This window comes from Cupressus sempervirens, chromosome 8 (genome assembly GCF_028749045.1).
Source record: "Cupressus sempervirens isolate cs-2001-9-10 chromosome 8, ASM2874904v1, whole genome shotgun sequence".
Lineage (NCBI taxonomy): Eukaryota > Viridiplantae > Streptophyta > Pinopsida > Cupressales > Cupressaceae > Cupressus > Cupressus sempervirens.
The window spans coordinates 232,009,248-232,297,605 of NC_143125.1; the positions used below are offsets into that span (position 1 = coordinate 232,009,248).

The window sequence follows — 288,358 nt, forward strand, 5'->3', positions numbered from 1 at the left end:
ATCCATACATAATAAAACAAATTCTTGGTACATTAGCCATGTAATGTTCTTAAGAGAGTCTTATTATATCATAGCACAAGTCAAGTCCTAAACCATGAATACTAAGAAAAATGCATAACATTAGGTCATAAAATGGCCTCATCATTCTCATTGATTTAGTTTCTTATCGTTCATCTACCAAATACCAAGTTCCTGATTCTAGCATTCATTCTAAAGTTTGATGTAGAACTCTTTAATGCAATTATTTAGATAATCTCTATTAATAACTATTAGTCTCTCAAATCTTTTCCCAAATTTCTACTACTTATTCCATATTATGGAAGTTTGAATCATCCATCATACTGAGAAAAGGCCACATCAAAATTCATGGATGGAACATTAGGGTAAACTAATAATATGGTCTTGACTAACCAAATATGACATACCAAGGAGCCTTGTAAGAAGCTAGTATATAGTTCTTAGGGGAGTGTGGTTCATCCCTCTTCAAATTATCACTCAAAATATTCCATTGCTACATTATTACTCCCAACACTAATTTTCCTTCATTCACTTCCATCTATTCATATTATCTATAGGATTCCCCCCTTAAATATGAAAATTGAGCTCTTTTATCCCTTGTGGAAAGTTTCAATAAGAGTCATAATACAATTTCCAACCATTTCTATTTTCTTCTCTAATGGCCAATGGTGTGTTTTTTTTCCCTCATTTTTGTAGGGGTGTGCTTGAAATTACCTACCTATTTAATTCTATATCCAAGACTTAAAGCCTCATAATTGGTATCTCACACATACAATAGAGGATTTCAATCTATACCATGTGGAACAAAATAGTTGTGGAGATATAATTTATTCAATAATTTTTTGATGGATGGTGAAGAAGATTTAAATTCATAATAAAATTCATGGAGAGACTCAAGAGAAGGATTAAGTCCTTGCACTATCCTAGTTAATTTCAAATTAAGAAAATTTTCTCTTAAGTATAGAGTGCATACCCTTGTTAGTGGTTGAAATTTAATTATCTTGAGAAAGATAGGAGTAATTTATGTGATTTTATCCTTCAGAATTTCAACTTCTTATTCTTTTTCCCTCAACACTGGGTACTATTCATCAATCAACTTTTGAAATCTTCACTTTTACATTTCCTATTAGTCTGTTTGCATCAACATATCTTAGTGAAGACTAAAACCTATGGGTAGAGTATTAGATAGTTTAGTTAGTAGTTCAAGAACTTTATTATCAATGGGTGCATATCCTTCTTCATCATTTATCAGTATACTATCATGCCCCAACTCATCAAATTGGCTCCCTATCCAAACTACCATGGCAGTTTCTATGTTCACTACCCCTAATTGATATGCAACTCTAGCTAGTTGGTCTAGGCTATTCACATTTGTAATATTTTCCATAACATTATCAACATAATCCTTTCCAACTATATTAACTTTTTTTTCAATGATATTTACAAAAACAACTTTAGGGAATTTCTCTTGAATATTTTCCTTGTCTTCACTAACATGATCATCCATAGATATTAAATCACCTACTTCCTTATTTATATACTAAGAGAAATCCCCTTCCTTACCTTTTTCCTCCATGGCTATATCCCTACTTCCTTACATCTCAACCATAGATCTAGACATGCCCTCTTTCTCAACATTGTCTTCAATTGAAATATCATATGTTCTCTCTTTTAGATGCTCATCTCATTTGTAATATTTCATTCTCTCTAATATGGACTTAAGAGACTCAATATCAATAGATGGGGTTCTTTTGAATAGGAGTCTACTTATGAGGGTTTTCTCTAATTCTATCACTTTATCTTATGGGTGTCTTTTTCTTGGTCTTAGAAGTAGGTTCTTTCTTGGTTTTGTTCATGGGGTTTATTCTTTAAGAAAAATTGCAAGAGGTTTCTTCTAAGTTTAATTTCTTTACGGAGGGTCTTTACTACCATGCATAGGTTTCTGCTCTTGAGTTTCTTCTCTAACAACAAAAATTTATTTTTCTTGTCCACTAGAAGCCCTAGTTTTGACAAGTGACTAAGGGATTTTCCATATATCAATAGTAGGAGGCTTCTTTTTATTACAGGAAGATGAGAAACTAAAAGAATATGTTTTAGGTGTTTAAGACATGGAAGGAAATGTTCCATTGGGATTTTCTTCCATCACTTTAGTAGAGGGTGTAGGATATTTTATTACTTTCTTAGTTCCCTCTTATGTATAAACCCTTCAACTTAACCCAACCCATCATGGACCTAAATTTTCTTCAGAAAAATTATCAAGAGAAAGGAATTTTTCCCAAGAACTTGTATAAACTTCTCTTAAATTTATTTCCACTAATACTTTTTTCAAATGTTGATGGGATACAAAATTAGGTATACCTTTTTGTACTTGAGCTTCTCACTTGAGTAATAGATTATGTAGAAATATGGGAAGATTCACTGGCATAATGTCATGCCTTAGATTAATCAACAATTTAAAATGCACCACATGTAGATAGGTAGTTGTGATGATAGGTAATTATGCCTTCAAGAGTCATAAATTGTATAATGTAGGTGGTGCATTGCATGCATGGTACTAGTAATGAGGTTTTCTTAGTTCCTTATTTTATGTTAACAATCAACGATAGGTCTGAATGCAATATGAATGGATCTCTTGTAGTATGGGGGTCTTGAGTTTCAAGAGACTCTTTCCTTCCTAAGATGATCTCATGACTTCTAAGTTTATCTCCTCACTGTATCCATCCCTTTACTTTGGCTCTTTCATTGTGAAAAGTTTTGAGAAATTGGAAAATAACTTCCTTTTCATAACTAGATAGCTTCTAAAATTAATATAACCACCCTCATTCCTCAAATTTAGCTCTGCATGCCTTGTCTAATAGTATAATATCATGAACCATAGGCTTATGATGAACGAAATCATCTCCCATAGTGTATGAAGACTTCTTTTTCATTTGAAATTAACTTCAAATCAGCCTCAAATCTTATGAAAAATACAAAAATGTATCTTTCAAGGTTTTATAGAAAATGGGTTTTGACTAGAGTGAGGAAAATTTAAGTAGGTACGAAAATTTTGCACCTATATTCTAGTTTTTATTTGGTTTTAAACATATTGGTTTAAAAAATGAAATCCCTTCTAATTGTTAATATCTATGAACACATTTTATAATTTTAAAGAGAACATTCACTATATATTCAATGCTTATTATGTCACATTAATTAATTTTAAAGATGTTCACAAATTCATTGTGTATAAGATGATAGGTACTTATGATCTATGTATGACTTCAAAATTTTGACATGTAATCATATAGAAGACTAAATGGACTAAATATTCTTCCCCGCTCTAGCTAACTTAAATGGATAATATGCCTCTCTATCATCCAAATAATTTAATAAATCTATTGAAGTTTGTATCAAAATGAAATTATAAATGCTAAATGAAATATATAAAAATTGTGTACTACTTACCTCAGGTTGCCAGAAATAATGAATTTAAATGTTACTATAATTACATATGCTAGGATGATTTTTGATGAGATGGCATGATGAAGATAGAGAATGATGTTATGGGGTTTTATTGATAAGAAAATACTTTCACATGATGTGAAATATTTATCAAGTTCTACGTAGAAAAAAACATTAGATAGAGGAAAATTGGATATTTGGTCTAGCTTCTTTAACTACAAGAGGCATACTAGTGTCTATTACTTGGAATTTTTGTAAGAACTCTTCAAGGCTTTAAAACTTTATTTATAACTTGATATTACATCCATTAAAAAATATTTTTAAGTATACTTGACTATGGTTGATAGTTATACAAGATTATTATCATATACTAATATGACTTTGTAGGGTCCTAACCATCAAGTCTAGAATTTCCCAGGGGTCATCTAATATTTCAAATCATAGAGTAGTGCCTAGATAGAAATTTAAAACTTCTTACCTTTAATGAATTTTCCATTCCAATGTTTCCTCTATCTTTGAATAATTTGTGTATTATGCAATGCTAACTTGTATATTCATCTAATCCATTGAGTTGCAGAATCCTATCTTACTGTGTCTAGTTCAAATTAATATCTAGATTAAGTGACATCAAAAATATTTTGTGTTTAAACTCAATTAGCATTACAACATGTTTTCCATAGACAATCTCAAATGGGATAAACCTTGTATTTTTCTTCCATGTGATCCAATATACCCATATACATTTGGGAAGCTTGATTTTCCAATCCTTTTTGTGAATGGCTACTATTTTTCTCAAGATTGAATTGATTTCTCTATTATTGATGTCATATTTCCCATTTTTTTAAGGATGATATGAGGATGACTTACCATGTATGATGTTATATTCTTTGACTAGTTCATGGATGTGAATTGGGTTCCTTAGTCTATCACAATCTCCTTAGGAATTGTAAATCTTGTAAAGATTACTTCATAATAAAAATTTGCTACCATATTGTTGTTAAAAAGTAAAGTGCACCAAGATAACTAAGACTGAGGGGTGAATCAGTTATCTAGTTTTTAAAAAAATTATCAACCTTATTAAATCTAAAACATATAATCAGTAAGTTCAACAACCATAGCAAGATCACCATACACAACAACACCATATTTGTTAACTAGGGAAACCCTTGATCAGTGGTAAAACCCTAGTGAGGATGGTACCCACAAAATGATGCACTAATATATAGGTTCCTTTCAAGAGGATGGAATTTGTTAGTAGTCAATGAATTATATTTAGTAAATATAAGTCCATGTTAGGAGACTTTGAATCCCTATGAGGAGATTCCAACCTTATTAGGAGTTGTCCCAACCTTGTTATGAGTTATGGAAGGAAGAAGGACCCACTATCTAGATAGTTTCAAGGGAAAGGCCACTAAACTCATATTCCAACTAATCTTAGTACCATTCTTCATAGGATAGTACAAATAAACAAATTCCCACAATAACCTCTTTTCCAAATACAGTCTCTTTTCCATCTTGTCATGTCTTATACACACCAAACACTTCTCTCATCAATAGATATTCAATATCAAGTTCATTGGATCTCATATCCAAGTTTTCATACTTGCATTTATAAATTAATCACACTTTATCACGATTCTACAATACCATAAGGAAATGATCTTCCGTTTACACCAAGCCCTTCAACTAATTACTGAGTTGACCTTCAACCTTTCCCAATTTACAAATATAATATATAACCACACTAAGATATTATAATACACACTACATTGCATCTTTTCACAATTACATAACACTATCAACTCATAGTCTTCATAACTCTTTCATTGTGAAACATCTAACTTAGCACAATCAACCACACCATCTTCAACATGTCCTATACTACTATCCAACCTTGCTTAACTAGGTTATATCTCTATTAGGAGATATAATCAAAACAATAATAACTACTTCTTAGGAACTCTACGAGAAAATTGTCTTCATAAATCTCAAATAACTATCTTATGTATTTATTTTTCCACATGTGCACTTAACCACATCATTAGGACACTCTATAGAACATGTCCTCAACTATGCATAGCCTCATCTAAAATCCTCAAACTGTATGACCTCAATCTCTATTTGTTTCTTTGTCAATCTCTATATAATAATATGTATGTTGACATCAGTGACAAGTAGTTCAATGAATGCAACATATGATCACCATGTTGGAAACTACATTTAAAATAAGAGTTGTGTTGTCATTGATGTCAAACCTACTGGTGAGACATTTAATAATAGTGTAGAGTGTCATATTTTTTGATTGATGAAGAGGGTTTGAAAAGTGAGATGACTAGATGAACTAGTGATGTTAAGGAGTGAAGAGGAGAAAGTATGATGTTTTTACAATGGGCACTTCATCAGTTATTCTTTGAGAAGATAATGTATTGTTCAATCATCCTATAAATTATGGAAGTGTTGAGTTAAGCATAAGAAAATACTAGCAAAATATGAGCCATCAATGAAGGAGATGAAACAAAAGATTAAGGAATTTAAAAAGGTTATTTGAGAAAATAAGCATTAACCAAGTTTTATTTATGGTTGAGCAAGCTGAAGAAGGAAAATGCAGTATTATCCAATTTTAGTGATGACCAAGAAAGCTAGTAGAGTCTAAGTGAGATAGAACATTATTGTTTGAGCTATACGGTGATGATCGAGTGTTAGCAAAAGTTAAATTTTGTGAAAGAATCAAGTTGGAGGCCAAAATGGTTGAATTTTTGGATTAGTCAAAATGCATGGATGATAAGGATCAATGTGTTGGCATATTTAATGCATGAATTGAGTTTCTTATGTGATCAAAGGAAAGGATTTAAAGAGAATTTTCTAGAAGTATCAAGAAAGGAGTAGAAGCATAAAAAAATGGATCTAACCTAACCCTAAGATATATGGTGATTTTTATGCAAAAAAATATCAAAGCTACTTATTTAAGGAGTCATAATAGATGTTTTCCAAGGATATTTCATTATTTATTGGTGGTATTAAGGAGAACCTATGAAAAATAGAGTAGCAAAGGAGAAGTGAAGAGATTGGTGAAGTGTGATTGCTTGAAGGGATCGCAAGAATATCAGTGATGGAGGCTATCATATTTAACACAAAAAATTGAAGATGGAATATGGTGATAAGTATCCTTCAACACATCTAAAGATAAATCCAAAATTCTTCTCAAGGTACTTTGAAGGAAAGATAATTGAATCAAATTTCCAACACATATAATAGGGAAAAATGGAGTTACCTAGCTCAAGATAGGATGAAAAGGGTGAATAGACATATTAGTTGAAATTTAGTTGATAAGTAGGAGATAATTTCCATAGCTAGTTAAATTGTGATATTGCTATCAGGATTTAACCATGTGATTTTTGAGTCAAACATGGGTCAATGAGTTTGACTCAAAAATCACATGGTTAAATCCTGATAGCAATATCACAATGAAATTTAGTTTTTGTAAAAGCAATTCAAAAATTAACCTAAAAAGTATTATAAACCTATGCTACCCATTTTTAATTCAATTGTGACATTGCAATTATAGGTGAAGAAGAAGAAAGGAGAAAGATGCCAAAGTTGAAAGAAATGCATCTAACGAGGATAGAGGTTCTTTGATAGGTAGTAGTGGAGGGTTTTGAGCTAGAGGAGGTAGGTATCAAATCCTATGCTTTTGTTAATTCCTTTCAATTATGTATTTGTTATTTTTGTAGTCATAAAACTATCTCAGATAGGTGTTTTAGGGTGTCTAAGAAGAGGTTGACCTATTCCTAGGGTAGGTTGACATCTTCTTGGATGTATCAAGGACACACTAGGCTATGTCAACCTAGTCCTAGGGAAACTCGGTCTATTCCTAGAGAAGTTGACATGTTCCTAGGGATGTTGATATGTTCCTAAGGTAGACCAGAGTGTATAATAGATTCTTTTAGATTGATATTATTATGTGATATAATGACAAGACCCTATTTGATGTTATTATAGGACCCACTAGTGATATAGGAACACTATATATCAAACATTATGGTATATGTTTGATAGAATAGAGGGGAGTTGGGTGCAACAGAGATATAAATACATGGGGATTCTAGTCTCTATTGGGTACATCAACATCTGCATTTGAGGTTCCATTGATTTATGTTGTCAGCACTAATTAAGAGATGGGATGAAATGACATGTATATTCTATCTATCAATAGGAGAGATGATAGTGACATTGGAGGATGTATATTAGATCTTAAACTTTTTAGTCCATGGACCGATGAGTAGAGAACAACTCAAATAGTCACCAAATGATATCAAAATATATTTTGAGTACTACATGGCTATGCATTATAGAGAGAGAAAGAGAGAGAGAGAGAGAGAGTTGATAAACTTAACATGGAGATTATTATATATGGAAAAGCTTCCCTACTTAGGAAGATCATGCTTTGTGTAATAAACATGATAGCAATACTTGATATAAAGGGTACTATATTCCCAACCCCTCTAGTACATATTTTTAAACATATGGAGAGGGATTTAATATTCTACACATGGGGACAAAGCATGTAAGTAGATCACTACCATGAGCTTGGAAAAATTTTAAGATGTCATACATAGAGCTTGACCATTTGTACACTCTTATAGGTATGATCCTTTGAGAACTTCATATGCATGAGGAATTCAATATGTCTAGTAGATACACCAGCCCACTCACCTAGAGTGTTCACGTATACACTAGGTTATGCTTGGTAGTTTAATACCAGAGGGATATATTAAACTTAGTACCATCTACAAATGTTGTATGGAGACCCTACCATCATATGATAGCATGGAAAAAATTATTAGTGCGACTAAGATTGATGTAGAGACAAATGTTCTTAGAGGAAAAATATGACCACATAGTAATGCCCTACTATTATGATAGAGTGACATGGCATTTTGGTCTCCAATAAGGTCCTCCACAATCTATACCCTGATATAAACCTAGGAGGAGATACAAGGAAAGCGTCAGGATGAGACCCTGATAAACTATGGATGATATAGATTTGATCTCTTTTTTATCCAAAATTTTAACCTCTTGCAAGTGTTGTTATCGAACAGTGTCTTTGCCAATTATACCCTTGAAAGAAACTCTCAAAGAAGGAATCTCTAATTCTAAAGGCATAACTACATTTAGCCCATAAACCAAATTATAAGGAGATATTCCATTCATTAATTAAATAGTAGTTCTATAAGCCCATAAATAATAGACTAAGTAAGTGCACCAATCTATACAATATTTATCAATTATCTTCCAAAGGTTTGTTCGATAACCTTGTTAGAAGCTTCATCTTGGCCATTAGATTGAGGAAAGCAAGGGGTAGAGAAATGATGATGAATGCAATATTTCTCAAAAAAAGTATGCACTTTTTTTTAAAAAAAAATTAAGCTCCACTATCTAAAGTAATTTCCATAAGAATAAAAAATCAAGCGATTATATTTTGAAGAATAAAATTAGAAATAACATTGATTGTAGTCGAGCAAAAAGGAATAGATTCAAACTACTTAGTAAAGTAACTTGTATCCATAAGAATGTAAGTATGTTAAGAGGAATGAGGATAAATATTACCAATAAGATCAATACCCATATGCCAAAGGCCATGGTGGAACTTGATATTGAAAGGCGTAGGAATGATATTATTATGTTACTAATATTGTGGATACTTTTTTACAACAGAATGAATCTTGTTCCATATTTTTCCAATAGTACCCCATGAAAATAAGTTTGTTAACTAATGAGTTCCTACCAAAACTCCACCCACATGATCTAGCATGGGATTCTTGCAAAGCTATGAGGATTTAATTTTTATTAAGGCATATAAGAAGAGGGCCATCATAAGAGTGTTTGTAAAGAACATTAAAATGGATTATATAATGAGTTGAAAGATTTTAGATTCTACTTCTATAATTCATAATTTCTGACTTGTTAAATGAACCATCCTTGAGATAATGATAAATATGTGACTACTAGTCATCAAGATGGAAATTAAGACAAGATACACCCAATGTGAGACTTGACAAAGTTTGAATAGTGAATTAAAAGTTTAACACACCTTCATCTAAAGTAAGAAGAGATGTTGTACTATCCATAGCATCAACATTTTGATTATATTTTTGAGCTAGGGTTTGAATGTAGAAAGATGAAAATTTACTAAGAAAGCTTATAAAAGATCCCGATGCTCAGCCAATTTATCATTCTTAGTTAGATACATGCCATTAATTTTTTGCACAGTGAGTAGTGAATCACCAAAGATTCTAAGGTTTTTAATTTGTAAAGAAAAAATCACCTTCAATCATACGATAAGGGATTCATACTTAGTTGTGTTATTAGTACAAGATAAACTAAGTTTATAGGATAAAATAATATACTTCTTAGATGGAGGTACCAATATGACATGGCCTACACCAGATCTAGTTTGACATCTAGATCAATCAAAGTACAACTCCCATGCTTCATCCATCTCAATAGGAAAAAAAATTATCAGGGAATTCAATTGGTTCTGATGTAGAGAGATAATAAGAAGGAGCCTCAACTAAATGGTAGGTCAATGATTTCCATTTAATAAATTTATGGGAAATGAATTTTAATCCAAATTCTATCAGGGGCATGACTATTTAGAAGACATCCTAATGAATCCATTTTTTGAGAAAAAATTCTTCGAAGGATCAAACTTCACATAAACATTAACTTATGCATTAAGGAGATGATGCTTGAGTTTCTCACAAGAAAATACTAGAGCAAGACATTATTTTTCAATTGTAGTATTATGTGTCTCATAATAAATTGTTTTATGAATTATATAATAAATAAGATCAAGTCAACACTCAACACCTTAGAAAAATAAAATGTATAAATAAAGAATGAATTATTTGGTTGAGGCACTTCTAAAATTAGAGGATTAAAGAAATAAGTTTTAAATTGTTTGAAGGGGATATTATAGTATTCATTCCAAGAGAAAGTAGATTTTTTCTTAAGAAAGTAAGTGAAAGGGATAGTACAATCTATCACAAGAGAAGAAAATCTATGAATATCATGCATCTTCCCCTATAACCCATAAATTTGTGAGATATTCTGAGGGGGAATATTGACAATAGCATAAATTTTCTATGTTCTACCTTAATACCTCTATTAGAGATGATGAACCCTAAGAGTTTCTCACTTTTGACCCCAAAGGTATGTTTTTCCATATTTAAACTCATTTTATATTTTTGTATCCTTTAAAATATTTTTTTAATAGTAGGAACATATTCACTTCATTTCACAAATTTAGCTAGAATATCATCTACATAATCTTCAAGAATCTTATGAATGTAATTGTGAAATATCAATGACATCATGTTGATAGGTAGCACCTGCATTTCTTAATCCAAAAGAAATTATCACCCAAAAAAAGGTTCCCTAAGGAGTAATGAAAGCAGTCTTATATTTAGCATAAGGGGAAATGAAATTTTGATTATATCCAAAAAAACCATCCATGAAATAATGCATGTTCTTCTATAGAATCCACTATCATGTCAATGTTAGGAAAAGGAAAATCATCCTTCAAGGAGGCCTTGCTCAAGTCATATAAATCAGTACACATACTTATCTTATTTTTTCCCTTAGAGACAAGCACAATGTTAGAGATCCAAGGGGAATAATCTTTAGCATGTATAAAACTAGGATCCAAGAGTTTTGTTGAGTAGTCATTTGGAATGATGCTAATAAAAAATGTTTTTTGAATCTCTCTCTTGAAAAGATAATTAATAACCAACTCCAAGGTTATGGATCTAGTTATTTTCCAACCTATTGGGTAGCTCAATTGAAGACAAATGTGAGTGCCCATAAGGAGGCCTTTGCTGGTACCTACCAATTCTACACAACATTGATAAAATGTAACCACAAAACCAATGTATTTTTGTACTTTCATTTTTATGATGAATGAAATTTATTATCAATGCAACTATATGAATTCCTATTTTAACCATACATTCAAAAAAATTAACAAAGATGCAGTAACGAGAAATTAAAGAAAATTACTAAAAGGAAAATTCCTAATAGATATAGGACAAAGAAAGAACACATATGTGAATTAAATTATTAAAAGGACTTGGTAGGAAACCAATGAAATTGGGAGCAACACTTCCTCAACTCCACTAATGCAATCATCAATGGGAATTTTATTGAAAACTAAAAGATTTCTCATGATTCATCAAATCATGAAACCATGGAAACTACATGCAAATGAGACAAAATGATGTACAAGAAAAATAATGATCATTTCTCCCATTCATCACAATAATTGAATTTGTTAGTATAAGGAAAACACCATAACTAAAAGATTCCACAATTATCATAACACAATACAACCATTAGCTCAATTTCTATTCATGAATGTGAATTCACAAAAAATAATACACTCTGAAAAGATTTACTATAGTTGGAACAAGAGCACTGATAGAATTTACTATTGCCTTAAAATTATTAACCTGGGGTAGATATTACATCCATGTATTTATAAGAAGCTCTCTTCTTGTTTTGTATTAGGAGTGGGAGATCTTCTAACACAAAAGCTAAGCTATTAAAAAAAAAAAAAAAAAAACTAATTATATACAAATTGACTGTCTAAATGGTGCTAAGTATGTCTCCACCCTTGCTTATATCAATTAATAGGTGCATTAGCCTTTACATAACTTAAAACAATAGAAGAAGATGAAGATAAGGAGAGAGAAACTATGAGATGATCTAAAAAGTCACTCAATCTTCTAAAAATACAAGCTCAACCTTCTCTAGAAATTTTTGGGAGTTGAACTATCATCAAAATCCATTTCTAGTGCATGGAATGCTCAAAAATAGCAACTGACAATTAATTGTCAATGCCACCATTACTAATCAAAATTGTCAATGCACTTTATGTTTGGTGCCCCTTAATGAAAAGAACACCTTCTAAAAAGTGCACCTTTGTATTTAGCATACCTTGTGGTAGGTGTACCTTTATGAAAATCACAACATCTGATAGTGAACAAAATGAACAAATTTCACTAAGTGTCAAAACTTAATTTCCAACATATGGGTTTTCTTCCCTTTTGACTAAAATGATGTCTAGATGTGTTGTTTAAAACTTTTGGATGATGGTGGTGATCTCATGAATAAAAAACTCATAATTAGTGTGCATTAATTGTGAGTAATTATTGATCTCCATTCTATATTTGTAAAATTCTCCAACCTGGAATCTACCTCCATTAGTGCTTCTTTGGTTTTGAAGATCTATCTAATATCATCTTCAGAGGAAGCTACCTCAACCAATATTTTGAACTATTGTAGTACTATTTCTACACAATAAAGGTGAGTTCTTGACTCATCCCCAAATATCTCTAGACCAATGGTACTATAGTATTTATCTACCTCTAAAAATTTCTTTTGAGTTTTATTCTTCATGTCTGACTCTATTTCCATCAGATACCTTCTCAATCCAATCATATATTATATATAATTATTCCATTATATTTAAATCCATCAATATTTAGTACCTTTGACCTTTGATGGTCTTCAATGCTTCCAAATCATTGGTCTAGGTATGCACTTCATCTATTACCCCAAAATTGTGGTTTATTACCATGACCAATTTGTCAACATTATTCTAGATGTTTTGTAGAAGGTTAAAAATAACTTCAATTATCTATACTCCTCCACCTTTTGCAAGCATCCAAAAATGAATCACTCTCTTAATCTTTCCTCGCTATTTCTTCTCAAGAGAAACCTCTAGATGGTCAGGCTTGATCGGGCCCTCTATTTCATTAACATATCCTCTTAACAACTCATTTTCTTTCCTTAATACTAAAATCTCTTACTCACCATAATCCAAGTGTTTAAATACTCTCTTGAGGCCCATAGTGATTAGAACCTTTTCCACATCAACTATGGGCCTTCCCAACATTATCTTTTCATCTGATATTCTTTGGAGTAATATTTTTAGTATTCATATGGGGAGGGATAGAAATGTGTGCTAGAATATCTTTGTTTTGGTTTGTCATGATAAAGGCCAATCTCTTAGCATCACCTTTAATAGGTTCTTTTAATTTAACTATCTTTATCAACTCTTTCATACCCTCCACCTTCATGTACTCCATTTATCTCTTTTGGCAAGTTAATACTTCTTTTTTTCAAACATGCTAGAGTAGTTCCCATGGGAGACATGTATTGAGTTGATGATGTTGGTTCCAAAGCTAGCCCTTTCCCCTTATAACTCTATTTCAAGGTCTTCTTTTATCTTGGGAGAACTACTTCTTGAGCCTTTATTTCCTCCTATACTGAGGATATGGTTTGTTCTCTAGGAGGAATTTATTATGCTTCCTCAATAATCTATCCTTCTTCTGATACTTCATCTATGTGTTATTGGACATACTCATCTCCCTCCATGATCTGGTTCTCTAGCTATATAACTATAGGAGTTATTGTAACTACTTCATATTATTCCTAATGAGGAGGTGTGGATGGAAGGTTTACTAATGGTGGAGGAGGTATACTAACTAGTACTTTAGGTAACAGAGGCAGTTGATCCCAATCCTCTCCTAGTGATTCCTTCTAAGGAATATTTCTTATCATTTCTCCTACCGTTTACATGCCTATTAGCATTAAGCCAAAGTCCAAAATATCAAAGACATATATCACATCTCCTCTCATCTCTTCAGTCCATCCCTCCCTCTCTTAATCAAATGCTTCTTTTTGAATTGGCTATTTTGAGATGGAAGGTGGTGTTTTCATTAAGCTCTTCCTCTTTTTCTCTTTCATGGCTCTTCCTAGTTAGGTTCTATTGAGTGTGATATACTCAATTTCCCCCCCTTCTTCCTCATTTTGAGCCTCGACTATAATCTATAAAACCTAAGGAGACATAATACTTTTCTTCTTCAAGTTTTTATTTTTTCCCACCAAATTTGTCTCATATAGAGCTCTCTTAGGTACTAATGGGTGGCCTCTACTTTAGATGCTAAGGCTTCCTCTACTAGAGCCTCTTCTTTCTTGGGTTGAGCCTATTCTAGTTGGGCTTTTTCTGAGTGATCATATTCTAGTTGAGCCTATTCCTATTGGTCTCTTTCTTGAATAGCCATTTTTCTCTTCTTACTCTTTACCCTATTAGTCTAGAAATACTCCAATTCTCATTCATGTTGATGTACCATCTTAGGCCTTATTCATAACTTTACTGGGTATGTAGGAACTATGAATTTCATTCCTTTACTTTTATTTGGTTGATTAGTTTCTTGCAAAGTTGGATCATGGGGAACTACATCCAAGTGGAAAGGTTTCTTGACCCATTCCTTGGTTAATTGTAAAATGCATCAGGCCTATGATGGATATCACTGTTCTCCTCTTGATCGATCTCTCCACTCATAATGGATCGCTCATAGATCTTTTTATTGTTTTATAATATATCCAAAATATTAGGAGTATCTTTGTTCCACAACTTCATGGGTAATCCAAATTAAGTGCACTTTATTCTAGTTGTAGACTCATTCTATAATAGTCTCTAATCCAAACATCATAGTCATCTACACAATTATCCAGTGATCTTTAATCATCACGTCTTGCATGAACTCTTTCCATACAAGATGATGTATTATCCTGATATTGTCAAAGTAGGGGCAAGGTGCCAAATAATCCTCCAAGGGGTATGGATCCCATTCAAAATCAAAACTAGCTATGTCTTATTTCCATGTGACCTTGATGGCTCTGATGGTTATTAGCTAGACCCATGTATTCTTGTGTTGTTTCACACTCTATCATAAACTGAGGCCAATTTTCTTGCTATCTCCAATAGTAACGGGTAAGTGCACTAGGTTGTGGTGCCAAAAAGGGAGTATAAGTGGCCACATTTTTCCTAAAATCAACAATATCTAAACTTTGACAAGAATTTGAAGATAGTTACACTTAAAATTTTAAGATATGACAAAAGAAAAAGTACTAGTCCTTTCAATCTAGTTTCTAAACTACTAATTTTTTTTCAAAATGGTTTAGTTTGAAGTCCTCAAAAAAGGGGGCCACATAAAGTGGTAATATTTTTTCAAAAACAATAACATAATACAAAGTGTGGGCCCCCTAAAATTTGAATTTTTTTTGAAATTCTTTAATCACTCTAGGAAAAAGTTACCTAACACCATGTAGTTTATGCTAGATTTTTCCAAAGATTTTCTAATGTGTATTTTTTTTATGAATTTTTTTATTGGATACATCCCAAAAATGTGAAATATCTATGTGCTTCCCCTAGAAATGATTGAGAACTAATCTAAAATCTAAAATTCCTTTTTTCCAATTTTGTAGAATGGATTCTAGTTTCTAAAAAACTAAGTTGTTGCAAAATTTGACAAACGAGCTAAAATCTACAGCCCAATTAGTACATGTTAGTTTTTGAGAGAAAATGGGCATACATTCAAAAGAAATTATAGTTGAAAGGCTTGAAATATTATGAATTTGAAATAAATTATATAGTTATATAGCTAACATAGAGATCTATAATATCATGTAACCTAATTTTATCAATGCTCAACCACAAGGAAACTTGAAGGAGAGCATACAAGAAAAATCAATCATTTTTTGTATTCTTGCTGCAAAACACATCTCAAACTAGTTTAGAGGCTCCAAAAGTTTGGTTGGGTAGAATCCAATGCTTTAAATAGTTTATGGGCACTATTTAAAGCATTTTTGAATTGGAGGCTTACACAACACATATAGTATAGTACATACATGCTATAGTGTGCATGCACTTTGTAAGCCTTATATTTCAATAGAAAGGATGGATGGGAAAAGAGGGAAGGAGAGAGGGAAAGAGGGTAGAATGAGAGAGAGTAGAGGATGGAGAGAGAGAGAGAGAGAGAGAGAGAGAGAGAGAGAGAGAGAGAGAGAGGGCTTTACATAGAGAAATATGGAGATGAAGATCAAGATAGATTCATGAAAATATATATATATATATATATAGAGAGAGAGAGAGAGAGTAGGGTATGGGAGAGGGTGGGATATGGAGAGATGGAGGGAGGGAATCGAAGAGAGGGAGGGGGGAGAGAGAGAGAGAGAGAGAGAGAGAGAGAGAGAGAGAGAGAGAGAGAGAGACATGAAAATAGAGAGGAGGGGGATGGGATAGAAAGAGTAGGGGATCAGAAAGAGTAGGGGATGGGAGACAGAGGAGAGAGAGAGAGAGAGAGAGAGAGAGAGAGAGAGAGAGAGAGAGAGTAGGGGATGGGAGAGCGTAGGATAGGGGGGAGAGAGAGAAAGTAGGGGATGAGCAAGGGTGGGATAGGGAGAGAAAGATAGGGAGGGTAGGATAGGGAGACATAGAGGGATAAATTTAGAGGGGGAGAGAGAGAGAGAGAGAGAGAGAGAGAGAGAGAGAGAGAGAGAGAGAGAGAGAGAGAGAGAGAGATACTATGGGATGGGAGAGGGTTAGATATAGGGGAGAGGGAGAAGGGGGAGGGGGGAGAGAAGGAGGGAGGGGGAGGGCGAGGGAGAGAGAGAGAGAGAGAGAGAGAGAGAGAGAGAGAGAGAGAGAGAGAGAGAGAGAGAATGGGATGGGTGAGGGGTTTAATATAGGGGAGAGGGAGAGGGAGAGGGAGAGGGAGAGGTAGAAGAGAGAGAGAGAGAGAGAGTATGGAATAGGAGAGGGTGGGATATAGAGAAGGGAGAGGGAGAGGGAGTGAGGGGGTGAGAGAGGGAGGGAGGGAGGGGGGGGGAGAGAGAGAGAGAGAGTAGGGGATAGGAGAGGGTGGGATTAGGGGAGAGATGGAGGGAGGGAGGGAGGGAGAGGGGGATGTGAGAGGGTGGGATAGGGGGAGAGTAGGGGATGGGAGAGGGAGGGAGTGGGGGAGGGATAGAGGGAGAGAGAGAGAGAGAGAGAGAGAGAGAGAGAGAGAGAGTAGGAGATGGGAGAGGGTGGGATAGGAAAAGAGAGAGTATGGGATAGTAGCGGGTGGGAGAGACACAAAGAGAGATTAGGGGATGGGAGAGGGGAGAGAGAGAGAGAGAGAGAGAGAGTAGGTGATGGGATAGAGGGAGAGAGAGGGAGCAAAGAGATTTTTCACATAGTGCATACACTATATAAAAACACTAAAAAATGGTTACAAGGAAAGTTTGAGTCCCTATTGACCCATATTCTCTTTTTTATCTATTGTCTATTCTATTGTTCCAACAAAAAACACAAGTTTCATGGTATTGGAAGCCATTAAACACCAAATTCAATCATTAGATACACTATTTGAGGGGTTTTTTTAACATTCTTTGTATAGAAAAGGTTAGTGCAATCCTTTTTAAATATTATTTGTTACTATAGAGACAAATTTCATTATAATTTGACATGTTGTTTAATATATAATGAATTCATTGAAATTTTTATGTTTGAAAAAGTTTTTATTTGGAAATGGTTAGAAATTTTAAAGCATCAATAATTCATTATAATTTTATCTATATTGTGTATTCATTGAAAATTGTAACTTGTATATGTATTTGAATGATTTTTTATTTACAAGTTGTAAGTAATTTGGATGTTTGAATAATATGACATATAGAAATCATCATCATCCCAAGGAAGAAACCAAAAAATCAAACATCAAAAGAGAGAGAGAGAGAGATTTGGCAATTAAAAGAGATAAAATGAAACTACTACATGAACAAAGAAAATTACAATGCAATAATAAAGAATTTTATTTCAAAGAGGAACACAAATCACCACTACAAAGAAACAAAGTGAAAGAATTTTAAATACAAAGAGAATGAATGAGACTCTTACACTCAAGAAGACAATGGAATTGTGAAGCTACACCATCTTCCAATGTTGGAGTCATATCATCATCTCATGTTGAAGAGATGCTAATTTCTACATATGACGATGTACACACTCTATCATGTCATGTTGAAGGCACAGCATCAACATATCAAATAAGTGATATTCCATCTTTTGTATCTTATTTCCAAGGCACATCATCTTCTACTCAAGGTATGCAAATCACTCAACTGAATGTTGATGTTCAAAATTTTGAGGGAATGTAAGAGATTATAACACATTCTAGAATTTGTTTTAAAAGACCAAAATATTTATTTGATGTTGATACTACCATTTTGAAATCAATGCCTGACAAGACTATCAAGTGTACTTCTCATAGAAAATTTAATCGTATGTGGTGATATTCTTTGACGAATTAAATATGATAGGTTAATGCCAATTGTTTGTTGAAATGATGAGGAATTCAATATTTAGGCCCATCATGAAGATTCTTGGGCTAAGAACAATGAATTATTCAAATGAAAAAATCATTGTAAAGAATCTACTGAGTGTATATGACAAAGTGGTTTTTAAATCACACACCAAAGATAGTAATATCACAAGACATGTACTTACATCAACAATAGTAAGTACCCAAATAAAGAAATCTCAACTCATGAGAAAGACAAGAAAAACATTAAAAATTGGTAGAGGTACTCTAAAGAGAGCCATGGTAAGGCATCAAAGAGTGGAAGATCCAACAAAAAATGAGTTATGGACATTTAGTAGTAGACTACTGCAAAATAATAATAAAATTAGTGAAGCTTTGAAATTGCTGATTGAAGATTTTTGGACAAATAACTAGCATGTTTCCCCTAATCAAAGAGATGTTGTAAAGAGGATCGGTAGCCAAAATCATGATCCACATTTGAGAAATTTTTAGGACTTAATTTAGACACAACTTTTTGCAAAATATATTGGTATGTGTCCTCAAATTTGAATAAGTCAAATATTTTTTGAAATGGATAAAACTTTTTAGGTGAAGATAAATTATACATGCACAAATTGTTGTTGTAGGATACATATTGAATTTTCTAACCATTTTGATGTTTTTAGGCATATATGTGTGTTTTTTGCATTCTAATATTGTTTTTCAGGATTGCAACATGAATGAGCCTCTTAGATCTTCAAGGGAATTCATATCCAACATTTTATGTGAAATAGGTGATAGTCAACAATTTTACAAAATGTCATGCTTGGATGGTACATGCTTATTTTTTGGTTCTTTGCAGCTTTTATCAACTTATGAACATATGAATAGTACACATGCAATTGGAAATCAAATAGTAGATTAAGAAAAATATAAGATAGTGACATATAATCTAAATAATGGGAAACAAAGGTAAAAGATGTGATTTATTCATTGAAAAGATTCTATTGTATGATTTTGTGAAGATTTTTTGTGACAAGATTATTAATGAGTATGCAAGGCATACACATAGAGCTCGATGTATGGATTAGAATTCAAGCTGTGCAAGGATATATTTTTACTATATATCACTATTTTAGTTGTAGACTTTGCAGAGAACTACACACTACAACCACAAAATGAGGTGCAAGAAATGTATTATACTTCTCAACAAGTTTCCATATTGTTTTGCATAACATTCATGCATTCACCTACAAGTACAAAGGATGACAGGAAGATATTGAGGGAGTACCATTTTTACATCAATAATGATTTATCACATTCTACAAAGTTGGTACATGGTTGCTTTCAACTATTTTATGGAGATTGGGATAACAAGGGCATACCATATCGCTAGTATATTTTTTGGTTAGACAATTGCACATATCAATTCAAGAATGCGCAGGTGTTCTATTAGTTTAGAAGGATGCATAGGTTATCCTTAATTAAATATATATATATAATTTCATAGAGATTGGTCATAGAAAGGGAGAGCATGGTGGTGCAGGTGCATGCATAAAAATATCCTTAGCTTGTAAAGAACTAAATTACAAAGATGGAGCAAAATTGATAGATACAAAATCCATCATCTAGTGGTGTGATATTACAATGGGCCAAAATAAGGAAGGTGAGTCTATGGTTCATAGGTTTTTTTGGTTGATAGATAATACTAAAATTGCTCCATATGAGGATTGTTGCACACTGATAGGTTCAAGTGAGTTGCACTCTTTTAGAAGCTCTAATGCAAGTTCATGGAGTATCCACACATGAAAAATGGCATGCTTTTGTCCATCATGTGTAGAGGAAAATTGGGATTAGTGTGAGTCAACTAAATGGGTGGACAAATGGGATATATGGGTTTTGGACCAAATTGACACCTATCATCCCCCACAAGCACTAGAAATGGTAGAGATTGATTTATCCATTGACTTTGACTGCTTGTCTGATCTAGTGCAACCTAGTAATATATATGTATGTATGTAACTTTATAACTTATACCTAAGTATTTGTTGAATTAATGACCGCATTGTGTGCATTTATTACTACAAGCCATGTTTTTGTTATTATTGCACCTAAAGACAATGAAGAAGGGATAGATTATTATTTGTGTCATTGTGTGTAGATCAAAAAAATTGGATCACTTGGTTACAAATGGTGAAGGTTTAGATTACCATATATGTATGGTGGTTGTAACCAAAACATGGCTTAGATGATATTCTATGAAAAACACTAACTTATGGTTATTCAAGAATTGGCAAACAAAGAGGAAGATTCTTCATTATTAGAAGCTTGTTATCACATCAAATGACCACTTGATAAAATCTAGAGCAAAACCACATAATAAGTCTCTTTGGAAGGTTCATGAGTTATACCACAAGGCAATACTTGAGACATTAAAATATAGAGAAAATCCAGCTGATTCATTACATTGAATATAATTACAAAAACATTTGATGTAACATTTATATACTCAAGACCCTAAGAGTCACTAAATGTCATAGGTTAGAAAACTTTGATAAGGCATATCTCAGAGCTTGTGCAAGGTATGGATGCAATTCTAGGTGCTCCAAGATTGTGTTGTTGACATCTACAATAACCTCTCTCACTTTTTGCAGATTGGATTTCATTTTGATTTTGTGGCCCCATCTCAAGTGATGTTGAAACTTGTAGTGTTAGCCAATACAAAGTCTCCAACTAGTGAATCTCTCTAACCATTCATTGTGGGACCAAAATTTCTACTCAGATAGCTTTGAGTGGTCAAGTAAACCCTAGTCCCAAGCTCATCTTGTCATGTTGACCACTCAAACATTCTCAAGCATGTCAAACAGAATTGACCCTAAGAGTCACTAAATGCCATAGAGCAGCGATCTTTAATGAGGTATATATTGGAGCTCATGCCAAGTATGGATGCAATTCTAGGTACTACATGATTGTGTTGTTGACACCTATAATTTTTGGAGATTGTATTCCATTTTGATTTTGTGGCCCCATCTCAGGTGATGCTGAAACTTGTAGTATTGGCCATTACAAAGTCGCCAACTAGTGAATCTCTCTAATTTTTCATTGTGGGACCAAATTTTCTACTTTGTTATCTCCAAGCGGTTGGGTAAAACCTATTCCCAAGCTCATCTCATCATTTTTACTTCTTGAACATTCTTAGGCATGCTGAATGGAATCGACCCTTAGAGTCACTAAATGCCATAGGGTGGCAATCTTTGACGAGGCATATCTTAGAGCTTGTGTGAGGTATGAATGCAATTCTAGGTGCTAAAAGATATTTTTTTTGACACCTACAATAACCTCTCTCTCTTTTTGGAGATTAGATTTTATTTTGATTTTGTGGCCCCATTTCGGGTGATGTTGAAACTTGTAGTGTTGGTCAGTACAAATTTTCCAACTGATGAATCTCTCTAGCTATTTGTCATGGGATCAAAATATCTACTATGTTATCTCTGAGTGGCCAGGTAAATTGTAGTTCTAATCTCATCTTTTATTTTTTATTGCTCAAATATTCTTGGTCATGCCATATAGAATTGACCCTGAGTCACTAAATGTCATAGGCCAGCAATCTTTGACAAGGCATATCTTGGAGCTTGTGCCAAGTATGGATGCAATCCTAGGCTATAGGATTATGTTGTCAATAGCTACAATAACCTCTCTCCCTTTTTGGAAGTCGGATTCTATTTTTATTTTGTGACCCCATCTCAGGTGATGCTAAAACTTGTAGTGTTGGCCAGTACAAAGTCACCAACAGATGAATTTCTCTGACCATTCATCGTGGGACCAAACTATTTACTTTGTTAGCTTTGAATGGCTGAGTTAACCTTAGTCCCAAGCTTGTCTCATTCTGTTGATCACTTGAATGTTCTCGAGTACACCAAATATAATTGACCCTGAGAATCACTAAATGCCATAGGGAAGTGATCTTTGACGAGGCATATCTCAGAGCTTGTGTGAGGTATGGATACAATTCTAGGTGCTACAAGATAATTTTTTGATACCAATAATAACCTCTCTCTCTCTCTTTATCCCTTTGGGTATTAGATTTCATTTTGATTTTATGGCCCCATCTTGGGTGATGATGAAACTTGTAGTGTTGGCTAGTACAAAGTCATCAACAGGTGAATCTCTCAAACAATTTTTTGTGGGATCAAACTATCTATCCTGTTAGCTTTGAGTGGTTGAGTTAACCCTATTCCCAAGCTTGTATTGTTTCATTGACCACTCAAACATTCCTAGGCATGCTAGATGGAATTGACCCTTAGAGTCATTAAATGCTATAGGGCAATGATCTTTGATGGGGCATATCTCAGAGCTTGTGCGAGGTATGTAAGAAATGTTGGGTGCTACAAGATTGTGTTTTTGACACCTACAATAACATCTCTATATTTTTTGAGATTGGATTACTTTTTATTTTTTGGCCCCATCTCTGGTGATGTTGAAACTTCAGTGTTGGCTAGTACAAAGTCACCAATTGGTGAATCTTTCTAAGTGTTCATCATGGGATCAAAATGTCTACTCCATTAGCTTTGATTGGCCAGGTAAACCCTAGTCCCAAGCTTGTCTCATCCTGTTGACCTCTCAAACATTCTCGGGCATGCTAAATGGAATGGACCCTAAGAGTCACTAAATATTGTGTGTTGATACTTGGAATAATGAAAAATATACAAAAAAGTTGAAGATGACATCCTAGTGGTATAAAATCCATCACCTTATAAAGGAGGTCAAAGATAATGTAGTCAATTCATAGTGGATAATGACAGACAAAAGATACCCATGAAACAATGCAACAACTATAGTTATAGGAATCATAAGAAGAGCATATATAATGTGTTCCCATGAATGAAGCTCTCAAAAATATAGATAAGAAAGAAATATTGATATCAAATTCCATGAATAAATTAAATACTTTATTTCAAGTCTTCTTGTGTTGTGAAGACAAAGCATATATAAACTCTTGACATTTTTATGATGACACTAAGATTCAAGCTTAGACATTTACATAATGTAGCCAAATCAAGAGTCAAACTTCAATGTTAATTGTATAACAATAATAAGAATTCAAGTTTCATTGTTCTCATCCCAAAAAAAACTCCAAATAAGTCACTCATAATCAAAAGTACTCATAACTTTCACAATCTAAATACAAATTAATATCATAGCCTTATTCACATGTCAAAAGATACTATCAAAGCTTATTATAATGATTCCTACCCTTATTTTGGATGCAAATTACTTTAAAATGGAATACATGAAATACTTCAAACATAAACAAGAAAAACAAGATATATATTATGATAACCAATAATGTCATACATGAACAATCCAATGCATCAAATGTGTAAGTATAATATTGTCATACATCAAATATATGTCATACATCAAATGTAAAATGTCATATATACATCAAATGTATTTCGAATATGTCTACTAACATAAAATCCAAGATATATGTCCACTAATGTGTATACTATTGGAAATTTGTTTAGCACTCATCTCAAGATTTGTGACAATGGCTTAACTACCTCCTGTATACTATAGGTTGAGTGATTGTATCAAGCATTGACAGATCGATCTTTTGGTACAATAGCAACCCCACTGTAACAAGTGGTATCAGAGCTTGGTCATAGGTTCAAATCCTAAGACCCTCAGGTAACACTAAGGGAAGATTGTTGGAAAAAATTAGCACTCCCTTTGGGATTCATGGTAAGGGCTTAACCATCTCCTATGTACTATAGGTTGAGTGCTTGTATCGAGCATTGATAGATCGATCTTTTAGTGCAACAGAAACCCCACTCTAACATTTACATGTGTCCATCCCTATATCTTCTCCTTCCCATGAGGGGAAGGAAATAAATCCCTAGAGGTCTTTGTCCATTTCATGGAGGGAGATGATGGGGATGATGGGGTCTTTCTCACATGCTCCCTCATCCTCTTGTTTAGGCTCCTCTCTAGCTAGAGCTGATATAAACAAAGTATATATGAATCAATAATTATTATACATTGAAATCAAATATATATACACATAAAATTAATTATTTTCTTACCACCGTCAAATAATCACTCTGTACATCCACCTCAAAGGCTTGCAGAAGATCAAGAGTAACAAGGTCCTACAATAATTCAATCAATATTATCATTCGGTCATACTTATAAATGTCATTTTAAATTTCAATACTAACTATTATTAATAACAACTAAAACTATAAAAACTCTTTCATACCTCAATTAATGGCTCTAAACTAACCATCCAGCAACAACCCCATGATAAACAAACTGGTGAAGATGAGGAGTCTCTAATGTCAACAACTGCAAGTCATATAATACAATTTACATGTTTTTGTATAAAATATAATATAATCAAATGGATTAAATTAACATGAAACAAATGTACCTCTATGAAGCTTGTATCATGCCTAGGCTTAGAGTCCCTTGTGAATGTCGATGGTCCAGTAGAGAACTAATGCAGATGGATAATAAAAAAATTTCAATCCTTCATATGATTACTTAATAAATATATGTATTAATTTAAATGATTAAATCGATACCTACATGTCGACTCATCAATGAGAAGTAAAATGGGGCTAGGGAATCTGTACTAGGGCCATCAACACTCGTACCCTAAATTTTGAACAACATTAAGACATGCTAATTTATTATTCATTCATTGTACTTGCAAAATGTGATCAAATTAGTTTATTATAATTGTAATTTACATGTGTGTCAATGCCAAATGTCTCACTTAGGAAGTCATCAATGACTAGCCCATACTATCTCCAACACGACTACCAAATATGCATAAGATCCACATGATGTGCACATGTGACCATGGTGCAAAGAAGGTTCATCCTCAACTAATGGGATGGTGCAACGAATGAGGTTTTGTATTAAAGCATTGATAGTCCCTAGAGTATTGGTCTCTGCATGTTCCTTTACAACTAAAGGAATAATGACATTCTCACCTTATGGCTTGACAAAAAGTACCCTAACTATATTAGGGTCATGATGTGACCCTGGCCTCTAAAATGATGACCCCCAACCTCTACCTTGAGAATCTAACATGTCAAAATAATTAGGGATCCCCCCAAGGAAAAATTCACAATACAATTTCCTTATGAAATATATTGGAACCTCTTGATTATTGTGGGGAGGGGCATCAAATACCATCCATCATCTATCCCAAAAATTATTTTTAATAGTAGCATGGATGCACCAGTGGATGAGGAACCTTTTAGTTGTATTTCTAATAGTTTCTTTTTCTCCTAGGTTTTTAAAAAAATGCACGTGTTACTTTTTTTTATGTCCTTTTTTAACCTCTTCATAGGATATTTTGTTTTCATAATATTTTCTTCTTTTTTCTCTCTTAACATGCCAAATATCCAATTGACCACTAAAAAAAGCTACTTGGCTCATAATAGACTCAAGGGGAGATGCCAATTATGATCTCATAGGATTAGTTTTCTCATAAACTTTTAACCTATCAATGATTATTTCTAATTAATTTGTCCCTCTTTCTATTTCATTCATTATATTTTCTTAGGTTCCAAGAGGAGGTCTTTCAATCAATGGAGGTTGCGGAGGTTCCTTCTCTTCCTCACGAGGGTTTTCATTTTGATATTGTGGAGGGTTTTCATTTTGATTTTGTGGAGGATATTTTTTATTAGGCTTTGGGATTTGGTGGCTGATTATTCACATTTCTTGATATGAAACCAATTGCATTTTAAATAAATAAATAAACTTGAAGAAAAACTAGAAAAATACAAAATAATGTTAAAATATAAAAAACAATAAAAAAATATTAGAAAACATACTTGAAGAACCTGATCTTGATCTCTAGTGATAAGGAAGCATTTTGAGGAGGAGAGTGAGCAAAGATTTCACCTTCTACAAAATGTGTGCATGTTGTTGGGGGAAAATAAGGCAACTAGGAAAAGAAAACCCAAAAAATGGAATGGGTCATGGGTTGTAGTAATAAATAAGTTATCTTAAATCGTACATGTGCTATTGAATTTTTCAAACCATAACTTGGTACATTTTCCCTAAAAACCTATTTGAAGGATAACAAGGGATATGTTTTGGGCACAAGTGGGTACCAACTACCTAGATATAGGTGAAAGTGTTGAACTTTATGAAATAAGCATGTACTTGTGCTATTTGGGTCATTGCTTCTACTAACATTATTTTAGCGTAGTCCCATTTGATAAATCAAATGATAGAAAAAATGAATCCATCATTCATCAATCTATATTTGGGGCTCTTAAAGGGGAGCTTCTTCTTCATGAGATGAAGGTAGACTATTTGTAACCAGGCATTTTCATCTTGCATGCTCCCTCTCTTGACCAAACCAGGATAATTTGTTGGTCATGTATCTAAGAGGTACATGACATAGGAGGTCATCTAGAATCACAGATCATTCTTCATCAATATGATCTACTCATCAAATTTGTCACTAAGAATCATAGCCCAATAAATTAGAATTCTTCTTGTTCTGATGGTTTCTATTAAATTCACCATCCAAGTCTCTAGGTGACTTTCTACTTAGAGGCCCATGTCTCTACTCAAAAGGACTATAGAGTAGCCAATATCATTGATCATATATCCTTAGGTCATGTCGACATTTCCACGTCTTTGAGTCAATGGTGGATTTGAGATGAGATGCTTCTCTTGTACTAGCTCCCTTACCCCTAACTCTTTCTCCCTACACCATCAGTCAGTCATGACATACATGATCTAAAAGTATTGATCTACCCTTGGAAGATGGAAGACCTTCTAAATATTTCTTGGCCTTATGTCCAACAAAAATTTTCTCCTCACACTCTTAACCACCTTCTTTGCAAGTACATAATGGTGATCTACAAGGATTATTATCTCATAGGACTAGATGGATACTAGATAGGAAGCTGCATTCACTAGTCCACTCTTGATCAATGTTGACACCATTGTTGATCTTTCCATGGGTTTGTTGCACAATAGTAGGAACATATTCCAATCGATATGCCCCAATTTGGTGTCATAGATCTCTAAATTTTTATCTTTGTATCTAGACTTCTTCAGTGCTCCTTGATATTTGAAATCTATTGGATTTAGAGTGATTTTGTGTCCATAGAGATGAAGACAATGTTATTTAACCTATATGAAAGACACTCATTAGTATACTGATGTCAAAAAATTGAAGGATGCTAACTGGTATGACCTAACTGACACAAGTTGATGTGAAACTTATAAAAGAACTAAAAAATTTGGAAAATTGGTCCTATACTACATAGAAAGGTGCACATGTAAACCCTTCACACCAAGCACATTTGCACACATGTGCAAGGTGTGCATGTAATGCACATATCTCCTTTCCTTGTTCTAAGTTGGTTTATGCACATGTTGTGCATGTTGTGCCCATAGTGTATGTATGCAACATGCACTAAATCAATCCCTGGTGTGGGGCTTAGAAAATTAGGCACACACTATGCATAGTACACCATAGTGGGTTGTGCATGTGTCCATATGCAAAAGTACATGCTAGTATTTATGAGAAGTGTTGTCTAAGATGGGGATGATTTATGACTAATATGGGTGTCAACCTTTGAATGTGTCAACGTTCAGCTCCAAGGGATCTCCTAGGTAAAAGTGAGTAATTGGAGGAGGCAAGAATGCATTTATAGGCATAGGATGGTGGTGGCTATGCATATTACACCTTCAAATGTGCACATGTGTGCCTCTTTGAATCTGAGATTTGTGGGTGCACATTGTGCACCCCTAATTGGTGTGCATGTGTGCTATGTGTGTTTGTGTGCACATTATTCTTGGCTTTGGATATTTTAACTTTTGACTTATTGACTCTTTTCTGGACTGATCAACTGGGGATCTTACATTGAACTACCTAGAAGGAGACCCTATTCACCAAGGTGCTTGACTAGGTGCCCTATTCTAGAGAATGGGATCCCTCATCCTAAAAGATAATAGGGGGTCTCATTTGAACTCCAAAATGAGGCATTTTTTGTGAAACCACATTATGTTTCTCTTTTTTTTCCTTGATGAGAAGAGAAATGTGGAGATTCATTTTATGAATATTCTATTTAATAGGTTTAGCATTTGATGTGAGAACTATATTGCAAGTGATAATATTAGGATCAATTTTAGGCATGTTTGAATACATCCAAGAAAAGATATCAATTAATTCAAGCTTAAGCTCAATGATTTGGTTTCACTCATCCTCATCTAAACATTTTCCAATACTAATAACTCTTTTAGCATTATTAAAATCTACTTGCACATCTATCATTTCATTGATCAAGAGATAACTCCTTTGGAATTCTTCTATAGGAGGGAGAGGATCTAGATATGGTTCACACTCATCTGCCTCTTTGAAATTTTTATTAATATCCAAACAATAAGAGTTTCTCTTATTAAGATGAAAATAAGTTAAAACCTCATATGCTCCTAGAAAATTAGCTAAAGCATCTTCAAAGGAAACAATATCAATGTTAGATAAGGGGGTGGGGTGAGTCAATTATTTTCAGTTATTATCCAATCCCTTTCAAACTATTTTACCACCAATAAAACATCATTAGCTTCAAAAAATCACTCGATGTAGTCATTCAACTTAACACTTAACTCTTTCTTTCACTTCTTTACAAACTATTAATTTATTGCTCCTTGCATTGCCGAATATCAATAAAGTTTCTAGTTACTATTGAGTTGTAGTTAACTATAAAGGTATGTAAAATAACTTGAAACACAAATAAAATTCACACAATTGACACCAATATTTTAATGTGGAAACCCTATTAAGAGAAAAACTACTAGGGACCGACAAACCAAAAAAAATCACTCTTCTAAACTGAGCTCTACTAAGAACCAACCATTGTTAAAGGTTACATACACGTTATCAATGTGACCTTGTTAGAGGATTTCACCTAAAGATTATCTAGACCTTATCACTCCTTGTTCTAGACAAAAAAGTGGTTTAATTTAAAGGACTTGCAAACACCACTAATCAATGTTACCATATAGAATTTCACAGACTTGTTAGGTCCACTCATTACTTTTGAGATTTTTTGCTATAATGGTTAAATAGTAATAGTATAAAATAATCTTTTAAGAATAGTGTAGATTCTTAAAATCATCCCAAACACTATATTAATTGATTTAATATTTTCCTTGACATTGTAGTTGATTTTTTATTAATTAATTATATTTTTTATATTTTTCTACTTATTTAATTTGATTTATGTAACTAAATAGGTTCACTTTCCTAAGATATTTAAATTTAATTTAAATGCATCCCCAACATTTTTTAAATTTATTTAATGCATAAGTGCTCCATTAAAACCCCTTATAAATAAATTCTAATTTATTTAATTCCCTCCACTTTATTAAATTCTCTAAACACATCATTAAATTAAATCCTATTTTAGTTTAATCCTAATCCTACCTAAAACCTAGCTGACCACCCATCACTCTCATCCTTCTAAGCCTACCTACTACCTAAACCCACTTTATTAATCCTAAGCTCACTCTTAAGCACCTTTTTATCCCTAAGTAGTTTCTCACATGTGTGAGAAACTCAATCCCTAGGAGGAGTTCCTCTTTCATTAAATTCTCCAAAAAGGACTCTTACATCCTTGTCCGCACTCCTTTCCCCAAGGTTTCCAAAATGTGTGAGAAAACCTTGAGTCACTCAAATCATAAAGGCTCTTTTTGACTTTTGCATGGCTTTTACTTTATCCCATGTGTCTCCCTTGTGCCACCTATGAGGATGCCACATATATGCCATCTCTTCAAGGTCTCCCTCGAGCCTATAAATAGAGCCCTTATCTCAAGAAATTTTCATCTCCTCCATCACATTGTTATAATGCTAGTTTAAGTTTAGAGCTTTTTAAAGATATTGCTAACCCCTTGGTAGTTGTTTGATTTATTGCATTGTTCTTGCACAATTGCATCAATAGATTTACTTATTTGCATCCACCTTCACATTCTTGAATATTTTTTTAAAGCATGGTTTCTTCCATAGCTATTGCTTGAACTTTTCTCTACTCATTTAGCATACTTTCATATCATTGGTCATTTATCAAATCTTGGGATTCAATAGTTGTGTTTGGGAAGAGCACATCCACATTCAACAATCTTGAGCACACCAACAAGGTCTCTTTCTTTGGGTGCCCTTGTTGAGTATCTTTGAGGTTGTGTGGGACTCTTATCATTGGTTGTATTAGTTATAAAATTTAAGTGGTTATTATTTATTTTGAATTCAATCTTGATATATGCATGTGCAACTAACATTTTCTTGTTTATGTGTGCTCCCAATAGATTAGGTTTTTCATGTATACAAATAGAAGCTATATTTTCTTGTCTAAATATTTCTCTTTCTCTTTCCTCTTCTCTTTACTCACTTGATTGATTATCTCTTTTACAAACTCTTCTTCACTACTCTATTTGGTTCACTTGGTTCAACTATCTCATTTTCACCTTCTTCAACTTCATACTTTTATATCCTCTCTTTTGCAACTTCATCATAATCAACTCAATTCTTGAATAAGAAGCCTAAAAAAGTCTTGATCTCCCCCTTAAATATTTTTCTCAATGGTTCTATATCCTTCCATCTCTTGCTTCTTAATCACTACCATTGATCACAGGTTCATGCAAAATTTCTAGATTCAAAAACTTCATACAATGAATTTAGACACTCAGACAATATATCTTGCATAGAACTTAGTGCACATCCTTATCTTCATTCAATCTTCATCATCAAATCCTTCTTCAATTTTCTAGATCATTGATTTTGCAAAAAAAATTGACTCATTCCTTAGACCATCTCAAACTTTTCACATTTTCATCAAAAGTCAACCTCAAATTCTAACTTTTCAAACTTGTTCATCTAGCTATTACTCAATAAACATAACATTTACTCAAGAAACATAGAAGTTGACTAATACTAACTTGCTTGGGAAAGATATGTTATCTTTCTTCCTTTCCCAATCACTTAGGCAATACTATAGTCACTCAATGAATACAATATCCCTTCATTAAACTTGACACTCAATTAGTCTTGTGTTCTTCAATTCATTACAACAATACATGATTGTAAAACAATCAAGAATAAATTACAATAACATTCTCTAGCTCATTTAGGTACCCATTGAATACCTTACATAAAACTTATGTCTTCATCAAACTTTCTTCAAATCCTCTTCATCAATTGAATGACATGGTACTTTATTGAGTTAGCATTATGTCTATCCCAATAAGACTTTGACATCAATGATTATATAATAACTGATATGACTCTCCTAGAGATATTCATAGCATCATCACCTAAAAATCTCCCACTATTAGTCACATTATCAATTTGGGCTAACAATCTTTTGCTTTGGCATTGATGGAAACACATAAAATAAGATTTTACATTACAAAAAATTGCATAGGATAATCAAATGTATGCATTGAAAACAATACAACTTTTCAATTCTTTTCCTTAAATTATAGAAATCATGTAATTCAATATGTATCTTCACCATCAACAACTTCATCAATATTTCTACCCCTTAGATTGTGATCTCATAACTCAAGTTTAGTCTTCAATCTCATCTTCATCTCTATAGTAGATATCTCCCCCTTTGGGTAATCTTCTCTTCCTTTACTATTTATCTCCTTTTTTATTATCTTTTCCTTTAACTCATTCTCTCCACTTCTTAGTTTATTCAACCTTTTTTATTGCTTCTTCTTCCCCTTTTGACAATCTCTTACTCTTACTCATTCGCATTCTCATTCTCTCCCCCTTTGATAGAAATGCCAAGGAAAATTATAAATTTCAACATGAAACTTATAAAGCCTTTTATTTATCCTTATACCATGCATTTCCTAATCATTTCAATTTCATCATATTCAACATCATGAAATACTCCTAAAGTGTGAAAACTTCTACATCAACTCCATCAAGATATAACAATTCATCCATGAATTGATGTACCATGCCTCTTCACCTAGTGAATTTTGGATAGGGGCGGGGCCCCTAATTGACCTCTTAGATAGTCAAAATTTAGGTAGTAGCTTGGTAAATATATCATCAATTTATTCCTTAGACTTCATATGTTCAAGCCTCACTTGTTTCTCTTGTACTTGCTCCCTCAAGTAATGATATTTTATTGATATGTGCTTTGTTTTTTCATGTGTTAACAATATTTTTTGAAATATTTATGATACTTGTATTATCAAAGTAATAGTAATAGGATTAGTTACCTCTTTTGGCATTCCTTCCAATAATTTAGTAATTCATACAATACATGAACAACTAATTGTAGGAAAAAGAAAGTTAGCTGCAGTAGTAGATTATGAAATACAACTTTGTTTCTTGCTTATACATGTTATCAGTCTTTCTCCTCAAAAGAAAGCTCCACCACTTGTTCTTTTTCTATTATCACATTACCATCCCAATCAGCATCATTGTAAACTTTAAGATGATTCATCTTCTTGTTTATACCATAGGCCATAATCTTTAGTTCCTTTGATATATATGAGTATCCTTTTCATATGAGTCTCCTCTGGATTGGATGAAAACCTTGCAACAATTCCAACAACCAATTCAATATTTGGTTTCTATGTAATAAATATTTTAGCTTTCCAATTATAGATATATATTATATTTCATTTACCTTACCATTAGTGTCTTCTTTTAATCATTTCACTCCAATCACCATAGGTGTATCGACAGGTCTAGACTCATCCATCCCAAATGTCATCAAAGTTTCTTTCACATAATAAGACTTAGTGACATAGATCCCTTTATTTCTTTTTATTGAATTGCAATATAATAATAAAAAATGTCCAAACATTGACATTTCAAATTCACTACTCATTTGTTCAACAAATGTCTTACTCAACATGTTATTTCCACCAAATATTATGTCATCAACAAATATTTTAGAAATCAACACCATATCTTAAGATTCATTATTTAAATATATATTACTATTTCTACTTGTTTTATAAAATTCAATATTAATCAAATAAGAGTTTAGTATTTCATACCATGCTCTTAGGGATTGCTTCAATCCATACAATGCCTTGTTTAAATTACAAACTGTGATCTTCTCTTCAAGTTCAATGAATCCTTCAAGTTGAATGTATACTTCCTCCTCAAGTATCACATTCATAAATTCATATTTGATATCCATTTGATATACCTTGAATTTTTTGTATGTATAATATGCTAATAATGTTATTACACCTTCCAATCCTGCTACATGTGTAAAAGTTTCACCATGGTCCATTCCTTCTTCCTTTGTATATCCTTTGCAAACCAATCTTGCCTTGTTTCTTACCACTTCTCCAATTATATGTTTAGGTGAATAATTCTTCCTTACATATTTAGCCAATAAAAATTTAGTTCTTTAATTTTCAACATTTCCTTCACTCAGTAGAGGTTCAACTTCCTACTCAAGTTATATTGTCTAGTGCTTGAGTATAGCATTTTGTGACTTGGTATCAATTGTTTGGATCTCATCAGCTCTGTGGTGTAACTTGGGTAGATTATTAGGTGCCTCTTCATAGACATATACAAAAAAAAAATCAATCTTTAGGTTCTTTCTTTATTTCCACATCATTTATTTCTACAAACTCATCAAATATTACATTTACACTTTCAATCATCTTGTTAGTGTTAGCATGAATATAGATGATAGTCCTATGGGAGAGTATTCTAGCATTGTTGGAGTAGTGGAGAAAAAATTAGCATGGTTGTGTATTGTATTCATGACTATGCTTGTCATTAATGTCAACATAATAAGAAGATTAGAAGAGTAGTAGATAGAGATTGATTTTGTATGAATCAAGAACAGAAAATGAGTTCGAGAGTAGTTAAGCATATGTTCTATAGTGTGTCCTAATTAATTGTTCAAGTGCACATGCAAAAAGTTGAAGACTAGTAGCAGCTATTGCGATTTATAGAAGATAGTTTGTAGACAAAGTATCTGAGAAGTGGTTTCTAGTGTTCAAGTTATACCTCCTAATAGGGATAGAATCTATATGAGTTAAGTTAAAAAGAGATAGAAGACATCATGATGATGATGTCAGAAAGTTGCAAATTATGAGGTAAAATGTGTGAGAAGTTGTGAAGACTATGAGCCAACAATATTTTGTAATTATGAAAAAGATGTATTGTAGTGTGTTATCTTACTGAGATCCTATTGTAATTAATTAGAAAAATATCAAGGTTGACACAATGAACTATTTTGAGGACTTGGTATAAAGGAAATTTATTGTCCTTATAATGTAAGATGTATAGTGTGCTAGTAGATAAATGTGAATTTGGTAAATGCAAATAAGCAATCAAAGTGATCATTGTGATGTGAGTATGCAGATCTAGTATTGAGATTTGAGAAATGTTTTGGTGTGGTAGAGGCATGGAAAGAGGGCAAAGAAAGTATTGATTTGCTAAGATTGGTTAAATTTATATTATTCTAAAAGGAATTATACAAGGACCAATTGGATAGTTAGTTTAGTGGTATTTCCCTTGACATTGTTTAGATAGTGGGTCCTTCTACCTTCTACAACTCTTGACGGGGTTGGCACGACTCTTAATATGGTTGAAATCTCCTAACAAGGATTAAAAGTCTCCTAATAGGGACTAATATTTACTAAATGTATTTCATTGGCTCCTAATATATTTAATCCTCTTACAAGGAATATTTATATTATTATATCATTTTTGGGGTACCATCCCCACCAAGGTTGTCCCTCTAATCAAGGGTTTCCTTAGTTAAAAAACATGGTATTATTGTGTATTTGTATCTTCTTATGGTTATTGTTTATATTGATCACATGTTTGAAGTTTAATAAGGTTGATAAAAGTTGTTTGATCTAAAAACTAGTTCACCCCCTCCCTCTTAGTTATCCTAGTGGACTTTACTTTCTAACAACTGGTATCAAAGAATTGGGTCCTAGAAGGAAAATCTTAATAGCTTAAGGAGACATCTGGTGGGTCATTTTAGAAAAGAAATTCCTAATTTTTATGAATTTTACTATGAAATCTAGAAAGAGAAGATGAAGACACATTTTCTATGCATGGGTCTAGGACATTGGTTGATTATGAAAAATGGGAAGAGCATTGAGGAAGAAAGAAAACTTCAAGAATATATAGAAGTTGAAATATATTTGTTCATGTATAAGATGATTTCTAGAGAAGCACTTTTGTCAAGTATTCCTAAAAATGAGTACAGTCAGGTAAAATCTTGGTATCATCTCATGAAATTTGGAAAGATTTGGAATCTACTTTTGAAAATGATAAGCATGTTAAGAGAATCATATTACAAAGTTGGATATGTTTATTTGAAGAGGGTAAAATGATGGAAGATGAATATGTAAGAAGTTATATTGGAAGAATATCAAAAAAAAAAAATTGGAATCAAGTATTGTAATGGAGGTAAAGATGAGAATAAGATCATATGGAATATATTTAAAACTTTGAAACCACCATTTAAGTAGACAATGAAAGTGATTGAGAAAGTGATACCTTATACTAAGAAATTTTCCAGAGAGACTCTTCCTAGAAGATTGGAAGTAGTAGAAGTAAATTTGAAAAAGTATAGAGATTTTCCTAGAGTTGAGACTACCTTTAGCGCATTAAGTGTGTGCCCTTCCTTATCAAATAGTACAAGCACTAGTGGAGATTATGTCAACAACAGTAGATCAAGATCTGAAGAAAATAGAAAGATTAAAGAAAGAATTTCCTTGTGAAGAGAGAACTAGATGGTGAAAAAAATCTTTAAATGTTGGACTTGTAATGAGTTTTTTAACTATGGTTTCAAATGTCCTAAGAGAGTAAAGAAGAGTAAGAATAATTTCAAGTCTAAAATGCCTAGAGAATGTTTGTATGAAAATGTTGATGATGAATCTGAAGAAAAGAGTGAAAAAATGACGAGTTAGGTTTTGTGTCTATAAAGGAAGAAAATCCTGAAAAATAAGTCAAAGAAGAGAAATCCCTAGTGTCATAGGTTGAGAAGAAAGTTTATTGGATCATAAACCGTGGTTGTTCACATTATATGACTAGTGATATGAATTGTTTTTTTGAGTTCAATAGTTGTGATGGAGGAATTGTTAGAGTTGGTAACAATGGGGCATGCCGTATCAATGGAATGGGGTCTATTTCTCTTGATGGGAAAACTAACACAGATGATGTTTATTTTGTTGATGAACTAAAAAATAATCTTTGAAGTATTAGAAAATTGGTTGATAAGGGACATTAGTTATAGTTCATAGAGAAGACATTCATCATGAAGGATAAGAATGGTAAGATGATTAGCACTAGTACAAGATCCAGAGGTAATCTTTTTAGTTAAATCCTACAAAGATTACATGCTTTGTTGCTAAATTTGGAAATAGTTGGTTGTGGAATAGAAGGGGTTTTCATATAAACTTTGATAATATTGTGAGAGAATGTAGTACATTTTTTGAAAGAGATTTAGCAAAAAAATTGAAGCCTACTAATGTTGTGTGTGAAAAATGTGTCTAAGAAGAAGAAAAGTGTTTTTTCCTAACAAGAAGTTTTCTACAACAAAAAAGTTGAAGATTGTTCAAAGAGATTTGAGTGGTCCCACAATGAAGAGAGGATTTTATGGTGAACGGTACTTCATGATTATTTTTTATGATTTTACTATGATGATGTGGGTAGCATACCTTAGAGAAAATTATGAAGCATTTGAGAAGTTTAAGTTATTTAAGAATAGACTTGAGAATGAATTTGGATTGAAGATTAAATGTTTAAGATTAGATAGATGTGGAGAATTTACCTCAAATGAGTTTAATACTTTTTTGTGAAATGAATGGTATTAAAAGGTAGCTATTGGCCCCTAAAACACCTTAGCAAAATGGTATAGATGAGAGAAGAAACAAGTCTATAACAGAAGCAGCAAGATCTATGATGCTTGAGATTGATGTATTAAAGACATTTTGGAGAGAAATTGTTTATACAGTAGTGTATACAATGAACAAAGTGCAGATCAGAAAAGGAACAAATAGAACACTTTACTAATTATGGTTTAGACACGCACCATCAGTGAAGTATTGTAGAATTTTTGGAAGCAAGCATTATATCAAGAGAGATGATGATATTGGTAAGTTTCATGCAAGATTTTCCTTGGTTGTTCATTGAAAAGAAAAGCTTATCAATTTTTTAATCAAAGGACTAAGACTATTGTTGAGATCACAAATGTACAAGTGGATGAAAAGTTTGGAGTTCAAGAGAAAATGATTCATCATTCTAAGTGTATCTAAATAACTACTGATACTTTTTATGAGACTAATAATTATTTCTAGAATGACATTCAAGTTCTGGAATAGAGAGAGTAACCAAGATTTGAGCCTAGAACAAAAGTAAGAGTTGAGACAGTGACACCTACACCAAACAAAAATTTGAGAAAGAATCACCTTGTTGATTGGATTATTGGAAGAAAAGATAGAGGAGTTATAACAAGAAATAGAGTACATGAAGAATTATGTTTGATTTCTCAAGTTTAACCAAAGAGTGTAGATGAAGAATGTAAAGAAGATGATCATTGGATTCAAGCAAGGAAGGAAGAACGAGATCAGATTGTGAAGAATGATACATGGGAACCAGTCCCTAGACCAAAGGGAAAAAATGTTATAGGAACTAAATGGGTTTTCAAGAATAAAATGTATTAACAAGGTGAAGTTTTGAGAAATAAAGATAGATTGGTATGAAAAGGATATTCATGGCAAGAAGAAATAGACTATGAAGAAATATTTTCTCTTGTTGTCAAAATTGAAGCAGTAAGAATGTTCTTGGATTATGCAAACAATAAGAAGTTCAAGGTTTATCAGATGGAAGTGAAGTTGACATTTCTAAATGGAGAACTTGAAGAATTCTACATTGATAATCTTGAAGGATTTCCTTTGATAGAAGAAGGAGATATGGTATGCAAGTTGAAGAAATAATTTTATGGACTAAAGCAAGCACATAGAACCTAGTATGAAAAATTGAATAAGTATTTGGAAAAATTATGATTTGCTAAAGGTACTACAGATAGAAATTTATATTTGAAAGAAAATAAGAATGGTTTTTTAATTATTGTGATATTTTTGGATGATATAGTCTTTGGAGGTGATGATGGATCAAGTGACAAATTTGATGATGAAATGAAGAATGCATTTGAGATGAGAATGATTGGTGAGATGAAATATCTCTTAGGATTATAGATTATATAGAATAGTGATGGTATTTTACTATCACTGACTACGTATTTGAAAGACTTATTGAATAGATTTGTCTTGAAAAATTGTAAGCTTGTTAGTACATCTATGATAATTGGTCACAAGCTATCTAGCAAAGATGAGACACTAGAAGAAATAAGGATCCATGATTGGAGGTTTGCAGTATCTAACTCATACAAGACCAGATATAGAAAATGTAGCTAGTATAATAGAAAGATTTCAAGAGGATCCTAAGAAATCACACTATGCAATATTTGAGAGGATATTCAAATATTTGAAGGGTACACCTAATTTCAGGTTATGGTATGATAGATCAAATGACTTTACTCTATGTGAATATACTAATGTGGAGTGGGAAAGAAGTACAGATGACACAAAAAGAACAAGTGATGTAGCATTTTTCCTTGGAAGAAGATTGATTTCTTAGCTAAGCAAGAAACAAGATTGTATTTCACATAGTACAGCAGAAGTAGATTATGTAGTAACAACAAACAATTACAATCAAATCATGTGGGTGAAAGAGATATTGAAGGATATTGGGATAAATTTTTCAAAACTTGTTATTAAGCATTGTGATAACACAAGTATAGTGAGTATGTCTAAGAATCCTATGTTACATTCTAAGACAAAGCACATAGTGATTAAGTATCATGTTCTAAGAGAGAAAGTTATAGAGAAAGAAATCATATTAGAGTATTTTAATAGAAAGGAGAATATTGTAGATATATTTACAAAGCATTTTCTTAAGGATACATTTGGGTATTTGTGAGGTATGCTTTGGGTTATGCCCCTGCCTACTTCAGAATAGAAGATGCAAAGATTGCATTAGTCTAGTGGTACAAAGCACTATTGTTTATATGGACTAAATGTTGGTGCTTTTTTTATGGGGGATTATCCATGATTAAGAAGAGTCATGAAGGAATCTTGGTAGATGCTATTGAATAGTGTCTTTGGACACTTGAGTTGGTTGAAGATATTTGAGTAGTTGATTGACATAATGATGACTTTGTCATTGATGTCAATGGGGGAGATATAGAGCATGAAAAATATGTTGGAAATATAAGAGGAGTAACTAAGAGGGGAGGGGTGAATTAGTTACTACAAAAACAAATCCAATATCCCTTAATATGTCAATACAATTCAAAACCAAAACTCTATTGAAACTAAAATACTATTGTAATTCTATTAACACAAGAACACTTGGTTAATACAAGAACACTCAGTTTACATTGAGAATTATTGTCACTCGATAAACACTAAAATAATCACTTCTTAAGATGTTTAGTGTATTTAACCTTAATTAACTTAGTTACATAAACATGAATCAAATAATGTGAACAGAAGAGACACCAAGATTTAACGTGGAAGCCCAATTTGGGAAAACCACCAATTGCAACTAGTTATTGTTTTCAACTCTTCTGAAGTGAACTCTATTAGGAGACAACCATGTTAAAGGTTAAAAAACACATTATCAAGTGTGACCCTATTAAAGGATTTAGTTCACCCTGTTAGGAGTAGCCTTGTTAGGAGTCTTTAGAAACTTCAATCTAAAAATGTCACCTTGTTAGAGGATTTGCAAAATAGTTGTTAGGATAACTCTATTAGGATATTTGATTCACTGCTACAATTATTAGAGAGTAAAAATGACTTGAATTGATTGTTGATGCAACTGTCTTTTCTAAATTTAGATCTTTTTTGTAGATTAAATATTTGATCCTCCTTGATCAGAATGTTCGTTGTAGCTCAATCAAGTCAGATACTCTAATATCCTTCCAATTATCTTCCTTGATTTGTCTTTACAATCACATGCTTCTTACAATTCAATCCTCAATTTGACCTTATATTTATATGATTTACCTTGTCAAGTCGACTTGAATACACTTTTAAACAAATAAAATTCATCCCATGAATTGGCTAGAACTAACCAACAAAACTATCAGATCCAATATGTTGATATAGGAAAATCCTTTGTTAGCCAACCCAACTCAATCAACACTAGCTCAAAAAAGACTTTCCTTTAGACTTCCTTTGGTAACTAAGTGAGCTCGTTTAGCAATGGTTCCATTCCAACTTCCTTTTGGTAACTGAGTGAACTTAGTTAACATTGATTTTGTGTTGTCTTCTCTGGAATGCTTAGCATACATAAGAAACTTCCTTCAAAGCTCAAGTGAGTTCGGTTGACACTGATTGCTCAATAAAAGATTTGACATTTTTTAACATCAAAGACTACATACAATTAAATAATTGTATTCAAAAATCTCCCTCTTTGGAATTGATGGAAACACATGTCATGATACAAAGAAATTTTAAAGCAAAAAATAGAAGTATAATATCCTTATTTCATTCTAATTCTCATCCATGAGAACTCTCTCTATCAATGTGAACTCCCTCTAAAATCAGTCTCTCTAATTTCTCTGACTTCAATTTCTCCCTCTGATAGAAAAATATCCTCTTTATTGATACAAAAAAAAAATCTCTTATATGAAAAACTCTCCCTCTTTGACATCTTATGCGAAAGAAAACAATCAATGTATTTTCCATGTACCTAATGTACTAATCCATATGCAATCTTCTCTATTAAAACTGCATCAATTTGTTTGACCTTCAAAGTGCTCATTTGATGCATCACTAAAATTTTATTAGTGAGCTTCAAATAGGGGAATGACCCCTATCTTACCTCTTAGATACAAAAATGCATCCTTAGGTAATGGCTTGTGAATATGTCTGCAATCTATTCTTTTATATTCAAATTTTCCATTCTCACCTCCTTGTCTTGCACCAATTCTTTCAAGAAATGATATTTTATTGCAATGTGCTTGGTTTTAGTATGCATCATTGGATTCTTGGATATGTTGATTTTACTAGTGTTATCATAGAAGATAACAACTAGGTCCTTGATCTCCTCCTTCATACTTGACAACAATTTTTTGAACCAAACAATGTTGGAACAATTGACTATTGTTGCAACATATTCTACTTCTACTGTAGACCGAGAAATATATTTTTTCTTCTTGCTTTTCCAAGATACCAGCATCTTTCCAAGAAAGGATACTCCACCACTAGTGCTTTTCCTACCCAATTAACATTAGTGAATGCTTTCAATTCAAAATGGCCTCCTTTCTTATACCATAAACCATAATCTTCACTACCTTTTAGATATCTCATGATTCTTTTTATTGCCATCATATAATTTTTTTTAGGTTTAATGGAGAACATAGCCACCATACCAACTACTAATGCAATATCAGGTTTCATGTGCACTACATACTGGAGTTTTGCAATCATTGATTTGTATGTAGTCTAGTCTACCTCCTCGGAATCATCATTTTTGGAAATCTTATGTCTAGTAAACATAGGTGTTCCTACTGGTCTAGAATCTTCCATTCCAAATTTCTTCAATATCTTCTTGATGTATTTTGATTGAGTAATGTAGATACCATTCTTCATCTATTGAATTTTCAAGCCAAAAAAGAATTTAATCTCTCCAAACACTAACATTTCAAATTATTTACTCATTTACCAAAAAAAATATTTACACAATTGATCATTTCTAGTAAATAATGTATCATCTACAAAGATTTATTCCAACACTATCTTCTCATCTGGTCCTTCTTTGATGGATAGGTTGATGTTATCATTAGTCCTTTGAAAACCAATCTTTATGAGATAATTATGTATTATTCCATACCAAGCTCTCGGGGCTTGTTTGAGACCATGCAAGGCTTTGTGTAATCTATAAACCATATCCCTTTTGCTAGGATCAATTAAACCTTCTGGTCTCTCAGTGTAGACTTCCTCTTCTCAGATTCCATTCAAGAATGTTAATTTCACATCCATATAATATAATTTGAATCCTTTATGTGTTGCATATGAAAGTAATGTTATAACACCTTCCAGTCTAGCAATGGGAGAAATATTCTCTTTGTAATCAATACCATCTTCTTGAGCATAACCCTTGTAACTAACCTTTCTTTATTTCTTTAAACTTCTCCATTCTCATTCAGCTTATTTCTGAATACCCATTTTGTGCCAATTATATTATTATCCTTGGGTCTAGGAACAAGAGTCCAAGTTTTGTTCCTTTCAATTTGATCAATCTCTTCATTCATTGCCTCAATCCAACTTTCATTTTCTAATGCATCTTTAACAGTTTCAGGTTTAAACTCAATAAGAAAAGATGTACCTTTTAATGTGTTCCTTGTCATTGTTCCTTCTAATTGGTCCCCAATGATTTTCTCAAGTGCATGATGCCTTCTGACATATCTAGCAAGTCTAGGTTCCTTCCTTCTGAATTCACTTGGTTCACCATGATCTTCTAAATCATGCTCATGTCCCACTATCTATGACTCAAGTCCATTAGATGACTTGGTTTGTACTGGCCAAAATTGAGGTCCTTCTAACTATAACATGGGTTGTACTGACTGCAACTCAGGTTGAACTAGGGATTTTGGGGACTCGGGTGGTGAAGACTACTGATTTTCTTGAACTTCAGGTAAAGTATCGGGTTCATAGTAAACAAAGTCTTTTTAGTTTTTAGGTTCTTTTTTACTTTGTTCTTCACACTCTTCTGCAAATTCATCAATATTTACATGTGCACTTTCTATAACTTTGTGAGTAGATATATTCAAACATTTGTATGCTTTTCTCTTATTGGAGTATCCCAAGAATATGTCTTCAACACTTTTCACATCAAATTTTCCTTTCCTTGACTCCTTCAAGATATAGCATTTTCTTCCAAATACTTTGAAATAAAAAACATTAGGTTTATAGCCATAACATAATTCATAAGGTGTTTGATATGAGTCCTTCTTCAGTCAAAATTGGTTCAAGCTATGAATTGTTGTACTAATTGCTTCCTTCCACTATTTGATAGAAACATTTTTTTGTATAATTAGTGTCCTTGCACAATCCATAATTGATCTATTAAGGTGTACTAGGTGCAAATACCTATCTTTTGATTCCTCTTTCATTGTAGAATTTATTGAATTCATTTGAGATAACTTCACCTCCTCTATCTAACCTTAAACATTTTAGTTTCTTTCCTATTCCTTTCTTAACTCTAGCCAAATACCATTTAAACTTTTGAAAAGCTTATGATTTATCCTTTAAATACATAACTTTCATCATCCTAGAATAATCATCAACAAAAAAAATAAAGTACTTATTTCCACAGTAGCTTTGTATGCCAATAGTTCCACAAAGGTTTGTATGAACTAGCTCCAAGACTTCTTCAAAATGATAATTCTTTCTTTTGAAACTTGTCTTTCCCATCTTTCCAATTTGACAATTTTTGTGCATGCCCATATCAAGTTTTTTTAGGCTTGGAATGCCTCTAACCCTCTTATTCTTACTTATGTTGACTAGATTATCAAAATTCACATGTGTTGGTGTAAATAAGTACTTTAGTATTTACACTTACTTAAGTTTACTTAGGTTAATGCATTATTTAATTATATTCCATTATTTTATTATTTTTATCGGTGAGACACTTAGGAGTTTGTACACCTTGTGTGTTGTCATGTTGACAACACAGGAGTAAGCACCTTTATTTGAGCACATGGTGTCTACAACACTGATTTGTGTGTCCCACCCTTGTAGGCTTATCCTCTCATCACCGCACTTACTTCCATGCTTAATGGAGGATAATCCATATCCGGTGGACATGTGCTTGGTTGTATGACACATCATGATGCTAACTTCTATGCATTCTAGAAGCTCTCCTGTGGCCTTTATAATCAGGCACTCCTAGTGTACTCTAAGCATCAGTTACTGAATACATTGTTATTCTGATCATATTCTCTCTCTCTCTCTCTCTTTGGTCTACTGTGTGCTTGTGTTTGAGTTCTTGGTTCTTGGGTGAATTTTTCTCTTAGGCAAATTCTTACATGGTATCAAAGCTTGGAGTCTTTCTCATCACAAGTCGTTCGAGACCTCTCTTGCTTCATCACCTCAGCTTGAATCCAGAGTGCTGCAAAAATTGGGAGCGTCTAGCATCAGATCTAACCTCTCCATTACATCTGGAATGTTGAACCGGTGAAAATCAACTATAAGCACACCTATCTTGGCCCATAGTCGACCGTGAGGCAAAATTTTTTGCAAATTGGAACCCGGAGGCCCGATTTGCGGTATGGGTATGGTCATTTTCAGATCTGTGATTTAATTTATTTTCGGATCTGTCATTTTTTCTCTGTATTTTTTGTCAATTTTATTTGTGAAATTTTTAGAATATATTTAGTCCGTCAGAGAGAAAATACAATTTTATTTGCAAAATTTTTAGAATATATTTAGTCCGTCAGAGAGAGAAAATTTTTGCAGTACGGGCTATCAAATCTCGTACTGGACTTTTTTGGTGGATGCATTTTAATTAGCTCAAGGCATCTCATATTAAATATGCGGCCTCACTCCCGACCGGCCAAATCCGCGATGGTCACTTATTATTTCGGCACCATAGCCAACAAATCTGGCAAGAGACTCTCATTTTCAGGAAAGAGTTTAATCGACGGCCAGATCTGATAAACCCAGTGATAGACCATAGTACTAGTGGGTGGCGACAACCTTTCTTTTACATCTGTAGTAGTTTCTATTTAAATTGCACAGAGTTCATATCGTTGGTAAATGTGGGACTAATCCCATGGTCTCCGACTACGAAATTATGGAATTTTGGCAGCAAAAAAGGGATTTTGAAAATCGTAGAAACCCTGCCCTCCTTTGACATGCGGCACTATTAGATTTTCCCAGCCCTCACCACACTGGCAACCACATCACTCCACTCAGTCAGATCCGCGAGCGAATAGCAGAATGCCACACGTCACACTACCAGGCTGACCATTGTCCTAGTCAGCAGTGACTCGACTATCTCATCACTAGTGACACGCAAAAATCTAGTACTGCCACATAATCCAATGGAAACCGATGGTCTTTTCCATGTGGACGTACAAAATTTTCCACGTCAGCATGATCGTACAGTACGGATGCTGACTCAGCCTGCCACGTCGCCCAAGGGCGGCCCTTTTTTGCTGACATCATCTTTTTACAGGTTAAATTTGATGCCCATCTAGACGTCATTCTAGGGAATTTTAGAACTATAGTGACGGTTGTTTGACTGTCAAATTTAACCTCACAGTTTCTCCTCCAAACCCCTCTCCAATCTACTTTTTAGTTTGGCAGCCTAACTTTGCGAGCTCATATCTTGGACATCCGGACTTCGATTCAGGTGCAATTTTTTTTGAAATCAGGTGGAATTTTTTGAATTTTCTAGTGGTAGTGTTGTTTTCTAGTTTTGGTGTACAGATTTTGCAAAATTTACATTTTTTGGTGACTATACCTGCATAATCCTACCTTTTGAAACTTCAGAAGCTCCGTACGGGCACATCTGGTCACCTTTTTAGGTTTTGTTTTTTTTGAAAGTGCATATTTTTTTGTCTACTTTCTAGATCTGAAGTCAGATTCTAGGGTTGAGTGGACCAATTTCTCACTTTCAGAATTAGGCCTTCTTTGGCATTATAAAGCTTTGATTCTTTTTTAGAATTTTTGTACATCTAAGCTACAGTGCTTGAGTGACAGATTTAAGCCACATAAGGTAGTTGTAAAAGAAAAATTAGAAAGACCACTTTGATCATTTTGACAAGTGGCTCATTGTAAACGCACTACTTATAAAGTGCCAAAGCATCTCTTTTGGGGGGGGTCTTTTGATTGAGTGAAAAGGGGGGGTGTGTATTGTGTTCTTGTGTCTCTTTTTTGTGTTTTTTCATTTCTGCATCATGGGTTTTAAATGTCCTCCTTTAACTTCACGCAACTATACTACATGGAAAGATATTGCATGGAGTAGATTAATGGAAAAAGGATATAGTTTGTATGTTGATGGTACAATTACCCAACCTACTAATGCTAAAGAACTCATTGATTGGAAAAGACAAGACCAACAAGCTTTAGGTGTTATAAGAAGTTGTGTACATAGCGATCTTCTCTTCCACATTAAAAATTGTTCAGAATCTAAGGAAGCTTGGGATAAACTTGAACAGTTGTATGGTAAAGTGGATGAAGAAAAGGGATTTCAGATTGAGGATGATCTACTTCTCTTGGATCCTAAGAATTATGACACAATTCAAGATTATATCATCAAAGTCAATGAGTATAGGGCACTTCTTAAAGATTGTGGAAATCCCATGAAGGATGATAGGTTGATACATCACATTCTGAAAAAGCTACCTACTAAGTATGCTAACTTTGTTTCAAGTTTTAATACTCACAAGTTGACCATGGGATCTGCTTACCATAAACCTTCCTTTGATGGATTTGTAGACATGTTGATTGTTGAACAGTCTCACTTGGTGTATTTTGGTCTTCTCAAGTCATCTAAGACCAAAGCCTTGGTGGCTAGTGATGGTCAAAAATCTAGTCAAGGAGGAAAAAGCAACAACAAGAAGAAGCAGTGGAAGCAGAAAACACAACATGACTCCTCTCAACAAGGTGGTTCTTCTTCAAACAAGAAAGGAACTAATGAAAAGAAGGAAAAACTCTTTTGTGCATATTGCAAAAAGCCAAATCATGATGAGCATCATTGCAAAACCAAAAGAATCAATGAGTTAGAAAATCTACTCAAGAAGAATAGAATTCAAGTGCCAGGTACTTCCAAGGATTCTACTCCAACCTCTTCAAAGGGTAAAGGTCAAGCACTTATGGCCAACACAAATTCTTCTTTGGAATGGATACTTGACTCGGGTGCCTCTTACCACATGGGTTCTTCAAAGCAAGATTTTTCTTCATTGAAGCAATCAAAGGTGCCACACATCTTCGTGGGAGATGATGCTAAAATGGAAGTTGAAGGGAAAGGACATGTTGAAATGTAAAATGGGGAGTTCAAAGATGTTCTCTATGTTCCAAATGTAAGCTCCAATCTCCTATCAGTTTACCAAATCACTCACCTTGGAGATGGTCATAAGGTTGAGTTCCTTCCTGATTCAGTAACGGTGCACAGTCTTAAAGATGATTCATTGGTAGCAGTGGGGAAAGTCAATGATGACAGGAGGCTTTATTCCTTCTCCCATTTTGTGCCTAAGAGTTCTTCTCAAGCCTTGTTAACTCACTCAAATTCAAACAAAAACTTATGGCATGAGCGGTTTGGTCACCTTGACTTCTGCTCTCTTCAGCAACTTTGCTCAAAACACATGGTTAAAGTTCTACCCAAAATCAAATTTTCTAAGGGGGAGTGTTCATCTTGTTCAATGGATATGCATCTCAAGGAGAAGTATGATAAGGGGAAGTCTTCTTGAGCTCCAGTTGTTCTTTAGCTAGTTCACATGGTATTAGCAGGACCATTTGCAGTGACTTCAGTCAGCCAAGGCCGCTACATACTCACATTTGTTGATGACTTTTCAAGATTCACTTGGGTCTTCTTCCTTCATCACAAGAATGAAGTAGTTCATAAGCTTCAAGACTTCAAGGTTCATGTTGAACACAAGTCAAGGAAAGCCATCAAAGTACTTAGAGTGGACAATGATAATAGATATGTAGACAGAAGACTTAAGAAATTTTGCAAAATTGAGGGGATTGATCTTCAGAACTCACTAGCATTCGGTCTGCACAAGACAGATGTTGCAGCTATGAGGATTAGGACTCTCAAGACCATGGCAAGTTGCATGATAAAGGCTAAGTCTCTCAATCCTACACTTGAAGTTGAATCCATTAGCAGTGCTACTCACATACTTAATAGGTCTCCTCATCCAGCCTTAGATGGAAAGACTCCTTTTGAGGCATGGTGCAGCAGAAAACTAGTTGTGAGTCACCTTAAAGTCTTCGATTGTCCACCATGGGCAAACAGTTCTTCCAGGAGTTGCAAGGCATAGACACCTAGACCTTGTACCTTCATTGGTTATGAAGACAATGCAAAGGCTTACAAACTTATGGATCCAGAGACTCATGAGATTTTTGTGGAGAAGGATGTTCACTTTGTGGAAAGTTCTCCCAGCTTATCCTCTACTCCTCTCCACACTTCATACACAGTGGAAACTGATAGTGACACCAGTGATAGTGCTTCAACAGGTTTAGATATGTGGGGTTCTGTTGAAAGTTGCAATGAAAGGTCACATCAGTCCAGTCCACGTGCTTACATTGCCATAGTGAAAGGTCCATCTCAGCATGGTACATCTCGTCTTCCAGCTCCAGCTTCATTTAACTTGGGAGATAGACTTGAGGACACACATCTTCTCATTGATGATGATACTTCTACAGTTGTTGTGAGGGCTCACTCTGACCCTCATGTCCATTATCTACATGATCAATCTTCTCAGGTTGGTGTGATTGTGGATCCTTATGAATAGCAATTAGTGGAGGGCTCTTTGTCAGTAGAGGAGATAGATGGTTCAGTGGAACAGGTTCAACAGACATCCTTGACAGATCTGCATTCATTCTTTTCAGCATAGTTGGAAGGGGTGAACTTTAGCATCAACATAGGGATACTTGAGCAGGTTTTTGAGCCACCATACATATTCAAGACTGTACCTTTGGCATTGTTTCTTCCTAAAGGGAGGAACTCCATTCTGCATTCTTGGACCAGCTTCTTCATCGGAGGAGCTTTCACCTGTTGGCATTCTTCTTTTGGGGGGGGAGCCTATTCTGTCTCTCTTCCTTCTCTTATTCTCTTTTGTATATACTGGATGTATGTCGTAATGGGGGGGTCTTGATTACTCCATCCATCGATGCATCCTTTTTATCTCTCTTTTTGGGGGAGGGTTTTTACCATGAGGTTTTCCCTCTTTCCCCGCTTTATGGGAGATTGCATCTTCATTATCTACTTGGGTACCTAACATGGCCTAGTAGCTGGGACCCATTTTGCATCTTCATCCTAGTTCGTAAGCTTAAGGGCATTCCCCTAAGTTGCACTTAAGGGGGGGTGTTGGTGTAAATAAGTACTTTACTATTTACACTTACTTAAGTTTACTTAGGTTAATGCATTATTTAATTATATTGCATTATTTTATTATTTTTATTTGTGAGACACTTAGGAGTTTTCACACCTTGTGTGTTGTCATTTTGACAACACAAGAGTAAGCACCTTTATTTGAGCACATGGTGTCTACAACACTAATTTGTGTGTCCCACCCTTGTAGGCTTATCCTCTCATCACTGCACTTACTTCCATGCTTAATGGAGGATAATCCATATCTGGTGGACATGTGCTTGGTTGTATGACACATCATGATGCTAACTTCTATGCATTCTAGAAGCTCTCCTGTGGCCTTTATAATCAGGCACTCCTAGTGTACTCTAAGCATCAGTTATTGAATACATTGTTATTCTAGTCATACTCTCTCTCTCTCTCTTTGGTCTACTGTGTGCTTGTGTTTGAGTTCTGGGTTCTTGGGTGAATTTTGCCCTTAGGAAAATTCTTACAACATGACACAATCTTTTATGCCACAACGAACTTTCTTCTACTTGAGCTATGAGACATGAATTTTTAGTTAGATCTAGATAGAATAGATTACCTCTTGTTTGATTGTCAGTCTGAACTAGATTTCCTTTTCCATGCAATAGCTTGGCTTTCCTATTCATGAATTCTACATTGAATCCAATTTTATTGAACTGTGTTACACTAAGTAGATTGTGTTTTATTTCTTCAACCCAATAAGCATTATCACATCTAAGCTCATTGGTTAGTGCAATACAACCTTTTCCTTTCACATAACAAGGTTCATCATTTTCAAATCTGATACCCCCACCATCATAGTGTTCCAAGTGCTCAAATGTAGATTTATCACCAGTCATGTAGTGAGAACAACCACTATCTATGATCCATGCATCATTTTTACTAACATGAGAAATGAGGGCCATCTTATCATTTTCATCATCTAATTCATCCTTAATAGAAATGTAAACCATTTCATCTTCACCACTACTACCAAAATCTTTAGCCATGTAATAAGATTTCTTACCTTTGTCTTTGTAATCTTTGTAGCTTTTGAAATATTTCTTTCCTGTGTACTTGTCATTCTTCTTTTCTTCTTTATCTTCTTTGTTTGGACACCTTGTAGCAATGTGACCAACTTTTTCACAAGGAAAGAAAATCAAAGGAATTTTGTCTTTCTACTTTCATTTTCCTTTGTGAAATAGTCTTTCATGAAATGCTTCAATGAATTCAAGATCATCATCAAAACCATATTCATCTTTGTTGTCAGACCTTTTGCGTTTAGATTTTGCAACTTTCTTTTTGAGTGATAGTTTGTCTTTAAATGCAGACTCAATGTTACTATAGTTACAAACATAATTATCAAAGTTATCTAACTGAAAGGTTGTCAACCTTCCCACTAGTGCATCCAAAGTTATATCATTCTTAGGATCACATATCATTTCTTGAATAGCTAACACTCTAATTGCATAAATAGGAAGAAGAGTTTTGAGTACCTTGCTGACCAATGTTACATCATCAATTTTCCCACCTAAGGCTCTGATTACACTTACACTAGCTCTGATTCTTTCATTGTACTATGAAATTGTTGAAACAATTGATTAATTGTGTATTTTCTTTGATGTTACTCAAAATATCATATCATTATCACTTAGTGTATGTTAAGCTTTCTTGGGCAGTGAAGATAGTTTTTTGTGACTATCGAGCATTCCAAAGTTTGCCTAGTTCAGAAGGCAGTGTCTACCAAGTTCACTCAGGCACCAAAGGGAAGTTTGCAAAAGTAAAATGTTAACTGAGCTCACTTTTTAATGAAGGAAATGTTGGATGAAATCATTGTTAACCAAGCTCACTCAGTTACCAAAGGAACTTTGCAAAAATGTAGTATTAATTAAGTTCACTTGGTTAACATAGGGAAATCATTTCTGAGTTAGTGTTTACCAAGCAGGGTCAGCTAGTGAAGGATTTTCTTATTTTGGCATATTGAGTTCAATTGATTTGATTGTTGGTTCTACCCAACTGAGAAGATGAATATTAATTATTCTAAGTTGTATTTGAGCTGACTTGACAATATGAAAGACATAAGTATAAGGTCAAGTTGAGGATTAGAAATATGGATATGAAATGGGTGTGTAAATATGGAAGATTTGATGATGGTAAGAAGAAATGAATCAAAAGGATAAGCAGAATATCCTTGTAGAGCATAAAAGATATATTTGATCAAGAAGGATCAATTATACAAGCCATAATTGGGATCTGTAATCAGCAATTTTGTTGCATCAAAATTAGGTCATATCATTATTACTCTCTAACCATTGTAGTAGTGATATAAATCTCTTAATAGAGTTGGCTTAACAGCTATTTGTAAATCCTCTATCAAGGTGGTAGTTCTACTAAATTGTCTAAAGACCTCTAACAAGGCCACTCCTAACAAGGTGATTAAATCCTCTAGCAGGGTCACACCTAATAGTGTGTTTTGTAACCTTTAATAGGGTTGGCTCCTAACAGGGCTCACTTCAAAAGAGTGAAAATAGTAACTAGTTACAATTGGTGATTTTTCCCAAATTGGGTTTCCACGTTAAATCTTGTTGTTAGATGTGTTTGTGCTATTTACTTTTATATGTTTGCAACTTAGTTAAAGTAATGGTAATCACAGATAACATCTACATATTTAGTATTTACTGAGTTACAACATTTTATGTGTGTTTGATGAGCATCACTAGTGTTCAAATTTTAGATTTTATTTTTGTACTAACATCTAAGGGATCTGGGATTTATTTTAGTGGTAACTGATTCACCCCTCCCATCTCAGTTACTCCTCTTATATTTCCAACAATGTTCTCATCTTCTTCCATCTTCATTTGATCAAACTAACCTCTAAATTTTTTTTACTTAGCTCTCCTTTCATTTTCATCACCTCCATAGATATCTTTTTGCTTGTTCCACATTTCATGAATAGTAGCACAATCTTTGACTTCATCAAATTCAAAACAATTGAGAGTGGAACCAATGTTAATCATCATTATGTTATCTTTCTTCTTTCTATAATTTGAACCACTTTCAAAATTCTAGTAGGTGCCACATATTTGTTCTCCAAATATTTCAAACTTGTGTCACCAATAGTTTCCAAATGGAGCTTCGTGAGTTCCTACCATGCTTGAAATTTATCTCTATTCAGCTTAGGGATCTCTCTTCTGTAAGAGATCTTTATCTTTAGCTTAGATCCTTGAAACCTTCTCTGCAAGCACCAAAAGCTCTGATACCAATTGTTGGAAATATGTAACCAAGAGGGGAGGGGTGAACCAATTACCACAAAAATAAATCTAAGATCCCTTAAGATATCAATACAATTCAAAAGCAAAACTCTTTTGAAACTAAAATACTATTGTAACTCAATTAACAGAGGAACACTCAGTTTGCACTAAGAATTATTGTCACTTGGTAAACACTGAAATAATCACTTCTTAAGATGTTTAGTCTATTTAACCCTAATTAACTTAGTTGCAAAAAATAAATCAAATAACATGAACACAAGAGACACCAAGATTAAATGTGGAAACCCAGTTTGGGAAAACCCACCAATTGCAACTAGTTACTATTGTTCACTCTTCTAAAGTGAGCCCTATTAGGAGCCAATGCTATTAAAGGTTAAAAAATACTAGGAGTACCCTTGTTAGAGGTCTTTAAACACTTCAATCTAGAAATACCACCTTGTTAGATGATTTGAAAAATAGTTGTTAGGCTAACTCTGTTAGAAGATTTGATTCATTGCTACAATTATTAGAGAGTAACAATGAGTTGACATTATTTTTGATGCAATTATCTTTTCTAATTGTAGATTTTTTTTTTGGCTTCAATACTTGATCCTCCTTGATCAAAATTTTCTTTACAACTCAATCAACTTGGATACTCTAATATCCTTCCAATTCACTTCCTTAATTTATCTTTTCAATCCCATGATTCTTACAATTCAATCCTCAATTTGACCTTATATTTATATGATTTACCTTGTCAAGTTGGCTTGAATACACTCTCAAATAAATAAAATTCATCCCATGAATTGGCTAGAACTAACTAACAAAACTGTCAGATCCAATATGCTGATATAAGAAAATCCTTTGTTAGCCAACCCAACTTGGTCAACACTAACTTAGAAAAGACTTTCCTTAAAACTTCCTTTGGTAACCAAGTGAGCTTGCTTAACACTAGTTCCATGACAACTTCCTTTGGTAACAGATTAAACTTGGTTAACACTAGTTCTGTGTTGTCTTCTCTAGAATGGTCCACATAAACAAGAAACTTCCTTCAACGCTTGAGTGAACTCAGTTGACACTGATTGCTAGGTAAAAGACTTGACATTTATGTAACATCAAGGATAACATACAATTGAAATAATTTTATTCAACAAGAAATATCATATGAATGGAGGAAAGTGAGTGGGGAGAAGTAAGCACAAAATGCATGAGAAAGATAAGTATATAGAATTAGGGAGAATTTTATCAAAGGGGGGATAGCAATTGTTCTTGAGATTTTCATATTTGATTGATGAAGAGGATTGGAAAGATGAGAGCAGGAATAGTAGAGAAGTATATTTGGTATTCTTAGAGCTTAAATTTTTTTCATCTATATTTCCATCAATATCAAAGGGGAAGATTGTTAGCATGAATGCTGATGATATTCCTATGGGAGAGTCTTCTAGCATTGTTGGAGCAGTGGAGAGATAGTTAACATGATCCTATGTCATATCCATTACTATGTTTCTCATTGATGCCAATATACTAAGAAGATTGGAAAAGTATCAGACAAAGATTGAGGTCATACGGATCAAGTATAGAAGATGAGATCAAGCACAGTTGGGGACATGTTCTACACTATGTCTTGATTTTGTGGTCAAGTACGCATGCATAAAGTTGAAGAATGATAGTGGTTATTTATAATTTTTAGAAGATAGTTTGTAGATAGAGTACCTGAGATGTGGTTCATGGTGTTTAGATTATATCCCCTAAAAGGGCTAGAATCTAGATGAGTGAATTTAGACAGAGACAATACATCCTGGTGATGATGTCTACGAGTGTACAAATTTTGAGGTCACACATGTGAGAAGTTATGAAGATTGTAAGCTAACTGTATTTTGTAATTATGAAAAATATTTATTGTAGTGTGTTATCTTAATGAGGTCCTATTGTAATTAATTAGAAAAGAATCAAGTTCAACTCAATGAATTATTTTGAGGACTTAACCCCAGTTGAGATACTACCCAAAAAATGTTGTACTAATATAAAGGTGTAAGAAAATATCAGTTAACATAGCTAGTGTTATTGTGTATGTGAATCTTCTTATATTTTTTATTTATATTGATCACATGTTTGAAGTTTAATAAGTTTGATAAAAAGTTGTAGTGATCTAATAACTAATTAACACCCCAACCACCCACCCACCCCCCCCCCCCCCCCCTCTCAGCTATCTTGGTGGACTTTATTTTCTAACAATTAGTAGCTTTGTCCAAACATTTATAAGCTTTTCTCATAGATGAATCACCAAAGAAATATACCTTTGTATCCTTTAACATCAAATTTACCATTCCTAGCATCCTCGTGAATGTAACAACTACTTCCAAATATTTTGAAATAACTTCTATTTGGTGTGTGACCATACCATAGTTCATAGGGTGTCTTTTTTATTCCTTTCTTCAATTGAACTCAATTGAGAGTACAAATAGCAGTATTGATTTCTTCTCTCAATAATATCTAAGAGACCCCCTTCTCAATCATCAAATTCCTTGCACAATCCATGATTGATGTATTCCTCCTTTCAGCAATACCATTTTACTATGGTGTCTCTAGTGTAGATAATTTCCTTTTAATACCATTCTTAGCACAAGAGTTAGTGAATTCAATAGACAAACTCAACATGTCTATCAGATCTCAAAAATTTCAAAGATTTACCAATTTCTTTTTCAACTATAGCTTTATACCACTTGTACATATCAAAAGAATGTAATTTCACCTTCATGAGAATTACAGTCATCATCCTTGAATGATCATCAACAAACAATATGAAATATACATCACCATAATAACTATCATCTCTAATTGGACCACATAAATCAATGTGCACCAACTCTAGCATATCATTTGAAGTGTGTACCTTGCTAGAAAAACTAGACTTTTCCATCTTATAGAGTTGACATTCTTTGCACATAGGATCCTCTGGATTTTGTAGATTCAATAAGCCTCTTACTCTCTTCTTTCTACTTATTTCCACCATATTCTTAAAGCTTACATGATAGAAATTTTTATGCCATAACCACATATCTTTAATTTCAGAAAATAAGCACATCTAAACTATAGGATTAAGATAGAATAGGTTACCTTTTGTTTGCATTCCTATTCTAAGTAGATTACCTTCATCATCAAAGACCTTGACCTTTCTTTTCTCAAATTCTAGCTTGTGACCTGAGTTGTATTCAATTGTACAACACTCAAGAGATTATGTTTAAGTCCTTGAATCCAATATGCATCATCACATAGGATCTTATCATTCAAAATTAGTGATCCTTTACCTTTCACAAAGTATGGAACATCATTACAAACTTAAAAGTTCTATTTTCATCAATTTCTCGAAATTTATCAAACTTATTTAGATCACTAGTCATGTGAATGAGAAACCACTATTAATAATCCATGTATCATTCTTACTAACATGTGAAATAAGGGTAGTTTTACTTTCATACCTTTCATCATTTGAATCTTCTTTGGTTGCAACATAAACCATTTCAACAACTTCCTTGTCACCATCAAAATTGGACTTGGTATGCTCTTCTTCAGCAATGTAGTATGACTTATTTCCTTTGTCTTTGTAATCCCCAATCTTAGTGTACTTGAAATATTTCTTTTCATTTCTATCAGACTTACTTATGTTAGGACATTTAGCAAAAAAGTGGCCAACCTCATTACTTTTGAAAAAGATCATGGGCAATTTACCTTGTATTTACCTTTACCTAGTGATAATCTTCTTGCAATCAATACTTCAAGCTCATCTAGATTATCTTTAGTTTAAGACTCACTTTCTTCTTTACTTCTCTTTCTTTGAATTGTTGATGATTAGTGAATATGTAATGCATTTCCAATTGTAGTCATACTATTATCATTATTGCTCAACTCAAATATAGTCAATCGACCAACAAGACTATCTAGTGTCAATACATTACTAGGCATGGTTCTTACTTCTTGAATTGTAGAAATTTTGATAGCATAAATAGGTAGAAAAGTTATGATAACTTTACATACAATTTCTTAGTCACTAATGGTACCTCCAAAAGCTTCGATTGAACTCGAGACATCATTGATTATATTCACATATTTGTAGTATTTTCACCTTCTTTCAATCTCGTATTGTCATACTTGCCTCTAAAACTTTCAACTTTGGCTCTTCTTACATTATCATCTCCTCCATATACAAGTGTGAATTTACCCCACATCTATTTGGTAATAATGCAATCCTTGATATCGTCAAACTTAACATCATTGAGTGAAGATGCAATATCAATCATCAAGTTATTGTGATTTATTTTCTCATTCATTTTCTCTATAGTCAAAGGACCAATAGCTGTAGCATATTCATGACAACCAATGTGTGACATTATCTCCAATGCCAGATAGATGAAGCTTTGTTCTTTCCTTCCATGATGAGAATTTCTCCATATTTATTCTTGGTGCATCTCTCTTATGCATCTTTTACCTTTTTCTCAATTTCCTTTAAACTTTTTTCTCAAAGCAATGTGCTCTGATACCAATTTTTGGATAACTAGGGTGGGGGTGGGGGTTGATTCAGTTATTTTCAACTATCATATAGTCCATTTCAAACTATTTCAGCACCAATATAACATCATAAGCTTCAACAATGATCACTTGGTGTAGTCATTGCACTTAACACTTAACTCTTGCTTTCACTTTTTTGCAAACTATTAATTGACTATTCCATGCATTGTTGAATATCAGTAAAATTTCCAGTTATTACCTAGCGATTACTTAGTTATTACCGGGTTGCAGTAAATTGTAAAAATGTGTAAAACAACTTCAAACAAAAGTAGCATTCATAAAAATTACACCAATATTTTAATGTGGAAACCCTGTTAAGGGAAAAAACACATGAGACTGATGATCCAAATTTTTTACTCTTCTGAAGTGAGCTCTACTAGGAGCCAACCTTGTTAAAGGTTCCATACATATTGTTAATGTGACCTTGTTAGAGGATTTTACTAAAAGATCATCTAGACCTTATCACTCCTTGCTCCAAACTAAAGAGTGGCCTTCTTTAAAGGATTTATATGTTAGGGTAATACTGTGAGGGGGTGAATCACTATTTTACAAAAAATTTCCCACAATTGAATATTGTGAATTAATTGATAACATGCATATGAAAGGAAACTAACAATGTTAAAAAGTAATAATAAACATACACTAAGAGAACTCATAACATCATATTTTGTTAACTAGGGAAACCCTGGCCAAGGGAAAACCCCGGTGGGGTTGGTATTCACAAAATGATCCACTAAGGAAAAGCATCATGTTAAGGATGTTGACCCTATTAGGAGTCTATTACGTACATATATTGTCCCAGTCTTTGTTAGAGGAATAGGCCCTATTAAAAGCCTCAACCCTGTTAGGAGTCACTTCGACCCTATTAGGAGTTAGTATATACAATTACATAATGTATGCAAGATGTGCCCACTACCCAAACATACAATTATACAATATAGTTTCTTTATACAAAAGAGATAGATACAAAAACATCTTATTATTGATATCTTCAATATCTTATCTTACTTTCACTGCTCTTTGCATACCTCTAATCTTACATCAAAATTTGCATCATATAGTTCACATATCACATATACTTTTCACATTACATTGCATAATACAATATTTCTTTTATACCTTTTCAATTTACAAAACTTTCCCTATTGGCCTTCAAGCTTTCACACACTTGGTAAAATACAGAAATAATTCTTGCTAACTTAGAGTTAACATCTAGGATGTCGTCCCTAATTAGTTAAATAATTATTTCATTAAAAAAATTCTTTACCCTGTAATTCATACTTCTCTATCATACTTTGTTCTTAACTGTAAATTGTTTGTCTAGTAAATTGACCATAAATCTTGTTGTATAGTTCGTACTATCATGCACACTTAGCCACATCATCATGACACTCTGTACTTTGCATACCTAACTACACGTGCAAAATTTTAACCAATGAATATCGAAAATCAAAATTCTATTTGTCCTACCAAACAAACTCCATGATACTTAGACAATTTTCTAAGTACAACTGCCTTAACTTTATTTCCATGATCTATTATGTTCATACTGAAATCATGTTTCCATAAATGACATCAATTGATTACCTTAGCCAAATTATCAACAATTTCCCCCTTTTTCATTGATGGAAACATGAGGTAAATTTGACTAAGTCCCAAAAAGAAACTTATCACTTCAAAAAAATTTTAAAATTTCTACAATATTAGCCTTGACAAAGATTTCAAAATTGCAAAACTATGGATCATCATATCAACCATCTTTCCTTATAACTCCTAAATGCATGAACTTACTCCCTCTTTGACTTACATGCATTTATTACTTATCTATATAATTTTTCATGCCTTTTCTCCCCCTTTGACATCAATTTCAAAGAGGTCAAATTTTGGATTTATATCTCTGCATCAGGCTGATAGTCATGGCATACAGTCATCAAAGCTTGTCTTTAGACTCTTGAATTTTTTCTGCAATGAATCTTTGATTCCTTTATATATGTTGAGAACGGTGCAAAGTCCATTAGATGCAATCTCAACTGCATTTAAGTCTGAATAGAGAAATTTTTCAAATGATGTCTCAACCTTAAGACATTCTTCTCTCATTCACTCCAACGTTCCAATTTTTAGAGATACATTTTCTCTAAAAAGTGAGAATCTCTTAGCAATTCTTTGTCCATATCCATATCAATTATCCTTATCTCATCATAAATCTTCTATATTTGTGCCTCAACATCTTCAATCTTTTTAGTTGTTGGAGATTACTTACTTGTCCTTTGAGTTGTTCATTTTTCTTCTTCAGCTCATCATCTTTGTCCTTAGTAAACCTAAATGTTAGTGCACACTTGGCATATATTGTCTTTCCTTCTTGTTCAAATTTTCTCAGTTCTTTCATAAATACATCAAGATTTCCCAAATCAATTCTGATGTTCTGACAAATAGTGTTGAGCATTTGTGCATCATGGCTAGCCTGTGCTTGAATCTCTGTAATGTGAGATAGCTTGGTAAATTCTACATCAAAATCTTATATAACATCTTTTTCTCTATCTTGAGGATTTGATTATGTCATATTTGTAGGCAAGGTTTTTACAAGTCTTTGTGTTACTTCCATCAAAGTGTTCTGTAGACTCCTCACCTTCCTATTTTTCTCTACGATTTTATTGGGGGATGAGATCAACTCAGTTTGACCATCATCATATGTTCTTGTCAATACTGCTAATGTAATGACTATCCTAGAAGAACTAGGTACACTTACCTTTTTCTCATCTTCATGTTTCCTCTTGTCCTTTTCCTCTTTCTTCTTCATTTGTTCTTCGTTCTTCCCCTTCTCTTTCATTGAAGAACTTGTCTAGCCTAGCCTAGTCAAGGGTCATGTAGGCCTTCTTCCATTAATGACCAATGTTGGGAGCCTAGTGTCTTTCCAAATTATATCTATATTGATTTCAAATGAAATACCTATCATCATGATTCTCCTTGCATTCCAAGTCACCAAAAAATGGCAGGATATCACCCCATTAAACATAGTCATATTCTCCATGAATGAGAGAATGTCACCCTCCTTGCAAAGGTACATCACCATAGGATCACTCTTCAGCTACTTGATTTTATCTTGCTTGATTCTATGCTTGTCACCACCCATATTTAGTCCAGTTAGAGATAAAGGAGTTTACTTAAGCTAGACATGCACACTTGGAGAGAACAACCCAATGTCACTAGTACAACTTGAGTGGAGAGAAAAATAACCTCGATTCTTGGTTAAAACCAAAATAGAATTAGCAAAACAGTGTACAAAATAAGTAATATGCCTATAAATGTTGAAATAATCAAGGTTGTTATAGAAATGAATGTCAAGTTGTGCTTTTAGGATTCATAGGTGCGTAGATATGTATGAGGCTTTTAGCGAGCTATAATGTTTATCATGAAAATAAACATTGAATCCAAGACAATCCATCGCTTCGAGAAATTCCTGAAATTTAACTTTTTGATATAACAACTTAAATTATTAAGTGGACCCTTTGTTCTTAGGTATTACCACATATTCCTTATGAAACCCCCTCTTTCCCTAATATTGGAAAGGTTGCATGATAAATAATGATTGCATTTCCATCTCATTTTGATGGTAAACACAAGTTCCCCGTCATTAGCCAAATGGTAGGGGTTAGGTTAATTGGATCAAAATTCAAAAGTTTAGCAACAAAAAGAAGGGGGTGGTGGGCCTAGTCCTACCAAGCCAAGGGTGGTAATAGTATTGAGTTTTAACCATCATTATGAGTCATGTTGGAAACATTCTCTTCTTACCTAATTAGGTCTTGAGTAGAGTTAGGGAATTCATTGATAGTCATCAACATCATAAGTTGTCAGATAGGAAACCAACAGTAGCCATGGAATCCACCACAGAACTCCCTTCCTTGTAGATGTGGCTTATCTTGACCACCTCTAGGCTACCAAGAAGTCCAACGATGTCACTTAAAATAGTACCACTTTCCAACCAACTTTGGAGTTTCCTCTAACAGTCTCATAATAGTTTTGGAGTCCCCTTAATTTTTATTTTTATTTTGCTTCCAGATGCAATGGAAAATTCTAGGCCCCATAAAAGGGTTATCTCTTCAACGTGGTTAATCGTGTGGCTTGCAAAGCTTGGAAAAAGGATCTTTTAAGTTCCCTTTGTAATTATGAATAATGCCTCCACCTACCTCAACCCCACTTCTTGAAGCCCATCAAAGTTGAGCTTGTTCCAATGAGGTTTGTGGGGAAGCCATTTAGTTACCTTCATGTTTAGAAACTTGGTGTTGTTGAATCCATCGAAACTTTTGTCAATGCTCTAGTCTTTGGCTATGTGGAGGTCAACATTACTAGGGGGTGGTTCGAACTCTTCTAGTAGGAAACAAAAAGGTTCTCCAATAGAAGCTTAGAAATATGGTGAAGATCTCAATAAGGGATAGGTCACAGTCTTCGAAGATTTTATGTTACTATGCATCTATGCTCATTATTACTTCAATCTCTCTTGAACCTTATATTATTTCTCAATGAACTTATTGTCCATTTCAACCTATAAGTTATGGTTTTTTTCCAACACCTTAACCATCTCAAGAAATTATCAAGTCATCTATGCAACATTAGATCAAAATATGCTTTGAACAGAGAAAGATTAGTTGAAGATATATAGAATTATCATACAATTGTTAACTATACACAAACGTTTCATCCCTAGCCTTAGGATACCATTGAATACAATCCTTAATAGTTTCATCAATGTTATATTCACAACCTTTATTTGCATATGCATTTAAGGAAGGGAAGAAGCAAATCATATCAATAATATATCCATCTTTACCTATAATATGCACCAATACTTGATAGAAAAAAAAAATTATGCATTTCTATTAAATATGACACTTTCCTAAACACCACAATGATTCCACGCATGTTTGAAGTTTATGACTACATTTCATTACATCTACTTAAGAATCTTTCTTGCAGGTAATTCGACATACATCTTACTAAAATTATCCACAATAAGAAATATATGGCTATTTCCACTATTTTTTCGTGGAAGACCTCCCATGAAGTCCATGGAGACACTTTTCGAAAGCCTCTTAGGCATAAGAAAAGGTTCTTATCACCTTAGCTTCTATATTGTTTAGCTTTACTTACATAATTGACATTTGTAAATGAACTTTTCTATATTAACTTGTAAATATTTTCAATATACACCTTATTGTAGGTTATCAAAGCTCATTTACTCCAAAATGACTAGAAAATTTGTATGCTCCCTTGACACCCATAATTTTACCCACATTATTAAGAAGCTCTTCCTAAATGCAGTAGTCTTACTAAGCTCTAACGCAAGAAAGGAGGGGTTGAGGACCCACTCCCAAGCTACCCTTGCTAGAGTTGCACATGAAAGCCAACACAATAGAGGAGAAACCACAAGAAATTATAGAGCAATCAATGCAGATATGATGAGACAGTCTTCATTCAACATGCCAGGCATAAGGCCTCCCTAGTTACAGCAGTATATATTCCAAATACAATTAGAGAGCTTAGAAGCTCGGGCTTTCAGAGCCAAATCATTATTATTTCCTTCTATCTAACTTTTCCTACTTTTCCTAATCCTAGATCCCTAATTAAATTGCTAGCAAGAGCACAAGTCAACTTGTTAGGCAAATTATTACAAAATTTAGGTCCTACCCCAAAGGAGCAATTAGTGACCTTACAATCTAGCGAAATCACTTCTGCATGGACAAAGATAGGCCCACACGTGATCTAAGAAGCCAACCACAAGGCTACAAAAAACCTTGATGGCACATGTAACCTCACCAAAGCAAACCTCCACATTACTCAAACTTCCATGAAACAAGCATGCCTCGAACAAGTAGAAGGATAAATCCCACAAATAATGGAATTCGATTTTGTGAGCTTAGGAATAGGATCCACGATAAGTCCACATTAAGGAGCCAACTGCACAGAAAGAGAAAACATGAACAACAAAGGTCATTCCTTGAACAATAGATAGGAATAGTAAAAGAAATACTTTTGGTTCATGCAAGATTGCCAAAATACCCAAGATGCTACTACATCAAGGTCCAAACACTACACTTTTCCCTCTTCATAATATATAAGATACACAATTGAAATTCTCATCATGTAAGTATTCCTCTACATGTACCACGTGTTTAAAAGGATCCAATAATAACTTATCTTAAATAAAAGGTGGACCAAAGAGCATATATGTCATCTTGTTCATTTATTTGACTAGTGAGTGGAATTGTGAAGGAATCCCCATCTACTTATAGTGTCTTGATTGTTACAATTATGTTTGGGTTTATAATGTGTAAGGGATTTTGATCTACTTGAATTGATCTCTTTTTCTAATTGAAATAATGTTGTCTCCTAGTATTAAAAGTACTACTTTAATTTCTTGTCATAATTATTATAATTTAACATGGCCCACTTGAACATTTCAAAATAACAACTAATAGGCCTACCTCCGTATAAAAGCATTGGGTGACTAGGATCAATTGTTTTCTTAAAAATTTACTTAAATTGGATAGTGTTAGAAAATATATCAGGTTGATTGTCTAATTTAAATCCTCAAAAGTATGTTTTTTGCTAAAATGGAAATTATTTTCCCCTACTCATAACCTCGTGCAAAGAGGAAACTACATTAGTCTTTCTTAAAATTGTGGAGATATTACCTAACAAAGGCAAAGCTCCTATTTTTCGTCATGATAGTGGGTGTGGGCCAATTCACAATAGCTTATATCCTAGAAGGGTCTATCCTTATTTCTCCATTTCCCTTTGATGGACCAATGTATACCAATGATATTTTAGCATAATTTACACTTATTTGCATTCAAAAAAAATGTATGCAACTCAATATCTACAACACTCCTTTTAGATAAGACAAGTACTCCTAAAAAAATTGTCATCCAAGTAAATTGTCCAATAAGAATCAATCAAGTTCCATAATACCACATTTGTAATGTGCATGATGGTGGTTAGAGCATTGCATAATCCAAATAAAGGAGCCAGCCTATCAACAAGACCTTACCTTTTCTTTAAGGTCATTTTCCACATACCCTCTTCTTTGGCTCTTTGTAAATTTCAAATTTGAGGTCCAATTTCATGTAGCACTTACCATGCCTGAGCGAGTCTAACATATCACCTACCAAAGGAAGCAAAAACACATTCTTGATAGTTTCTAGCCAATAGCCAACACACATGGGCTATGTCCCATCCTTCTTCAATACCATAATAATAGGAGTAGGATAAGCACTAGGTCTTATCACCCTTAGCTTCAAAAATTTCCTGAGTTGAACCTTAACCTCTTGTAGATTTACAACCTTGAGATGCATTATTGGATGAGAAGGTGACATTTTTCCTTGAAGGGTGTGGAAACCACAAGCTTATCGACCATAACTTGGACATGTGTCACACGGATGAGGATTTTTAGGGATTCTCTCTTTAATCTTGTGTAATGTTGACAGATGGCGAGCCAACAAGCTTGCTTGGATATTGATCTTTGGTGCCTTCAAAATTATGCACTAAACTAGCATGTGTCCCATTGTCATGGGATGAGGAAGATGTCACATGCTTGCTAGAAGCCATATAGATTTGACATGTGGCGATCCAAACATGGGGGTGGGGTCGCATAACTTTGTGCTTTACTGCTCAAAATTCCAAACTACTTACATCATTGGAAAGGTATTCAAGAGATCCATTTTTTGTCCTTTAACACAATGCCTTTGACAAATTGAGTTAAGGGATACTCGACACATTTGACACCAAAATCTTCTTTGAAGGCCCCTAAAAATGCAAATCACTATAACATAGGGAAAATATGGTAAATTGGATTTTTTATTTTTCTCATCTTTGTGTACACCATCACTTTTAAACTACAATATATCTTCTTCATGTTTATTTGGATGAAGGTCACAATAGATAGCATTTACAACTTTTGCAACTTATAAGGGACCTTCCCTTTTAGAGGTGAAAACTCAAAATCCCTAGTTCCACAAACTAGAATGTCTTATCGATTGGGCATAAAATCATTAAAAATGTAGCCACAACAAACATATCGAGCCCAAAAACAAGAGGAGACCAAAAAACTATGCAAGCATGTAATCAAAGGAAATATGGAAGCTAAACATGAATTTAAGCAAGGACAATCCAATCAAAGTCCTATGGCATGTTCATTATAACTCCTTTAGTGTAGCTCTCCTTATAGGTGCCACAAACAAATCAACAATCTTACTCATCAAATCACTTGCCTTGCACTGTTCTTGCCAAGTATAAACCCCATGTACACCTCTCTTCTTTGACCCTCCACATTCAGGCATCTCTCAACCACATATATGCAAACTTGCCACTAGTCTTCATCAATTACTTAACTTCAGAAGCACTTACTATGGCTCTTTCCATGACATTCAACATGTATAGAGTCCCATTTAAGATCAACATATGTTGATCAGGGCTTGAAAGATATGTTCATATTCTAATATACAAGTATTCACTATAAAATACCATTCCAAGGAATGTCTAGTCAATCCACATCAGCTAGCATTTTGTCTACAATCAGCAACTTCGGAAAATCTTATTACAATATTTGTTTGCCCTTATTTCCACCCCATCCTTGTGCCATCCAAGTGCATAGGGTTGAGAGCAATTCATTACTTCCACTCCAAAAACATTCATAATTTATTGTGAATTTGAGTTTGTTTGAGAACAACTATTGAAGAAAGAATTTTTTCTTGAAGTGTTAAAGGTTTTGTGATCTCTACTTCCTTGTAATCTTTGAAACTTTCACCCACAACATGGAACTTTTTGCACACAAGACATGAATTTTATATTAATCAAAATATTTATTTATTTGTTTTGTTTTGTTTGAAACAATGGTGTTGCTATCCTCCTTTACTTCTTTACTTTTGTTTCTAAATTGGTGTTGGTATCCTCCTTTTCTCTAGAACATTGTCAAGCCTTTCTTACACATATCTAGTGTATGTCCATCCTTGTTACAAGGTTATCCTTTTGGATAGCAATATTGGTGTTTTTTTCTTTACCCTTGTTTCTATTATTGTTATTTTGCTCTCCTTCATGTCTTTTTTCAATGCAATTATTCCTGAATGAAGAAGCCTAAATTTTATCCAACTCTACATAATGTGCTTGAGCACATGCCTCATCAAGGATTTACCATGAAAATAACGCCTTAAAGCACACAAATAACTCTTCTACATGTTTGATCAACACCTCTCTATGTGAAATATTTGCCAAGTTGGTTAGCCCTCTTCTAGAATTTGATTGTGGACACAAACACTTTGCCCTTGTCTTTGATTGGAATAGTATTATTAAATAATTTGATCGCCTTCATAGCACATAGGGTATAATTGCTTCTCCATCAACCTCTTGTGGTCTTTCAACTTTGAAATTGTAGGTGCTTTTCTACACTCCAACAATAAGTTGCATGACCCACTAGCTTGGGCCAATAAGATGTGTTGATAAGTAGTTTGTGGATTCTAAAATGTGCCTCCATTTGAGATATCCATTGATTCAACTTTTCTACACTAATATCCTTGCCATTGGGTTAAAAATCAATATTCACAAAACTTTGCTTCTTTGTCCCCCATGTTTTTGTTCAACCTTTTCCAATTCAATCTCTACTTCATTGAACCTGGACATCCCAATCTCCTCAACTAGGCCTACATCAAACTCTTAATCTTGTCCATTTTACCTACAATGCTGGATAATGTCATCCTCTGGCTTCCTAAAATAAGCTTCATCATACTTTTGCTCTCTAATCTCTCCCAGCTCGTCTATTCTCTTTTTTTGATCTTGGGTTCATATAAAATTAATTCACTACTTCCACAAGACCTAGTATCTTATGTAAAACTTATACAGCCTTAATTTGATCATAAAAACAACTCACAATGACACCACTTGATCTGTAAACATTGGATTCAAGAACCTCATGAGAATTAACAAGTGGAATCTATATTAACTCTCAACAATGGAAAACTCTCATACACTATGCTCCAAAAAAAACATAATTTACAACAATGCACACTCAAAATCATCACAAAAACACCAGAAGCCAAAACAATGCACCTGCACAAGACAAAAACACATGAACACCAAGTTTAGCTGGATAAAACCCTCAAATGGGTGAAAGAAGACACCAAGAAGAGTATGCTTCCAATAACCTCCTCATTACCCACATATACACTATAGAGCATGCCCCACCATCGTGGCTGATTCTTCATTGTAATGCTTGTAAAAACACTTCCATCCTGACTCTTATCTTTGCACCTATGAGGAACCTTTACAATCTTTGGTAGGTCTCACAACAATGGGCATCCAGTTCATTTCCAAGGAGAGTCAACCCCTCGAACAATGAGTTTCAAATAGTTAAAGAATCCTCCTTCCTTTTTTGGCACCAAACAAGAGAAAAGAACATTGCAAATGCCTTTAGAATTTCTCAAATCTTTCATATTTTGCCATTGTCTGCAAAATCAAGCGTTTGAAGGTTGCTGACATGTTCTCCATCGCAAATTGTGGATTTGTTCCTCTAGTGCAAGTAACTAAAACGCCAAAGTAAATCTAACATATCCAATTGATTGAGAATTGAGAGAGATGTTAAGAACCACCCCTTTGACTCCAACCATTCATCTGTCATTCATAAGTTTTCCAACCATTTTGACAACTAAATAAGTTTTCATGTTGCACAACTTCTTTTATCATAGGGACAATTTCCTCAAAGACCTTAAAATTTGAGACAAATGACAGGATTTTCAGAATAGTGTAATGGTAAGCAAGACTTACATAGCATAAATTTGAATAACGCATTCCCACATTCCTTAGGAAAAATCTTAGTTTGGAAATGGATAAATATAACTTGAAAAAGAAATTACACTGGAAGTTCATCATCAATGCCTTCAATCTCATCTGCTTTGCAAAATAAGGAAATGTTGAAAATTATCAAAAAAGGAAACTAAACGTGCCTTACTGGACTTTGACCAGATAAGTCCATTAGGAATAGATAATTCGCTAATTAAATTTCAAAGACTAAGTAAAACCACATCAACTATACCTTTCTCCCTTGCATAACAAATATATGTAGCCTCAATGAAATCTTTATTCTTAACAAAAATAACCATTAAATTGTCCCCGGCTGTTTGATTTTCCAATCATCCCATAAGCTGTATCTTTGTAAAGTGTGGTGATCTTCCTCTTTACAGCTTACCAGTAAGAAAGACTTACAAATATATTACAGCAACTAGATTACAGCTGGCTGATAATGAAAACATTGGGCAACCAAAAGACCACAGTAGATGTAATTTTGAGCTGGATTATTGACAGGGGCACTTAATTGAATTGATTATCAAATTATCTTAGAACCAAATGCATCCTTGTTGAACAACTGGGACAGTATGAAATTATGTACTATCTCTGAAAAATCTTCCTAGGTTCTATGCCTGGTTTCAATCAATTCTCCATACTGGTGTAGATGATATTTTGAGTGCAATAATTTAACAGGTCTACTAAAAGATTTACGATTCTAAATCTTGAAAGATTCCACACATTCCCCATCTCTACAGCAGGATTTGCATAAAACTCTACTTCCATCGACGTTTTGATTCGCCATAAAGAACCACACCAATAACAGTAATGGTGTATCCTGCCATCCCTACGAAAGAAATGGGATTCCGAAATAAGATTATTGAAACTACCACTGCAACAGCCCCTTTCGCATTCCCAAGAACCTGCAAGCCAGCATTAAATTATACCATGTAAGCTTAAAGTTAAAAATAAATAAATGTTCACTGCAATTTAATCAGTAGATTTTTATCCATCCAGTTTCCCAAAATGAATCAGAGTTTTATCAATGTGATATATCTAAGAGATAAATGCAAGTGCAATAGTATGTGCATTATCCATTGAAGCAGTCCAAAAGCATTGGAATATTCCTTGTACAACACCAGGATTATGAAATATGAGTACATCAGTATAAGTCTATGTATATAGAACATCAGTAATGCCACTTCCAGAAAGATGATTGTCATTGTCTTAAATGTTAGTCAAGATTGCATCTATGTATGTCAAGACCTAAAAAATATACTAGCCGTCATGGAACTAGGAGGCTACCAATAAAATTTCTGGCTGATTATAGCAGATCCTTCTAAAATATTTGTGCATAAACCCTCATGCCTATAATTTCTGCTGCATAAACCCTATCCTAATATTATGGTATTTGAAACAATAAATTCCAGTCAGAATACATGATAAGAACTTGAGAAAACTTAAATCAACTATTCTCCACATTAACAACCCAAAAACTTCAAAATGCAAGTCACATGTCAACCTGACAAAAAAGCCTCATACTCCACAAAATAAGCCATGCATATCCATGCACTACAGAGGTTTTACTAATAATTACACAAGCAAAGTGGTCTCTCGTTAGTCTCAAATTGAAACAACAAAATGCGAATTCCACTTCATTTACTTGCTATTGAGAGCTCAGCCATGATCCTTGTCAGAAGTCATTGTATTCTATAGCCTAAACGCCAAGTAGTTGCATATAAAGGGCTGAGGAGCATACTTGACCTAGACTGATCTCTTCTTTATCTTCGTCCAATACTTCATGAATGATTTTTTCACGTAGCCAATCCCATAAGAATCTCAAAACATCAAATCAAAATGATTTTTTCACTAAATCCTTCTTTAAATAAAAAATGTGAACTATGTCTTCCTTCACTACTCTGATATCAAATTTTCTGTTGACTCAACCCCAAATTTGTAAAGTTCAAATTTGAATCCACATGCCAAGTTCCGAGTGAATCTTTGGGTTGCTCTGGTAAGTAATAAATATATGAAGATTGCCTCTTCAAGCCACCTCAATAAACTAATCTTCCAAGGCTGAGAGATTGTTTTAATTTATGTGCAGGAACACTGGTCTGCCTTCCAAAACCTAAACATTTTACTTGACCCAATTTCAAGAACACTTTGTAAGATAGAAATTTGGAAAGCCAGGCAAGTGACTTCTTCTAAAGCAGCACACATTATGTAGTTCAATCAAAACATTAGTAAAGGTATATTAACCCTTATGAAATCAGATATCACCAACAATTTAAGGTTAGTACCTTAAATCTGACCGCCTATCACCAATAATGGTCAAACGTTTTCTATCCTACCCCTACCAAAGTCCCCCTATTCTGATAGCACCTTCACTATCAATCTTTATTTCCATATATTTCTATCTAAAGCAGTCATCAGGAAGAGTCCAAAGGCATTGGCTGAGTTCAAAGCTCGCTGAAACATGTTACATGACTAACAATGTTAACAATGTTGAAGAGAAATATTTCAATGAAGTATTTTGTTCAGTCTTCACTATCCTTGGCTGTTGTTTCTGTTTGCATACATCTGAATTGGAAATTAACAACTACTACCTTAAACATTGCAAATGCATCTTAACTATAAGCTTGGGATTTACAACTTCTAGCTTAAAAATTGGAAATTTCTAGTGTAACATGAGGACTCGCATCCCTCTCCCAAACCTCGAAGTCCCCAAGGCGTCCCCGAGATGTTCCCGCACTGGGTACTTGAGTACCCAAGTACCCCCACCTCCGCCATTCTGCAACCATGCTGCTGCTGGGATGGCTACTTGAATTTCCATTTCTATTTTGATTTTTAAATGTCACTATTGGATATTTAATATGTTATTATGTTGAATGTTCAATGGTTTTAGTTCATTTTGCAATTTTGCTATGTTCAAGTATTCTAATTTCGTATGTTCTATTGAAACATCATTTCATAAGTAGCATTTCAAATTCTATATGTATATTATATAACACCCCTCCCTGCCCCGTCCTCCCCTTGCCACTGTCCCCTTGGCATCCCGAAAATGAGGTCCATTTTCCCCACATCCCGGAAACTCGTCCCAGCATCCCAAAGTACCCTAGTACTGGTGTTACACTGGAAATTTCTACTACAGACACTCCAACAGAGAAAATTACAGCTTACTCGAAATTAAGCCAAAGCCTTCAGCTAGAAACACTTCTTTCTTCATATGTAACTGAGTCCACTTTGTACAACTTATCAGAGAGAGAAATTGAGGATGGCAATATTCTGGTGAGCTTTTATGTGCTGTCCCTTTTTGGAAGGTTGCAACTACGGATGACAATGAGATAGCTAGATCCTATACAGATGGGGAGACTGAGTTTGGTAACTTCTGAGTACACTTTCTCCTATTTCAAGTGTGACATCTATGAGAAAACAGAAGGTATACTAATGAGTTCTCCACTATCTTCTGTGGTTTCCAAACTCTTATGGAACATAGGAAAGGGCCCTGAACTCCTTTCCACCAAAGTCAAAGCAATACATCATTGACACAAATTTGAGGAGAGAAGCAAGAAAGTATACACAACCCCTTAAGCGAAAACGAAGAGTGGACGATAAAAGAATGCCTAAAGGAACAAGAAGCATTCCTTGATTTTAAAACCTATTCTGTGTGTGAGGGCATCTCATAGCTAGAGTTCAGTACTCTACTTCGGCCCTTGAGCAATTGAAAAAGAATAGAAATAAACAGAGACAGGCCTATGAAAGGCTGGCGATGAAGAATCCTCTTAAGGTAAGAGATAACTGCAGTTATATCGACGAGGATTTGGAAGATAATTAAGTGGAAAAGTGTAATGTCCCCTTCTCCACGCTAGCATTAATGGCGCCTAGTTGGTCTATCTTCCCATCCAGATAGGCTAATGGCATGTGATTTAGGATGCCAGCCAGTCACAGGTGTTTGGTTTCAATTGAAGAGATTTTTTAATGGGAAAGCCTAAGGTTAAAGTCACTTTATTTTATTAAGTTCAAGTATAAAATACTTTATTGTTTGAAGTCACTTCAAGACAAAATGACTTAAGTGACTAAAAGATGAAATAAGTCTTTTATCCCACATTGCTAAGAGATTTGTTCTCACACACTTCGAGGTGATAAAAGAAATCTTTTTCATTGGGATTGCAACACAACGAATGAATATATGTTATTTTATAAATTCCCAAGTTGCTTAGATGTGACTAGATTTTCCCTAAGGATGAAACCCCTTGAGGAAAAGTGTGAAACTAGATGCAAACCTAGTGCAGCACAGTACAATCAGACTTGTAGTTTGATTTGGAGGTTAGGCAAGAAGTTGGAACTACAGAATTAAACAGGAAGAGAACTGGACAGCAAATGGTGTTGGCCTCTACAGAACACCAGTTTGAAGTGGGCTGGCATTCAAGGAAGCAGACACTTTCAGGTCAGAGTTTGGTATCATTTTTGCAAAGTGTGATTTCCTTCATCTGCATTTTACACAGTGGCAGCGTGCTTTTCCATTCATAGGAGATTACGGGACAGTTGGACAGATATCCATTCGCATTAAATCAGTCCCCATTATTATTTTGCACGAGTACCATCCGTAGGATTGAAGGTCAGGCGGAATTGTATGGCAAAGGCGTCATTGGAGGTAACTACAGCAGAGACCTTGCGTTGCAGTTGGTAACAGGAGAATATGATAGCTTGTTGGAAAGTGATCACGGGAAGGGACTTCACTGAGCAACACACGGTTTGGGCATTTAGCATCTGCCGCGGCATTATCCACACCTACAGTAAAAGTCAGGTTCCATCAACAGTGTAGAGACCAGCAACAGGTGGTAGTCGGGTTGAGTACCTGGAAGCATTGACGGATTGGGTGGTAGCTGCCAGCTCAAGTTTCTTGGCAGTATTCACCATATTCGGGTCTGTTCATCCTCACTCACTCTGCACTGTTCATATTGCATACCTGATGATATTGTAAAGACTGAACTGCATCCTCAGATTGTAGCTTTAAGCTTTTTTGATCCATTGACCTGAATATAAGATTTTGTATAAGTCCTGTAATCAGCTTCTAATTCCGATTTGGTTGAAGTACTGGTATCATTGTTTGACTTGTGCATTCCATAGTATTAGCTCCATGAAATAGCAAAGTGTTGGGATAGTAATACCTTGATCAAAGAACTGGTTATATTACAACTGTTTGACGAAATACCTGTCAGTCCTAGTTCAATATTTTTGGTCCAAACCAGCAGAGATTATTACAGAAAGGGATAAATGAGTGAGACAATAAGGGCTGATAGGGTCAAAGTGATTGAATAGTATCCAAAGTAAAATCAAAATGAGGGACAAAACTGGACTGAAATCAAAAAGAGGTATGCAGAATACACTCTAGAAAAAATTTGAACTTTATCAGTACTACCCTGCAAATTATGGAGTACACAGGATAGGGTTAAGACATATATGGAAGCGCTGGAATATTACAAGATGGCTTGGATTGGGCATCATCACCAGCCTATCTCCAAAGGCTCTGATTTTTCTGCTGGAATTGCAGAACATTAAATATAGGAATTTGGACACAATTCATGTTGCCGGCAGGATTTTACAATATAAATGTAAAGCCACTAGAAGCACTTGTTGACATGAGCAAGCTTTGCCTCAGGAAATCAATGCCAGTGAGCATGTGCAGAGGTATGCTTACAAGAAACTCACAAACCTCTGAGTTGGAGAAAAAGATGAGTTCATATTCCTTATTTTAATTCTTAAATTCAGTAGACTTTTAAGTATTTATCAATTTAATATAATGTTTAGTTTAATTCACATCGAGATTGACCTTAATAACAACTTTGGGATTAAGTATTATTCATTAGAGAGAAAAAACCTTATCTTGTCAAAAAATCTATATGAATGATTCTTCTAACCATTTTTATGCAATAAATATGGCTAGTCTTAATGGTGCTACCATGTTTAGATTTGCCTTCCTTGCTGTCATCTTCCCATAGAACCATATTAGAATGCATATATAGACTAATGGTGCAGGTATTTCTGAATATTTACGAACACGGAATTTATTTCTTTTTTTTATAAGAGGTATGTACATTCTAGATTTAATTGATCAAGGTTTCAGGATTAAAATCTACAATGTGCTCATTTTAGTTTTGCATGAATTTTGAGAAATATTTATAAATTTTATTATGGTTTTCTAATTTGCAGCCTGCCTGCTCAATGGCTGTGCGACAATTCATTTCCAGCCTGCCTAATTTCAGAAATTTTATGACAATGCTATCTGCCTTCACTGTTATAGTTAAAACCAGAAGTCGATATCCTGTTTAAACTTCAAATGCTGAATCTTTCAAGCTTCAAAAAAGGTGTGCGAAGATGCACAGAAAAAGAAGAAACAATTGAGGAGAGACAAGTGCATGTATCATGTATGCATGTGAGAAGGTTCAAAGAAAGTGAGGCTATCAATGCTATCACTATGAAAATGAGATCTGAGAAAACCAATAGGTTTTCACTTTTCAATGGCCTTGGTGAAAATTTCAAAAAGCACAATAAAGAATACTAGAAAGTAGAAACAAAAAGAGCTTCAAGCTTTGACGCATTGATATCATGAATAGCTTAGCACAGCAGAAAAGAAAATTACAACAAACCTGAAGTGTTAGTGCACTTGTATGTTTGGTCACCAGAAAATTAGTCAAGTTTACAAGGTAAGCCATTGTAGAGTTCAACACTAGCAAAAATACAAGAAACTTATCCTGTTTTGCAAGAACTACACATAATTCCATCACTTTAGATTCAATTATCAGTACAGCAGGCAGCAAAACCAGAACAGCTATTGGGGCCATGTAAAGCAGCAGATTCATGGAGTCCAGTTTTTCCCTGTAATAGACATTGAGGCATGGATCAAAGCTTTAATATAGTATATTTGAATGAAAGCAATAAGTACGAGGAAAAAATATTAATTAGAGAAAAATGCTTGCATTATGAGCTCTATAATTTATGCTACATCCTATTGAATTTACTCATACAAATCATGTCAGGCAAGTATAACAAAAAGAAATTATTTCTATTACTGTTAGTACATATTACGTGAGATGCAGTAATTCATAAATAACATGATTTAGGATGTGAATTGTTGTAAAATCTACCAAAATACACACTTCAATAACCCATCAGAGAAAAGCAGTAATCCTTGAAGGACATATTTAGAGCCTGAACAGCAGTCGCACAAATACACATAAGGAGCCCTCTATGATTTATGCTTCATCCTATTGAATTTACTCATACAAATCACATCAGGTAAGGTGTGATGTCCTGACTCAGAAATAGAATTTAATAATATATAATTAAATAAGAAGAAGAATTTTATAAAAATAATAATATTAAAATAATGAATATATATGAGATGGTGTGATTAGTGACTACTAAAATCTAATCATTGTTATGAAGAGGATCAGTTAGCAAGAGTTGTATCCCATCTATTTAGAAGGGTTGCAATCCTTTCCAGTATCAAGATAGAAGAACTAAAATCTAACCGTTGTTATGAAGAGGATCAGTTAGCAAGAGTTGTATACCATCTATTTAAAAGGGTTGCAATCCTTTCCAGTATCAAGATAGAAGAAGACATTCTCCATCATTCAAATCATTGAAGAGGAGAAAAAGGATATACTTATTTTAATATTTATAGGACATGCTTGCAATCTACAGGTGTAGATCCATTATTGCAGTGGGCATTATAGGTCTGGAAGAATGATTATAAATTAGATTTTTACTCTTCACAAGTAAGCGATTAGAAAGGGAATGAACCTAAAATAATCCTCTAATTTGCTGGCAAGCATTGTCTAATGACTGGTGTGCATTAATATATCTATGAGTATATTCTGATTATAGAATATTATTGTTACTAGGAATAAATGGCCAAATATATGGTCTAATATATATAAATCTGAATTGTATATCTAAATAATCTCTATTGTATATTTGAGTGTTCTGATATATATATTAAGAATAATATCAGAATTATTTATAAATATTTATTGACAATCAGTCCTATTACTATTTTAAATAGTGAAGAGGAAGCCATAGATGTTACCAAGGAGGGGCTTGTATAAGTCCCAACCAATCGATCTTTGTCCCAAGATAGAGTAGGGGTCAGCATTCCGTAAGCCTTGATGGATAAGGACTTGGACCTGTAAACTTTGAGGGAATCTATTTCTGGTTTCTAGGCAACTTGGGTAGCACCTACACCTTCCATCCTCGAGAAAAATGATAGTATGCTTGGAAATGTGGGAATTAATAGATAAGTTGTCCTGATTACCTAATATTGTTTATTAAATACCTTACATTGATTATTATTGTATCTTAGGACATGCAATGTGAGAATTTGAATAAAATATGTAATAATTATATCTAACCTAACAAGGGACATTACAAATGGTATCAAAGCTATGATCGTGCATTAATGTGCATAATCCGTGTATGCTTCGTGTGTTCATTAATTTCACATTTTTAAGTGCATATCCCATGTGTGGTTCTACTTTGGTTTATCTAGTGTAATAGAATAACTAGAAGGGTGAATCTGAGACATACTATCATGCAAATTAGATTTTGGCCAAATTCGAATGGCAACATTAAAAGATGATCTACAGTAATCTCTTTGAAAAATGAGAGAAAACTCGTCTCAAGTCACCCAAACTGAAAGGGAAAAGACATAAATTACTTGAGGACAAGCAATTTTGAGGGAAGGACTGTGATGTCCCCCCTCAGAATTAGAATTTAATAATATATAATTAAATAATAATAAGATTTTTATTAAAAAAATATTAAAATGATTATGCTGTAGGGGTTTTCACTATGAAAGAGGCCAAGCAAAAGGTTTCAATCAATGGAATAGTCTTCTCTAGAGCCCTTGGACGACCATCAAATCCATCACTGCCATTCAATTTTTTTCCACTAGCTTCCAACCCAAGTGCCAATTCCTAGTTTTGTCGATATGTAATCCTCAACTGTGTGTTGAAGGATATGTAAAGAACCGATCATGGAAGACGTGAATCCAGCCACTACATACATTCATTGTGATTCAAAGCAGTGTTGATGTCGGAAACCTCCTATAGCATAAACCCCATGACCCAAAATTCACTGAAAACATTTCCTAGCATGTGGTCGATGAATTTGCTTTCAAACTCGTCGAATGTGTTGAGCAAAGTACCCCACTTGAGAAGATTCCAAGGTATCTACCTTTTCAAGAAGAGAGACCAATGGTTGGTTTTGCCTATTTGCTTGAGGTTCAAGAGCAACTGGGATTTATGAAACCAAACATGGGGAAGATCAAGGGTGAGAGAAAACGTATCAGATTCAGTGTTCTTGTGGGGGAGATGCAATCAAAAAACACAACTCGAAAAGGCATCCATGGTCATGAAAATCAACCTGGGAATCCCCAGTGGATTACATACCTCCAAACTCCAACTTGTGAATTACGTGGATTCTATCTATCAAGGCTAGAAATCCAAGACATCATTTTCATTGTCATCTTGTATTGGAGTCTCCTGCACTTTTCTCCTACATATGTGCTCTCATAGTACGCTATAATTGCAGGATATATATTATACACGTTTTGTGGACATGATTTAAAAAAATTTCAAACAAATGCAATTCACAGGTGTAAATCTAGTCTCTCCAACCTCTACAAGCATCCTCCCAAACTGTGACAATGGGTAGTTTGGAATAGGGTATGGGCATCCATCACAGTATACATAATAGATTAACACATTTGCAAAATGTGCAAGCATGGAAAATGAACATGAACTGTTTTTTAGGATACCTCCGAAAATTGTTTGCAAGAAGGCTGCATAATCTGTGGAAGCGTAGAATGTAATTTACGAGTGTAAAGGCAGACTCCATAGTCTTTGTCAGCATCCTCCCCACCTATGTGGAAATGGAAGCTTTGGAACAAGGTATGGACATCCATCACAGTATAACTAATAGGAAATTCTTGACAGTCGTTGCTAACCCTGCCCTGGTATACGGGTATACAAAACGTGTAAGCATAGAGAAGGCAAGTCAACTATTTGACATAATGTCTCTGAGAACTGTTTGGCAGATCCCAAGATTACATGATATGGAGATTTATGTTTGTTTGTTGGGATGAATCTATTGTCCATTGATGAAGTAATTTAGTATCGAAAAAAGGGTAGTATTGTTCATCTATTAGCTTTCATATATACATGTCTAGATATTACATATAAAGATAAAATCTTATCTAAATTATCTTCATATTACAAATACTAATAATCCTCAATTTCTATTCTTATCTATTATTTTGACAAACTCGTTATTTTCTTAAAATACTTGTGTCAGTGGGATCTTAGAAACATTTAACTAGCTTAACTAAATGTTAGAGACCTAATGAGTCTATTAAAGATCATAGAATTAGTTTCCAATAATTAGATGATGAAAATTGTGTGAGCATATAAAAAATATATATATAACTTTAAAATTTGAATATAATGGTTGAATTATGGGGCCTCACCAATTCATCCAACACTTAAAATTACAAGAAAGAATCTAAATTTAGTTCAATCAAATGTCGACTACATTGAATTCTATTTCATTTAAATATTAACCAACTAGAAGATTTATAAATCTTAGAAAACCATTGGATAATGTTCTTCAAAACTTCCTAATAATTTGGTTAGCCATAATTCCAACAACCTGTCGGATTCCTCTAGAAGATTATCTAAGAGTTATGAACAATTCTTATACGATTTTCATAGAGTTAATGGACACCATACATATACTTCTGTGGCATTCAAGCATAAAATCATAGGACCTCATTCATTATAATGTGAATGATAGAGGAGATTTTTTTATTGTTTTACTAAATAAAATTGGAAAAAAAAATGCCAATATTACGCAATCTAGCAATATTGAACATCAATAGGTACCCAAGCATACTACTAATTCTACGATGTAGTTATGTTTGAAAAAATATATTATAGATATGAAGCAATGCCAATGTCAAAGGTTATAATACACACATAAATGGCTCCAAAGATCCATAATCTTGATTAGTATCCAAGGGGTTTAGCTTAGTTGGTTGAAGCAATGAGTTCTCATTGTGGAGAACCTGGCTCAAATCCCAAGAGGAACATCTTGGTGAAATTCTAAATTGTAACTCTTGGTCTTCCATTCATTGTATTCTTGTAAGGTGGATCCTAAGTTATGACTCTTGGTCTTGTAATTGTTGTTTCTAGCGTGGTTGCTCATAAGGAGCTTGAATATGCTTGTAAGTCTCATGTTGGTGCTGGAATTTTGCATCATGAAAAGTGTAAGAAAGGATTTAGATCTTCATGAAAAGGAAATTATTTCTGCCTAAGTTCTTGAAGAGAGTTTAGAAAAGGATTTACAGAGATATAGGGAAAAGTATTTTGTCCACGCCTAGGAACAAAAGGATAAACACTTAGCCAATCTTCCATAGTTCACGACATACTCATTGCATACTAAGGTACGACTGCCAGTAAATATATATAAGATGGTATGATTAGTGACTAATAAAATATAATCATTGTTATGAAGAGGATCAGTTAGGAAGACTTGTGTCCCATCTATTATGAAGGGTTGCAATCCTTTCTAATAGCAAGATATTAGAAACATTCTCCATCATGCAATTCATTATCAAAGAGGATAAGAAGGATATATTTACTTATTTAAATATTTATTTCAATTCATCATCCATTATTGCAACAGGGGATATAAGTCTGGAAGAATGATTATAATTTAGATTTTTACTCTTCACAAAAAAGAGATTAGAAAGGAAATCAATCCAAACAAATCCTTTAATTTTCTTGCAAGCATTGGGTGATGGCTGGTGTGCTTTAATATACCTATGAGTATATACTGATTATAGAATGTTATTGTTACTCAGAATAAAGGGTCAAATATATGGTCTAATATATGTATATATGAGAATAATATCTAAATTATATATCTGAATAAAGTCTATTATATATTTGAGGGAATCCATTGTTGGTTTCTAGGCAACTTGGATAACACCTAAACCTTCCATATTCAAGCCAAATTGTAATATGATTGTATATGTAATAGATAATTTGTCCTGATTAAACTGATACTGTTTATGAATACCTTGGATTGAAATTATTGTATCTTAGGGCATACAATGTAAGAATTTAAGTATGTAATAATTATGTCTAACCTAACAGGGAACATTACAGAAGGACAACAATCAGAAAGTATTTGTGTTATTGTTAGTCAGTACATATTCCTTGTAACTATACTTTGATGCAGTAACTCATCAATATCATGATTTATGATGTGAACAGTTCTATAATCTGGTAAACTACATATTTCACTAACCCGTCAGAGGAAAGCAATAATCCTTGAAGGACAGATTTTAGAGCCCGCGCAGCAGTCGCACAAATACACATAATGAATCCAAATAAATGGAAACTTGGTTCTCCCTGCTCCCACAATAGCAACGGTTAAATTATTTTCAAAAACTCAATAACCAATTCTTTAAAAAAATATCTAAAAGCAACATCTCTAACAGATAGTACAGTTTCTAATAGTTGTTAATGATTGAACTAACAACCTTTCGAACTCAAGATGCATTGAAAGCAACTCATAGGCTTGATCTCTTTACAAGCTTGACCCCAATTATCATTTGCTTTTAAAGGAATCGATAACAGAAAAACACTTTAAGGGTTTTTATTTACAATGATGATTTTAGTTTTGAGCTATCACACTTTCTTTGCAAGCAATTAGTATGTTGAAAAAACTTGCAAATCCTTAAGATTTTTTTCAAAGCATGATCATTAATATTGTTAAAGCATGTAGCCTCAGTCTGACATTAACCATGATCAGCATATATACATGTGTATATATGTACAACAGTATGATGTGCATACTATTATATATATATATATATATATATATATATATATATATTTTGTATGTGAATCAATGCACAGTTGAAACCGATGATCATATATATATTTTCTGAGATCATTTAAGGAATGACCAAAACTTATTCTGATTTCTTTGATATTTAGATCACTATCGATCTGTACTTTATATCGGGCTGCAGATCATAATGTTTGGTAATACATTGTTAGACTTGTGTTAAATTTGTAACAAATTGAGCATGATTAATTAACACCGAACAGGTGTGAGGATGAATGTCCATGTCTCCATTCGGAGACATGACCATTCACCCCCACACCAATCCACGGGATATGTATACTTGATCCGCCCAAATAAACAAGGCATCAAAATCAATTAATGCTAGCACATCAAAGGATCGAAAGACATTTCAAGTTCAAGAATATTATATTATCTTTGTTATCTCTACACTAACTTCTACAAATTCTAGAACAAGCCTATCCTTTGTCAACAGTGTTCATACCTGCAATAAAATTGTGCATCAGAAAGCCACGAATTTGAAATCTGGTAAGAAACTTTACATGGTATCAAAGCCTTGTTAAGGAGAGATCTCATTAAGTTTAAGAGATCAGATTTCACATTAAATTGTAGTCCCTCATTTCTCTGCAAGATGACAAAGATGTTAAGATTTGAACACCACCTTACAAGTGTTGATAACTTCGAGTCCTGGAAATTTCGTATAACAATGTTATTAAAATAAAACAAATTGGAATCTTTTGTAAGAAGAAAAAGCAGAACCTAAAGATGATTCAAAGAAAATTGAATGGATAGAAAATAATGAGAAAGTCATGAAGATAATTGTGGATGCAGTTCGAGATCACATAGTACCTATTGTGGCAAAACATGCTATAGCACATCGCACTTTTAAAGCTCTTGAAAATGCATTCATAGTAAATAACACTGGCAAAGAACATGCTCTTAAAAGACAAATGAATAATATCAGTATGAATAAAGGAGAAACAGTGAATGACTTCTTCATGAGAATCACAGAATTGAGAGATCAATTATCTTCTGTTAATTATGAGATTGACAACCAAGAGTTATCACTAATAGTGTTAGGAGGACTACCAAATTCTTGCGAGTCTTTTGTACAAGTGCAAGCTCTAAAATCCCTAAACTAGATCGATTGAGATTGGATTGCCTTCAAGAAGAATCAAGATTAATGATTAAAGGAAAACATAAAACCTTAGATGAAGGCACTCAAGTTCTTAACTCCAACTCTCATAAGAAGGGAAAGAACAACAACAAAAGGAAAAGAAACTTTCATGGAAAAGAACAATCAAAACAGAAGAAAGACTTGTCCAAAATTCAATGTTTCAGATGTGATCAATATGGGCATTATGCACTAAATTGTCCTGATCGATCTAAACTTCAAGCGTCATTTGTCAAAACTGATAAATCAAATGAGGATCATGAATCTAAGAGGTATGCCTTCTATTCAGCATTGTCTAGTCAAATATCAACTAAATCATAGTGGATCTTCAAGACACATCACTGGATATCAGGATAACCTAGAAAGCATGCAAATAGAAACGGATGAAGAAGTTACAATTGGTGATGATTCTACACATTTCATAAAAGGAATTGGGACTTGCACCATCAAATTGAAATCAAAAAATTCTATTCAGCTTTCTGGAGTTCTTTATGTACTAGGTATTAAAAGGAATTTAATATCTATATTTGCACTTGAAGATGATGGTCATAGAATTGCATTCATGGAAGGTAAGGTACTAGCATGGCCTAGGAATTGAACTATAAAGAAGGCTCTAACAATAGGAGTATGACAAGGACTACTATATGGGCTTTGCACTAAGAAAAATCTTGCATTTGTTCATGAGACTTCAAATTCAAATGAAATATGGCATAGAAGATTATGTAATATCAACTTTCGTGCTCTAACATCTATGGAGAAGTTGGTCACTGGAATGCCTAAATTAAGTCATATTCACAATGAATCCTACAAAGGTTGTGCCTTGGGGAAAAACACTAAAAAGTCATTTCCTCATAGTTTGAGAAAAACTAAAAATGTGTTAGAACTTAGAACTAGTGCACTCTAACCTATGTGGACCCATGTCTACACCACCCATAGGAGGGTTCTTGTACTATGTGATATTTGTTGATGATTTTCCAAGGAAGACATGGATATACTTACTTAAGTGCAAGGAATCTGAAAAGATTCTTTTTAAGTTTATAGAATTCAGAACAATCACTGAAAACTCCTCAGAAAAGAAAATTAAAGTTCTAAGAATAGGTAATAGGAAAGAATACAATTCTGAAATATTTAAAGAATTCTGCAAACTTGTTGGGATTAAGAGGGAGTTCACAGTTCCCTACAATCCTCGAACAAAATGGAGTTGTTGAAAGGAAAAAAAAACTATTCTAGAAGCTGCTAGGGCTATGTTTTTTTATCAAAACTTGAGCATGTCATTTTGGGTCGAAGCATCTAATACAATAGTCTATATTCAGAACAGATGTCCTCACTCATTTGGACAACAAAAATCCTAAAGAAGCATTTTCAGGAAAGAAACCTGACATTAGTCATCTAAGGATATTTGGATGTCCTGTGTATGTTCATGTACCTAAAGAGAAAGGACAAAGTTAGAACCTACTGGAAGAAAAGGATTTTTTATTGGTTTTAGTGAAACAGTAAAAGGATATAGAATGTAAATACTTGGATAGAAACAACTAGAACCCAACAAAGATGTCATCTTTGAAGAAGGTATTGCTTTCAAAAGAGCCAAAACTTCAGAGGAACTAGATTCAAATGATTTATCATGTTCCTGAGAAGAGGTTCCTACTCCTGAGATTCAGAGGGAGTACCCTGAAGAGACGTCAAATGAAACTGAGATTCTTCCTGGGACTCAAAAAGAGAGTCTCGGTAATTCTAAAGGACCACTTTCGGCAAGAAAAATTATACAGGAAGGAGATGAATTTGCAGCACCTTCAGGGACTTTTAGAAAAAGCAAAAGACCTCGAAAATTAACATACAATGCATTCATGTGTGAGTCCAAATCCTTAACCTTCAAATGCTTCAGAAGCACTTAAACATCAAGCTTGGAAAGATGCAATGGTAGAAGAATGTCAGTCAATATTAAAAAATGATGTTTGGGATATAGTTCTTAGACCTAAAGGAAAATCTATTGTTTCTTCCAAATGGCTCTTCAAAGTTAAGTATGTTGCAGATGGTAGCATTCAAAAACGTAATGCTCGTTTTGTGGCTAGAGGGTTTTCTCAAAAGGAAGGAATCAACGTTGAAGAAACTTTTGCACCCATTGCCAAGTATACCTCAGTTAGAGCTGTAATAGCCATTGCAGCAGCCAAAGGTTGGAAAATCCACCAAATGGATGTAAAAATTGTTTTTCTAAATGGAACAAATGAGGAAGAAGTATACTTCGAACAACTAGAAGGATTTGTGACTCATGATGTTGCCTCTTATGTATGTAAATTGAAGAGGGCTCTATATGGACTCAAATAGGCTCCCCGAGCCTAGTATGAAAGGATTGATATATACCTTTTAAATCTTGGATTCACCAAGAATGTTACTGATCCAAATATTTACTTTAAGGTAACTAAAGGTGATATGTTGATTCTAATTCTTTATGTTGATGACCATCTAATTACAGGGGAAGAACATCTCATTAATCAATATAAGAAAGATTTGGCTTCTGAATTTGAAATGAGGGACTAAGGAATTTTTCATTACTTCCATGCTTTGGAAGGTCGCCAAAACTCTAGGAATATCTTCCTGTATCAAAAGAAGTATACTATTGATATTCTGATAAGATTTGGACTGTGGGACTATCGACCTATGTCAACATTGATGGAAACCAACTTACACAAGCTAAAGGAAGCAAGTGTTGAATCCAAACTAGTTGATCCCACTTTATACAGAGATAATTGGGTCTATAATGTATATTGTAAATAGTCGACCTAATATCCGCTATGTTGTGAATGCGTTAAGTCAGTTTATGTGTGAACCTCATGAAATTCATCTTGTTGCTTTGAAGCATATATTAAGGTATCTCCAAGGCACTATTGGGTATGAACTTAAATATGAGAATATTCACCTTGTTGCTTTGAAGCATATATTAAGGTGTCTCCAAGGCACTATTGGGTATGAACTTAAATATGAGAATACCAGCTTGGAGTTACATGGATGTATTGATTCTGATTGGACCGGAAGAGCACATCAAAATGTTGTTTCAGCTTAGGATCAGCCATGATCTCTTGGATCTACAGAAAGCAAGCTTCAATTGCTCAAAGTTCTACTGAGGCAAAGTATATTGCACCAGCAATGAGAGCTAGAGAAGCAATGTGACTTCGGAAGTTGCTTTCTAACTTATTCTGTGAGCCTATGAAACCTACCACTATTCACTGTGATAACCAAAGTTGTATCAAGTTATTTGTGAATCCGGTATTTCATGATAGATCCAAGCATATAAAAATTCCTTACCACTACGTAAGAGACATGGTGGAAAGAAGCACTATTCAATTGGAATATATTAATGTAGGTGATCAAATAGCTGACATTTCACCAAGGCTCTTCCAAAAGTGAAGGTTTGATCATTTCAGAAAGAAACTTGGTATGGTTGAAATGTAAGTATATGAGATTGAGTCTCAACTTTGTAAATTTGTATTATTTTAATTAAGATGTTTAAAGTGTAAACTCTTTTGTCATATTTGTGACTCTATGACTTATGGGCCTACCCTATGTACATTATTAAGAGGTGACAATCTTTTTACAATGAAATGTTGATTCTAATAATATAAGGTGACAGCTTTATAATTATTAGATTGCTATCATGTGACTTGATATTTATGGAAAAATCATGATAGTTAAAAGAGCATATTGATAGATATCATGTGACTTGATATCTGCTGAAGATCGATATGTTCAAACTCATGGTGGATATTATGTGACATAATATCTATGGATATACCATGAAATTTTGTTAGAAATGGAAAAAGAAATCTGTAAATAAGCAATATCAGGAAAGAATCTAAGTGAGTAAATGCATGAAAAGATATTACCATAAAATAGGAGAGAGAAAGCTTCAAGCTCCAACACCATGAGACAAGATATTTGGAAAGGGGAAAACAAAGAAAACCCCTTGTGATGTTATGAATGAGGCATGAAAAGCCTAAGAAGAAAGAGAGAAAATGCAAGAGAGCAATTGCTCATACAATAATTGAGAAGAGAAAGAAACCTCATTGTGAAATGAGAGAGGAGGATCATCTCTTAATTAGAGATGAGAGAGAGGAGTTGGAATGTAACTCCCATGTCTATGAATGCCACCATTCATAAGTGTGTGAGGCCAAGTGTGAGATTCCTCTTAAGGAGGAATAATCTAAAATTGGAAATTACAATATATATTTGTCCTCACATATTCCACTAGATGACAAAATAAGATGTAGTGGAAAAAGGACAAAAAAGAAATATATTAGGATACCTTGGCTTATATCCTAATATATTATAACAATAAAGAAAGGAGTTCTAACCTTGGTTTATAAACACAACAAGGAAAGATTACAACTTCTAACACCCCCCTTTAATCTTTACTTGGGGAAATGACATCAAAGGGTATTAAACCCATAGTTTTTACAAAAATCTGCAACTTAATCTTCAATATGAAGTAATTTGATTGTCTTCAAGCCATATGGTACATTTGCAGATCCAAGAGAAGTACATGAGTCCTTTGAATGTGATCAAGTGGAAGCATAGACACATCTTCATATGTGAAAAAAACGAGAAGGTTCCTTGATGGATCACCTGAAAAAAAAAGAACAACAAGACAACTATCCACAAGTAGAATTACATTGAATGGACAAGTTAGTAAAAAAAATGAAGTTATAATAATTTAATCAAGGAGTAACTAAGAGAGAGGATAAATGAATGTATTCACCAACATGCAATGGAGTTAACATGATATCTAAAATAAGTCATAAGCTCAAAATGATCATAATATGGGTCAAAATGACCAATCTTTATGCAATAAGTCTCTCATGAAAAAAAAAACATACTAATGCACAAATGACCACAAACAAGGCCAACTAATGAAACCTGCATCAACATTGCGTCAATCACATGGATATAGACAGTCCATTAATGAGTCATCCCACTATAAGTGAATGGGTCGCGACTCCATCACCTACATGACCCACGATCTAGGCAATAAAGAATGCAAAACATTATCACATTGTATATTTATCAAAGGAATATAAGAGAGACAATAATGAATAAGTAGAACATGTGCCTCAAGCACTAAATAATTCAAGTTACAGTTTTGCCGAGAATTATAGCTGAAGTGGACCAAAGGAAGGGTTTATGAGGAGTAACAACATATTGCCTTCAAATAAGAAATCCATCATGGACAAGCAACATCATTGCCATGAGGAAAAAGATCAATATGAGTCAAAACAACTTTCTCAAATAAAGTCTCCAATATAAGAGTGCTCCAAGATATGGTAGCCTCGTCACCTATACACTCAAAAATGAGCAAAGTGTAAGAAGTCATACCATGATTAAATCAAAACTAGGAGCATACATTAAGGAGATAAAGAGATTGAAATGGGAAATTTCCATAAAATATCATCCTCGCATTGAGGAACAAACTGAAACAAATGGAGAGAAACTCCATTGAAGTAAGTGCACACCAATTATAGGTTGGAGGGATACTCCACGAGCTAGATAAGGCAACTACGAGTCAGTTTAAAAACTGTCGAGTCCACCATAGTTAACCTTGATAAATTGGCTCCCGATGCAACTTACAAAAAATATCATATAAATCAATGGTATAAAACCATAAAGTGCCAACATGGGCATAGAACGATGCTATAGAAGCATAAAACTACAACCATGTGCAGATAGATCAATAGAACATAGTAAATCAAATCATTAAATAATGAAGGCAATAATGTAAAATACTCATAAACCTGAATAATTGAGATAAATAAGAAGTATAATAAGTATAAATTATTAGATATCAGTAAAAATCTCCATGCAAGGTGAACACAAGTGAGAAGGTATAAAGGATGGGCCCACCATCAAAGACAAGAATCCTCAAAAAAGGAATTATAAATGAGGATAATAAAAAGACTTCACTTTTTATGTTAAAAATAAAAATAAAACTTTGATTAGTTTTAATTTTTAATTCTAAGATAACTTCTCAAAAAGAAAAATCCTCCTTAAACTTCTTCCTTTTCATGTATAATAGTAAGAGAGATTTAAAATAAAATATGACACTTGTGTTTGAGCTGTCTGACAATGAATGATAAAATGCCAAAAATAATGATAAAAAATAAATGATGTCTCTATCATGAGCTAAAAAAAAGCGAAAGAATCTTGCATGAAAAGACAAGAAAGTGTTACCTCTGGCGCCTCTGTCAAGAGCTAAAAAAAGAAAAAGAATCTTGCACAACAACCATCTTGTTGCCATTTAAGACTGCCCGGACAGTGGCAAGCTTTAACTTCAGACCAAAATCTCTAATCTTTTGTGATGGCTCAATAAAGGTTCGCCCAACATAATGTGACCGGATGAGGCCCTGCTGAAAAGGCACATTGGCCCGTGCTGCATAGCCAAGTGCAGCCACAACACCTGACACCCTTTTGGTTTCTGCAGCGAGCAGCTCTAGTGCCTCCCAAGCGCAAGTGGGTCATTCATGGTGCAAAGCACTACACTTGGGATCAAACTTACCAGAGATGTAGGCGCCTCGCCTCTGCTCTTGCTCGCCACGATATGGGCCATCCCTTAATCGATCAGTTGATGGATTCTTCAAAATTGGAACTGTGGGTGCTTCACGCGTGGCTGCAGAAGAGATTTACAGTGCTTTGGATAAAGGTAGGGTGACAAAGCATGAACTAGAGCACACGCTCAAGAAGATGGGAAAGGAGGGACTACAATGCGGAGCTGTAGCTGGACTGTACACTGGATTGGAATATGGCATAGAGAGGGTTTGTGGCAGGCGAGACTGGAAGAATGCTTTAATAAGTGGCGCTTGAACTGGAGCTGTCGTTTCACTTGCTGACAATGGCAACAGAGACAAGATGGTAAGGACTGCTATTACAGGGGTGTTTGTTGGGTTCAATGCTTATTTATCTGTTTAGTGCATGGGCATGTGCTGCTGTTGGTCGAACTGCACAGGAAGTTGTCAATGAAGTGCGAAGACAGTTTATTGACCGTCCAGGCATAATGACTTACCAAGAGAAACCAGATTATGAGCGTTGTGTTGCAATAGTAGCATCTGCTTCCCTTCGAGAGATGATAAAGCCTGGTGCTTTAGCAGTTGTATCTCCCATTGTTACTGGTATTGTGTTTAAGATTCTAGGACAATACACCAATCCATGCAGAACTACAGAGAAGAAATGAGGGGATCAAGACAAGGGGGTTTTAAAGCCCTCCTAATGAAAATCGCAAAGAAAGGAATTTAACGTTCCTAGTTCCCTCCAACCAAATGCACAGGACTCGGCTTAAAAGATGGCATTACAGAGTTGTAAACAAACCGATTTTATGCCCTCTCGATTTACAGCAGTTGCAAAGAAATACAAGAAAAATCAGTCAATGCCATACATGCACATAACCAAATGGGAGTGGTGACAAAAGAAGTCGTCACATCATAGCAATCGTGACAAGTACATAGATCAGGCTCAACAAGTACATGCTTTGGCTTCGCCAGGTAGCGCATTGGTGTTGAAGGTCCATCATCTTGGACAAGCTTACTACCATTAGTAGATTCAAAATTCGTGCCACCAGGGAGAGTTTTTTCCCTTTCAACCTTGGACTCAAGCCGTGACATATCAGACATCATTCTTTGTCTTTCTTCATAAGATGAAATTCAATATCACGTTTTCGCTACTGCAAAAGAGCATATATGCAAATGCATGTGTGGGCAATTGAGACAGGGTCATTCGACTGTAAGTCGAGAGACGCCGAAAATCCATAAAAAAATCGATACGCTTATTAAGACACTAGCTTAACCAAAGTTGTTGGCAGCGAGAAGACGACAAAAAAAAGGGATCTATGCAAAGTCTACTACAACAAAAATTTCCAAAATAGGTACTATCAGAACAGCTGTTACAAACTACAAAGCGGGAATATTTGAACCTACATGATGATGCCCAGAGATATTCAAAATCTCATATAAAAAAAGCAAATGTGTTTTTATTTTGATTTATAAGAAATGATAAAAGATAATAATAATAAAAATTTAACACAAATTTTGATAAAGGAGATTTAGAATAAACTTGACTAACAAAATTAAATTACTTAAAAAAATGAAATAGATTAGAATAAACTCTAAACAGAAGTTAAAAAAAAATATTCAAAAATTCAAAAAAAAACCAGCCAAACTCAAAACAAATAACATTTTTGTTGGGTCGTTCTGTTTGAACGACTCCAGCTATAGTCTACAGTCTACAGTGGAGAGCCCACAGCCCATAAGCATTGACCCTGAAAGCGTGGTATACTGGCTGAACCGGTCATTTGACCCGCGTAAAAAAAACTCAAGAACAATAGTTCTACAGCCTGCGAGCTTTGCAAGCACAGCCAACATTTTAGGCATAGGAAAAAATTGGAAAAAAAAAATTCTTTATCAACAATATATCAAAACAAGAGTAAAAAAAATGATATCTAGATAGGAAAACCCTTTGGCGGCAAGCCTTCCAAAAGGGGTTAGATGAAAAATAATAGGAAATAAGAAGTAACCTGCACAAATTAGAGCACACAAAAGTTAATTGGGTTTGGCGGGAAACCATCCAAACCAAAAAAAAATTCAATTTCTTCCATCTTAAGAAGATTAAAGAAGAAATTAGTGAAATCTCTCTCAAGAGTCTCCTTCGAATCGTACCTTCATGCAAACACTCAAAACAAAGATTAAACTGCTCTGATACCATGTTAGAAATGGAAAAAGAAATCTGTAAATAAGCAATACCAGAAAAGAATCTAAGTGAGTAAATGCATGAAAAGATATTACCATAAAATAGGAGAGAGAAAGCTTCAAGCTCCAACACCATGAGACAAGATATTTGGAAAGGGGAAAGCAAAGAAAACCCCTTGTGCTGTTATGAATGAGGCATGAAAAGCCTAAGAAGAAAGAGAGAAAGAGCAAGAGAGCAATTGCTCATACAATAATTGAGAAGAGGAAGAAACCTCATTGTGAAATGAGAGAGGAGGGTCATCTCTTAAATAGAGATGAGAGAGAGGAGTTGGAATGTAACTCCCATGTCTATGAATGCCACCATTCATAAGTGTGTGAGGCCAAGTGTGAGATTCCTCTTAAGGAGGAATAATCTAAAATTAGAAATTACAATATATATTTGTCCTCACATATTCCACTAGATGACAAAATAAGATGTAATGGAAAAAGGACAAAAAAGAAATATATTAGGATACCTTGGCTTATATCCTAATATATTATAACAATAAAGAAAGGAGTTCTAACCTTGGTTTATAAACACACCAAGGAAAGATTACAACTTCTAACAAATTTTATAGTAGATATCATGACACTTGATATCTGTGTACAGACCATAAATGGAAAGAATATCATGAGACTTGATTTTCTTAAATATATCTAGATGGTATCATTTTAAATAAGTAGAACTTATATATATATACACACTTTGTCTTCCCTAACTAAGAGGGAGTGTTAAAGCATGTAGCTTTGGTTTGACATTAACTATGATCAGCATATATACATATGTATATATGTACAACAATATGATGCACATACTGTTAATATATATATAAAATTGTTGTATGTGAATCAATGCACAGTTGAAACCAATGACCATATATATATTTTCTAAGATCATTTAAGGCATGATCAAAACTTATTCTGATTCCTTTGATATTTAGATCAATATCGATCTTTACTTTATATCGAGCTATAGATCATAATGTTTGGTAATACATTGTTAGACTTGTGTTAAGTCTGTAACAAATCAGGCATGATTAGTTAACACCGAACAGGTGTGAGGATGAATGTACATGTCTCCATTCGGAAACATGGCCATTCACCCCCACACCCTTCCACGAGATATGTATACTTGATCCGCCCGAATAAACTAGGCATCGAAATCAATTAATACTAGCACATCAAAGGATCGAAGGACATTTCAAGTTCAAGAATATCATATTATCTTTGTTATCTCTGTACTAACTTCTACAAATTCTAGAGCTAATCTATCCTTTATCAACAGTGTTCATACCTACAGTAAAATTGTGCATAGCAAGCCACGAATTTGAAATCTGGTAAGGAACTTTACAAATATCAAATTCATGTGATAATTTCCATGCCTCTATTCTTTTTTATGATGTTCAGCTATGATGAACGTATGCTATCTTTAGGAATAAAAGATCAACATTTATGAATATAATTATTTGATATTGACATAACCATAATAACAATTATTTGAGGAGTAGCCTGATTCTCACCTTTAGTACAGTCAATATCTTCTTTTTTAACACAAATTATAAATATTAAAATTTGTAAAAAAATAAAGAACAAATCTAAAACCACTAAAAATTTAAAAAGATGTTTTAAGCATGATCTTGTTATTAAATTTTCCAATCTATTACTTTGATTTTGTTTTATTTTGATTTGTTTCTTAGCAATTTAATTTGAACATTTTAGTGTCACAAAATTGAACCACTCATTGACTTAAAAGGGGAAGCTCCTTGTAAACAAAAATTAACTTAATCTACTCAATATGTATTTACCATCTACTTTTTATACTATATTTTTTTTTGGTTGGTTCAAGCTCATGCTAAATAAAACCAAGGCATGTCTCTTTGAAATAACTTTGGCACAAGGATAACGCGTTCAACTCAAGGAAAAGGGCATGTATGCTTTTTAACAAAATGAAAACCCTACAACTATTTCGTGCTTATTAGCAATGTGAATACAAAAGACTGGAATATGTTTATACAACATAAAAACTTGGTAAATCAGAAGGAAATCAATGTAAGCAAAGCTAAGATGATTACACTTTTCTAAACAATGCAATACAAAGCCTGCAATATTTAAAAAACAATTCAATTTACCTCATTTGTGCAAAAACACAAGATATTACAATTGCTTGATAATCTTCTGGATTAGATTGTGTAAGAATTTTTGATATTGATGTTTCGAATCACACTCCATGATTCATCATCAAGATGAAAATTTTCAAATGAAATGTGATTCAAAATCCTTTGAACATTTTCATCTTGGTGATGAATCATGGAGTGTGATTCGAAAGATTGATGTTAAAAATTCTTACACAATCTAATCCAGAAGATAAGCAAAGAATTTCAATATGGATTGTCAAAATCTGATAGCATTAAGATAATAAAAATTAGCAGATAAACTTATACAAAGCCACAAGTTGCGACTTAATCATCATTTTACCACAAAACCCTCAATAATCATTAAGTAATTTATGACTTGTGAAACCACATAAAACATAAGATATTTCAACAAACAAATTAGCAACAAGTGTTAGCATTGAATTGTCATTGATGTCAACTATGTCAAAGGGGAAGTCAGATACAACAAAAGCTAGCTAGCATATTCATGAGAATGCATGAACTGACAATGCCTAGACTATATGTGATCATAATGTATTTATTTTGCACATGTACATAAAATGGACCTTAAAGAGCTAAATTGTCAACATATTATTTAATTATGCTGCTTAAAAGGACAATTCTTTAACCTTGTCCAAGCTAGCACAGAAGAAGTCTAATCAGCTACAAGGGAAAATTCTGCCAACAGGAGAAAGAAAAGTATTCTATATGGGCCAAATTCATAAATTTAACTACATGTGTATTAAATAAAACCGACATACATCATCAGTCTATTCCATGATGTCATGTTTTAAATGTCTGCACAAATTTTAGAAGTTGTAATCCTATTCAAACAGATAATTAAGAGGTGGAGTTTTTGAAATTAAGGTATGAATGCCAAAATGGTACTAAATGTTAATGTTTTGCCCATAAATAAAGATAAGCAACAATATCATAAGAAAAGCAATAATACTAGGACAACAATTTATCCTAGGAAAACCATCCAACTTGAGGGGAAAATCCCAGCCACACAATGAAATCACTTTTTAATTGAATACTTAGAAGTCTGAAATACAGTATGTCCAAACACAAGGCTCAAACTACAGTAATATTCAGAAGCACAAGATGTCAATATGTTTTCATTTGAACTCCTCCTGAAGAGCGTATGAAATTGCCTTGACCCTTCATTATCATTATGTGACAAAGTGAAGACCCTTCATTGTCTTGACCCTTCATTGTCTTGACTCTTCAATATCTACGCACGATCTCTTCATTAGCCAATGTTTAAGACTCTTCATTATCATCAAAAGACATGTCTCTTTGTATGAAAGGCCATTCATAAATAAAGACTCTTTGCATCCTCATCATATTAAAAAATTCGATAATGCTGCAGGAAGTATCTCAAATATAATGTTGATGCAATCACAGGTACAGATATATCTCCTGCAACTAGCAAACTTTAACACTCCCTCTTAGCAAAGGAGATATCATTTGCAGATATCATGTCATCATGACAAGTATAGTGGCTTAAGATGCCAGATTCTTCATGTTAAGATTGGCTCTCAAGTAAGTAGTGGTCATTGCATACAGCACTGAGCATGATAATATAGTGATCTATTTTGAAGAGAGCAAAATGATTCATCGCATGGCAATGATCTCCAAGTCTACTAGGTGTATGGAGTAATGAAAACAGAATAAGTCAGTTCAGAGACTTGTGAGGACAATGGCAATGAATACACAAAGTATAGGATGTCTTACCCAATGGATAACCATATAAACATGATAGCTTCTGATTGCTTAAGGAAAAGCAATCCTGGGTAGGGCAGACAGTAATCATAGCTCAGAAACTTGTACTTGGCAACTTATTGCCAAGAGCCAAAAAGAAAATCGGCAAAAAATCAATGATTACTCAGCAACTTCTCTGCAGAAAATTTGGCAACTTAAAAAATTGCATAAATTTATTAGAAAAGTTTCTCTTTCTTTTTTGGCAAAATTCATTGAGATACATCTAATGAGTCAGTAAATGACTCAACAAAATAAACAAGCTGAGTATAGATAAATTCAAATGCAAATAGGGTACAAAATGGCATCCTCGTGTAGAATGTTGATGCTAGTAGCTTGATAGTCTGAACTCTGAAGAAAAATTAAAATAGAAAGTTGTCTTTGTAAAACTATAAGACAAGTACAACATCAAAATAGTCTACATCTTTCTCTTCCCCTTCCTAGCAGCTCTAGTATTACTTATGGGAGGGGTAGGGGGTCTAGTGTAGGAGTTGAGAATCCGACTCCGATAATGCGCCAAGATCACCTGCAATGCAAATAGCTTGCTGAAGAGAAACCTAGGGAGCAAAGAGTTTGAAGCAAATACCGCACAAGAATATTTCACAATAGGAAATTAGAATTGCTATGTGAAAAATGGAATTGGAATGAATTTACAATGAGTGAGAGACCGAATAAAAAGGCCTCATGGAAGCTTGTAGAACAAGCTGGAATGAGGTAGGAGATAAGGTTGACAACTAAGCACACATCCACAAAAGGTGGAAAAGATAAGTATGCTAAAGGAAACAAACCCCTGTGTTGTCAACAACTAACCTCAACTACATGCATTAACCTAAGTAAGCTTAAGCAATAGAATAAATAATTAACAATTAATTAATTATTTACTCTAACACTCCCCCTTAAGTGCAACTTAGGGGAATGCCTTAAGCTCACAAAACAAAGGAAAAAATGCAAAATGGGTCCCGGCAACGAGGCCATTTTAGGTACCCAAGTACAATGCAACGAAATGCAACCTCTAAAAAATGGGGAAAGAGAGAAAACCACCTGGGAAAAACTCCCCCCCAAAAAGAGGTAAAAAAACATCATGATAAAAAAACATGAAGTGAAGGAAGGATGGCCTCAACCAATCCCCCCAAGGACAACTTCTGTAACTCCAAGCATTTACCGTAGCTGAAGAGAGTGAGGCGATGCAAAAGGTTTAGTGAAGATGTCTGCAACCTGACCGGGGGTAGGAATGTACTCCAATGCAATAACACCATCCTGGATCAACTGACGGATGAAATGCATATGCAACTCAATGTGCTTGGTACGCTGATGTTCTACCGGGTTGCGAGAAATGTGGATGGCACTCTGATTATCACACCACAAAACAGTGGGACGATCAGGAGGAAAGCCAAACTCAATCATCAACTGACGAGGCCATAAAGCCTCCTGACTAGCAAGCACTACGGCCCTGTACCCAGCCTCTGTAGATGAAAGTGCTCGAGCATGTTGCTTCTTGCACGACCATGTGATGGGACCGGAGCCAAGGCAAAACACAAAGCCAGAAGTAGACTTCCGATCATCAACATCACCGGCCCAATCTGAGTCAGTGTAACCAACAATGTGTGGAGTCCCCGTAGTGTAATGAATGCCATATATAAGTGTACCCTAAATGTAGTGCAAAATACACTTGGCAACTTGCCAATGACTCTCATGAGGGTCCTGAGAAAACTGAGAGACTAGGCCAACCGCAAAAGAAAGATAAGGGCGCGTGTGTGTCAGGTACAATAAGCTGCCAACCAACTACCGATACAAAGTAGCATCCACTGTAGATGAAGAGCAGGAGGTAGACAAAGTAACACCCGACTGAAATGGTGTAGGAGCAGCCTTACAATCAAGCATGTGAAAGCGACAAAGCATGTCAAGAGCATACTTTTGCTAATACACAAAAATGCCAGTAGGAGACTGATGAATCTGAAGACCAAGAAAGTAGTGCAGCAAACCAAGATCAGTCATCTCGAACTGGTCCATCAGTGCACGCTTAACATCCTAGAGCATGGATGATGAACTACCTGTAAGGATAAGATCATCAACATACAAAACAAGAATCAGAATCTCATCACCAAGACGCTGAATGTACAATGTGGGATCGAAATGGCAACGAGTGAAGCCTGTAGATAGCAGAAATGAGTCCATCTTCTCATACCAAGCCCTAGGGGCTTGTTTGAGACCATACAATGAACGTCGAAGCCTGCAAACCAAGGTGGGATCCTGCACAAAACCTGGAGGCTGGTCCATATAAATCTCCTCTGTGATATCATCGTGCAGGAAGGCACTTTTCACATCCATCTGATAAACTGACCATCCCTGTGAAGCTGCGAGGGATAAGACAAGGCGAATAGAATTCATCTTGGCAACAGGGGCAAATGTCTCGGAATAATCAACACCCTCGACTTGCGAAAAACCCTTTGTAACAAGACGAGCCTTATACTTATCAATGGAACCATCAGCAGCATACTTAGTGCGGTAAATCCACTTACAACGCACTAGTTTTCTACCCTTAGGAAGAGAACAAAGATCCCATGTGTGGTTCTTCATCAAAGAAGAATATTCCTCCTCCATTGCACTATCCCATTCTGAATGTCCTGTCGCCTCCGCAAAAGTTTGAGGATTAGTACTAACAGCGTGACTGAGTAGACTGGAACCTGCAGTGTGAGAACGGGTGCGACGGGAAGTGGATGGGTCACCAGCTAGAGATCGCGCAGCCTCAACAGTAGCTCGAGCCCATTTAGGCATCTAGGGAGGATCCTGTGGTGGAGGTATATCGGGATCACCATGATCATCATCCTCATCATCCGTGAAACAAAGTGGAGATGAAGAGGGAGTAGTGGGAGCTGGAGGCGCTGGAGGTGAGGAATGAACTAGAGGAGGGCTCTCATCAAACTGGACATCCCGTTGAAATAGGACCTCTCTGGAATCAAGATCAAATAACCTGTAAGCCTTTACATCCTCGCAATATCCAACAAAAATCAATCGTCGGCTCTTCGGTTCCATTGCTTTCCTCTGAGCATCAAGTACAAATGCATATGCTGTAATCCCAAAAACTCTGAATGATGATACATCAGGCTTGACATGGGACCAAGCCTCCTCAGGAGTCATATGTTGAAGTGCCTTGTAAGGCATCCGATTCTGAATATAGTTGGCACAATTGACTGCCTCTGCCCAAAAACATGAATCCATGGACCTAGACTAAATCATGAAATTTGCCATTTCCCAAAGGGTTCTGTTCTTTCTCTCAGCCACACCATTCTGCTGAGGAGTTTAGGGCACTGAAACCTGATGCTGAAGACCATGCTCAGAACAGAAATCTCTAAAAGCCTAGTTCACATACTCCCCCCATTATCCGTGCATATCTGCCGAATAGAAAGTCTAGACTGCTTCTCTACAAATGCCTTGAAAACTCAAAATGAGTCGAAGGCATCAGACTTGTATTTAAGAAAGTACACCCATGTGCGTCTGGAGAAGTCATCAATGAATGTAAGCACATATCTAGCACCCGAAAAAGGAGTAGGAAATGACATGAGGTCAGTATGAATCAACTCCAAAGGTGCTAAAGCACGAGTGGCTTGTCCATGTGGAAAAGAATCCCTATGTTGCTTGCCAAGTGCACATCCCTGACAAACACCATCTGGACAGGAAATCTGGGGAAGCCCAAGAACAAGTGCTTGTGTGCTCATCTGCTGAAGATATCTGTAATTGACATGCCCAAAACGTTCATGCCAAAGTCTGCTTACTGAATCTGCATGTGCAACTAAACATGAACCAAAGTCTGCTTACTGAATCTACATGTGCAACTAAACATGAACCTGTGTCATCAAAAGACTCAAATCCATCAAATCTATAGAGGCGTGATGCAGAGTCAACACTCCCAGTGGCCACGATCATCTCCGGATCATGCAAGTCCCGAATAACCACATCATGTGGTGAGAACTCGACTGTCTTCCCAAAGCCAGAGTGGCAAATCTGATAGATAGACAGAAGGTTCGTTGAAATATCAGGGACACAAAGTACATCCTATAGAGAGCCCTCGACCAAAGCAATAGTGCCAGAACCCAAAACTGAAAGTTGTGAAGAGTTCCCAACTGCAATCTGTGTGGTGGCACAAGAAGCAAGTGAAGTAAGCAACTTAGGAGTGTTTGTTAAGTGGCGAGAAGCCCCGGAATCAAGAATCCATAAAGGCGCTGAAGTCGTAGCTCGTGCAGAAAGAGCATGACCTTTCCCTGCAGGTGGAGATGAAGACTTAGGAGCTGATATGTGATGCTCCTTCATGGTTTCCTCTAAAGCCTCTAATCATTTCCAACACTTGGAAACTAAATGTCCATCTTTCCCACAAAAGATGCAGTTCTCACTCGATTTCTTCTTGGTCTTGGAGGTAGACTCACCTGTCTTTGAAGAATCTTTACCCTTGGGAGGGTTTGCTGGAGGATTAGCTGGAGGCTTAGGATCAGATTTTGATGTATCTTTCTTCGATTTGCCTTTCTTCTTTGATTTCCCCTTAGAATTTTGAGCAACCAATGCTTGGCTGGAAGAGCCAGAGCCATCCACCTGTTGGATCTTTGCTTGTTCCCTAGTCAACCTGTCACAAAATGTCTCAAATGTCACAAAATGTCTCACATTTTGTGACAGGTTGACTAGGGAACAGGCGGATGGCTCTGGCTCTTCCAGCGAAGCATTGGTTGCTCAAAATTCTAAGGGGAAATCAAAGAAGAAAGGCAAATCGAAGAAAGATACATCAAAATCTGATCCTAAGCCTCCAGCTAATCCTCCAGCAAACCCTCCCAAGGGTAAAGATTCTTCAAAGAAGACTGAGTCTACCTCCAAGACCAAGAAGAAATCGAGTGAGAACTGCAGCTTTTGTCGAAAAGATGGACATTCAGTTTCCAAGTGTTGGAAACGATTAGAGGCTTTAGAGGAAGCCATGAAGTAGCATCACATATCAGCTCGTCAGTCTTCATCTCCACCTGCAGGGAAAGGTCATCCTCTTTCTGCACGAGCTACGACTTCAACGCCTTTATGGATTCTTGATTTCGAGGCTTCTCACCAATTGACAAACACTCCTAAGTTGCTTACTTCACTTGCTCCTTGTGCCACCACACAGATTGCAGTTGGGAACTCTTCACAACTTTCAGTTTTGGGTCCTGGCACTGTTGCTTTGGCCGGGGGCTCTCTACAAGATGTACTTTGTGTCCCTGATATTTCGATGAACCTTTTGTCTATCTATCAGATTTGCCACTCTGGCTCTGGGAAGACAGTCGAGTTCTCACCACATGATGTGGTTATTCGGGACTTGCATGATCCGGAGATGGTCGTGGCCACTGGGAGTGTTGACTCTGCATCACGCCTCTACAAATTTGATGGATTTGAGTCTTCTAATGACACAGGTTCATGTTTAGTTGCACATGCAGATTTAGTAAGCAGACTTTGGCATGAACGTTTTGAGCATGTCACTTACAGATATCTTCAGTAGATGAGCACACAAGCACTTGTTCTTGGGCTTCCCCAAATTTCCTATCCAGATGGTGTTTGTCAGGGATGTGCACTTGGCAAGCAACATAGGGATTCTTTTCCACATGGACGAGCCACTCGTGCTTTAGCACCTTTGGAGTTGATTCATAGTGACCTCATGTCATTTCCTACTCCTTTTTCAGGTGCTAGATATGTGCTTACATTCATTGATGACTTCTCCAGACACACATGGGTGTACTTTCTTAAGTACAAGTCCGATGCCTTCCACTCATTTCGAGTTTTCAAGGCATTTATAGAGAAGCAGTCTGGACTTTCTATTCGGTGGATACGCACGGATAATGGGCGAGAGTATGTGAACCAGGCTTTCAGAGATTTCTGTTCTGAGCATGGTCTTCAACATCAGCTTTCAGTGCCCTACACTCCTCAACAGAATGGTGTGGCCGAGAGAAAGAACAGAACCCTTCGAGAGAGTGCAAATTGCATGATTCAATCTAGGTCCATGGATTCATGTTTTTGGGCAGAGGCAGTCAATTGTGCCAACTATATTCAGAATCGGATGCCTCACAAGGCACTTCGACATTTAACTCCTGAGGAGGCTTGGTCCCATGTCAAGCCTAATGTATCATCATTCAGAGTTTTTGGGAGTACAGCATAGGCATTTGTACCTGATGCTCAGAGGAAAGCAATGGAACCGAAGAGCCGACGATTGATTTTTGTTGGTTGCTGCAAGGATGTAAAGGCTTACAGGTTATTTGATCCTGATTCCAGAGAGGTCCTATTTCGACAGGATGTCCAGTTTAATGAGAGCCCTCCTCCATTTCATTCCTCACCTCCAACGCCTCCTCCAGCTCCCACTACTCCCTCTTCATCTCCACTTTGTTTCACGGATGATGAGGATGATGATCATGGTGATCCCGATATACCTCCACCACAAGATCCTCCCCAGATGCCTAAATGGGCTCGAGCTACTGTTGAGGCTGCAGGATCTCTAGCTGGTGACCCATCCACTTCCTGTCGCACCCGTTCTCACACTGCAGGTTCCAGTCTACTCAGTCATGCTATTAGTACTGATTCTCAAACTTTTGCGGAGGCGACAGGACATTCAGAATGGGACAGTGCAATGGAGGAGGAATATTCTTCTTTGATGAAGAACCACAAATGGGATCTTTGTTCTCTTCCTAAGGGTAGAAAACTAGTGCGTTGTAAGTGGATTTACCACACTAAGCATGCAGCTGATGGTTCCATTGATAAGTATAAGGCTCATCTTGTTGCAAAGGGTTTTTCGCAAGTCGAGGGTGTTGATTATTCCGAGACATTTGCCCCTCTCGCCAAGATGAATTCTATTCGCCTTGTCTTATCCCTCGCAACTTCACAGGGATGGTCAGTTTATGAGATGGATGTGAAAAGTGTCTTCCTGCACGGTGATATCACAAAGGAGAATTATATGGACCAGCCTCCAAGTTTTGTGCAGGATCCCACCTTGGTTTGCAGGCTTCAACGTTCATTGTATGGTCTCAAACAAGCCCCTGGGGCTTGGTATGAGAAGATGGTCTCATTTCTGCTATCTACAGGCTTCACTCGCTGCCATTCTGATCCCACAGTGTACATTCAGCGTCTTGGTGATGAGATTTTGATTCTTGTTTTGTATGTTGATGATCTTATCCTTACAAGTAGTTCGTCATCCATGCTCCAGGATGTTAAGCATGCACTAATGGACCAATTCGAGATAACTGATCTTGGTTTGCTGCACTACTTTCTTGGTCTTCAGATTCATCAGTCTCCTACTGGCATTTTTGTGTGTCAGCAGAAGTATGGTCTTGACATGCTTCGTTGCTTTCACATGCTTGATTGTAAGGCTGCTCCTACACCATTTCAGTCAGCTGTTACTTTGTCTGCCTCCTGCTCTTCATCTACAGTGGATGCTAATTTGTATCGGCAGTTGGTTGGCAACCTGTTGTACCTGACACACATGCGCCCTGATCATTCTTTTGTGGTTGGCCTAGTCTCTCGGTTTTCTCAGGACCCTCATGAGAGTCATTGGCAAGCTGCCAGGCATATTCTGCGCTACATTCAGGGCACACTTATGTATGGCATTCATTACACTACGAGGACTCCACACATTGTTGGCTACACGTACTCAGATTGGGCCGGTGATGTTGATGATCGGAAGTCTACTTTTGGCTTTGTGTTTTGCCTTGGCTCCGGTCCCATCACATGGTCGTGCAAGAAGCAGCATGCTCGAGCACTTTCATCTACAGAGGCTGAGTACAGGGCCGCAGTGCTTGCTAGTCAGGAGGCTTTATAGCTTCGTCAGTTGATGACTAAGTTTGGCTTTCCTCCTGATCATCCCACTATTTTGTGGTGCGATAATCAAAGTGCCATCCACATTTCTCGCAACCCGGTGGAACATCAGCGTACCAAGCACATTGAGTTGCATATGCATTTCATCCGTCAGTTGATCCAGGATGGTGTTATTGCATTGAAGTACATTCCTACCCTCGATCAGGTTGCAGACATCTTCACTAAACCTTTTGCATCGCCTCGCTCTCTTCAGCTACAGTAAATGCTTGGAGTTACGGAAGTTGTCCTTGGGGGGATTGGTTGAGGCCATCCTTCCTTCACTTCATGTTTTTTTTAGCATGATGTTTTTTTACCTCTTTTTGGGGGAGAGTTTTTCCCAGGTGGTTTTCTCTCTTTCCCCATTTTTTAGAGGTTGCATTTAGTTGCATTGTACTTGGGTACCTAAAATGGCCTCGTTGTCGGGACCCATTTTGCATTCTTTCCTTTGTTTTGTGAGCTTAAGGCATTCCCCTAAGTTGCACTTACGGGGGAGTGTTAGAGTAAATAATTAATTAATTGTTAATTATTTATTCTATTGCTTAAGCTTACTTAGGTTAATGCATGTAGTTAAGGTTAGTTGTTGACAACACAGGGGTTTGTTTCCTTTAGCATACTTATCTTTTCCACCTTTTGTGGATGTGTGCTTAGTTGTCAACCTTATCTCCTACCTCATTCCAGCTTGTTCTACAAGCTTCCATGAGGCCTTTTTATTCGGTCTCTCACTCATTGTAAATTCATTCCAATTCCATTTTTCACATAGCAATTCTAATTTCCTATTGTGAAATATTCTTGTGCGGTATTTGCTTCAAACTCTTTGCTCCCTAGGTTTCTCTTTCACAGGTTTTCGCATGCAGGTGATCTTGGGCGTCTTCAAAGTTGTGTTTCATCAACTCCTACATGGTATCAGAGCCTCCCTGCTGCTACTTCGTTGAAGGATTTTTGAAGCCGTGATTTTAAGTCACAAACCCTAGTTTGTTTGTGCATTGTTTCTTCAAATCAAGGGATCAGAGAATTTTCGGAGCACTTTCAGCCCAAACGAACACTGCCATTGGATCCGGAAGGCACTTTTCAGCTAGGATTCATATAAAATTTGTCGGTTTTGGAGATAGAGCTCCGAGAGGCCAAAAAAAATTTGCCTGCAGGCCCTTCCATACAGTCGTACGGACGATTTCCGGCATTTATTGCGATCTTTTTTTAAAAAATATAAAGTTTTCGAAAAATGGACATGGGACGCAAAAGATATGCTTGCTAGAGTCAAAAATAGAACTTCGGACTTTAACAACTTATAACAAACTCCTAGACTACAACTAATGAATAAATGCATTTACCTAAGTAAGCTTAATTAAATAGAATAAATAATTAGATAATGAGATGGGCTTCTTGCTCTAATACCATGTAGGAGTTGAGAATCCGACTCCAATAATGCGCCAAGATCACCTACAATGCAAATAGCTTGCTGAAGAGAAACCTAGGGAGCAAAGAGCTTGAAGCAAATACCGCACAAGAATATTTCACAATAGGAAATTAGAATTGCTATGTTAAAAATGGAATTGGAATGAATTTACAATGAGTGAGAGACAGAATAAAAAGGCCTCATGGAAGCTTGTAGAACAAGTTGGAATGAGGTAGGAGATAAGGTGGACAACTAAGCACACATCCACAAAAGGTGGAAAAGATAAGTATGCTAAAGGGAACAAACTCCCCTGTTGTCAACAACTAACCTCAACTACATGTATTAACCTAAGTAAGCTTAAGCAATAGAATAAATAATTAACAATTAATTAATTATTTACTTTAACATCTAGTACTAGGAGTCTGTGTGGTTGTCTGTGTGGTTGCACCTCCGCCCTCCGCACAACTAGTTGTGACTCGACCTCTATCCTAGATATAGATGGTGTTGGCACTGGTAATGACTCCTTGCCATCCTCAACCTCCTCATTCTCCTCAATGTCATCCAATGCCACTGTGAATCCACCCTCCACCATGGTCTGCCACTCCAAATCATATATCTCATCTTTTGTAAACAATGAAAATTGCTCATATGATGTCAAATCGCAAGGATCTATGTCATCCAATTCAAGTGGACCATATGGTGCTCCCTCTACTTTATTTGTGTGCAACTAAAGGTTATATTGCAAAAAAACAAGGTCATTGAGGTATTTTTGTGCTAACTTTTTCCTCTTCTTCGTATGGATGGCCTCTAACAAGCTTCAATTGCGTTTACAAATAGATGAACTACAAGGCTAACATAAGATTCAGAGAACAAGTCTTTGCAAATTTGGGATTGTAAGAATTGTTTTGATGCAATGTACGAATTTGTCTAAGTCAATAAGCCAAAATTTAGAGCTCAATGAATAGTACAAAAGAGAGAAATAGTAATGATAAGAATAAGTTGTATTCCCACCAAGAATGCAATACAATATGATCAACTAGATTAATCATTAATGAATTAACTGAATTCAAAAAATGAATTAACTGAAATCGATCATATACAATATAAAAGTGTTTGTTTATATATGCAAAACAATTAGAGACCATGACAAGGAGAAGATAAGCTTTCGCCCACACAAGGTGGAATCATATATCCACCAAAGGTGAAGGTGAACCATCATCCATTCTACAATGAAATATGTGCAACAATATGAGGATGATAAGTGATAAGTGCACTAAAGGTGGGTACAACACAAAATGGTAATGAAATAACAACTATCACCACCTAAAGTGGAATTTCTCCTACACTATGTGCAACTAAAGGTAGAAACTCCTAGGTGCTAAATATGCAAACTACTATATGTTAAGTTTGTAGTTAAAGTCATTTGATATGATCATGAGTTTCATTATTGATGGTAAATCATCATTAAATAGGTATTCTTTTATATACATATATTATTATTATATATATAATATATATTACATATATTATATTATATTATATATATAATGCATATATTATACATATGGTTATTTATATTATTATTACACTAACTAATGATGTTTAAACCTTGGAGAAGAGACATGTCTCCTCCTCTCATACTTATATGAGATCCAAATCTTCATTTGAAACATATCGATAACAATGGCAATATAATTACATTTGCAGACACGATCCAAGTAAATTTAACATGGTATCAGAGCCGAACTACGAATGTAAAGAAGCAACTTGTTCCAGAGGAACTCTTCATTAAAATTAAAATTTGTCTAAACATCTTAAGAATAGTTTGAATATCGTAAAGGACGAATGTACAAAAGAAGATCGGCAGTAGATAATATTTCTCCAGTGGGATGACACCGACTACAAATGAAATCAATAAAGGAAAAATACAAGATAGAGTTGTCCATATTAAACATGCACGAGAAAGTCATAGTAGTCAAGCATATATATACAGGAAGCGCACATATATATATATATATATATTATATTATATATATATATATATATATATATATATATTATACATATGGTTATTTATATTATTATTACACTAACTATTGATGTTTAAACCTTGGAGAAGAGACATGTCTCCTCCTCTCATACTTATATGAGATCCAAATCTTCATTTGAAACATATCGATAACAATGGCAATATAATTACATTTGCACACACGATCCAAGTAAATTTAACATGGTATCAGAGTCAAACTGCGAATGTAAATCTAAGCAACTTGTTCCAAAGGAACTCTTCATTAAATTAAAATTTGTCTAAAAATCTTAAGAATAGTTTGAAAATCATAAAGGACAAATGTAGAAAAGAAGATCAGCAGTAGATAATATTTCTCCAGTGGGATGACCCCAACTACAAATGAAATCGATCACGGAAAAATACAAGATAGAGGTGTCCATATTAAACATGCACGAGAAAGTCATAACAGTCAAATGTATCTATACAAGAAGCGCATCGACTTGGCAATACAGAACTTTACTGCAACATCCACATCAACTTGTGCTAAACCCACCTTACAAGGGATCTCGTGTTTGAAGGAATGCAAAAAGAGAGAGAAGGGTGGCTATGTGGAATGACCCGTTGCTCTTGGTCACACAAACGAGGATAAATTAACACGAATATTCTTACTCGTCATTGATTCGTGCGACTCCCATAAGGTGTTTGAATGAAGAAGGATACAAGCCAAGTGACACCCTGATATTCATTCAAACTACATCAACATGATGTGGAATATATGAAAAAAAAAATTAAGAATAGCCAAGGGAAACAACAACCAAGCCCACAATTAGTCTCACTCAGCCTGTTTTTGATCACGCACACCTTGGGATGGACATAAGAGTGGGTTCGATCAAAGGGAATATGCAACAATTGGCTTGAGCCCACAATATATAGTGGAAGTCGTAGGTTAAGTATGAAAGCAATCTACGTAACTTGACAACCCACTGAGTGTTAAGATTGAAATAAGAAATAATTAACAAGAAGAGAAGAAAAGGAACAATGTATGAGTCCAAGTCTGCATCCCAATAGATTATTGCATCAACCGATGATTTTTCTGACACAGGAAAGAGGTTAAAGTTTGAAGAAGGATTTTCACCTGTGTTCTTGCCCGAATGCGAACCAATAGAGATTGAGATTTCTCATTTCGGAAAGTGTGAGGCATCATAAATGCCGCAAGCATTGGAGAGAGGTGCGCAATGAATGTAGATGGGTGGTGTTTTGTAGTTGTCCTTTATAATGCAAGGTTTGATAATCTTTTTGACTATGGGTGCATGTAAGACTCATAATATTCTCATGTGTTGATGGCTTTCTAAGACTATAGTGAGTGTCTTCAAGTCCGTGACTTGATCGTTCCTTTTTTCTCCATCGAAAATCCACCAGTCATAACTCCAACAGTTGGTATCAAGAGTTTCTTATATCTTTGATCAATACTCCTTTGATGTTGGATGTGTCTCTTCCTGTTTGATTCCTATCATAATCTCCGTCTTAGGTGCCATTTGTTGTGCTAGTAGTCCACAGTGACTAGTGGTTGAATGGATGCATTGTGTGTATATATCTACCTTCTACACTAGTTGATGTGGAGGAGAGTGGTGATTCCATTATCTTTGGTGCTTGTGTTTATATCTACTGCCAAGGATATCCAATATCTTCCCAACTAATCTCCAACACCATTTCATTGAAAGTCAACCATATATTATGTAGATGAAAGTTTCTTCATCATTTCCTCAACTGTATTTTCGTTGTACGTCCATGCCCTTCATATCATCTATTCTCGTTCAAAGCAACTGTAATTTTGTAGACCAAATTCTTGTTTTAGGATTTTATGAAAGATCCATGAATACGCGGGAAGTTTGAGGAGTTTAGAAAGTTTATAATAGGATTAAAATATATATATATATATATATATATATATATATATATAAGTGTTGGGAAGTAAATTCAACAAACAAAAATATATAAATGGAAGCATGGTAGACATGAGTGAGCATCAAATGGAATACCAATGAGGACGACAATTTATGTGAGGGGACCTCAATCGATGGTCAATCAAGGTCTAGCATAATTGAAATGAAGAGAACAAATGGTAATTAAGTCGATGTTGGCAAGAAATCAGAAATCAAGACTATTAAATATATTTGATATTTAATGAAATAGACATGAGATCTTACGTACTACTATGAGAAAAAGGTAAAAGTTAAGTATGTTTTATTTAGTTCAATGATTATAAATTTAAAATAACATGTTTATAAAATTCTACTAATATTCATGATAATATTATTATGAGAGAAATTCCTAATATTATTATCAGGAATATAAAAAGGAATAATATTCATAATAATATTGATTATAAAATGTTATTTTGAATAATAAGATCAAAAAGATAGTAATATTGTTTTGAGAATAAAGATGATAATATTTGTTAATATCTTACCATTTTATAGTGATATTGTTTTGAGAATAGAGATGATAATATTTGTTAATATTTTGTCATTTTTAAAGCTAAATATTATTATTATCCTTGAGTATTACAATAGTGTCTCTCTTATTTTTATTATCAATAAGAGCTATTTGCTTTGATTTTTTCTTCCAAGAATGTTCTTGCAGGAAAAGGATGACTAATATCAAGCTCAAAGGGAGCTTAGCACACCATCAGAAGCATTACTGGATGAGGAGCTCACGAGGTTGAGATTCAGAGGGAACCTGACATTTTGTTAGAGGCAACCTTGAAAGAGAGGGAGCAAATAGAGGATATGGTTTCGTCAAACTTCAATGATCTCGATCATATTGATTTAGAAAGAGTAAACCATGTTTTGATGGAATCTTCGGTGATCGATAAATTGTAACAATAGGTGTGTAATTCATGCAACTATGTGATTTTAATAGGCTTACCCCTTGTGTACATCATAAGGAAGTAGTGACTTCAATTGAACCATCTACAATAAATGATAAATGAAACTTGACGTATGAGTTGTGCAATCATTCAAGTGGCGTAATCATACTCAATCAAGATATTGGCGTATTTTGGACAAGTTTGTGTTCACTTATACTATTAAGCTAAAATGAATGTTTGGGCCTTCAATGGACAAAAAGAGCAAAGGGTTATTTGCCTTGATCTTTTCCTTTATGTTTGAGGATGTTCTTACAAAAAAAGAAAGTTGGTACTTTACACATACTACCAGATATTGTGCAGACTCAACCTAATGATGGTAACTCCAAAGACCTTGATGATCAAGATGGATAAAATAAGGCTCTCATCTTTGATGATTAAGATTATGAGATTCTTCTACATTAAGAGGGAGTATGACACTTCTTCGAAGGCAATGCAGGAGCTTAGAAGATTAATACTCAAAGGGAGTCTAGAAACACATGTAGGTGACTGCATGATGTTGATGGGCCTACTCCTACGTATATCATGAGAAAGTGATGACTTATCACCATAAAATCAGAAAATTAATATCAAATTCAAAATGAGTTCGACAGGCATCCTTGAGTAAAGAGAGTTTCTGAGGAAGTAACTAGAGGACCTGACTTTCCAGGATTGATGTTCAAAGGGAGAAATTTTGAGATGCAATCCTTTGTGGATGATATCTTCTCTATGAGAAGAAGTTCTAAGAGCAATTCTTTATAATGCGCTCTTATCTATGAGAGAGAAGTATGAGGCGAAAACCCTTTGTTCCACCCTCTAGTAGCAGCTATGGTGGGTCCACCCTCTGACTTGGTTCATGGTGGATATCATGTAAGTTACTACATGATGATGTTGTGATTATGTTCCCTCTTTGTTAAAGAGGGAGTGTTTAGAAATTTAGCCTCATAGTAAATTAAAGCAAATTCCATATGTAATATAAGTTATTATTGTTGGGTAGATATTTTGCAACCGACAGTTTTGGATAAACATCCAGTCGCAAAATAGGATGACCAGCCACAGCATGTGAGACAGAGTCTCTCTTACCTTAAAGAGAAGGTTCCCCCTTCTCACCATTCCTTGGATCAACTCAAGGTAAGAAAGAAGTCGAGAGATTTTTATAAAATGGGTATTACTAATATCCTTTCTTCTTATCTTTCAAGAAACAATCCACTTACTTGTGGAGCGAGTAATGGGCGGGGTGAATCTCTAACTACACTTCTATCAAGAGCTAAAAACAGTGATACCGATAAACTTTCACTAACTTAAAAGATAGCTAAAAATGTACCGGTTTGGTTCTAAGTCTGGTCATACTTCTATATGGAAAATCTTTACAATTACGGCACAAAGACTCCTACAAGTAAGAATAATTTAATTATTTTGCGAATTAAGAAAGAAGTATAAGCTACAGACAAAACTTCTAGCTATATATTTCCCCAACCTCTCTCAGTCAAAGCTTTGGCTCCAATTGCTTCTTAAATCACTATGCTCTATTATTGAACACACAATAATAACATGAATCAAAGACGGTAAGCAAAAATTACAGTGAAAGCTTCTAATTTGCTCTATCACAATTGCTTCTAGACAAAGCTACGAATTCAATTGCTTCTTTTATTCACTTTTCTCCCAAATTCATACCAAACAATCAAAGTTATGCTTGCACAAATGTGGCAGAGCTTTCTTGCATACAACAAAAGATGATTTTTACAATGAGGGGGCACTCCTTTATATAAGTACAAGAGTTGAGAAAAAGGTGGAGGAAAAAGTGGAAGCAACTCAACCAACTTTGACCTAGTCTAACTAAAAGAGAAAATATAGGGTTACATGCAATTCACATTACATCTTTTACATACACATGTAACTCGCATGACATGTAATTACACATCTTCATGTAATACATCCTCTTCAATTACAAACATGAAAGAAGAAGAAGAAAGACGGAAGAGAATTAAAACAATCCTAGGGATTATCCTGAAGGGCCTTGTACTTGATGATGCAATCTCGAATCATCATAGGATTGAAAGTTTGTGTACCTTCTCCAACTGCATTCACCTCGATAATCACGGTGTTACATCTTTTGATAACCTTTGACTCTCTTTGATGAATTGTTCGTTGTCATGTGAAAACTTGATGTGATCCAGCTGTCGTGAATTCTCCTTTGTAAATTGGTACATTCTGGATTCTCTGACACTTTGAAAATCTTCTTGACGATGTCTGGATGTAAACTCAAAATAACTTTCAATTAACACCTTTACCTCTCTTTTTTCGAAGTAAAGTGCTTGGCGCATGGGAATGCGTGCTGTTGGAAATTGCTGATTTTTTAAAAGTGACTTGGGCTTTTAAAACATCATTGCACGAAAAATGGATTACATGTAATGAGGAATGGAACGTGATATGACATGCGATAGAGGATGCACTTTACATGCAAGTGCGAATGATAGATGAGATGGAAAACATGGAAAGATTTGGAAACATGTAATTGCTCATGAAGGTGCAAATGCATATGGAGAGATGGAAAATGGAAAATGGGAGAGGGAAAATGGAAAATGGAAGAGGGATAATGAACTTTATAGTCATCTTTGGTGAAAAGATGAAGTCAAAGTACATGGGAGATAAAAATGACATCTTTTTGACTTTCCAAAAAGTGACTTTTAATCAAAATCGGACCTTTTGGATGTAATTACACGTAAGGCTTTTCGTGTAATCCTATTGTGCGAATGGATGTGGAAAGTGAGATGAGTGAAAATGGAAGCGGAAAATGGGATTAAATGCATGTGCGGATGGTGAATGAGATGGAAAACATGTAATCGCATTTGTCAGATGAGATGTGAAGTGTTGTGACATGGAAACGAAATGTGGAATGTGATGATGCTTTCGCATGTAATGAAGCAAAAACAAGTTCTTGCGAAAGAACTTGCAATTTCTCTAAGTGGAGAAAACCGACAAGCAAGCACAAAACACAAAAAAAACAACATACCTTTGTAAAGTGACTCAAACATACCAAGATGCAATGAACTTCAACACTCAAATTCGAAATTGGGACTTGGGAAATAACCAAAAACATGAAAATGAACAAAAACTTCATTTTTAAAGGAAAAATGCACTTTCCATGGCAAAGATTTTAACAAGTGGCAACCATCAAGTAATTACATGCATAAAATCAACAAGATAAGCATGAATTTAAAGCAAGAAAGAAAAAGTCCACTTACATGTGTCAAAAATGAAGGAAAAAGATGCTCCAATGCTTGAAAAAGTCTTCAAAAACACTTGAATCTTGCAAATTCGAATGGGACAAGGCAGCAAACAAGGTGTTTTAGGTGGAAGATACCAAAACGTGCCCTAGAAACACTCCAAGATCCAACATTTTTGGATGCATGCATATGGGGCGTTTTTAGGAAAAAAATGTATTTCTCCATGATGCAAGATCAAAACGTTTTGATCATTAAAGGTCAAAACGTGCATCAATATGCAATGCAATCTACAAAATATGCCAAATCAATTTGCTTGGGCGCTAAAACATGCATTAAAAATGGATTTATTTGCTGATTTCTCCAAAAAAGTGCCCTAGAATGAAGCTTTCAAAACGTTTTTGAGCTTAATAAATTCATTTTAAAAGCAAGAGAAATCATTGCCAACTAAAAACGCCTCCGACAGAAGAAATCTCATGCAAATCCATTGAGAAAATCTTAAGTTATGATCAAAATCGGGTTCTTGGAGGGAAAAAACATGATCTTCTCCAAAAACAGACTTTTTGGATGTCATGGCATAATATTAAAACACGTCTTTTGATCAAAATCGGACCTTTTTGGGTCACTTACGTATTTTAAAATGTGCATCTTTTCAAAATCGCACTTTTTGGGTGCTCTTACATGTTTTAAAATATGCTCATAGGCAAAATCAGACCTTTTGGGGGAAGAAGCATGTTTTAAAATGCAACTCACCTTTTAGATGTTTACACATAAAAACTTCACTTTTGATGCAATAGCATCAAAAAGGTCCACTTATAGACTTTTGATCTAATGACATCAAAAAGGTCCCCCAAAGTAAACTTTATATGCAATGACATGTAAAATGTCCACTTTTGATAGATTTTACATGTTATTGCATGTAATATGTCCACTTATGAAGACTTTAAATCATTTAATTCACTTAAAATTATAAAAATGTTACAAAATGGGCCATAAACAATATTTATTTATCATATTTAAAAATATAACATACAAACATCATTTAAAAAGTAACATTTAAATAAACATTTGATTTTTAAAACCAAAAACTAAACTGAAACTATATAGTTATATGGTTACTTTAAGTGAAAAATAAAAAATAACTCAACTCAAAATTATAACATAAAGTGCACTATAGTCACTTTAAGTTAAAAATTTAAAGTTAAAGTAACCTAAAAACATAACAAAAAGTGAATATAAGTTATATTTATCAAAAAGTGAAAGTCAAATTGAAAATATAACATATTTTTAATTCGTGTTGTTGCACCCAAAAGGTCCACTTTTGAAGCACTAAAATGAACATATCTTTTGATTGATAACTCCGATGACCTCTAGATTAAACCAAATCGAAGGGGAAACTGAAAGGCACAACATGAGCAAAACCAAAGGACTAAAAACAAACAAACAAAAACTCAAAAGCAAAGAACGGACGATGAAGGCTTCAAAAATCAAGCAAAGGCTTGACAGAAAGAAAAACGAAAAAAAACTTGATGGAGGCCTTCAGTAAAACAATCTGATATATGAATTGAAATTGAATATCAAATTCAAGCTTAGAGATACGCAAAACTAGCTTGAAAAAGTTTTATGCTGTTAGCAAAATTTTGTGGTGACAAAATGCAGGACAACAATTACATATATGTGTGTGTTGATAGATTTATGGTGAGATCCTTAAATATATCATTGTAGGAATATCATACTGAGATGATATCTCTTCATATTCTCAAGAACATAATATGTTCTATATCAATCCTGCCTAACTAAGAGGGAGTGTTAAGTTTGTAGTTACACTCAGTTTGATATGATCATGAGTTTCAATATTGATGGTAAATCATCATTAAATAAATATTATTTTATATACATATATTGTAATGCATATATTATACATATGGTTATTTAAATTATTATTACACTAACTAATGTTGTTTAAACCTTGGAGAAGAGACATGTCTCCTACTCTCATACTTATATAAGATCCAAATCTGCATTTGAAACATATCGATAACAATGGCAATATAATTACATTTGCAGACACAATCCAAGTAAATTTAACACTATGCAATGCATGATCCTAAGTAAGCTTAAGTAAAGTGTAATTAGGAATATTTGATTACATCAAGACCCCCTTTAAGTGCAACTTAGGGGAATGAACTTAAACTCACAATGCAAGATGAGTCTCAACTACTAGGTTATGTTATACTATGCAAATGTAATGCGATCTCTTATAAAGCGAAGAAAGAGAGAACACCACATGGGACAACACTCCCCTCCAAATAGATGAAAACAAACAAGATGCATGAATGGAGGACTTGAGACCCCCAAGAACTACATACATTATGTATATACAATAAGTATCCCTCCATTGGAAGGAAAGAAGGAGACATGGTATCCCCCCTGTATAGTTAGAAAATGGAAGCAGACTAACCATACATAAAAATGAAGGGGGAAGACCAACATACACCCCTTTTGATTAGATTAGATTGATAGAAGAGTGAATACCAATCTAAACCTAATACAAAGAGAAAGGAATTAGCTCGGATTTATTTCCCTCTCACCCCCATCTTAAGAGGATTTAAGCAAAATGATAAATAAAGTAATGTGATGGAAATGGAAAGGAGATGATATACCTTATAGAATACAAACGTGATAATGTGTTGTTGAATGATGTAAGAAGTTGTTGTAACCTAAGATCTAGGCTAAAATCTGTGAGACGGACAAAACCTAGAAATCATTCGAAGATTTGTCAAGGGCGAACTGGATAATTATGGGCAAAATGGATCATCGGAGGTGCACTGCGACCTTGATTGACTGTGTGCAACGTTGATTCTGATTTCGCAATTTTGTAGAGAGCCAAAAAGGGTATCTAGATCTATAACCTGTTTGTCAATCTAAGATTTGAAGCCTACAAAACAAAGAGGTTTGTTTGTTGTTGAGGAGAGTTTGCCTTGGTCAAATCCTAGTTTAGGAATTGACCTTGAATTGAAATAATGATAGAATGCTAGCAAGCAGTAGTGATAGATATAAAATGTAATGATGTAAATCTATGAATATGCTCTTGAATTTGAAATGTAATCAAGTATGTGGATGTAATAGCTTTAACTCAACTTTAAAACCCTAGAAAGGACATCAAAGTGAAACCAAAACCTCCATGAATGTGTGTGCTTGAAATCTGCCTCAAAAATGTATGTAGATCTTGAAAGGATGGATGTAGAAGATCCAATAAAGGATCCAGAATGTATGAAGGGAGATCTTGAATGTTGAAAATGCAATAGAAGAACTAGCATAAACTCCTTCAATGGCTTGAATGCATAAATCCTTGATCTTTAATGGAGAAATAGCTTGAATGCCTCAAATACTTGAGAACTTGAGAGTTTGAGTGCTTGAATGCTTGATGATGATGTTGGATAAGAAATTGAGCAAATGGAAGGGTTTATATAGACCTTGGAATTAACTAATTCCCGCAAGCTGACTTGCCTATGAATTAACACCTCGAAGGTAGAGCACATGCGACTTGAAGATGAAACTCAAAATAGGTCCCAATCAAGAGCACACTGCTCCCTTGACAACAAAGTCCCGGAAACTCTAGTATTCCAAAACAAGACCCGGATATCCAGAATCAGGTATAGCATCTAAGATATAGTCGTTACAATTCGAAGAAAAGATTCCAAGTGGATAGATGAAGAGAATGGAGGACCTAGGAGGACAGATCCTACCTCAAGCTTAACACCATGAAAACGTTGAAAAAGAAGATTGTTGAAGTATAGAAATGAAAGAGATTGTTGAAACCTATCATAGAACAATCGTTATTTTGTTATTGATGTCAAACCTGCTACTTGCTAGTAAGACAATTGCTAATTTGGTCTGAATGCTATCATTTGATTGATTGATAAAGAAGATTTGAAAAGAAACGATAACAAGAGTAACTAGAGAAAGGTTGAGTTATATGGTGTATAAAGAATCACTAAGACCAAGTGAGACTTTGATGATACATTATATTGTTTATCTACTTAAGGCTACAATGAAAGGATACTTGAGCAAAGACAAAAAGAAGAAGACTAAGCAAAGAAATGTGTCTGTCAAGCCCGACCAAGCAAACAGTGCAAGCCGAGCACTTAGTTCAGGCAGAACAGAAAGTTGCCAACAAGCAAATTCAATATGTGCCGAGCAAAGGAAGTTTAGTAAGTGTCGAGCTCCAATACTTAGTGTATGTCGGGCAACCTAGTGTTGATCAAGCATCATAAGATAGTTATTGCCAAGAAAACAGCATGTTATTGCCGAGTGACAATATAAAGAGTTTGACAAAGATTTGATGAATCTGACCCGATAGTTGATTTCTTGAATTATGTGAAGCGTATTGAAGATAAGTATGATGAGTTGGTGGCATAGAATTCAAGATAAACCGTTTGAAGACGAATTTGAAGAGGATTGTAAGAGAAGTTTCAAGAGGGAACACAATGGAAAAGAGGGAGAATTCGATGAATCTAACCTAACCCCAAGATGTACCATAGAATGAAGCAGCAAAAGATTGTAATTTTCTATATAAGGAGATAACGGGCTAGAAGCAAAATGTCAGAATGCGAAGAAGAGATAGATAGGAAGTCTTGAGGTGTTTCTTTATTTGGTGGCCGAAGGAATGAACCTGCAATTGGGATACTAAGCATGAAGGCTTAAGGAGGTGAAGGCTTGAAGGGTGAACAAGCAATCAGAGACGAAGTGGAATGAATACCAAGTAGAATGGAGAGCTGAATAGGAGATCTGTAATCTGCAAGTGAGTTGTTTTATTATCAGATCAAGCCCTACTATTACTTTCTAACAATTGTATCAGTCTGGATAAATCCTTTTGATTATGGTTGACTTAATAGTCATAAGTAAATCCTTTGAGCGGGTGACATTCTAATGGAATGTTCTAAAGTCCTCTAACAAAACGCACTTTTAATAGGGTGATTGAAATCCTTTAATCAAGGTCACATTTAATGGTGCATACTGTAACCTTTAACAAGGTTGGCTCCTCACTAGGCTCACTTTAGAAGAGTGAAAATTGGTAGCATGTTACTAGTGGTTTTTTCCAAATTGGGTTTCTATGTTAAATCCTTGTGTCAAATTGTGTGATTGAATTTGTGGTCTTTCATGTTTACATTTCTGCAGAGTTCATTTGACCTAGGACAGTAATATACTAAGGTTTGAGATATTAGATGATCTAATCAATGCATGCACATGTATTTGTTAAGTACTGAAAGTTTTTATTTGTACATTTGGACCTTGGATAACTGATTCACCCCCCCTCCTCTCAGTTATTCTAAATTATTCCAACAATTGGTATCAGAGTGTCTGATGCTTCTGAAGGAAAACATTTGAAAGTACTTAAAGCTAAAGATCAAAATGTACAGAAAGGAGGTGCCCAAGTTAAACAAGGAAAATTTTCCTACATGGCAAAGTTTGATGAAGTTGCACCTAGGAGGACTTGGAGATTATGCACAGTCAACTATCACCACTGAACATGTTGACGTAGTTGGAGCCCCAACTTTTGAACAACTCAATCAGAAGAAAGAACACAATCAAGCAATATTGGAGATTGCATCTGCCCTAAGATATTTAGAGTTTGAAGACATCAAAACATGTACTACTACTAAAGGAATGTGGGATGCCCTATAGAAGATCTATGGACGAGACAAACACATGCTCAAAGCCAAATCAGAAAGTCTAAGACGAAAATTTGATGAAATGAGAATGCAAGAAGGTGAAACTATAGTCTAGTATTGTGCAAGAATCAAAGATGTTGTAAATGCAATCAGAGGAGCAAATGGAATTATTAAAGATGAGACTGGATCAGCAAAGTGTTAAGAACCCTACTGCCTATATATGCTATTAGTCTCTGCTATACAAGAACTGAGGTGTACTCCTAGTAGTGATCTGACCCTTGAGGGACTGGTTGGTAGACTCATTGCTTTTGAACTTTCAAATTTTGAAAATTTCAAATCTGAGAATATTGATTCTGCTTTCAAAGCTAAACGACAGTCAAAGAACCTAAAGGAAAGAAAAAGGTCAAGCATGTTGCAAATGATAGTGAAACAGATGATGAAGATCTAGAAGAATGGGAAGCACTGCTAGCTAGGAGATTTCACAGAGGCAAAGGAAAATAAAAAGGTAAGTTACTCATCATATGTTTTAATTGTAATAAAGTTGGTCATGTTGCAACAAGATGTCTTGAGAAGACAAACAAAAGAAATGAAGACAAATCCAGAAGTAGAAAAGATGAGAGTAACAAAGGCTATAAAGACAAGGGAAAGAAAGCTTGTTACATTGCTAAACAAGAATCTAATGATGAATCAAATGATTATGATGATGAAGATGCTTATGTTGCTATGAAAGATGATTCAGATGTAGATGAGGCAACTACATTATTATCTTATGTAACCAAAAGTGATAGATGGACTATTGACAGTGGATGTTCTCATCACATGACTGGTGACAAAAGTAAGTTCATTACCCTTGAGCATTATAATGGAAATAGTGCCAAATTTGATAATGATGCACCCTGTCTAGTGAAAGGTAAAAGATCAATAAGATTGACAAACATAATCATATGTGACAATGCTTACTATGTAGAAGGACTTAACTATAATCTGCTGAGTGTGTCACAATTGAATAATTCAGGATGCAAGGTTGAATTTGAACAAAAAAAAGCTAAGATCTATGATGCTGATGGAGAACTTATTGGAAATGGTGATCAGACTCGAGGTAATCATTTTATCTTGACATGAATGAAGCAACTTGTCATGTTGTAAAATGTGATGATGTGTGGCTACAGCACAAAAGATTATGTCATGTAAATTTTCACAACTTGGTTAGTATCAGTAAGATGAAAAGAGTCTGAGGTTTGTCAAAACTGAAGAAAGTTGATAATGTGATTTGCAAACAATGTCAGTTAGGCAAGACAGCAAAATCTAGTTTTAAGAATAAGACTCATACTTCAAAATAAATTTTGCAATTAATTCACACTATTTTATGTGGACCAATTGATGTGCAAAGCTACAAAGGTGACAAGTATTTTATTCAATTTGTTGATGATTACTCTAGGATGATGACGGTGATGTTTTTGAGAGAAAAATCTGATGCTTTTCAAATGTTTAAGTGGTATCTAGCAAAAGTTGAAAAGGAAACTGGTAAAAGCTTGAAATGTCTGAGATCTGACAGAGGTGGAGAGTTTACATCGAATTAATTCAACAATTTCCTCAATGACAAAGGAATCAAAAGACAAATTTCTGCACCTAGGACCCCTCCACAAAATGGGATAGCTAAAAGGAGGAACAAATCTGTGATGGATTGTGCTAGAACACTGATGATGGAGAAGAATGTTGCTTTGAAAAACTAGAGAGAATCTGTCAGTACAACTGTCTATACCTTGAACCAGGTACAAGTCAAGAAAGGTATAAATTTCACACATTTTGAATTATGGTATGGATACTCACCCAATGTCAAATATTTTGAAGTATTTGGAAGCAAGTGTTACATTCTTAAGGACAACAGAAATGGTAAACTTGATGCAGAAACTGAAGAAGGTATATTCTTAAGATATTCCACAAGAAGTGAAGCCAATAGGTGTTTAAATACTAACACTAACAAAATTGGGGAAAGTGCAAATGTAAAAATTGATGAATATATAGAAATACATGAAGATGAACAAAAGAAGGAACCTGAGAATTACAAAACCTTTATGTACTACTATAAGGCATGTCCACTAATGCTGATGATACTGTGAACCAAGTTGCTAATCAACAAGAATCAATGACTATCGGGTCACATACAATGGATGTCGAGTTGCATTCAGAAGTTGAGTTACAATCAGAAGCCAAGGTACATTCTAATGCCGAGATCAATTTATAGGAGAGGAATGTCGAGTTGCCTGATAGAGAAGTACATAGTGAACCTGAGATTGAACTTCATGAACAACCTATTATTGAAGAAAGAACAGAGCCAAGATTATCAAAATATGTCAGATGACATCATCCTGCTAAACAAATCATTGGAGAAAAAGAAGATGGACCAATAACAAGGTATAGATTAAGGAATGAAACATATTTGTTAAGCATATATGAACCTAAATCAGTGAAGGATGCATTAGAAAATGAACACTGGATTCAGGCCATAAAAGAAGAAATTGTACCAAGACCAGAGAACAAGAATATTATTGGAACAAAGTGGGTGTACAGAAACAAACTGGATGAGAATGGTGAAGTAACAAAGAATAAGGCAAGATTAGTCTGCAAAGGTTATGCACAAGAAGAGGGAATTGATTATGAAGAGACATTTGCCCCAGTTGCAAGATTGGAAGGAGTAAGAACTGTAATTGCTTATTCTTCTTATAAAGGATTCAGAGTTTATCAAATGAATGTTAAGTCAGCATTTATGAATGGTATACTGGAAGAGGAAGTTTACATTGAACAACTTAAAGGATTTGTTGATCCAAACAATAAAAACATGGTATGTAGATTGCACAAAGCTTTATATGGTTTAAAGAAAGCTCTCAAAGCATGGTTCGAAAGATTGCACAATTATCTTGTGAAGATTGGTTTTGAGAAGACTGATGACAACAGCAATTTGTACTTGAAGACTAAAGGAGGTAAAGGAATTCTATTAGCTGAAATATTTGTTGATGATATCATATTTGGAGGACAAAATGCATTATGTAAAACATTTGAAAAAGAAATGATGAAAGCATTTGAGATGTCTATATTTGGAGAAATAAAGTTCTCTGCTGGATTACAAGTATATCAGATGAAATATGGTATTTACATTACTCTGTCCAAGTATGTAAAGGAAATCTTGAAAACCTTTGGTATGGACGATTCAAGACCAATTAGTACTCCTATGGTGACAGGACATAAACTATCCAAAACTGATGATTTTGTTGAGGTAAATAAAACATTGTACAGGTCTATGATTGGAAAATTGCAATATGTAGTTCATAAGAGACCTAATATTGCACTAGATGTTGGGATTGTTGCAAGATTTTTTGCAAATCCTAAGGAGAATCACTTAATGGTTGTTAAAAGGATTATGAGATACTTAAAAGGTACAGAAGACTATGGTTTATACTACAAGAAGAATGACAAGTTTGAATTGAGAGTTGATACAGATGTTGATTGAGTTGGAAACATTGATGATAGGAAAAGTACAAGTGGTGGAGCATTTTTCTTAGGAAAAAGATTGGTTTCCTGGACTATTAAGAAACAGAACTCTATTTCACAATTTACTATTAAAGCTAAATATGTAATTGTTGCAATGAATTGTACAAATGTGGTATGGATTAAATAGTTACTCAAAGGAATCAAGGAAGAAATCATTGAACCTGTGGTATTCTACTTGAAAATACAAGTGCTATAAACATATCTAGGAATCATGTGATGCATATAAAGACAAAGCACATTGCAATCAAGTATCATTACTTGAGAGGGTTGGTTCAAGACAAATAAGTGAGGATGGAATATGTGAATACAAAAAAATAGATAGTTGATATATTCACAAAAGCTTTACCTAAGGATGCACATGAATATCCTAAAATAAGCTAGGGGTGATACCCCTATCCAAAGCTACTTAAAAAGCAAGAGTAGTGCCTTGCATCAACTGAATTGAATAACATACTTTAAAATTTGATGCAATGGATCTTACTTTAGGAACTACCTAAAGAAAGGAAAGAGGTGAAACAGAAGATTTACAATCACATGCAAGGTGACAGAGGGAGAACCTAGATTTTTGATATCTACACAAGAAGATGACAAGTCTTTGGCATTGTAGTCAAAGAGGGAGAAATATACCATTACCAAGAAAGAGGGAGAAAGATTGTTGTCAAGGTGAAAGAGAAAGATGAGTTTGCACCTGGCATTTATGGCTTTAGTCGACTTGGCATCTATTATGGCCCTTGATTCTAATGAAATTTTATTCAAGTCTATTTCAACCTTGAATAATGAATCAATTAAATTATTAAAAGGGGTATCACTATCATCTTCAAAAATTGATGTTGTGCCTACTTGAGTTAGCATTGTACTGCAAGAATCTGACCACCCTTGCCAGTCCTTCAGTTTAATGTCAACATCCAAAATTGGAGAATGCAAGGCTCAATCCTTGTGATAAGATTTTCATCTTACCTTGTGTAATCTGCAACTTGCCAGTAAAGAAGTCTATTAATTCTTTCATTATCTCCAAGCACTCCTTTACGGTGATGATCTTATCTAGTAAATTTGGCTTCTTTGCCATTAACATGATCAACCTTTCCAGAATTGAGTGTATGGCCCCCATAGATTAAAAGTGGGTGATAGCCATGCAAGTGCTTCATTGCAAACATGCTTCGCATCTTGTAAAGAAATTAAAAGAGCATGACCCTGTTGAAATATGTTTCTTAGAGTTTCTACTCTGTGGTCTATCATGCTTTTTAGGACAGTTGTCCTTACCTCACCACCTTGCTGTGGAGATGGAGCATCAATGCTCATCCTTCTGGGCTCTGCTTCTTCCTACTCTACTTCTGTTGTTTGAGTGGACATCTCCACTGTGACCATGGCTGGTTGCTCTTGGATGCCTTGTACCCTGTTCTGCTTTGCATTATTTAGTTGCTCTTTCAAAGATGCAACTTCTGCCTCTAATCCTTGAGCTTTGGCTTCCAATTCATCTATCCTCTGTTTATAGACATGGCTCTTCATGACCTCTTCCTCGTAGAGTTTCCTAACATCTATATAGTCATGGAATGATCTAGTCAATCCAGTCTCTATCTCCTCCACTTTAGCCTCATTCATGAATGTGAAGTGTTTCATTGCCTTAGAGATTTCTATACCTAAGGTACCCTGCATGGTCCAGACTATCATATTTCCTTGATTTGTGCTCTGCACATCCATTCACTTAGGCTTATTGGTTGCAGAAGCCATGCTACACACTGTTAGAGACTTGGAATCAATGTTAAATCCTACTCCCTTCTGAAGTACATCAACTCCAAATGCTTCATAAGAGATAGAATTCTCGTCTTCTTATCTAGTCAAACAAGAAAGCTTGTTCCAAATCCCGGCCAAGCACTAGAAGCATACCACTTCATTGTACTAGGTCTTTAGCCTCTGCAAGAGTCATCACTTCACTCTCTAGATTATACACATGAAGCTTGTCAACCAATGCTTGCTTCTCCTCATCTGATTCTCCTAGCTTTCATTTTCAAAACCAATTCACTCTGTTTTATTTTGTAGAGGAAGCTTTTGAGCTCAATGGATTTGATGAATTCACAATCATCTATAAACTGTTGAGCTTGGATGATCCTGTCATCCAATCTTGCTACTGTGAATTCTAAGTCAGAGAATTCTCTGCTACATTGACCCTATCCTATATATAGCTCTGCCTTGGATCAGCAAAATATTGGTTTCTTCCTGGCAGTATTTACAATGTCCTTTGTTTCACCTTTTCAGGTATATGGACTATCTTTTGCCATTTTATTACCCCTAGTAACGCATGATGCTTCACCTGCCAATCTTGCTGCTGCCAATTATAAGTCAGTCAAAGAATTCTCTGTTGCATTGACCCTATCATGTATATAGCTCTGCCTCAGATCAGCAAAATATTGGTTTCTTCCTGGCAAGATCTGCAATGTCCTTTGTTTCACCTTTTCAAATATATGGACTATCTTTTACCTTTTATTACCCTTGGTGACCCATGATGCTTCAGCAGGCTCATCCTCTTCAATTTCCAGAGTTACATCAGGCTCCACACTATTAGGATTTACCCTTTCCTCTTCTCCAATTTTCCCTTTAGGCATTTGTGCCATGATCTCAGCATGATCATTCACCATTTTCCTTATTCTAAGTAGATAAGGGATATCCATATAAAAACCCTTGAAATTTGGGTATGCTTTCTTCATCTCCCTTTCTACCCTTAAAACATCATCAAACTTTGCTAACTAATCAGCAGCCTCCCCTTCAGCCACAATGTTAGGAATCAGGTCCTTATGTGGTAATTCTTGGTACTTGGCAACACATAATTCCTTATCTCTTTCAAGGTGTTCCTCATCCAATTGTCTGGGTCATAGAATTTATAGGGAGCAGTTGACAAATTAAAGTAATGGAGGAAAGAATGGATTTGATCCAAGGATTCTTTTCCAATTGAAAAGTCTCCTATTTTAAAGCGTCTACACAAAAATGTGTCTTTATGCACTTTAGGCCCTAGGTATGCTTTATTTACCATTATCAACTGCCACATGAATTCAATGATGGCTAGTCTAGGAGGGATATATTTGGGCAATATGTGGGGAGGTTGAGGGCAACCATAGACTCTCATGAGGGAAAAAGTTGGGAACAAGAATATGTCTCCCCAATTGTGATCTAACCTCTAACTCTCAGGTAGAAGGGCTGGTCACAAAAAAATTTTCAATATCTTAGGAGCCCTAAAGTAACTAGGGTCTAACATCTTCATCATAACAGAACTAAAATCATTGAAAAAGGAAACACAATTAGAGTAGTGATAAGAACTGTCCCATACCCGTGTCCAAAGCTGAACTGGCAACTCTCCATTAGCATCAAAGGTGTGATCAATAAAGTCTAGGCTAACATACTGTTGTGAGATTTTCACACCATCGCCCCAAAGAAAATTTGGGAGCCCCCACTTTTTTCGGTTGCCTTAGCGAATTTGGAGTTGTCCAAAGGTTTTTTTTTAAGTTGAAATAATTGTACAAGCTTAAGCATCTTCAAAATGAAATTTTTAGATTTAGTCGTTTTGGAAAATCTCAAAAAAAATTGGTGAAAAGGGATTTTTGATAGTAAAATTGGAATTGGAGTTTGAATGTTGGCTGCCAGGAAAAGGATTTATTTTGTTAAAAAAATTGAAACTGAATCAAATTGCAAAATCTCATTAATTTGGTTGAAATTTAGCTAGAGGATTTTTGAAATGTTAATGCAAGTTGGTAATTTGGAATTGAAAATTGATTTTGGCTTGCTAAATTTGATTTTAATGATATTTTAATTGTCAAAGCATTGTTAAATGAAAGTTTTGGCATCTCTTAGGCTTACCTTGTTTCTATTTTGCAATTTCTGATCAAAATTGGCAATTAAATGAGCCAATTTCATTATAAGGCTAAGTAATTTTAATGTTGCATTTATATCTGGGCAATTAATTAACGGACTAACTTAATTTTGTTTTCCCTCCAGACAGGTCAGCCCACTTGGAGAGGCAAAAAGTTTGGTATAAGAGGGGCTTCCCTCCCTCTTACTTCCTCGTTCCTTTTTTCCTCCTCCTTGGATGTGCAATTTTCTTCGAATGGAGGCAAATTCCAGCTTGGGCGATTTTTTAGAGCAAATTCTCTATTTCTTGGCAGCATTTTTCTCCTCTTTGCTTGGGCGAATTTCTGCACTCGGACGATTTTTGGAGCAAATCCGATTTTTTCCAACTTGGGCGATTTTTTTTTTTTTAAGTCTGATTTCTCCATCTTTAGCAACGTTTTCTCCTTCCAAAATATGGTAATTTTATTTTGCGAAAGGACAATGTGATTCAAGGTCTGATTTTGGCAAGTGTGAGCGATTTCAAGAAAGTCAAAATTTTGATTTTTACTAGGGCATCATTATTTGCAAGGAGGATTAAATTTTCTGAGATTTGATTTGGATTTGAAGAGACCCGATTATTGGTAAAGGTAGATTTAAAGTAAAATTTCATTCATTTTTAGAGGTGAAGATTGGTTTTAAAGGCGGATTCTATTCCTTGTTCTTGCTTGGTTCATTTCCCTTATCTTCTTCTTGCATTTTTTATCTACCACTTCATCATTCCATTGACAGGCTGAAGTTGGAAGATATTGTGTAGATTTCATGATAAGACACTTGGAGAGGCAAAAATAAGCTAGAGCACCCTGGGATTGAAGTTGGAAGAAATAAGCTAGACCACCCTAGGATTGAAGTTGGGAGATATAAGTATAGTCCATCCTAAGGTAACAAAGAGGCAAAAATAAGTGGTAGTCCTACCTCTAAGATTGATTGGAGGTTGATAAGTGTAGAAATAGGACTTGGAGAGGCAGAAATAAGCTAGATTTCATCGATAGAAAGGAGGTTAGAGATTGATAAGTGTAGTCCATATCATTTAAAACGAAGGGGCAAAAATAAATATTTAGGATGATAGATGTTAATACAAGCAAGAACGCAAAGGCAACAAATACTAAAAAAGGCAAGGAAGACATGATGCCTAAGACCACCTTCTTCTCGAAAGTGAGGCGAATAAGTGATACCAATATCAACATAGTGAACATGGTACAGTTGAAGGATAGATTGAAGGACAATCCCCATGGCGAAGAAGATCTAAAAGAGCAGAATTGTACACGCGGCGGCTTTCCCTCCTACCTTGCCTTGTCCGGAATTGGTAATGGAGTGTGCATCCCAGTTTAATATTGTGACCAAGTCCATCATTTTCGATGAAGGGAAGAGAGTGTTGGCTAACATCAACGGACAAGTGGTCGAAGAAGTATTCAATATTCCCTAGCATAGAGGCATGACGGTGGTAAAAATAGATCAAACAACCAAGTTCTTTCAGGGTAACCAGGAGGCCTACTTCATTCATCTAAAGCAGAATTGGTTACACGAAGGCAAGAAGGGAGTTACCAAGTTATTAAAGCTCATTCGGTCAGATTTCAAACCGGAGTATGGAAATCTAATTGTGCTTCTCAGCCAAATCATGGGCGTGGCTCAAGGTATGCAATTCGAGAACTGGATGTACTACTTTATTGATGAAATCGAAAATGGAAAGAGAAAATTTGATTGGGCTAGAATCATAAGTGAAAATCTAGAGTTGCAACTTAGGACAATGCAAAATCAAAAGCAATTCTAATGGGATCCTATCTTTTCTATCTGATTGCGAGACTATATGAAAATCCTGGACTTAAAGCCTTAGGACTGATTGGCAGTGAGTCAAGGCAATGTTTGGTGCATGAGTGCTATCCACAGCTTCATTTGCACAACATCAAAGATTATAAGATGTTTTATGATGCCTTTGCCATGAAAACAGTAAGGATATTACAAGGGACACCTGCTAGGAGACTCTCAACAGAAGTGGAAGTAAAAGTTAAGAAGTATGGGAGTTGGTTCATCCAATTTCTGCAATTTACATACATTAGAATAGCAAGAAGTACAATTTGTCCCAAGAGACTTCCAAGGTACCCATCCAAAAAGATAGTTTTGATGGAGTTGGCTAGGCAACTTGAGCATTATGACAAGATGATGAAACTTAAAGGTGAGATAGCGATTACCTTTTCATTTGGAATAGGCAATGATACTTGCCCCAATCCTATCACCTTTGCAGCTTCGGAGAAAGAGTTAGAGCAATATCATCTAGGATGATATAAAGCAAGACAAGGATTCGATCCTAATGGTCTTATTAAGGCATCTCACGAAAACAAATTCAAACATATTCCTACTATAGAAGATTTTTGGGCCAATGCACAAGATGACTTTCATGTGAAAAAGATAGCTTGCTCAAGACTGTCATTGGGCATGATGAGGGCAATCAAATGGAGAGGCCTTGATATTCCCGATCAACTGGAAGATGACGAAAATGTGCTAAGAGAGGATTATGATACAGTGGACGGCACAGAATTGGGTTCAGTGGATTAGGATGATCATCAGGATCCTTCCTTAGAGGCAGTTACAAGGACAGTTGATCTACACAATGAGTCATGGTACAATGAGAAGTTAAGGAAATTACGAAGTCGAAAGGTACACCTTACTTATGAGAAGATGAAACCAGAGGAAGGTCTAGCACAGTCAATCAGACAAAAAGGTGAAGGCAGTAGAAGTTAAGGCAATTATAAAGTCGAAAAGTACGCCTTACATATGAGAAGATGAAACCGGAGAAAGGTCCAGCGAAGTCAATCAGACAGAAAGGTGAAGGCAATAGCCAGCAACCAAGAGTTGTTAAGAGCAAGAAGAGAAGTTTGGAGGTTGAGAAAAGTAAAGAAGATCAAGAACCTCGAGCAACGAGACAAAATGTAGCACCATCAAGGGAGAGAATAGTTGAGGCTAAGAGCCAAGAGGTCAATACAAGTGGACAAAGAGTTGAGGTAGAGGTGAGCTCTGATTTGGAATCAAGTGGTTATACCGTTATAGTGACAGTACCAAGTACTCTCCTCTCTCAGAGAACAAACATGGAGATGATAGGACGATCACTAGTGAAGAAGAGGATAGGCCAATCAATATTAACGAAGTAAGCCAGGCACCCGAGGCTGTTGGTGACGCTTTGCTAGTCAAACCAAATCCAGATTTGGGGAGATGCACTACACCACTATGGTTAAGGCAAATGCTTATGCCAAGAGGCGAAGTAGTGACTGTCCAAACAGTTGAAGCTATTCAAGGGTTAGTGTAAAAGGAAGATGTAATAAACCCTTTCTTCACATATATATTGTCTTGATAATGTCCTTAATATCAACTTACGAGCAGCCTTATAATCAATATGTTCTTCTTATATATGTCTTCTATTACTCTTATATTACCTTATCTTTATATTCCACTTCTATGTTCGGTGTTCTTATCCTTGATAAGGAAATTGATATCCTTCGGTGCTATAATGTCTTCCCTCAATTTCAGCGTATATTCTCTTTAATATAAAATGTCTTACAAATGATAGATTCACTACCTTGCAATATACTTAACAAGGAGATGGCAAAATAATACTTTCGATGTTCTATGTCTTTGATGACAAATGTCTTAGATGACAAATGTCTTATTCCTTTATCCTTCGGTGCATGTTATTACTTATACTTCTATGCTTCCCATTATATAGTTCGCTATGATAATGTCTTATCCTTCTATGGTTTCGGTGCCTTTGTTAACTCTCATACTACAGTGGTCTTCTTTATAACGCTTGATGGTATCTAAGTATATGCTTCGGTGATACTTCAATGTATTTCGGTACTATATTTTTTATTCCCCTCCCCCCCTTATCGAACATTATACTCCTTTATATATATAAGACCGAGATGACTTGAAAAGTCATGTCTCTAGGAAGGAGCAGTCATAACTAACTAAACAAATCAAAAAGGGGACCGAAACTATTAAGAGGAGTAAGACCGAAATAAGAAGGGGTAAGGGAATATTCAAAAAGATTCCCTAGAACATAGAAAGGAAATAAATAAGGATAAATGCTTATTATTAAAGCATAAATTATAAGCCCTCTTAAAATATGATATAAGAATAGGGTAACATAGATGTATTAATATACATATATACAAGGGCATGATATTAATACATTTAATATAATTACGTAATATTGAAGAATCATTCTAATCAATGAAATGTTGACTTGTTTGATTTCGAATATCAACTCATTTAATATTAGAATGGAGGTCGATGAATAATAATCTATAAATGATGTGATAGATGTCCTTTCTCTTGCAGACAAGGACATATTAATGACAAATTATATCATTATTATTAATAATTCATTTATCATTAAATCTTATAAATATGGGGACATGACAGAAGATAGCGAGAAACAAAGACAAATTGCAAAAACGGTGGCAAAGGTAATCAGGAGCGATGATGATGGTCACTGAAAAATTCAAATTGCTATACCAAAGGTTAGCAAGGCAGTGGACGAGATTGTAGCCCAAGAGTATGAAATAGTAGGGCATAAATTGGGAAGAATCACGGATGATATGGAGTGTGAGGAGATCCAGGAAGGCATGGTTTCAATTAGAGAAAGATTGAGGAAGGCAAACGAGAGGATTGTAAAATTGGAGGCCAAAAATAAATATTGGAGAGATTGCCAACCTATCCAACAGTTGCATGAGGCAACCCTTCTGCAAGACAGCAGAAGCAATACAGAAGAGATATCGGCTCAGTTGCACGAAGTCAAAGATTAGACTAGTGATATAGTTCAAGATGGGCGAAATTTCTTGCCTTCCTTTATCTCGACATGCAAGTCGTTGGTGGCTATTAGAGACAAATTCAGAACATTTAAAAGGGAGTGGAAGGATTTTCTTCCAATCAAGGACTTAGCCATTCGTAGGCTATAGGCATTTATTGAGATACCAAAGAGATATTTGGAGAGGACCAAGTTGGTAGATAAAGGAGGAATGAGTACGCTTGTTGCCTTGACTATTAGATTGAGGATACTTGAAGAGATATGGAACAAGATTGTACAACACAGCCCAAGTGTTGACACTTCCATTTCAACCATGATGAGCAATGTTGGGGCTGCACTTGATTTTGAAGATATCAAAGAGGAGAACGTCAATGAGACAGAATTTGGACCAAGATCGGATGAGTTGGGGAAGGTTGCCATCAAGAAGAAGCATTTAAGCACCCTTGCCTCTCTCAATGCCTTTATCGGATATGTGAAAGAATATGAGAAGGATCATGAGAAGACACTGCAGGCAGCAAGCAACATGATGAATTCAGCTGAGCTCAAGATGAAGCACACGCCTTGCCCTCCCATGACAGAAGTCAACGACAGGCTAGCCAAGTTCATTGCTTTGGCTAAAAAGATGAAAGAAAAGGATAAAATTATATTAGAAGATCATTTGATGTAAGCCCAAGTGGAAAATTCTCCTTCTTGGGTAGGATAGGTGTCTGATTCTGATTGACTACCATTTTGGTGCCTTCTCATTGGTTGTCACTTTTCCTTTTTTTCATTGGTCCAATGATGAGGTGACATCTTCTCATTGGCCAATGGGGGGCAAACCTAATTAGGGCTTCTAGGATTCAATCTGGATCATTGATTTTGCCTCTTAATCTCTATCATTGGTTGTAATTTTGGCCCCTAAATAAGGCCATTTGCTCTCATTTGTAAAGGGTTGAAAAAAATTGTTGGTTAAGATAATACCAAAATTGCTTCTCTTTATCATTGTTGTGACTTACAGGGTGATTAAGAACACTTAGTGTTATTGCATGGTTTCTACTTCCAATAGTTAAAGTTAAAAAGGGTTGAAGAAAATTGTTGCTTAAGATAATACCAAAATTGCTTCTCTTTATCATTGTTGTGACTTCCATGGTGATTAAGAACACTTGGTGTTATTGCATGGTTTCTACTTCCAATAGTTAGAGTTAAATTTCATTGAAGTTGTTAAAGTAGATTTTACTTCAAGAAAGTTGTTAAGAGTAGATGGATATTTGCATGGTGATATTAGTGGATGCTTGATAGGGATCTATAAACTAGGCCACTAGCATCCTAGTGGCTAGTTAGGAAGCCTTGCGTGGTAATCTAGTCTTTTGCATCTATGGAGGTAGAGTCACTGGTAAGCTTTCATCAGATTTGATCCCTGTCCATTTGCTAATCTTTCCATTCAGAGGAGTAGAGGTAAAGCAGCAAGTAGTTCAGTAGTTGGAGTTCATTTAAGAAGAAAGATAGAAAAGAAGAAACATCATTGGCAGACATACCCTCCATCATCATCACCATCAACAATATTTAGTGCTTATATACTTTACAAACCCAGACATCATCACTATCACAACGAGAGTTCGACAATCCTTGAATGAACAACGTAAGGCCACCTACATGATTAACCTGCAAATCACATTAATATAATTGAGTTAGTATCTACAAGTGTAAGAAACATTGGAGTTTTTCTCATGTTCTCATGAGTATTTATTTTTCACGAGAGGGATTGAGTGTTTGATATTCCATATCAAGTATTCGATTGCTATATGTTATGTAGTGGTACAAAATTACCATCAACACATACCCCACATTCTTGTATAAGATCAAGTGCATCAATAATGAGTAATGATGGAAATTGAAATTTCTCATCTCTCCACTCTGTCAGCCCAATGTTTTCTTTCATCTTCTCCAGAATATAATCTACATAATCATATTCTCCACCATGATATGAGTCTTGTATATCTACAGCCACAATTTACTCTGCCCCATACAACATATCAAATCCATCTTTGCCAACCACTTTGTCGACAACATACACTGTCTTCACAAAATAATTTTTGAACTTGTCCAGGGGCATCTTCTTGTCCACTTTCTTAGGATAATCTCCCACCTTCTTGAGGTATATGGGGATGTCTTGCAACATAGTTTTCCCAGTGTAAGTCTTAGTATTTCTTTCAAACTTCTTTTGAAGTTCAATTAGGTCTGCTGGTTTGCTCATTGCGCCATCTAGTCCAAAAGCTTCTATGAAAGAAGCATGATCCAGTGTGCATAGAATGGTGCCATTATGTCTATGGAATGACTTGGTAGCTAGATTATATGATTTAATCAGAGCCTTTATCAAATCAACATCTATAAATACTTCAGGAAAGATGAGCATTGCCAGATCCTTCCAAGGATTGCAAATAGGAATTTTATCCATCCAATTTTGATAGAAATACCTAAACAACTCATAACCATTAACACTGGGGCAAATAGCATCCCTGCAGAATGCATAAGGATCTCGGAAATCATGGTCGTCTACAAAGATGGCATTCAAGGATTCTGGAAACAGCTTGATCCATTCATCTGCAAACCTATTTGGTTTTCTTTGTCTGGTAGTTTCCCCTCCTTTGGGAGTGGAAGTCTCTGTTACTTCCATATCTGCGGCTTGAATCTCCTCAACTTCTTTATTAGACATCTTGGTTGCAAGATAAAATCTTGAAACTCTACAATTAGCACTAAAAACTATAAATCCTTTGCACTGAAAGCTCTACAACTACTAGAAATCTTTTCTTTCTACAAATCGTAACCTATTAATGTCCTAGAGAATGTTTTTATGCTGTGTGTACTTCATCAACAGCCACTATGCATTAAAAACCTGCATGCACAAGCTTTAAACTCAGTGTTTTCTGTCACCTCAATGGAGCGTCGGCATAACTATCTAGCTCAGAATTCCTCGTACTTTACTCAAGCTTCATTGGCCAAGAACCTAAGTCGCTTTTCTAGCTCAGAAAAGGGCAAAAAGTGCTTTCATGTCTTATTTTAGGGTTCTTACTATCTTACGACTCACTTGGAATTCAAACCCTTCGTATCATCTCAGGCAAGGAATTTGGCCTTTATGATCTTACAATTACTTCCTTCTAACATGATCGAGGGTTTCTTCTAAGTCTCTTTCGATCTTATGATTACTTCCTTTATCTTAAGATCGGCACATCAGTTGTAATGTCTTCTCCTCAACTACAATGTACGCTCAGCGGTTTATAAACCTTTTCGTAGCATCGCCAACATGTATTTAGCCCATACGATCTTAAGATCATAGCCTTGCGTAACATCGGATTTCACCTTCTCTTGCTTTACGATCTCTTGATCGCGGTTAACTAAGCCTCTTCGTAACTTCAAAAGCTCTCTCTTAACTGTTGCTTTTACCTCTTGATCATACGCTTGGTTGTTACCTTTCTTCACCGTAGCTTCGAAAACTTTAACTTTTACCCTTACGGTCTTATGCCTAGCATTGCTTTGTAGCTTCGAAAAGCTCATGATTTTCCCTCACGATCTTACGATCTATTGCTCTTTGTACCTTCGGAAGATTCAATTGTCATGAGTCTCAAATTCTTTATGCTCATGCACCTGGCCCCACTTTATCCACGTGTCATCACGTCGCTTTCCCACTTTGGTTAAACACCACACAACTTTAGAATGCAGGAAAGTGACAACCGTTGATCTAACAAGATCTGACGATAGAGATTCCATTCCAGGGCCTCACTGTACCGTTTCTTTCAATGCTTCAGAAACTCCGAAAATGTCGACGCCTAGCTACCGCTATGTCACCACCACCTGGACTTAATTGTTGCTGCTGCCTTTGACTCGTACAACTATAGGCTGCCTATTATTTTCCCATTGTCATGGCTTCGAAAACATTCACTAGGAACAATTGCGTTTATACGATCTTCCCCTTATTGTAAGATTGTAACCCTTCATAACCTTAGCAACAGTTAATCTTACGATCTCTTTGCTCTCGTATGGTCGAGAGTCCCCCTTTGAGCCTTTACGATCACACAATCCTCAGTCTGTTGTAACATCGTATCACTTGTCGTAACATCGTATCACTCTTCGTATCTTCGGAAGATTCAATTGTCAAGTGTCTTAAATTCTTTATGTTCATGCACCTGGCCCCACTTTATCCACGTGTCATCACACTGCTTTCCCGCTTTGGTTAAACACCACACAACTTCAGAATACGGGAAAGCGACAACCGTTGATCTAACAATAGAGATTCCATTTCAGGGCCTTACTGTACCTTTCTTTCGATGCTTCAGAAACTCCCGAAATGTCAACGTGTGGCCATTGCTATGTCACCACCACCTGGACTTAACTGTTGCTACTACCTTTGACTCTTACGACTATACGTTGGCTATTATTTTCCCATTGTCAGGGCTTCAGAAACCTTCATTGGAAATACTTGCGCTTATACGATCTTCCCCTTATCGTAAGATCGTAACCGTTCATAACCTTAGCAACAATTAATCTTACAATCTTACGATCTCTTTGCTCTCCTATGGTCGAGAGTTCCCCTTTGAGCCTTTATGATCACACGATCCTCAGCCTATCATAACAACATATCACCTGTCATCTACTAGAAAACACTTATGATGCTACAACATATGGGATATCGCAAGATCGAGAAACTCAACATTCAACTTTACAACCCCCCGCTAGCCTACACTTCATAACATTGGGAGAGGGAAAACTTAGGCTTACGCCTAGATGCTTGAAACTTTGATCGTAAGATCATATCACTTGATGGAAAATATGAAAATCACATGCGATCTCCTGCTTAAACACAAAACCTAAAGTAAAAGCCACATTTAATCGCAGATTGAGGAAAATTTAATAGCAAGGTAAAGGGCAAGATCCTTAAGACATTAAAATAACCTATACTAGGGAAAAACCTCGAACTGAGTTAGGGAAAAATGATCAAGTTAGGGTTGTTTTCTAGTAAACTGATAACAAATAAAGAACAAACCACATTTCAAAATATTTTCACAATCAAATTCCAAAATTTTGGCATAGTGAAAATAAGGGCTATTAAAGGTGTTGCTTCATTTGGTGGTCGAAGGGATGAACCTACAGTTGGCATACTAAGCATTAAGGCTTAAGGAGGTGAAGGCCAGAAGGGTGAAAAAACAATCAGTGACAAAGGGGAATGAATGCCAAGCAAAATGGAAAGCTGAATAAGAGATCTGTAATCTGCAAGTGAGTTGTTTTATTATCAGATCAAGTCCTACTGTTACTTTCTAGCAATTGTATCAGTCTGGATAAATCCCTTGTATTAAGGTTTACCTAACAATCTGAGTATATCCTTTAACCGGGTGACATTCTAATGGAATGTTCTAAAGTCCTACTTTTAATAGGGTGATTGAAATTCTTTAATCAAGGTCACATTTAATAGTATGTATTGTAACCTTTAACAAAGTTTGCTCCTCACAGGGCTCACTTCAGAAGAGTGAAAATTGGTAGCATGTTACTGGTGGTTTTTCCCAAATTGGGTTTCCACATCAAATCCTTTTGTCAAATTGTGTGATTGAATTTGCATGTTTACATTTCAGCAAAGTTCATTTGACCTCGGACAGTAATATACTAAGGTTTGAGATATTGGATGATCTAATCAATGCATGCACATGTATTTGTTAAGTACTGAAAGGTTTTATTTGTACATTTGGACCTTGGATAATTGATTCACACCCCCCCCTCCGCCACCCCCCCACGCCCTCTCAGTTATTCTAATTTATTATAACAGAAAATGGGAGCTTTAAAGAGGATCTATTAGGTTTTAGCCCAATCCCACCTAAGAGAAAGGACAAAACAAGGAAGGAAGAAGGGAAGGTGCAAGGGGATTGATGACCCCACATTAAATAGGTGTTAAACCTTCATTAAAATGGAGTGCATCCAATTTAAGACGGTACACCCCCAATAATTAAAAATCTCCTACATAAACAGTGTGTGTTTGAAGATAAAACATAGTCCAATGCCTACAAACAAAAAATCTCCCCTTGGAAAAACGATAGACCAAGTACAAATGCAGGAATGCTTCCCATTCTGGATAGGAATTAGGAAGTAGAATCCAAATATAGTATGATGATGTTGTCCCTGAAATCTACTCGTGTCACGATGTCCTTGGATAATCAAGATGCCACAAACCAATTAAGAACATACCTAATCATAGTAAAAGGTGACAAGAAAGGAACCAAGTAAACTAATTATGAACAAGCGCGACGAGCAAAGATGAAGTAACAACATTCTTGCCACAACTATCATCAAATATAAGCTAAGTTACCATATTCACTTTAGAAAGCTAAAAGTCGACATTCGATTTGCCCAAATTCGTAGTCGGTTCTCATTCATATCAAATTCGTGATTGGCCTGTCGAATTTCCTATAGGTATTTCGCACCCTGGACAAATTTTGGAGAATGCACAGTGAATGTTGTGGTCGATGGAAGAGCTTGGGAAGAATACCGATGACTTTGGAGCGACTTTGGGCAAGCGACAAAAAACATTAACTTTTTTTTTATGTTTTAATAATCCAAAAAAGGCGTTTGAACTTTGCTTTGTTTATAAGATTAGAACTTTATTATAATTTCATTTCTTTGCGTGATCAAGTTAACCCTAAAGGGTTATTATTACTTACACCGTTACACGGCTACCCCTAGATTTCATATTTTGATATTATAGTTTACTTGTGCCGCCGATATGGAGAGCTATTTGCAATGGAGGGGCAATATGCTTTAAAATGGAGGTTGAGGTAACGGTTTCTAAGAAAGACCCGTGATTTGAGGTGATTACTTCTTCTTCTGCCAATGTTAATCATATCTCCTTCATCCAGTCACTCAATAAAACAACAGTAGAGAGTCAACGATTTCTTTTCCAACTCCTAAGATCAAAAAGGAGGTAAGCAAATATAATATATTGCTGGCAACTTGTTTGTGCATCATAGTTTCATTTTGATAGTTGATAATTCATAGTTGTTTATGGATGATAGTTTCATATTTCTCTTAAATTGTTCTTGAATCTTAGCATATAATATATATTAAATTTAAGAGAAGTTAACTATGATAGTAGAAAATTAAGAGAAATTGTTCATTGTTTTTTAGATTCTTGGATTTGAACTGGTCTTAGTTTTTTCATTCTGAAGTTACTGATATATACTAAGAATCCATTACAGCTCGACAAGTCTTTTTGATTTTTAATTTTATGTTTTATTTGTTGTGTATTTTTTTGTAGATTCTATCATAGTTGCAAGTGCATCTGTTGTCAATAACCCCAACTTCAAAATCGACAGATGTTCCCCACTTTGGAGACATGTGCAAATGATTCGACAAATGTCAGGTGGAGGAGGTTATGTGTGGATTTTTAGCCACTGCAGAGAGGAATTTAGTAGCTCTTATAGTAGAGTAAAAGCACATTTGTGCTTTATTCCTAAAAAAGGCATCACATTTTGTACCGGGCAGTCAAGAGTAAATGGAGTGCTACCTAAAACTTTCCTTCCAAATAACATCATAAACAAATATATTCAAGAACAGAAGCAAGCAAAGTAAGCTGTTGGGAGGGAAAATTCTTCACATCCATTGGAAAGTGCTAGGCCTCTAAAGAAAGGAAAAACATCATCTATGTCTTCAACTACCACTCCTAGTGAACCACCTGTAGAGGGTCATCCATTCTTGCATCCTCCTCAACAATAGATTGTAAGTAAAATAGTAGCAGGACCCTTGGAATCATCATTCCAAAATGAAGCTAGAGACATTGTTGATCAAGCCATGGCCAAATCGCTTATGCAAATGGATTGTCATTTAATGTTGTTCACTCACCGTATTGGCAATGCATGGTGAGGGCAATTAATGAGGCTCCAAACAGGTTCAAGGGCCCTGGGTATGAAAAGGTACACACCCATTAATTGGATGATGAGGTGGCCCGTGTAGAGAATGCCATTTTGCCAATCAAGGAGGCATGGGTCAAAATAGGTATGACAATAGTATCAGATGGATGGAAAGATGCAAGGAACTGTCCTTTGGTGAATGTTCTTGCAGTGTCTACAAGAGGTGCAATGTTTCCATAAGTAGTGGATTGTGAAGGAGAGGTAAAGGATGGTCCTTTCATTGCAAACATTCTCATCCAAGCTATCGAGCAAGTTGGCCCTCAGAATGTTGTTCAAGTAATAACCGACAATGCAAAGAATTGTAGGGCTGCTGACTTATTGGTTGAGCAGTATGAACACACTTTTTGGACACCTTGTGAGATGCACTCACTCAACCTAATGCTGAAGAAAATTGGCACTAAGGTTGAGTGGATTAAAAAAATATGAAGAGGCAAAAGAGATCCAAATGCTTGTCACAAACCACCATACAACGCAAGCCATATTCAGACAATTCTCGAAATTGGAGCTCTTGAAGGTAAGTTGAATTGTTTAAAATTTAAACATGTTTTAGAAATCTAGCCACTTTAGTAAACTTTCTATGTTTTCAAATTTTTAATCTATTACTGTTTTGATTCTAAAATAGGTTGCTAAGATTAAACTTAATAACTTATTCACGATCTTGGTAAATGTTAAAAAAACAAAATCTGAAACATACCAAAAAATTGTGTTTTCTCTACATTGGTCTAAGGTATTAAGTATGCAAAACTTACTTGCAATTTCTGCAGCAAAGTCGCCAATCTGTTGGTTCCCAGAACCGTAAATTAGAATCCTATGAGCCTTGCCTACCCGATTCTGGGATATCGATTTGGTTGTGGCCAACTTGACAGAATCAATCAATTTGATCTGGATCCTCTGTGCTTTTGGCTCTGCAAAACCAAGGCCAGTGCACCTGATCCTGGATAACAAACTTGTATCCAAGATGTTTATAGTAGATAAATTTAATACAAAGATAGTCTCTTGACATGGCAAGGGGTTAAAGAAACTTCTGGATTGTTAATAGCGAGTATTAATATTCAAAAATACGATTACTTTAATAAATTTGTGAATGCTGAAATAAGGTCAAAAGTGAATTATTAAAACAAATAGATATCAACCCTTAAAGGAAAAAAGATTAGAATATTGCGCATATAGATTGAGAATTATGAGCAAGTTAATGGTCAGTGCTGAAATTAAAGGACGATAGTCAAAACTATACGATTTCATATACAACTCTATGATATTATGTATATTAAATCTATAAACAATTCAATTGTCAGGATGCGTCAAATCACTTCGTATTCATGTGTATTTGAACCAGTCTATGATGTTTTAACCCTTATAGAGACAAAATAGAAACAAATAAGGAAAAAATCACAATATTTCACAATATTTGTATTTATCTGGTTTAAATAGCAACGAACAATTTGATCCACTTATCCTAATAACAAATTATCAATAGAAAATAAAGATGATCACAAAAGAAAAACTGTATAGTAATTTAACTCTAAAGCAAATAAAAATCTTATTGATTATATTGTAGAAAAAATCGTAATGATGACACTCAGATGCTGATGCTCCACTCAACACAATTTGATCTCAAAAAATATCGAAATTTATGCCCAATAATTCACTATCCAAGAGCTTGGTTCAAACTTTAATCTTTTCCAAGGAAGGAGTTTAAATAGCACATATGCTTCAAAAATGCAGAGAGTTTTTGTATATCTAAATGGTGGGCTTTGTTTGATTTTTCATTACATATTTATAGAAGGCTGAAGAGTGTCGGTCGCTTCTCAAGCACCACACCTTTTCATAATTAAAACTTAACCAATATTAAACATTTAATATGGTTTAATTTTAATCCAAATATAACCGGCGGTTTCATGATCTAAATGCCCTCTTCTCAATGATCAACTTTACAAGGTTCTTTCAAACATATAAATGTTTCGAGTCTCCATATTCTCAATTCACGCAAGCTCCTCCTTCAACGCACTTATTCATAATTCCTACAACGAGACAAAGAATTGTTAGATATGTATCACTAGACAACGATTGGTTAAAAACAATGTTCCAACGGCTCTTCTCCAGCAAGCCCGTCCATACTATATCGGGTTCTGAATATTTCTCAGAAATCTATCACTCTTGCTAATCAAGTATTCGTTGTGCCTTCTAATACTTCAAACATCTCTGTTGCCATCTTTACCAATGAAGACTTTGGGTGACTATCATATTCCAACCTTTCTATTCATTTCTACATCGTATCCCTATTTCTTCTAATTACCGCTCCAAATAGGATGTGAGGGATCCCATTCAAAGTGATGTGACTAAGGTCAAAACAAATGTTTCCACAATCTTATTAGGTATTCAAATATTGCATGTCTCTTATACGTCGTTGCTTCTTTGGACGAAACCTCTATGACAACACTGTTGGACTAACCCCCAACCTTCCCCTTTGGGATTCATGACATAGCTTAACTGCCTCCTATGTTCTATAAGTCTAGTGGTTGTATCGGGCATTAGCAGGTCGATCTTTTGGTGCAACGGCAACTCTAGCTTGTAACAAGTGGTATCAGAGCTTGGTCACAGGTTCAAATCTCCTCGGGTAACGCTAAGGGGGGAATTGTTGGACTATCCGCCAGCCTTCCCCTTCGGGATTTGTGACATGGCTTAACCGCCTCCTGTGTTTCATAAGTCTAGTGGTTGTATCAGGCATTAACAAGTCGATCTTTTGGTGCAACGGCAACTCTAGCTTGTAACAAACATGATCTTACTGATGTCTTTATTACTGATGCTGACATGATATCCATTTAGGGCACGAAGTTTTTACTCCTTATCGGGTCTTCAACACTATATGCTCATTTAGATCTTGTGAGGATTCTCATGTGAATTTATGGACTTACCCACATTGTGACTCGTCTTGCATAGTGTTCATCATCAATTGTATATGATGGCATGTTACTGATTTTTATAGTATTGAAAACTTATGAAGCGATCTCCATATTTGCTAGAACTATTGCTAGACCCCTTTTTATTGTTATCAAGCTTGTGATATATAGATCTGTAGTTACATGAGATGACTGGGAATTTCGAAAGCACCAGACCTACACAAGTTATGTCTTCTTGATATCCTTAGGATTGTGAACTCAAATTCCTGAGTTCTGAAAATCCATACGAGAATCACTTAATTGATATGACAATTTCATCTTCTTCAAGCTCATCAACTATTGCTTCTAAGGCAGCCAAAGATCCAAACTTCTGGGAAGATATCATGGGGAAGAAATCTGATGTTTATTTAACTTTACATTCTGAGAATGCAGCCTCACGTCCAATACCTTCTCTAACAGGTCCAGTTTTTGAACACACACGTGGATATATGGGTAAACTCGTTGATAAGAACTCAATGGAATCATCAGTAACTGGATACTTCTAATGACAACTTATAGATCAGAAATGGTAGTCTGCAGATCTGCTGTGTTATGTATTAATTATCTGCATCCTCCTTATACATATGTTTTGTACTGTCTTTTAGTTTTATTGTTGCCTCATATATCACGCCAGTGCTGATGCATTCTCTCAATAGGTAGATATATATTGGAGCTAAATTGATGTATGTTGGCCATCATGTTTATCTGCTTTGAACAACCTCTTGAAATAATCTTTGATTCTATCTCTGACATTCTTCCTTATAGGATAGAACATAAATATGAAAATGTCTTGACTATGTTGCTGCTTCCTACTAAAGTATAGAATCGAAATAAATACTCACTCGAATATATTTCAATCGTTTTTCTTTTGATTAATACTATCCTTGCCCATATAAGAATGATACCATTTCACATCAATGATAATCTCCAACATATATTGTTCTGAAAATCTTTGACATCCTTGACCATACTTCTTTCAAGTCTCCAACATCATAAATGGAGGCCAAAAACTTGGGGTCCATCAGGGAGTACCACTAGAGTTCCCCCATATAGATATCCTAAAGTTGCTCAAGGGTGCAAGACAGCCCTTCGAAGACTCTTTCCTGAGCACCTACAACCTGCAGTAAGGTCTGAATTTATGATGACAGATACAATGATTGTGGTATTGACGCTCTTGAAGACAAGAACAATGCTGATGCTCATAAATAGTGGTACTTTCATGGACAAAAATACCAACACTTGCAGCCCATTGCCATCAAAATTTTATCACAGGTTAGTTTTTTAATCTTAAGATTCTAATTACTAGTTTCTTGTTGGTAAATATTCAAAACTCTAATTTCTAGTTTCTTTTTGGTAAATTTGCAAATCTTGTTAAGTTGCTAGGTCATCATCATCTGAGAGAAATTGGAGCACATACTCCATCCACTCGATAAAACACAACCGACTAAACTCCAAGAAAGCAAATAACTTGGTGTTTGTGCATTCAAACTTGAGGCTCACAACTCACAAAGAGAATACGTACAAAAAGCGGGAGGCAAAGCAATGGGATGTCGAACCAAAGGCCACGGAGTTGGAAGTCCACTTTGATGCACTTGCAATTGAAGATAGTGATCCTAAGACACATTGTTCTAATGGATCTAATCCTGAGGCTATGGCTGAAACTACGGTTAAGACTACTGACGCTAGTGGCACTAATTGTGCTTCTAATCAGCAACTGCCTAATGATGATGAATTCTTTGATGATTTTTGATGATACATTGATATTTGATCACATATGAGTCTATGAGTGATTACTGATTACTGATTAGTAATGTTGACATTGTTGTTTTAAAGATTAAAGTTTTGAACTAAAACATTCATATGGCGGTATATTTTGACATTTTGTCATGCCATTCGAACAAATCATTATATATATGGTGGTTGAATTTGCTAAATTGCTTTAGATTAGCATAATGGTGTATGAACTGGTATGCTGCAGCATATATATATATAATCTTGTACGGACGAACCCAAACTCACCCCAAAAAAATTTTGATTGAATTTCAAACCCGAATGTTGAACCCGCATCCGAACCAAAATCCAAACCGGCAACTTAGAATTTAAGTGATGCCTCTAAAAACTAAACAAGAGACTCCATCGCATAAGCATGAACAACCTAAACCAAGCATTGTGACATATGAAGTGAAGAGACTCGCAAATGCCAATCTCTAAAGACAATGTAGAAGATTCTCCAACTGTGATATAATCATCATCAAATAGAAGAGAAATCCCCTCAAATTCGTCTCCTAAATCTGAAAGATACAACTCCACTAACAATGAACCAGTTTCTACCAAATAGAAATCCCAATCAAGAAGATAAATAGATTTCTATTGTAATGGCTCATTGAAATCACCAACAAAAGATGAATGTGTGATCCCAACTAGAGAAGTAGGAGTTGTGATGCAAAGAGCACAACCAAAAGAATGCTTTATGGGCCTCTTCTTGGTTCTATCACCAAACAGTTCAACTCTTCACCATACTTCCTTCTTACACTTCTTAGACTACCCTTCCAAATGATTTTCAAACACTACTCAACTCCTCCAACTTCCTAGGGCTTAGATCAAACTTGAGTAATTTTATGCTTTAGGGACAATTTCCCTAAACTAGGACAAAACAAGGAAATGTGCCTCAAACCCTTGATTAGGGCTACTACACATGGATTCATCCACTAGTTTGGTTCCAAGGCACCTACAACACCCCAAATTCAATTTAGGCTATTAGCCCCCAATTAGGCTGCCCTATAAGGAAAATTGAGCACAACTCACAAATCTTCCAAGTTGTCAGGCAAACAAATTATTGTTTTAGATACCCTTTTGGGTCTTCTAAGAGATTCCAAAGTATCAAACTCCAACTCTACTCCAGCACCCCTTAACCCTCACAATGTACACAAACCTAATAGGCCTAATTAGGCTTGGTTTACAAAGAAAGGCTTAACAGATGGGTACATAGGTTTGATCCAACACTTCAAAGCAGTTCACCAGACTCTGAATACCTCCAAACCACCTTTTACCTGGTCACTTTGCCTTTCTAGTTTGATTTCTCACACCAAATCCACCTTCACAAGCTAAATACATAAGGATATTTAGCCTGGGGCTTGCTGGTAAAATTAGCAAACCAACACTCCATGTCCAAAGCTTTTGCAATCATAAAACACACGATCCTAACTTGCATTCCCCAAGTGGTCGTGAAAACCCACTGTTGAAATTGCAAGTTAGGCCTCCATTTGTGTAAAACCCTAATTATTTGAAGGTTTCAAACCAAGCAAAACAAAAACAATAATGACTTTCTTCAATGACCACTAAATGGGATCATACCAAGTGCATATGAAAGGTTATTCACCATCTTACCATGTCGATTGATCTAATGTGCCAATTTGTAGAGGACTGTACAATTCAGAAAAACAGAGTAATCAGACAAAAACTCAATGTTGTTTTATACATTCACCTTCAATAACTAAGAAATCAACACCCCCCCCCCCCCCCCTTTTATTGTAGACTAAGGATTCGTGCTTTGTACAATGTTCATCATCCTGTGTAAGGGATGTCTCCATGTGCCTATTTAGACCCTTCCCAAATGATCACAACTACTTTTTGAAAGGTTATGACCATTTGGACGGAAGTTGCATATACCGAGCAACTTTTCAAAAAAGTTGCTTGACAACAGTTTAGCAACTTTTGCAAAAATCTTGCAACTTTGACAATTTTGCTTCTAGGACCTATTCAATGATCAAAATACATGTTAAGGCCATTTCTAAGGTCATTATTGGTTAAAACAACACAAAAGCACTTATGACAACCTATTCTACCTTCCTACCATGATCTGATTGGTCTAATGAGACCCAAGGTTTATAAGACACCTTTGGGCTCTTAGCCTTACAATTATGGACCCAATGACTTTATAGGTTGGTCCAAATAATCCAAACCTCTTATTATCTCACAATGAACCTACAAAACATAAAACTTGTATCGGGTGCCCTACACCATACTCCTTTGGCCAAAACGAACTCAAGTCTCTTTAGTTGGGATTTCTGTCAATTTTGCTCATGTCATCTCAATGGCTTCAGCTGCCTTCCAAGTTGCATCTTCTAAGGGTTGATTCTTCCATTTGACCAGGTACACGTAGTAAGTTCTACTTCTTGTTTTTTGCCTCTCCCTCTTGTCCAAGATGCACTCAATCTCAAGTTTACTTTGTTGTGGTAACTCCTTCATTAAATCCATTTGTTATGAATTTTGATCACCTGCATCACAAACATTATCAACAAGACCTTTATAGGCATATATGTCAGCAACATTGAAAATAGGGGACAATCCAATATCAAGGAGCAAGTCAATCTTGTATGCATCACTTCCACATTTCTTAAGAATTTGAAGGGACCAATCTTCTTCATCATTAGCTTTGTGTACTTCTCCTTAGGTAACCTCTTATTTTTGAGATGGATCATCACCAATGTGCTCTAACTTATCTTTAACCTATTGATGGATGTCTTTCAACACCTCTACAGGATCTTATGCCTGTGCACTCCTTTTCTCCATATCCCTTACATCTCTCAATTCAAAAACACCTCTTGGATGTGTGCCATAAACAATTTGATATGGGGTTAGGCTAGTGCTCCTATTCACTGAATCATTGTAGGAGAACTTTGCAGGTGGTAGGATGGCATCCCATGTGACTTCATGCTCCTTTGTGAGGTATCTCAATAGGTTACACATGACCTATTGATGACATCAATCTATCCATCTGATTGAGGGTGGTAGGCAAATGAGAAGGACAACTATGTTCCCAATTTTCTCCAAAAATGTCCTATGAACTTTGAGTCCTTATCTAAGATAATGGACAATGGTGAACCATGAAGTTTGACAACCTCCTTAAAGAATATACTTGCCCATCACAAAAACATTGTCATAGCCCATCTTAGTCCTTAGGAGCCCCAAAAAAAAGTCCATACTTATTGAGTCCTAAGGCTTTATAGGGATTGATGGTGTGTACAATCTTGCATTTGATGTCTTACCCTTGGCCTTTTGACAAATCAAACAACCTTCCACAAATTTCCTTACATATGTCTGCAACCTAGGCCAAAAATAGAATCTCCTAACAAGTTCAAGGGTCTTATCAACCCCAAAGTGTCTTGTCAAACTCCCGCAATGCTTTTCTTTGATTATATTTTCTCTTGCAAACCCTTTAAGAACACAAAGTTGATTGCCTTTGAACAATAACCCTTCTTGTAAAACAAAATCAGAAAATTCCATATGATACATGTCTCCCATGTCCTTACAAACCTAATATGCTTCTTTGAAGCCTTCATCTTCTTGATACATATCCTTTATGGAGTTGATCCCAATGCTTTCCAATTGGATCTCTTTCATTGTCAACTTCCTCCTACTAAGGACATCAAAAACTTTATTTGTTACCCTCTTCTTTTGCTTGATAGTGAATGTATAGGATTGTATGAACTCCATCCACTTTATGTGCTCGTGATTTAGTTTCTCCTACTTGTTCAAAAGCTTATAGCTTGGTTATCAGTAGGCACAACAAATTCCTTGGATAACAAATAATGTCTCAACTTCCTTAAATACTAAACCATGGCATACAATTACAAGTCATATGTAAAGTATTTTTGTTTTGCCTCATTCAACTTTTCAGTAAAGAAGGCAATAGGCCTTCCTTCCTAGCTCAAAACTCCACCAATTGCCCTATTACTAGCATCACATTCAACTGCGAAAACCTTATGAAAATCTGTTAAGACCAAGATAGGTTGTTCTGCAACCCCTTTCTTCAAGTATTCAAATGATTTACCTGCTTCCTCATTCCAAGTAAACTTGGATTTTCTACCCCCCTTTGTGGTGTCAATCATAGCACACACACCACTGAAATTCTTAATGATTTTTTGGTAAAAACTAGCTAAACCATGAAAACTTTTTACCTCTGTTGCAGACTTAGGTGTGGGCCAATTCAATATAGCTTCCACCTTTGAAGGATCCATTTTGAGATTACGAGCCCAAGGAACACAAGCTCCTCTTGCAAGAAAATATATTTCTCCAAATTGATCTTCAACTGCTCTTCATAAAGCTTCCTTAATACCAGATCCAAGTGCATTAGGTGATCCTGCCCATCCCTTCTAAAAATCACAATGTTATCAAGGTAAACCACAACAAATTTGTTAATGTATGGCTAGAGGACTTCATTCATAAGCCTCACAGAAGTACTTGGGGCATTAGAGAAGCCAAAAGGCATTACTAGCCAATCATACAACCCTTCATTTGTTTTGAAGGTTGTCTTCCACTCATCACCTCCCCTTATCCTGATTTGGTCGTATCTACTTTTCAAGTCCACCTTAGCATAGAACCTTGCACCTCCTGGCAATCTAGTAAGCATTTAGGGGGAAAGGAAGACCTTCAAATTGGTTGTGGGTCTCCCTAATTCCGAGCCACTAAGTCATTCAAATATATGTGAAATGGAAAGAGGGGAATTTCCAAATATGATTCCACTTATGATCCAAATTAAATTAGCTAGGACCCAAAGGAAGAAGGGTGCTAATACTAAATTCAGATTATAAAGAGGAATACAATACAAGGAAATGTACTCTTTGGCCCTCTTTGGCCCTTGATAAGTTAATGTGAATGTGAAGTTGAACTAATTGCTTAAATAATGTAAATAGGATGCTACATATACATAATTAACCCAATTAAGATGTAAATCTAGTGTATTGATATGAAAGGAAATGAAATATGAAAGAAACACCTTGAAACACGTAGAGGAAGATATATTTTAACTCCAAAACTCGCAAATTGGAATTGTTTCTGAATATCCATACATGGATCTTAAAATAAAACGACGAAAGGAACAAAACCCAGAAATCTCCTCGAAAATGGGGATTGAAGGTCTGGGTTAACTTGGAAAGACATCCTACAACCAAGTTGATGTAGTCCAGCAACCTAAAACTAACTTCTCCTGAAAGCTCCCCAAAAGTAGGTTCAAGATCTATACACCTTCCGTTGATATCTTGTAAATCAACATAGAAAATAAGGTTTTTGGGGGTTTTGTTGGGGGAGGGCTTGCCTTGGTGAAGCCCTAGGTTAAGGAATTAACCATAAATGATAACTGTAAATGTAAAGGAAACAAGATAAATGAAAATATTCACCTTGCTTGTAAAAACCCTTGTTAATAAGGATTTGTCATGATCTATGTTGTAAATCTTGAATTCAGTATGAAGGATGTAAGATATCTCCACAATTGCAATCGATCTACCATAACCGCATGATGGAGATATGGATGTAAATGTGCATCAATGAAGAAGATAATGAATGCCTTAATGTAGATCTCCTCCCTTGATGGCCAACAACATGCTAGATCTTGAAGAGGAAATGCTACCAAAAGATCCTTGAATGCTTGAAGAAACTTGCTTGCTTGAATACTTGAATGCTTCAACTCCTTGCCTTGCTTGCTTGATGCCTTGTGGAAGTTTTGTGATAATTAGATGTCTTGAGAATGAGATATGAAAATGAATCCCCCAAGCCTCTTTTTATACTAGTTTTCGGGTGGGAAAACAACTCAGGCCGGCTAGGTAGTTAATTAAACTAATTGGTAAACTCAAGAACTAGGTTAGAAAGGCCACAGAAAGCTCCAGAAGGTGGTATAGGTGAAAATGGAAGATGACAAACTGATTGGGAGACATGGTCAAAAGGGTATCAAAGCAACACCTAAAAGACCATGTCGAAAAGCAAGAGATGATAAAGAAGCATGAAATGGAAGAGGAGAGGAGAAAAGATGACATCGACCAAAAGTCCATCCATGGTCCAAGAAAGGAATTATGGAAAGGGTGCTAAAAGTTCTTAAAATGCAAGTGCGCCCATTTTATGACGGTACAATGAGTCCTCAATTCTAGGCATTAGAGACCTATATCTTAGTTATCTTGTTTATTGCCCAAGAATCAGTACACAATCTCCATGTGCCTTCCTTCTTAAGGGCCAACACTGTAGGGATTGCACAAGGGCTACTTCTTTATAAAGCCTTTAGACAACAACTCCTATATCTGCATAGCCAACTCTTTGTTCTATTCATGGGTTAGCTTATATGTTGCTTTGTGTGGTAGGGTTGCACTAGGGATCAAATCAATTTAGTGACTGACATCCCTATGAGGATGCAGGGTCTCTATTTTACTGCCTACAACTATCCCCTTATACTTCTCCAACAATTCCTTGACTTCTTTAGGCCCCACTTGCCTCTCCTATCCTTTATCCTTAGGCTTTTCTACTAGCTCCTTGGGTCTCACAACTATGGCATAACATGGGGCGTACTCCTTTAAGGTTTGCATGAAGTCCTTTTCTCCAACCAACATCACACTCATTACAATATGTTTCTCCTTGTCATCATCAGGGAGGGGGTTCATTGTAAAGTTTTCACCATTCTTTGTTATGGAGTAGACATTTTTCTTACCATTGTGCCTAGCATCTACATCATAATGCCAAGGCCTACCAAGTAACATATAGCATGCATCCATCTCTACTACATCACACAAAATCTTATCCTTGTCGTCTCCTATGTTAAACTCTCATATTTGCTCACTTATCAATGTGTGTCGATCCTTACTCAACCAAGAGACTCTACAAGGATAGGGGTGAGGAATGGTTTGCAACTTTAATTTATCTACCATTTCTTTAGAAGCCAAATTTTAATGTAGCCTAAATCAACTATTACCTTAAATACCTTGCTATTCACCTTGCATGTTGTATTGACCAATGACCTTCTTTTGGGTGGCTCCATAGTTGTAGGGACCTTCAACAATGTCCTCTTAAGCATCAAGCATTCTCCTTGCTCTAGATCTGCAAGCCTTGAAGGAGAACATACACTTTGGGAATCATCCTCCTAGTTTCAATGGACTCTCATTTCTTCTCCTTGACTACTTGACCCTTGTTTCTAAAGGCATCTAAATGATTGATGGCCAACTTAATTACATGTGAAGCATCTCCCTATGAATACACCCGGGCTTCTTCATCCAAATCTCCCTCTGTTGTTTGACCTTCTTCCCCTATAATTGTCCTTGTAGCTTGAATCTTGTTCCTGCTCCTGATTGTTTGACTCACCTTAAGGTTTAGGTGTAGTCCCTCTTCCTCCAAACCTTCCTCTTCCTCTGAAATTTCCTCTTCAACTCCTACTCTATGCTCTGTTGTTCTCCTTTCCTCTTCTATCTTCCCTCCACTTTCAATGCTAATTGATAGCTTTGTGCACATTTTCAAGATTAAAAAGACTCCCTTCATCTTGTATACTATATTTAAGGTCATTCATATACCTTGTCAGTTTCTGAGTCTCATTCTCAATCACCCTTGCCCTCAAGGTTAACTTAAGAAATTCCTTTGTATACGTTCCCACATCTAAGTCCTTTTGCCTTAGATTTTGCAACTTCCTATGGACCATTACTTCATAATCCTTAGGAACAAACTGCTTCCTTGCCTTTGCAAACATCCTCTTCCAAGCAACCAGGCAAACAAGTTACTTTTTGAGATACCCTTTTGGGTCTTCTAAGAGATTCCAAAGTATCAGACTCCAGCACCCCTTAACCCTCACAATGCACATCGGCCTAATAGGCCTAATTAGGCTTGGTTTACAAAGAAAGGCTTAACAGATGGGTACATAAATTTGATGCAACACTTCAGAGGGGTTAACAGACTAAATATCTCCAATCCACCTTTTACCTAGTCACTTTGTCTTTCTAGTTTGATTTCTCACACCAAATCCACCTTCACAGGCTAAATACATACGGATATTTAGCCTAGGGCTCGCCAGTAAAATTAGGAAACCAACACTCCATGCCCAAAGCTTTTGGAATCATAATATAAATGATCCTAGCTTGCACTCCCCAAGTGGCCGTGAAAATCCACTGGTGAAATTGCAATTCAGTCCTCCATTTGCGTAAGACCTTGGTTATTTAAGGGTTTCAAGCCAAGCAAAACAAAAACAATGATAGCTTTCTTCAATGACCACCAAATGGGATCAAAACAAGTGCATATGAAAGGTTATTCACCAAGCTATCTTACCATGTCAATTGATCAAATGTGTCAATCTGTACATGACTGTACAATTCATAAAAACAAAGCAATTTGACAGAAATTTAATGTTCTTTTATTCATTCACCTTATCTATACAATGTTCATCCTCTTGTGTATGGAATGTCTCCATAACCTCTTTAGACCCTTCCCCAACGATCACACCTACTTTTTGAAAGCTATGACCGTTTGGAGGGAAGTTGCATATACCAAGCAACTTTTGCAAAAATGTTGCAACTTCGACAAATTTGTTTCTAGGACCCATTTAGCGATCAAAATACATATTAAAGCCATTATTGGTTAGAACAACACAAAAGCAGTTATGACAACCTATTCTACCTTCCTATCATGGTCATATTAGTCTAATGATACCCAAGGTTTGTAAGACAACTTTGGGCTCTTAGCCTTGCATTATGGACCCAATGACTTTATGGGTTGGTCCAAATGATGCAAACCCCTTATTCATCACAATTAACCCACAAAACATAAAACTTGTATTGGGTGCCCTGCACCAAGTTGCAAGTGGAGGCTCTATATCACAAATCCAACTAGCTATTAGCCTTAAGCTACCATCAGCAATAAGGAATATTATCTGCATCATCAAGTGGAATGAGGCAATCAACAAAAGGGATCATTTGGAAATGGAAGAACATGTATATCTAAAAAATGCTCCCAAATAATGGTCCAAATTTATTTGGGCCCTCAAAACCTCTAATTTTGGGGTGGATTTCATGGAAGGGACGTGATCTAATGTTGCTACCAAGCAAATCTATGAGATAATCATTTTTTGCACCCTCAAACATATTGCTTCCACTGTGAATTTGGCTCAAGAATGAGTCTATAAAGATGAGGCAAGAGATTAAGCTATCTACAAGGTGTGATGGTTCTTTTTGCCTATGACTTCTAATTACCCTTAGCCAAATTTATTAAAGAAGAATGTTTTCTATAAACCATGATTACATCAATGAAATACTTCTCACATCACAATTGAGATCAACAACTGAATACCCCCTTAAATACACTTTTCAAACAAGGCAAAGTAGAATTTTGATTTCAATGATTGCAACCACCTAAATTAGGCTATAGAAAACTCCAATAAACTGTACATAAGATCCCACAAAGATACAAGCAAATAAAAGTGCCAAACTAGGCCAAAATAGATCACATGCTAAAAGTGATGTCCACTTGCAATGGCTATAAACTCATACCAAACCTGGAAAGTAGGCAAAAAAATCATGCACTTTTTTAAAAAATGCACCTAAAAAGGAGTCCATATGAGACCAAACAAGGCCAAACAATTTCTGAAAATGGGATCAACAATTTTCAGAAAAAATCAGGAACCAAGATCAAAAATCACCTGCATTGTTGTGTAGAACATGAAATTATACCCTAAAACAAAAACAAAAAATTGCAAAAAAAGGAGTCTAGATGATTGAGATATCACTTTTGGAAAATCGCCTCCATAATTATTTTCCTAAATTACCATAAAAGTCAACGGGTGCAAGGTTAGTAGTTGGTCAGCAATGGCATGGAAAAGGTCGTAAAGGAGGCAGCACTGTTTTGGGCGGCAATGGGGGTTGTAAGCAAAGGCTTTAGTCCCACATTTGAGGTTCTATCGAGTTTCAATCCATTTATATTTTGAGATCGGAGAGAGTGCGGTCGACTACCAAAAATTATTTTGAGATAGGACATAATTGATTCTCCATTATTCATTTTCATATATAGAAGATCTTGCTTCAATGTTAGCAATCTACTAGTGTTATTAATTTCAAAGGTATTCTTGATTGTGGAAAACATCTCAAAGGTTGTCTTAAGACTTGAAATAGAAGGGAGAATGTGATCATTTACGGAATCTATGATAATCTTTGTAGCTTTATTGTTGTGTCTTTGACATGTTGTCTTGTCCGGATCATTTTCAGGTATCGGCTTATCTGACTCTATATATTCTTCTAATTCCATCTCTCATAAAATAATCATTACTCGAATCTTCCATGGAGCAAAGTTTGAAGCCCCTTCAAGTCTATCCTCTAATCTTACATGATTCACAATTTTGAATTGAAGATATTTAAAATCTGATATTAATAATTCTGCGATTAAATTTTTCTATGAGGATGGGTCTGATACCATGTAAAAGTTTGTAGGATCTCTGATAGTGATATATTGAATCTCCCTCAATGGTAATATCAATATTTTGATATAGAATTATCAGTACTATATACATGAATGCAACTAGATCTGATTATGATTACTACTAATAATAATGATGTGCTCTCATACATATACTTGATACGCTAAGTATATTTATAATACTTCTAGTCACAGATCGAACTATATATATTTGACAGTGTTAAATGTTGCAACAAAATTACTAGTTTATTATTGCTAGAGAAGAACAGATCATTGTCGTGTGTTGATGATTGAATTCATCCAACGATCGACAATAAGTATTAGGGTGTAAAGGTGCATGTCCCCATAGGTACATGACTCTACGTGGCCAGTCATGGCCCTTCAAGGCCATGCATTTCTTAGTTAGCCGATGGTATTTATCACCCGATACTAATCATGCACCGATTATAATATGGAATGTTTACAATATTGCAATGATTAAGTATATAACAATTTAGCAGTGAATATATATATAATTTTGTTAGAGGAAATCATAGTTTATATACTTAACAATGTTTGTGTACTTCACTTCTACAGAAGCTACACTTCAACAAGGAGAAGATAAGCAATCACCCACAAACGTGGAATGACGTCCACCAAAGGTGATTCATCCTCCATTATGCAATGAAGTATGTGCACAAATGTGAGGATAAATGATAAGTGTGCTAAAGGTGGAGACCACATACAATGATAATGTGATAACAACTATTACCACCTAAACTACAATTTTTCCTACACCATGTGCAACTAATGGTTCGAACTCATAAGTGTCTCATATGCAAACTACAAAGCAATGCATTATCTCAAATAAGCTTAAGTAAAGAGTAATTAGGAATATGTAATTACACCAATAGGGACATTCGTACCCCAATTTCGCCACCAGGCATCTGCAAAGTAAAATATTAAAGAGTGACAAAGCAAGGTGAAACGCATTTTTATTTTCATCTACTTATCATGCATGTGAAAGACAACAAAAATCCACATATTATACCTAGGGTTTGAGTGTTTTTTCCTCCCTTGGCCATTTCTGAAGAGAATAGCTTGCCCCTTGCCAGCTGGTACATGTCCATTTCGAAACAAATGAGACCTCTCACCTCAACCTTGAATATAATCGTTTGCACACATTGAATGAGGCACTCCATGACCTCTCCATTGGGATCTAAGTGGGATGGCAAGAAGCGAAAACGAGGATTGAGGAAGTACCCTGTTGCATGAATGGGTTGGCAGAGCTGATTGTTCCACCTCCTATCAATAATTTCCCATAATAATTTCCCATATGGGGTGAACTTTGAGGTTGTTGCCCTTGTAGAAATTTTGAATAGCCTTCTTGGCCCTATCCATGGCTTTATAAATATATCCCATTTGGGTTTGATCTCCATCTACCAAGTGGAAAACTATAACCAAGGGCTCTAACACCTACAATTGAAAAGTACAAAATGATTATCATTAATCATTAGAGTTACAAAATATTAATGAAAGACTCAAGACAAAATAGAATATTTAAGTTTTGAAGTTTCCAAGTTACTTTCATAATTTATGTAGCTCTTTGTGCAAATTGGTTGTCAAAAACAATGAATGCAACACTTTCTACTTCAGGCTTCTTCAAATAACTTGAGTCTAGCCATGCTTGACTCACAAACATTTGCTTCATAGTCGTCAAAGAAGTAAAAATACTTTGCAATGTTAAGAAAATCATTACAAACCTTGTGACTCCCACTCTTACTAACTCCTTCCGTTGGGTTTAATCTCTCATCAAGCAAAGAAGCCACAAGTGATTGTAAATATATTTTGTTATATTTCTGATGCTCTCTACAACTAGTCTCACCCAATCTAGTTTTCCTATGTCCTCCAAAAAAAGATCAAGGAAATATGTTGCACAAGGAGTCCACAAAAGTGTACTATATTTATCTTGGAGGATCTTACCGACTAGCCCATATGCCATTGCATTATCAATTATGATTTACACCACATTATCGATTCCCACCTCCATTACTACTTGCTCTAACATTAGAGCCAAATTTTTAGTCGTCTTCACCTTGTTGGAAACTTGGAGGCATCCATAGATTTCAAAAACACCACATCATCCTTGCAAGAATCCAAACAGTTAATGACAGTGCAGATTTCGCCATTCATCCATCCATCTAAAAGAATGTTGCAGCCACATTGTTTCTATTGTATTTTTCGCTCTTCCACTTCTTTTTCCCTAAAAACTGCATTTATGAGCAAACTACAAGTACAAAGTAAACTTAACGTTAAGCGTGTTGGGTGGACATTTTGCAACTGGCAGTTTGGGTTAAAATTGAGTCACAAAATAGGATGACCAGCCACAGCGTGTAAGACAAAGTCTCTCCTACTTTAAAGAGAAGGCTCCCCCTTCTCACCGTTCCTTGGATCGACTCAAGGTAAGCAAGAAGTTGAGAGATTTTGTAAAAGGTGTTACCAATATTCTTTACTCTAAGCTTTCAGGGAAAAGAATCCACTTACCCGTGGAACGAGTAATGGGCAAGGTTAAATCTCTAACTACTCTTCTATCTAAGGTTGTAAACAGTGATACCAATAAACTAACACTAACTCAAAAGCTAACTAAAAGCATATCACTTTGGCTCTAAGTCCTATTTTAACCTATTCTATAAGAGTAACCTCTACCATTGGGGTACAAGGACTACCAAATGTAGGGAATTCTAACTATTTTTCGTAAATTTGAGATGGTAATACAAGCTAAAGTCAAAGCTCCTAGGCTATGTATTGCCACAACCGCTCTCAGTCAAAGCTTCGACTCCAATTGCTTCTTAAATCACTATGCTCTATTATTGAACACATAATAATAACATGAATCAAAGACAATAAACACAGATTATAGTCAAAGCTTCTAATTTGCTCTATCACAATTGCTTCCAATCAAAGCTTCAAATCCAATTGCTTCTTTTATTCACTTTTCTCCCAAATTTGTACAACACAATCAAAGTTGTGCTTGCACAAATGAGGCAGAGTTTTCTTGCATACAACAAAAGACGATTTTTTAAATCAGGGGGGCACTCGTTATATAGGCAAAGAAGTTGAGAAAAAGATGGGAGGAAAAAGTGGGAGCAACTCAACCAACTTTGACACAGTCTAACTAACATGAGAAATTATTGGATTACATGTCAATACACATGTAAGTCGTATTACATGTAATTACACATTTTTATGTAGTACATACTCTTCAATTACAAGCATGAAAGAAGAAGAAGAAAGATGGAAGAGAATTGAAATAATCCTAGGGATTGTTCTAAAGGGCCTTGTACTTGGCAGTGTTATCCCGGATGATAACAGGATCGGGAGTTCCTATATTTCGTGCCACTGCATTCACCTTAATAATCATGGTGTTATGTCTTTTGATAGCCTCTGACTCTCTTGAAGAATTGTCCGTTCTTATTTGAAATCTTGATGTGATCAAACTTTTTCTCGTTCGAGTTGTCATGAATTCTTCTTTGTAGATTGGCACATTATGGAGTCTCTGACACTTTGAAGACCTTCTCGATGATGACTAGATGTAAACTCGAAACAACTTTCTACCAACACTTTTAAATTCTTTTTTCTTTGAAGTAAAGTGCTTGGTGCATTCCCACACAAACTCAGGTTCTCAGACAACCATCGATAAAATGGAGACCGAATCAATTACCACTTCTTTGGTTTAAAGCATGTCTTCTTGGCAGGATGTCATTGTTTCTTGAAGAAATTCTGACATATCTCGAAAAGTGCACTACAATATAAAGACAAAAACATCTTCCAATGAGATTAGATCCATGAAAACCTTTGGATTTGAGTTACAATGATGAATCCATAAGAAGTGGGTATTCGAAGTATGGATTAGATACTTATGGAACACATGTGATGGCTGGAAATGAACCGGAAAGCATATGTATTTGGGCAATGATGGATTGGATGTGAGCAATGATGGGTTTTCGTGGGTATGGCCAAGAATGCAATTTGGGATGCATATGAATGCGTGCAAATGACAACTTTGGTGTTTAAAAGTGTGACCTTTAGTCAAAAATAGGTTCTCAAGATGTCGTTACAAGTAAAGTAGATTACATGTAAAATGAACATGAATTTAGGTTTGGAAGATGGAAATGCGTGTAAATGAAAACAAAGGATGAGATTGCATGTAAATGTGGATGAAGGGTTAGATTACATGTAATCGCATGTGGAGAATGAGTTGCACTGTGTCATGACATGAAAAGTGGAATTACATGTAATTGCTCTTGAAGTATAATTACAAATGAAAGGAATGGATGCAATGTGCCTTGGCATGCAATGGCGAATATGGAATGAAATGATGCACTTGCATGAAGAGATGGTAGGTGGAGTGAAGTGAAACGTGTTCAATTTCTTAGGAAAGAACTTGCAATTTCTTCCAAATGCAGAAAAACAAGAAAGCATGCAAGCAATGAAAACAAGCACAAAAGAAACAAATGCCTTTGGTTTTAGACTCAAACATGTCAAGAAGCAAGTTGCTTTCAAATGCAATTTCAAAATTGGAATTTGGGGAAATTCAAAACACTTTAAAATGAATGTTTTCATCCTATTTAAAGAGAATTTGCACTTTACATAGTATACATTTGGACAAATGTGCAATAACAAGCCATAATATGCATGAAAATAGCAAGATAAACATGAATTGATGAGCAAATTTGAAAATGTCCACTTACTTGGAGGTTATGAGCCAAAATAGCAAGATTTATAGATTTTGAAGACCAATTCTTCCTCAATCCAAATTTTCAAACAACTTTTTGATTTCTTTTGTACTTGCATTCAACAAATATTAATGAGCAATGAAGGGTCGAATTTGACATGAGAATGCCAAAAACGTGTCTCCAAAGGCAGTGGCATGCATTAAAACTCAAAAACAGACCCTATTGATCCAAAGCTATGGGCTGAAAATGCCATTTTTTGAGCTTTTAGAACAAGAACGTGTCTTTTTCATGCAAAAATCTGGGCCGTTTTTGCAAAAACGTGGCTTACAAATGCATATAAATTGATCATATTTTACTTGTGAATGCAAAAACAACTTCCCCAAATGCAAAAAAGTGGCTTCAAAATGCATGAAAGCAGATTAAAAACCCAATTTTCTGGGTCTTTTTAACAAAAATGTGATTCATAAAAGGCATGAAATGAAGATTTTTTGACATCTAATGGCAAAAACGTGTTTTTCGTTAGTATATATATGAATCAAAACCTCAAAATGACTTCCATTTGAGCCAAAAAGTGAGAAACTGCCCAAAATCTGGGCGTTTTTAACAAAAACCTAGCTCAAAAATACAAAAATATGAGTCAATTTTGTCTTGAATATGCAAAATCATGACCCCCAAATGCATACATATGCATTAAAACTCAAAAACACCCCTCTTGTGATGGATTTCAAGCCATTATATGGGTAGATCTAAGCATTTTTTATGAAAAAAGTGTTCTTGGAGGAAGAAATCATCAAGCTTTTTGCCCTTGAATCTTCAAAAACGGGTTTTTGGGATGCAAATTGCATGTGTTATAAGCAAGACGCACTTTGAAGATGCATATACATGTTTGAAAAACATGTATCGAGCTTCTTTTTACCCAAACATGCCTTTTAGGTGCATTGACACGTTTTAAAAATATGCATTTTGGTCAAAAACAGGTTTCTGAGATGCATATGCATGTTTTTTAAAACAAAATGCACTGTTTTAGTGCCATTACATATTTTTGCAATATGCATGTCTCACCTCTTTGGTGTGATTGCACGTTTTTGCAATATGCATTTGCATGTTTTTTATACACGTATATGCATTTTCATTCAAAATCTCATCTTTTAGATGTTACGAGCTAGTGTTGCCATTGCACCAAAAGATCGACTTGTTAATACCTGATACAACCACTAGACTTATAGAGCACAGGAGGCAGTTAAGCCATGTCATGAATCCTGAAGGGGAATGTTGGTTGTTAGTCCAACAATCCCCCCCTTAGTGTTACCTGAGGAGATTCGAACTTATAACCAAGCTCTGATACCACTTGTTATAAGCTAGTGTTGTCATTGCACCAAAAGATCAACCTGTTAATGCCCAATACAACCACTAGACTTATAGAACACAGAAGGCGGTTAAGCCATATCACGAATCCTGAAGGGGTACATTAGTTGGTAGTCCAACATTAGATGCAATTGCATATTTTTTATGAAATATGCTCGTAGACATGATTTACACAACTTAAGTGATGAATTAAGCACATGTCAATTTAATTTTTGATGAAATATTACTTAAATGGGTCATAAATAACATTTATACTATCATATTTTAAATATTATGTGCAAATATCATTTCACAAGTAATATTTACTAGAACATTTGATTTAAAAATAAAAAATTAAATCAAACTACATAGTTAATATAGTCACTTAAGTGAAAAATCCAATAGCAACACAACTTAAAAATATAACATAAAATGCACTATAGTTACTTTAAGTGAAAAATCAAAATGATAAAGTAACTTAAAAACATAACGTAAAGTGAATTTATGTTATATTTTTCAAAAAGTGAATGTCAGATGAAAAATATAACATGATATTTTTAATTCGTGCAGTTGCACCTAAAAGGTCCAATTTTTGGGCACTAAATTGGTCATACCTTTTGATTACCAACTCTAATTAAGCCCTAAGATAGATCAAATCAAATGGAAAACCAAAAGCAATGACTTGAACAAAACTAAAGGAGTAAAAACCAACAAACACACACTCAAAAACGAGAAAAATGACTTTGAAGGCCTCAAAAATCAAGCATAGGCTTGACAAACAAAAAAACGAAAAAGACTTGACAAAAGCCTTCAATGAAAGGATTCATTATATTAATTGGAGTTGATTGGTTGATCAATACTGACTAATTAAATAAGGAACTAAACTTGGAGAAATGTGAAACTAAGTTGAAAAAGTTTTGTACTGTTATCTGCATTTTGTGATGACAAAATGCAGGACAACAAAAGGCACAGTTTTTATCAAAACAATATCTTACATTGAACAAAACTAAATAATTACTATAAATTTTTTTTAAAATTAGTCTACAATCTAAAAACCAAAACTCAACATAAGCTATCAAGATGCAAACCTAAAAATAAAAAATTAAAACATTTAAAAACTCAAGCTTACATGAGAAGGCACCCTATAGCCTTTTCCCACCACAATCATTGCGGTAACCAATTTCAACAAATATCAATTTTCTGCAACAGTGAAAGGTATGTTGAATTACCAAAAATCAACAAAAGTAATGTCTATTTGCTAACGCCCATCACTATTCCACCTGATTCCCTCCAATGATGGTTGTACTCCAAGTGTGTTTTTGTGCACAAAAGAATCTATCTATAGAAGATGATTGTGGCACCGATGGTGCTTCTCTACTAGAAGTGGCGGTCAAGGGGATGCTAGATTGGGCCATCAAGAACTACTTCTTCAAGGTTGATTGTGACACCTTGAGATTTAGCTATTGCAGACTTTTGTTTTTATTTCTTCTATGGTGTTGTCACAAACTCTCATAACATGCTTCGTGATGCCCGCAAGGTGGTATTTCATGCAATAATTATTTTTAAAAGACAACAATTAAGGATGAATGGTTGAGATTCTTTCAAAGAGTCAAAACAATGAAAGGTGGGGCTTCCTCCCGTTCTTAAGATAAAAAAAGGAGATCAAATCATTTAGGGCCCGTTTGTTTGTCGGCATAGGAATAGAAAATTAGAATGGGAATGGAAAAGAGCAATCCCATTCTTGTTTGGTTAACCTGGTATTTGATTGGGATAGGAATAAGGTGAAGTTTTGTATTTTTTAAAATAGATATAATAAAAAAATGTTTTAAAAAAAAATTTAAAAATCGAAAAAAACAATTAATTTTATTTTTTTTTTAATTTATAATTTTATAATTCTATAAAAAAATTTAACCAAAAAAAAAAATCAAATTGGGAATAGGAATGGCCCATTCCAATAACAACTATTTTTTGGAATGGACATATGCTCATTTTAGGGGCAAAATTCGAATATGTTTGCCTATTCCCTATTCCGATTTGGGGTACCAAACGGAGAAAACATTTCCTATTCCTATTCCAGCAAACAAACGGGCCCTTAGAGAGGCATTCAATCAAGGAATTCAAGCATACAGATCAGATCATCTCTGATATAAATAAACTGCATTTTCATAAAGCAATCTGGTTTCAAAATTGATCAAAACAGGTCAGCAGACTTGATGGATGTTGTGTAAGATATCTAATGCATAGAACACTTGCCTTGCTGATTTTTTTTCATGTCTTCCATTTGACAAGAAGTAGGAATATATGCAAAGAACATGTATAATTAATTAGAATAAAGGCTCCCTTGAAATTCTAATCCAAATAGCCATCCCATTATGGAGGGGAGATGTAGTGCATACAAGGAAAGCAAGTAGCCAAAGATTGAATGGAGTTAAGCAAGAGGTCAAATAACAGATGTGATTTTGTGCCTTGAACTCCAAAGAGTTAAGCAAGAGGCAGTGTGGCAATTGTGCTTCCATCCCCCTTAACTCCAAAGAGTTAAGTGGCAGGCAATGTGGTGGTTGTGCTTTTGTGTACTTGAGCTCTAAAGAGTTAAGCAGGAGGCAAGATAGCGTGTGTACTTTTTGACACTTGAACTTGTTTAGTAGACTCGAAGGCACCTTGCTGATCTCCCACAAGTATAATAGTGACGATGGCTTGGATGGAACTTCAAAGGTGCCTATTGAATATCTTGAAGATTGTAACTCTATATATACATAATTAAAATTTATGTTAATTTATATTGTGATGCTAACCTGGTTGCAAGTTCGAGATTAAGATACCAATTCAATAATATACATTCCCAAGCATCATCCTAACTCTAAGGAAATTTAGGGAAATTTGATTAAAGTCCCAACAAAAGAAAATATAGGAATACCCCGACATACATGATCACGCATGCGTTGGCCAAGTTTAGCCAATACATAGTTGGAGCGAGGTTTGTAGCGAGGACTGGCCACAATAATTTGTGGTATTTCTTGGAGCAGAAGGGCCTGAATGAGAGGCAATTAAAGTGGATGAGCAAGATTCAAGCTTCCAACTTTGACATCGAGTATGTGAAGAGGAAGAAGAATGTGGTGGTCAATGCATTGCCCATGAGACCCTCTATATTCTCATTGTCTCGGTTATCAACAGATTGGAGGGCTCATTTGTTGGCGTACTCTAAGAACACTTTTGTTTTCCAGTTGATGAGTGGAAAGGTTTAGGAAGATCAGTACAAGGTGGTGAATGATGTCATCTACTACAAGGACAAGATCTACTTGGTTCCAGAATCGAAGATGAATGAGATCTTGAGGGAGATCCATGAGTCACCCTTAGTTGGGCATCTAGGGTACCTCAAGACTAATAGGTAGGTCCATGGGAGGTTTGTGTGGAAGGGCCTCAAGGATAATTTGTTGTGGAACTTCAAGGAGTGTGTCATTTACCAACAAATCAAAATTTGTGCATACTCCTCTAGCAAGGTTGCTTCAGCCTTTGGATATTCTCAATCAGAAGTAGAAAAGCATTTCGATGGACTTCATCACCAAACTCCCCATGGTGCAAGGCAAGGATGTATCTATGTGGCAATCTTTAGGTTGACTTGATATGCTCACTTATTTTCCATTCCAACAGAGTTTCAAGCAGAGCAAGTATCAGAGTTGTTCAATTCAAATATATTTTAATTACTTAGCCTCTCATGGAACATGGTCAATGATAAAGACAACCATTTTGTTAGTGCATTTTGGGTGGAGCTCTTCAAATTGGAATGGACTGAGTTGACTCCGAGTACTAGCAACTACACCTAGACCAATGGACAAGACTAACATTGTGAATCAATGGTTGGAAGGCTATTTGAGTGATCTATAAAGTAGGATTTATAAGTTTTATCACTTAATCCAATATACATATTTAATCCCTGATCCAAGCAGTAATTACGTGACTATGAGTTTTTAATCGTTTATATTACAAGGGTTATGCTTTAAACACGATACTTTAAATCTGTTTAATTAGATAAAAGAAGGAACAAATAAATTGAAAGAAATGAGAGAACAATAAAGAGATAGAAAAGAAAACGCAAACACTTGATAATGGAGTTCGTCTAGTTAGGACTACGTCTCTATGTCTGCTTCTCAATTCAGAGACCACTTTATTAATGTTGACAGGCAGAACATGCCTTCTTACAACATCCAAGCTTTCAAGAACCTGGTCACAGTCTATCTCTCTACAATTTTTGGTGTAGAAAAACACCTTGTAAACTCTCACAAATCTCCCCCAAATCACTTGGAATTGTTTTTCCAAGAACACTCAAGCTCTTCCAAGCATGTAACAATTTCCCCTCTCAAGAATTACAAAAATTCTCTAAGACCATTGCTTTTACTAAGGAAAATAACCCCTTCTATACATTTTAACATGCCAAAATTGGATTTCAACCAGAATATTTCCAATATTCCCCATATCTCCTATATAAAATAAAACTGCTTAAAAATCCCCCTTAATCACAATAATAACAACACAATCCTTAAAAGTATTTCAAAAGCCTTTTAGAATATAGATGGACTACTGGCAGAGTACTAGCCGAGTTGCAAAAACTGGCCAAATTTTCTAGCCTGGCAAGTTTTTGAGACTTTTACTAGCACCAAAAACTCTTTGATTTTTCGGTAAAAACTAGTCAAGGACTCGCAAAGTTTTTGCCAAAAATTCGATCATAGTTTTATAACAGCACTTAAAGGCAAAAAACAGCTCAAATTAATTTAATTTCTCATTTCTTCACTTATATTTTACTGAGAGGGGGAAAATAGTCTTTTAAACACTTGCAAACTGATTTCTATTGATTTGAGGCATTTGAGGTGGATTTATGGTGGTCTTTGAAGATGGCATTAATGATTTGGAGAGGTAGGCTATGGAGGAGGGCGGTGGATTTAGTTTCACATTGGATAACATTGAGTTGAATTAGTAGTCATTGTTAATGTTGGGAGAAGCTAGAGGCCAGGCTACATCTAGGATGGAGGACAAGCCATAGACTGAGTTAGACATACTGAGAAAGGATGCATAGTCATGCCCATTAAACACTTCTAGGACCAAACCCTCTACTTCTACCTCTCCCTTAGTTTTTACTAGAGTTGTGATTAGGATTTATACAAGTATAACTTATACTTTAGGTCATATATGTATAAATATTGTCAAGATGTTTGAGATAGGTTTCAGCATCATAGGAGTAAAAATATTGATTCTAGACTTTAGGAAGTTTCAAATAATACCAAGTTTAGCCTAATTTCAGGATTTAGCATGCCTTCACCAGTGTTCACCCACAATTTGTCGTAGCTATTTGAGCTCAACTTGAAACTGAAACAAGGATTTTCTAATGATTCTAACTCATTTTCTCAGAAATCATATCCCTATGTCTTGATAGACTTAACCAGACAAGTGTTACTTTCCAGTAGGCCAAAATTGCTCTAACTCGCTCTTGGACTATTTTGCTATGATGTATTTACTTCTAGTTTTAAAGAAACTATTTATTATGATGTATTTACTTCTAGTTTTGTAGAAACTATTTACTATGATGTATTTACTTCTAGTTTTATAGAAACTAACTACTATGTTGTAACTCCTTCTCTTTTATAGAAGGTATTTACTAATTTGCTTCTCGCCATCAACATTCTATATGAGAATGTAATTTTGTACCCACTTTGCATTTATATATCGAGAATTTGCTTGTTTCTTTTGTATTCTCATTAATTTAACTCACTCGATGCATCTTCTTGCCTAATTTCACCAAAAATGTATTTTTAATTAAACTTAAGTTGTTTTTTAGGTTTTCGAGTATTTCCCTAAGTTTTTTTAAATTTGGCCAAATTTTTCCAAAGTTTTTGTTTGGGGACCTTGGTGAGTTTTTGCTGACTCAAAGTTTTGCATCTATGATTTAAAATCCTTATCTAACTGGCTTAAAACAAATGAATGAATATATTTGGGGTGTTTGGTTTAAATTGAACCCCTTACTTTCGCTATTTGCCGCCAATAGATGGGTTACATACTGAAAAGTCAATTGCAATCCCGAAATTCATAGGCGGCTGAATGGTTGAGTGGATTATTAGGGATCAGGATGGCAGGTGTTCCAATCCCACCAACCTTTAGTGTGTTTCATCTTTCTATAACGGTTAAAAGAATGTAAACACACACACACTATCCCAAGGCATATGTTTGGTGCATCGGTGGATTTGTATCCTTGTAAGAATGAAGTTAGAGGTTGGAACCTCAGTCAGAAATTTTTGAAAAGCTATCCGACCACACGGATAAGATTGCCAACCACATGCCAAGTGCACTCTTTCATTCGCCCTTACGAAGAAACGTGTCTCGTTTATATTGGTCCATCTCTACAGATTGCCACTCTTTGCCATGTCACATTGCCACATTATCAGTCTGACTTCCATGTGTCACTTTAGGATTGGATCAGGCTGCTGACTACGCTGTTGAGATCATGCCGATGTCATCTGGTCAACCCTTTTCCTGGGTAACTTTGACTAGCCATAACTTCTCCTTACAAACTCCATTTTCAAAACCGAAAATAGTTCCGAAATCAAAGTGATGAGCACGACTACTTGGTATTATTTTTACTCAGATTTGGGACAATCCGTTTTTCACCTTTTTTTAATCAACCTCTAGTTCACTTGTATGACCAAACCTTTGGGTGAGCATAACTTCTGCGCATAATCTCTTTTTTACCCTACTCAAATTGCATCGAATCCAATTTTATGAGCTCTTTGCAATGATGCCAAATTTGAGAGATTTTGAGACTGAAATTTTTCTTTTTTCTAGATCCACATGGGTCACTGAGGAATTATGTAGCAGCACATCAAAAGGCATGAATAAATTTGTTTCATCTTGGTGAGCATTGCTACAACACTACTTACAAGGTGTCAATAGGCAAGTCACTTTCAAGATACTTATGGTTATGAGGCTGCATCATTTGTTGATTTGGCTTTGGGAGATAGTCGAGCACTTGTGGCTAAGGATTGGTTGCAAGAGAGCCTAAATATCCTTTGATCTCTCAAGGAAAATCTAAAATAGGCCCAAGACCTGCAGAAGATCTATGCAGATTAGAGCAAAATTGAATGCAGTTTTGAGATTAGAGATTTGGTTTATCTCTTAGTACATCCTTATAGATAGTCCTCCTTGAAGGGGTGTGGGGCCAAGAAGCTCAAGCCCCACTTCTACGGGCCTAATATGGTGATACAAAGGATAGGAGAATTTTCTTATGAGTTGGAGCTTTCGAATGGTAACCGGATTCACAGTGTGTTGCATGTCTCTTGCCTCAAGAAGGCAATTGGATGGTGTCACAACTTATGAGGAGCTATCGCCACTTGATGAGGAAGGTAAAACTATGTTGGAGCTTGCAGAGAACATCAATTTCAGGGAGAGGAGGATAAGGACAAGCACAATCAAGGAGTACCTCATTCGTTGAAAAGAGTTGCTAATTGAGGATGCCATGTGGGAGAGCAAGAAGATTCTAGAGCATCCTAATCTGCGATTGCTTGAGGGAAAGCAATTCTAGGAAAGGGAGCCTATCGTCTCCACTCTTTAGGCCGTACTTATTCTATCTTACAAATAACTATTATGGTTCCTAAGGAGTTAATAGTCAAAAAAGGGGCCCTACTCAAGGGGGCACACTACTGTGACACCTTGCCTTGGTTAGGATCAATCTTTATATTTTGAATTTGGGTGCCGATTTTTAGAACCACCACATTTCAGATTTAGGACTTAGCCTTGCATATTTAACTAAGTCATTTGATGTTCATTGGCATCATTAACAACAGACCACTTCTTGTGTCTATGATTCAAGTTGAGGAATTAAGGCATTCGAGAGCAATTTCAGAGGTGCAAGATCCTCCGTAGTCTGTTGGTTTCTCCAAAAAGGTGAAGCCACATCGTGATCTTTTTGGACTAATCAAACTTATCATATTTTGCAAATCATTCTTAGAGATCCACATCATTGGCAAGTCTAGGCATCAGATCACAGTGAATCAACATATATCTTCGGTGTCATATCCATGGCTATATACACCGACATACATATCCTCAATGCATATTTCCATATCAAACAATGACTGATTGAAGTATTGTCATTGATGTCAAAGTCGATCGGAGAGATTGATGGAAGAATAGTAATTGATGCCAAAGCTACATAAGTAAGTTGTCATTGATTCCAAAGGCATGAGAAGTCAATACTATCCAAAAAGGGTCTTTGATGTGTAAACAAATGGTGAAAAGCTCATGGTCATATAACTAAGTTTATAAGGGTGATCAAGTCTAAGTTCTGGTCTATGATTAAATCAAATGAAACAGTAAATGCATACAGTGATATGAAAGTTCAGCAAACTTCATATCCAGTAAATTAAAGACAAAGACAAAAAATTACATCCGCTTGAGAAGAGTTAAAAACCTGTAATGATGTGGAAAAGAAAAGGTTTTTGACTAGCAGCAATAATGAAATTCACAATGAAGCCATCTACATACAGTTATGAATATTCAACGGCAATCACAAAATATTTAAAACAATGTTAATGTCTTCAGCGAATGGTAAGGTGCAGTTAGAACCATTGTGCGATGAATTACAAATACACTTGCCATTGTAATAAAATCAAAGGTACCATGGAGAGGTAAAAATATGAATGATTGCAGCTAAGAGATAATGATCCAAATAAACTAACTGTTTATCATTTCCAATGTCAACGTTCTATTTCAAAAATGATAAACATTCCATTCACATGAATACAGAGGAGCTGTCGGTATTCATGAACATATATCACAAATACTGGTAATTGAATAAACAGCGACAGTCATAGAGCTGCAGGTGCAGATGATTTTATTATTACGAACACTATGAGGCCAAAACAAAATCAAACTTGTATAAGACAAATACAGTGATTGTTAATACACTACAGCGGTAAAGAAAGGAACCATGATAAGACAACTAAACCTATTATCATCAAGTGTCTATGATTCTGGAGAACCAACCAAATACTATCATAGGACTCCAGAAAGGAAGTCTTTGGGCATCATACCTTTGAGATGTCATTTGATATGAATAAGTAACCACATCATAAGTCATGCATTGAGTTGGATTGAGATAAAACCAACAAACTCATTGAGAGGCATACCAGCATATGAAGTTGATATACTGCAGACCAAAAGTAACGAGACTCGGACCTGGCTCGGACTCAGCAAGGGTAACTTGACTCATGACCCGGCTTGGACTCGCCTGTGACTCGGCAATGACTCGGCAAAGTGATAAAACCCTTGAAATTTAGAGATTTTATTTGACTTAAATTAATTCCATGCACCCATTCTTGAATAAAGATTAAAGACACAATAACATCATAAAGTAGAAGGTAATTTGATCACATATGTAACATACATCGATTACGTAACTACAAAGGCAAAAAAATTAAAAATCAGCCGAGTCAGATGAGTCAGCCAAGTCACCCGGGCAAGTCAGCCAAGTCACCCAGCCAAGTCAGCTGAGTCAGCCGAGCCAGGGTCACGGGTCTGATGGAGTCAAAAAATTAAAACTTTTGGACTTCCAATTCTGAATATCAAACTCCATGATTAAGCATGTGAAGATATAAGTCACATTCATGCTTGAAGAATAAGGACAAGCAGCACGTTAAAAATAGCAAGGAGAAACTTTCAGATGAAATAAAAGGAAAATGTGCATGAGAAGCAATATCCAACGTAAGGAGTAATCACTGACAATTAGGTTTGACAGCAAAAATAAGACTGAGACATTATTTTCTAAAGACAACAATATGATAGCTCCAGCAGTAGCAAAAGGATGAATATCAGCAAACATTGTATAAAGAATTAAAAAGAAGATTCTATGATTACTAGTTTTGTAGCCAGCCATGTGAAAGCAAAAGCTGAACAGGGTCGAATCTCCTAAGTCATGATTTGGGAATATATACTGTGAATGAAACTTGCTGTTGATATGGAAGAGAAGCAACCTGTATATACGTGAAATGCACAAATACCCGATCCTGGTGTGAGTCTATGAACGATTTTGTGAAAATAGCTTCATGATTACATAGCAGCATAGATGAATATACAGAGTTCGATGGTCAAACAGTGCAAAGTTTGGATACTCTATAGACTGATACATAAAAAATTAGAAATAATCTTTTTGCACACATCCTTACTGAGCAAAGATTAAATTCCAAACAAAATAACAATGAGGATATGATACATGTGATTATTCTGTAGATATTACTGTTGAGAAATAGTATCTCAAGGAACTATAGATGCAATTCGCTGGTATGGTGAAGCAGTGACGATGAAGGAAAGATTTGTCTCTAATGTCAACAAATAGAGCAATCCAGTTGAAGGTCATACAAACACCATGGAGAACATAGAATATTTAAATTGAATAAAGAAGGTATGGAATTCTTTGTCCACCATTTCTCGCGCTGGTGCCGCATAATGAAAGATAACTCCGGTTGAATAAAGGAAGTCTTTGTACTGACATATGTCTCGTTGTTATTCACCAAAGCTTCATAAATAATGCCGGAATAGTATTAAAAAATTCATTTGATGGGATTCGGGGGTGATGTCGAGGGTAGACGTAGATGGTTTAAAACAAAGATGTTATTCATCTTTCTACATTCAATACCATAAAATATGCATAAGCCGAGAATCAAAAGCGGTGGATTAATAAAAGGAAGACGAAATTTAAAAGAGCCCCATTAAGCATGAAATAGAGGAGCTTACGGGAGAATGAAATATTATCACCAACTATATTAAATGGACCAAGATAAAGAGACTTACGGCGATCAAATATTAAAATAATATTCATTGATAATATTAGTAAAAGGAAAGAGGTTCGATTATCTTCAAAAGAATGTGATTTTCTAAATTAAAAGGTCACGTCTCTCCATATTTGAGATATAAATATGAAAGGAGTTAAAATTAAAAATGGAGATACATCAGAACATACAAGTCATTTTTAAGGAGAGCATTTTATATTAATTGTACAAAGGAATAAGTTTCATATGACTTTGTAATGAAATTTCATTATTTTATTATTATAATTATTTTATTTTAATAATAAAATAAAAATGTTCTTTGTTTATCATTAATGGCATGGAGATTTAAACTATAGGTGAATCGTCCTTTGTAATTATTTTAAAATTCTGTATATGATTTTGATATCAAATAAGTGGACATGGTTAGTTAGCATTTTAGATTTGATCATCATAAGTGTTGTGAAATATTAAATTGTTTCCGTACCTCTGTCCAGTTTGTCTCCTTCTCAGCGGAGTTAAAATTCAATTTGGACTATTTAAGATTGCATTATAATTGGTCTGTCGCATCTGGATTATTAAAATTGTTGGCAGTATAAGTGCATTGAACATTATGACGTTGTACATGAAAGTTCACTGAAGTTGACTCTATCGCTCGGATTAACAAAGCACTGATCTTTTGTTATTAAAGTCAGAAAATTTAAAATATCCTTCTCACAAAAAATCAAATTCATTATTATTAAAATTTTATCCAAATACTTAGCATCCAGTTCTATGATCGAGTTCAAGGACTTTGCTAGCCAAAGAACTCCAGAAGTTTAAATTCGCCATAGAAAAGCCTTGAACCGGACGGTCAGTGTTTGAGGTGAACGATTACCCGCCTGTGTGTAGCGAAGCCTGAAGTGCAAGGAAATCGAGAAGTATTCCCGTTCGTTGGCTAGAACTGATTGAGAAGTCCTATCGGAGAAGTGGCAGGCTCTTGGATTTCCAATCTGCAGTTTTGAGAACCAACAGGGTCATTTTGACCTGGCTGAGGTAACTTGACTCGGACGACTCGCCCAACTCATGGCAAGTCTCGTTACTATGTTGCAGACAAACCCGAAGAACATCCATAGTCAATAGAAGCAACAAAAATGGTGTCGGGTAGATGAGATGGAGAAGTCAAATAAAATGGCAGAGTAAATTCCTATAAAAGAAGATATCTCAAGACGATTTGGTTCATATTTAGCAATTAGCAAAACCATATGAAGTGGGTAAGAAACAAATGAAAATATTATCAGGTAGTTTCAATATAGCATATGACATTAAAGAAGGGAGTCAACAATAATATTTTTGGAGTATTAGAAAACAAGATATGCAATCAAAACATTGGAAAAAGGTTTTAGTGGAAAGAATACACTGCGGTCACTATTTCTGGAGAATACATCGTGGTCACCATAGTCAACATTGGCGGCATCCATACACTTGCTATGTATAACGACATTGTTGGTATGATTAAAAACGATAATATATTCTCTGCAGCGGCAGATTTATAAGACAAATTTAAAAAGAGCCAAGTCAACAAGTTACCTGCCACATCAGGAAATAGGAAGGGTGCGATTATATTAAGGCAAAGACACAGGTTGGACAAAGCAACAGGAAGACCATATCATTGTAAATCAGATACACCATGGAAGTTTGCGGCACAGAAATTAGTTGGAACAAGATCAAACTAGATAATATGGAGTCTCATAAATAGGATTAATGATGCTTAACATGTGCTGCTAATAAAATGATTTAAACTTAAAAGGGGTGCAATTAGTTTTTATACTTATTAGCTAGTTGAAAAGATGTGATCTTAAAAGTTACGAACATGTAAAAGAGATGTCTTCTCATTTGGATGAAAAGATCTATATAAGGAAATCATTTGTGAATGATTGATATAGCCAAGAATGTAAGGCAAGCATATTAAAGCAAAGTGTGGAAGAAAAATATAAGAGGAAGGAAAATTATATATATATACAATAAAGTAATAAGAGATTTGTGATAGTAATGAATAGAATATAAAAGAGGGAGTGGAAGAATATATGCAAATACTTTCAGATTCACTACTATGAAGTATATATGTGTTAAAGAAAGTTTGGCATAAAAGCAGATTATTGAGTAGCCATTGAATAAAAGATAAAAGAACTTCTTGCAGCAAATTGAAGGTCAAATTTCAGAAGATAAGTATACTTTAAATTGTGAAAAAAATAGAATACAACATGTTGGGCGGTCGTTATGCACAAGGTCAACGGCAGGAATCCTTTGCGCAATTCCTCTCTTGAAAAGCTAATCTTTTGGAATCAACTCCAAGGTACAGTATTTGTCTTGCGACTTACCAAAATCCGCTCAATTGAAGATAAATGTGATTGTTCACGAGAAGGCCTTTGCTGGTTCTGTTTTGATCTCGGAATGAAGTAAAATCTGTCTGCTGTCTCAAAATAACACACAAAAGAACAATGTTTTTGTATTTTTTTGTGTTTCAATGGATGCAATCTAACAATGCAACTAAAATGAGTTCCTATTCTAACGAGGGGTTAGCAAAGCAAATAACGAAACTGAAAACAAATAACATGAAATTGAAAACCTAAAGGACATAAGCTACAGAAAACAACATGCTGCGAGTTAAACTTTCGACCAACAACTTCGGCTAGATATCCTTTTAGGATCTCGACTTGCCTTCAAAGTGTTTGGAGTTCAGCCTCTTCTTGCTTCATGTGCTTGAGGACTTCTTTAACTCCCATGGTCATCATTAATCGGGTTGAATCCCGTGTAAGCCTTCCCAACATAACATCCTTCAATTCATAATCTTCGAGGCTAAGGCCTTCCGCATCTGTGCCTTCAGGAGGGAGAGCCACTTGTGCAAATAATTCTTGGTTCCGTGTGCTTGTGACAAATGCCAACGGCGCTGCCTCGTGTGATGGGGACTAAGGTTCATTCAGGATCTCTGCTATGTCACAAATGTCATCCTCTAAAGCACAGAATTGAGGCTTAGTATTCCTCATTATTTCCTTCCAAATCCATCTAGGGATGTGTTGTTCTGAAGACTTGGCTCTTGATGACGAAGGGGTGTGTTCTGCTACTTCCTTTCTCTTGTAGCTTTTGCTTGGATTCGTCTCCTGTTGTGAGGGCTCCCCTTCTATAGATTAAGTCTCCGTGGATCCTGTAGCTTGCACCTTAGTGTCTTGAGAAGGCGGTTGAGAATATTCCACCATTTGTCACTCCTTCGACACTTCATTAGTTGCCATTTGTTCTAGTCGCTCCTCTAATTATGCCTCCTTCTGAACCTGTTCTTCTTCCGAACTCTTAGGTGGAGTCACTAAACCCTGTTCTACCACTGTAACTCGTGGTGGAGATGGAGTAAGATCAGGACCCTGTGTATCTGGCGGCATTTGCGTCCAATCTTCCTATTGAGGTTCACCTATAGGGGTGTCCCTGATCTTATCCCCGATCAATTATGTACCTATGGGCATGAAATCAAAATCTGACATTGAGAAAACATCATCGCCCTCTTCACTTCGCTCATCCACCCACTGTTGTACTTCATCTTCCGAAGAAGAGAGTTATAAGGGTTCTGCTTGAGTGGATGGCGGGGTACCCGTGGCACTCTTTCTCCTTTGCAACTCTATGGATCTAGCTAGCCGAGTTCTTCCTTGTAGGGGCACTTGTTCCTCTTCCTCTTCTGATTCTTCTTCTTCCTCCTCTTCGTCTCCCTCCGGAATACTTTCAGGAATAGATTGGGAAAGCACCAATCTTCTGTTAATCCTTTGCCTCTTTTTCATCTGGATCTTAATCCTCTTCTTTTGTTTCTTGGAGGTAGATGGAAAAGTTGGCTCTTCTTGTGCAAGAGGAATGGAGGCTTGTGGAATCTCTCCCTCTTCTAGTTGGCTGGACACACGGGAGGCAACTAAGGTTCATCCTAGACTTGAGTAGCTCTAGTATCTTCAGACCCTTGTGCACTCTGTTCTTGCTGTTGGGGAGGCGCCTATTCTGCAGCTTGTTCTGCTTGAATCCTTTGAGGGGAGGTCCTCTTTCTTTTGTTCTTTCCCTTCCTTTCAGGAGGGTGATAATATCCAACTAGGCGATCAAGCTAGTATACTGTCTCTGGCCTGATAGCAGACTGAGCCGCAAAGGTAGAAATTGTTACTTTCTTTCCTCTACCTTTTTCTGGGTGAACATGTGCGTGGAAGATCACTGTATCAGGAATTGGATCAAGTGGAAAAGGTTTCTTGATCCACTCCTCCATCATTCTGATGACATGCCTCGCTCGATGATTAATATCATCGGCTTCCTCCCTATCAACCTCGGCATTCATAATGGATCTTTCACCATTTTTGTCAGCATTGAACAGGGGGTCCAATAACTCCTTAGAATCTGGGATGTTCAACTAGAGAGCCTTCTGTGCTAGATACAAAGTCATCCTACAATAATCCCTTATGCGGACATCGTAGTCATTTTTTGCATTCATCCAGTGATCTTCAATAGCATCTTCATGGTGAAAGTTTTTTCCTGCCAAACTCTCCACTCTCCCAACATTGTGAAAATAGGGCCAAGGAGAGTTGTATTCTTCAAGGGGATAATTCTCCCATTCCCACTCGAAGGACGAAATATCTTGCTTCTGCTTCACCTGATATGGTCCAATGATCAATGGCCATGCCCAGCAAGGTCTCTATTGTCTCTTTATCTTCTGATAGGCCAACTCAATTTGTCAGGCAATCTCCAATAGCACCAGTTTGTCACTTGGGTATCTCGAGAGCTTCTTAGGATTGATGGAGGCACCAGCTACCCACAAATATGTGAACGTTTTGAACTAGATGAAGTAGGCTTCGAGAACTGTAATTTGTGCTTTAGCTTCATCAGATAACCTCTTTCCATAATCCCCCTCAATGAATCGGATGATCGCAAAGATGAATGCATCATTCACGATTCTATCTTCTTTTCTCTATGTCAAGAACTTCTTCACCAACTAAGGGTAGACTATGTATGGCCAGGCATTAGGATCCTGCATATTGCCTCTCCTGTACAAACCAAGATAGTTTGTTGCTCTCGCTACCAACAGGTATACCATGTAAGAAGTCATATAAAACTTTTTCTTGTCCTTTACCGCCCTCAACTGTTCACACAAGTTTTTACTTAGTGTGGTGGCCCAATCCAATGGTATCTTTGCTTATTTGATGGTCTCAATGAAGTTGACCATAAAGGTGCTAAGGTGGCCTGCTGTGGGTAAGCCCATGACTCTGCTTAAGAGAATGATAGAATATCCAATGTCCTCCTTCATATATCCGCGAGTCATGTCTACTTTGTCAGTTATCCTTCCCTAAGGAGGCTTCTCAATGAGGTAAGAGGACTAAATGATGTCAATTGCTTCCTGCTGGTGTTCCCTATACCATCTCTTAGCTGCTTCACATGAGAGTCTAATGAATTGGTTTGCTCTTGGGAGATGGAAGACCCTCTCAATGTTATCGGGTTAGAGGTCCAACACAACTTCTCCTGTGGCGCTCTTGACCACTCTCTCATCAGCAACAAAATGTTGCACCAATGTCATGATTAGTTCTGCTGACTGCACCGACACTGGATGCGACGTTGCGTTCACCAACCCGGAACAAATCAATGAGGATACGAGAGCTGATCTCTCTATGGGTTTGTTGCAAATTCTTAAGAATTCTCCCAAATCCGTGTGTCCTAGGTCAGTATCTCGGATTTCTACATGGTCATCATGAAATCTTAACTTCGAGGGTATGCCTTGGAACTTGAATACAATGGGCTTGGGTGCTATTCCGGATGTGGACGCTATTTGATCACCTACATGTTATGAGAAAAACGCTAGACAGTTGACAATAAAAAATTAGAAGTAAAACATAAAAGCTTTGAGTTTTTTTTTTTTAAACAAAAATGAAACGCTCAATTTGGGCATTTTTATTTATTTATTATTTTTATTTTTATTTATCATTTTTATCATTTTTGGCTTTTCAAAGAAATGAAAAAAAAATGTGGGTGTGTAGACGTGGATGCGCACAAGGGGCGCCACAAGCGTGAGTGTGGAGTGGACCAAGCGCATGGTGTTGGTCGCGGGCGCTAGTGTGTAGTGGTGGTAGTGTGAAGTGAGGCACCGTGGGCGCATAGTTAACGGCGCCGTCGCGCAAAGTCTATGATGCCGCAGGTGCAAAGCGCCACCACGGGCAAGCGCAGGGTTTTATGGCGTCGCTGCGCAAAGTATATGATGCCGCAACACAAGGCACCACCGCGGACAGGCACAGGGTTTTGTGGTGCCACCGCGCAAAGTGTATGATGCCGCGGCACAAAGTGTCGCCACAGGTGGGTGCAAGGTTTTGTGGCGCCACTGCGCAAAGTGTATAATGCTGCGGCACAAAGCATCGCCGTGAGCGGGCGCAGGGTTTTGTGGCACTGCCGCGCAAAGTGAGCGCCGTGAGCGTTGTGAGCGCAGTTAGCGCTAAGAGTTTTTGGCGCCACGGCACAATGTTTACCTTGCGCTTGAAGCCCCAACGAAAAATGAAAAAAATGTTAAGTGTGAAGAATGGGGGGCGTGGGGGCTTTGTAACCCCTCGCACCAAGCGAGGTGCACGGGTATGCAGCACGCATCTCGCTCGCGCACGTGCTTGCGCGGGTGATTTTTTATTTTATTTTTTTAATTTTTTTTTTCAATTTTTTTATTTTTTCAATTTTTTTAAGTTTCTAATTTTTTTTTGTCATTTTCTAATAATTTTTTCCTATTTCTTTATTTTTTATTTTTTTTATTTTAACGACTCTAATACTCTTCTCTCTCGACTCTCGACCTGTGAGTTCAGGAGTCGGAAAAAAAAGTAGGGGGGTCCCTATTCCTATTATGAAACCACAACAAATAGCCCTGAAAAAAGGAAAAAATGACCAAGGCATTTCTTCATCAACAAACATTCTTCCAAAGTGTATCAGACACCAACCGAACTTTTGAACATCTCAAGCATCTTTCGGATGACTTCGCAATCAAAATCTAAGAATTCAAAACCTTCAAGCTCAGTGTGTGATTTGTGTATTCATTCCCTTTGATATCTTAGGATGCAGTCTACCAAAGTTTTCTGACAACTCGAAACAATCTTTCACTCCTGGCTCATTCATTCAGAATCTCCACGAAGGCTATTCATTGATCACTTGTTTGACCAGATGAGAGAATCAGTTCGAGGGCTCTTGGCGGGATGTCACATTCTTTAGCTTTCTAGCAAATTTGAATAATCACTCCATGTCATTCAGAACGTTACTTTTGATGAAGCAATATTTTGAATACAAGATACTTGATTTTGAAGACGTATCTTTTGCCATTTCAAATCTTTAGAATCCTTCAGTCTTAACATCGTATTTTCTCTTCTTTTTTTCTTTTCTCTTTTTTTGTATCCTAACTACGCTTAGACTTTGTAGTCAAGACATCGGTGTCATTTCTTAGATTCGATCTCTTGTGAACATCCCTTGCATTCCTCTTTTAGAACTTTTACAAACTCTCGTGTCAAACAATGACCTTAGCAACCTTTCGAGGAGACCTCTCCTGTTTGAACCAATTGAAGTTTGGATCGTCCCTCGTCATCTTTGACTTCAATTCAACACCTAAAAAATTCAAATTTTAAAATTTGCAAAGTGTTGAGAACTTGTTGGTCTAGGCTTCTGATTTCCAGACTGAAAGTCCCCTATTTCCACAAGAAATGTTGATTGCTCAGTTGGTATAAGACACACCATCATTCAAATGTTTTGACAAAAAAATACCTCTTCCTGAAATCGGAACCAAAGAGTGGTTAGTAAAAATCTTGAGAGAAAATCTCAAGTACACTTTACCCCCCAGGACTGCTGACACAACTTTGAAAGGAAACACACGACTAAAAGCAAACACGCAACATGAAAGCAAACACACTTGCAGAAATAAAAACACTTAGAGGAATAAAAATCTAAGCTAAATGCATAAATAAAATCTAACTAAAAACTTTTTTTTGTTTTGTCTTTTAGGCTTCAAAATAATGCTTCAAAAACGACCCATTTTCGGGCAAGGGAAGAAATTCCCCCTGTACGAAAGTGAGCCTAAAAGTGTTTTCCCCGAGAATTTCCACAAACTGATAAGGGCCTGTCCACAAGTGTTGAAACTTGGTATGGCTACCTGGCTTTTCTTTCACCTTATCCCAAAGTAGAACAAGGTCAAAAATCCTGAATGATTTAATCGTGGCTCTCTTGTCGAAACATCTTTTCACAACAGCTTGATGTTTAGCCATGTGCTCCAATGCAGCTATCCGTTCCTCATCCATCTCTAAAAGATTCATCAATTTGATTTGTACTTTGTCAGCATCTTCAGCATACCCACTCATGAACTTCAAAATAGGAATTCTGAGGTTGAGCAGAAATACTAGCTCTTGTCCGTAAACAAGCAAGTAGGGAGAAGTTCCCAAAACGTTTTTAACTCTCACTCGATCTGTCCATAAGGCATATTTGAGTTGCGTATGCCAATCTCTTGGATTTTCTTTCAACAATCCTCTTATTACTGTGATCAAGTTCTTTTTCGTAGATTCCGATACCCCACTTCCTTGCGGGTAGTAATTTGAAGAGAACTTAATAATGACTTGATTTTCAAATGCCCATTGGGTCAAGAATGCAAATGCAAAAGCAAACCCGTTATCACACACAGGGGCGAATGGCATTCCAAACCTAGTAACAATGTGTTCCTCCAAGAAGTCTGTTACCACCTTAGCAGTGCAATTTTTGAATGTTTCTGCTTATGTCCATCATGTACAGTAATCCGTAACTGTGAGAATAAACGTGTGTCCAGTTAATGACGGTGGATTGATCGGACCAATGAAATCCAGCCCCCACTTTGCGAAGGGGCGTATCTCGTACACAGGCTGTAAGGGTATTGCCAGATTCCTTTCTCTATTGGCACTGGTTTGACAGACATGGCAAGAGCGTACATGCTCGAAAGTGTCTTTGAATATCGAGGGCCAAAAATAACCCGATCTTAGAATCATGTGAGTCATTGCTTCTGCTGAACCATGTCTCGTACCATACTTGTCATGAAAGTGTTCCAAGACTTTCTTTGCTTCCTCACGACCTCAACACTTCAAATAAATCCCTTCATAGTTTCTCTTGTACAATTTGTTGTCACGTAGCATGTAGGATTCACACTTCATTTTAAGTCCCCTACCTTGTGAGCTATTCATCCAACTAGCGCATTGGTCCTGTAGAAGATAATAAACAATGTCTTGATACCAAACATCTGTCACCACACCTTGACCAATATCAACTTGAAATGCAATCTTTTTATTTTGATCATCGTCATTTGTTTCATTGTCAAACTTGAACTCCTTTTCATCTCCGTCCTGGTTATCAATTATCATTCTTGACAACCCTTGACCTCGAACTAATCTCATAGGTTGTATTTCGAGATCAAATTCTTGAAGTATGGCCATCCATTTACCTCTCCTTTCACCAAGTTCGTTCTGCATCAAAAGTGTCTTTACTACTGGATCAGGTACAATTGCATACACCTTACTTCTTAGTTTGTAATGACGGAACTTCTTCACCACCTTGATTAATGCAAAGGATTGTTTATCAAGGTTTGAGTACTCCAACTCGGCGTTCTTCAAAGGGCAACTCATAAAAGCAATTGGTCTTTCATCCTCCTTTTCCCTCTTCTGTGTCAGGATCCCTGCACAAGAGTGTTCTGAAGCAAAAGAATAGATCTTAAAGGGTAACTTGTAGTCAAGACTCACCAAGATCGGGGCCTTGGAAATGGCCACTTTGATATCTTCAAATGATTTCTTAATCTCGGGAACCCATTCCGTCTTAGCCCCCTTTTTGAGTAAATCATTAAGGGGACGAACTATTTCTGCAAATCCACTTATGAATTTTCACACAAAATTTAAATTTATCTTCCCGAAGAAAGACTTCAATTCCTTCCAACTGTGTAGCTTCAATTCTATCAGGATCGATGGAGATCCCAGCCTCATAAATGACATGACACAGGAACTTTCCTTTAGTGACCCCGAATGAACATTTCTTGGGGTTGAGGGATATGCCGTACCTACGACATCTATTGAATACCCACCTTAAATCAGCAATGTGAGTGCTTTGATCTTTTGAAAAGACAGTTAAATCATCCATGTAGATGACTATACATTTATTTACTAATCCCTTAAAAGCTTCATCCATGGTTCGCTGAAATGTAGCCACTGTATTAATTAATTCGAAAGGCATTCTCCTGTAGGCAAAAGTTCCCCATTTAGTTGTGCAAGTTGTTTTTAGTCGATCTTCTTCATCAACCATCACCTGATTATATCCTAAATATCCATCTAGGAAAGACATCATTTTTGAACCATTTACAATTTGCAGAACCTCATCAAATGAGGGTAGGGGATAATTGTCCTTCTGAGATGCCAGGTTCAAGTTACAAAAATCAAAACAAAGATGAACCTCTCCAGTCTTCTTCTGCACGAGGACCAAATTAGCCACCCATGTAGAATGGCAGATGGGGAATATGATCTTGGCATCCAGCAATTTCTTGACTTCCTTCATTATCAGGGGCTCGAGGATGGGATTAACAGGTCTTTGCCTTTGTCGAAAAGGTTTGGCATCTGGTTTCAAGGGGATGTCATGAGTTATAATCTCGGGATCATATGTCTTTAACTCTTCATAGCTCCAAGCAATAACATCCTTATACTCAGTAAGTAACTTGAGCATTTCTTCCCTTTCTTGTGTATTGCATGCTTTGCCTATTCGAACCATCCTCGGATCTTCTTCAGTTCATAAGTTGTATTCATCACACTCCTCGATACCCTTTTCTTGGATCATTCTTTTATTAAGTGTTGATTCATCACGGTCAAAAATGTGTTCTAGCTCAACCATCCCCTTGGGAATAGTGTTGTTTTTAAGATTAAGAATCCCATCTTCGTCCTCAAGCTCATCATCTTCAAGTTTGTCATTCGGTGTATCATCAATCTCTTGTCCTTCAAAATGGTAACTGCACATGATAAACTCGAGTATATGTTGATCATCCTGAAAGACCTGAAAATTTGTGATGTTATCAGGAATGGATGGAACAGCAACCAATTCCACTGAAAATCTTTTCAACTGGTTGTAAAGCACTTGCTGAAATGACGAGAGCATCTGCTACCATATTTTTTCTTCTAGGAATGGACTTGATGTTCAACGCGTCAAAGTCATCCAGTACATCCCATACCCTTTTTCTGTAAGCAACCTCTTGTTGTTGCAAGAGTATATTGATTTTACTTGTCGTATGACCAATTGAGAATCCCCTTTGATTATGAAAGTTGTGACTCCTTTCTCCAATGCAAAGAGAAGTCCTCGAATTAACGCTTCGTACTCTGCAGCATTGTTAGTACATCTAAATTGTAATCGATATGCGGCATAGAAAGACCTACCTTTTGGGTTGACCAATTCGATACCTACACTGGCTCCCAACTTGCACCTGAAACCATCGAAGCAGAGTGTCCAAATCGAATTTTCCTTGGGTTTTTTGACTTTATGCTTATTTGTCCTTAGCTTTTCTTTCACTTGAGCCTTGAACGACTGTTTCTTATGAATCCATTGTAACTTTCCTTGTGTAGGACTTGATGATTCCCCTTTGTAATCTGTAGATAGAGGAAGTGTGTGTTTTTCCTGTTTATCTTGGATTTCCCCTATCAGTTCTTTGATTTCCTCAACTTTAGGTTTAGGATGAATGACTACTGAAGTCCATCCTTTACCTTTCACATATTGTCTTCTTCTTTGGACTTTAATCATCCCAGGAGGAGGAGAAGACAAACCTCCCCCATCTGAAGAGTTATCACTATATGACACATTTAAATCTTCAATTTCTTCTTCGATCTGCCCTGTCGTCTCAGTTGAGTTTATATTACTTTGATCTCCTACAAGTCCCTTTTCTGGAATGTGGTTATCCTTGCCTTGCATAATATGTGTTAACACCTTTGCAACTGCTTCTTGGCATGACAAGCATTTAAACTCAGAGTGACTAACTTTTTGTAATCAATAGAATCCGAGGAGAAGTAAGATGCTGGGGGTCGGCTTCTCCCAAGCATTGCAAATTAGTCACCATATTATCTATGAACTGTGTCACAATCTCATCCTTTGGGATTGGTATCTTGAGTTCCTTATCCTAATCTTGGGATGCTTTGATTGGAATAGTGTCAAATGCCATCACCTTGTACGAACCCAAATCCGATTGTAAGAATGCTATCTCATTTGGGACATTGTAGTCTGTAATCATCGTTTTCAATTTGGGTTATGCATCTATCTTGATTTGATTGTCCAATCCTTTCCATGGTAACCATAACTGAGTGAAATCCGTAGAAAACCATCCTCTTAGGCATTTCGTCCATTCTCTACTCAGGAGCAACCCATACGTTTCTGGAATGTCCACCACATGTATACCAATGACATCTTGAATCCAGGGATCAACTGTCAACTGAATCCGAACATCTTTCAATACGCCGATGACTTTCACCTCGGTCTTGTCTAACTATATCACTATCCGATTCGAAGGTTGGGGACTTACCCCTAACCTTTGTGCTATTGATAGTGGCATGAAATTACATGAGGCTCCTGAATCAATCAAGCAATTGTGGTGATTCTTTCCATATATCCTGATGCTAAGCAAAAATGAGGGTACTTCAACCTTGTCTTTAAACATAGTGGGCATCGCTTCTACTGCATTGACTTGTTGAGATACTGTCTTTTGAGGGACAGTATTTGTATTGTGAGATACCTTTGTATGATCCAGAGTCTTCATGAGTGCTTCTCGCTGTTGTGGAGAATTTTGCAGCATGTCGAACATGGACATATTTGCTTTGGTTCATTTCAAGTCTTCAACGGCACTATACTTCTCAGTAGACCAAGCAGGATTTTTCAATATCGTTGGTACATTCACTAGGTTCTGATTCGGATGTCCTCCATACGGTGGCTTAATTGGTGCTGGATTGTTACTCACTCTCGGATCAGGAGGAGTTGGTTGTAAACCTGGAGGAATCCCATCATGAAATATTAACTTCGAGGATATGCCTTGGAACTTGAATACGACGGGCTTGGGTGCTATTCCAGATGTGGATGCCATTTGATCACCTACATGTTATGAGAAAAACGCTAGTCAGTTGACAGTAAAAAGGTTAGAAATAAAACATAAAAGCTTTGAGTTTCTTTTCTTTTTTAAACAAAAATGAAACACCCAATTTGGGCATTTTTATTTATTTATTATTATTTTATTTTATTTATTTTATTTTTTAATAAATTTTATCATTTTTATCATTTTTGGCTTTTCAAAGAAATGAAAAAAAATGTGGGTGTGTAGAGGTGGATGTGCGCGCAAGAGGCGCACCACGGGTGCGAGTGTGAAGTGGCGTCGGTCACATGGCACGTGCCACGGGCGCAAGTGTGTAGTGGTGGTGGTGCGAAGTAAGGCGCCGCAAGCGTATAGTTAATGGCGCCACCGCGCAAAGCCTATGATGCCACAGGCGCAAAGCGCCACCACGGGTGGGCACCGGGTTTTGTGGCGCCGCCGCGCAAAGTGTATGATGCCGCGGCACCGCGGGCAAGCACAGGGTTTTGTGGCGCCGCCGCATGAAGTGAACGTTGTGAGCGCAGTAAGCACTAAGAGTTTTTGGTGCCGCGGCGCAATGCTTACCTTGCGCTTGAAGCCCCAACAAAAAATGAAAAAAATGTTAAGTGTGAAGCAAGGGGGGTGTGGGGGTTTTATAACCCCTCGCGTGGGGCGAGGTGCGCGATGCGCGCCCACGCACGCACTTGTGCGGGTATTTTTTTATTTTATTTATTTATTTTTTTGATTTTTTGATTTTTTGAATTTTTAAACTTTCTAATTTTTTTGTGTCCTTTTCTAATATATATATATATATTCTTCTTTTTTTAAAAATTTTAACAACTAATACTCTTTTCTCTCTCGACTCTCAACCTATGAGTTTGGGAGTCGAGAAAAAAAGTAGGGGGGTCCCCATTCCTAGTGAGGAATGGGGCATGTGTTGTAAGACCACAACACAAAATCAATTTGGTAAGCAACATTATTAGGGTAGAACAAAAGTGTGTGTGCAGTGGGTTGGTGCTCACAAAGATCGCAAAGGGAGTTGAAGCTACTTGTAGGTTGGAGCCTACGAAGTGTGGGAGTTGGAGCTTCCAGTGAGTTGGTACTCATAAACATAGGGAATGGAGCCTCTAGTAGGTTGGAGCCTACAAAACGTTGTAAAGGATCAATTAATACAAAAGTATTAAATTTCCGTGGTTTTTTTCTATATTGGGTTTCCATGTAAATCTTGTGCTATTGTGTTCATGTGCATAACTATTGATTTAAGCATTTAAAAGTTATTACAATAATTATTTCGATAAAAAGTTTTAAAATGGCCAAATTGTTATTAAACTGATTCACCTCCCCTTTTAATATAATCAAGTGCTCTTCAATTGGTATCAGAATTGGTTCCTTCTATAAAGCCTAACCACTTGAAGGTAGATCTAAAAGAGCACAATGGGCGAAATCTTTCAAAACAAAACGCCAATGTTTGATGGAATGAACTACGCTTACTGAAGCATAAAAATAGAAACCTATCTAACTAATATTGGATTCGATGTTTGGCAATCAGTGCTAGATGGTTACACACTGCCATGAAACCCGCCAATAGATACAGCTGGAAAGAGAAAATGTGAAAATAATGCTAAAGCAAAACATGCAATTCTATGCAATCTTGCCGAATCATAATTTGCAAAAGTTATCCACTATACATCTGCCAAGGACATTTGGGACAATTTGAAAAATGTTTATGAAGGAGCTGGTAATGTAAAGAAAGTGAAACTACAAACCCATCGAAGTGTATTTGAAAGCCTCAAAATGAAAGAGGATGAAAATGTTAACATTTTTCTTGATCGTATAGATGATGTTGTCAGCTCAATGAAAGCCGTTGGTGAAGATGTGAAGGCACAACTAGTCATAGAGAATATTTTAAGATCATTACCTATGAAATTTAATTCTAAAGTATCTGCAATCGAAGAAAGGACAGATTTAGACTCGTCGACAAAAGATGAATTACATAGGATCCTTACTGCTTATGAAATACGAGTCGAAGGAAATGAATCAAAGAAGGAAATTGCATTCAAGGCATCTAAATGGGGTAAAAGCGAAAATAAAATTTGAAGTGAAAGCTCAAATAGTGAATCAAATGCTTGGTTGAAAAGAAAGGTGAAAAGTGTAATGGAAAGAACAAAGAAAAATTCAAATGTTTCAATTGCGGACGACCAAGACAATATGCATCAAAATGCCCTCTAAACTGCAGCGACTCTAGTGATGATGAACAAAAATATTCAAAGAAAAAGGATAAGAAGCATGCTCAGAACTATCGTAAGCAAAAGAAGTTTCACAAGCACAAAAAGAGTCTATACTTGAAGAAAGAAAGCAGCTCATCCAAAAAGAGAAATGATGAATACCATAGTGATGATGTAGAAGATGAGATACTCTTTTTGGCTATGACCAGCAAGCAAGAAGAAGAAAATGTTGATAAGTCATGCAGCGAGGATGAAGAAGTTGATGAGGCATGTCATGAAGAAGAAAAGATTGATGATTCGTCCAGTGAGGAAGAAGATGTAGATGTCATGGAAGAATTACATTATGTATACAAACAGAATAAGAAACTAAAAGAGAAAGTCACTAAATATAAAATGGAAATTAAAGAAATAAAAACTCAACTAAAAGATGCCAAACAAGTTGAGAAAGATGTGAAAAAAAATCTAAATGCAAAAGAAGAGGAGTGCATCAAATTGAGTCAAGAGATTGAAAGGCTAAAAAAGGACCTAGAGGAAAGCAATATCAAACTGAATAATAGTCTCAAGTTTGAAAAGAGCTCAGAAATTATAATAGAAGTTACTGATAGTCAAAGACCATCGACATGCAAAACAAGAGTAGGCTATGAAGGGAAGTTAAATGATCAAGAGCATTATTCAAAGGCTTTGTCAAGTAAGGAATTAGTACGAAAGTTTCATCCAAAAAATTTGAAGGATTCGAACTTAAAGATTACAGGAAGCAAGGATATATATTATAAACCTAGCTTTTATGGATATTGTGACTCATGCAACTATTTTGGTCACAAGGCAAGAGAATGCATAACACATATGAGAAATTCCCATGAATGGAGAAGCTGGAATCATAATCCATATTTGAAATTTAAATGCTATAAGTGCAATACTATGGGCATATAGCAAAATATTGTAGACTTAATGATGGAGAGACTCTTATAGATGATTAAAGATGAGATGCAAAAGATAATAGCAAAGGAAAAACTATTAAAGTTTGGAGAAAGAAGATAACTAATGGTGAAGGACAAACAAGTGCAAGTACAACTTGCAAGTCATATACTTCTTAGTTTGAGAGATGATGCATGAACTCAGGGGAGATACATATGAGATTATTCATAAACCCCTTCGAGAAGTGAAAGAGATTATCAAGATAAGTTGATGTCTTGAAGATTACACTAACGAGTTCGGAAGGCAAATTGTATTGATGTCAAAATTTGCAAAAGGAACCTTCAAAGAACAGCGGAACTAGAGCATACATGCATTGAAGAATTCTTCTCACAGGAAGTACGAGATAACTTTCATAGGGGGAGCACTTGATGATTGGTTTACAGATAGAAGCATGATGGCCATCCCTTTACCATTGATGTCAAAGGGAAAGAGAGAGAGACAGAGGAGATTCAAAAGATTTGTTATTGCCATCAATGATAAAGGGGGGATTGATGGAAGTATTGTCATTGATGTCAAAGTCGAACGAAGAGATTGATGGACAGATCGTCATTGGTGTCAAAGATACATAAGTAAGTTGTCATTGATTCCAAAGGAATGAGAAGTCAGTACTATCCAAAAAGGGTCTTTGATGTGTAAACAAATGGTGAAAACTTCATGGTCATATAACTAAGTTTATAAGGGCGATCAAGTCTAAGTTCTGGTCTATGGTTAAATCAAATGAAACAGTAAATGCATACAGTGATATGAAAGCTCAGTAAACTTCATATGCAGTAAATTAAAGACTATTGACATTACAGTCAAGTTTGTTATTAGTGACATACACTTATTCAGATTGTAAGTATCTACCGAGCTTATTGTACAATTAACAGTGTTAACCAAGCATTTCAGTTGTTACCAAGTTCTATAGTTGCTAGCGAGTCCTTTGGACAGATTTCAATTCACGCCAAGCAATTACTACTACGATAATGATCAGCAGTGTAAACCGAGCACGTAGTGTATGCCAAGTTTACCAGTGCAAACCAAGTTGAGCAGTGCTTACTAAGTTCGCAGTTGATGCTACGTGAATCTAGTGTTGACCGAGCCACTCAGTGTTAACCAAGTGATTCAGTTCATACCAAGCTTGCAGTGAAAGCATTGACCGAGTTATGCAATGTGAATCAAGTGATTTAGTTTATATGTCGAGTTTCACAATATTCACCAAGTCACCAATGCAGACTGAGTTCAAGACTACTTGGAACTAATCAGTATGGATCGAGCTTCTACGTCTACCGAGAGCATGACGATGCCGAGCATTAACAGTAGATGCCGAGTATCAAAACCTCATCGAGTCAATCTTCGAAACCCGAGTTCCTACAGTTTGAGCCGACTTTGTAGTATTTGTGTAAACTTGTTTTGTGGCCGACTTTGTAATTGCGTAATTGGATTAGTATATATGTAATGTTTTGTATCGCATCCAATGTGTGGAATTGTAATAAAAAATGGAAGGAATGCAATCAAGAAAAAGCAGAAGAGCGAATTACAAAGGCTACAGCAGTATAGGGAGCAGCAAAGATTCATCCATCAAAACAAGGTGATTTGTACACTCAGAGGAATTTCATTCAACAAACCTAGTTGCAGATCAAAGATCAGCTACTACTTCATCCTAACGGGTGGATCAGTCAAATCCTTTAACAAGGTAGACCTAACATTCTTGTGTAAATCTCTTTACAGAGTGCATACTTTATTGTATGTTTGTAAATCCTTTAACAAAGTGGACCTAGTAGTCCTTATTGCTCCTAACAAGGCAGATCATCAGAAGTGATCAATGTAAGCCTTAACCGGCCAACTTTATACTACAGTACTAAAGCTTGTGGGCATCATCCCCACCCCAGTTTTACTTTCTATTTGGAAGGTTTCTGGGTCACCAAATCTTGTGTCTTAAAGCATTATATGCCTTCATGTTTTTTAGTTTCGTATGCATCCAACTAGATCAGAATTCATTTAAAGGATTAATTGGTAATTGAAGTTCAAAGTTTTATCTGTTACTAATTCACCCCTCCCCTCTCAGTAACTTAGCCTTTCATAATATTTCCAACAAAAGACAATGACAAAAAATTACATCCACCTAAGACGAGTTACAAACCCGTAATGATGTGGAAAAGAAAAGGTTTTTGACTAACAGCAATAATGAAGTTCACAATGAAGCCATATACATACAGTTATGAATATTCAACGGCAATCAGAAAATATTTAAAACAATGTTAATGTCTTCAGCGAATGTTAAGGTGCAGTTAGAACCATTGTGCAATGAATTCGAAATACACTTGCCATTATAATAAAATCAAACGTACTATGAAGAGGTAAAAATATGTATGATTGCAGCTAAGATAATGATCCAAATAAACCAACTGTTTATCATTTCCAGTGTCAACATTCTATTTCAAAAATGATAAAAATTCCATTCACATGAATACAGAGAAGCCGTCAGTATTCATGAACATATATCACAAATACTGGGATTGAATAAGCAGCGACAGTATTCACATGAATACAAAGAAGCCATCGGTATTCATGAACATATATCACAAATACTGGGATTGAATAAGCAGCGACAGTCATAGAGCTGCAGGCGCAGATGATTTCATTATTTCAAACACTATGAGGTCAAAACAAAATTAAACTTGTATAAAACAAATACAGTGATTGTGAATAAACTACAGCGGTAAAGAAAGGAACTGTGATAAGACAAATAAACCTATTACCATCAGGTGTCAATGATTCTGGAGAACCAATCAAATACTATCATAGGTCTCTGGAAAGGAAGTCTTTGGGCATCATACCTTTGAGATGTCATTCGATATGAATAAGTGACCACATCAGAAGTCATGGGTTGAGTTGGATTGAGATAAAAACAACAAACTCATTAAGAGACATATCAGCATATGAAGTTGATATACCGCAGTCAAATCCGACAAACATCCATAGTCAATAGAAGCAACGGAAATGGTGTCGGGTAGATGAGACAGAGAAGTCAAATGAAATGGCAGAGTAACTTCCCCATAAAAGAAGATAACTCAAGATGATTTGGTTCATATTTAGCAATTGGCAAAACCATATGAAGTGGGCAAGAAACAGATGAAAATATTATAAGGCAGTTTCAGTATAGCATATGATATTAAAGAAGGGAGTCAATGATAATGTTTTTACAGTATTACCAAACAAGATAGGCGGTCAACATATGAAAAAGGTTTGAATGGAAAGAATACACCATGGTCACTGTTTCTGAAGAATACATTGTGGTCACCATAGTCAGCATTGGCGGAAGCCATACACTTGCTATGTATAACGACATTGTTGGTATGATTAAAAACAATAATATATTCTCTGCAGCGGCAGATTCATAAGACAAAGTTAAAAAGAGCCAATTCAACAAGTTACCTGCCACATCAGCAAAATGGGAAGGGTGCAATTATATTAAGACAAAGACACAGGTTGGACAAAGGAACAGGAAGACCATATCATTGTAAATCAGATACACCATGGAAGTTTGCGCCACAGAGGTCAGTTAGAACAAGAATGAAATCAGATAATATGGAGTCTAATAAACAGGATTAATGATGCTCAATATGGGCCGCTAGTACAATGATTTAAACTTAAAAGGGGTGCAATTAGTTTTTATACTTGTTAGCTAATTGAAAAGATGTGATCTTAGAAGGTACGAACATCTGGAAGAGATATCTTCTCGTTTGGATGAAAAGATCTATATAAGGAGATCATTTGTGAATGATTGAAATTTAGCCAAGAATATGGAGCAAGCATATTAAAGCAGAGTGTGTAAGATAAATATGAGGAAGGAAAATTTTATATGTGTATATATATTTATTTATTTATTTATAAAATAAAGTAATAAGAGGTTTGTGATAGCAATGAATAGAATATAAATGAGGGAGTGGAAGAATATATGCATATAGTTTTAGATTTACTACTATGAAGTATATATGTGTTGAAGAAAGTTTGGCATAAAAGCAGCTTATTGAGTAGCCATTGAATAAAGGATAAAAGAACTTCTTGCAGCAAATTGAAAGTCAAATTTCACGAGAGAAATATACTTTAAATTGTGAAAAAAATGGAATCCATCATCAGTTGGGTAAGCAACATTATCATGGTGGAACAGAAGTGTGTGTGCAGTGGGTTGGTGCTCACAAAGATAGTAGAGGGAGTTGAAGCTTCCTGTAGGTTGGAGCTTGCGAAGTGTGGGAGTTGGAGCTTCCAGTGACTCGGTGCTGGTAACCATGGGGGTTGGAGCCTACAAAACATTGTAAAGGAACAGTTTATATGAAAGCATTTGTTTGTTATGATTTTCTCCCATATTGGGTTTCCACATAAATCTTGTGCTATTGTGTTCTTGTGCATAACCGTTGATTTAAGCATTTAAAATTTATTACAGTAATTGTTTGGATAAAAAGTTTTAAATTGGCAAAATTGTTATTATACTGATTCACCTGCACCCGCCCACAACCCCCCCCCCCCCCCCGCCCCCTTCAATATAATCATCTGCTCTTCAATGACTACTATTATCCCTACGCGCGCGCACCAACATACATCTCGTGGACAATATCATATGCATCAGTCCTTGTCGAGTTGACATGGGCAAATACCATAAGAGGTTGTAATATTAATCACTCATTGTAATACTTGGAGGTGACACCAATACCACGACATATCACCATCCATAGTAGACAGAAATCATTCAGTGCACCATTTCCGATTGATCATGAGAGTTCAATACATCATTGCACAAATCTTTTGTAAAGTGATATAAAATAAAAAGCAAAGAGGATCTGATCAACATCCATACCATCATTACTCATTGCCCATAGAGGTTTCATTCCAAATATCAGATTCATTTCAGATCACAATCTATCATACACAAAGGCCTCAAAATCATTCATCAACATTGTTGTTACCTTACCAATCACATATCATATATCACTGCTATATTAACAACCTCTCAAGAGTTGTGGACATCTTTTGACATCACTGTTACCATCCATCATCTACAGACATAATAATATCAATCATATATTATCACTATATCAACAAAATAACAATTCCAGGAGCCATACACATTAATGAAGGATCCTATAGCTATTGTGATCTTCATTTCATTCAATATAGCTGATTAGATTAGATCGCCAACCACTAAGACTCATCAGGATATTCAATCTGCATCAAGATCTCAATCATACACGTGGTTACCAAGAGTTTGGGCTATCACAGTCACATATCTAATTCGGACTGGCATTGGTTTAGAGTACATCGCAGCATTTACAACTTACAACATGGATGCATATCATTAGGAGACTCGTCATAATCCTAACACTCTGCTTGTATCGATTGTAACAACATATTAATGAATTGATGATCTCTGATTTCTGCTCTCGGTTTTGTGTTATTCAGTGCTTGGGACATTTCAGACAGAAGCAGCTCTTGGAGCTTCACATTGATTCCTATCCTTTTCTCACTAGTGTATATATTTCATTTTCTCTCTTTTGGAGGGAGTTCTTGTACCATTTGGTTTTCTACTTTTCTCCCATTATAAAAGACTGTATGTTTGTCCATGGGTACCTCACTAGGGTTTGCAGTCGAGACCCATCCATGCATCCATCATTAGGGTTCTGAAATATCCATACTGGTACCTGCCCTGAAATTCTGTAAACAAATTCCACTTTCTACCCTAGATTTCTGCTCAGAACTGTAAACTCTGATTTTATTTTCTCCCCTTAAACAAATAATTACAGCAAACACAAACAAGCCCAGACATGATAAATACTAATGGCAAGTGGCACTACAAGATGATACATTATGTAGACAACCAAATTGAAACAACAAATCTGCTCTCGTGAATACAACCCAGCTGCTACAACTGAAAGTTCTGACCTGATTTTTACAACGGATTCTAGGGCATGACCTGCCAAGCAGTGCCCAGAATTTCTACACTATAATTCAAGCTGATAAGTATGGTTGTGCATATCAATAGTTATATACATGCAAATTAGTAGGCAAATGATATATCCTTACTGGGCAAACTTTACAATAGACGCACAGCTAGGGGTCACTGCTCCAAACCACCCACAAAACAAGTGAAGATGCCCTCAAAGATGTGTGCTCCAGAATTGCCCCGAGTGTGGCATTCAAGAAGGGTGGAACCCTAGTGCAACAAACTCAATAAAGCTACCCAAGGCGCTGCTCTAAAATAGATTTTTAAATCTGAATATGCAGTGGATTGCCTTGTTCAACGATATGACTGGCCTGCAATGAAATGGAAGATAATTAATATCTGCTATGCATTAGTACTTCCTAATCTGCTGTGCATGAGCAGGCTTTCCATCCTACCTTGCTGGAATTTGGATTTGTCTTTGGCATTTTGTTTGCTGTCTGATTTTTTATCCAGGGTTTGGTTGCATGCAGAATAGAGTGCAAAATCTTTTTTTCAAATCGTGTTTACATTCACCCTTGTTATAGACAAATAATTTGCTGGATATATTACTTATATTTTAAAATAGATAAATTTATGCCAAATTTTTTCAGGATTTTGAAACCTTGCCAAATCTCATCTGAATTTTGTAATGGAGGAACTCGAATTCAAATCCCAACCTTGTGACTTGTGTAGGGCATAAACTAGGGCAAATTATAGTCGGGACATTACAGAGGTAGAAAAAAGACAAATATTTTGTAAGGAAGGTTGAGGGGCATGGTAGGAAAAGCTATTATGTCTGTTTTTCGTTTTGTTTTTTTTGTAAAATTTGCTTAAAAGAAAAATATGCAATGAATCTTCCAACAGGGACCTCGCTGTTCAAGAAGTGATTTCGATTGCTTAGTGGGTTTTCCCTCAATTTGGTTCCTCTATAATTCTATTTCATTTCAGCATTTTCATTTAGTTTTTGGAAGTGCTATCTATGCAGATTATGTAGGTTTACAAAATTGTCACTCCAATATAGGGTCATTAAAAATCCAAAGCCTTTGAAATGGGCCTCCAATAATGCATCTCTGTCAGAAATATATTCCAAACTATGGTAGATCGAGGGTAGTTAATGCACACTGAAGTAATTGGTGTCCAAACAATTCTGATTAACGCCAGCATCACCCTATTCGCTCAGGAAAATAGTGAATAGTTCTAAGAACGAAGACACGCATTTTTGGAGTCTCCCGTGATGAATCAATGGACCGGTCCAAAGAAGATATGGATTTTCTTGTATTTTATATTTAATCTTGAAAGAATTACAACAAAACATGAGCACTCAAATATGTTGGAAAAATTGTTATTGAAAAACAATTCCGAGTTTCTAGCGGAGTCTTGAACCCAGTCCAAGTCAAAAAACAGCTCAGCAAAAGTTCTCGTCAAGAATGATTCAAAAATACAATCACATTTAAATATAACAAAACTTACCCCGCTGGCAATAACGACTCCAGCCACAACAGGCACAAGCGTAGCATAAGTAACCCACGTCTCTCGTTTAAACGATATGAAATAAGCAAAAAGCGCTGTAAAAAACGGTGTGGTTGCTCCGACGGCCTGATTGAACGAAACTGGTAAATACCTCAGGGAAATATTGCCGCCCACCACAGACACTGAAAAAATCACACTCAGCGCCGCAATTTTCACAAACTGAAGTTGCGATTGAATTCTCTGCATCGGCGCCATCTTTAACCATGCAATTCCAATATAACTCAGCAACGCACAGGCCGTCATGTGGCACATTGTCAAAAATATAGGGTATTTGAAGCCATAGTTGCTCAAAAGATATTTATTAAGGAGTAAAACCCCTATGTTGGAAGAATACCAGAATATTACTAATGCTATGGTGAAAATTGAGTCCTTTGTCAATGCTAGCTTAGATTCCATTGTGAAATTCTCAAACTATCTTCAACTGGAGAGTCCGCTGCTTGGCTGCAAATCCAAATGCAAATGTAGCATGCGGAGAGTCGAACTTTGGACCTCCTCGTGTACGTTTTCCCGATTGCACTATCGTAACGTTCATCAGATCGGCTAGATTTAAACACATTTTCAATGAGTACTGCATAAAAATGTACGGACATAACAGGAAAGAAGTTAAATTGATGATCTTTTTCCGGTGGATTTGCATGACCATTGTCCTGTGTTTTCGTTGAATTTGCGAACTTAAATGTGATTTTCTTTTCAAAATAGCGGTGTTACGTCGGGAGGAAAGAGTACAGAGAAACCTTACAAAATGAAATTGAGAAAGCTTTCTCGGAGCGTATTTCCTAAAATTTCTCAAGAAAGAAGCTCGAGGATAATAAAGCATCCGATAAGATTACTTCCCCTTTCAAATCTTTTGCCGCAACCTTTAATTTCAAAATTACAGCTAGTAATTTATTTGTTTATTTATTCTATTTGTTTGGTTATGGTTATTAGTCCCTTGGTAACTAATGCATCAGTGGATGCCACTTCTCATTGATTGAGCTAATCAAGTAATAGAATTTTTTGTCAGTATTGGTTTTATATAATGTTTATATTTGTCATTGAAATATTGATTGTTTATGTTTTCTTTATTTTTTCCTTAAGTTTTATGTTCTTTGAATGAAAGTCAGTGTTTTGAAATTTTTTCTTCAATTTTTCATTTGCCAATGCTTTTTAATTTTGTGCTTTTTGGAAATAGTGGATAAGAATGAAGACAAAAAACTTGTGCATGGGAAAAGACACATTTCGACCATTTTATGAGTTGTGGGCTATCAACATTATTTGATATGGACAAGTGCATTTACTGAGTATGGTCTTAGTTGAAAATAGGATATAAAGTATTGTTTATAAAGTAAATACTTAATGTCAACGATTGTTTGTATTCTATCCATTTTATGGTTGCGTGAGAATTTAGGTATTGTGACATAACTTTCCACAAAATCTTACTGTTGCAATGTACATCTCCACTCACGCGCATATCCATTTGTCTAATTGCACAGTAGTCGAATTAAATTATACAATCTTTTGTTCAGTGCAAGATCCCTTAAAAAATGGTTGAATCGGATACAATCATTCTCAATGTGGGTGTTTATAAGTTAGAAATAAAGATATGAACATAGGTGTATGGTTATTCAACTGAGAGAAATTTGCAGAGTTCTTGGTTCTTATCAGGTATGCAACTCTTTCTTTACACATTCTGATTACCGATTTCCTTAAAATTTGTGATAGTTTTTATGTATGTTTGTCAACGCATTTGTTTTCATTGAGGTGTGGGATGCTTGTTGTTTTGAATTTAATGTCAAGTATAATGTCCTCCATAGTAATTTCTAAGTACCTAAATATCCTCCAAAGTTTTGTCCTACTGCTAAGGAGGATTGTCTTTGGAGAAGGTTGCAGATGGGTGTTGAGTATCTACATTATACTTCATGTGCAGAGTAATGGGTCTTTGTGTCTTTGTTTGTCCTTGTACATGATTTAACCGAAACCCCATGAGAGCTTCTATGAGAGCACTTTTCTCATCTGTCTAGTGTTGAAGGTGGAGAAGTGGGTGCATCTCCAACCCTCTGTGTTACTTTGGCTTTATTCATTGTGAGCTTGGAAACTTTTTTCTTGTTGTGTGAGGTGTAAACCCTAAATTGGTTTCTAAAATGTCTTGATTGAATTAAAAAGTATTTTTTTTCAAATCATTTACATTTTTCTTTATCATTATAATCAACAGTTGGGGCTAACAATATGGGAAATCGTTTCAAAGATTTCACACCACCTATCAAGGTTAAATTTATGCCTTTATCTCCATCTATTTTTTGATATTCTTTATCATTTTCTGATATTTATAGATGGATATAAATATCGATGTGTTGATGTGATCCCATAAGAAAGTATTACCATCTGGGTTTGAATGTGTTCCATAATGCATCATTGGTTCTAGATGTCTTGCCAAGATATTGACTGAGATGTTGTAATAGATATGGATGAAACGATTTTAATTATATTTGTGCTTGAATCTTCAATATTTGGATTCAAGGCCTAATTATATGAAAATAAGGCTTTGATCAAGTAATCTTTGCTATGAAGAATGTTGATTTGTTTGCGCTTAAGTACCTCCTTTACTATCACAAGTTCAATTTGAAATTTCTTTATATTGTTTCCATTATCAAAACCTATGCAATAGTGTTGGATAATTTATTGAATGAGTTTTCACACTATCTACCTGACTTTATTGTTTTAAACACTCCAGCTCGTTCCTTCCTTGCTACATTATGTCAATTAATTGATGTTGATCATCATTAAATTCCCTATTCACCACCTATAAATCATGATCTTGTTTTCTAAGTTTTTTTCATCGGTTTTTGTATATCAAAAATGATTTTCGATCTCCCAAATGACAATCTTAGGGTTCGTCAAGATTTTTTTTAGCCGATTGTACAATGTCTATAATGAAAATTATGATTAACCTTGTTATACAATACTACAATTAACTCTCTTTCTTTTGAGATGTACAATGCAAGTAAATTTTGGGTTTTTAATCAGTGTAGTATGTTGTTGCCCATAATATCTACTCTAAGAATACTAAATATTGCTTAAATTTACACTCTCAATTTTTAGATTTTCAACAAAAACTTCCATAATTCATAGATAACTCTTTTCGCATTATAACAGTAGCAACATCATAAGATTTTCTCTCAGGCATAGCTCTATTCACTCAGGCCAATCTATATGCAACTTGCGAGAAATACATGATTTGATATTTTCAATCATATGCTTCAGATTTGATATTCGTAATAACATATTTTAATACCAAGAAGTATATTGAATATTAGACTGAATCATTTTTTTAATTTTTATTTAATTAATATTAAGTTGAATTAGTTAATATTTAATCATCATTTGATATTTGTGGTCACTTAAAAATTAGAAAAACATATACATAGTACTCTTTAGGGTTTTGTAGAAAAAAGCCAACCCAAACTGATGCAAAGATAAATGCAATGGAAGCAAACACAATAAGAACCAACACCAACAAGAGATATATAATAAAATTCTTCTTAATTAATTCATCAAATGAACCGTACATACACTTGCTCTCTTACAGATTTCTTCTTCCTATAATTTCACATCCAAAAACTTGCCCTAAACCTAAACCTAAACCTAAAGTTCTATTTATACTTGCTAAGATGGTCTACAAAAAATTCTAGATTATTACAAAATAGGAAAAATAGCCTACGGAATGCTCTAGATTGATATAGAATGGGGAAGAATTACCCCACAATGATATGTACGAATCCCAAGAAAAGATCTTATCACAATGACAAAATTGGGATAAATTTCTCAAGTCGGCTTGTGCATAAAACTTGACCTAAATACTTTATGTGGGTGCTCCTGCACCATACTCCCGAGGACAATAGAATCCAAGTCCCTTGGATTGGCCTTCCTCTTTCGTGCCTTCCAATTCTTTGGTATTTGTTGTTTGTACTCTTGACAAGTATCTAAATCAACTGTTATATGTGCATAAACCTTTTCCATATTCAGATAGAACTCCTACAAACATACAATGAATATATTGGATGGAACCTTATTAAATATGACTTCACCAATTTGGGTTACTGTAGGAACCACTACATCCTTTGTTGTGATGTCTTTATGCTGCAATATCTCCATGCTTGGACACAAATTCATCACTATTGGAGCCTCCTCTATCCTCTTGGCTTCATCACAAGTCTTCTTCCTTGCTGCTAGTATCCTTTTGATAGGCCAGACCACCTTCTTTCTTAACTTCAAATGCCATTTCTTTGTTGCATTAAGGACCATCACATCCAACTCTTTATGAATTGTTTCATCACAATGCTCATCAACCATTTCAACCTCTTTTTTATCTTCAAAAACTTATGTATCATAAGTTTCATCAAAAACATGTTGTTGCTCACCTTGTACATCTACATCACTGTGTTCATTTGGTATGTCAGCATCGATCTGTTCATCTAGTATATTAGCATCAATGTGATCAGGTTGTTCTTTCAAAGGACAACTCTTCTCTTCCAATGTCTCAGTATAGGCTTCTGTAATCTGAATTGGTTGATGTTCTAGATCTTTATTTTCTTTTTCCATATTTTTTTGCAATTCTTCTTTTAGTTGCTTTAAATTTTCTTTGTGCTTTCTCAATTCCTGCATTAGGAATTCCATTTGTTCTTTTATCTCTGATCTATTTTGGCTCCCTCTTCTCTTTTCTTCCTTTTCTCTTCCACTATTTTCATTGCTTCTTTCTTCTTCTTGTTCTAAAAATCCCAATATGAAACCCATGCATCAAATAGTATCTTTTGATCATGAGATAAATCTCATCTTGTGACCATTGTCTCTTATCTAGGTTCTCTCCACTCAACCTAGTCTTTTGTCCACACTTACAGGTTCTTTCGTCAACCTATCACAAAATCCAATTTGCCTTAGAAGTTGATAGCTTTCCCCAAGCTTTTTCCAAGAGCCTTAGGAGTTTTCCCCAAGCTCTGATACCAATAATGATGCAAAGATAAATGCAACGGAAGCAAACACAATAGGAACTAGCACTAGCAAGAGATATATAATAAAATTCTTCTAATTAATCTATCAAATGAACAATACATACACTTGCTCTCTTACAGATTTCTTCTTCCCATAATTTCATATCCAAAAACTTGCCCTAAACCTAAACCTAAACCTAAAACTCTATTTATACTTGCTAAGACGGTCTACAAAAAATTCTAGATTATTACAAAATAGGAAAAACAACCTATAGAATGCTCTAGATTGATATAGAATGGGGAAGAATGACCCCACAATGATATACATGAATCCCAAGAAAAGATCTTATCATAATGACAAAATCGAGATAAATTTCTCAAGTCAACTCGTGCATAAAACTTGACCTAAATACTTTATGTGGGTGCTCCTGCACCACAGACATTCCAGAGGTTGTCTCAGAAGAACTGTTAATCTTCAACTTTACACCATTTTTTGGGGAATTTCCAATCCTCCTTGTGGCTTTGATCGACATCTTTCTTGTTTGCTTCTTCATTACAATTCTCCCAAGATTTAAGTTCAATTAGAAAATTGTCAAAAATTTATTATTATATTATTGAAGATTCATTTGATGATCTAAGTGAATTTCAATTAACAACCTTGCAGTAGGAAACATGTATATATAGTTTACAGTTTGTATTTTATGTATGATTTTATTATTGTTGTTTATCATATTTTTATTCCTTATTTGCCTTTATTTTTGTGTATAACGATAGAACTATTTTTCTTCTCAACAAAAACAAATTTGATAAAATTTGTAGGCTGGAAAATACTTTTCTTTCATTTGTTTTTTTTAAGTAATACATGATGCACTAGTTTGAATGAAGTGTGAAATTCGGTATCAGATCTAGTCATTATTTATCTAAAGCTATAAAAGTGATAGGTTTTGTTTTAACAATTTTTTTTAAATGTAATCCCTTTTCAGGAAAGATTGATTTTCATTTATAAAAGAAAAATTTAGTGTCTTTGAGATACCATTTTATTATGTAATTCTTAATTGAATTCATCTATGTCTAAAATGACATGAGAGTATTTTTTCAATTATTTAAATATTTAATTAGTAAAAAATTAGAAAAAAATTATTGACCAGCTAAGAAGGTGGACAAAGAAGTAAGTATAAATATATATGAAACAATCAAATGCAAATATATGATATCAATGTCCTTTTAAAATTGTAGGTTCTTGACTATAAAGAAATATTTTGTAATAATGATGAACACAATAGTTCTAAAATAAGTAACTATAATATTTATTTATTTCTTATTGTAGTAAATAAAATAACTTTAAAATAATATATTTTATATTTTAATAAAAAAATGGCAAGAAATGCGAAAAGCAAAAACATAAAAAAATTGAATACTCTTCATTCTAAAGTAGACTATCTATACAAACGATCATAGGCAAAAGCAAAAAATCTAGGGTATTTGAATTCAAGCCCAAAGTCACATCCAATCAATAGCTCTAGGAAAATCATTTCCGGAAGCAAATAGGTGCAAGCAGTAGATAAAAGACAATTTACTTCATCCCCTGTAGTTAAAACCTCAAATCCTTTCAACTCTTTGGCCAGTGGGCAAGAGGCAAAGGATCGCTTTGATCAAGAGTTTGATGCAAATCGGGAAGCCAAGGTTTGCGGCATTCATCCTCGTTCGTGTCATCTTCTAGACATTGGTCTTCCTCAGATACATTCTACTCATAGTCTAGACAAGCATATTTATTTGTTTAACTTAACCAAATACGCTAAGACCAACTTTAACCCTTTTTCCTAAATCAGTTAGACTTTTCCATTCTTCTTTTTACTGAGCCATCAATCCTTTCTCAACGAATCTTATCTTTTGAGCCAATTGAACCTTATGTCCCTCCTCACCGTAGGTTGCCTAACCATCACCCATCTTTTCAGCCTTCATTTTCCCCTCTTCCATCATTTCCTCATCCTCCTACAAATCTGTACGATAAAGTTATTATTATCAGCAGCCAAGACAGCGAGGAGTGCTAGCAAGAGTGCATAGAGGTTAGACTATTTGCTTCCTGGAATGGCCCTAAAGCTGAATTGTATAATTTAATTGGATGGCTAGAGGACTTTTGCGATTACCAGGTAGGTATATCTCACTATTCTAACTAACTTATTTACATTCATTGTTGTGAGGAGGAAGTTAAAAAAGATTTTCTTGATAATTTTGTTTGTTTCTTCAAGGGTCATGCGGTTAAATTCTTTAATTGGGTACCCAATTGTAATGAAGAAGATTTAGATTTCTTAATTCCTAATTGGTTTTCGATAAACCCTATCCCCCTAGAGCTAAATCAAATAGGGATTATCAAAAAGATCGGATGCTTAATGGGAGATCTAATTGGTTTATATGCTTCCTTTGAGTGTTGTAATAACATAAAACTCATAATCAACTATAAAGTGAACAATTTGATCCTCAAACCAATCAAATTATCACCAACAGATCTTTATACATACTAAACTTTCAAAGATATGAATGTAAAGTGACAAAGATTATTAGGCTTGATGAAGAGTGGAACTATTCCTTTAGAATTCAGCAAGCTACTTCAGATCTAAATGTCTCCCTCCCTATAATTAGAATAGGGTATGAGAGATTGATGCAGGAGGAGCATCCAGATAAGGAAGAAGTAATAACAAACATAAAATAGAATGTAGGCAGAGAACTAGCAGAGAGATCAAATAAGGCTATGAGGGAAAGCAATAGTTGCCAAATTCTCCAATCAAATGGAAATAAGAAGGAAGAAATTATAAGGGCTCAAGAAAATATCATAGGAAATCCCCAAGTTAGCACAGATAAGAGCATAAACAAACTACATTCTCCAAGTAGGTTGAAGCAAAAAGACTCTACTAAGAGTTTGAAAAAGTTCTCCAAATCAAACAAGCTACCCAACATTTAGAATGTAGGGGTAATCAACAAAGATTACAAAAAGAAAGAAAAGAAAGTGAAGAAAAGGAGAAGCTCTTCGAAATCTATAAATGGTCCGAGGAACTTGGAATCAAGAAATAATATGGAGGGTGTTAAGAACACAGGAAATATACTCAGAGATATAGATGAAAAAGAACTCTCACCCCTACATGGAAAAGACTTAGGTTCCAATGAGATTAAACATATGAAAGATAATTTGAAGACAAATGAGTAGCAGTCCAAAGATTCATCATTTTCAGGTAAGGAACCCCTTAAAAGGTTTACCAAATTATGGTAGACTCCTTTTCCAAAGAGAAAGTCTCCTGAAGTCAATCCTAAGACAACAACTTTAGAAATAAATAGGTCTAAAGGCATCCCAGTGTTGGATTTCCAAAATTTATTGAATAAAGTTTTGGAGGACAAGGAAAACATTGAAGAAGTAGCTCTAAAAGATGATGAGAAGGAAAATTTAGAAAGGCTCTCAGAGGAGTTGATCTGAGTATTTGACATGGAAAACGAAGATAGGTATAGTATTTTAGAAGAAGAACTGCTACAGCAGGTATTACAATTAGGAGGAGACAACTATACGTTTGAAGATCTCAGAAGGAACATTCTATCCTTTGAACTAGAATATCAATCAAACAAAGACACTGATGATGTGGAAGCCAAAAGGAAATTCAAGGCTGAGGACAAAACATCCATTGATCACCAAAGATTAACAGAACAGATTCTACAGGAGCTGGTTAATGAAGAAGAGGAGATTATGGAGAACATTCAAACAAAAATAGTGAAAGACGCTCATAAGAATTTGGAACAACTAGGCATAAAGAAGAATTAGTAAGGGGGCAAATTCCCTAATTTTGGCAAAACTAAACCAAAAAGAGGAAGAAAATCCCTCAAGGAACTAAGGGAAGTGGATGGTCAGGCACGTGAACAGCAAAAAATTAGTCAACTTTTTCATATTAGGAAGGGGAAGATCCTTCTCAAGGAGCCATGAAGATCACTACGTGGAATGTTAGGGGTCTAAATGCCCCTAGCAAGAAAAGATTATTAAAACAAAATTTAAAAGTATTTGAATCTAAACTTATTTTATTATAAGAAACAAAGCTAAATAGGATAGAAGGTTTTAAATTAGACAAGCAGCTAGGTAATTGGAATACTACCTTGCAAGAATTTGTAGGTACTTCCGGGGGTTTAGGGTTTATTTGGAACCATAGAAAATTAACTTTAGAAATTTTAAGTATGAATAGTAATTGGATTAGTGGTGCAATTTCTAGTCTGAAATCCAATCTTAAGTTCATCTTAATTAACACTTATGGTCCAACTAGCAATATAGAGAAAAGAGTAGTATGGGAAGAAATTAGCCAGTTTTTGAAGAATCATTTGAACAACCTAATTTTGTTAAGAGGAGATTTTAATACCATTCTAAACTTAAATGAAAAAGTAAGAGGATCTCAACAGGTTCCCCAATCCTCTAAAGACTTTAAAAAATGGTGTGACTTTCACAAATTTTTAGACATTTCATGTAAGAATGGGAATTATACTTGGAATAATAAGCGGATGGGTTTTACTTATATTGCAAAAAAATTAGATAGGTTTTTTTATCAAAGGATACCTCAATGCTAATAATTTAAATATTCATTCTATGATTCTACCGATTGTCGATTTTGATCATTTCCCAGTTAGAGTTGAATTTTTAGAGCCTCATAAACCTGCAAGAAGCTCATTTAAATGTGAAAAAATGTGGGTCCTAGATCCAAGTTTCTTAGACAATATTAAGAGGTGGTGGTCACAAGGTAATTTTGAAGGGTCTAGGATGTTTATCTTCATCTCTAAAATGAAGATGCTAAAAGAAGAGATTCTTAGAGGAACAAAGGAAACATTTCAACAATATCTTTAAAGAAAAATTGGACATTGAAGAGAGGCTAAGAGAATTAAATTCAGAAATCATTAAGAAAGGCATGAATAATGACAACCATCTCCTAGAAAAAGAATTGCTTGCAAAACAAGAGGATATCCTCTCCAAAGAGAAATTTTTTTGAGACAAAAGTGTTGAGAAAGATGGTTGGATGAGGGAGATCAGAATACTAAATTCTTTCATAATTCTACCCTCTATAATAGAGCCAAAAGTAAAATAACGAGTATTAAAAATCGTAAGAATTTGCCTAAGGGCAAAATTCACCCAGGAACTAAGAACTCAAACACAAGCACATAGTAGATAGAGAGAGAGAGAGTATGATTAGAATGACAATGTATTCAATATGCCATGATTAAGAGTACACTAGGAGTGCCTGTATATAAAGGTCTCTCAGGAAGCACCTAGAATGTCTCTAGAAACAACCAGAAGATAAGACAACTAAGCACCTCATCCAACATTCTAGATGAATGGATAAGAATGACAAAGTGTCACATGTGTGTAGAAGATTCCTGTGTTGTAGACAACATGTGCTTAAAGAGGTGCGGACCCTTGTGATGTCATCATGACATCTCACAAGAGTGCAAAAACTCCTAAGTGTCTCACAAATAAAAATATGCAAAATAATTAAATAATGCATAAACCTAAGTAAACTTAAGTAAGTGTAATAAGTAAATACTTATTTACACCAACACCCCCCCTTAAGTGCAACTTAGGTGAATGCCCTTAAGCTTACAAAACTAGGATGAAGATGCAAAATGGGTAATGGCTACTAGGCCATGTTAGGTACCCATGTACATAATGAAAATGCAATCTCCCATAAAGTGAGAAAAGAGGGAAAACCTCATGGGAAAAACCCTCCCCCAAAAAGAGAGATAAATAGGGATGCATCGATGGATGGAGTAATCAAGACCCCCCATTACGACATACATCCAGCATATACATAAGAGAATGAGAGAAGGAAGAGAGATAGAATAGGCTCCCCCCCCCCCCCAAAAAAAAAAAAAAGAAGAATGTCGACAAGTGAAAGTTGCTCAGATGAAGAAGGTGGTCCAAGAATGCAAAAATGTGTTCCTCCCCTTAGGAAGAAACAAAGGCAAAGGTACACTCTTGAAGATGTGTGCTGGCCCTGAAACCTACTCAAGTATCCCTGTATGGATGTTGAAGTTCACCCCTTCCAACTGTGCTGAAAAGAATGAATGTAGATCAGTCAAGGATGTCTGTTGAACCTATTCCACTGAACCATTTGTCTCCTCAATTGACAAAGAGACCTTCACTAATTTCTATTCATAAGGATCCACAATCATGCCAACCCGTGAAGATTAATCATGTAGAGAATGGACACGAGGGTCAGAGTGAACCCTTGCAACAACTGTAGAAGGATCAACTTCATCAATGAGAAGATGTAAGTCCTCAAGTCTATCTCCCAAATCAACTGAAGCTAGAGCTGGAAGATGAGATGTACCATGTTGTGTTGGCCTTTCACTATGACAATGTAAGCATGTGGACTGGACTGATGTGACCTCTCACTACAATTGTTGACAGAACCCCATGTGTTTGAACTTGTTGAAGCACTATCACTAGTGTTACTATCAGTTTCCACTGTGTATGATGTGTGAAGAGGAGTAGAGGACAAGCTGGGAGAACTTTCCTCAAAATGAACTTCCTTCTCCACAAAAATCTCGTGTGTCTCTAGATCCATCAGTCTATAAGCCTTCACATTGTCTTGATACCTGATGAAGGTACAAGGCCTAGGTGTCTGTGCCTTGTAACTCTGAGAAGATAGGTTAGCCCATGCTAGACAACCAAAGACTCTAAGGTGACTCACAACTAGTTTTCTTCTGCACCATGCCTCAAAAGGAGTCTTGCCATCTAAGGCTAGATGAGGAGACCTATTAAGTATGTGAGTAGCACTACTAATGGCTTCAACTTCAAGTGTAGGATCGAGAGACTTGGCCTTAATCATGCAACTTGCCATGGTCTTGAGAGTCCTAATCCTCATAGTTGCAACATCTGTCTTGTGTGGACTAAATGCTGGTGAATTTTGAAGATCAATCCCCTCAATTCTGCAAAAGTTCTTAAGTCTTCTGTCTACATATCTGTTCTCATTGTCCATCCTTAGTACCTTGATGGCTTTCCTTGACTTGTGTTCAACATGAGTCTTGAAGTCTCAAAGCATATGAACCAATTCATTCTTATGATGAAGGAAGAAGACCCAAGTGAATCTAGAAAAGTCATCAACAAATGTGAGTATGTAGCGGCCTTGGCTAACTAAAGTCACTGCAAAGGGCCCTACTAATACCATGTGAACTAGCTGAAGAACAACTGGAGCTCGAGAAGACTTCCCTTTATCATACTTCTCCTTGAGATTCATATCCACTGAACAAGATGAACACTCTCTCTTAGAAAAGTTGATATTAGGTAGACCTTTGACCATGTGTTTTGAGCAAAGTTGCTGAAGAGAGCAGAAGTCAAGGTGACCAAACCACTCATGCCATAAGTTGATTTGTGAAGCAGAGTGAGCTAACAAGGCTTGAGAAGGACTCTTAGGCACAAAGTGGGAGAAGGAGTAAAGCCTCTTGTCATCATTGACTTTCCCCACAACTACCAATGAATCATCTCTTAGACTTCGCACCATCACTAAATCTGGAAGGAACTCAACCTTATGACCATCTCCAAGGTGAGTGATTTGGTAAATTGATAGGAGATTGGAGCTTAGATTTGGAACGTAGAGAACATCCTTGAATTCCTCATTTTCCATTTCCACATGTCCTTTCCCTTCAACTTCCATCTTTGCATCATCTCCCACGAAGATGTGTGGTACCTTTGACTACTTCAATGAAGAAAAGTCTTCCTTTGAAGAGCCCATATGATAGGAGGCACCTGAGTCAAGTATACATTTCGAAGAAGAACTTGAGTTCACCATAAGTGCTTGACCTTTACCATTTGAAGATGTTGGAGTTGAATCCTTGGAAGTACCTGGCACTTGAATCTTGTTCTTCTTGAGTAGATTTTCTAACTCATCGATTCTTTTTGTCTTGCAATGATGCTCGTCATGATTTGGATTTTTGTAGTATACACAAAAGAGTTTGTCCTTCTTTTCATCACTTCCCTTCTTGTTTGAAGAAGAATCACCTTGTTGAGAGGAGGATTGTTGTGTCTCAGATTGTGTTTTCTGTCTCCACTACATCTTCTTCTTATTGCTTTTCCCCCCTTGACTTGATTTGTGATCATCACTAGCCACCAAGGCTTTGGTCTCTGATGACTTGAGAAGTCCAAAATCCACCAAGTGAGATTGTTCAACAATCAACATGTCTGCAAATCCATCAAAGGAAGGCTTCTGGTAAGCAGATCCCATGGTTAACTTGTGAGTATTAAAACTTGAAACAAAGTTGGCGTACTCAAAAGGTAGCCTCTTTAGGATATGATGAATCAACTTGTCATCCTTCATGGGATTTCCACAATATTTTAGAAGTGCCCTATACTCATTGACTTTGATGATGTAATCATGAATTGTGTCAAAATTCTTAGGATCCAAGAGAAGTAGATCATCTTCAATCTGAAATCCCTTTTCTTCATCCACCTTATCATACAATAATTCAAGTTTATCCCAAGCTTCTTTAGAGTTTGAACAATTTTTAATGTGGAAGAGAAGATCACTATGTACACAACTCTTGATAACACCTAAAGCCTGTCGATCTTGATTTTTCCAATCAATGAGTTCTTTAGCATCACTAGGTTTGGTGATTGTACCATCAACATAAAGACTATATCCTTTTTCCATTAATCTACTCCATGCAATATCTTTCCATGTAGAATAGTTGCCTGAAGTTAAAGAAGGACATTTAAAACCCATGATGCAAAATTAAAAGAGCACAATAGAGAGAGACAAAAAAACACATTACACACCCCCCCTCCCCCTTTCACTCAATCAAAAGACCCCCCCAAAAAAGATGCTTTAGCACTTTATAAGTAGTGCGTTTACAATGGGCCACTTGTCAAATTGAACAAAGTGAACTTTCTAATTTTTCTTTTACAACTACCTTATGAGGCTAAAATCTGTCACTTAAGCACTGTAGCTTAGTTTTACAACAATTCTGAAAAAGAATCAAAGCTTCACAATGCCAAAGAAGGCCTAATTCTGAAAGTGAGAAATTGGTCCACACAACCCTAGAATCTAACTTCAGATTTGGAAAGTAGACAAAAAAATATGAACTTTCAAAAAAAATAGAACTTGAAAAAGTGATCAGATGTGCCCGTACGGAACTTTTGAAGTTGCAAAATGCAAGATTATGCAGATATAGTCACCAAAAAATGCAATTTCTACAAAATAAATGTACCAAAACCAGAAAACAACACCACCACTTTAAAATATAGGAAATTTTACCCAATTTCAAAAAAAATTGCACTTGAATCAGAGTCCAGATGTCCAAGTTATGGGCTTGCAAAGTCAGGCTACCAAACTGAAATGCAATCTAAAGAGGAGTCTGGAAGAAAAACTATGTGTCTAAATTTGATGATCAAATGAGCATCACTGCAATTAGAAAATGCCTAGAAATGATGGTCAAATGACCGTCAATTTTGACCTTGAAAAAGATGATGTTAGCAAAAAATTAGCGCACTGGGGTGACATGGCAGAAGATGTGTCCGTCTGTATGATGACATGGTGTTCATATGCTTGCATGGACACTGACGTGGCCAGATTCCATGTGGTACGTGGCAGTTCTAAGCTACTTATGTGTCACTTCATAGTTGGCAGGTGACATGGCATAGTGGGTGATGACGTGTCCTGAATGGTACACGTGGCCCTTGCAGAAGGTGATTGTCCAGTCAAGGGTCCACATGGCGAGGGTGCAGTCTGCATGGAGCCTGTTGTATGTTGAGCTAGACGTCAGTGGGCCCATAGATTTTTGATGTTGTTTATGTTTATATGGTTGCCGAGATTTTTAACTACGCCATCGGAGATACCCCTACACATGCCAAATTTCAAGATCGCGATGCCAGAAATTAAGTGCAACTGCCGGAGAATAGTTAGTGCTGCCAAAAAATGTTATGAAAATCACCGTTGAAGATCTCTACTGCACGGGCTGGATTTTTCACCATAGCCAGAGATGTTTAAACGAGCTACTGGGAATTGGAAAAGAATATCCCACATGTAACGTGGGAGAGGGCTTCGGCCTGTTTAAAAAGAAAAAACTGCACTCTCTAAACAAAAGAGCCAGTCGAGCTTTGGAAAGTTGCCCGTGGGTGAGGTTTGGCTGGCCAAGGTTGTGCCAAATTTTATATATACCGGTCAGGAGCAGTTGCCGGTAGTGTACACTAGCCAGGTATGCAAGATGTTGATGTTGGATTTGTACAATGCAATGCTCACTGCAATTAATTGTTCGATCGTTGTTGTGAAATTTCCCTCTACGACTATGATACGACCACTGATATGATAAACCTCCTGCGATAATAAAATAAAATATCTTGAAAATGGCAGATCTGGGGTGTCGTTGTCCGGGTCTGCTAAAATTTTTTTTTCTAAATTTTTGCAAATAATGTGACAGAAAATAAATAGTAGAGAAATAATAAAATTGCTCATCTGAAATAAATCAATTAAATTTGCAAAAAATGACCATACCCGAATTGCAAATCGGGGCCTCCGGGTTTCGATTTGCAAAAAAAATTTGCCTCATGGTTGACTTTAGGCCAAGGTAGCCAAGTTTATAGTCGATTTTCACCGGTTCAGCGTTCCAGATGCAATGGCGAGGTTAGATCTGGCTCTGGACGCTCCCAATTTCTACAGTACTCCAAATTTGGGCTGAGGTGATGAAGCAAGCATGGTCTCAAATGACTATGTGATGAGAAAATCTCCAAGTTGCTCTGATACCATGTAAGAATTTGCCTAAGGGCAAAATTCACCCAGGAACTAAGAACTCAAACACAAGCACATAGTAGACCAGAGGGAGAGAGAGTATGATCAAAATGACAATGTATTCAATATGCCATGATTAAGAGTACACTAGGAGTGCCTGTATATAAAGGCCTCTTAGGAAGCACCTAGAATGTCTCTAGAAACAACTAGAAGATAAGACAACTAAGCACCTTATCCAACATTCTAAATGAATGGATAAGAATGACAAAGTGTCACATGTGTGTAGAAGATTCCTATGTTTTAGAAAACATGTGCTTAAAAAGGTGTGAACCCTTGTGATGTCATCATGACATCTCACAAGAGTGCACAAACTCCTAAGTGTCTCACAAATAAAATAATGCATAAACCTAAGTAAACTTAAGTAAGTGTAATAAGAAAATACTTATTTACACCAACAAAAACCATGTGGGTATATCAACCGACAAACCAAATGAGATCTCAAAAAATTTTGTGGATCATTTTCAAAAAATCTTAAATAATTTTGAATAGTCAAATAGAGAGGCCCAATCCCATATGCTTAAAGTGATCCCTAAATTAGTTTTTGCAGAGGAAAATAAATCTTTAAATAATCCTATCATGCTAGAAGAGGTTAGATCAGTTGTATTCAACATGAATCCTGATAAATCACCAAGTCTAGATGGTTCTCAGGCCTTTTTTTTATCAGAAGTGTTGGGATATTATTGGAAAAGATCTTTGGAATGCTATTGAAGCCTCTAGAAAGGGTGGATCTCTATTATCTGAGATCAATTACACCTTTCTCACCTTGATTCCCAAAAAGTTAGAGTTAGAGAATCCAGGTGATTTTAGGCCTATTACGCTTTGTAATACCATTTACAAAATATTTTCAAAGATCTTAGCAAACAGATTAAAATTAATTCTTTTGAAGATTATCTCTGAGGAACAAATAGGTTTTGTTCTCGGTAGATCTATTTTGGATGGTATTCTTACTCTCTAGGAAACTATTCACTCGACCCAAAATAACAAAGAGGCATGTATGTTTATGAAATTGGATATCCAAAAAGCCTATGATATGGTTGATTATCGTTTCCTTTGTAAAATATTAGAAGCATTTGGTTTATCCCATCAATGGATTAGTCTCATTTTCAAATGTATATCCACTACTAAGATTTATGTCCTTGTGAATGCGTCCCCCGAAGGTTTTTTTGACATTTCGAGGGGAATCAGACAAGGCAACCCATTATCCCTATTTCTATATATAATCATGGTTGAAGCCTTTAAGAGATCCATTAACAGAGCTCATGCTGATCAAAAGATTAAAGGTGTTACCATCACTAGGAATATCCCCAATATTACCCACTAGCAATATGCAGATGATACAATTCTGTCAGGCGAGAGCTCAGTGAAGGAAGTGAGGGCATTAAAGTCCATTATAGATAGTTATATGAAGGCTTCTAGTCAATTTGTGAATGACTCAAAATCAGAAATATATTTTAGTTATAGGGATCCGAAGATGGAAAATGAAATTTATCACATTATGGGATATAGAATGGGTTCTTTCACATGCAAATATCTTGGCATAGAGTTAGAAAAGGGTGTTAAGTCTAGTAAGGTATGGCATAATATAATGGAGAAATTGGAAGCTAGGATTAGTGGTTGGAAAGATTAGATTGGTGTTGATGGCCATTTCCACATACTTGTTGTCATGTTTTCCCCTTCCCAAACACCTCAATCATAAGTTAGAAACTTACGAAAGTTGGTAAGAGTACCAAGATTAGATTGGTGTTGATGGCCATTTCCACGTACTTGTTGTCTTGTTTTCCCCTTCCCAAACATCTCAATCATAAGTTAGAAACTTATCTTAGGATTTTTTTATGGAACGATCGCAAGGAATCCAAAAAATTGGTCCTCATTAAATGGGATAACATTTGCAAACCTAAAGAATGTGGAGGTCTTGGAATTAAAAATTTACAATGGCAAAATGAAGCTTTAGGGGCCAAATTAGTTTGGTGTCTATATACTGAAAGAGAGTACAAACAGGCAAAGATCGTATACAACAAATATTTAAATGTAGAAGATCCCTCTTCGATATTTAGGATGAAGACCCTCCCTGAAGGGTTAGAAAGTTAGAACTTCATGGTCAAATGTCACCAAATCATGGGCAAATATCTTACTTGGGATATTGGTAAGGGGGATGAAGCCCTTTTTTGGGAAGATTCCTGGGATGGGCACCCCTTGATAGACAGTAGTCTAATCCCAGGTAACCTTAGAGAGAAGTTAATTAATCTATGAGGTAGTAAAGTAAGCGACTACAAAACTAAGATCATCATGGCAGGACAACCGAGATGGATTTGGAAACATTTGGAAGATGTTGGGATTGATCTAGTTTCCATAAAGGCATACGAAAAGTTAATTAAAGATAGAAAGGTTAAGCAACTTGATAGGAATGACAAGTTGGTCTGGGAAGCTTCAAATAATGGTAAGTATAGTGTGAAAAATGGATATAAAGCACTAATTAACTCTAAGAGATGGGATGAGGTGTAAATCCCACTCAATCTTTGTTGGGACCCTGCATGTTTACCAAAGGTAAGATTTTTTCTTTGGGTGGCATTCCAAAACAGGATGTTGATGACAAATAGATTTCATAAATTAGGTTTGAAGGCCCTTCACCATGTGTCTTGTGTAAGAATGATAGTGAAGATGTTGATCATCTATTATATAGTTTCACGTATGCTCGAGCTTGTTGGGAATGGCTTAGATAGAGATTAGGTTGGTCCTCTCTATTTTCTAATTCTTTATTTGACCTGCTTAAAGGTTGGTCCAATAATCTATGCAAAGGCATCTATAGCAAGCTATGGAATATTAGTCCCTCTATTCTTATGTGGGAAGTCTGGAAAGAAAGGAATAGATGGATTTTTAGTGACTCCAAGCTAAAATCTGAAGAGCTAATCATAAAAATAGAAGCCAATATAGTGGAAATAGCTAATTCTCATCTCAGGAGATCAAGAATAGAAGAAGGTTCCTTTATGATCTGGGATGGTGTAATTAAAAAAGCATGGTCCAAATTGATCAATCCTCCTCTCGTCTATCTGAAGAAAAGAAAGGAGGCAAGGGAATAGTGTAAATGGATACCCCCTCCGAAGGACTGGGTAAAGCTTAATTTTGATGGGGCAACAAGAAGAAATCTAGGGATAGTAGGAGTTAGATGCATTATCAATGATTTCACAGGCCAGTAGATTGCTAAAAAAGTGAAGTATATTAGACCAATGTCTAATAACCTGGTAGAGTTCAAAGCACTGGAAGAAGGCTTGAAGCTCTATTTTCCTTTATGTTTATCCAAAGTCTATATTAAAGGAAACTCTCAGATTGTATTAAATGCAATAAGAAATAGAGTTACCCCAAATTGGGTCCTCAACTCTAAGTTAGAAGAAGTTTTAAATCTGTTGGATAAGTTTGAAGATATTAGGATATGTCACATCTTTCAAGAAGGGAATCAAAAGGCAGACTCCTTGGCTAATAGAGGAGCAGATGGTGAGAATCTATTGGTTTTTAGAAATTAGCTCTAAATTTTCAATTTGAATATATGGTGCTTTTAGTTCAATGGTCATTATGTCATGCCCACAAAAATTTGCTAAGCAAAATTACAATTTTTTTTATTTTTTAATTTTTTTTAAAAAATATTATTATTATTATTAGCTTTCTATTGAGTTTGCTTCTTCTATTAGTGTTACATCTACTGCATTCAATTTTATCTCTATAGTGCAGGACTACTAGGTTATCTCATGATTAGTTTTATATATATAATTATTAAATTCGCTATTATTCACTTGTTACTTTATTGCCATTGTTTTATACATGCGTCCTTGTGATGTAGAACTTCCATCGATAATTTAAATACGTCTTAATGTCACTAGAAGCTAGTGTTCAGCTTACTTGGTAAGGTAATCCTTTAATCAGGTTTACTAAAGCTCCTTTATTATCAATTGATTTAGTGTATTGATCTATTAAAATATTATTATTAAAATACTATTGCAAGCTTATATTTTAAATATATGTATGTACATTTTACTTTTCTTTAATGTTAGTGTCAATTTCAAATCTTATATAATTTCTAAAGTGACACTATTACTATCACATACTTCCTAACTCCTATATTCCTTAATAGTATAACAAGACATTACTTTTAAAAAAACCACTAATTGAAACACTAATAAAATTATTTTTTTCTCTTGGAAACCCAAATGATCAAATAGCAATTAAGTTTACACTAAGTTTATTAACAAACAATTTAATAGAAAAAAAATCAAGTAGAGCACTTAACTAACATGATTTAATAACAATGATCTAATATTAACAATCTAAGCTCTTTTCTTTTTTTTAAAAAAATACGCTTCCAACTCTAAGCGTTTTCCTTGGGGCACGCAAGGGGCAAATCTGACATGGGATCGATTTCCCATCCCATCACATTTCAACGTCCTCAGTTTTCGCCATGTGCCTTGGCTAGCACGAGTTTGCAAGTTGTGTTGTTTTTTTTGAAAAGGGCTAAGGGATGTAGACGTTCTTCTTAAGGTGGGGACCACAGTCCCATCAAGGGTGCGATTTCCTTGGCACGCCTAGGCTTGGTAATGTTTAGGCTTACAAGGTGAAAGGATTGCTAGGTATTTGGGGATTGTGTAATAGAGTATTAGTTATACCAAATTATTTCTTTTTCCTTTTGATTTCGACCCCCCCTCACTTCCTTAAATATATGAAGTTAACTTTAAAATTCAATTCATTAAGCCCTATAGTCACGTGAATCAATCTTGATGCAGATTTGTTCCTTGTCCATCAAGGTGTTAGGTCATAGGCATAGACCCTAATTAGGTCCTTGGGTTAGTTTATATCATGATTCTCTATCTATTACACATTAAATTTTTTTATTAGTTATTCCTTAATGACTAGGTTTTGAGTATATTCCCTCAATATTTTATGGGACTGTATTCAAGAAGGTTATTTAGTCATTCCTCATACATTTTCCAGAGAGGAAAATGTAAAGCTTCAGCAAGATGGATGTATACAATTTCCTTACTCACTTACAATTCCATTACATTCCTTATGAATTTTTTTTTTGCACATAATTACTAGTAGTGTGATTTTATCATCTTAGAACTTAAGAGCCAAATACTTAATACTTATGGAAGGTTTAGCACCTCAAAGTTTTATCCTAAGTTTGAATATCAAATCTATTCATTCTAATCATAACATTCATTTCTCTTCTTATTATGAAATACATAATTGCTATTACATTACAGGAGAGAAAGCATACATAATACCATTTGTAATTCAATGAAACTTAACATAGAGATCCTATACAAACAACACTATATGCATACAACTTTTCAACCTTCCTTTCATTATTACAATGGTAACCATGATAACAATAAACTTTGCAATTCTTACACTATATCAAATGGACATTTTCTTACTAAAACACATGTGCACACTTCTCAGGTCCTTTCCTCTACAGATTTACATGGTGCCAATGGCATAATCCCTTTTCCATCACAATGTGGCAACACAAAAAAGACTTTCCAAAATCAAGAAATATTGAGAAACATGAACATTGAAGTACTTTCACATTGAAAGGCGTAAACATTGAGCCTTATTTACACATTTGGGTCTTTCCCACTTGACAAGGGTGAAACTTTATTTCTTCATAGCATGAGTCTTCACAAAACCTGCACAAAACACACCCAAATAGGAACCATGGAGGCTCACCTCCCAACCTAGGCTTCTTTGAAACCACCCACCGAGCAGGGGAAACAGGGTCCAAACAGGTTACACACATTCATCACAAGATTTTGCATGAATATACAACACAAACACAAACAACACCCTTCCATGGCTTGCACAATGATTCACCATTGGAATCATAAAACATTGGGTGAAGGTGGGCTCTTCAAGGAGGAGAAATTCTAACAACATATATATCATGTTACCAATGCATTTTGCCTCTCAAGGACTTCAAAGTAACCATATTCTCCTCATCCACCAAACCTCCTTATACCTCCCAAACAACAAGATTCATGGCCATGATGGAGCCCATGCTCCATGATAATAAAAAACCTCATCATGAGGTAGAAGAACAAGATTTCTTTTCTCACTTGCAATGTCAAGCCCAACTTGTGCCCTTCACCCAAGGCTTCTCTGCCCTCCCAAGGGTGAGTGAAGCCTTCACACCCATAATCACAATTCAAAATTCACATTCAACAAGAAACAACAACAAGCAAAGGAAGAACAACAAAATAAAGCTAAGAAAGGATCTCCATCAGCACAAGACACATTCATTTCATCCCAACACAATGACAAGCTCATATCATAAGATTGACAATGCAATGCATACCCCATTGATAACTTTCCACACTTGCAGAATCTCTTATTCATACTAAAGAAAAGGAGGATAAAAGAACATGTTCAAGTCACCAACCTTGGTCCAAGCTAGGGTAAGGATAGTTGTGGAAGAGTTCCCTTAATCTCCCTCCAAAACTTAGCTGTCTCTAAAATTAGAGAGTGGGTGAACAACCCACTAACTTGTCACTTCCCCCCTAAAAGGTTCTCCACTAACCATTTTTAGTAAGAACATCAAGCTTCCCTTTCTTACATTGTTGCTCCTCCAAAATAAGAAGGTTGACCAAGTGGGATTGAGAGAGTTCTATCATGGAAAAACTCCCAATTTCGAATTGGTCTAAGTTAGCTTTGTTTAAGGGGTTCCCAAAACTAGGAAAACATTAAAATAATTAAATTTAGGCCCCTAACCTACTATACTACCATTAGGGTGGCTTTTTAACAACAAGGTAACACCTTAGGATCCCATTTAGACCCCCTAAACTCCTTGTCAAGTTTGAATTCGAATTCTAACATGATGTGACCCATCCAAACACTCTCTTCCAAATGGGAGTACTTAAGCATTAATTTGAAAAGAAGGAAGAGGACCAAGATTGAGTAACCTTGAAACCAACACTACAGGTGACATGTCATCCACACATAGACTATACAAGTGTCAAGTGACACACCTAAAAAAAAATACATTACATTTTCCTTGACATGCCCTTAATGCACCTAGGTTATGATTAAACATATTCCCAAGCAAGCAAGCAATCATGCAATTACGAAGAAAATTACTTTTACAATAAGGCTTTTGAATCTTCCAAAGATTCCCCTTGGTTAAACTATGTCACAGGGTTTGGAACTTGTTTCCCCCAAGAATTTCCATGGTTCCTCTTCCTGCACAATAAACTCGAGCATCAGTAGTCCAAGGAGTCATATAACATATAAGTGTATAGTGATAATCATAATTCAGGATTTTTTTTTTCTTTTTTCCCTATTTAAATCATCCAAGATGTTAGAATAACAAATCTACATAACATAAGTCATCAGATAAACATCTATGTGCATATTAAAATCAATTTATCATTTACTAGTGTATCATAAATCATCATAACTGTTTCTCTGACTATCATAATCATCCATCTCATAAAGCATCATAACCAAATTAACATCTATCCATAAACATCTTATCATTTAGCATCACATCAAAGTTCTAATAATATGAATTCATGAAATTGCATCCACATATTTCAACCATTTCCTACACAATAGTAGGTTCTAAGTGCATACGATAATGTAAAACACTACTACTAAGTATCAAGGTGCGTACATAAATAATCCATAATCCATCAAGTCTCAGATAACTGTCAAAATATCTAGATCCTGAATATCCAAAATGTAAATAAAATATCCATGCTATGACGGGTCGGGGTGAGGCCTCACACATGATAAGGTATCCTTGTATTTTATATAGATTGAATTAGGATATTAGTTCAAGATGAATCAAAGATTAACGCTGGGGGGGACTCAACAAACTTTTTTTCATTTTATTCTTTAACCCCCTTGGGTCATAAAGAAGAGGGGTGGCTTAGATAATGATTTATATGAAGGTATTATGGCAATTTGTCATCAAATTATGCCTTCACAGAAATTTAGGCTCAACATATTTTTTAGTAATATATGCAATGCCCTTAAATGATTTCCTAAATCATTTTTTTGAGTTGATATCTTGTTCTATTTTGGATTATCGAGGGCTTTCTAAACACTTTGAGGGTTTGACTTTTTCCCTTTTCACCTCAATGTTCTACCTCTGTCAATCACTTTCAGATTAAAACATGGATACAAACATTTGTGTGTTCCACATTGATGAGGTTCGCACTATGGCCTTCCAAGGCATCATTAAACCCAAAAGGTGGAACAGAGTCCTCAGGCATGTAGATGGAATGACTCGAATTGTAATTAGTAGAGCAATTGGTGGTCTCTTTGATTATGAGTACACTTAGAGAACTAACAGTGACATCATCGGCATTTTTATTGGATGTATGGCTAGAATAGGGGTTTCCAAATGGGCTATGGTAAGATTATGTTTGAATATTTTCAATTTTTTTTGGTGTCATGGTATTATTGAAGTTATTATGAGCCTGGACGAACAATTACATGTCCCCCTTCTTAAGATGTATATGAAACATCCACCAGGAAGCCTGGTAGTGGCAAATATACCCAAGAGGCCTGCTTTGATAATTAGGGATTTTCCAGCATTCAACATGGCCTGGCCAAAGATGGAGTCATGTTTCCATTTCCTCCTTCGTTGGAGAAGGATTATAATAGATGATGGCCTTTCCTAGCTAAGTAACTATTTGAGCCTGTTCAAGGCATATATTTATCCGGGTGTAAGATTCAACAACTTGGAAATGGTGGACTTTTACACTCCCAATATTGAGAAATCCAGCAAAGAGAGGACCTCATTTGAGTTCCCTCCTCATTTCCTATTTGAAAATCCGAATGAAATGTCAGAAGTTATAATGGTTTTCTAGAAGAAGTAAAGCGTTTCATGAATTTCCAAGGCAAAACTCTATTTGGTATTGATGTCGGTTTTGTATTTCAGAGTCCTTCAGAGACTGGTAGCTTTTTGCAAAAGGTCCAAAATATGTTGATAGATCATATATCTTAAGTCTTTAGTATTATGTATAAGTAGACAGTTTTATGCTAAGTTTTTTGGCATTTTGGTTTGAATGTATAAAGCTGTGAAAGTTGGTAATGCGTTTTGCTCTGGGTCTGTTTGTAATGATACTCTTATATCATTAAACAATTGTAAATATATGACTGATTTGCATATAGAATAATTAAAGTTTATCTTCATAATTTTTTGCTTTACGTGTCTTTTGGTGGTTTCAATAATCTGTGGCACCAAGTTATCTTACTAGTTAGCTTGATATTGATAATCTATGTGAATATCTCTTTTTTGGTATGGGATTCAATCTATTAATTATAGGTTTCTAAAATTTCTCTAAATCATAGAAGCATTGTGGCATTATGAGTCTGTAGACTCAGTATGACCCTCGGCTTCAAAACCCGATTTTGAAGGGAGCGGCTAGTTTTGATTTTTGTAGCATTTTATTTCTATTATTTGATGCATGTTAATGGCTTTTTGGGTAAATAATATGGGTTTTGAGGTTCGGACCGACATTATGGTATCTGAGCTAGAAATGCTCCACTTTTGGTACATATCTGGTATAATATGATATAATTATGTTGAAACTTTGTAATGTGGCTCATGAGTGGCAGCCTAGGCTCAATTGGGGTTTTGAACAATAGAGGAATGTTATTGAGAACCCAAAATTTGGATTTAGCTCAACATATTTGGATAGATTTCAGATAATTCCACAATTTAAATTTTTTTTTTTTTTTTTTCTGATTCATAGAAATAACAGTATGGATTTTGATTATATGGCAAAGGAATTATTCACACAGATTAGCTAGTAAATTTCATTACAATATAAAGTATATAATAACATTTTGAAAGGCAGAGGTAACTATTTTGTCAGCTTAGGGTACTCTATGTACTTAATTTAAGATTTTTGTAGTAATATACTAATTATTTTGTCTATCAAACCAATTAGACAGAATTTTATGCTTCTCCTAAGTAAGGATTTGGTACCTTTGCCAGCTTAATCTTAGAAGGGCTCTCGGGCCTGAGGTGTTGAGTTCAAAGATGTTGACTGGTACTTAGTAGTAATACATACAATTTAAATTCAAGTTCTGTTGGCTCTTTCAAGATTAGTTAAAGATGTTGTTATTGTCTACTTGGTAGACTAAGTGTAACTTTTTTGGCTTTTCATAGTAATGTAGGTTTTAGTTTTAGAACTTGTATAATAAGATATTTCTAATAAGTATATTGAACTAATAAATAGCACAACATAGCAAAGAATAGTTAAGAATCATCTTCTAAATAATAGATTATAGGCTTCGTGTGCTAAGCATTTATATGTTAGTAATTTTCAATGTTTTAAGGACTTTGTTAATAGAGGTATAAAAATAATCTTTATGATGTAAGCCTCCTTCTATAGGATATAGCATAAATAAATAATAGGAAATTAAAAGCTATTTTTCCAAGGTATCCCTTATTTAAGAAATATATATGTAGCATGATTACTAACCATTCTGATTGATAAGTCTAAAGGCAGGATTGAACGCTCAGCTTAGTAATGGAAGGTGATCAAAGAACTATGGCTGGGATGTTTCTCCTTTTTAGTTGATGAGGCTTACCAGTTTCCTTGACGATTGTATGTATTTGTACTATTTTCATGGAACTTGTAATCATTTAATATGAAGCAAGTTGACTTGGGTACGCCCCTTTTATGATGTAATAATAAGGACTTTGGTCTCGGGCTAGACTGGAGGTTTTCTTCTCTGTTCTTTTCTACTAGTGCCCATTTGAATGGAGATACGTTGATGTAAATTATTAATTTTATTAATGAATATAATCAAGGACTTGGCCATTTACTGATTAAAAAAAAAATTTAAAATAATTAAATAACTTTTAACTTTAAAAAATTCAAAAATGATATGTCTCAAAATTATTTAGATAGACGTGTTTAAAATATTTGTAATAATTAGATAAATTTTAGGTATATGTTGTTAGAGCATGCATTTTTGTTGTATAAGACACATTTTCATGCATATTCTTATGTTGATTGATCACATGTTTGCACATGCATGTCTAGCTTAATTTCACTAAGTTGAGCTTTAGTCAAACCTATTTTAGTTTAATTTAGTCTAGTTGGGATCTGGTTTTCCTTTTCACTTGAAGTTTACACATCATATACTAGTTTGCATATTTTAATAGTTTTAATATTTTTTCTATTTTAGAGACATCCTTTTCTATAAATTATTTTAGTGTAATAATCCTACAGTCATTCATCTTGCAATCTTGCAATATTTTCTTCTGAAATCTACCAATTATTTTCTTGCTCCCTCCTTGTGCAAGGTTTTCTTATTATACTATTTGATCTTAGATGTGCTTGTATTGAAAATTTTAACATGGAAGTATTAAAGCATGGATTCAACAAACCCCTATTAGATTTAATTTTTTAAGATTCTGTGTTTATTTTTACTAATAATGTTTCAGAGCACAAAAACAGAGTAAAAACAAAAATGAACAAGAGATGCAAGAGAAAATATAAGCCCTTGTGTATTTACTATGTACTGGCCATGCAACATATATCCTCAATTTGCATACATGTAACAGAGTGACTCCACAAAGATTTGACATTGTTTGCTGAATAGGTTTTTGATGATGAGGGTTCTTAGTGATTTGTTGATTATAATTGTTACGGAGGAGATACTTAGCCCATTTTTAAAAATCTCCATTAGACATGAGTTATTTTGATAGTTGTGCTCTTTATGTGGCTACATGTATTGCCTTTATACTAGTATTATAGACAACATGTAATTGTTAGACAATGATCATAGATTTTAGATGAACTCTAATCCATTTTTTAGAAATTAGCCCAAAAAGTACCACAAGCATTACCAAAATGCTAAATGCAAGAACCTACCAATGTTATTATTGCATGAGAGTTCTAACAAAACATGATAACAACCATATTTTTATATATAAATTTCGTAAGAGGAGAACATTATGTTTTCATCCTATATATCCTAGGTCTAATTACGTTTAAATATCCTAGGTCTAATTGGGTTTAAATAAGGTATTATATGGTTTTTTGAAATATATTCAGTATATTATCTATTACGGTGGATAACATTATAAAATAGGCTTTGTTTAGTATGAAAAGATCTTCTACTATTTTTAAATTAGGATTTGCGATTTAAAAAGAAAAAAGAAAATTATGCATTTCTTTGTTTCATTCAATTTTTTATTAAGAAAAATGATACAACTTTGACAAATGTATATTTTTATCAAAGAAAATAAAATCTGTACACTTCATTTAGGAAAGTATTTGTTGATCACAATCATTTTTGTGGTAGCATATCCCCATGTAGAAATAAGAGCTATGCTTCAGGTGAAGTTCAATTTTATGTCCAATTATAATAAGCAGAAGCTATGACTATATTTTGAAGTACAAATGCATTTGTAAGGATTTTGGTTTTATTTGAGTACAAAAATAAGCAGTGTTTGTAGACACCTAAAAATTCTTTAGAAAATAAAATATTTTTATTTTCTGAAAAAAGTCCTTGATGACATCATCATTAATTAATTAATTAATTAATTTATTTATTTATTTATTTTTATGCCATTAAATCCCTTTATCTTAATTAAAAATATTTAATTAAGGAATCCCTCTCAAAAATGTTTAAATCTTATTTAAACATTATTTCCTTATTTATTAATTATTTAATTAATAAATTGACCAAAAATCCCAAAATAAATTATTTATTTATTTTTTGCCCAAAACTTGACCAATTTCCTTAAGACCACTAACCTCTTCCAAAATCTTCTAATCCTTCTTTAATTTCGATTAAAGGCTAATCCTATCATTTTCTAGCCTTAATCCCAACTCAAAATATTTAATTAAGGTTAAATATTAATCCTCATGTTTATTAAAAATGTTTTAATGAATATCTCCTCAACCCAAACCCCATGAAATAAATAAAACTTTATTTATTTCCTAAAAAACCTTTTATCCTTATCCTAGGAAATTCTAGACTCTTCTAGAAAGTCTTCATCCTCATCCTAAGCCTATCTCTAAACCTTCATTTTAGCCTAATCCACCCCATCCACCCATACTAACCAAGCTTAGCTACTAACTCACCTACCCTCATTGGATGCCATCCACTTGCATATCTCTAACATCCCTAATCTAATCCTAAATCACCTCTAATCCCTCCCTAACCTTTTCACATTCCCTAAGCAAGCTTAAGACTTTCCTAAGCCAAGCAAAGTCAACAATCTCCAAAATATCCCAACCACCCAACCGTGAATGCTCTTACAAGGCCATAAAGACTCTTACAAGCCCATTCATTGCTCTTACAAGCCATTTATGAAGGGTCTTTATGAAGATATTATCCCTTGAGCCTCCTTTGTTGACTCATCCTTGCCCTTTCCTCTATCCTCTCACCTTGTGACATGTGTCACTCCCTGATTGGCTGTAAGGAAACACAGTCCATGTGCTCTCCTCTCATTCAATCTGAGCCCTCCATAAGATTTTCCCCATCCTTGCATCTTAGCTCTCAAACCCTCAAGCCCTTAGCCTATAAATTGGATCCCCTCCCAAGCCATATCATCACAATCCTTGAGTGAAAGTTATAATGCTAGTTTGAGAAACAAAAGCCCTTAACCATACCCTTATAATGCCAAATTGAGAGCTCAAAAAGCTACCAAATTGCCATTACCCATCCCCACCATTGAAGCAAACTTGAAGCCCTTTGAGCATACATACCAATCCTTTACTTAGACTCATCTACAAAGCAAAGTGCTAATTCCTATTGGGAGAGTCTATTCATTTGGCTCACATTCCTAATTAGGGGTTCCTCTTTAGTCTCTCATATATGTTATATTGATCTTGTTAGTTAATGCTTTGTTTCTTTAAATAGATTAGTGTTTCTTGATAACATATTAGTGCATACAGTGTTAAATATATATTATTTAGTGTGTGTAAGAATATTTTATATTTTTATATAGTAGTAGTTGTTGAGACATTAGATTGTTCTACATTACTATTATTTGTTGTTTACACTAAATATTAAAAACATTTAATTAAAAACTTGGAAAGTATTTTTGATTATTTCTTAGAAATGAGCAAATTCAAGATTCCATGCACACCTACCTTGTTTGCTACTACAATAATGATTCACAATTGTATATGTACTAATGTTGTTTGTGTTGGAATTATAGATGGAGTAACTCGGGGGGGGGGGGGGGGGGGTGGTAATTCACATATCCTTTATATGTCTTAAAACTTAATTACTTTTGTCACTCGGTAGCCACACAGAAAAATGTTGTAACTTGGTAGATTAACTTATTACTCATCTTTAAGCATTAACAATTATTAAAATGCATGCAAAAGAAAATAACATGAACACAAGTGACACCAAATTTAATGTGAAAATCCAATATGGGAAAAACCACCAAGTAACTAGCTACCAATTTTCACTCTTCTGAAGTGAGCTCTATTAGGAGCCAACCCTGTTAAAGGTTACAAAACACACTATTAGGTGTGACCTGGTTAGAGGATTTAATCACCCTATTAGGAGTGGCCTTACTAGAGGACTTTAGAACAATTCAATGGAACTTGCCACCTTGTTAGAGAATTTACAAAATGGTTGTTAAACCAAATCTATTAAGAGATTTAGGAATTACTGGTACAATGGTGAGAAAGTAACAATAAGTGACCTGAATGAGATGCAACTAAACTTTGCTAATATAGATCTATGCTCTGCTTCAATAGATCTTCACTGATCAAATACAACTCTATTGCTCCTCAAGGATATCTGATCCTTCTTCAAAATTCACTCACACTTATTCTTCACAATCAACTCACTTGCATACTCGCTCATTCATACATCCATTCATACATTTGAAAACACAACTTGACCTTTTATTTATACATTACAAATTGTCAAGTCAGCTCAATTACAAGTTACATTTACCAATAAACCATACATTAGTCTGCTACAAACATTATATTAAACAAATAAACTTTATTTTTCAAAATAATGAAATCCTTCATTAGCCAACCCTACTCAGTAAACACTGCTCCAAAAAATTATTTCTAGTGTTAACCAAGTGAAGGTCGGTAAACACTGCAAACTCTGCAAAATCCTTTGGAGACTGAGTGAACTTGGTAAGAACTAACTTTCCTTCGCTGACCTTGTGAGCTCGGTAGAAACTAATTTCCCTTTGCTGACCTTGTTAGCTCGGTAGAAACTAATTTCTGCCATAGAAGCTTTCAACACCTGAGTGAGCTCAGTAGAAACTATCTTCACAGTGTAACCTCCAGAGACACTCGGTAGACTCTGTAATTCTCTTTGCTAACCTTTTGAACTTGATAGACTCTGTCTTTTGCCTTGCTGACCAACTGAGCTCGGTATATCTGACTGATAACTGATATGAAATTTATGTAACATCAAAGATAACACACAATTTGAATAATTGTATCCAACAATCTCCCTCTTTGGCATTGATGGGAACACAACATGTCATAGCAGAATGAAATTTGAAAATAAATCTTTTCTGACATAATGATTCTCCCTCTTACATTTCATTCCTCAAACTCCTCAAATATAGTAATCTCCCTCTGTGAAGGAATTACATAGCTTCTTTACAAACAAATTCAAATTTCAAAAAGATATGACAGTATAACAAATTCAAATTTCATAAAGATATGACAGTATATTCTCCCTCTTTGACAACACATGCCAAAGACAACACAAACCAAATGAATAACAATGTACCTTATGTACTAATTCATATGCAATATTTCCATGATTATTCTGCATCAACTGAAAAGATCTTCAACTTGATACCTGTTGATGCATCATTAAAACTTCATTTTAGTGAGCTTCAGATAGGGGAATGACCCCTAACTTACCTCTTAAATATAGAAATGCATCCTTAGGTAAAGGCTTTATGAATATGTCAGCAATTTGTTCCTTTGTATGGACATATTCCAATCTAATCTCCTTATGCTACACCAATTCTCTGATAAAGTGATACTTTATTGCAATGTGCTTGGTTTTTGAATGCATCACTAGATTTTTGGATATGTTAATTGCACTTGTATTGTCACAAAACATAACAACAGGTTCTTTGATTTCTTTCTTCATACCTTCCAATAACTATTTGAACCAAACAACATTAGAATAGTTTACTGTTGCTGCAACATACTCTGCTTCTACTATGGATTGAGATGTACAATTTTGCTTTTTACTTGTCCAAGAAACCAACCTCTTTCTTAGAAAGAAAGCTCCTCTACTTGTACTTTTTCTATCATCAACATTTCTTGCCCAATCTACATCAATAAATAGTTTAAATCTAGATCGCCTCCAAATCTATATCATAATCCATAATCTTCAGTGCCTTTCAAATATCTCATGATTCTTTTGATTGCCATCATGTGATTTTCTCTTGGTTTTGCTAAAAATCTTGCTACAATACCAACTGCAAGGGCAATATCTGGCCTTGTATGCCCTACATATTGCAGCTTTCTAGTCATAGATTTATACAATGTATGATCTACCTCTTTTGATTCATCATCTTTGGTAAGTTTCAATCCAGTACACATAGGAGTCCCAACTGGTTTGCAGTCTTCCATACCAAACTTTTTCAGTATCTCCTTGATGTATTTTGATTGAGTAATGTATATGTCATTCTTACTTTGCTGAATTTAAAGACCAACAAAGAATTTGATCTCACCAAACATTGACATTTCAAATTCCTTGTTCATTTGCTCTGGAAATTCTTTGCAAAGATCATCATTCCCTATGAACAAAGTATCATCCACAAATATTTCTACCAAAACAATGTTATTATCTAGTCCTTCCTTAATATACAAGCTACTGTTATCATTAGTTCTTTGAAAACCAATCTAAATAATATAGTTATGCAGTCTTTCATACCATGCTCTAGGGGCTTGTTTTAGACCATACAATGCTTTGTGTAGTTTGTAAACCATGTCCTTCTTGTCTAGATCAAAAAAACCTTCAAGCTGCTCAATGTACACCTCCTCATCTAGTATACCATTGAGAAATGTTGACTTGACATCTATCTGATAAACTTTAAATCCTTTGTATGCAACATATGCAAGTAGGGTCCTGACACCTTCCAATCTTGCAACAGGAGAAAAAGTCTCTCCATAGTCTATTCCTTCTTCTTGAAAGTATCCTTTGCATACTAGTCTAGCTTTGTTCCTTGACACCTTACCATCTTCATTCAACTTATTTCTGAATACCCGCTTAGTTCAAATCACATTTTTGTCTTTAGGCCTAGGTACAAGAGTCCATGTTTTATTTTTCTCTATCTACTTTATCTCTTCATTCATAGCCTCAATCCAACTTTCATTTTCTAATGCATCTTTGACACTTCTAGGTTCAAAAATAGCAAGTAAACAAGTACCTTTCAACTTACTTATTGTCATAGTTCCTTTAGATTTATCTCCAATGATATGATCTAGTGCATGATGTCTCCTGACATAGCTAATATAGGTTCCTTGCCTTTTGAACGCTTTACATTTTCATCCTCTTGTACTTTAGGTTCTGGCTATTCTATCTTCTTCTCAAGTCCTTTAAAATCGATAGGCATTGGCTCGATAGCATCAAAATGTGACTCAATTTCCTTCAACTTGGTTTGAACTTCCTACAGCTCGGTTACTGAAGACTTGGGAGTAGAAGATTCCTGATTGACAAGTGTATCTGGTACTATATCAAGTTCAATGAAAACAAATCTCCTATAGTCTTCTAGTTCCTTTTTGTTTTCTTCTTTAGTTCTTTTTGCAAACTCATCAACTCTCACATGTGCACTTTTTATGACTTTGTGAGTAGACAAGTTCAGACATCTATATGCTTTACTTTTGCATGACTAACCCAAAAATATTCCTTCATCACCTTTCACATCAAATTTACCTTTTCTAGATTCTTTCAAAATGTAACATTTGCTTCCAAATACTTTTAGGTAACTTACATTGGGTTTATAGCTATACCATAAGTCATAGGGGGTTTTGAATGAGTCATTCTTTAGTTGTACTCGGTTCAAGGTATGAACTGTAGTGCTAATAGCTTCCTTCCAGTATTTGATAGCAATGCTCTTTTCAATCATTAGGGTTCTTGCACAATCCATGATAGATCTGTTCCTTCTTTCTACTATTCCATTTTGCTTGGGAGTTCTAGGTGCTGATACCTATCTTTTGATTCCCCTTTCAATGCAAAAGTTATTGAATTCATTAGAGATGAGTTCACCACCTCTGTCTAACGTCAAGAATTTTAGTCTTTTGCCTATTTCCTTCTCAACTCTAGCCAAATACCATTTGAACTTCTCAAATTCTTCTGATTTCTCTCTTAGGTACATGACAATCATCATTCTTGAATAAATATCAACAAAAAGAATGAAGAACTTTTCACCAGTATAGCTTTCAATTCCAATAGGTCTACATAAATTAGTATGCACAATTTCTAAAACTTCTTTAGACTAATAGTTCTTACTTTTAGAGCTAGTCTTTCCCATCTTACCAATCTGACAATTCTTGCATAAACCAAACTCAAGTTTCTTTATGTTAGGAATGCCTCTTACTTTCCTGAATTTACTTATTCTCACCAAGTTATCAAAGTTCACATGACACAACCTCCTATGCCATAACCAACTTTCCTCAACTTGAGCAATAAAGCATGAACATTCACCAAGTTCAAGATAGAACACGTTACCTTTTGTTTAAGTGCCTGATCCAATCAACTTTCCTTTGTCATCCAACAGTCTTGCTTTTCCATGCATGAATTCCACTTTGAATCCATTATTGAGTAGCTATGCCACACTTAACAGATTGTGTTTTAGTCCTTCTACCCAATATGCATTATCACATACAAGCTCTTTGGTTAGTGAGATTCTTCCTCTTCCTTTTATGCAACAAGGTTCATTATTACCAAACCTCACACTTCCACCATCATGGTCTTCAAAATGTTCAAACTTAGTTTTATCACCAGTCATATGATGAGAGAAACCACTATCTATGATCCATGTATCATTTTTTCTCACATGAAAAATAAGTGCCATTTCATCATCATTATCAGACTCATCTTTTCCAGTAATGTAAACAATTTCATCATCTTCTTCTTCATTAGAATCCTTAGCCATGAAACATATTTTCTTACCTTTGTCCTTGAATGATTTGAAGTCTTTCTTGCCATTGCACTTGTGACCTTTCTTCTCATCCTTGTTTTGCTTATTTGGGCACCTAGTATCAATATGTCCAATTTCTTCACATGAAAAACAGATTAGAGGAACCTTACCTTTGTATTTCCCTTTGCCTCTTAAATATTTCCTTGCTAGTAGACCTTCAACTAGCTCAAGATCACTGTCAGAGCTTTGTTTTAATTCTTCTTCACTTTCTGACTGAGAATCCTTTATCTTCTTGTCTTTCTCCTTGAGTGAAAGCTTGGCTTCAAATACTGATCCAATGTTCTTGGTAGCTGGAACATAGTTATCATAGTTGTCTAGCTCAAATGCAGTCAATCTTTTGACTATGGCCTCTAAATTTATCTTATGATTTGCTTCACATCTTCTTTCTTGAATTGTAGAAACTCTGATTGCATAAATGAGAAGTAATTTTCTAAGAGCTTTACTTATAATTGTTTCCTCCTTGATATCTCCTCCAGAAGCTTTGATTGCACTAACACTTGCTTTGACTCTTTCAACATATTTTGCAATATTTTCATCCTCTCTCATCCTCATCTAATCAAATTGTCCTCTTAGACTTTTTTCTTTGGCTCTTCTTACATTATCATCTCCTCCATAAATTTATTTCAACTTGTTCCACATTTCAAAGGTAGTTTTGTAGTCCTTGACATCATCAAATTCTTCATAGCTTAAGGCAGATGCAATGTCTATCATCATGGTGTTATGAGTCTTCTTCTCAACAATGTCATTAGTAGATAATGTACTAGAAGGAGTTACATATGCTTCATCTAGATATTTTGGTCTTGTATCTCCAATGGAAGCCAGATGGAGTCTCATGAGACCTTGCCATGTTGAAAAGTTATCCCTATTAAGCCTTGGAATTTCCCTCGTGTAAGGCATCTTGATCTTTAGCTTAGATCTTTGAAATCCTTCCCATAAGCACCAAAATCTCTGATACCAATTGTTGGAATTATAGATGGAGTAACTGAGGGGGGGGGGGGGGGGGGGGGGGGGGTGAATCAATTACGATAAAAATAATTCACAGATCCCTTATATGTCTTAAAACTTAATTATTGCTGTCATTGGGTAGCCACATAGAAAAATGTTGTAACTCAGTAGATTAACTTGTTACTGATCTTTAAGCATTAAAAATTATTAACATGCATGCAAAATAAACTAACATGAACACAAGTGACACCAGATTTAACGTGGAAACCCAATATGGGAATAATCACCAAGTATCTAGCTACCAATTTTCACTCTTTTGAAGTGAGCTCAGTTAGGAGCCAACCTTGTTAAAGGTTACAAAACACACTGTTAGGTGTGACCTAGTTAGAGGATTTAATCACTCTGGTAGGAGTGGCCTTGCTAGAGGACTTTAGAAAAATTTAGTAGAACTGCCCACCTTGTTGGAGGATTTACAAAATGGCTGTTAAACCATCTTTGTTAAGAGATTTAGGAATTACTACTACAATGGTGAGAAAGTAACAATAAGTGACCTGAATGAGATGCAACTGAACTTTTCTAATATAGATCTCTACTCTGCTTCAATAGATCTTCACTGATTAAATACAACTCTATTACTCCTCAAGGATATCTGATCCTTCTTCAAAATTCGCTCACACTTATTCTTCACAATCAACTCACTTGCATACTCACTCATTCATACATCCATTCATACATTTGAAAACACAACTTGACCTTTTATTTATACATTACAAATTGTCAAGTCGGCTCAATTACAAGTTACATTTACTAATAAACCATACATTAGTCGGCTACAAACATTACATTAAACAAATAAACTTTATTTCCCAAAATAATGAAATCCTTCATTGGCCAACCTTGTTTGGTAAACACTGCTCCAAAAAATGATTTCCAGTGTTAACCAAGTGAAGCTCAGTAAACACTGCGAACTCTACAAAATCCTTTGGAGACTGAGTGAACTTAGTAAGAACTAACTTTCCTTCGCTAACCTTGTGAGCTCGATAGAAACTGATTTCCCTTTGCTGACCTTACTAGCTTGGTAGAAACTGATTTCCCTTTGCTGACCTTACTAGCTCGGTAGAAACTAATTTTTGCCATAGAAGCCTTTAATGCCCGAGTGAGTTCGGTAGAAACTATCTTCATGGTGTAACCTCCATAAACGATTGGTAGACTCTATAATTCTCTTTGCTAACCTTCTGAACTCAATAGACTCTGTCTTTTGCCTTGCTGACCAACTGAGCTTGGTAGACTCTGACTGATAATTGATATGAAATTTGTGTAACATCAAAGACAATACACAATTTGAAAAATTGTATCCAACAATTTGAACAATTGTATCCAACAATTTGACATTTGATTGGGGAATAGTGAAATCAATGTCCATTTTGAAATATTTTACTATCTAAAGGAGCTTGGATAGTATAATTCACTATCTAATTTTCAAATAAATTCTGGCAAATTTTTGCTATCGACAATGTGTGATCACATTTATATTCCAAGTCTCAGTGGTGATTGAGATTGTCACTTGAGTGGTGCAATTGAATTAGCACATTTGGAAAATGTATTTGTTATAGAATGCCCAAATGTTGAGAAATCCTTGTGCATTGTTTTTGGTGAATATTTTTTGTAAAATAAATATGGAACAATACATTATTCAGACATTGTTTCAAATTTCCTTACCAATTGCATGGATCTTTTTGAAAATGAGGAAATTGTAAATCAACTAGCGAATGGATATATGAAGAACTAAGTTAGACCTCCTGAAGACTACAATGCATATATTAATGCATATGTAATAAAGATGAGTAATTGACCCATAGGTGGCTTGTTCTCCCTTGAAACTTTAAGTTCTTGTACTTTTACAAACTGTGTGTATAATTTCGTAAAAATTGCTATCAAAACTAAGTTCAAATATGTTGTGCATCATGCATTGCATGCTCATCATTCCCTATTTTCTGAACAAGATGCTTTGAGGATTGCAAATGTTTGCAAGGCAATGATATTCCTACAAATGCATATATATCCTCCTTAAATGTTATAGGAGAGTTGCTTGTCATTGGTCAACATTTGATAAATAAATCTAATGATTGAATGACTTGTGTAGTGAAATCATTTTTGTAAATAGATGTAATGATATTAAAACTATGTATTGTCATCTTTTTGTAAAAATGTGACATTTAAAGTTAGTATTGTTTACATCAATGTCTCTTCATATATAATTATAGTAAATCATAGAAGACAATGACACATCTGAATTAAAATGTAAGCTTATTGCATTGAAGCAATACAAATTTTGACAATGAAAAATGCAAACCATTTTCAAAAATTTTGTATGAGAAAGGAAGACATTAATCAGTGGATCTATTCTTTTATAGATGATGTCTTATTACAAAGTAACAATCCTTTTTTGGGTAATAATGTCGTATTCAATGACAGTTATGTATTATCATATCTTGTACTAATTTTTTTAAACATTTGGTTATTTCCATATTGAAAAAGGATTAAAAAAATCATTAATTGAATCTGTGGAAATCCTACATGTCTCATAATGTTGAATGTTTTGAATTTTAGGAGCTATTGGAGCATGTTACAAGTACTTCAATTTTTCAAATAGATCTAACATCATCAATTGCAACAATCTGGTATGTTTCCATACCAACTTTTCCAAATACAAGTTCAATTTGCACCTATAGCTATATTGATAAAGTAACGATTAGTACATCTCAAATCAAAAATTAGTTTCACTTCTACTGGTATTAATTTTTGTAAACATTTATGTTTTCCATATTTTATCTTCTCTTGTAATTGTTTGTTCAATGGATGTTTACATCATTTATTTGATATATGATCATTTTTTGGATTTAACTTGACATTGTTTAGATGCCACCAAATATTGTCACAAAAGAAATTACAAAGACAAACTCTAGTTGCTTGGGTGATAAAAAAATTAAGCTTTTTAAAGTAGTGTGCCTGTCAACAATGATGAACTTTTTGACATTTACAAAACTCAATATGACTCGATTAGTTTAAAAGAATAAAAAATTAGGTTAATCTTTATGTTTTATTGTGTTGTGATATAATTCAAATGGATTTATAGTTTCTGCAGTTTGAGTTGTTTGCAATGCATTGATATTTTTCCAATTGCTTATGTGTGCATTGCTAGTTTGACCATATGTGCCCATCACATTCTTTAGCAAAATGCATTTAGTTCTAAACATATGTAAAGAGTAATAATGGACAACCTCCTCTTGTATTATCTGAGTTTTTAATGTACTTTTGATTTAAAAATGTGCCGTTTTTGTATACAAAAATACAAATTAGTTAAATTCTTATTATTTTCCCTTCAACATTGTTTCCACAAAAGAATAACATTAAAGTTAAGATAAATCATAGAATTCATTGATGCTTCCAAATACTAAGAGATGTTGCTTGTAATGAACAAGTTTAACCTCTCTACATTGTCTCAGTATGATTACTCTTAATGCATTTGGTACAATAAACTACCCAGCAGATCATCTCTTTGAAAGTCTTCAATCCAGTGTCCTTGAAAAAATTCAATAACTTCCAATTGAATGCCAGAGAAAAATATTGGAAAGATATTTTTTTGAGAACCATGTAGCAATGTTTCCATATGATGGATGGGGAAACATTCAACCAATACCTGAGACCAATCAAATTCATGTTCTATCTCCATTCATGGAAAATGGAGAATTGATTTATCTAAAATATCTAGTACGAGTGTATAGGGAAGCTCATATCATATTTCATTGTCAAGATATTATTGTTGATCTTAGATTGGTTTTGACAATTGAGTGTCAACACACTTAAGATATTTACTAAGTTCATGTCGATCTATTAATGTATATCGAGTATAATATGTAGAGATGCCGAGTTGCAATGAGTTTCAAGTTGCTTAGATGTCAAGTCACTCAAGTGCCAAGCAGGTAGACCATGTTGAGTGATTCAAGTGCCAAGCAGACAATTGATGCCAAGCAAGTTTAGGTGCCAAGCTAGAGATAGAACTACAGTATGTGTCGAGCATCAGTGTCGAGTAACACAAATTGGACCTAGTTGTTTGTGATGCCACAAACAACTATGTAAAATACTTTTATGCTGACTTATGGATAGATCTCAAAGCTTTAAATATAAGGATGAATCTATTTCGATTCCCCATGCAATCAACATGCAGCCAATCAGAAAATAGGAGTTAAGTGGAAAAATAGATGAATCACAACCACAAATTCATACCTAACCCTAAGCCACCAAAGTATTTATAAGGAAGATGAAGCCCCATAATTCGATAATGTATGTGAGTGAAGTGTAGAAGGAAGAAAAGGGGTGAATTGTTCAGAAAGCATTCAACATGACTTAGAAGAGTGAAAGAATTGCAAAATCAATTTGCAGAACATAGGATCGAGGATACAACATTGACATATCAGATCCAAAAGGATCAAGGAGGATAGAATTGAGATATGAAATTAGCAAGACAAAGTTGTAAGTTATCAAATCAAACATTCTACTATTACTTTCTAACAACTGTATCAGTAGAGTGAAATCCTTTGGACTAAGGTTGACTTAACAGTCATTGCAAAATCATTTAATAGGGTGACATTCCAAGTGAATGCTCTAAAGTCCTTTAACCAGACACACTTCTAATAGGGTGTTAAAATTCTTTAACAGGGTGGGACTTAACAATCTCTTTTAAGCCTTTAACAGGGCAGGCCTTTCATAGGGAAGATCATGTTTCATGGTCAACACTTTGTAACCTTAACAGGGGACACTTTATTGCTGAAGTAGAGAAGAATTGTGGGTGTCATCCCCACCCCAATTTTACCTTCTTATTTGAAGGGTTTCTGGGTAATCATATCTGGTGTCAAGTGTGTGTATGTTTATATGTTTTGATGCATTTTCTTTACATTTTATTTTAGTTTGTTACATGCCTCTAATGAATGGTGAAAAGGTTTTGAGTGTTGAAGTTTGAACTTCTGATTCACCCACCCCCCAGAAGTGTATTGTTCCCATTTGTAATTCCAACAATTATAATCCATTTCCCTCAAGGAAATCACACCGTAGAAGACTTGACCAATATTTTCAATCCAACATGCAAAACATTATTTTGTCAGCTATCACCATTTAGGGCTAATGTTGAAGGCAACACACTTGTATGCATAATAAATCTTTTCATATTATATCCAACTCTTTCTCTTGACTTGATTATAAGACATGACAATATAGAGCTTGTAGGACAATGGTATGATGATGAAACAAGATCGCTAGAAACTAAGACCATAAAGCATCATTACTCATATCATTTGAATTTGAATTTGCGAATAGTGACGTCTCCTAGCATTCATCTTGTAGTAGATATTAGAAGACAGTGCATCCTAATTGGATGAGTTAACTATTACCACATGACAATTGCCATAAGTAAATACATATGATATATAAGATTACACTCCATTTTTCATGGGTTGGAAAATACTAGTGCAATATGTATATGCTCTTTTGCATCTTATCAATGTGTGCATATCTAAGTTTAGCTAACTATGTTTTTTGCTAGTACGAACTAGTAATAATTTCAACAATTACATTTGATATGTATATAGTCAATAATGCTACAAAAATAGAATGTTCTACTATTTCTACAAGGAGAACTAGTGATCAAATAATCAATTTCATATAATGTTTTGATTCCATGACAAAAAAAGTTTTGTTAAGTTTTTTTTTCTCCTTTAGATTTATGTTGCCATTCTATAAGATATCCAACCCCATAAGTTTATCTTGCAAAGTGGTAAATGATAACAAAAAAATCTTGAATAGTTTAAAAAAAAAGAGAGTTAGAACCACACAAAGTAGAGAAAAATGCTTGTAAACATCATTTCTTATATGATGTTAATCCAATTATATGAGAGCATACTATGAGTATGATATCATCAATTTCAAAGGCAATGATCTTTTCTCAATACGTAAATTCCTTCCATAGAAATATCACACTTTAAGAATAATGTGTATTTTGCAATACCCAGTTGTTTGAAGGATATGGAATTTATGAATGCATTGAAAAGGTTAACTGTTATAGATTGACTTGTGATTGATCTAATAGCATTTTTGTAATTTAAGATACTTGCAATAGTATCTTGTTCAAAACTAAAGCAAAAGCATGAAAACTTCTCTTCTACATACAATCATAATCTTGTGCATACCTACTTTTGCATGATACTATACATGAATTCTCATTTATTTCTTTGAACTGATGTAAATTAATAATTTTATTTATACAAATTTTCCAAATTCCTCCCTTATTGAACTACATGGAGAATTTGAAGAGCAAGATATAGGACCGAATATATAAAATAAACTGTTTCTTCCATTTCACATTGAGGCATAATAAGTTTTTTTTTTTTTTTGAGAAAAAAAGGGGTAAAAAACTTTATTGAACTTTAGAACAAGAAATTACAACACAGCAAAGGGCCAAAGCCCCCAAAACCACCAGAGACCACTAAACAGACAAGAACTAGATTATCCTTCCCTAACTCCACTCACATCCTTTGCAAGAATCCTCTCCAAGTCTTGACATAACTCGCAGGGCATCTTCTCCCATTCATCAATCTTCCTACCATCTATATTCCCAGATGCCCATTTTGCCAGACTATCAACCGCCCTATTACATTCCCTTGGTATATGGGCATAAGACACAGAGTCCATCAAAGAGCTAACCTATAAAATCTGTTGCACTATCGTAGATAATTGCTAGCTAACATCTAAAATCTTCCTCTCAAGGAGAAGATTAACTAGAACCTAAGAGTCAGATTCACAAATCACCTTATGCCACCCTAGAGCATAAGCCCGCTTCAAAGCATATAAGATAGCCAAACCTTCCATCCTATTAACAGTTTGGAACCCCTTGTTAGCCAAGAAAATAAAAACCATTGATCCAAAAGAATCCCTCCCAATCCCACCTATCCCAGCCAGACCTAGAATTCCCCTGGAAGAGCTATCTATATTAATTTTCAAAAACCAATAGGAGGGGGCATCCATCTCCCCATTCTTTGAACTTTTTTCTTCGTACGTTTGCCTATCCTGATACAAGCTGAGGTCGAAGATATCCCCTGTATTCCAAACCTATCAACCATCTCAGCATCACCTTTCTTAAGCAACAACACAACCTTAGTTTTAGTTATGACAGTATCTTGAATCATTCTCAAAATTCTAAGCCAAACCTATTGAATCCCCAATTTTCCCCCCCGAAAGATTCTTCAATTCTTTTCCAACCATACTTGCCATAGTAGAAAGATAGGTCCAACATACTAAACATCCTACAAGAAGGGAGCCGAGGAAGGGGGCCTCCCTAGATGCATCTAAAACTCTACTAGGGATGAGGCATGAGTGCACATGCACTTCCAAACATCCCACCAAAAATGCCATAGCTAAAGGGGGAAAGGATAGTAGAAGAACAAATGCAGAGAGTCTTCCTCCCCACTACTACAAAGAACACACCTTGAAGGGCTAGAAAAACCCCTCTTCCAGATATTGTCCCAAGTCAAGCATCTATTCCAGACCAAAGTCCAAATGAAGCAATTAGACTTTGGCCAAGAAAACTTATTCTAAAATTTCTTCCACCACTGAACCTCCCCCCCATAATTTTTTGGGAGAGCAACTCTTGATACCTGAAAGAAACAATGTAAGCCCCTTTGGGATTAGGGGACCAAGCCAACACATCATCATTTATAAGGGCACTACAGTTTTGGCTAGAAAGAATATACTGGAGCTCTGCACACTCCACTTCCAAACCAAAAATAGGTCATTCCTCTGGGTTGTTCAATCTTGCCTCCACCAATTGCTCCTGAAGGGAAAATGACTTAAAGTTGCTCACCCTGGACTAGCTAGCTTCACAAAACCTTTGGGACAATATACTCAAATGAAGATATTTAACAATCATGGGAGGGTAGCCATCCCAAGCATCATGCCATAAATGAGCCTCTGACCCACCCTTGCAAATCTAGAATAGGCCACCCTTAATGAGCGCAAAACCTTTCTTGAGAGTATTCCAAATCACTGAACCTTTCCCATTCAAGCTATACCTAGGTATATCTTTTTGGGTGATCCCTGGAAAGTACTTCTGAGTCAAAATTCTAGCCCATACCTGATCCTATTCCACACACCATAACTAATACAATTTGGTAGCCAAAGCAGTACCAATTAGCAATGACTGTCATAATCCAAGACCACCAACTTGTTTTGGGCTACATAAAACCTCCCATTCGATAAGGCTCCACTTAGTTGAAGATAAATTGCCAGCCCATAAAAATTGTCTTACTAAGGAGTCCAGGTCCCTAACAAAGATCTTTGGCACCACTTGAATCATGCTCCTATAAAGAGGAAGAGCCTAAACCATATATTGGAGTAGCTGGACCCTACCAACAAAGGATAACCAGCGATGGGTCCAATGAGTGACTTTGACACAAAACTTGTCCAGAATGACCTGCCAAGAATCCCTTGACTACCTACCACATGAGATAGGAATCCCAAGGTAGAGCAATGAAAGACTCCCAATTTGGAATTTGAGAATATGAGTGACTCTCCTCTGAATAGATTATGCAGTGTTGAAGAAAAAAATGGAAGACTTGCCTTCATTAATTAATTGGCCTGAAGTAGCAAGATAATCATCTAGCACCTTGCATATATTGGAAGCCTCTTGAATGGTAGCCATGCTCATCAAAGCCATATCATCTACAAACTATAAGTGTGATTGTGCAGGAAGGCCTCCACCCAATTTCCATCCCTAGATGAAGCCTGCTTCCACATTCCTTTTTATCAATCATCCCAAACCTTCCACCAAAAGAAGAAACAAGTAAGGAGAGAGAGGGTCACCTTGCCGTAAGCCCTGAGAGGCACCAAAAATATTAGAGTGCTCCCCATTAATCAAAACTAAGAAAGAAGTTGAATTCACAAAACTCATAACCCAACGAATCCATTCCTCTACAAAACCAAAGGCTCCTAGAACCTTTTGGAGGAATGATTAATGAACTCTGTCATAAGCCTTAGCCATATCTATCTTGATAAACCTACCCTTTTCTTTAGAGTTGGCCATAGAATGAATAATCTTAGTAGCCACTACCACCCCATCCAAGATCTGGTGGCTCGTCACAAAACTGCTTTGTTCCTTTGAAATTAGTAGTGGAAGCCACTTTTTTAACCTATCAACAATCAACTTAGATATAATTTTATAAACAACATTGCAAAGAGAGATAGGGCAAAATAGACTTATTTGAGCAACCCATTCCCCTTTGGGAATGAGAACAAGGAAGGTAGAGTTCAAGGCCCAAAGAATTTGCTTATTCTTCTAGGATTCTTGAACAACTGCCAGTAAATCTATCTTGATAATATCCCAAAATTCTTGAAAGAACTCAATCGAAAAGCCATCTGGACTAGGAGCTTTACCTTTTTTCATCTGGAAAATAGTCATCTCAAGCTCCTCCAAAGATATGGCACTCATAAGATGCTCTTTCATTTCCAAAGAGATCAACGAAGGAATACAAGAGAGGACCTGAGCCTCTTCAATCAAATCCCCTTGTGAGTCTTCCTTATATAAAGAAGCAAAATACTACACAACTTCTTTGGAGATATCCTGGGAAGAAGAAAGAACCTCCCCCCTATCAATCACCAGAGATGAAATAGAATTACCATGTCATCTATCCTTCACTGAATCAAAGAAGAAAGCCGTATTCTTATCACCCTCTTGAAGCCATTCAATTCAAGCATTTTGTTTCCAATAAATTTCCTCTCTCAACTCCCATTCCTCCAAGGTTTTTAAAGCCCTAGCTTCCTCTCACAATAAATACTTAGACACCCCATCCTCCTAATCAACATGGTAATATCATTCAAGTATGCCTGAGCCACATTCTTCTCCTAAAAAATATTTCTGAAACATTACATGTTCCATCATTTGAGTTGATACTTAACATATTGTAGGAGTTTAGCAAAAGTATACATTGTTGTTCCAAATGCAGGTCTACCATCCCTCCATCACTCAGCCACATAATAAAAAAGGTTTGGGTCCCTCAACCACATGAGCTGGAATTTGAAAGGTGGCCTTTGAGACAGCCGAGTAGATGAAATAACAAGCTTTATAGGCCAATGATCTGAACCTCTCCAATCTAATATCTCTGAATTGGAAGACCACAAACTACCCACCCAAAAATAGGAAACCATGAATCAATCCAGGCATTCAACAATGCAATTGTCTCCCACCCTTTTATTATTCCAAGTGAATTGCCCATTGTAAGGCTTGATATCCACCAGATTGAGTGCCAATATATTATCCTAGAATAGCACAAAAGAGGGCTCAAGTCTTGCAATACCCCCCCATTTTTTTGATAAATCATGAATAGCATTAAAGTCACTAGCAATAATCCATGGAAAATAAGGAAATAGACTATGAGCAAAATGAATATTATTCCTTGTAATAATTTTACCTTGGAACTCAATGGGAGTATAGAAATTAGAAAAGAGAATAGATTCTCCTGACTCAAGACATAGAGATATCATGGATAAGGAGGACCTAAAGGATATCCACCATAAAGGTTGGATCTTTTGTGGGTTCCACAAGCAGGCCACACCCCCGAAAGATCCCTGCACTCCAATGCACTAACATTGACCATACTTCCACAGTTTAGGTGTTATACTCATCGTGCATTCAACAAAAACCTTGGTCTCTTGAAGAAAAAGAACATTAAGGGGATGACTTCTAACCAATTCTCTAATAACTTTTTGTTTAGGGCCACTGTTCAAGCCCCTTACATTCCATGAAATAACAATCATTTTGGGGGAGTCAAAAAATGGGAATCCAAGGTCTTAATAGATCCTAATTCAACCAAAGTCTCCCTTATCATCTTAATTTTCTCCAAGTCCTTCTTTCATCCACTTTAACCACTTTTCTCTAAAACCCCCTTCTTGCCATTCTTTTGAAGAATTCCCAGATGGGGAGAAGACTTTCCATGCTTGTTGATATCTGAAGTAACAATCTGTGCAGGAAGGGTAGTGCCCTCTTCTCCCTATCCCAAATCTACATCTAGACCTAGAATCACCTGAGCCCCTGCCTGCCCATTAGTAACCATATGCATGGTAGATTCCACAAGTGGAGTAGGAGGAATGGAGGAGGCAATCTCTAGGTTGGGATCCGCCCAAAATTGATCCACACTAATAAATCTTGGATTGACTTCTTGCTGTCTCAATTCATCCAAGACCTCAAATTTGTTAAAAATATCCTCATCTTCTCTCTCCTTTAGAGTCCTCTTCTACCCTTTATTTCAGTTACGAGCCTTAACTTGAACAAAACCCTCAGCATCCTTACCCTCACTAGAAATTGGCCTCTTCCCATTATCAGTACCCAGAGTGTTACAAGGAGGAGGTAGAGGCTACTACTTCATTGTCTTGGCCTTTGGACATCTTTGTAGTAGGTGTCCATATTCATGACAAAGACGACATTGGAAGGGAAGGATCTCATATTCCAGTTGCTGCACCCAAGAATATGAGCCTGCACACATTTCCACTGCATCTGGAAATGGTCTACTCAAATCAAGTTCCACACAAATTCGGGCAAAAGTCATTACCTTCTTACCAAGGGTTTGTGTTGAAGACCCCACTGGCTTTCCCAACATTAATGCAAGCATTTGGAGAACGTCCTCCCTACAAAATTTTATTGGAAATCTAGGTAGCCAAACCCACACTAGAACTCAATTTGGAAGCTCCTCGGAGGGATTAAATCTTGCATACCATGGCTTGACAAATAGCCCAACCTAGTTGTAAAAATAAGGCCCACCCTCAAAAACCCTATTGTGATCAACCAAGCAGTTGAATGTGACCATGAAAAAGTTATTTGCAAGAAACATGACCTCCATTTCACCCTTTGGTTCCCAAGTTCTTCGAGCCCAATTTTATAGAATTTGAAGAGAAACTCTTAAACCCAAAAATTTGCAATATAGTGAATGCCTAGAATAGTATTCAACATCTTCGACAATCATTTCAAAATGGATTACTAGTTTGGGTCTTTCTTTGCATCTCTCAAGGCACCCATTAATCTTCGTGATCCAAGATCCACTAGGCATGCTCGATTCTATAGCTCCTAAACTCTAAGAATAGAGGGCATTATCAAACAACCTCACCCCATGTCCTAATAGATGCATATCCCCCACATCATGTAGCTCTATTTCGGGCATAGCCCCAGAAGGCTCACCTCAAGACATTACCATACACTAGCCTAGATTGTTGACGACAATGGAACTCTATCCAGGTTTCTCCACAAAAAAACCCACGTGATCCGTAAATAGGCGACCAAGAAAGAGCGAACTGCAACAAAACAAGTAGTTGCTTACTTTATGAACGCTGTAGATTCCCACCCCCACACAACCCAAAACAAATCACCCACATTCATACTCGTAGGAAAAATTAGTAACAAGCTAGGGCACGACTGTCCTAGCTCAGTTGTAGGTTGCAGATGGATGCCATTATTTTTCCAATCAATCATTCATCGGTATAATCAGTTTTCAAGTGGCTAGTTGAAGTGAATATATTCATGTGGCATGGTTGACACATTTGAGGAAGACATCTATTCTCTATAAATTTTAGTCTTACATCAAGAGCCAATCAAGTTGATCACAAGTATCTTTGATACATTTTTAGAAGACAATGGAACTTCTTAAAATAATATTGGGAGTTGAATTTTGCGCTCTCTTGGTTCTATTTTTCTCTATGAATGAAACACCTACTTTCATCTTGTTGTTGGCTTTGAATGTAATACTCTTCTCTATAATTATCTATGTAATTGAGAAATATTTGTAATGTCTATGGCCAAACATTCAGATATAGTAAATGTTGATGATCTTATGTTGACTATGTATCCAAATGTAAACAATAAGTGCAAGTTGTAGTTAAAGTATTTTAAAATTAGTTATTAATGGTATATACATTGTTATAATTCATTTATAAGTTGTCTAATAGTATCAAGCATAATTTTATAGGCAATTGTGTTTTTTTTAAAAATTTTGATTAAAAAACCTTTTCCAATAAACAACTAACCTTGTAGTTGTTATAACATAGGATGATAACAATGTTTGAAAAAAGTGACTTGTACCAATTTCTTCTATTCGAATAATCTTGTTTATGTAAATTTTTTATTCTTTTCACAAAAAAAATTACAACGATGACTACTTTAACACCAATACCAATTGCTTATTTAGAACATCAAGAGATGTCAACCTTTTTAAAAATTAAACATACCTCTAGTGGCAGAGGATAATGTTCGAAGCACAAAGAGTACAATGGTCCAAGGAGATGACCTTCGAGTCACTATGAGTCACTATGTTGTAGAGATAATGGACTTTGAGATTAAATGACGGTAATGGATTGGAACATTTCAAACTCTATAGAAAGCTACAAATGCATACATACAAGCAACTCTCTCCATCAGAGGTGTAACAAAATTTGTAGATTGTCATATTTGGCATACAGTACAATGATGGAAGCAAAAGATGGATGCCTTTTGCTTAAGAGTTTTTATAGGAAATGATACCATGATATGGTTTACAAACAAAGAAATCCTCTAATTGAATCCAATTAGCTTGCTTGTATAGTGAAATCCATACAATTGTAATGTTAGTTTGTCAAACATTGAACATATTATGCACCATAGAAGTAGTTCTACCTATGTAAAAAACATAAAAAGAATAAACCAACCCAAACATTCCTCAGGTTGTCTCGAAAGTACTTTTATTCTTCAACTTTACACCATTTTTTGGGGAATTTCCAATCCTCCTTGTGGCTTTGATCAACATCTTTCTGATTGTACAAACTATTTTCAATAGCTAATGGTGCATATGGAGAAGCATATCTCAAATGACTCATATGATGGTTATATTTTTGGAATCCATTTCATTGATTTTAACTTTGAGTCTTAGGTGCAAGCTTTATATATTTAGGTAAATATATAAATTTTCCTTTTCTTGATCAAATTATTTAACTATTATTTTATGGTATTCTTTTGGTACATTTTTTTAAAATTCAGGTTACCATAAGAATCATCATTGGAGAAAATATAGGTTCTTGTATTACTTGTCAGAGATATTCATTTATGCTTGGTCGTAATATATATAGAATTGTATAAAAAAGTAGCGTACAAAGTAAGCTAGTTTTTTAGACTTTTAGAAATATTTTTTTTTACAATTGCACTAATGCTGTGGCAACTTTGCTCAGTATGAATATTTAATTTTTGAGAAACATTTATATTTACATTCCATATTTGTATAGTAGTCTAATGCTCCTATTGTTGTCTTAAGTCTTGTATGTTTTTAATTTGTCATAATATGGAGATCATGCTTTTTTTTTCTTTAAATAATTCCATCAAGATAAATTTAACACTGTAACTAATTTGGTTAAAGTAGTGTCAATTTGAAGGCAATGCTAACATATAATAATTAAAATATAAGGGTGTATATGGAAAAAGATTAAAGTAGTGAACAATTGACAAAATCATTACACTTGGAAGCAGAGCATACTAATCTAAAAAAATTATGGTTGATGTACAGGAAGTCATAGGAGAGACATAAAATAAAGAAGACTTGTTATTTTACCAATTAAAATGTATTAGTAATTGTTGTACATATCAAGATGAGATATCAAAATCAACCTTACAACATTGATGAAGAGCTTAGAAAGAATGGACTATCTAGATTGCAAGAGTTTAAATACAATATTGGCGACTACTTATTTGACTCTATTGTATTTCTACTTTATTTCACCAAAACTTCTAGTCAACTACACAATGGCACAACAGATTACTTTTGCAAATGTCTTGAAAAACAAGATCCAAAAGCAATTTATGCATATAGTCATGAATTGCATCCTCTTACTATAGAAGAACTCCATAATGTGAGCAATGTCAACACCAATTTGAGGAGAATGCATCTCCTTTCACAAGAAAGAAACACAAGAAATGAAAATGGTTTATGGGGAGACATATTTTGTATACATTAGATGTCAAAGTAGTTAAATATTCATATCTGTGTTTTCTCATTGACAACAGGCAAGAAATACCTTGACTTCAATCAAAGTTTGAGTGAATCTTGATATTGTTTACTCTTTCATGATTCAAATCCATGAAATGAAAATTTTGAACCTCTGATTGAAATTCAAAGATTGAAACACATTTGCCATACTCTAAAATTGCACAGCTTGAAAATAATAATAAGGGAAAATAAACAAGGTACACAAAATTCACTACATAAACAAGAAGAACTACATGAACATAGTTATCATAATAATGGAGAAAGTGACTTGAATAGTTCTCAAAAAAATAGTTTGACAAGTTTGAGGCTGATCAAAAAATACATCCGTAAAGAAGCAATATCATGTAACAAATATAATGAACAATTAAGTAAAAATACTTTTAGTGATCATGAGAACAAGGGAAACCTCAAAATATATCAAGAAAAGAAAAAATCTGAAAAGAAAAAGAGAAAAAGAAGGCAAACACAAATGACAACAATAGTAAGATATGAACTTGGAATACAGGACATGCCAAAACATTCTGTCAAGATTGTCAGACTTAAAAATTCAAGAAAGATATGAGATACCCAACAAATAAAAAAATTCAGGAAAGATATGAGATATCCAAAAAATAAAACAAAAGATGTATATACAATCCTGAGGAAGTGTAAATGGCCATCTGACACTTCAAACATATGAAAATATGTTACAAAGCTCTAAAACAATCTACTCTCCCAAAATTTGCAACCCCTCAAAATATTTCTAGAAACAAACCTTTGTGACATGTAACAATGCTTACTTAATTAGAGGAAAGGCTTGTATCTTTGAGAATTGTCTTTGTAAAAATAGGGGAACTTGGACATGGAAGGCCGCAAATGGGCTTAACTGGGTCTGTAATAAATGTCCCTGCAAATCTTTATATTGTCCAAAAAGCACTTCCCCAAACAATATATAGCACATCAACTATTGTAATTTCTCTAAAGAGATTTCCTCAATATAAGACTGCTTTCCAAAAAGGAATGGTTTGACCTAATATTATAATGCAAGCTCTGTATGATTGATAGGAACATCATTGTATAAAGTAGAAAATGTGAGAATAAATGAATCATGGTTACAATTACATGATATAGAATAAAAACTTCAATCAATGAGTCACAATACTTCAAGTGACATTGACTCAGATAGTGATAGAGACAATGAAAACCATACAGACACATTGATACATGGATTTACAGATGCTAGTAGCATACACAACATGAGTGATAAAATCATTGATTTAGCACCTATGCAAAATTTTTATCAAATATGAATTTTCAAATATAAACATTCTGAGGAAATGAATTTTCCAACCTTATTCTTCAAAGAACCCCACAGTAGTCATACCTTTGAAAAATTAAGTTATCAAATAGTTGCACAATGGGAGCTTTTAAATTCAAGTCATGTATTTGCACTACACACAACAAATCTATTTTTCAAAATAATTAAAATACTCATCCAACAAGACCTCTCAACAATGTGGGTAAGAATAAAAAAAGGTCAACTGAAAGGTAGGAAACTGGTTGCCAAAGATGTCAAGAACAAACTGAACTTGGAAAAGATTTTGAAATTAGACATTGGCTACGCAGATTTCAAGAGAATTAGAATATCTCTAGACTATTCGCAAATGCTAAAGAAAAATATTTTTGCTATGATACGAAATTGGGTCCTCCCACTTTTTTCCTCACTTTTACAAGTGCTAAGCAAAATTGGGAACCATTACGAAACACTTTACTTAAATTCTACAAAAAAATTGACAATGAAATAGACAATACTAAAAGAAATGCGTACAGTAATTGTGACATAGACACACTTGTATGCAAAGACCCTATCAAATGTGCACAATACTACCAACATAGAGTACAATAATTGTGAGAACTAATTTTCAATGATCAGATAATTTTTGGCAAAATTAATGACTTTTTCTTAGTCACCAAATTTCAAAATAGGGGAAATGAACATGACCATATGTTGATTTGGGTTGAGAATGCCCTGATTTACGATAGAGAAAAGAACAATGAAATAGTCAAATTCATTAACAACTACAAAACCTATTGTGTGGACCACTTAGAGCCATATTTAGCAAAATTACACAAGCATCATCACACAAAACGTTGTAAGAAGACATTAAAAAAAAATGTCGATACAACTTCCCAATACCTCATTTTCCAGAAATAATGATATTAGATCCTTTAATAGAAAGAAATTAAATCATTGTTAATACAAGCAAAAGATATTTTCTCAATCTTAGATAAAGATAACTATGATAGTTCATGGACATATGCGATGTTTTTCAAAAAACTACAGTTAAAAAACTCCAAATACATCAACTCAATAAGATCTATGTTAGATTGACCTACTCTATTTTTGAGAAGAAGACCTTGTGAAATATGGAATAATAGTTTTTCAAAGGCAATGCCTACATTATGGAAACTACAGACACACAATTTAGACTTAATGCATATGCCACAACTATGTATTGTAGTTCATATATGGAAAGAGTTGACAAATCAATGACAAATGCATTAAAAAAAGAAAATAAATGACCATCAAATGTAGTTCACATGATAAGAAAACTTAGAAATACTTTATTAAACTTACAAAAAATGTCAGCACAACAAGAAACACATCTAGTGCTCTCAATGCCACTTAATCAAAGTTCACGAAAATGCACATTTATTGATACAAGAGATGATGATGAGAGAGTCTTTCTATTTAAATTTGTAAAACAATTGAACAATGAGGTAGATGATTTTGAAAATGTGATGGCAAAATCAGGTTATAGATTATTATGTTCAATGTTTAGAATCTCTAAAGCATATATGCTTTGCTGAATTCAGCTCACAATATCACAAAACCAAACATATAACTAGTAAGAAAATAAAACCAAAAATTATAGGTAACATAAATTAAAACAAGCATACTAATCCAATTAACTATTATACAGAAAAAATTCTCCTATATGTCTCATTTGTGGTAAATGTTGACACACTCCTACATAACTTTCAAACTTGACAATTTGCATATGAGCACCATGAGGAAATAGTTCAAAAAATCATGAAAATTTTGTCTACAATGTTAATACGAAATGGGGAGACATTGAGAAAGAGAAGAATGAGGTACATGTTAGAGATTGGAGTAGTGAAGAATCAAATCCAAAAAATAAAATCAATGCAATGCATGAAGATTATGACATTGTAAAAGACTTTCCAAGACTCTAAAACAACAAAATAGGTCATCCATTGCATAGTGGTTCTAAAATAGACAAACACCTTGAGATAATAGATAACAATGAGTACCTAAAATTACATTAAGCACTTAATACCGAACAAAAAATGATAGTTAAAGATATTCTAATAAGAAAAGAACAAAATATAGCAACCCAAATATACCTATTTCTCACAGGTGGAGTTGGCACAGGCAAAACATTTACAACAAAGGCTATTTACCACACACTCATTTGACTATATAGCAATGACATAAAAAATGACCTAGAAAAACCAAAGAGGTTGATAGCTTCATACACAAGGAAGACATCATATAATATTGGTAGTGTTATAATACACTTCACATTGCAAATTCCATTCAACAAGTCAGAATTCATCCCATTAAGCAGCGAGACTCTAGATAAGATGTGAAAACATTATTGCCAACTACATGTCCTTCTCATTGATGAGATATCCTTAGTAGGGTCAGCCTTATTTAGATATATTGACTTATGCCTATGTGATATAATGCAAAAACTAACAAGCTATTTTGGAGGTTTGGACACAATCTTCTGTGGTGATCTATATCAAGCATTGCCCATTTTAGATTCCAATGTTTTTGAAAGAAAACCAAGTATTAAAGAACTATTGGCTTATAATTTTTGGAAAGACAATATAAAGTGCTACTCTTTGACAAAAAAATGAGACAAAAAGATGCAACATTTATTTTTATTTTGAATAGAATACGTATAGGAAGTCAAACAACAAAAGACATAGAATACCTTAATGAAAACTATCTCAAACCAATAACAACTAACCCTACACTTCCATATCTATTATTTTGTAGATCAGACATAGTTACACATAACAATAAAATACTGTCAGACATGCCTGGTCATAAAATCACATTGAAAGCTATTGATGGTATTGAAGAACAATCCCATGCCATACGCCTTTTTACCCATACAACATCACTCCCAAGTGAAATACACGTGAAGCCAAGGTTTTGGTTGAAATATACTCTAACAACTAACTTTGAAGCTGGTATTGTCAATGGCTCTGATGGTATATCCAAATTATATAGCAAAAAAGACAACAATGACATCGTTTGGATCAAGTTGAATGACACAAATATAGGGCATCAACAACGTAAAAAATATACGATATACTACAATGATGAAATTCAATATGAATGGGTACCCATATTACATATTGCAAGACCAATACTATGAATTACATCAAATAAAAATATAACCATAAGGAAATAATTCCCCATACAATGTGCTTGTGCTCGTACCATCATTGATCCTAAGGCCTTACATGATCCAACAGGTTTGTGATCTGACAGGAGTAAAACAACATGGTCTAGCATATATAACCCTCTCACGAACATGAACAATTGACAATTTATACTTGGTGATGCTTCTTACGCCAAAAAAATTCAAAGTGAAGGAGATTTTTATTCTAGAAATGGAATGGCTACAGACAACTTCATCATGGAAGCTTGACTACAACAAAATATGTTTAACATCATCATCACACTTGACCTTATGCAGACTAAACACTCATGGATACCATCCACATATATATGACCTAACCGATGACTACCATATAATATCTTTAGATATTATATGCTTGCAAGAACTTAACACAAAAGAGAAAGAACCAGTTTGTTTTAGCAACTTGTACAACCAATTCTCAATTATTGGTATCCATGGTTTAATGACTTCAGCAAAGAAAACCATAACTACTACCAAAATTGACCACCACATCTCCACAAATGTGGAAAACCTAACAGTAAAGATAGAAATAAAAAACAAAGAAATAAATATAACTAATGTTTATGCAAGGCCATACACTTAGTTAGAGGAGATAGAATAGGCTCTAGATAATGTAGTCAAAAGCATAGAACCAAATAAGATATTGTACATAGTAGGAGATTTCAACATCAATATGCAAACAACAAACAACAGAAGCAGAGATCTGACATCCTACATTCACAACTATAACCTCAAAATCCTACTAAATACTACACATAGTACTGACCATTTCCTTATTTACCATATATGGTCTAATCTTAATTCAAACATATGCAATATTTTCAAATTAGAAGCATATTGGACTGACCACTTTTCAACTTTACTCACAATCTGTTGATCTCAGATTAGGTTTGACAATTGAGTGTCAACACACTTAAGATATTTGCTAAGTTCATGTTGAGCTAGTACTATATGCTGAGTGTAATAGATGCCGAGTTGTAATGAGTGTCGAGTCACTCATGTGCTAAGTCACTCAAGTGTCAAGAAAATAAATAGTGTCAAGAAAGTTCAAGTGCCGAGTGAACAATAAATGCCAAGCAAGTTCAAGTGTTGAGTTAGAAAAAATTATAGTAAGTGTCGAGCATCAGTATTATCAAGTGTCGAGTAACAAAAATTGGACCTAGTTGTTTGTGATGGCACAAAAAACTATGTAAACCACTTGTATGCCAACTCATGGATAGATCTCAAAGCTTAGAAGATAAGATTGAATCTATTTGGCTTTCCTATGCAATGAACATGCAACCGATTAGAAAATTGGAATGGTTAAGTAGCAAAGAGGATGAATCTCAGCCATAGATTCATACCTAACCCTAAATCACAAAAATCTTTATAAGGAAGATGAAACCCCATAATTCAGTGAGATTTAAGAGTGAGAGCATAGAGATTGATGCGAGCAAAGTATAGAAGGAAGAAACGAGTGAATTGACTAGAAGACATTCAAGGTGACTTAGAAGAAGGATAGAATTGTAGAATCAGTTAGCAGAACAAAGGATCGATGATAAAACATTTTCATATTAGGTTTGTGAAGATTAGAATGGATAGAATAGAGATCTAAATTTAGCAATACAAGATTGTAAGTTGTTATATCAAACATTCTACTATACTTTCTAACAATTGTATTAATAGGATGAAATCTTTTGGACTAAAGTTGACTTAACAATCATTGTGAAATCCTTTAACAGGGTGACATTCCAAGTGGATGTTCAAAATCCTTTAAATATAACTTCTAGCAAGGTATGAAATCCTTTAATAGGGTGGGACTTAATAGTCTCTTGTAAGCCTTTAATAGGGTGGGCCTTTCATAGGGTAGACCATGGTTCATGGTCAAACTTTATAACCTTAACAAGTTACATTATTTTTGCAGTAGTAAAAGTTGTGGGTGTCATCCCCACCCCAATTTTACCTTCTCATTTGGAAGGTTTTTGGGTGATCATCTCTGGTGCCAAGTGTTTATGTGCATACATTTACTTTACTGTTATCTCATTATCTTAATGCATGTATTGATTAATGTTAAAGTTTTATTGGTTAAAGTTTAGGACTTTTGATTCACCCCCCTCTTAGAAGTATATTTCCCATTTTTAATTCCAACAATTGGTATTAGAGCTAAGTTCTAATTAGGAGAAGCCTTATAGCTTAGAGAAAAGATCTTAAGATGGAGGTCTACAAAATGGGAAAGATTATAGAGAACCAAGGAATTGAGATCCAGCTCATTCTGCATTCACTCGAAGAAGCCAGAGAATAATTGAGAAAATCCTTAAAGAGAAGGAAAGACATTGCCATTACAGAAAATGACACACAATACAAAGAAATTGACACCACCAAGTTCTTTGCAAATGAAGACTCAAATGAGTTTGATGTAGAAATAGAAGATCTAATGGAAAACAATAGAGCTCAAGTAGAAGAGATCAAAAATCTCAAGATTGAGCAAGAATCACAAGCCATGATGCTATGTGAAGTGACTGAACAAAAGAAGAGAGCCATTTAAGACAAGGTCATGATAGAAGAAGACAAGAGAAACCTAGTCAATAGACTAGAAGAGAAGTCAACTGAGCTTGCTAGAATCTCAATCATGCAATTGGACACCCTAATCCAAATGATAAATTCTCATCATGAGTTGAATGTCAAAGACATCGAGATCACGAAACTAAAGTTGTAGAATGAACAAATGCAAAATGGTCTGAGAAGAGAAAGAGAGATAGTTGAAAGCTTCAACAAGCCAAATGAAGCCATCAAGTACTTTGAGAAACTATTAAAATCCCCTAGATCCACTAGATCCAACAATGACACATTAGGACTAGGCTATACTAGCACTGAAGAAGGAAAATCATCCAAGACTATTGAAGAAAAGAATGAAAAAGGTAAGAACTCCAAACCCACTTGTCATTTTTGTGGTAAAAGGGGACATATTTCTAATGTGTGCATGAGCAAGAATGCAAATTAACACGACAAACCTAAAAACATGGGTCACTATCATAAGGGAAATAAACAAGGTCATCAGGCACATGATTGCAGGACTAAAACCACCAGAACACCAAGGTATTGTTAGAATTCTTTTAGAATAACTGAGAAGGGGGGGGTGTGAATTAGTTATCCAAGGTCCAATGATGTCCAATACAAACTTTTTGTCAAATCCTTAATGGCATATAATTGAAATTATCATGCATGCAATTTAAACATTAAACAACCATGAAAAGTAAACATGCATCACACCACAACACAAAGGATTTTGATGACCCAAAAACCCTCCAGGAATAAGAAGGTAAAACTAGGGTGGGGATGATACCCACAAAATAATTGCGCAATTGATTTCAACCACTTCTGATGGTTTGCGCTATTAAAGGCCTGCCCTCTTAAAGGCTTTACACACTGTAAGATGTGACCCTGATAAAGGATTTCTACACCCTATTAGGAGTGTGCCTTATTAGAGGACTTAAGAACATTCAACTTAGAATGTCACCCTGTTAAAGGATTTACATAGAGCTATTAGGCTCACCCAAGTCCATGGGATTTACAGTCACCTTCTCAAAAGAATCTTTCATCCCTCTCTAAGGATCTCCTATCCTCCTCCTAAGGATCTCTTATCCTTCTCCTAAGGATCTCTTTATCCTTCTCCTAGGGATCTCTTTATCCTTTTCCTGAGGCTTATCCACCTAGCTATTAAGCTAACCTAGCAATGTAGGATTTCAATATCTAATACAATGGTAAGAGAGTATTAGAAGGGTTTTGATCTGGTATAGATTGCAACTCTAACCTTGCAAATTTTAGATTACTCTTCAGTTCTTTTCTTTGCTTGGCTTTCCTCCCTTGCAGTGCTGATAGCTTGTTCACCCTTCAAGATCTGTTTACTTGAGTTCTTCCACTCGTTATACCAATGCACTCCATGATCACTTGATCAACTCAGAGTCTTGATGCTCTATATTTACACCTATTGGCTTCTTCACATGACCATACTTATGACCAACTCCCTCTCACATATGCGCACTTGATCTCTGACCTGTAACTCCTTATAAAGAAGTTCTGTTCTTCATTTCCCGCTGAAATCTTGATTTGATCTTGAGAAAATGATATTGTTTTCCCTCCAAATTGCTTCTTCTAGAAACTTCATGATAAATCCATTAGCATTCACCTTGAATTGGTTTGCATGGTTTACATAAAATTTTGTGACATCTACTCATCATCCTTATCATCAACTAATTCACAAAATTTGATGTAACAAACTTATCGCTACTGATCTGGCAAATCTTTGACTTAACAAATAATGTAGCAACTCAGCATCATTGGTTTACTAATGTTTGACACCTGAAGAAATTTTGTGTTACTCGACATGTGAATATCACTCGGCTCCTATATCATGCTTGACACCCGAAGTCACTCGACACTTGATCTTCACTCAGCACCTGAAGGCTGCTTGGCACCTGAAGACCACTCGACACTTGATCTTCACTCGGCACCTGAAGGCTGGTCGACACCAGAAGATCACTCGGCATACACTAAAGTTGAACTTGCTCGGCTTCAACTAAGAACTATTTGGCTCTAACTAGCTTGCTTAGCTCTCTCCAGTGAACTTAGTTAGGCTTTACAAATGACTTAGTTAAACCTTACATCTTTGTTGTGTCTTAGTGTGTCCATCCTCTTAGAGTATGTCATTAGTACACTATTTCACCAATGGCTTAGCTGATCCTTATACTTCATTACAACATCATAACTTCAACCTTTCTCTAGGTGCTCTAGTTACATCTTATTGATTGCCTCCTCCTTGTCAATCAACCAATTGATAGTACTTGGATCACTTAAGCAATTATCATTCCTGCAAGTAGCAAGTTTGACATCAATGACAAAAAAATGATTGAAAACATTCTTTACCAGTTCCATTATTCTTCATTCATGATCTTTTCAATCATTTCCAACAGGTTTGAAGGTTACTGCTACAACTGTCCGAAGTATGGACATAGAGCTTTCAAGTGCAGATCTAAGCCCATGTGGTCACCAAATAATCCAACAAAAGCAAGAAGTCATGGAAACTTCTACAATTGGGACTACAATACTAGGAAAAGTTGTCACTACTGTCAAGAGTATGGAAACATCCCTATAAAATACATTAGAACACATTTTAGAGGTAACTACAATAGATGGTTGAGTCAAAACACTTGCTTTAGCTATTTGAAGATTGGTCATATCAGCAAGTATTGTCCAACAAGGTCAAAGGCACCCAATTTTGAGTTCGAACACACTAGAGGAGAGATGAACAAAACATGGAAGAAAATAGATGAAAGCAATACATCCAATGGAGGGATCACTTCACCTAAAAGGTTAAGTGGTCACACCTCATCAAACTAAGCAAAAAGAGAGGTATGTGGGACTAATATTTAAATTCTTTATCATGCATCAATTCCAAGATAAGTTAGTACTAAAAAGGATAAATTAGCATGAATAAAGATGCAAGGAAATAAGGAAAATCCAAAGTTAAATATTCAAGATTCCACACTGCTGTCAAGTGTGACAAGTGCTCTTATGATGTTGAGTAAATGCTAGTATGTGCCGAGTTGTCAGCAAAAGCCAGTTAGAGCCAAGTAAGTAGTGATTGCTGAGTAAAGGTAATATCAATAGCTTTTGAGTTAAGGGAAATTCCTATAGATGTCAAGTAAACCAAAAATCACATAGAAGTTGAGTTTATAGTTGTATATGCACTATGAATTAAATGCAATGTTTTGAAGGGTATAAGGAAAATTTTCACCCATTTTTCATCATTACAAATCTAGAGCAAGAGAGAGCAAAGAAAAGAAGCAATCTATGAACTTGTTTGAAGTATTTGTAAGAATCATAGTAGAGATCAAGCATCATTTCATCGATCTAAGACGTATTCTTCAAGTGCTGAGTTATGTAGTATTGAATTTGTTAAAACCCTAGTTTACAATATGGCTTCTAGTTCAAGAAATGTGAAGGATAAAGAGACCTTTGAGGTTTAGTTGGTCAGTAATGAGGTTAAACAACCCAATTTCACGGCCATACTAGAGATTTTCTATAAAAAAGATCCTTTAGGCCTGCTATCAATGATTCTACCTAAGGTAATTATGGTATAGGACGTGAGAAAATGTTATAACTACAAGGTCGGAGGGATTGGAGACATGGACATTTGTTAGGCATATGATACATTATGTGAAAATGTGGTGTTGAAGGAAGAATTTAAGTTTGTTGAGAGAAAAGGGTTAACCCCTGCCCTAGAATTCCCCATTGTGTTTAAGATAGAGTGGATAAAAATTGTCCTGAGCAGAATACATGATGGATTCTTATGGCTAGAGGGTGGACCCATCAAAATAACAAAGAAAATTGTGCATAGGGTTACAAGTTACCCAACTCTGGATTGGCCCAAGATCTTAAGGACTAACTAAAAATAGGTAATTGAGAAGAACATTGGAGCTAAATGGAACAAGAGAGGAATGGAAATTGATACAATCACAAACCCTCTTCTTGAATTTGCATTAGATTCATTTCCCACACATTCTACCAGTGAAGTAGATTGAATAGTGTTTGATAGATGTAGACTAAAAGATTGTGAAGAAAGATCATACATATAATCTTGTAGAACTTCAGATGCAACAAATAATGGAGAACTTAGGAGCAATAAGGAAATCTAAAAGTGCTCAATGAAAATTTGGTTCCATATTGGTATGTATATTCTTTTATGTACAAAATGCATTCCCATATTTTGGAAAGTTAGCATGGAAGACAAATAGATTCATAGTTGTGCAAAACAATGAATACATTGAACAAATGGGTGACAATTTTGGATCAGTAATGACTAGTTACTTTGAGGACTTCAAGAAGTCCATGAAATAGAGGTTGAGAATTCTTGTTTCATTAGTAGAACAACATTACAATGGTTTGTTTTTTTGGTAGACATTGACTACACATACATTGAGGCTACAATGCCTAGAGTCAGTGGCTAAAGCCTTTGGGTTATGAGATCCACATTGATGAAGCATCAACTTCCATCACTACAGTTCTTATAGAGGAAGTTGATAAGACAATCAAAATCTTTGGTAACTATGATGTTGTAAAGTTTAAGGTGGAAATGGAACTGAAAGCTGCCTCAACCTTGAAGAAGAAAGATAACTTGGTGAGGAAGCTAAAGGAAAAATTTGGAGAAGGTGATATAGACACTCAAAAATGGTTTGCATCTATGGCTTCATCACTTCTTCATACTTCTTCATCCCATTTTCTCATTCTACTAACTTTGATCTTTTGGCCAAAATCAATCATATTTCATCATTTGTGTCCTTTTTCACATCAATTTCATATCATTTCGCAATCATCTCATATCAACTCAAAATCATTTCAAATCAACTCAAAACCATTTCAAACCAACTTGGAATCACCCAGAATCAATCATAATCATCACAAAACATATCAAATATCAAAAATCAATCATCATCTATCCAATCCTAGGCATTGTTGTGGCTTTTAGTGCCTTGGAAACCTATCAACCTATCAATCTTATCAATCTGACCTTAGTACTATCGTGGCTCTCAGTGCTAGGTCAAACTATCATTCATGTCATCCAATCTTTAACATTATCGAGGTTTTCAATGTCAGATCATGGCATTATCAAACATTTTAATAATATTGATAGTGTCCATTGATGTTATTATGATAAAACCTTTTCAATCAATTTTGATCCTGTAGCATTTACAATGTCGATTAAATGTTACATATCAATCAATTCATGTCATGTGTCCTTAGCATGTTATCAATTTCAATCAATAAATCTAACCATGGCTTTGGTCTACTTGTCATCATCTTATTCGATCTATATTATCATCACATTTTTATCAAAGGGTACCTTCACATTTATTTAATCAATTTTGGCCAATCATCTACTAATTTTCTCTATAGGATTAAATAACCCATAATTTAATCCTATTCTTCTTACTAATTATTCTTCCTAATTATCCTTCTCAATTAATTAATTATATTAATTAATTGATTCATCATTCACAAACCATGGAAATCCTTAATTTCTTAAGTCACATTTTCCTTCATTAATTCCATTTTCTACTAATTTCTATTTTGTGGAATAAAGGATTTTTAATTCAAATATTCTACAAAATATTGACATCATCATGACACTTGGGTATGAAACCTCGTGGATTCTCCTTCGACATTTGGCTAAGATATGTCATAATCCAATATTCTTATTCCCTTACGCATGTCCATATTTGGCTTATTTGTCATAGATTCTTGGCTTTAAGTGGGCTTGAGGTGTCTTATGATGCGTCATAGATTCTCTTCCACATTTAGCCAAAGTTTGACTTCCATGCATCATAGAATCCTACATTTGGCATCTTTTGTCATATGCATCATAGATTCTCAAAGGAATCTCTTGCCACATCACAAATATAAGGGTGACAAATCCAATGCTCTCATCCTCCACACCCATTATAAAATGAGCATTCTTCCTCTCATTTCTGGTCCTAATTTCTTTTAGATTTTTCACTCCATCTCTCACATTCAAATCACAACTTCTAGTATTCTCATAGCATTATCACTATTATCATAGACTTTGCTTCAATTTTGTATGCACTATAGGCAATTTTGGAGCTACATCATTTGGAGAAGAAAGAAGGACATGGGAGCTACAAATGAAAGAGGGGGTTTCTAACCTTGTGTTGCTTTCTTTATTAGTTTGGCTTTCATGGTAGACTAGTGGGTGCTAACGTATGTTGATTGAGTTTGTGATTTCTCATAGTATGTTATGAATTAGCCCTTTTCTAGGTCCTACATTTTGGTGAACCCAACATGAACATGCTTATCTAACTTGGGTTTTCTTGTTTTGTGCTTGTAGGTGCGAGGAAGGAGCTCACTTGGAAGGGTATAATGACTATCTGCACTTCCTTATCACACCTAAATTAATTAGGGGTCTAGTAATATAGTTGTATGCCTTCATTTTATGCATTTTATAAGCTTGCTGTCCTAGGGTGCACTCTACTCTGTCAGGGCGCACTTAGGACCCCTAGGAGCAGTTTTAAGGGCCTAGGAGCCTCCAAACCCCCTTTTTGCTATTCCTAGTTTACCAACTGCACCTAGAACTTACCAAATACACCCTTCTGGGCCCCAACTACATCATGGGTGTAGTCTACATTGTCTAGGTGCACTTGGTAGTATAGGTGTCAAAATTTTCAGTTTCTAGGTCTTGATTAGGCACCATTTCCCCACAATTTGCACCTGACCTCCCAACTGTGCCCATAAACTACCAACTATGCCCAAAATGGCCCCAAGTGCACCATGGGAATATTTAGCACTATCTAGGCACACTTGGGGGAATTTTGAGCCATTTTGGCCTTCTACGGTGTAGTTTGTTCTCTCAAAGTGCACTTGGTTCGCAAGAAAACACACACATAACACAAAATCTACATCTAAGGTTTCCATTTGCTTCTAGGAGATATGTTAGATGATTTTGTGTTACTGATGGTCTATTTTTAGCATGTGGCAATTGATGGATGAAGACATGATCATAATAAACTACTAATGCTTGTTTATAGGACATTGTCAAAGACCTTGTGTGTCTGTCAAAACCATGTGTGTAGATTTCCTAGATTAGATAACACTTCATTTGGTGCTTAAAATAAAAATTTTCTTTTCTGCTTGGCATCTCTATGGTGTTTAATCCCTAGGGGTTACATTGGATGTATCCTCTCCCCTTTCCATTTGTAGATCTTGGGTGTAAGAGAAATCAATGTAACTTCTATAGGAGGCCTACCTTAGGCCAAGATACTCGATATTGGGTATGCCAAGGGATGACTTCATAGTGAGAATGGGCCAAAAGTTAGTCAATGTTCCAATTGCTATATAAAATTTGATTATGGTGAAAGCTGTGTCAGTGGTATTGTTGCGTGATAGCTCTCCTCCAGTACCCTTGTGGTACATCAAACCATAGTTCTCAGGGCTGGGAGACCTTCTGTGAAAGTTTATCATTCACTTGCCAAATGGAATGCCCTTATTAAAAACTATGTTTAAGTGGCCAAAATCCTTTCTATCCACTAACTCAAGGGGTCACCCATGCTCGTGAAGACATCCTACATTCTCACAATCCTTAGTAGAGGCAACAGTCCTGTGGGAAGTCATGCCCCTTGGGAAGCAAATCTTGGTAGCCCCGAGAAGTGAGTGCACTGTAAGGGGGAGCCCATGGTGCCAAGATCCTAGGTTTTCTACTCTGGATAAGTGCAGTTGAACTTTGATTCAAGTAGGAATTTAGTGGATATATTCTTAAATAGCTATTCTTGTCTTAGTGTGTCTTGCATGTGTGTGAAACATAATCAAGATAAAAGCCAACATTCAAATTTATGCCTTGGAAACTTGAAAAACCTTGTCAAAACATTACACATTGTCAAAACTTTACAACCTTTGTCCAAACTTTGCAAACTTTGGTCCAATACATTCAAACCTTGGAAAACATGGCAACTTGTGATCCTAAATGTGCTTGGAAAAACATAGATTTCATCCTTGCATAGACTCCACTTTCATTCACCCTAGTCTAGGCCTCATACTTGCATCATATAGGTTTCATCTTTTTCACATTGCAATCATTAGAGTTTAGCTTGCATCCTTTGCATTTCACCCTCAGATTCAACACTTTGCATCTCCCACCTTGCATCTTTGCATACCCAACTCTCATCTTGCCCACTTTAACCATCATTTTGGGTGTCATAAGAATCATTTTGAACCTCCCTTTTGGTCTTAGCATTGTCCTCTACTATTTAGCTCTCTGCAATATCAATATGAAAACATAGCACCCAGAATTACCTTAGTTTCAACCCAGTTTACCTACTGCACCTTGAAACTACCAACTACACCCAAAATGGTCCCAACTACACCATAGGTGGAGTTGGTACTATCTTAGCACACTTGGTGGTCTAAGGACCTAGTTTGGGGTTCTAGATAACATTTTGAGGCTTCAACAGTGTCCCTAGGTACTTGAATAGGTCCCCCTGTCTTAGCATGCCCTAATTTGCATTCTGCATCTCCTAGTCTTTATTGCCTTCAATTAGGACATCATTTTTTAGGTCATAACCCCAATTTTACACCTCCTAACCCATCATAACATCAACCCAACATCTTAGCTTCCTGGCATATCAATTTGTCAACCACAACACTCTGAATCAACAAACATTCATCCCAGCTTCCCAACTGCACCTAGAAACTACCAACTGTGCCCAAACTGGCCCCAACTACACCATAGGCATATTTGGTACTATTGGAGTGCACTTAGTGCTTTCAAATCATAGTTGGGCACCTGTATGACCATTATGGGCCTCCAAACTACATTTTGGGACCCTAAAATTGCATCTAGGATCCTCTGTACCTCCCCATTTTGCATTTGACCCAAAATCACATCTTGCACCCAAAATCTCATTCTACACCTTATGATCTTTGCATATTACATATCCAACTAGAATAATCACCATTTCAAGTCCCCTAAATGTCATTTTGAACCCCAAAACCTTTGAATTTGGTCAAAAATATGAACAAAAGTATGAACCCTAGAGTATTACATTGTGTCAATGGATAATGGATCTTGACCATGGTCATTTTATCATTCTCTTTTATAATTTTCTTTGCTCAAATGCTACCTCTGTCAAGGTAGATATGGCTTTATCATTTTTATCTTATCACTTTTTGTCTTTTTTTGGTCAAGATCCAAAATCTATTGTCATAACATTAAACTCTTAGGTTAATACCTTTAAAAGATTTCACCCGAGTTCAAGAAACCTTGCATATACCTTTTTCATTAGCATCATCATAATCTTAGTGTTCCTAAACTTCATTTTGACTCACGTTAGTGGTCTATCCCACTCATATTGCTTTGTTCAAAACCTTAGCATCATTTCCACTATCAAACCCTACCAAATTCTCCATCAATCTAATTGTCTTCTTGATCGTTCACCCTCATTTTGCATATCCCAAATGTCATTATCAACCCTTGAAAACCATCCATTTCATATTCTACCTTGCATACATCAACCTTTGGCATCCTTACCAAGTCCAAAACATAACCCTAATTGTCATTTTGCATACCTTAGAGTCATTTTCATCCCCTCTAGTCAAACTTCAAAATGACACCATGAATTTGCATTTGCATAATATCCCTAGCACATTTTCACTTTTTATGTCAAAACCCTAGTTCATTCAACATTTCCTCACATTTTATAACATCCCTTAACACTTAAAATTCCAAAAAACACTCATATCTTGCACACCCTCATCTCGATTATCAACTTTTGACTTGTTTTACTAACTGCAACCCTGTTTTACCAATTGCACACTTCAAGTGCATAGTTGGTAGTTTCAAGATGCACTTGGTAGTTTCAGAGTGCACTTGGTAATAAGGGATTTCATTCTAGGTTCTAGAACCCCAATCTACACTCCCACAACTTGCATTTCATCCCAAAACCTTAGAAATCACTCTAAATCAGTCAAAACATTCCAAATTTCCATTTTTGGCACCCTAGCACCTCTGCTTACCCATTGCATACCTCCTACTTACCAAATGCTTACATTTAGACCCCCAAATATGTCATGGGTGCACTTGGTACTATTTAAGTGTAGTTGGTAGTTTAGGTGCATACTTGGGAGGTGGAAAGTCCATTCAGGTTTCCCTCCATTGCATCTGCATTCTTAGATATCATGCTAGTACTTACTAGGACACAATCAGCCCAAAGACTCGAAGAACTTTATCAACCTTTTTTTTCTTAGGCACAAAAACAACCAAAACCTTGTCTAGGATAGAAGAAGAGCAAGAAAACCCAACAAACATTTGAGGAAGACCAAATCAAGGCATCACAACCATTACTAGTAGACCCCTTGAACATGTATCCGCAATAGCACCATAATCAAGCTATGACACAAAAAATCTTAAACAATGCACGTACTATGCGGTTTCCTTCAAACACTTCCCCTACACATGGGATAGTCCAATGGAGTCCTAACTTTGAACCTATATTCATGCTGATACCACCAGGAGGAGGAAGTTTACCAACCACACCCGAAGATGAACAATCACATTCCTTCAAATTCAACCAACCTAACACAAGTACCTTTAACCCTAAAACATCAAACATACAACAAGGTACTATACACCTCAGTGATGACTATGACACAAATTATGGCATCACTAGCGAAGAAATGGCCAGGGCATGTCAAGACAAAAATTTCTGCAAAAACTTCAAACATTTGGCAGCCCAAGAAATTGTCAAGTTCAATCCAAACTTGGAAGGTCCTAAGTCCAAGATCAAATGAACTCAACAATTGAAAACATACAATCCATGATCAATTTGTACTTGGGTAAGGGAAAACAACCTTTGGAGTTTCCAAATGCAATAATGGCACCTATAAGGTTCCATCAAGAATCAACCATCAAAATCCTCCAAAGTACATTTGAACACATCAATGCTAATCCCTTGTTTGACAAAATACTACCAATTCCTAAACACCCCAAAAGGAAATTAAGACTTGATTTTAGTCACATGATGCAACCACAAGATGCACCTTAAGAGACTTGGGATGCCAAACATACCTCCTTTGGAGACAAATCAATAAAGTGCACCTTTGTTCCTAACTCTACCAAGTGTTATGACATCAAATGTTATGAAGCCTCCCACGAGTACACTATGTGAAACATCAACTACAACAATCCCTATTGATGTGAAAAGGAAAAGTCTTATTGACATTACACCTATTCCTAAAAGGAATGTACCTCATTGTCAAGTCAATATGATGTCCCATGGAGAAATCTCCAAAACACAAAGGTGCCAAAGCAACAATACCAACATGCTGGTCAATTCGCAAGGACATAACCAACTACCTCGACAACATCAACCTACAATAGTCCTAGGACCCAATGTTTCCAAAACACATTTGACATATCAATAGCAACATCAACCACAACAACAACAACCTCAAGTGTTACAAGCATCCAATGCCCCTAACACACAACCCAACATAAACCCACTTGACTTTTGTGCAATGTATCAACAACAAGAAGCCATGTTTACTAAACAACAAGAGCAACTCAAGCAACAACTAGAATATCAAAGGCACCTTGAGCAACAAATTTCATACCAGCAACATTTGTTACAACAACAACATGTGCCACAACAACTCCAACAGATACCTCTACAACAAATATCACATACATGGTCTCACATGCAATCAACAGAGCTGTCCCAACAACAACCATAACAAATGGCACAACAACAACACATGGTACATCAATCATAGTTGATATCGCAACAAGTACCACATCAAATACCACAACAAGTACCCCAACATGTGTCACAATAGTGCCCCTTTTGTCTTTGAGGTGACAACATACCTCCACCACCTAGTGACACATCACCAGACTCATTAGACACAGAAATGTTAGGACCAAGTAGACATAGCTCCCTCCATAGAAAATGGTCTACTCATAGGCACAAAGGACTTGAAGAGAAAACTATCACACAAAACCCTAATGAAGAACTATTACAACAATTCAAACAACTTTGCAAACAAGTTGAGGCATTGGGAGTCCAAAAGAAATAGGCTCTATAGAAAGGGACTTACATCCTAATCCATTCAATAAAAGTCTATATATGCCTCCATTCCCAAAACACTTTGGGGCTCCAAGATTTGAAAAATATCGAGGAAAAGGCAACCTCATTGATCACATCCAAGAATTTTATGCCTCTTGTACTAAACTCAGTGATGAGTCCACTTACCTCATGAGGTTGTTCCCTCATTCTCTAGGTGGGCCCGCACTTGAATGGTACTTCAAATTTCCTGGTACTATCAAATCTTAGTTAGAGCTAGCAGACAAGTTCATCTCCCATTTTGCCTTTAACATTACAAATGAGGTGACACTTTTTGATTTGTGCTCAACTAAAAAAAAATGGGAGAACTATTTATCACATTCTTACTATGTTGGAGAAGCTTAGTCAGTCAATGCTCACTAGACATCCCTGAAGAACAACAAGTAAACTTGTTCATTGAAAACCTAGTCCTTGAATTAATGTATGAAATCAAATTCAAAAGTCCAAGCACCATTTTTAAACTGATGAAAAAAGGGGCTAGTATTGAAGATTCTCTTATCTGTAAGGGAATCCTCAAGATGAACAAAGACAACACAAACACCAACTTGTCTAATGACAAGGCAAAATTTTTCTCCAAAAATAAGAATGTGACTAATGATGGCATTGTGGATGCATGAACAATTAGCACAACACAACCTCAATTGACTTTGAAAGGTGAAAACCTTACAAATTCACAAACTCCTAATCAAACAACACCTCAACAATAGAAAATTGAGACTTCCACACAAGAAAAACCTCGAAGACATCCTAGAACCAAGGATAGGAAATTCACACCATTGTGATTACCTCTTGAGACTACACTAAAATAGTTACTGAGTAATAACTTCCTATAGTTACCCTCAATCAAAGATGAACCATTGACTAAAGTAGATTGGTGGGATAACAACTAATATTGTGATTACCACCACAACAAAGGACATAAAACATCATCATGCTTCCAATTGAAACATGCAATACAAGACCTTATTGATGATGGTGTCATCACAGTTGATCTGTCACTATTAGCATCCAACTTTTACCACACTATCTTCAAAGATCCTTTGGGTAATCATGATAAAGAGAAGCCCTCTAGTTCAAACTCAAACTCACAAGCTAATGTGAGTTACACACACATGGGATATAACTACACCATCAGATGTTTCAATGAGTCTAATTCCCACATATCCACATTCACTTTAAAGGTTGAAGACCCTTATTGCACTGTCACTACACATCATACCAAGATCACTCTTCTTGGAGCCCCATCTAGACCTACTACCCTTAAAGAGTTAGTAGTCCCAGATAACATTGATGTTGCCCAGTTCCAAGTCATGGTTGGGAACCTATCTGCCTCACAACATATCACCATTTCCCCTTGGGATATTCCCAAGGATAAACCTAACCAAAATGATCCCCTTCATCTTGAAGTCTTCATCCATAATGCCAAATTCAGACATGTCTTAATAGATGGAGGAGCAGGACTAAACATCTATACTATTAAGGTTGTCAAAAGTTTGGGTTATTCTGAAGATGATGTGGATCCCTCTCGAAGAATCACAATAAAATCTTATGATGACAATGAACACTTCTCCAAGGGCATCATCACATTACCTGTCAAAATTGGTCCAGCTACTAAAGATACATTATTCCATTTCCTAGTTATAGAAATGAATTGCAACATAATACTTGGACATCAATGTCTAAAGTTTTCCTATGACAACATGGAGGTTACCATCCCTGGCAATGAGATCCTTTCCAATTTTGCACCAATCTAAGAGATGCTACTGCATACCAAGTCTCGACAAATAATGAAGCACAACCCATAGATTCCTCTAAATACGTGGATGCTGATATAATCCTCAGTAAGGCCACGAAAAATATGAAAATTGAAGACAATGGGTGTGGATAATACTTTATGTCTCATGTATCCCACATCAAGGAGTCACCACTTTCTCCCATTAGAACAGACGATGCCACTCCTATTAATGAGAATACTTTCATTTGTATGGAGAAAGCACAAGTAGAACAAAAACCCACTTTGATATATCATAGCAAGTATGGACTTGGGTTTACTATCATGCAGAAACAAAGCTATGATGGATGTAGTGGTCTTGGATCTCAAAAACAAGGTATAATTGAACCTATCACTAAAAAAGGATGATCTCCTAGTTTGGGGCTTGGATTTGAACCATTACGAATAGGTCCTCCTAGTACTACGGTACCTACGTGTAAGACTATGGATGTTTTGAACAATGAAAAGGAATCTGAGGATATCCCAGTTGAAACCAACAATTCTCTCGCTTTTGAGCATAACCCCAATGATACAATAGAATCTAATGCCCATATCCATACCTTTCACCAAAGCCCATTCAGCACTGATGATGACATCCCCTTAAGTTATCCTAAACTATTGGATTGGGACCAACGTGGACCACCAATTTTTGATCGATTCGACAATGAGGACACTCTTATAATAGACTTTGAAATCTATGAAGGCATTATGATTGACAATCATAAAGAAGCAATTTCTTCTAAAGAGAACACATTGGCATACTTTGAGGATCCAACTCCACCTTCTAGTTACAAAGCAAAAAGAGAAAAAAATAACAAGCATAGGTCTCTTGGTGAAAACTGAAAGGCACCATTAGATTGTAAAAAATCAAAAGCTAAGAAGCTCCCAAGGATACAAGATGAAAAATATGATGCCATGAATATTAGTGTTCTAGTATTCAACATGCCACAAAGTCTTTCAAAGCTCTCTCAATCAACATTCATGTGGAAGGTCATTGGTCTCAACCCTCCCAACCCTCCCTTATATCCAATTGTTTATCCCCAAATCCAGCTACCTAATTTTCCCAACACCCAAGCTCAAATCTTTATCTAAGAAGCCTTTACATATGTCATCATCAGTGACATCCCACATGACATATTTTTTGACCCATTTATCCTCAGATGCCTTGATTCACAAGAGGCAAACATTGTCTTACATATAGTACACGATGGTATATCTCGAGGCCTTTCCAGTGGTTTCATTTTAGCTATAAAATTGGAACGAATCCTGCATAGTTATGGTCACTCATGGACCCTTGAGATTATTAACTAGCAGTTGCAACAACAGGTTTCTTATCAGTAGTTGTCAGCAAAATTCTTGATTCCATCTAAAAGTCGTTAAAAAAATAAAAAAAGTAGCAAAAAGTCCTAAAAAAAGAAAAGAAAAAAGTGAAAAAAGTCATGAAAAAATGGATGCCTTGATGAAAACCTGGCAAATAGGTGTCTTGGCACAAAAATTTGAGTCAAGAGGAAAAGTTTGTCCACAAGTGAAAACTTAGAAAATAGGTGCTTTGGACAAGTACCATGGTAAAAACTTGGCAAACAGGCACCATGTGTAATCAGTTATTGCTCCTCCATCTATCAGGATTCCATTTGGTTTTTCCCCCTCTATCATTCCTTGATCATATCCTTCATATTTTAAGACATCCTTGGTCCCTTATCATGGCTCATGAATTGGTTAATGTCTTTTGTTATCTTACCAAGCATTATTAGTCTATACACACTCTATCATTGGCCTTTGTACATAGTTTGCATCTTGTCTGGGGGCATATTACCTACATGGTGTGCGAGTTTGAACTCGAACTAGGGGCATATCCCTAAGAATTTTTTATCTATTGGAATTATTACATAATGGATTGGAGCTAACACTTGTATATGCTTTTATGATCCTGAACAAATCCTAAACATTCAAATATGATCCTGAAAAAATCCTAAAAACCATAAAGTGTCATGAAAAAATCCTTAAAAATCATAAAATGTCCTGAAGTAAAACCTAAAAATCATAAAATGTCTTGAAAAAAACCAGTCACACAAAAACATCAAATATCCCCAAAAACCCTAAAAATCATAAAACCCATCAAAAATTTGCAATAAACCTTGTAAATATTAATTGTCGATAACCACCCCTTTTGCATGAACACTTGCACTTTGTAGACCGAAACTCAAAGCACTACACTTTTAAGATAGTCACACTATTTGAGCAATGTGAACCAACAATCAATCCAACATATCACTATGAACCTATCAACTAAATCCACAAATAGAGCTATCACATTATCAACATGTCAAACACCATTTGAACACCTAAAAGCACTCAAACGCAAGTAATAATGGACAAGAATAGATATTGGCTCACATTGTTTAGTGAGTAATTTTTATTTTTATTTTTATTTTTCTTTGATCACGTTCCTATGCCACCTGATGATATAAACTAATCTATGAGAGTGGCCAAGATGGTTCATGGTCATCCTTTTCTATTTTTGTCTATTACAATGTACCTTTGAGAGTCTGGGGCATGTACATATGCCTCAGGAAGGACACGGTCATTTTTTGTTTGCATCATGCTTGTTTATGCAAAAGAATTTCATTTGCACTCTGGCCCTTTATGCCATGATGCGTTGCATTCCATTTGCCATATCAAAATAAAGCTACATTTGACATATAGTGCACTTTCTAGAAGCAAAAGTGTTCACCTCAATCTAATTGGTCCTCATCTCATCTCCTTAGTATTCTATCATTCACCTCTTGATCCATCACCATGATCATGTATCCTGATACACCAAATCATCTTCATCTTGCATTCATCCATTCCTGTATCATCCTACTCTATCTATCACCTTTTTGTGACTTTCCACCTAGTCCAACCTCAGTCTGACATTTGTCTGACCTTTTTTGACTAAATCTGAGCATGTTGATGATTTTAATTAATTTTCGATATCTTTCCATCATTTTGGGCATGCACACATAGTTTTGGGTCATTCTGAGTCCAATCGGGCTAATTTTAGCCCCCAGAGTCATCTAGGGCATAGTCTGCACTTTCAGAGCATAGTTGGGCTTCCCAAGTGCATCTTGGGTGCACTTGGTACTATCATGATGCACTTGGGCTTACCAAGTGTGCACTAGGTGCACTTGGATGAGTTTTGGGTGCACTTGGGGTAGTAGGATGCCCATAACTGCTCCCAGGGCCCCTAGGTTGCACTCTAGAGCCCATAACTTTTGCGTTTTAACTCACATTTGCAATCCATCAATTGAGTTGGATTCATATATTTTTCATTGAAAAAATGAGCTATCATTTTCATCATTTTATTACTTTCTTGTCTGGTAACCCATGCAATTACTCTCGAGCTCTTAATTGACCCTGTTCTGCACTCTAGACCTCATAACTTTCACATTTTAACTTCAATTTTTGATCCATCAGTTGCTATTGTTTTGTTTTCTCATTGTCAAAAAATTGACCTATCATATGCCTATGTTAGTCAATTTATCAAGGGGGCATAAATATATACCACATTGCTGGGGCATGCTTTTATGGTTTTTTCTTTAGCATTCTTTGACACAATGCTCTAAATCACATTGTATCAAAGACGACAAAATGTAGATGCTCAAAAATGGTTTGCATATATGGTTTCATCACTTATTCATACTAATTCATCCCATTTTCTCATTCTACTAACTTTGATCTTTTGGCCAAAATTGATCATATTTCATCATTTGTATCCTTTTTCACATCAATTTCATATCATTTCACAAACATTTTATATCAACTCAAAATAATTTCAAATCAACTCAAAACTATTTCAAACCAACTTGGAATCACCCAAAATTAGTCACAATAATCACAAAACATATCAAATATCAGAAATCAATTGTCATCTATCCAATCCTTGGTATTGTTGTGGCTTTCAGTGCCTTGGAAACCTATCAACCTATCAATCTTATCAATCTGACCTTAGTACTATCATGGCTCTCAGTGCTAGGTCAAACTATCATTCATGTCATCCAATCTTTGACATTTTTGAGGCTTTCAATGTCAGATCATGGCATTATCAACCATTTTAATAATATTGACAGTGTCTATCGATGTTATTATGATCAAACCTTTTCAATCAATTTTGATTCTGTAGCATTTACAATGTCGGTTAAATGTTACATATCAATCAATTCATGTCATGTGTCCTTGGCATGTTATCAATTTCAATCAATCAATTTGAGCACGGCTTTGGTCTACTTGTCATCATCTTATTTGATCTATATTATCATCACATTTTTATCAAAGGGTACTTTCACATTTATTTAATCAATTTTGGCCAATCATCTACTAATTTTCTTTATAGGATTAAATAACCCATAATTTAATCCTATTCTTCTTACTAATTATTCTTCCTAATTATCCTTCTTAATTAATTAATAATATTAATTAATTGATTCATCATTCACAAACCATGAAAATCCTTAATTTCCTAAGTCACATTTTCCTTCATTAATTCCATTTTCTACTAATTTCTATTTTGTGGAATAAAGGATTTTTAATTCAAATATTCTACAAAATATTGACATCATCATGACACTCGGGTATGATGTGTAAGGAAACTTGCAATAAAGAATATAATCATTTCCACATAACCCATAATAGATCTGAAATAAACACGAAATTAAAATTCACATGCAAGAGAATAGACAACATACCCACAAAATGTGACACAAGATATACCCTGGGAAACCCTCATTGAGGGGAAAACCCAGCCTCCAAAAGCATCTGTCACCATGTATTATTCAGCAAAAATTACCATTGCAATACAACCATGGAAGCCTACATGGCCATAGATACAACCGAGCAAACTATGTGAACAAGCATGAATCCACACATCCCATGCCATGCTTTCAACCTTTGCAAATGCTCCCTTGGCTAACCTATCAAGCCTTGTCCCACTTGACTCTTGCCTTTTTCTCTTTTCCTTGTCACACCAACAACTACCCTTGTGGCTGCTTATATAGTAGCAAGTCCCACAAAACCATTGAGTGGTATTACATAAACCATGTGCTACCTAACCCATTGACCCCACATTTAATATTGGGCATTTAATTCTTTTCCCCAATATTAAATAATTACATGAAATATTATCACAATGTTACAATACAACTCATCAAAAATATTCCATGGGAATCTTTACATGTTGCATGTCCATCTAGGCACAACATTATATAATAAAATAAAATAATAAAATATAACAATATTATGGAATGTGTGCAACACCCATTATCTCAACAATCTCCCACTTGTTGTATACATTGCATAGGGTCAATCCATAGCCACATAAATGAACAAGGGAACAATCCCTCCCAGCATATCCACCATCATGGATCAAAATACACCAAGTGCTCCATCCTAGTACTTGCAAAAAAATCAAAGTATCCAACATCTCAAACATGAATGATCTCACCTCCTATTATACCACTGCCATTGGACATACATAGAAGCCATCCAAAGACAAAGCCACCCAACCTATCGCATTAGAAGATCATAAAATCTTGTACCAACTAAAATTTCAAGCACAAAAAACCTGATCTAAAGGTAATCACATGTATCCATAGTTGTCAAATATCTATAGCTGAAATAGCACCCACAACAAGTGCCAAACCCATCCAACTATCCATACCTCAAAGGTATAACAAGTGAATCTCATATCACCGACATATCCAATCTGTAACTTGCAATCACAAGCCTCAAGAGAAATACCTATCACATATATACCAGGAAGCTCCCACTGTGAAAGAGAATGTCAAATCTATAACCAATCCACTCAACACATCTCAAAGAAGTGAATCCATGTAGTATCAAGGACATCCACAATACATAAACTAATATCCTACAAGAACAACTCTCATAACAAGTCTCCAATAGTCTCCCAAATTCTCCACAACCAATAGAGGAAAGAGAAAGAAATAACCATGTCATCTCTCACATGACATACATGAGCACAAACCAGTGATCACAATCTCTAAACAATCTCAAATCCAATGCAAGCAAAATTGAATATCCAAGAAGATAACCAAGACCAAAGAAACTATGCAAATCATAACCTATATCATGTCCTTCTACACACACCTCTAGATGTAAACTATGCAAGTATGATCTCCTCTATAAAACTCCAACAAGAAGCCTTAACAACACCCAAACTATACCATATAACTAATCATGGATGTAAACCTCTCACAAGAATATCAAACTCATAAAACCGTTCCTAAACTAAGGAATAACCATTCCTAATCCAAGAAAAAATGCCCAATATAAAACCATATCCCAAACTCAACCAGCATAACAACATATGCAAATGGAGATAACCAATGCTAAACCATCTCTCAAATGAACCCTCCAAAACTAACTCATGTACCATAGCTCAAGATCCATATCCATGAAAGACAAGCATAAATATAATGAAATTGAGAGAAACAATGGGCTATACCTCTCAAGTAAAAAACCACTAAGTAGACCAAGAGTGGGGAATGAGAATGCTCATCAAGATACCCAAGTCTCCAACCAAGACTAATCTAAGAACAATCTCCTCTCAAGTCCATATTAGGTGACTGCCCCTCGAACTTCTTGCTAAAACCATCAACCATCCCAACAAATACTTCTCTAATCCAAGAGAAATCAGCATCACGACCATCTCTAAGTATCCATGAGCACCTATAACCAATCAATCCATGCCAACTCCAAATGCAACATAGCACTATCATGAAGTATCCAACTTATGATCAGTCTACTCAATACCAAGAAACTAAATCAAGATCAATGTCAAAGTTCCAACCATGGCCTCAGGAACATAAACATGACAACATGATCTAAACCGTCTCAACTAAAGAGATAACATGCTCCACATGAACATAATATAACATGTCACAACTGGGTGGACCCACAATAATGGGTTACACTTTTTTGCCTAAACTGACACTGAACGATGAATTTTCAAGAAAACTTTCACATTTAGATGCCAATTGCCATTTAACGGTAAGGAATTTGAAGATGAAGTAAACTAGAGTCCTTTAGGATTTTCTATGTAAATTCTAAGTATATTTTTAAATATATTTTTTTAATTGATTTGATTGAATTAATTTTTCTCCCAAGAAAATTGCTATGTTATCAAAAATCTGATTTTTAAAATGCGACATTGTTTTTGACACACATAACTTTTTTTCTACAATAGATATCAATATAATTCTTTCGAATTTAGTTTTTTAACATCCATACCAAAACCAAAAAGGTGATTTTATGTCTTTATCATTAGTATTTCATATTTTATTAGAGTTTAAAGTTGACCTAACACTAATTTGGACATACATGGCTTTTGACACATGTAACTTATTATATATTTATCCAATTTCAAATTTTTTTTTTTTTGATTGAAAGAGGACTCAAATACAAAGACCATAGTTATTTTTCAGAATTTTTATTCTCTTATTTACTATTTTTCCATGAGCGTTCAATATATAGGTTTATTTTTTATAATGAACCTCTGTTCAATTAACGTAAAAAAATGTATACTAAAAAAATTCAAAATTTATCAAATCCATATTCATTAGAAAGCTCATTCTAAGTACTTGAGTCATGGAAAATGACATGTCTTTAGTGCTCCATCTGAACCTAGAAATTGAGCCTGGAAGCCATGAAAACAACTAAGAATGTTATAGGCTTTGTAAAAGCCATCTACTTTACTAGTTTCGATAGAAACTAACTTTCTATCAAAACTTTTTTAATACTTTCGATAGAAACTATTTTTAGTTAGTTTCTATCGAAACTAATAAGGCCAAGTTTTCATGTAAAAAATAGTTTCAATAGAAACTAAAAAATAGTTTCTATCGAAACTATTTAGGATAAATTTTTTTTGTGTAGTTAGTTTCGATCGAAACTACCATCAAAAGTAGTTTCGATAGAAACTTTTATACTTTCTATCAAAACTAGATGATTACATTCTATCGAAAGTTTTTCGGCAAAAAATTCGACTTTCGCGATTTTGGAGGAATTTCTTCCTCCAAAAAAGTGTAACCCACTATTGTGGGTTCACCCAACTCTAAACGCATATCAAGAGTATACCATGACATAATAATGAAACCATCTTCATACCAAGGATAACATGCCAAATAAAAGCATAAACCACACCTTTGCCAAGAACCCTGTGAGTCCTCAAGATGCAACCATCTCCACACACCATGAAGATAACCAAGAACTCCATGAGTCCTCAAGATCTAACCATCTTCATAGATCATGAAGATAACAAGTGCACCATGCAAATGTCAAAGACGCTTCTGCAGCAACAGAATCTAAGACAAACCTCCAACATCTGCAAACACTCAATAAATATATCAATTCCAAGAACTCCCACTCAACGGTGGTACCAAGTCACCTATGGCATCACAAAATCCATCTCCTACTTGAAGATCCAAACCATACCAGGAACTAATCCTGCACTGTCACCCCATCACTGTCACAAGCTCCCACTAAACCATGTAGCCAAGCTATCCATGACATCATGATGAAAAATTCATCCTCTAACCATGAGAATCAACCAAGGCATCAAACCATCAAAGAACTCAAAGTACACATCATGAGCTCTTCAAAAGAAACCAAATAACCATGATCCTCAACCAAGAAGATATACCACCATAACCAAATATGAAATCCAAGCTAATGAACATGAAGGATTTACCTATATAACCAATCATGTCATGCCAAAAAAAAACCATGACATCATGATCACATCTATGAACCAAGCATCTGGCTCTTAATATGTCCAACCTATCAGCATAAAATAATCAACCATAATCTTCCACTATGACTATACCTGGTAACAACATCTCATCCATTCTACATGAAGAAAAATTAGCAAATCATGTGACTTAGGGCATAGACAACCCAAATCCAAGCTACCAATCTGAATATGCATCAATAATGAAAGATCAATGGGAAAAGACAACCCATAACTAAGCCATAAATGAAACCTATAAGTATAGACCACTTACAACACTGCACAACTTGTAGATCCAACAAATCATCATACATGTCCAAACCAAAAAATGATAACCATATCATCATGAGACCAATCTGAAATATGAAATGAGTATACAATGACATCAAATCTTAAATTTCTAATGCCATAAACTCACAATGTTACCATAGTCAAAATATATCTATAAACTTTTTAGATCAATATATCAACAAATAAATCATGCCAAGCCTACACCAAATTTTAACCAATGTGTAGAGCTCTCTAAGAGCTTTCTATTGACTACTCGAAGTCCAAAATCTAACTTCGTATGCCCAAGTTATGCCCTAATTCATGCTCAAAATAAGTAACATCTAACTTTAGGGATCTTAAAACCTAAAAAAAAATCAAATTCATAGAACCAAACCTACACCATGTTGTAGTGCTCTGAATTAGCTTTCCAACACCTATAAGAACTCTGAAATTTGATATCTTGAGAGAAAGTTATGGCCGTTTTACTAAGACAATATTTTTACCATTTTCATTGCGATTTTTCATTTTTTATTCTTTTTTGTGACAAAAATTCCGACGGGATTAAATTTGACAGCCATCATGCACTGAAACCAAAAAATCTCTTTCATTTCCTCTTAACATGGCCAAACTAGGGCATATTATATATCAAAATTTATGGAAATGTCGACCCAGATCCAATGATGAGGTCTATTTTTACCTAGGAGGTCATTTCTGCAAGCTCTCCCCCTAAAACCCTCATTTAAATGAAACATCCAAAAACACCCTTTTGTCCAACAATTTCACATGCCCAAATCTTTTAACATCCCATCATAACAACAAACCCAAAAATCCTCAGATTTGCAATAAACAACTCATATATCTTGTCCTTTCTTTTATCCTCTCATGCATTCCCATGGATTCAATCTAGGGTTACAAATAATAAAACCATAACTCTGATACCACTTGTAAGGAAACTTGCAATAAAAAATATAACCGTTTCCACATAACCCATAATAGATCTGAAATAAACACAAAATTAAAATCTACATACAAGAGAATAGACAACATACCCACAAAATGTGACACAAGATATACCCTGGGAAACCCTGATTGAGGAAAAAATTCAGCCTCCAAAAGCATCCATCACCATGTATTATTTAGCAAAAATTACCATTGTAATACAACCATCGAAGCCTTCATGGCCATAGCCACAACCAAGCAAACTATGTGAACAAGCATGAATCCACACATCCCATGCCATGCTTTCAACCTTCACAAATGCTCCCTTGGCTAACCTGTCAAGCCTTGTCCATCTCTCACATTTAAATCACAACTTCTAGTATTCTCATAGCATTATCACTATTATCATATACTTTGCTTCAATTTTGTGTGCACTGTAGGAAATTTTGGAGCTACATCATTTGGAGAAGAAAGAAGGACATGGGAGCTACAAATGAAAGAGGGGGTTTCTAACCTTGTGTTGCTTTCTTTATTAGTTTGGCTTTCATGGTATACTAGTGGGTGTTAGCATATGTTGATTGAGTTTGTGATTTTTTCATAGTATGTTGAACATTAGCCCATTTTCTAGGTACTACAGGTGTAGGAAATGATGATGAAGATGATGAAGAAGAAGAGGCACAAGAACAAGAACCACTTGCCTTAACCCAAGGTATGGGTGAAGATGTAGAGGAAGAAGGTGCCAAGGAAGAACAAGCCGAAGAATCACCAGTGAAACCTAAAACAAGCACTAGTCAAACTTGAAACAAAGAAGAGGAAGGCTAAGAAACAACCTACATCACATCCTAAGTGAAAGAAAGTTTCAAAACCAAGCTCTACAATGCCTACAACCCTAGCTACAAAAGCCAGTACAAGGGCCACCACTTAAAAGGCTAAAGAGTAGGCAAAAGAAAAGAAGAAGGCTACTGAACAAAAAGGGTCTTATGTAGAAGAAACCTAGAAGAAAGTACATTGCACAACTAGAGATTAATGATGAGAGGACCAAGTCAGAGGACAATAGTCAATTCAGATTGGTAAGTCATGCTCCCAAACCAGATTTAGAAAACATTTGCAAAAATATTAGGGATAATATAGACTTAACTGTATTAAAGAACATTGATTTTGGTAAACTGGTTAGAGAGGACCAGAATATGGTAGAAGAGTCAATATATGCCATGATGAAAAAATTCAAGAATAATCCTCTTGAATTGGATAACACAATGCCCAATGAACTATATACAATTTTTGAGAACAAATGACATTATTGTTTAAATCTTTAAAAGAAAATAAGAGAATCAACCCTTGCTCAAGTAATGCCATAGCTAACAAAGGGGTAAATTACTAAAGCAAATACGAAACATGGTAGAAAATTTGCACCCAAATACAAGGCATTTAGAATTTTGTAAAACAACATTGAGGATGTTGTCAATAAGTCCACTAAAATGTGGAAGTTGATTTATGGTTGGACTACTATCAAGGAAGGAGAAGAAGATCTCTTTGAGGGAAGGAATGATAGAGAAGAGGAGGATAATGACAAGGTACAAGACTCAAAGAAAGAAAAGAAAGAGACTAAAGTGGAGGAGGCACAACAGAAGAAGGATGAAACAACAACAACTGATGAGCATAAAATAGAATAAAGTGTGCAAGACACATAATTGCTAGCACTAAGCCCTCCACATGACATAACCACACCTGTAGACACTGTAACAGTGAAAGATGTTCCGAATAGCTCAGCTCAAAACATCAACCCATTAATTGTAGAGGATCTAAAGAAGATCCTTGACCAATCCACACTACAAGCTAAATTGTGTGACAATCTAGTATTGATCAGTGTGGATGAGCTATAGAAAGCAGTAGCTAACATAACTAGGGAGAAGGTGAATACACAAGAACCACCTTCTATCATCCCTATAGCTACTAGTGGACAACCTCAAGTGCATACATCAATTGATACATCTACAAAGGTTGACACCATAGTAAGAGTTGTCATTGTAGAACAACAAACATAAACTACAGAGGATCCCACAAATGATCAAGAAGGACATATAGAGGTATCTATGCCTAACACACAAACTCAAGGTGCAGGACAAATAATTGTCATTGATCAAGGTAGGTCAGATAAAGATAAGGACATTCAGAAGGATAAGGAGGAAGAAGCAATATACACATTGGTAAATTTACCAACTACTGGCACTACTACCAAAATCCTTTAGAAGTCAAGCACTGAAGCAATACCACTTCAGATTTCAGCACTAGGCTTGAGCTCATCAAAGGTTACAAAGGTACTTCACTATGGAAACCCAACTCTAGATGAAGAAATAGTGATACCAAAGTATGACTATGCAACCATGACCTTAGAACATATTAATATAATTCAAGAGGCATTAGAGAGAAAGAAGAAACAAGAAATAGTCAGGAATGAGTATAAACAAAAGCAAGCACTTCATGAGATCAAAGACATCCTTTTAGATGCCTTTAGCTTGCAAACACTTGATGAATCCAAGCCTATATTGGAGAAATTGTTAGAAATTGTGGAACAGGTGACAAATGAAGACCAAGATGCAAATGCAAAACTCATGGAATGGTCTGAAAAGAAATTTCAAGCCAAGGTTAATGAGAAAATATCAAGTGAAATAACACTATCACAAGTGGAATTGGCTACAAAGATTGAAAAAGTGAAGAAGGTACTTGAGAATATATTCTCAGTGTATACTAAACTATGTGATCCCACACTCTTCACACAAGAAATGAGCCATAGGATTCTAAGTCTAGAAAGAAATTTGAAGATATCAAGCATGTAATTGCCACAAAACCCAGCTCAGAGTGAGGAGCATTTCCATACAGTGCTTCATACACAAAAGGAACTAGCTATATTAACAACATAGGAGGCTAACACAAGAGCCAAGCTAGTAAATATTCATGCTTCCCTTACCCTCCACATGCAAATACTCCAAAAAGAACTAGCCTATGCTGAAACAATGTTAAAGAAAGATCCCAATATTTCAACTTTAGATGGCTTAGTTCACCTTGCAGCAGAGACAAACATCCAAATCAAATCCTTAGATGTTGCAATAGAAAATTGGGATGCTGCACTAAAGATTGTAATGGTAGTCAACAAGACTTTTCTGGCCAAATACACAATCAATGTGTAAACCCTTTGACATAAGTGTCAAAATGGGGGAGAAATTATGCAAGGGGGAGATATGGAAGGAGGAGAAAAGTATGCAAAAGAAAAACATATGAAAGTGGGAGACAAATATGAGAAAGGGAGAGCAAACAACACAAAGAGTAGAAATAGAGTACATCGGATAGATAAAGAGTATCAAACAAAGAGTATCAACAAAGAGGGAAATCTACTCAAAGGAAAAAAGATTTTGGATATAGAAAAGGCACATCAACTTAGGGGGGGATACAAAATTTTGAGGTATATAGTCTATTATAGAATTTTGAAACATTTTGAAGTTTTGTATATATGTCAAACTGTAAATACATTATACTCAAGGAAATTAGATGTGTTATGTATAGTTAAGTGTTTTTGACACTCATGTCAAAGGGAGAGATTGTTGATCTCAGATTGGTTTTGACAATTGAGTGTCAACACACTTAAGATATTTACTAAGTTCATGCCAAGCTAGTAATAGATGCCGAGTGTAATAGATGCCAAGTTGCAATGAGTTTCGAGTCACTCATGTGCCGAGTCACTCAAGTGCTGAGAAAATAGATAACGTTGAGCAAGTTCAAGTGTCGAGTGAACAATAGATGCCAAGCAAGTTCAAGTGCCAAGTTAGACATAATTATAGTGAGTGCCGAGCATTAATATTATCAAGTGCCAAGTAACACAAAATGGACTTAGTTGTTTGTGATGGCAAAAACAACTATGTAAACCACTTGTATGCCAATATATGGATAGACTCAAAGCTTAGAAGATAAGATCAAATCTATTTGGCTTTTATATGCAATCAACATGCAACCAATTAGAAAATTAGAATGGTTAAGCAGCAAAAAGGATGGACCTTAGCCATAGATTCATATCTAACCATAAGTCACAAAAATATTTTTAAGGAAGATGCAACCCCATAATTCAGTGAGATTTAGGAGTGAGAGCATAGAGATTGATGCAAGCAAAGTATAAAAGGAAGAAAGGGGTGAATTGACTAGAAGACATTCAAGGTGACTTAGAAGAAAGACAAAATTGCATAATCAGTTAGTAGAAAAAAGGATCAATGATACAACATTTTCATATTAGGTTAGTGAGGATTAGAATGGATAGAATAGAGATATGAATTCAACAATACAAGATTGTTAGTTGTCAAATCAAACATTCTACTACACTTTCTAACAATTGTATCAACAGGATGAAATCCTTTGGACTAAGGTTGACTTAACAGTCAGTGTAAAATCCTTTAAAAGGGTGACATTCCAAGTGGATGTTCAAAATTCTTTAAATAGGTACACTTCTAACAGTGTGTGAAATCCTTTAATAGGGTGGGACTTAATAGTCTCTTGTAAGCTTTTAATAGGGTAGGCCTTTCACAGGGAAGACCATGGTTCATGGTCATACTTTGTAACCTTAACAAGTTACATTGACATAGTGCAAGGCAGGAGTATTACAAAAGGAGATGTCCTAGGCCCCAACAATACAACTATGCAATAGAAACACAACAACAAGAAACAATAACACAAGATCTGACACCAAATCATAACTCTTTATTTATGAAATAACTGTTACATGCAATGTGCCAGTTTGTAAGGCCTTCCTGGTTACAACCAAATAAAAAGCAAGTAATAGTTTTGCAAGATCCCTCAAGATCTAGTCCAAACACTAGCTAGTCCAAATCTAGACTTTGGTAGAAAAACCCCAAGGAAGATCTCAACTTGTGCTCACAAGCCCATCAAGCAATCCCCTTGTTTTCCAAGCCACAATTGCTAGGTCTTCTCCAAATTTTCTCTTCAAGCTCCTCCTCTTCTCCATGATGGATGAATAATGCCTAAAGACTTCCCTACAGTCCCTACTTATACCAATCTAAGCCACAAGTCAGTCTAGAACACAAATTAAATACAAATACATAAATTAAATGCCACAAGTCAGCCTATAACAATAATTAAATGGCCAAAATTGATGTCTTAGTAAAATTGTGATATCTCCTAGGTCCAAATGAATTACAACTTATATTTTGAATCGTAGTTAGTACTCTATGCCCTCTTAAATCTTAAAACTTGCATCCTCTAACTCATTGTAGAAAATTAGTTATATGGCCTGCAATAGACACCAAATTCCTAAGCAAGGCTGAGCTCCTCCCAGACCATGTTGAGCAACCAAAGACCATGCCCAGTAACCAAAGACCACGCTATGTCCCAAGACCATGCCAGAAAACCAAAGACCATGTCGAGTCCCAAGACCATGCTGAGCTCCTAGTGTATGTCAAACACCAGTATCTATGAAGCTCCACAACACTTAACCAAAATCCCTCCAAACATGCAAGATTGCAAGAAAACCCAAGATGCTCCTACATCAGACACCCTAGGTTTGAAAAGATATTCTAGTAACTAGAAGAAAATCTTCTACAATTCAACACATAAATCCCAAAATAGTTCTTCACATACATATCCTCCAAGTCTTTAACTTGCACACTCTTTCCTCTATTTTTCTTTTTCTTCTTCACATCCACCACAGGTGTTCTATGGGTTTGATTTCCATGCTAATCTCCAAACTTCTCAAAATCTACCAACTCAACTTGGCTACCAATACTTAGGTTCCTCCTACCAAGCTCTTCATTCTGCAAAGGTATTAGGGAAAACTTCCTACCAACTTTCTCAACAGTAAACACATTCCTAACACAATCATGCATAGCCCTGCAATCCTACTGCCAAGGTCTACCAAGCAATACATGACAACTATTCATATGCACAATATCACAAAACATTTGATCCTTATACTGGCCAATATGGAAATCAACAAGGCATTTCTCCCTCACTTCCAAAGCATGCTGACCTTGCAACCAACCAATCATATAAGGATAAGGATGTTTCATTCTCTTCAAACCAAGTTTCTGAACCATCTCTTTAGCCACAAGCTTATCAGTAGAATCACCATCCAAAATCACTTTGCAGACTTTACCACCAGACTTACAATGAGTTTTGAACAAATTATTCCTCTGACAAGAATCCAATGTCCTCTCACCAATCAGTACTTGCCAAGCCAACAAACTTTCTCCTTGCTTAAGTTGACTGTTCTAGACTTCAACCTCATTCACAACAATAGCTATCCTCTCAATTGGACATTCAAAAGATCTATGCCCTTCTTGACCACACTTGAAACAATTACATCTAAACCCACCTCTACCTATCCTTCTTCTTTGTTCAACATGCTTTGGTTCACCTTCTGCTTTCAGTTTAGCATTTGCTAAACTATCCTACTTTTCCTTCCCTTAGGAGCTACCTTGATTCTTCCTCTTTAGCTTCTTCTTTGCTCTCAAAGAATATTGATAAACATCCTCAATTGAAGAAATATTTAGCATACCAACCTCATCTTGAATATTGAATCTCAAACCATTAATGTACCTAGCTACCTTTTCCTTTGAAAATTCTCTATGACTAGACCAACTAGTTAACTTGTAGAAATCCTCTGTATAATCTTTCACAGACATATTTTTTTGCTTTAGATTCTGCAACTTCTTAAACAACTCAAGTTCATAATCAGTAGGAACAAACTTAGCCTTCAACTTAGTCACCATCACCCTCCATCTAGTTATCTTCATTTCACCTTCCTCTTCTCTATCTCTTTGTAGTTCTTTCCACCAAAGAGCAGCATGTCCCTTCAGCTTAGTTTGTGCCAACCTTACTCTAAGTGGATCCTTAATATCCTTAAGCTCAAAGTAGTCTTCCAATTCACCAATCCAATCAATAAGGTCTTCAAGATTCAAAGTACCTAAAAAATTAGAAACCTCCATCTTATGCTTCAGCTTCAACTAAGATCTAGGTCGAGCAAAATGACCAGCCCTAATTCCAATAGGTCTCCCCACATGATCATATCTATCATCACCACGAGGTCTAGCAACTTCAAAGTCTTCAGCAACTTCCTCATAAATACCTTTAGTACCCACATACCTAGGTACACCACCTAAAGCACTTACAATTTCAACAATCATGTCACTCTTCATTGATGCTATTTGAGATCTGAACTCTGCTCTAACATCCTCCGTCTCAGATTTGAAATCTGCTTTAACCTTCTTTGAAATTCATTCTTCTACAACATCAGTAAGATTAGTAATTTCCCTAGAGTTCAATATTTTTGGAGGCATCTTCCAAAATTTTAGAAAACCCTAAGCAACAAATCCACTAACCAAAAGATCAATTAGCCACAAGATCAACCTTTGTCAACCCAAGTCCTGGTGCAAACTGCCTTAGCTTTAACGATCTGTCTACACACTCAGGAACAACTATGCTCTGATACCACCTGACATAGTGCAAGGTAGGAGTATCCCCAAAGGAGATGTCCTAGCCCGAAAAAATATAACCCCATAGTAGAAACACAAAAACAAGAAACAATAACACAAGATCTAATACCAAATCACAACTCTTTATTTATAAAATAACTGTTACATGCAATGTGCTAGGCCATAAGGCCTTCCCTGTTATGGTCAAATACAAAGAAAGTAATAGTTTTGCAAGATCCCTCAAGATCCAATCAAAACACTAGCTAGTCCAAATCTACACTCTGGTAGAAAATCCTAAGGAAGATCTCAAGTTGTGCTCCCAAGCCCATCAAGCAATCCCCTTGTTTTCCAAGCTGCAACTACTAGCTCTTCTCCAAATTCGCTTTTCAAGCTCCTCCTCTTCTCTATGATGGATGAATAATGCCTAAATAATTCCATATAATCACTACTTATACCAATCTAAGCCACAAGTTGGCCCAAAACACAAATTAAATACAAAAACATTAATTAAATGCCACAAGTTGGCCTGCAACAACAATTAAATGCCCAAAATTGATGTCTTAGTAAAATTGAGATATCTCCTAGGTCTGAATGAATTAGAAATTGTTCTTCAAAAAATAGTTAGTACACTAGACCCTCTTTAATCTTGGAATTTTTCATCCTCTAACTCATTGTAGAAAATTAGTTACATGGCTTGCAATAGGCATCAAATTCCTAAGCAAGGTCAAGCTCCTCCCAGACCATGCCGAGCAACCAAAGACCATGATGAGTAACCAAAGGCCACACCGAGTCCAAAGAACATGCTAAGAAACCATAGACCATATCGAGAAACCAAAGACCATGCCAAGTCCCAAGACCATGCCGAGCTCCTAGTGTATGCCGACTACCAAGCTCCACAACAATTAACCAAAATCCCTCCAAACATGCAGGATTGCAAGCAAACCCAAGATGCTCCTACATCATACATTATTTCTATAGTAGTAAAATTTGTGGGTGTCATCCCCACCCTAGTTTTACCTTCTCCTTTGGAGGGTTTCTGGGTGATCATATCTGGTGTCAAATGTTTATGTGCATGCATTTAATACTTTACATGTTATCTCATTATGTTAATGCATGTATTGATTAATGTTAAAAGTTTTATAGGCTAAAGTTTAGGACTTCTGATTCACCCCCCCTCTCAAAAGTATATTTCCCATTTGTAATTCCAACACAATCCACCCTACATTTGTAATCAACCTACTATAAATAGTAATGCATTCAAAAGAAACATGCCAATCAATTGCAATTGGATCAAACATCTATAATAATTCTATTTAACAAGGACAATATTAAAAACATATAAATATAATTCTAAAAGAATTATTCTATCCATGCAGTTTACTAACTACAAAATGATAGCAATTCAATCATGGTTTTGTAATTTGTAGGGTATGATAGAAGTAACCAATATGCAAAAAAATGATGCAACTGCTGCCCAAGTCAAACTGGAAGCAACTAAAAGAATTGGAAAAAACACAATGGTGAAACAAGATCAAAATGCAAAAAGGTATAAAATCATTTTATAAGAATTTAGCACATACTATTTTTACAAAACAAACAAGACTCGACAAAAACACATTGGCAATACATAGGTCAAAGGTAAAAACAACTGGTACTATTTCAATTGAAGAACTTAATAAAAGAAAAATTGGAAAGATCTTTGAAGGGGATGTGTTAGTTGTGTACAAATACATCCTTGACAAGATCAACAAGACCTGTGAGGTGCTATGTGTTGATGTCATAGATAGAAAGGAAAAAATGATAGTAACAGTTAATGTGAAGGATAATTTGGTCCAACAATATGAAGATAAACTAATTGTAGGGATGGTCGTACACATTTCTAATTTTTAGTTGGAGCCAAAATTTGATTACAACTGTGGGGATTGTGACTGCATAATTGTGGTGAAAGAGACCACCACCATTGAAACAATTCCTCAGATTTGCACAGAATATAACTTCATTCCAAGTAGTGCAATTTGTCAGCTACTAAACAATCTAAATGAGTATCTAATTAGAACTGTTGGAGCAAAGAAAACATGATCACTGACAATATTTGAGGTCAAAGACAACCATGGTGATGATGATAGAGCATAGGTAACTATTTTATTACAAATATTATTAACAACCATTACCAATATGATGCATATGGTAATCATAATAAACCTTCACCTCCATCTGTGTGTAAAGCTAACATTACCATTGTATTGCAACTTGAACTACATCCAAACCTGGGACATCATCATGCTCTAGTAGATGAAATGTTGCATCATAATGAAACTCCAACACTTCTGTTCTGCAAAATTATCACAAAGGCAAACAAAAAAAATAGATTTCATACAAGAATGTCTATATACATGTGTAAGCAAAATGACTCAAGAACTCTTCAAATTCTTATTGAATTGTTGCAACAGACATATGAGGTAATAGAAAATAATTCTGACATATTCATTTTCTAAAAAATAAAGGAAACTCCTCTCACTAACATTCATTAATTTTCAAATAGGTCTGTGACATTCTGAGAGTTGCAAATCCATTCTCTAATCTTTTCACTGTGTTCTGCTCACAATGCAATTAAAAGTTTGTTGGCTTTGGTATTCATGATGAAGGATCTAGGCACTACATCAAGTGTAATGAAAATGTCAACTTTGTACAGAAAATCCATCTAAAAATAGTCTTGGCTACAGAAAACAAGTAGATAATTTACTGTTTAGTTGACCATTCCATAATGAAAGAGTTGGTCCCCCAAATTGCAAAAATCAAATAGGAAGACTACATAGAGAACAAATTCAAATCTGTCTTCACTCTATGAAAAAATTTCAGTAAAAGCAAGGTTCACACTGACCCGACAGAATATTGTCAAAAATGCCACTCTCCTCCCTCATCATGAAGAGTTCTAAAAGGTAATATATTTCAAGCCCAACTGTAGTATACATAAAAGGGAAAAAATATGTTTCAAAATTTTCAAATCATCTCCCCTCCATTGACCAACAAAAATTATTTTCTCCCACATATTGTAGGACACTACCCAGTAGGTAGTGAACAAATATGATCCACTCTGAAAATGCATCCTTAGTCTGAACAATATTAATTCCTACTTACTAAAACTATTTACTAGAATAGAATATTTAATATTATGGTGTGTGTATATATATCCACTAGCCCGCAGACTATCAAGAATTGCAAGACACTACCCAACAGCAGTGAACTGATATGATCCACTCTAAAAATGCATCCTTAGTCTAAACAATATTAATTACTGCTTACTAGAACTATTTACTAGAATAGAATATATATATATATATATATATATATTATGCTATATATATATCCACTAGCCCATAGACTATCAAGCAATTGTAATAATTGTCACATAACTCTCTTCGTGGTAGACCAAATGTAGTTTTCGTAGATTGTTTAAAATAATATGCGTAACAATATTTTTAATATCATAAATGCTACCATATTTATTAGATAATATATTTCGAGTTGCACAAGTATGGCATTGATTAGTCACAAGTAAATAGTTTAATTTACTACAACACAATTTATTGTTTCTAATCTTGCTACTTGTAATCTTCCTTTATCACCATCACCAATACACATATTTCTCTTCCAGGAAATCATCCTATCTACATATGCTTTTGGTATATTCTATTTGATTCTTTTATATATCTGGTGCTTGTACCATGTTAATGCAAGGAATCTATTAATGCAACTGTAGGCCCTAGAGATAATTCATAGGCTCTGCTAATTAAATTGCACCTCCAAGTATAAATCAAAAGGCACATAAGCATTAATGTAGGAACTAATTTGTAGTCATATGTCTTTAGAATGAGATCACAAGACTTCCTTAGTCCAAATTCAAGCCTCAAAGGATTAATGGTATCCTGACTAGCAAATCCCAAGCTCGAATAAGTAATTCATAGGTAGAAATTGCCCAGCAAACAGTCATCAATAATTGCAAACCCTATGCGATATATTAATTGCAATGTTATCACTTATCATTTGTATAATAGTAGAATGCTTCAAAAGTCACTTTTATTTTTTTTAATTAACAATTAAAGTTCACACAATATTGTAGAAGACATTGGCCAATAATATTTAGGATATATAATTTATTTTGAACTATGAAAAAATAATGTAGATTTTTTGCACATGGTTTGAATAATTTCTAGATGAGTTCTAGGGCTTGACTGTTACTACGTGAACTAGGTGAGGTCATTGAAAATTGAGAGCTCAGGGATACACACAAACCCTTTTCTTGAGATTCACCTATGGGACCTCCACAAAAGGTAATAAATCACAAAAAGATGAAGATGGAGTCAATCAAAACTTACAAATAACAATGTCTTCCATTTGCAAAATGAATTGCAAAGCCACTCACAACCACCTGTCTTCATAGGAACAATAGATAATAGAAAGAAGACTCACCAATTTAATGTTATCAAACTCTGTTTGAACCTGCTATATCATGAGATTGCATCAAATATAATTTTAGTTTCACTGGTTAATCATTTTTAGTGTTGAATGTATACTATAATCACTTTTAGTTTTGCCTACTTTTTGTTTTAACATAGGCTAGTATGTCTTGAAACCCCTACAAAGAAATGAAAATGTTTAGTCTAGCTCTGTGTGATTTTGTTACCACTTCTTGATGTACTTGGTTATTCACAAGTTATTTGTGAATGCGAGGCATTGTAAT

General features: G+C 35.4%; 1 protein-coding gene across 1 annotated transcript; it reads right to left on the reverse strand.

Moving 5' to 3' along the window:
- Positions 1–68,734: 68,734 nt before the first annotated feature.
- On the reverse strand, positions 68,735–195,024 carry LOC149542342 (putative sugar phosphate/phosphate translocator At3g11320). The gene is made up of 4 exons (XM_089797312.1): positions 194,176–195,024; positions 80,832–80,935; positions 75,110–75,338; positions 68,735–69,382 (listed from the first exon to the last, which is right to left on the reverse strand). The coding sequence occupies exons 1-4, from the start codon at positions 194,629–194,631 to the stop codon at positions 69,236–69,238; spliced, it is 936 nt and encodes a 311-aa protein (XP_089653438.1). The 5' UTR covers positions 194,632–195,024; the 3' UTR covers positions 68,735–69,235.
- Between the last annotated feature and the right edge of the window lie 93,334 nt (positions 195,025–288,358).

Bases quoted from the DNA above. Each gene is read 5' to 3' on its own strand.
- LOC149542342 (XM_089797312.1), bottom strand. From the start codon at position 194,631: ATGGAATCTAAGCTAGCATTGACAAAGGACTCAATTTTCACCATAGCA. The intron at 80,936-194,175 runs GTAAGTTTTGTT...TTGTGGGAGCAG, and splicing joins GAGTCGTTATTGCCAGCGGG to GGAGAACCAAGTTTCCATTT. The intron at 75,339-80,831 runs GTTAGTGAAATA...TGTCTATTACAG, and splicing joins TTATTGCTTTCCTCTGACGG to GGAAAAACTGGACTCCATGA.